The sequence below is a fragment of the Setaria viridis genome, chromosome 2, assembly GCF_005286985.2.
Source record: "Setaria viridis chromosome 2, Setaria_viridis_v4.0, whole genome shotgun sequence".
In the NCBI taxonomy this organism is placed as follows: domain Eukaryota; kingdom Viridiplantae; phylum Streptophyta; class Magnoliopsida; order Poales; family Poaceae; genus Setaria; species Setaria viridis.
Genome location: NC_048264.2, coordinates 36,246,704 through 36,492,397, shown reverse-complemented (window position 1 = coordinate 36,492,397; position 245,694 = coordinate 36,246,704). Strand labels below are relative to the sequence as shown.

General features: G+C 47.1%; 32 protein-coding genes, 1 long non-coding RNA gene and 1 pseudogene across 39 annotated transcripts; 21 read left to right on the top strand and 13 right to left on the bottom strand.

The window, feature by feature from the left end:
• Nucleotides 1-6,932: 6,932 nt before the first annotated feature.
• LOC140221931 (uncharacterized) lies at nucleotides 6,933-8,132 on the bottom strand. The gene has a single exon (XM_072291887.1). The coding sequence runs from the start codon at nucleotides 8,130-8,132 to the stop codon at nucleotides 6,933-6,935; it is 1,200 nt and encodes a 399-aa protein (XP_072147988.1).
• Nucleotides 8,133-45,909: 37,777 nt separating this feature from the next.
• LOC117842821 (dehydration-responsive element-binding protein 1A) lies at nucleotides 45,910-46,898 on the top strand. Its single transcript, XM_034723341.2, has one exon. It carries the CDS (start codon nucleotides 46,015-46,017, stop codon nucleotides 46,693-46,695), a length of 681 nt encoding a protein of 226 aa, XP_034579232.1. The 5' UTR covers nucleotides 45,910-46,014; the 3' UTR covers nucleotides 46,696-46,898.
• Nucleotides 46,899-52,323: 5,425 nt separating this feature from the next.
• Nucleotides 52,324-52,677, bottom strand: LOC140221930 (uncharacterized). Its single transcript, XM_072291886.1, has one exon. It carries the CDS (start codon nucleotides 52,675-52,677, stop codon nucleotides 52,324-52,326), a length of 354 nt encoding a protein of 117 aa, XP_072147987.1.
• A 6,492-nt stretch (nucleotides 52,678-59,169) lies between these two features.
• Nucleotides 59,170-60,202, top strand: LOC117842758 (dehydration-responsive element-binding protein 1A). The gene has a single exon (XM_034723266.2). The coding sequence runs from the start codon at nucleotides 59,328-59,330 to the stop codon at nucleotides 60,024-60,026; it is 699 nt and encodes a 232-aa protein (XP_034579157.1). The 5' UTR covers nucleotides 59,170-59,327; the 3' UTR covers nucleotides 60,027-60,202.
• Nucleotides 60,203-63,320: 3,118 nt separating this feature from the next.
• LOC117842784 (dehydration-responsive element-binding protein 1A) lies at nucleotides 63,321-64,306 on the top strand. Its single transcript, XM_034723296.2, has one exon. The coding sequence runs from the start codon at nucleotides 63,433-63,435 to the stop codon at nucleotides 64,126-64,128; it is 696 nt and encodes a 231-aa protein (XP_034579187.1). The 5' UTR covers nucleotides 63,321-63,432; the 3' UTR covers nucleotides 64,129-64,306.
• A 2,209-nt stretch (nucleotides 64,307-66,515) lies between these two features.
• LOC117842434 (dehydration-responsive element-binding protein 1A) lies at nucleotides 66,516-67,502 on the top strand. The gene has a single exon (XM_034722890.2). It carries the CDS (start codon nucleotides 66,620-66,622, stop codon nucleotides 67,316-67,318), a length of 699 nt encoding a protein of 232 aa, XP_034578781.1. The 5' UTR covers nucleotides 66,516-66,619; the 3' UTR covers nucleotides 67,319-67,502.
• A 2,094-nt stretch (nucleotides 67,503-69,596) lies between these two features.
• On the top strand, nucleotides 69,597-70,624 carry LOC117842433 (dehydration-responsive element-binding protein 1H). The gene has a single exon (XM_034722889.2). The coding sequence runs from the start codon at nucleotides 69,744-69,746 to the stop codon at nucleotides 70,512-70,514; it is 771 nt and encodes a 256-aa protein (XP_034578780.1). The 5' UTR covers nucleotides 69,597-69,743; the 3' UTR covers nucleotides 70,515-70,624.
• A 1,438-nt stretch (nucleotides 70,625-72,062) lies between these two features.
• LOC117842436 (dehydration-responsive element-binding protein 1B) lies at nucleotides 72,063-73,045 on the top strand. The gene has a single exon (XM_034722891.2). It carries the CDS (start codon nucleotides 72,156-72,158, stop codon nucleotides 72,834-72,836), a length of 681 nt encoding a protein of 226 aa, XP_034578782.1. The 5' UTR covers nucleotides 72,063-72,155; the 3' UTR covers nucleotides 72,837-73,045.
• Nucleotides 73,046-82,132: 9,087 nt separating this feature from the next.
• Nucleotides 82,133-86,106, bottom strand: LOC117842963 (flap endonuclease GEN-like 1). Of its 2 annotated transcripts, none has more exons than XM_034723501.2 (8): nucleotides 85,757-86,106; nucleotides 85,240-85,434; nucleotides 84,704-84,874; nucleotides 84,429-84,610; nucleotides 84,099-84,345; nucleotides 83,826-83,958; nucleotides 83,122-83,630; nucleotides 82,133-82,574 (listed from the first exon to the last, which is right to left on the bottom strand). In XM_034723501.2, exons 1-8 carry the CDS (start codon nucleotides 85,958-85,960, stop codon nucleotides 82,311-82,313), a joined length of 1,905 nt encoding a protein of 634 aa, XP_034579392.1. In that variant the 5' UTR covers nucleotides 85,961-86,106; the 3' UTR covers nucleotides 82,133-82,310. The 2 variants fall into 2 exon arrangements, with proteins under 2 accessions (XP_034579392.1, XP_034579393.1); XM_034723502.2 differs by lacking the exon at nucleotides 85,757-86,106 and adding an exon at nucleotides 85,532-85,676.
• A 135-nt stretch (nucleotides 86,107-86,241) lies between these two features.
• On the top strand, nucleotides 86,242-90,924 carry LOC117842962 (SPX domain-containing membrane protein OsI_32082). Its single transcript, XM_034723499.2, has 9 exons — nucleotides 86,242-87,611; nucleotides 87,812-87,884; nucleotides 88,100-88,220; nucleotides 88,312-88,623; nucleotides 88,710-88,817; nucleotides 88,914-89,368; nucleotides 89,481-89,794; nucleotides 89,908-90,050; nucleotides 90,153-90,924. Exons 2-9 carry the CDS (start codon nucleotides 87,832-87,834, stop codon nucleotides 90,720-90,722), a joined length of 2,076 nt encoding a protein of 691 aa, XP_034579390.1. The 5' UTR covers nucleotides 86,242-87,611; nucleotides 87,812-87,831; the 3' UTR covers nucleotides 90,723-90,924.
• Nucleotides 90,925-91,875: 951 nt separating this feature from the next.
• LOC117842965 (ATPase GET3A) lies at nucleotides 91,876-95,773 on the top strand. Its single transcript, XM_034723504.2, has 7 exons — nucleotides 91,876-92,271; nucleotides 93,218-93,339; nucleotides 93,587-93,737; nucleotides 94,188-94,298; nucleotides 94,784-94,922; nucleotides 95,155-95,270; nucleotides 95,348-95,773. Exons 1-7 carry the CDS (start codon nucleotides 91,996-91,998, stop codon nucleotides 95,522-95,524), a joined length of 1,092 nt encoding a protein of 363 aa, XP_034579395.1. The 5' UTR covers nucleotides 91,876-91,995; the 3' UTR covers nucleotides 95,525-95,773.
• A 998-nt stretch (nucleotides 95,774-96,771) lies between these two features.
• Nucleotides 96,772-100,276, bottom strand: LOC117842964 (hydroxymethylglutaryl-CoA synthase). Its single transcript, XM_034723503.2, has 12 exons — nucleotides 99,993-100,276; nucleotides 99,401-99,507; nucleotides 99,100-99,232; nucleotides 98,787-98,930; nucleotides 98,533-98,691; nucleotides 98,382-98,455; nucleotides 98,208-98,283; nucleotides 98,035-98,090; nucleotides 97,750-97,837; nucleotides 97,533-97,673; nucleotides 97,304-97,453; nucleotides 96,772-97,196 (listed from the first exon to the last, which is right to left on the bottom strand). Exons 1-12 carry the CDS (start codon nucleotides 100,056-100,058, stop codon nucleotides 96,978-96,980), a joined length of 1,413 nt encoding a protein of 470 aa, XP_034579394.1. The 5' UTR covers nucleotides 100,059-100,276; the 3' UTR covers nucleotides 96,772-96,977.
• Nucleotides 100,277-107,236: 6,960 nt separating this feature from the next.
• LOC117842997 (transcription factor PCF2) lies at nucleotides 107,237-108,548 on the top strand. The gene has a single exon (XM_034723541.2). It carries the CDS (start codon nucleotides 107,323-107,325, stop codon nucleotides 108,319-108,321), a length of 999 nt encoding a protein of 332 aa, XP_034579432.1. The 5' UTR covers nucleotides 107,237-107,322; the 3' UTR covers nucleotides 108,322-108,548.
• Nucleotides 108,549-111,003: 2,455 nt separating this feature from the next.
• LOC117842916 (3-ketoacyl-CoA synthase 4) lies at nucleotides 111,004-113,013 on the bottom strand. Its single transcript, XM_034723440.2, has one exon. The coding sequence runs from the start codon at nucleotides 112,866-112,868 to the stop codon at nucleotides 111,438-111,440; it is 1,431 nt and encodes a 476-aa protein (XP_034579331.1). The 5' UTR covers nucleotides 112,869-113,013; the 3' UTR covers nucleotides 111,004-111,437.
• Nucleotides 113,014-123,504: 10,491 nt separating this feature from the next.
• Nucleotides 123,505-125,397, bottom strand: LOC117843198 (3-ketoacyl-CoA synthase 4). Its single transcript, XM_034723757.2, has one exon. The coding sequence runs from the start codon at nucleotides 125,077-125,079 to the stop codon at nucleotides 123,619-123,621; it is 1,461 nt and encodes a 486-aa protein (XP_034579648.1). The 5' UTR covers nucleotides 125,080-125,397; the 3' UTR covers nucleotides 123,505-123,618.
• Nucleotides 125,398-129,021: 3,624 nt separating this feature from the next.
• LOC117842648 (putative alpha-L-fucosidase 1) lies at nucleotides 129,022-131,314 on the top strand. Its single transcript, XM_034723140.2, has 3 exons — nucleotides 129,022-129,915; nucleotides 130,025-130,264; nucleotides 130,375-131,314. The coding sequence occupies exons 1-3, from the start codon at nucleotides 129,359-129,361 to the stop codon at nucleotides 131,057-131,059; spliced, it is 1,482 nt and encodes a 493-aa protein (XP_034579031.1). The 5' UTR covers nucleotides 129,022-129,358; the 3' UTR covers nucleotides 131,060-131,314.
• A 1,558-nt stretch (nucleotides 131,315-132,872) lies between these two features.
• LOC117845220 (DEAD-box ATP-dependent RNA helicase 7) lies at nucleotides 132,873-137,372 on the bottom strand. Its single transcript, XM_034726181.2, has 14 exons — nucleotides 136,803-137,372; nucleotides 136,026-136,160; nucleotides 135,806-135,946; nucleotides 135,594-135,705; nucleotides 135,353-135,423; nucleotides 135,113-135,267; nucleotides 134,924-135,035; nucleotides 134,508-134,609; nucleotides 134,372-134,432; nucleotides 134,123-134,294; nucleotides 133,944-134,040; nucleotides 133,764-133,858; nucleotides 133,539-133,672; nucleotides 132,873-133,365 (listed from the first exon to the last, which is right to left on the bottom strand). Exons 1-14 carry the CDS (start codon nucleotides 137,304-137,306, stop codon nucleotides 133,130-133,132), a joined length of 2,127 nt encoding a protein of 708 aa, XP_034582072.1. The 5' UTR covers nucleotides 137,307-137,372; the 3' UTR covers nucleotides 132,873-133,129.
• Nucleotides 137,373-155,940: 18,568 nt separating this feature from the next.
• Nucleotides 155,941-159,077, top strand: LOC117842908 (probable sodium/metabolite cotransporter BASS5, chloroplastic). 2 transcript variants are annotated; one of them, XM_034723428.2, is made up of 8 exons: nucleotides 155,941-156,279; nucleotides 156,569-156,672; nucleotides 156,788-156,918; nucleotides 157,465-157,658; nucleotides 157,745-157,997; nucleotides 158,139-158,392; nucleotides 158,467-158,549; nucleotides 158,904-159,077. In XM_034723428.2, exons 1-8 carry the CDS (start codon nucleotides 156,141-156,143, stop codon nucleotides 158,967-158,969), a joined length of 1,224 nt encoding a protein of 407 aa, XP_034579319.2. In that variant the 5' UTR covers nucleotides 155,941-156,140; the 3' UTR covers nucleotides 158,970-159,077. The 2 variants fall into 2 exon arrangements, with proteins under 2 accessions (XP_034579319.2, XP_072147596.1); XM_072291495.1 differs by having other exon boundaries at nucleotides 156,265-156,283.
• A 463-nt stretch (nucleotides 159,078-159,540) lies between these two features.
• On the top strand, nucleotides 159,541-161,112 carry LOC140221715 (uncharacterized). The gene is made up of 4 exons (XM_072291496.1): nucleotides 159,541-159,964; nucleotides 160,080-160,158; nucleotides 160,415-160,483; nucleotides 160,863-161,112. Exons 1-4 carry the CDS (start codon nucleotides 159,720-159,722, stop codon nucleotides 160,968-160,970), a joined length of 501 nt encoding a protein of 166 aa, XP_072147597.1. The 5' UTR covers nucleotides 159,541-159,719; the 3' UTR covers nucleotides 160,971-161,112.
• Nucleotides 161,053-161,957, top strand: LOC117844350 (uncharacterized; annotated as a pseudogene).
• An 870-nt stretch (nucleotides 161,958-162,827) lies between these two features.
• On the top strand, nucleotides 162,828-163,758 carry LOC117842905 (uncharacterized). Its single transcript, XM_034723427.2, has 2 exons — nucleotides 162,828-163,100; nucleotides 163,243-163,758. The coding sequence occupies exons 1-2, from the start codon at nucleotides 162,982-162,984 to the stop codon at nucleotides 163,457-163,459; spliced, it is 336 nt and encodes a 111-aa protein (XP_034579318.1). The 5' UTR covers nucleotides 162,828-162,981; the 3' UTR covers nucleotides 163,460-163,758.
• A 492-nt stretch (nucleotides 163,759-164,250) lies between these two features.
• LOC117842904 (bZIP transcription factor 29) lies at nucleotides 164,251-167,295 on the bottom strand. The gene is made up of 4 exons (XM_034723426.1): nucleotides 166,379-167,295; nucleotides 166,154-166,286; nucleotides 165,986-166,070; nucleotides 164,251-164,716 (listed from the first exon to the last, which is right to left on the bottom strand). Exons 1-4 carry the CDS (start codon nucleotides 167,293-167,295, stop codon nucleotides 164,544-164,546), a joined length of 1,308 nt encoding a protein of 435 aa, XP_034579317.1. The 3' UTR covers nucleotides 164,251-164,543.
• Nucleotides 167,296-169,848: 2,553 nt separating this feature from the next.
• On the bottom strand, nucleotides 169,849-172,090 carry LOC117842903 (pentatricopeptide repeat-containing protein At2g36980, mitochondrial). Of its 2 annotated transcripts, XM_034723425.2 has the most exons (2): nucleotides 171,101-172,090; nucleotides 169,849-170,974 (listed from the first exon to the last, which is right to left on the bottom strand). In XM_034723425.2, exons 1-2 carry the CDS (start codon nucleotides 171,872-171,874, stop codon nucleotides 169,943-169,945), a joined length of 1,806 nt encoding a protein of 601 aa, XP_034579316.1. In that variant the 5' UTR covers nucleotides 171,875-172,090; the 3' UTR covers nucleotides 169,849-169,942. The 2 variants fall into 2 exon arrangements, with proteins under 2 accessions (XP_034579316.1, XP_034579315.1); XM_034723424.2 differs by having other exon boundaries at nucleotides 169,849-172,090.
• A 134-nt stretch (nucleotides 172,091-172,224) lies between these two features.
• On the bottom strand, nucleotides 172,225-176,541 carry LOC117844349 (probable 1-acylglycerol-3-phosphate O-acyltransferase). The gene is made up of 9 exons (XM_034725075.2): nucleotides 176,202-176,541; nucleotides 174,737-174,973; nucleotides 174,458-174,504; nucleotides 174,042-174,160; nucleotides 173,803-173,963; nucleotides 173,116-173,225; nucleotides 172,928-173,027; nucleotides 172,654-172,777; nucleotides 172,225-172,556 (listed from the first exon to the last, which is right to left on the bottom strand). The coding sequence occupies exons 1-9, from the start codon at nucleotides 176,399-176,401 to the stop codon at nucleotides 172,428-172,430; spliced, it is 1,227 nt and encodes a 408-aa protein (XP_034580966.2). The 5' UTR covers nucleotides 176,402-176,541; the 3' UTR covers nucleotides 172,225-172,427.
• Nucleotides 176,542-178,542: 2,001 nt separating this feature from the next.
• Nucleotides 178,543-180,737, top strand: LOC117842166 (uncharacterized). Its single transcript, XM_034722532.2, has 3 exons — nucleotides 178,543-178,753; nucleotides 179,898-180,091; nucleotides 180,300-180,737. Exons 2-3 carry the CDS (start codon nucleotides 179,917-179,919, stop codon nucleotides 180,518-180,520), a joined length of 396 nt encoding a protein of 131 aa, XP_034578423.1. The 5' UTR covers nucleotides 178,543-178,753; nucleotides 179,898-179,916; the 3' UTR covers nucleotides 180,521-180,737.
• Nucleotides 180,738-192,086: 11,349 nt separating this feature from the next.
• On the top strand, nucleotides 192,087-193,439 carry LOC117845816 (transcription factor MYC2). Its single transcript, XM_034726902.2, has one exon. The coding sequence runs from the start codon at nucleotides 192,158-192,160 to the stop codon at nucleotides 192,998-193,000; it is 843 nt and encodes a 280-aa protein (XP_034582793.1). The 5' UTR covers nucleotides 192,087-192,157; the 3' UTR covers nucleotides 193,001-193,439.
• A 10,447-nt stretch (nucleotides 193,440-203,886) lies between these two features.
• On the top strand, nucleotides 203,887-206,237 carry LOC117845817 (transcription factor MYC2). Its single transcript, XM_034726904.2, has 2 exons — nucleotides 203,887-205,878; nucleotides 205,966-206,237. The coding sequence occupies exon 1, from the start codon at nucleotides 203,918-203,920 to the stop codon at nucleotides 204,746-204,748; it is 831 nt and encodes a 276-aa protein (XP_034582795.1). The 5' UTR covers nucleotides 203,887-203,917; the 3' UTR covers nucleotides 204,749-205,878; nucleotides 205,966-206,237.
• Nucleotides 206,238-209,611: 3,374 nt separating this feature from the next.
• Nucleotides 209,612-211,129, top strand: LOC117842567 (uncharacterized). The gene is made up of 2 exons (XM_034723041.2): nucleotides 209,612-210,779; nucleotides 210,912-211,129. The coding sequence occupies exon 1, from the start codon at nucleotides 209,743-209,745 to the stop codon at nucleotides 210,775-210,777; it is 1,035 nt and encodes a 344-aa protein (XP_034578932.1). The 5' UTR covers nucleotides 209,612-209,742; the 3' UTR covers nucleotides 210,778-210,779; nucleotides 210,912-211,129.
• Nucleotides 210,680-213,168, bottom strand: LOC117843219 (uncharacterized). Its single transcript, XR_004637674.2, has 2 exons — nucleotides 212,467-213,168; nucleotides 210,680-212,284 (listed from the first exon to the last, which is right to left on the bottom strand). It is a non-coding gene; the product is annotated as an uncharacterized lncRNA (long non-coding RNA).
• A 1,101-nt stretch (nucleotides 213,169-214,269) lies between these two features.
• LOC117842317 (uncharacterized) lies at nucleotides 214,270-216,922 on the bottom strand. Its single transcript, XM_034722717.2, has 3 exons — nucleotides 216,740-216,922; nucleotides 216,381-216,485; nucleotides 214,270-214,803 (listed from the first exon to the last, which is right to left on the bottom strand). Exons 1-3 carry the CDS (start codon nucleotides 216,806-216,808, stop codon nucleotides 214,762-214,764), a joined length of 216 nt encoding a protein of 71 aa, XP_034578608.1. The 5' UTR covers nucleotides 216,809-216,922; the 3' UTR covers nucleotides 214,270-214,761.
• Nucleotides 216,923-226,487: 9,565 nt separating this feature from the next.
• Nucleotides 226,488-233,446, top strand: LOC117842277 (inositol-tetrakisphosphate 1-kinase 6). 4 transcript variants are annotated; one of them, XM_072291494.1, is made up of 13 exons: nucleotides 226,488-227,390; nucleotides 227,505-227,583; nucleotides 229,724-229,759; nucleotides 230,346-230,541; nucleotides 230,716-230,804; nucleotides 230,891-230,962; nucleotides 231,048-231,250; nucleotides 231,787-231,940; nucleotides 232,036-232,149; nucleotides 232,353-232,415; nucleotides 232,522-232,658; nucleotides 232,766-232,913; nucleotides 233,078-233,446. In XM_072291494.1, the coding sequence occupies exons 2-13, from the start codon at nucleotides 227,569-227,571 to the stop codon at nucleotides 233,222-233,224; spliced, it is 1,374 nt and encodes a 457-aa protein (XP_072147595.1). In that variant the 5' UTR covers nucleotides 226,488-227,390; nucleotides 227,505-227,568; the 3' UTR covers nucleotides 233,225-233,446. The 4 variants fall into 4 exon arrangements, with proteins under 4 accessions (XP_072147595.1, XP_072147594.1, XP_034578560.1 ...); XM_034722669.2 differs by lacking the exons at nucleotides 226,488-227,390; nucleotides 227,505-227,583 and adding an exon at nucleotides 229,058-229,330; XM_034722670.2 differs by lacking the exons at nucleotides 226,488-227,390; nucleotides 227,505-227,583 and adding an exon at nucleotides 229,254-229,330 and having other exon boundaries at nucleotides 230,350-230,541.
• LOC117842279 (uncharacterized) lies at nucleotides 227,590-228,911 on the top strand. Its single transcript, XM_034722672.2, has one exon. It carries the CDS (start codon nucleotides 228,236-228,238, stop codon nucleotides 228,575-228,577), a length of 342 nt encoding a protein of 113 aa, XP_034578563.1. The 5' UTR covers nucleotides 227,590-228,235; the 3' UTR covers nucleotides 228,578-228,911.
• A 242-nt stretch (nucleotides 233,447-233,688) lies between the features above and the next one.
• Nucleotides 233,689-237,287, top strand: LOC117842278 (uncharacterized). Its single transcript, XM_034722671.2, has 5 exons — nucleotides 233,689-235,399; nucleotides 235,487-235,658; nucleotides 235,923-236,001; nucleotides 236,089-236,203; nucleotides 236,475-237,287. Exons 1-5 carry the CDS (start codon nucleotides 235,256-235,258, stop codon nucleotides 237,096-237,098), a joined length of 1,134 nt encoding a protein of 377 aa, XP_034578562.2. The 5' UTR covers nucleotides 233,689-235,255; the 3' UTR covers nucleotides 237,099-237,287.
• A 1,062-nt stretch (nucleotides 237,288-238,349) lies between these two features.
• LOC117842276 (uncharacterized) lies at nucleotides 238,350-242,400 on the bottom strand. Its single transcript, XM_034722668.2, has 4 exons — nucleotides 242,072-242,400; nucleotides 241,108-241,913; nucleotides 239,951-240,360; nucleotides 238,350-239,534 (listed from the first exon to the last, which is right to left on the bottom strand). Exons 2-4 carry the CDS (start codon nucleotides 241,514-241,516, stop codon nucleotides 238,665-238,667), a joined length of 1,689 nt encoding a protein of 562 aa, XP_034578559.1. The 5' UTR covers nucleotides 241,517-241,913; nucleotides 242,072-242,400; the 3' UTR covers nucleotides 238,350-238,664.
• Between the last annotated feature and the right edge of the window lie 3,294 nt (nucleotides 242,401-245,694).

Here is a 245,694-nt window from a genome sequence, read left to right as displayed (position 1 = left end):
ACGTAAGCAACAATTAAAGTCGAGAACAGAGTGAAACAATATAGGAAAATGCAATTGAATGATGCATGAAAGATGCCTCAAGTGGGAGTGACATGATGCACTTTGACTCGAGCATCTTGAACTCGACATCAACCGTGCACAATCGATGTTATGTGGGACGCTCCATGACTTGGCCATCCTAACCCAAGCTCTTACTTTTTTTTTCTTTGAAAGGAGTCTCCATGACTCGGCCTTCGTGGGAGGCATGTGGATGCCAGGGTTCGAGCCCTAGCCGGCGGCACCGCCCTTGCTGCATTTTGCCAACCAGCTATGCTCAGTTCCCACCCTCTTACTCGCCCAAAGATAGCATGTACAACTACATACCTCTTCAAATACCTGTGGCTTTTGAACCCACCATGGAACTCTTCAAAAGTTTTTTTTGTGTGTTTCGGTCTTATATCCTATAGTATGCGAGATGTACATCCTCCTATGTTTTCTGTTGGGTATTTCCACAAGTGAAATGTATGTATACGCTTAGTATAAAGAGGTAAGAGAAACATTTTAATTATTGCATCATAAACACACGACGAAATTGGACAGTTTAGAGAAACTAGTAACCATGCACGTGCGGGTGCGGCACACACTGCTCTTAGATATGGTAAAGAAACAACCATAAGGTGTGGGAGTAAAAAAAAACTACTCCCTAATTTGCATCCTTAAAGGGTAAGAAGAGCCCTGCGTCGCTCCCCTGGAGGGCAACACGGGCGGCGCCCCAACCGCTGCTAGAGGGGGCCGCCGGAAGTTCGTCCGGCTCCTGAGGATGGCTATGGCGGGGCACCGGTCGTTCGGGGCTTCTACGCTAGGCCGGGACAGTGCAAATAGCCTCGGTCGGGCAGCACGCCGGGGCAGCAGCAGGCCGGATCCAGCCTTGCCGTGGGCGGATCCGGCCTTCCTGCCACCAGATCCGCCGAGCGGCGGTAGTGAGGTGCATTGGCGATCCGGGTGCGAGGTGCGGCAGCGGTCCGAGTGGGCTGGTGACGGTCCGGGCGGAGGACCTCGAGCGCGCCGCGGAGGTGCTCCGAACGTAGAGGCGCGCACTGGTGGTGAGGTGGGACGCCGCAGCGGCGCGCGCTTGCCGTGCCACTTGGCAACGCGGGGCTCGGCGCGGAGGCCGCGAGGCGCAGAGGCAGGCCGTCCTACTGCTCGCACTAGCATGCGCCCAGATGGCGCGATGTGGCATGGCGTAGCACGCCGCGGCAGGATGGAAGAGGCGTGAAGCAGGCGGAGAGGATGGCGTGCGCGGCCTGTGCGGTCGCGGTGGAAGCCGGCGGTGAAGGAGAGGATATGGAAGGAGGCGCCCACCACGAGTTGCGCTGCAAGCGGGCTGTCGGGCCAGCGACGCACACGCAGCAGAGCGCACCACGGCAAGAAGGGAGCGGCGTGGAGTTGGCGCTGGCCGGGTTGGAGAGGAAGGCAAGCCAGGAGTAGGACCTACCAAAGAGCATGAGATGGAGGCGGCAAAAGGCGGTGCGTGAGGCAAAGAGACCGTGCACGGCAGCAGTGGCCTGATGGTGAAGGAGACGCAGAGGGGCTGCCAGAGGAGGAGATGCGGAGGAGGCGCCGGAGGAGGAGATGGGGAGAGGTGCGGCGGCTGGTGGCAGCCCGTGGAGTGTGGAGGTGGAGGTATGGTGGTGAGGCGTGTGGAGGCGCTGCTCTGGTTAAGCAGCCGTGGCTGTGGTCTGAGAGTGCCAAGCTGGGAGCGTGCAGCGAGGGATTGGGATGCTCTGGGTGAAAGCCCTCCCCGGCCTTCGTGCTAGTGGAGATGACAGCGGCATCCTAGGGCATCGTTTTCCCCGTTGGGGGCGTCATGTTGGAGCTACAGCCCTGCTACACGGGGTTCCTCTGGGTGAAATCTCTGTCCAGATCCTAGCCGAGCGACGATGGTGCATTGACGTCATGCCCTCCTTGGAGGCGTTGTCTCTAGAGACCCAACTCGGCTTGGCATCACGGATCCATTGGTCATGGGTGGCAAACAGCTGGTGGCGGCAATTCCGCCGTGTGGCAAGCTGGACGGGGGTTGCCGGCTCACGTGATGGCAATCACAGTTGTGGTGGTGGCCAGGGGTTGACGCATGGTTGTTGGATTTGGCTGCTTGCAGTGGACGGTGGTGCCTGGTGTTGCTTGGCAACAATCCATGCGGTGTGGGACTACGTCGGAGGACGACGCTTGCGGCAATGGCATCGTGGGACGACTAGGCTTGCAGCGGACTACGGCGAGTTTCTCAGCTTGGCTTAGCCATTCGGTGTGGTACATCATTGGAAGAGGGCGCAAGCGATAGATTTGGCTCGCTGGTGTGGTGACAAAGGCTATGTGCGTGGGTGAAGCAACGAGGAGACGCCGACCTTCGGCGGCAGCTCGGCTGTTGGATGGAAATTTGGGGAAGTGGGGCAACATTGCTCACCACACTGACAGCAACAAAAGAAACGGTTCTGTGACATGGAGTTTCGGGATGGGCGTGGCAAGGCCCCCGTGTGTGGTGTTTTGTTCGAGGCGACGAGAGCGAGATGGAGTCCAACGACAGATGTGGCGAGGGCCCTGCGCGTTGTGTTATCATGGTGGCAACTGCGAGGCAGCCTGCGAGAGGTCCAGATTTGGTGGTATCACTCTGCCAGGTGGAGTGTAGTGTCTACAGCGGCACTTCGACGGAGGGTTCCGCATGGCGGTGGACTTCTCAGTGGCGTGCAGTCTACTTCCTTCAGATTCACTGTCGACGTAGGGCCACACATGGAGGTTTCGGCGACTACATGAGGGTGAATGTTGGTGGGTGCCACGAATGTTATAAAGACTCCGGTTCTGCTGCCGCGGGGAGTGGAGTGGTGAGGCCACGTTGACGTCCCAATCCAACTGGCCGGGTGTGGCGGTTTGAGTTGAGTGGTTACCCGTGTTGACGTCCCAATCCAACCGGGCGACTTTTTTTGTTTTGTTTTGTTTTGTTTTTCCTGCCTATTGTCTCCCAAGGCTGTAGTCTTGTATTTTTTTCTACTATATCAATGAAATACGCAGTAATTGTGTTGTTTGTTAAAAAAAACTACTCCCTCCATACACCGCATATGATCAGTGCCGCTTCCTCCTGAGCACAGAGCTTGCTAGAAAGAAGGTCTCTTGTCCAGGAATCTTGGTGCAGGTCTGGGATCTTGCATCCCGTGACCTCCCTTGCCGCCTGCCAGAAGCAAGAAACTGCAGGTAATGGCCACATGAAACAAACTTTCCCCCGGCTCCCCGCATGCTTCACAGTGATCTTCTCTAGCCATGTGCTGTCTCCTTAACTCGCCTTTAGTTGGGAGAAAATTCTGCATTGCTCTCCACCAGAAAATACGTATCTTAGACGGCACCTTCAATTTCCATAGTTTCTTCCACCACTTTTGGTCCTCAAAAGGTCTTTATGTTGACGCTCGTTATTGACATCCTTTTACCCCTATTTATCTTCAATATTAGCACACAAATGATATCATAACTATTGATTATACCTAACAATCGAGCCGTTTCCGCATATGCATTGTATTTTGGAGGATATTATGTTTTCGCAAGAAATTGGACTAAATTGGAGCATAATTGGACAAGACCCTGGGCAAGCAACAACCAGAGAAAGACGAAAGCCAACGGCCCAAAAAAGGCCTAGGCCCATCGGCCTATAGAGCCCAGGCCGATCGGCCTAGGGTCCCCAAGGGCCTATTCATGCTCATCTTCGGTGAGCACTCCTACAAGAAGACTTAGAGGCTAAGTTTCACAAGATATGGCATGTTGATCTCGAGATAACGATGAAGTAAGCAACACTTTGGAAGGATATCAAGATCGATCATAATCCCGAGGTTATCATTGAGCCAGGCCCACATGCAAGAGAAAATAAGGTTTCAGAACATCGGAGGAGACTCAAGCATGAAAAAATTGAAGTTTTGAAAAGTTATCCACGAGATCAAGTCAACCCTAGAGATATTCACGCAACCCAAAACACCATGATCTTTTAGTGTAGATTCGAAGACCTAAATGACCTCTAATTAAGAAAGTTTGACTACCAAAGTTGTAGCTATTGTCTAGAGCTTCGATTTGAACATATGAAAAAGCATAATTTGGATTATGGAGCTAGGAGATATGGTCCCCTAAATACCTGCTGCGCAGAGAAGTCCGAAATTAGACTGTATCTTGCGATGCTATTTTGGGGACCCTAACTTTGTTTCTAGGGCAAGCAATGAATACCAAAGTTGAAGCTAGTTCCATGCTACACAATTTAGGAACCGGATTTGCCTTATTGGGAGTCTGAACGTGGGAGATATGATGTTCGGAAGGAAGGACTGCGTAAAACGAAATTCTGGGCGAGTCAGATTTTATGGAAATCAAATTTGCTTAACTCTCAAGCAAGGAGCTCATGCAAGGGAAGGTGGAGCACGCCCCAAGGCTTCCCAAGGGTAAAAATATGACCCCCTAAGCACCCGCAATGGAGTCGAATTCAGATTTGAAGCAGAAGGAGCCGAGGAACTTGAGGGACAACTATCTAAAGAGAGCTGAGGGTCGTGCAGTTGTCTGGATGCTAGCTTAGGCTAGGCTCTGGCCAGCATGATCACCCTACAAGGAAGATCCATGCTGGAGTTCTGGATCCAGGATTCACAAGTCGCGGATATGGCCTCGGTGGAGGTCTTGTGGTGAACAACCATTCATGGTGAAGTAATAGATTAGTTCCGATTCATTAGCGATTCATATGCCTCCTTCTATGATTTCTACTGTTATGAGTTTGCTTATTACAATCTATAAAGCTTGTAGATTGCATATGGTGTTCTTGTAGTCATGGTGACTAGATTTGCATGCTTGATCTATCATAACAGCTAGACGTGTGCTTTATATTCATGCCCTTAGACTTCCTGTGCTGATAGGTAGGATCGTGACGGGGTCTTATACCGTGTAAGGCGAGGGTTTTTGGGAGTCTAACTGGAGGTAGTGGTTTAAAGATGCTTTGAATGAGAACCATGTGTTTGCTTGCCATCTAGCTAGAGCTATAACATATGCATGGTCTAGGCTTGGCTCTAGATGAGTTACCTCTTGTTCATATCTGCTCATGCTTCTTATCTATCCATGTCTATTCACAGTCATCTTGCAACTCAAACCATGTTTCCTGATGTTTAGCTAGTCTAGATCTTGTGACCTTGTTTCCATGCAACTAATCCGTGCGCTTGCAGTTCACAAATTGGTGCGCTAACTATCGTCAACAGTTTCCCGCAAAGGCCTCCTTCCGGTTGGATTCGAGCTTCAGCAGTCGATAGCAAGACCGAACAGAGTACAAACCATTCCTCTCGAGTGACCATGCAAGAATGTCCTCATTCAGGTGCAAGCCCAACTTCAACTTCAAGATCTCCTCTACATCTAGAGCAACAAAGGATTCACGCACCATTTGCTCATTCCATTAGCGCGTCCCAGGCAGGAAAAGATCACACACCCGCTTGGCCTGTACATTTGGAAGCCGGATCAGTGGCTTCATCGTGGTAGTGCCACTAATCCAATTATCCGACCATATAATTGTGGACTCTCCTGGTCCCACTCACTTGATCAACCCTTTAACAAGTGCTTGACGACTAAAAAAGATTGCATGCTAGGTTTCTGAGCTTTTCTTCTTCCTTGTTGCACTGAGAAAGACGTTGTTTGGATAATACTTTCCTTTGAGGACCCTTGCACACAATGAGTCGGGCCTAGTCATTAGGTGCCAACCTTGCTTCCTCAGCATAGCTTGATTGAAAAGTGGCAGATCACGGAAACCCAAATCCCCATCATTCTTCGGCCTTGTGAGCTTTGTCCACCACTGGCAATGAATTTTATGATTGTCAATAATCGAGCTACCCCACCAATTGTTAGAGATGAAGGTTTTCATCTTCTTACATGTCGGTGCTGGTTATTTGAAACAACTCATGGGGTATGTTGGCACAGCTTGGGCATTTGATTCGAGTAGGACCTCACGCCCAGCACAGCTTAGCAAATTCCCACCCCAGCTCTGAACAAATTTCCTGATCCGATCAGCCACATAATCAAAGGTGCCATCTGAAACCTTCCCCACTGCCGTCGGCAGACCCAGGTATTTCTCACCTAGCGCTTCCGTGGGTATTTGTAAAGCATCATGGACCTCTTGTTTAGCATCTTGGCCACAATTCTCGCTGAAAAACACATCTAACTTTTGCTTATTGACCAGCTGTCCTGACCCCTTATTGTATAGTCCAGGATCTCAGATATTCTATCTGCCCCTCTCCTTGATGCTTGAGTGAAGATCAAACAGTCATCTGCAAAAAGGAGGTGAGAAATCCAAGGAGCATGGTGGGTAACTCTTCCCCCCTAGAAATAAACTGAGGTCCTCTTGCTTTCAACATACACGTTAATCCTTCCGAGCATAACAGGAACGAGTAGGAGAAATTGGGTCCCCTTGCCGAATCCCACGCGATGGCTTAAAGGGTGGTGAGAAAACCTGGTTCACTCTTACAGAGAAGGTAACCGAGGTAACACATTTCATCACCAAGTTGCACCACATCGCTGGAAACCCAGGGCTACCATGACTTCGTAAAGATAGCTCCATTCCACACGATCATAAGCGTTCTCCATGTCCAGCTTTATAGCACATGCCCCTATTTTGCCCTTTTTATTCCTCAGGTAATGAATGCACTCATAGGCGATAAGCACATTGTCCGTGATGAGTCTACCCGGGATAAAAGCACTTTGCTCTTCAGAGATAATTTTATCTAGGACTAAACGTAATCTGTTAGCTAGAACCTTAGAGCAGATCTTATAAATCACATTGCATAAAGAAATCGGCCAATAAGTGAGTTCTTGGGGATTAGCTACCTTTGGTATAAGGACCAATATAGTTTGGTTAATTACCTCAGGCATTTCAGCAACATTTAGGAAGCCCAGTACCGCTGTCGTCACCTTCTTCTTGACCAGCAGCCAAAAAAGCCCGTAGTAAAACCATCGGCTCCCGGAGCTTTATTCGGGCCCATCTGGAAAAGGGCCGTTTCCACCTCAACGGTTGAGAAGGGCCTCTCTAGAACTTCGCACATCTGGGCCATTACTTTCCTAGGTGCATGCTGGCAGACAAGTTCGGGCTGAAGGTTTCCTTGGGCCATGAAAAGACCCCAGTAGAAATCAACCGCCATGTCCTCCAAATGCTCTTGCACCATCTCTACTGTGCCATCTGTGCACTTGAGCGCACGAATGCGATTAGTACGCACACGCGCTTTGGCCTTTGCTTGAAAGAAACCAGTATTACGATCTCCAGCTTTGTGCCAGTCCGACCGGGATCGTTGCTCCATCTCCTCTTCTCTCGCCAAAGTTTCAGCTAATTCCCGCATCAGGGATCGTTCCCGTGTAGTTGGTCTGCGGTACAGGGTACTATTCCTCTCTTCTTCAAGGTCCTCCCTCAAAGATTTTAGCTTTTTGCGGACCAAGCCAAAAGTGTCCCTATCCCAGACATGGAATGATGATTGTAACTCTGAAAGAGAGGCCACCACCGAGGCCAGGTCACCAACACCAATACCCGGGTCCCAGGCCTGGTTGACAAAGTCCACATACCCCTCATGCCGCTGCCACATATGTTCATACCGCAATGGCTTAGCTCTTCGCTTCCTAGTCTGATGAGTTCCCTTCACCATCCCTCTTAGCTTAATAATTAGGGCCGCATGGTCTGAGAAGGCCGTCGGCACATGCTTGACAGATGTCTCCTCAAGGGTTTCCTTGAACTTGTGATCCCCTAAGGCCCGATCCAGACAGGCTTTCACGTTATGATCATCTTCCTGACGATTATCCCAAGTATACAGGATTCCACTAAAACCCAGGTCAAGGAAGCCACAATCCAGGACCACCTCTTGAAAGCCCGCCATTTGCCACGGTTCCCATTCATTCATGCAAAAATGCTCCTCTACTATGAGCACCTCGTTGAAGTCTCCCGCGCACAGCCATGGAAGATCAAGCTGTGCACGCAAGAATCTCATTAGGTACCAGCTATTCTTCCTCAACTCTCTCCTTGGCTCCCCATAGAAACCAGTGAACCTTAGTTGCCTTGCTCCCAGGTCATCACATAAGGGGATTACGTCAATGTGCGACCGCGACTTGCGTTGCAACGCCATAGTGACATCCCTTCTCCAAAATAGGGCAAGGCCACCACTCAATCCTTCTGCCGCCACGACGTGACCATTGCTGGGAAACCCAATGCTTACATCTGTTGGAGGTATGCCCTAGAGGCAATCATAGAGATGATGATATTCCATTTGTATCCATGATTTGTATATTGTGTTCATTGAATATCCATTAAAGGCTACTTGAATTGATTTGCAATTATGTGAATTGTATGTGAAACTCTTTACTTGTATGGTTATTCTAAAGTTGTCCCTAGTCGGAGTTCATGTGAGGACACACATGAATATTAGACTAGCACATGTATTAGTTGATGACTATGTTTCACAAGTCATGGACATGGAGATGTTGAACTAATAATGTGGACACATGTGGAGACATGTGCTAGGACTGACCCAACACGAGAAGTAGTTCTCTCTTTAAACAACATATACGCTTTGTCCTTAGACCTGAGATTGTCGCATGTATTCTAGATGTGGATCGACCTACTTAGGGGCTATCAAACGCTACGCCGTAACAGGGTAGTTATAAAGGTAGCTTTCGGGTTTGTCAAGAAGCATGCTATGAGACATGGTCAATCAAGATGGGATTTGCCCCTCTCTGATTGAGAGTGATATCTCTGGGCCCCTCGAGTGATCGGATCCGAAAATGCATGGCCATGCTACGTACGGTTAAGAGTTAACCTACAAAGGGATTCCGAATCACAGGATCGAGAAAGAGCGGTCGGCTTGAAGCTAGACCAAATATCGTGAGGCAAAGGAAATAGCATGTATATTATGTTGTGATGGTTCGTCTGATATGATCTTCGTGTGCGTATAGGAGTTGGCACGTCTTGCTAGAGGCCGCTACCGACTATTGGGCCGAGTAGGAGTACTCGGGCCATGTCTATACGTATCCGAACCCATAGGGTCACACACTTAAGGGGCTGGAAGCCCAATTTGGATCTGATCCGAGTTGGATTAGGTTTAGAAGTACTAATGGGCCTCGGACCCAGAGGCCCATCAGGAACCTCTATAAATAGAGGGGTGGGGGCGCCCTAGGGTACACACCTTTTTGGCGAAACACACCTGCCGCGCCTCCCACGCCCTCGCCTGTTGCAACTCGCGGATCTAGCAGTCCGGCTTGCGACGCTTCCTCCCTGCACGTGTGGATACCTTGGAGGTGTTGCGCCTGCAGCACTTGGACGAGCCACCGACGAGCCGCCGACGAGCCGACGACGAGCCGCGACACCGGAGGCGATCTTGCTGCACGTGGACGAGCTGCTGAGGAGCTGCTGGACGTTGACGTGATCGACTACGTACGACTACGTTGATCGACTACGTACGACTACGTGATCGTCTTCACTGCATCGACGCATATCTACATCTTCCGCACCAGTAGTGCGTCGAGTGGTAATCCCGTGATCCTTATACGGCAGTTCTTCCTGGTTTTACGCGGTAGAAATTTTGATTTGCGCTAGTGTAGCCTACCTCGTATCCCAACAGTGGTATCAAGAGCCGTAGCTGCTTAGTTTTGGATTCGGGATGTGTGCATATGGAGATATGCGAGTTTTCTGTTTGATCTATGTCCTGGTTTCGTGCCCTTGCTGCAATGGTAGTGTCACGACATACTCCTACCGGTCGGTTTCCGCCATCGGAGTTAAGTGATACACGTAATTCCAGTTGTAGTGAGCAAAGATCAATGTGATTGGTCGAATCGAAATCCAGGTTCATACGCCAGGCGCATGAGATGTGCAATAGTAGATGGGATCTACTACCGGGGTCGGAATTTTGCCGTGTGCATGTGCTTCGGTAAAACAGCCGTAATTTTTCGGTACGATCTCGGATCGAGGCTAATTGTATATGAAAATTGATCTACAGAAAAAGTTACACGTGATTACGACTGACTTTGTCAGTTTCGGCGAAATTAGATTTCCCAAATTCGGCCTCTAAGATGGAGTTTCGGGCCTCTGAAGTTCGGAACGTTAGAACACCTAACTCTGTTTTGCAGGATGTATGTATCTTGTGATCAGTATGGCTCCTTGTGTATGTGATGCATGTGTGTAACTCATTCGTGACCTGCGTGTCGCGCGTACGGCAACACGGCAGGAGCCATATGTGTTGTCACTTTATTGTATTTAATGGTCTGCGTACCAATCTGTGATGATCCAAGCAACTATGTAATCTTCATTACTAGCTTCTTTACTAGCTATTAGGTGTAATAGCATGTTCTAAGTTCTTGGAGGACTCATCATAAGAAGGATGGCGCACATGGAACATGGAGATGGAGATCACCATGGTGAACAGATTCTATGGAGATCACCATAAGAAAAACGGGCCATACTGTGTCACAACTGTGTGAATGCTATTATGTTTATGTTTTACTTTCTGCATGCTGTGATGTTAGAAGTAGAACGATCCCTCACAAAGTTTAAGTTAGTATGTCCTCCCAACTAAAACTTGCACCGTCCCATGTCTTGTACAATTAGTGGTGGGTCTATGAAATTAGGGTGCCACTAGTTTTCCTTGACTAGACGGGTTTGTGTCGGACACTTACACGCATAAGGGTTGGTTTGCTTAACAAGGTTATCTTAACGGTTAAGGACCTTGGGGCATTAAGGTTGGGCGCCGAGACATAGAGATGTCACCCAACAACAGGAGTCATATGTGATATGATTAGCAAAAGTTGCTTACCGATCTACCTTGTTTGCTAGCGGTGATGCTAAAGCTCACTAGTGGACTTGTCAGTTGTGGATCCTGAATCACTAAGTTTCAATAGAGGGATATTGATTTTAGTGGGAGTAGATTCTGTTAAAATAGTTTAATGTGATTTTCTCTATCATGGATACGTTTGTCTTAGTGTATTTTGCATTACTTTGTTGTAGATTAAATGGCACCTAGCAGCACTACACCGTTTGCTTTGCGTTCGGTCCTTGAGAAGGACAAGTTGAATGGAACAAATTACTCGGATTGGATCCGTAACCTGAGAATTGTTCTCAGGGCTAAGAAAAAGGAAGATGTTCTAGACAACCCACTACCAGAAGAACCTGCTGATGATGCACCCGCTGCTGCTAAGAATGCTTACAAGAAAGCATGTGATGCTAACCTCGAAGTAAGCTGCCTTATGCTTGCTTGCATGGAACCTAAGCTGCAGATGCAGTTCGAAACAAACCATGAGGCGCCACGATATGATCGTGGCGCTTAGAGACATGTTCCAAACACAGGCCAGGACTGAAAGGTTCAATGTGTCTAAGGCCTTTGTTGAGAGCAAGCTAGCAGAAGGCGCAGCAGTAGGACCACACGTAATCAAGATGGTTGGTTACACTCAATGGTTGGAGAAGCTAGGCTTCCCACTAGGCCAAGAGTTGGCCACTGATTTCATTCTTTCGTCTCTTCCGCCTAGCTATGGGAACTTCATCTCGAACTACCATATGCATGGGACGGAGAAGGGTCTGAATGAGCTGTGTGGCATGCTTAAAACAGCAGAGGCTGACATCAAGAAAAGCGCTAGTACCAGCCATGTGATGGCTATACAGAACAAGCCTAGCTTTAAGAAGAAGGGCAATTCTTGGAAGAAGAAGGGCAAGGCTGGAACGTCCAAGCCAAACCCACCGCCCAAGGTTAAAGCTGGACCTGGACCTGCTCCAGACAAAGAGTGCTTTTACTGTCACGAACTTGGTCACTGGAAGAGAAACTACAAGCAGTACCTAGCTTCCTTGAAGAATGGCGGAAGTAAGAGTACTTCTACCTCAGGTACGCTTGTTGTTAATGTTATAGACAACATATTTCTCGCTGATACAATTATTAATTCTTGGGTATTTGATACCGGATCGGTTGCTCATATTTGCAATTCGATGCAGGGAATGATAAGAAGTAGAAGCGTGGAAAGAGGAGAAGTTGATTTCCGCGTGGGCAATAATGCAAGAGTTGCTGCGTTGACCGTCGGGACGATGCAACTCCACCTCCCGTCAGGATTTATTATGGAGTTGAATAATTGTTATTTTGTTCCTAGTTTAAGTCGAAACATTTTGTCTCCTTCATGCTTGATGAAGGATGGTTATTCATTTGCGAGTGAAAACAATGGTTGTGTGATCTCTAAGAATAATTTGTTTATGGCTTTTGCACCCATTGTGAATGGATTATTTGTTTTAAATCTTGATGGTTCACCTGTCTGTAATGTAAGTGCTAAAAGGCCTCGGCCTAATGATTTGAGTCCTACCTACTTGTGGCATTGTCGTTTGGGTCATATAAGTGAAAAGCGCATGAAGAAGCTCCATTCTGATGGACTTCTAACTTCGTTTGATTTTGAATCATACGAGACATGTGAGGCTTGCTTGCTAGGCAAGATGACCAAGACGCCTTTCACAGGATTTCCTGAGAGAGCAGTAGACTTGTTGAAACTCGTACATACTGATGTATGCGGACCAATGAGCACGACGGCTAGAGGAGGATTCCAATACTTCATAACTTTCACTGATGATTTTAGTAGATATGGCTATGTCAACTTGATGAGGCACAAGTCTGAAACCTTTGAAAAGTTCAAGGAATTTCAGAATGAAGTTGAAAATCAGCGTGGCAAGAAAATTAAGGCCTTACGATCTGATCGTGGAGGCGAGTATTTGAGCTACGAGTTTAGCAATCATCTAAAGAGTTGCGGAATTGTTCCACAACTTACGCCGCCTGGAACACCTCAGAGAAACGGTGTGTCCGAGCGACGTAATCGAACTTTGTTAGACATGGTTCGATCAATGATGAGCCAGTCGGACCTACCATTGTCATTTTGGGGATACGCTCTAGAAACAGCAGCTTTCACACTTAATAGGGTACCATCTAAATCCGTAGTTAAGACACCATATGAGATATGGACTGGAAAGGTTCCTAGTTTGTCTTTTCTAAAGATTTGGGGATGTGAAGTCTTTGTCAAGCGACTTCAGTCGGACAAGATCACACCCAAGTCGGATAAGTGCATTTTCGTGGGATATCCAAAGGAAACTTTGGGATATTATTTCTACAACCGATCAGAAGGCAAAGTGTTTGTCCCTCGGAACGGGGTTTTCCTAGAGAAAGAGTTTCTCAAAGGAGAAAAGAGTGGAAAGACAGTGCATCTTGAAGAAGTTCAAGATGAGCCGATCGAGCAAGAATCAATGAGTGATGCTAACGTAGCAGAACAAGTTGAGATACCCATGGCAAGAGAAGCACCGCCACAACCACGAAGGTCGGCAAGGCTCCGCGAAATGCGGGAAATATTATTGTTGGACAATGATGAGCCTGCGACATATGCAGAAGCAATGATGGACCCAGACTCCGAAAAATGGCAGAGTGCCATGCAATCCGAAATAGAGTCCATGGGAGACAATCAAGTTTGGAACTTGGTTGACCCGCCTGATGGTGTTAAAGCCATAGAGTGCAAGTGGATCTATAAGAAGAAAAAGGACATGGATGGAAATGTTCACATCTATAAAGCACGACTTGTCGCAAAAGGTTTTCGACAAGTTCAAGGAGTTGACTACGACGAGACCTTCTCGCCCGTAGTGATGCTTAAGTCCATTCGGATTATTCTAGCTATAGCTGCATATTTCGATTATGAGATATGGCAGATGGATGTCAAGACAGCTTTCCTGAATGGAAACCTAGCTGAGGACGTGTATATGATACAGCCCGAGGGTTTTGTCGATCCGAAAAATGCTGGAAAGGTATGCAAGCTTTAGAGATCCATTTATGGATTGAAGCAAGCATCTAGGAGTTGGAACATTCGTTTTGATGAAGTGGTCAAAGGGTTTGATTTCACCAAGAACGAAGAAGAGTCTTGTGTATACAAGAAGGTTAGTGGGAGCTCTGTAGTATTTCTAATCTTATATGTGGATGGCATATTACTGATTGGAAATAACATTCCTATGCTTGAGTCCGTAAAGACTTCACTGAAAAATAGTTTTTCGATGAAGGACTTAGGGGAAGCGGCATATATTCTGGGCATTAAGATCTATAGAGATAGATTGAGAAGGCTTATAGGTTTAAGCCAAGATACTTACATTGACAAAGTGTTGAAGCGGTTCAGCATGGAAGAGGCAAAGAAAGGGTTCTTGCCTATGTCACATGGCATACATCTCAGCAAGACTCAGTGTCCTTCGACTGCTGATGAGCGGGATCGCATGAGTAGAGTGCCATATGCCTCGGCTATTGGATCTATCATTTATGCAATGATAAGTACTCGCCCAGATGTTTCATATGCGCTAAGTATGACAAGCAGACACCAATCTGATCCAGGTGAGAGTCACTGGACAGCGGTGAAAAATATTCTTAAGTACTTGAGAAGGACTAAAGATATGTTCCTCGTCTATGGAGGTGAGGAGGAGCTCGTTGTAACAGGTTACATCGATGCTAGTTTCCAAACCGACAGAGATGATTCAAAGTCACAATCAGGATTTGTGTTCACGCTAAATGGTGGTGCTGTTAGTTGGAAGAGTTCCAAGCAGGAGACAGTGGCCGATTCTACGACAGAAGCCGAGTACATCGCGGCTTCGGAAGCCGCGAAGGAAGGTGTTTGGATAAGGAATTTCCTCATTGAGCTTGGTGTGTTCCCGGATGCGTCCAGCCCATTGAATCTCTACTGTGATAATAATGGGGCAATTGCACAAGCAAAGGAGCCAAGGAACCACCAGAAGAACAAACACGTAATGCGGCGATTTCATCTCATTCGAGACTTCGTTAACCGGGGTGAGATCAAGATATGCAAAATACACACGGATCTGAACATTTCTGATCCGTTGACAAAACCACTCCCGCAGGCTAAGCATGATGCGCATGTAAGAGCTGTGGGTATTAGGTACCTTCTAGATTGACTCTAGTGCAAGTGGGAGACTGTTGGAGGTATGCCCTAGAGGCAATCATAGAGATGATGATATTCCATTTGTATCCATGATTTGTATATTGTGTTCATTGAATATCCATTAAAGGCTACTTGAATTGATTTGCAATTATGTGAATTGTATGTGAAACTCTTTACTTGTATGGTTATTCTAAAGTTGTCCCTAGTCGGAGTTCATGTGAGGACACACATGAATATTAGACTAGCACATGTATTAGTTGATGACTATGTTTCACAAGTCATGGACATGGAGATGTTGAACTAATAATGTGGACACATGTGGAGACATGTGCTAGGACTGACCCAACACGAGAAGTAGTTCTCTCTTTAAACAACATATACGCTTTGTCCTTAGACCTGAGATTGTCACATGTATTCTAGATGTGGATCGACCTACTTAGGGGCTATCAAACGCTACGCCGTAACAGGGTAGTTATAAAGGTAGCTTTCGGGTTTGTCAAGAAGCATGCTATGAGACATGGTCAATCAAGATGGGATTTGCCCCTCTCTGATTGAGAGCGATATCTCTGGGCCCCTCGAGTGATCGGATCCGAAAATGCATGGCCATGCTACGTACGGTTAAGAGTTAACCTACAAAGGGATTCCGAATCACAGGATCGAGAAAGAGCGGTCGGCTTGAAGCTAGACCAAATATCGTGAGGCAAAGGAAATAGCATGTATATTATGTTGTGATGGTTCGTCTGATATGATCTTCGTGTGCGTATAGGAGTTGGCACGTCTTGCTAGAGGCCGCTACCGACTATTGGGCCGAGTAGGAGTACTCGGGTCATGTCTATACGTATCCGAACCCATAGGGTCACACACTTAAGGGGCTGGAAGCCCAATTTGGATCTGATCCGAGTTGGATTAGGTTTAGAAGTACTAATGGGCCTCGGACCCAGAGGCCCATCAGGAACCTCTATAAATAGAGGGGTGGGGGCGCCCTAGGGTACACACCTTTTTGGCGAAACACACCTGCCGCGCCTCCCACGCCCTCGCCTGTTGCAACTCGCGGATCTAGCAGTCCGGCTTGCGACGCTTCCTCCCTGCACGTGTGGATACCTTGGAGGTGTTGCGCCTGCAGCACTTGGACGAGCCACCGACGAGCCGCCGATGAGCTGACGACGAGCCGCGACACCGGAGGCGATCTTGCTGCACGTGGACGAGCTGCTGAGGAGCTGCTGGACGTTGACGTGATCGACTACGTACGACTACGTTGATCGACTACGTACGGCTACGTGATCGTCTTCACTGCATCGACGCATATCTACATCTTCCGCACCAGTAGTGCGTCGAGTGGTAATCCCGTGATCCTTATACGGCAGTTCTTCCTGGTTTTACGCGGTAGAAATTTTGATTTGCGCTAGTGTAGCCTACCTCGTATCCCAACAACATCAAACCCTATTTTTCATCTTGTGGTGGTGGTGGCTAGGTCCAAACTCGTCAGGATCCTCCTCCTTATTGATTGTCCAGTCAGCGGTGTCAGTTGCGGTGCCTTTGAGGCCAAGTATCTAGAAAATAGCCCTAGGGACGTTGCGGGCTTCCTTCTGGTGAAAGGGGAGGTCGATCGGAGCCAAAAACGGGCCAAGCTGATCGGCCTAGACCCTTGTAGGCCGATCAGCCCACCCCCTTTTGGCCTCTAATGCCTGAGCGCTTCATACGAAAGTTGTAGATCGCATCGAGCCATGCAATTTTCACTGTAAATTCACTCCAATCAAAGTTCGGATGAGGAAGATATTTCTCGTGCAAGTTCCAGCTCCTTCTGCGGGCCTGCAGTTCAATGTTCATGTTTGGGCCTTCCAATATTTAAAGTCCAAACCCAAATCCAACTTGTAGAAAAACCTTTCATTTATATCGTATTTCTTATGATTTTGCAATATGGTCCAAAACACAACACATGTGCGAATATAGGATTATTTCAAGTGTCAAGTGGCGGGTTAGTATAAGAATATGCCTGAAAAAACTAGTTAATGGCACTAAAAGTGTGTCAATAACGAGCGTCAACAATCCTCCCATGCTTAAACCTTGCTCGTCCTTGAGTAAGTCAATTCTTGCTTAAAAAAATTAGCTTTGCCTTCCAATTTCATCCTTGCACTTAGTTATACATGATAAGATATATTGCTCTATCTCAAGGGTTTAGCATTAAAGTTCAAGTTGTGACCGGTTTCTTTTTCATTATGGAAGATAGACTAGAAATAAAGAACAAGCCATAATAAGACATTTTGCCTTCAAAGGCTAGGCTAGCTAATGGCTGGGATTCATTTATGTGCTGGTGTCAGATTGATTATGTGCATCAAGTATGCTGCATTTGTATATGCCTGGATGTGTATGGATTGAGATTTGGTGGATCAGCTAAAATTTGTAAATGAGGGATATTCTGGCTGCGCATATATATTTTCATGGCGGTTCAGTACTCTCATGAAAAAGAGGAGTTCGTGACAGTACAAAATATTTTCATGCCGGTTTAGTACTCATGAAAAACAGGAGTTCGTGATGGTACAAAATATTTTCGTGGCGGGTTTAAACTCTAATGAAAACAAAATTTCCTGTGGGTTGACAACTGTCACGAATCATTTTCGTGTCGTATTTCCATGAAGGTCGGTCGCCAGGAATTAGGTTTCGAAAACCTGATGAACCTAGATTTTCGTGGAAGTGGCTCCCCGCCACGAAAAAGATTCGTGACGGGTGACCGTCATGAAACTTCAATTTCCATGGCGTTTGATTTGTGAGGGTTAATGCGTGATGGTTGGCCGCCACAAATGATTTTCGTGGTGGAAATCGTATTTTTCGTGACGGGTTCGCACTCTCACGAAATTTCCATCCTGTTGTAGTGATGAGACCTTTCCTTGATCTTTGCCAAAGTACAATATGATAGCTAAAGTGTTGCGGAGCCTTGCTAGTAAGGCAGGCCAAAATACAACAGGGTCTGTTGCTGTGGAAGCAGAAAGCCGCGTGATATGCCACAGAGGAGGGAACATATTCTAAGAGGCTTGAGAGGAGTTCCAGAAGTAGTGGCATATCGCTGCTAGAGTTGCGCATTAGATTAGGTTACGATCTCAGCTTACATAGCAAGATCTAGCTAGCTATCCCCGAACTTTTCATTAGCTGGTGGTGCCGCATGGTCTTACAGTTTTTTCAGCCATCTGCAACCACCCAACCGAATATCGGTTTTGCAGCGAACTTACTATCTAGACACACCACTACTCTTGCTAAATGTCATTGGCAGGAGTTGAGAATATCTTTTGATATCTCAATGGTACGCACGATTTTAGTCTCTTTTTTTTTTCTCAAAGAAAGCTGGATCCAAATGATTGGATACGTTGATGCTTGCCCAGATCAAAGATAGACTATGTATCTCTACATGGTGGAATAAACATATAATAGAAATCCTCCAAACAAACATTAGTGGTTACATGCACGATCATTCCGAGATAGATGCTTTGTATGCAGCTTCAAGTGAATGTGTGGGACTGCGTATAATGATTAACCACATATAACAATCATGTGGTATTGGTTCAATAGACTCATCAACTATTATCTATTCGTGTTGCATAGATGGAAACAAGTTACATAAAGAATAATATTACAAAGCATATTGCACCAAAATTGTTCTATCCTCACCAATTAATACAAGGTGGGGAAACTGGTCTTTTGCAAATTAATGCTTGCGATACTTCCGCTGACTCATTCACAAAGTCCTTACCCAAATTAATATTTCAAAAAATATGTATATGAAATTGGTATGCAACAACTTCGAGATTTGCAAGGTTCAGTAGGAGTATATATCTTCCAAATTAAGTTAAACATGATCAAACATCATAATGCACTCTTTTCAATATGTAATTTTAATAAATTTCTTATAAATTTTTTAATGAGGCAATATTATATCTATCTCTAAATTTCCCCCCACCATGGACATTCCACTCAATTTTTCCCACGGGATTTTTTGAAGTGTTTTCAAGGATGACTGAACTAGAATTTCACGAAGCATACACGGAACAAATTGATCAAGGGGGATGTTAGAAAGACGCATATGCGATCAATTAGTACACTTAACGCTTGATTAGCAGTTAACCCTAACATTAGCAACACTAATGATGAAATGCATCTGTACAGCGAAAGGGCCGGTTCGTAGGGGCCTAACCCTCCTAAACTGGCTCGTCCGTGTTCCTTGGGTAAGTATAAAAAATGGGCTTCCTTTATCGAAAAAAGTTTAAAAATATGTAACCCCACATCATTTTAGAATCAATACAATCACATTTCATTTATATTCACAATCTAGTTTTTACTTCAATAACACTGTCGATCGGCTCGTCTAGCTCCGCACAAACGATGATCTTCTCCTGTGCAGCGTCATGCATGGACAGTCCTGCGCTCGACCAGGAGCAAACACATCAGTATACCCTAATCCTTGCATTCCTAACTCGATAGGCTAAGGTAAAATTACTCGCAAAAAAAAGTTTAATGGAAAATTGCTTATAATGTATGAGATGTGTTTCATGCTAAACATGCACGGCGAGGCCATGGCCAACTAACCCCTGGTCTTCGAGATGACCACCGCCGAGCCCGTCAACCTGCTCAGTAAAAGAGGCTAATTAATTACTTAACAAAAGTTTTCATTTTTGCGATAATGATAGTGGATACACAAAGCTGCTAACCTTTTGCACACCCTTCGCTAGCCAATGTTTTGATTTTGCGACCTGGCACTTTGGCAGGCAGTTAGCTAGCTGTTTGCCGTACACACTGAAGCGAAGGGTATTTCGCTAACAAACAGACATCATACTGCCTGGTCTGCGTTGCGGAGTCAGTGAACCGGCCGGCTACTTTGAGCTTGGGGGCTGGCTGCTCCGTTTGGATTCAGCCTGGCAGGTAGCAGGCAGCTGCGGAGCCAAGCAGCGGTCTCCACCCCAAGCTAAGCTGACGAAATCGTGCGCCTGAGGTTGCTGCCTCCGAGCGCCTAGCAACTTTGCCGGGTCTGTAAGCAAACAAGCAAACATTTTAGGTGCAACTCAAGCCCCGACAGATCAGGAGGAGGGGACAACTGGGATGTTTGGACAGTATTGCTTGAACTATATAGTGTGCAGATATAGTGGCCGGTGTACAGTATGGTATTCCAACATGGCTGGTGGTGTGGTGTGGACAGCAATGCCAGCTGGGGTGCAATAATAGTAAGCTAACATGGGATAGGTCACGAAGATAGTATGGATTATGTCCTCAATAAAGAGTGTTTATTAAATCTTTCAAAAATGAATAGTGTACTATCACTATCGGAAAGATGAAATTCGTCGATTGTTTTTTATTTGCTGAGTGTTTTTTTCGGGCACTCGGCAAACAAGCTCTTTGCCGAGTGCCTGCCTAAAAACACTCGGCAAACAAAAAACACTCGGCAAATAGGGGGTTCACTGAGTGTCAAAAACAAAACACTCAGCAAAGAGGGGGGTTTGCCGAGTGTCAAAAAAACACTCTGGCAAAGAGGGGGGTTTGCCGAGTATTTTTTTGACACTTTGCAAAACAATAAGTTTTTTTCTCTTTTCGCCTTGAAAATTTTTCTACTCCCCACATACAACATGTGGTACTCGATGTTAAAATTTGGTATATTTTTGGATTTGTTTGCTATATTTAATTAATTAATTGCATTTCAAGGAAATTTTTGGTATAAGTCAAATTTGAACTACAAGTGATTCAAATTATAGAATAAAATGAGTAGAAAAATGATATTCATGTTATTTAGCCCAGTTTGAGGCCTTACCCATGAAATCAAAAAAAATTCAAACATCTTGTTCAAGAAACACGACCACGAACGTGTGGCCGAATGATTTTTAAATTGTAAAAAAAGCAAGCGAAGTCTGCTTTTGAGGAAAGGCAGAAAGCAGCTGCGGCTGCGGCAAAAGGAGATAGGAGGTGCTGATACCAAGGTGCAGGTTGAGGTGAAGGATGGCAATGACTGGGATTGCTGGCACTACAGCAATGAGGATGTATCTCGCTTGAACAAGGCTCGCTTGCTGATGCTGTCTTCCAAAAATGCTGCATCATGTGAGCATTGCCAGGAAGATTCCTCGACGAATCAGCAAGCCTCGGGAAGCAAGGGACTAGGTGATAAGGAGGAGGAGGAGGAGGAGGAGGAGGAGGAGGAGGAGGAGGAGGAGGAGAAAGGTGGGGACACAAGAGGTGCTGCTACCAAGGATCAGGCAAAGGTGAAGAATAGCGATATCTGGGTCTGTTTGGAGTGCAGTAGGTAGTTCAGTGGTGGTGCAGATAGCAGCAAGCCAGAAGGCCATGTTAAATTGCACTACTATGAGAATCAACACTGGTGGGCTGCACATTACGATGATCCAACCTTGATATATTGTTTTAAATGTAGAGTGGAGGTTGTGGTTAGGATCCCTGATGTTTCACTCTCACAAAAGAAAGAGAAGACTGAAGCTTCATATGAGCCAAAAGCTACAAAATCGACAAAGCTAATGGAGGGCATGGGATCCAACAATCCTGCACAAATATCACCCCCATCAGATCAGATGGCAATCCCGGAGATGGACCTGAAGCTCTCTCTGCCTATAGCCAGGGAGGAGGACAAGGGAACCAGTGATACCGGTGAAGTGTCATCTCCCCCATCATATGAGCCAGAAGCTACAGAATGGGACTGGGGATGGAGCTTGGGCAGTGACTGGTATTAGGAGACCACGACGATGACAAAACTAATGAAGGGCATGGGGTCCGACGATCCTGCACAAATATCACCCCCATCAGATCAGATGGCAATCCCGGAGATGGACCTGAAGCTCTCTCCGCCTATAGCCAAGGAGGAGGACAAGGGAACCAGTGATACCGGTGAAGTGTCATCTCCTCCATCAGACCAGACAGAAATAAACCAGCTCTCTCGGCCTATAGACAATCAGGATATTGCCATATCCGAATCAGCTGCCACCAGCATGAACGTCATTAAAGGGCTGCCAAATATTGCAAATTCTTGCTTCTTAAACATGATGCTCCAGAATCTTCTTGGAATTGATTCGCTGCGACGCAAGATATTAGGACCAGACCTTTGGATGGGCCCCGTGTTGCTTGTTTGAAGCAGCTCTTTGTGGAGACTATCACTTCATATGATGCTGGAGTCCCACTTAACCCAGAGATCCTTTTTGCAATTATCTGCACACAGTTTCCTGAATTCAGTGGTGGCACCATGCACGACAGCGGTGAGTTGTTTGGCCGTTTTCTTGGTAGTTTGCACGATGAGGAAACTGATGCATGGCAAATTTCAATGGATGATTCCAACAATGGAAAGGTCACAACATTAGTTGATTCAATGTTTAGGGGCCATGAGTGCAAGACTGTGTCCAGCAGAGAATGCCCGCACGAGTCCCCTAAATCTCAAGGCTTTTGTCTTTTGCAACTGACTCTTCCACAGCTTCGAGCCAGTGCTCCTGTATCTCAAGTCATGGTTTTGGCCTAGTGACAGTGAAATCAGAAAAGCTTCTCTTCAGAAAGTTCTTGGCTGTGAGGCTTACATACTTCTGTATGAAAGGGTGAGAGACTAAGACTTCTATAAGATGTATTTACCATACCACATACATGTTTCTTTTGTTCCGATAAATATCAATGTTCTCTTTACTGTTTGTTGTGTTTGCCCAATAATTTTTTGTCTTCTGCCAATGTCACAGGTGAGGAATCTCAGCTCACAAATACTGACATGTTGGCTCAAACAGGAGCTCCTATCTATGGTCCAATTCCCCCGCACCCAAATGAAGATGAGTTGTGGGAACATCAGAGGTACCAGAAGCGGGATATGAGGAAGGAAGAAAAACTGGCTAAGAAAGAGGCCTCAGTGGCAAAGAAGATTTAGGTGTTTCTTGATGGGTGCATTTATTTTCTTTGTGTGATTTCATTCTCGTGTTGCTGATTTTCAAGTTCTAAATTCAATAATCTTCTGGTTGCTTAGGTTTATTATTTCTGGAGATCCGGTGTCGTATTACCATTTTCTATTGACGACCATGATTGAGAAGGGTTTTGGATCACGGAAAAGATCTCGCAATGGAAGTCTGCAATAGCTATCACAGATGCTATTTTCACTCACTTGTCTCTGCAATCTTATCTTTTATTATCTATTAAGTTAGTATCCACCATATTTTCTTTAAGATTTCTCGATTTAATATCTTAGTAGTAGACATTATTCTAGTCGATATCCAAAGACTAATGTGAATTTATAAACAATGAGATGATTCTGATGTACTTGCAAGTATGAGTCGCCTAACAACCATAGCAGCTCATCCCACACTTTATCCTTGCATGAATTCTGATATAGACAAACGCCAGCAACAAAAGACATTTAAGGTCTGAGGTCAGCATTTTTTGTATAACGGGTCGAGGGTGAAGTTAACGGAAACCGCGAGGGAGTATATGCAGAAGCTTGTAGAGGTGGAGGGTTTGAATGTGACAGAAAGTGCCAGGAAGTTAATGCAGCACCGGGAACTAAAATTACTGGAAATACCCAAACAGTAATGATCTCAACCCCTCTTCTCTCTCTGTCTCTGTCTCTTTCTCTGTGCCTAATGTTCATTTGGAAAATATTGTATATACACTTGCATGCATGAAGAACTGAAGCAATATCTATTTATAGACTAAGAGAGTTCATAGGATGATGGCATGTGTCCCCTTCTAGAGTTTTCACTAAACAAATATCTATGTTCTACACTATTCTAATTTGTTCATAGCAACAATATCTGGTGCCTTCATGGAAAATATCATGGATCATGAGTTGGGAAGAAGGCTCTAGAAGTTTGTATTGTTTTTCCTTCAACACTCCCCCTCAATGCAAACTTCTGGCTTCGTAGATGAATAAAATAAGTAGCACGTGTCTTCGGTAGAAAACAAAACAGGGATTACTATAGAGTAGACATCCACCCACGTACGGTTTCAAATTCCGGTTGATCTGCACTCAATCGCTGGAACCCCTGTAGCATCCGTACTGCACGCACGACCCATCTGCAGGACAGCATACATCCATGTCTTATCGGCACGCCATCACACACGTCGGGATCGAATGCCCAATCAAACAAAGACTTAACAAATGCGAAAGCACGAATAAAACAAAGACTTAACATATGCAAAGGCGAGTTGCTGACACGCTCAGGCGATATATCCGATGAAATCTTTTGCTTGATTGAGAGTTTTTTTGGCAGACCGAGCGAGATAGAGTTCGATCCGTGGTGGTAAGGATGGCAGATGCCTCGGGGAACTGCACTTTATGGATTGCTGGTACAGGACGTTAGCTGTGTAGGAGTAGGAGTGTACTGCGTTAGCACCACTCTCCACTCCACCACCCTTCTACTACGTCACAGGCCTGTACCAGCAACTTGCAACAGGGAGCGCGTGAATTCCGATGCAGGTTGAACTATCCATACCCGTCGAAAACTAGCCGGGATGGATCGAGGACGATCGAGATGTTTGTGATGGCTACAAAAATATTTGGGTGAAACCAAGCCTTGCTAGCTGCGCGCGTATCTTCGAGTCCTAGGATCTTGAATTCTTGATAACGATTCCAAGATCTCTCCAGATTTTTGTTTATGTCACGGCCACCTCCTGCTATGTCAAGTAGACGATCGAGTAGGGTCCATTTGAGTACGTTTCGGCGCATGATGCATCTAGCGGCGCATAACCTGCACACAGAAAACAACATCAGTTTTTTTTGGATAAAAACATCAGTTTTGGTCACCTGCTGTATATATACGGTGCTCGGCGTACTTGTGCAGTTGTGCGCGCGTGATGAGTGTGTAACCGCATGCATGAAATAAAAAAAAAAACTAAATATGGCCGTTTGGGAAAGGCATCGGTGACATCGAACCATTTTGAATTCAGTTCGATCAAGTTGATTTTCACCTCCATTTTTTCCCTGTCCAGCTGTACGTTCATGATTGTATAGCGAGTCCTAAAATAAGTATTCTTTTAACGTTTAAATTGTATCCCTGCGAAGAGTGCATTTTTTGTTTTCTAGCCAGACCAAACTAACTTGAAAACACTCGTACCAATAAAAAACGTAGGCAGATGCGCATACAACCAATCAAATTATTATTAATTTATGTTATTTTTTTATTCTAATGCATGCACATATTTCTCCCGTCCTAAAATAAGTGCAGTTATAGAATTTTTAAAACACAATAGTAGTCATAAGAAAAATCTATATTATTAATTTTGTTAATGTTCACATAAACCTTAATGAACCGTTTCTTGAAAAAGGAAAATAAAACCAAACAATTCAAGGTCCATGCACCTTGAAAAGAGAAAAAAGTAAGGCGCAGGTTCTGTTTTCCTAGCGAACGATCTAGATTCACTGCACAAGATCTTGATCCGTCTCTGTTCAACCAACGCAGGTTCTATTATTCTATAGGGACTAGCCGACTAGGGTATAGGCCCTGCCGCCCTGGTTCTAGGGGCCGTAGCCGCGCATTGCCAGACTGCCAGGTCGCAGCAGGCCAGGAGTCCATCCGTCGCATGTCACTCGTCACCCGTCGGCCGCGTCGGCCCTAGTGTCTGTGCAGTCACGTTGCTGGTGGCGCAGCGCGTGTCGGCTCCGGTCTGTCAATTGTGATCAATCACTCTAGGTATACTAATCTGGTCTAGTTAATTTTTAATATTTTAATCAATGTTGATGGGTGATGGCTAATATAATATCGATCCATCTAGGTGTTCAGTTATCTTTATTTGGTTCTGGATTATCTAGTGTTCCAATCCAATATTGTAATCATATCTTCTGCAAACCGGTCTAGAAAGTAGGAATCTGGTTACCAAAAGCGTAAGAAAAAACAAAGAATAATGGATTTAACTCAATCTCAAAAGGGTGCTATGGATAAATTTGTTAGAAAAGAGTCACAAGTGTCCACCGATAATCAGTCACTTGGTCAGGGATAAGGAACTGCACTTGATAATAATGATGACAATGATCCTAGAGATGGTCAGATAGAGATAGAAAATATTGTTGGGGTCGAGGAAGTTCTTATTGATAACACAAACATTGAAATGGATAACAATGCTGATAACATTGGGGCCAATAGTACTGGTGTTAACTTGAACACTTCACCAATTGCGGATGTTAATGATTCCTTTCAGCCTGATATATTTGATCCTACATATTGGGATTCCCTTGATCTTAAACAAATTGATATTTTAGCACAGAAGGGCCCTAGAAGAGATTTATCAATTCAAAAAGGTCCTAAGGATAGATATTCTAGAAGGTTTTTTGCACTATTCTATACAAGAATTTTATCAAATGGAGAGCATTGTGGTAGGGATTGGCTTGTCTATTCTAAGCAACTCGATAGGTTCTTTTGCTTTGGTTGTAAATTATTTACAAAAGGCCATCGAAAAGTTCAGTTGGCAAATGAGGGGTTTAATGATTGGATACATCTTGGTATTAGACTTAAAGAGCATGAGACAAGTCCAAATCATGTTTTGAGTATGACAACTTGGTATGAGTTTCATAGTAGATTGCAAAAGGATCAAACTATTGATAAAGCCGCTCAACGACAACTCGAGAAAGAAAAGGACCATTGGAGAAAAGTTTTGTTCAGAATTGTTTGCATTGTTAAATTTCTTGCCAAGCATAATCTAGCTTTTCGTGAGACTAATAACAAACTGTATGAAGACAGTAATGGGAATTTCTTGGGATTGTTAGAGATGTTGGCTGAATTTGACCCAATTATTCAAGAACATGTTCGTCGTGCTACAAGTGAGGAAACTCAAGCTCATTATCTTGATTTTGAGATTCAGAATGAGTTGATGCACTTGCTTGCTTCTACTATTAAGTCTGAAATTATTAAGAAAATAAAGAGTGCAAAGTACTTCTCTGTCATACTTGATTTTACTCCTGATGCAAGCCACCAAGAACAAATGTCTTTAATTATAATATATGTTGACTCATCTTCAAGTGATGTTCGCATAGAAGAATCCTTTCTAGGATTTTTGGATGTCAATAACACAACTTGGCAAGGACTTTTTGATGTGCTAGAGAATGAACTAAAGCTCCTTGAACTTGATATAGATGATGTGAGAGGACAAGGTTATGACAACGGGTCAAATATGAGAGGAAAACATAAAGGGGTAAAAAAGAAACTTTTGGATGTAAATCCTCGTGCTTTCTATTCTGCTTGTGGTTGCCATAGCCTTAATTTAACATTTTGTGATATGGCTAAGACTTGTGGTAAAGCTAAGGACTTCTTTGGGATCATCCAACGCATCTATACAACTTTTGCTAATTCTACTAAGAAATGGCAGATTTTGAAAGATAACATATCAGGATTGACTCTCAAGTTAGTATCAGCTACACGTTGGGAGAGTCGTGTTGAAAGTGTTAAAGCTATTAGATTTCAGTGCACAGACATTCGAGAGGCTCTACTTCAGGTATCCAATATTGTTGTATTGATATTTTATAATGATGTACTTAGTTTGTCTATGTCCAACTATAACACATATTTTCTTCTTTTGAATTTCAGGTATTTGATGTTGATAATGATCCAAAAACAAGCAGTGAGGCTAAGGGCTCGGCAAACAATGAACTTGGAGAGTATAAATTTATAGTGGAAATAGTCATTTAGTATGAGGTATTATATGCCGTTAATTTAGTAAGCAAGCACTTGCAATCATAGGATATGCTTATTGATGTTGCTATTGAGAAAGTGGAAGGGCTGATTTCTTTCTTGAAGGGTTATAGGGAAACTGGTTTCTTAGAAGCATTAGAGATTGCCAAAGAAATTGCACTTGAGATGGATATTGGTACAACGTTTTGTAAAAGAAGAGAAATTAAAAAAAGAGACATTTTGATGAGAACCTAGATGACACAAATGCTGCTACACAGTCTGCAGAGGACCTATTTAGAATTAGCTATTTTTTACCTATTGTTGATCAAGCAATTTCCTCACTTACAACAAGATTTGAACAATACCGAAGTTACCAGCAAACTTTTTGTTTCTTATTTACCTCTAGAACATTACAGTCATTGGATGACACGAGTTTGAAATCTTCTTGAGATAATCTTGGGGCTATCCTTACAAAAGACGGAAAATCTGATGTTGATGCCAATAATTTGTATGTGGAGTTGAAGTTTCTTCAAGATTTCATTCCTAAAGAAAATATGGGTCCTGTTGAAATTCTAAAGTTCTTAAAGTGGCATGACTGTTTTCCCAATGCAAGTATTGCATATAGAGTTTTGTTGACCATTCCTGTGACCGTTGCATCGGCAGAGCGAAGCTTTTCTAAATTGAAACTATTGAAGTCATATTTGCGTTCAACAATGACACAACAAAGACTTAATGATTTGGCCACAATAGCACTTGAGAGTGGATTCTTGGAGAAGATTGATTATGAGCATATCATTGAAGATTTCATTTCAAGGAACACTAAAAGAATGAAGTACTTCAATTAAAGATTATGAAAGCAAAAGTCGAATAGGTACGGTTTTTGATATATCTTATTATGATATATATCATATATCTTATTTATAGTCCTATTTTTTAGGGAGGTAGGCCTCATTTTAGAATTTGGTACAGGTTCTCGATTTTTACCGGCTCGGACCTGCAGGTTGCGCTGGACTCATGCTCATCCAGGAGGTCACGGTAGGGTGCATGCAATCTACCTGGGCAGCCATGTCCGGCATTGTGGCCTTGCCAGCGTGGCCACGGGCGACGCACACGGTGAAGAAGAGAGGATGGTGTAGGACGCGACAACAGCTGCCGGCACCGCGAGGCAGTGCTAGTGGCCATCAAACAGGGCACAGATGAGGTCGGGCGGGCGGCGAAGCGCAACTTCGCAGCTCAGGCTCGGCGCAAGCCGCGGCGGCGCATTGGCCGCGTGTGATTGGTGGGGTGCACAAGAAGAGAGACCGCGTGTGATTGGTGGGGTGCACAAGAAGAGAGACCGCGTGTGATTGGTGGGGTGCACAAGAAGGAAGAGAGCGGCCATCAGTTGAGCAAACATCAAAAACACGAAAGTAAGGGAACAGCAGAGAAGGGATGAAAATGTAGAATCCCGTGACATTAATTGAAGGGATGATGGGTCAAAATGTTCAATATCACGTGCTCCCTTCGTTCCCTCCGTTCCAAATTACAGATCGTTTTAAATTTTCTAAATTCATATATTATTATAACATATACCAGTGTATAATAAAATTTATAAATTAAAAAAATCAAAATATTCTTTAATTTGGAACGAAGGGGTAATAAATTTTGTGGGCAGCAGGAAGCGAGCCTCGATGCTGTCGCAGCCTCCGCTTGGCTCTCGCATGTCCGCATTACTGTTTTGCATGGTGACTTCATCAGTCTCATCCTATGTCAAATCACAATCGATGGAATTGGATTACTGTCCCGTATTTCATTTGCAACAGGATAGCGCACCACGGGCCTGCTTTTGTGTAGCTGCGCCTGCGCGCTTGAGCCAGACGATGAGACGGCTTCGTAATTTTAAGGGTCCGTACGCCCGTTGAACTAATTTTGAATATCAAAATTAAAGTATACAGTACAAATAATAAAAATTATTTTTTAATGTAATAAAAATTATTTTTCAATATATGTATAGCTCATAAAACATAACAATAGTGTAACAAAAAAAACTAAAAAACAATAACTATTATGATTACCTCAAATAAAAATATAATGCTTCAATTCTTTGTAAATAACCGTTATGATTACCTCAAACAATAACCATTATCATATTCAAATAAATACACTGAATTAGAAATTTTAACCCTAGCACAATCGGTATAGGCATAGCGCCTAAAAAACAAATAAGAAAAAAAATTGGAAATACTAATCGATCGGTGTGTTGCTTACTGTGATGAGCGAACCGGATCGGTGTCCTTGCTGTTGCCGATCGCCGCTTCGCCGGGTGAGGAGCCAATTAGATCGGCGTGGGCATCTCCTCTCCTCAGCCAGAGCGCGTCGATGGGCAAGTAGGGTCGTGGCGGCAGGAAACAATCAAACGAGACGTCGCCTGCGGCATGCCCTCCGCCGATGGATCAGGTTACATAGAATAGGACGGGAAGGGAGAGTTACCTCCGGCATGAGCTACTTTGTGATGGGCTTTCAAATGCTTACTATGCTAAATAGAAAATTATATATACTAGTTACCTATATGGTCTTGAGCCCCCAACTCCATGGGCCCCCAGTGGTCGCACTGAGTGCCCCCTGGAGCCGGGCCTGTTCGTGAGGGATGGATCTTTTTTTTAAATGGATTAGAAGTAGCGGTAAGTACATAACTGCATTGTCTAGCCTACCAACAAATTGATCTCTTGGTAAGAATTTAGGGTTTAGGATTAGGATCCATGGCCGTCAACCAACACAATGAGCTGCGGGCGTCGAGAACTCAGAAGTTGAAGACACAGGCGAGGATGTCCACAACCCGGGTAGGGAGGGGTTGCAACCAACAGGTTACCACATCACGCCACCCGGCCCACACCACTGAGTATGGGACCCATGTAACAGTGATAAACACCAATCTGCGAGTCCGCGAGGCAGCCAACCCAGCTCCCCTTGCTTGCTCCTTTCGTCTCGTCTCTCGTGCTGCTTGTGCTGCCGCGGCGACGAGGTGCCGCCGTGCCAGCCGAACCTCCATAATCCAGAGCAAGGCAATCCAAGCTATGGCTGTGACGTAGAGGTAGAGAGACCGCGGGTTCTCTCCTCCTCTTTCCCATGAAGTGCGGAATCGGCGAGATCCACCGCTCCTCCTTCCGCTGTGAGTAAAACCCGAGCCGCCGCAGTTCTTCTTTTTCGGTTACTGAGATCAATCACACCGGTATGCTTGTTTCCTCTTATCTCCATTAGTTTGCGGTCAATTCGTTGCTGCTCGGAGCCATATCCAAGATAAATCTACCTCAAAAGCCCTGAGATTTGGGGTTTGACACTGTCGTTGGTAGGTGATGGAGAAGAAGGGGAGAGCTAAGGGTGGTGGGTCCTCAGATGTTGACCATGCCTCGAACCTCAAGGAATTTGCGCTCATGGATGAGGCGTTATGAAGGCTTGCTTTGTCGGAGTACATCCCATTGAAGGAAGACCAGCAGCAGGAAGGAGGCGCTGATACTAAGGCGCCGCCAAAGATGAGGAAAGGCAGAAAGCAGCTGCTACTGCGGCAAAAGGAGATAGGAGGTGCTGATACCAAGGTGCAGGCTGAGGTGAAGGATGGCGATGACTGGGATTGCTGGCACTACAGCAATGAGGATGTATCTTGCTTGAACAAGGCTCGCTTGCTGATGCTGTCTTCCAAAAATGTTGCATCATGTGAGCATTGCTAGGAAGATTCCTCAACGAATCAGCAAGCCTTGGGAGGCAAGGGACTAGGTGATAAGGAGGAGGAGGAGGAGGAGGAGGAGGAGGAGAAGAAAGGTGGGGACACAAGAGGTGCTGCTGCCAAGGATTAGGCAAAGGTGAAGAACAACGATATCTGGGTCTGTTTGGAGTGCAGTAGGCAGTTCTGTGGTCGTGCAGGTAGCAGCAAGCCAGAAGGCCATGTTAAATTGCACTGCTATGAGAATCAACACTGGTGAGCTGCACATTATGGTGATCCAACCTTGATATATTGTTTTAAATGTAGAGTGGAGGTTGTGGTTAGGATCCCTGATGTTTCACTCTCACAAAAGAAAGAGAAGACTGAAGCTTCATATGAGCCAAAAGCTACAAAATCGACAAAGCTAATGGAGGGCATGGGATCCAACAATCTTGCACAAATATCACCCCCATCAGATCAGATGGCAATCCCGGAGATGGACCTGAAGCTCTCTCTTCCTATAGCCAGGGAGGAGGACAAGGGAACCAGTGATACCGGTGAAGTGTCATCTCCCCCTCATATGAGCCAGAAGTTAGAATGGGACTGGGGATGGAGCTCGGGCAATGACTGGGATGAGGAGACCACGACGACGACAAAACTAATGAAGGGCATGGGGTCCGACGATCCTGCACAAATATCACCCCCATCAGATCATATGGCAATCCTGGAGATGGACGTGAAACTCTCTCTGCCTATAGACAGGGAGGAGGACAAGGGAACCAGTGATACCGGTGAAGTGTCATCTCCTCCATCAGACCAGACAGAAATAAACCAGCTCTCTCGGCCTATAGACAATCAGGATATTGCCATATCCGAATCAGCTGCCACCAGCATGAACGTCATTAAAGGGCTGCCAAATATTGCAAATTCTTGCTTCTTAAACATGATGCTCCAGAATCTTCTTGGAATTGATTCGCTGCGACGCAAGATATTAGGACCAGACCTTTGGATGGGCCCCGTGTTGCTTGTTTGAAGCAGCTCTTTGTGGAGACTAGCACTTCATATGATGCTGGAGTCCCACTTAACCCAGAGATCCTTTTTGCAATTATCTGCACACAGTTTCCTGAATTCAGTGGTGGCACCATGCACGACAGCAGTGAGTTGTTTGGTCGTTTTCTTGGTAGTTTGCACAATGAGGAAACTGATGCATGGCAAATTTCAATGGATGATTCCAACAATGGAAAAGTCACAACATTAGTTGATTCAATGTTTAGGCGCCAAGAGTGCAGTACTGTGTCCAGCAGAGAATGCCCGCATGAGTCCCCTAAATCTCAAGGCTTCTGTCTTTTGCAACTGACTCTTCCACAGCTTCGAGCCAGTGCTCCTGTATCTATAGAAGACTGCTTTGCGTTGTATACCAAGCCAGATCTTATACCTGCATGGCATTGTGGGGAGTGCACGAATGCAGCCAAGAACAACATATCTGAAGAACAAAGGAAAAAGGATGAAGACAAAAAAAGTTTATAGAGTTGTAGTGAAGAGAAATCTCATAACCAGGGCTCCTGATATAGTGGTGGCTAGTTTGAATAGGTACGCACCGATGTCTAATGGTGGATTTGAGAAGTTGGAAGGGCATGTGCACTTTAAGGAGATGCTTGATATGCAGTCGTACATGGACCAAAGGTACCATTTTTTACCATTGCTTTTTGCCTTTTACCAACTAAAATTTTGTCTGCTTCTTCTGTGATTGAACATCTTCTGATTGTTCTGTTCATCACTATTTCTTGTAATATACAGATCAAATACGATTGACAACAACATTTACCGCCTAGTTGGCGTTACTCAGCACAAAGGAACCCTTCAAGGAGGTCATTATATTTCATACGTGAGGGCTGCCACGATGGAGGACCAACAGGAGCAGGGCGGTGAGTCAAAGTCATGGTTTTGTGCTAGTGACAGTGAAATCAGAAAAGCTTCTCTTCAGGAAGTTCTTGGCTGCGAGGCTTACATACTTGTGTATGAAAGGGTGAGAGACTAAGACTTCTATAGGATGTATTTACCATACCACAGACATGTTTCTTTTGTTCCGATAAATGTCAATGTTCTCTTTACTGTTTGCAGTGTTCGCCTAATAATTTTCTGTCTTCTGCCAATGTCACGGGTGAGGAATCTCAGCTCACCAATACTGATACCTTGGCCCAAACAGGAGCTCCTATCTATGGTCCAATTCCCCCACACCCAAATGAAGATGAGTTGTGGGAACATCAGAGGTACCAGAAGCGGGATATGACGAAGGAAGAAGAACTGGCTAAGAAAGACGCCTCAGTGGCAAAGAAGATCTTGGTGTTTCTTGATGGGTACATTTATTTCCTTTGTGTGATTTCATTCTGGTGTTGCTGATTTTGAGTTCTAAATTCAATAATCTTCTGGTTGCTTAGGTTTATTATTTCTGGAGATACGGTGCCGTATTACCGTTTTCTATTGACGACCATGATTGAGAAGGGTTTTGGATCACGGGAGCGGAATATTCCTTACTCACATCTGTTGAGTCACTCAAAAGATCTCGCAATGGAAGTCTGCAATAGCTATCACAGGTGCCATTTTGACTCACTTGTCTCTTCAATCTTATCTTTTATTATCTATTAAGTTAGTATCCACCATATTTTCTTTAAGATTTCTTGATTTAATATCTTAGTAGTAGACATTACTCTGGTCGATATCGAAAGACTAATGTGAATTTATAAACGACGAGATGATTCTGATGTAGTTACAAGTATGAGTCGTCTAACAACCATAGCAGCTCATCCCACACTTTATCCTTGCATGAATTCTAATATAGACAAACGCCAGCAACAAAAGACATTTAAGGTCTGAGGTCAGCATTTTTTGTAAAATAGGTTGAGGGTGAAGTTAACGGAAACCGTGAGGGAGTATACGCAGAAACCTGTAGAGGTGGAGGGTTTGAATGTGACAAAAAGTGACAGGAAGTTAATGCAGCATCTGGAACTAAAATTACTGGAAATGCTCAAATAGTAATGATCTCAACCTCCCTTCTCTCTCTGTCTCATTCTCTATGCCTAATGTTCATTTGGAGAATATTTTATATACACTTGCAGGCATGAAGAACTAAAGCAATGTCTAAGCACTGATTTTCTTAGAGAAGTGGATGTTTTTTGTCATGAAGAGAAACCGATTACGATACCAGTACCTGTGAAATGTGCCCTGGTCCAAGACCTAATTGCATATGTGCTAAGAAATCACAGAGTTGGTTACTCATGGGCTGGTGATTTTGATATAGGTATATTGATGTCTACGATGGTAGGGTGGTTATCACAAAAGATCCCAAGTTGTTTGAGATACAACCTCAAATCACAGATGGGATGATTGTTGCTATGGAAAAGGATTTCCTTAAAATTGTAACAGCTGTTCCTAACAGATTCAGTAGTTACCAGACTCATGTGCCCTATTATAAACCTTTTAAAAATCTGCTGAGTGACATTCACCAGTATGCTACATGGTGGTCCAACACAACCATGGCAGAGGTTTTGCGGGAATGGATATAGCACCATCCATTTTTGAAGGTGTCGATGGCCTGAGCGAACTTGTTGTGTGCTTACAGAGCTTATGATGCAGGCAATGATACCGCTCTATTCAAGGAGCGCGCAGAGATTGAATCTGATGAATGGACTAAATAGTTGCTGGGGACAAAGAACCCAATGCTAATATGCTGAAGTGAAGTGTTTTTAAAATGCTACAGCTTGACCTGCTTACATGATGAACCCAATGCTAATATGCTGAAGTGAAGTGTTTTTTAAATGCTACAGCTTGACCTGCTTACATGATGACCTAGAAGAAAAGGCCATTGCACTCCTATTTTGTAATGATCAGTTTAGCACTATTGTCAAGGTAGGATTAATAGTCTTTAATTACTACGGATCAACTGGTTTTACTCTTCCAGTTTTTAATTTCGTTATTATTGTGCAGGTTGCTAAGACACTATATATGTTAGTTACAAATTTTCAAACAACTGAGGCAGTTTATAGGCTAAGGAAGGGGATCTCTATTTATAGGCTAAGAGAGTTCATAGGATGATGGCATGTGTCCCCTTCTAGAGTTTTCACTAAACAAATATCTATGTTCTACACTATTCTAATTTGTTCATAGCAACAATATCTAGTGCCTTCATGGAAAATATCATGGATCATGAGTTGGGAAGAAGGCTCTAAAAGTTTGTATTGTTTTTCCTTCAACACTCCCCCTCAATGCAAACTTCTCTCTAAACCTGTCTTGTAGAACATATCGAGTGCCTCCTGAAACTTCTGGCTTCGTAGATGAATAAAATAAGTAGCACGTGTCTTCGGTAGAAAACAAAACAGGGATTACTATAGAGTAGACATCCACCCACGTACGGTTTCAAATTCCGGTTGATCTGCACTCAATCGCTGGAACCCCTGTAGCATCCGTACTGCACGCACGACCCATCTGCAGGACAGCATACATCCATGTCTTATCGGCACGCCATCACACACGTCGGGATCGAATGCCCAATCAAACAAAGACTTAACAAATGCGAAAGCACGAATAAAACAAAGACTTAACATATGCAAAGGCGAGTTGCTGACACGCTCAGGCGATATATCCGATGAAATCTTTTGCTTGATTGAGAGTTTTTTTGGCAGACCGAGCGAGATAGAGTTCGATCCGTGGTGGTAAGGATGGCAGATGCCTCGGGGAACTGCACTTTATGGATTGCTGGTACAGGACGTTAGCTGTGTAGGAGTAGGAGTGTACTGCGTTAGCACCACTCTCCACTCCACCACCCTTCTACTACGTCACAGGCCTGTACCAGCAACTTGCAACAGGGAGCGCGTGAATTCCGATGCAGGTTGAACTATCCATACCCGTCGAAAACTAGCCGGGATGGATCGAGGACGATCGAGATGTTTGTGATGGCTACAAAAATATTTGGGTGAAACCAAGCCTTGCTAGCTGCGCGCGTATCTTCGAGTCCTAGGATCTTGAATTCTTGATAACGATTCCAAGATCTCTCCAGATTTTTGTTTATGTCACGGCCACCTCCTGCTATGTCAAGTAGACGATCGAGTAGGGTCCATTTGAGTACGTTTCGGCGCATGATGCATCTAGCGGCGCATAACCTGCACACAGAAAACAACATCAGTTTTTTTTGGATAAAAACATCAGTTTTGGTCACCTGCTGTATATATACGGTGCTCGGCGTACTTGTGCAGTTGTGCGCGCGTGATGAGTGTGTAACCGCATGCATGAAATAAAAAAAAAAACTAAATATGGCCGTTTGGGAAAGGCATCGGTGACATCGAACCATTTTGAATTCAGTTCGATCAAGTTGATTTTCACCTCCATTTTTTCCCTGTCCAGCTGTACGTTCATGATTGTATAGCGAGTCCTAAAATAAGTATTCTTTTAACGTTTAAATTGTATCCCTGCGAAGAGTGCATTTTTTGTTTTCTAGCCAGACCAAACTAACTTGAAAACACTCGTACCAATAAAAAACGTAGGCAGATGCGCATACAACCAATCAAATTATTATTAATTTATGTTATTTTTTTATTCTAATGCATGCACATATTTCTCCCGTCCTAAAATAAGTGCAGTTATAGAATTTTTAAAACACAATAGTAGTCATAAGAAAAATCTATATTATTAATTTTGTTAATGTTCACATAAACCTTAATGAACCGTTTCTTGAAAAAGGAAAATAAAACCAAACAATTCAAGGTCCATGCACCTTGAAAAGAGAAAAAAGTAAGGCACCAAGGGACATGTACCTTGAAAAAATTAAAGAAATAAGTAATTAAATGTGCTTGCAACTAACTCTAATGGATCCAAAACTAAAAATGTATTTAAAAATAAATTCTAAATACTAAAAACACACTTGTTTTAGAATAGAGGGAGTAAGCATATTGATTCAGAATCTGGAGAATCGAACAGATAATATGGCTTTCAATTGCAGCAACTACTCCATTTCATTTGCATGAGCATGCATGGGCTGGGGGTGGGCTGGGGGAAGCTACACGCATCACCTACACGCATAGCCTTTTCTACAATGCAGCAGGGCCGAGCCGAAGGGTGTGCGAGCGGTTCGATGGAACAGGCCCCCCAAATTGGAGGGGCCCACCAACTAGCGCAGGTTCTATAGGGACTACTTGCTGGATGTGGACGGAGAGATCCCGATGCAATAATAGCTGCTGCCATTGCCGTCCGTTTTCCTAGCGAACGATCTAGATTCACTGCACGAGATCTCGATCCGTCTCTGTTCAACCAGCACAGGTTCTATTATTCTATAGGGACTAGCCGACTAGGGTATAGGCCCTGCTGCCCTGGTTCTAGGGGCCGCAGCCACACACTGCCAGACTGCTAGGTCACAGCAGGCCAGGAGTCCATCCGTCGTGTGTCTCTCGTCGCCCGCGTCGGCCCTGGTGTCTGTGCAGTCACGTCACTGGTGGCGCAGCGCGTGTCGGCTCCGGTCTGTCAATTGTGATCAATAACTCCAGGTATACTAATCTGATCTAGTTAATTTTTAATATTTTAATCAATGTTGATGGGTGATGGCTAATATAATATTAATCCAGGTGTTCAGTTATCTTTGTTCTGGTTCTGAATTATCTAGTGTTCCAATCTAATATTGTAGTCATGTCTTCTGCAAACCGGTCTAGAAAGTAGGAATCTGGTTACCAAAAGCATAAGAAAAAACAAAGAATAGAGGATTTAACTCAATCTCAAAAGGGTGCTGTGGATAAATTTGTTAGAAAAGAGTCACAAGTGTCCACCGATAATCAGTCACTTGGTCAGGGACAAGGAACTGCACTTGATAATAATGATGACAATGATCCTAGAGATGGTCAGATAGAGATAGGAAATATTGCTGGAGTCGAGGAAGTTCTTATTGATAACACAAACATTGAAATGGATAACAATGCTGATAACATTGGGGCCAATAGTACTGGTGTTAACTTGAACAGTTCACCAATTGCGGATGTTAATGATTCCTTTCAGCTTGATATATTTGATCCTAGATATTGGGATTCCCTTGATCTTAAACAAATTGATATTTTAGCACAGAAGGGCCCTAGAAGAGATTTATCAATTCAAAAAGGTCCTAAGGATAGATATTCTAGAAGGTTTTCTGCACTATTCTATATAAGAATTTTATCAAATGGAGAGCATTGTGATAGGGATTGGCTTATCTATTCTAAGGAACTCGATAGGTTCTTTTGCTTTGGTTGTAAATTATTTACAAAAGGCCATCGAAAAGGTCAGTTGGCAAATGAGGAATTTAATGATTGGATACATCATGGTATTAGACTTAAAGAGCATGAGACAAGTACAAATCATGTTTTGAGTATGACAACTTGGTATGAGTTGCATAGTAGATTGCAAAAGGATCAAACTATTGATAAAGCTGCTCAACGACAACTCGAGAAAGAAAAGGACCATTGGAGAAAAATTTTGTTCAGAATTGTTTGCATTATTAAATTTCTTGCCAAGCATAATGGAGACTAGAGAGAGGGAGAGAAGGAGGTGGAGCCGTGGGAAGGGCACAAACTAGTCGGATCGGATGGGAGGGGCAAGGGAATTCCCGTCCATGGGCGCCGCCGCAGCCGTGACCGCTGGACTGAAGTTGTTGTCGTCTGGTCGATGGCGGCGGCATGCGCGAGTTGGACAGTGAAATTGATGATGAAGATGATGACGAGAGAAGAAGACGGCGCGATCGCAGCCGATGAATGCGGCCCAACCCAGCTAATTTGTTGCTCTTGCAGGTTTTGGAGCTCGAGCCAACGTGTTCCAGCCCAACAATTTTTCAACAGATTTGCTATAGCTCAAACGCCTGATTTTTAGATTTGTCTCAATCACTTTTCTTTGAGCTATTGGATCTTCAATATGGGTTAGATCCATCTGTGCAGGCTTTCCTCCTTTTCGGGCCCGCACCACACCCGCAACCCCCTCCACCCGAAATCTATTAACCCGTTAGCGGAGCCGAAGCGACTGATCCTGGGAAGCTTCTGTCTTCCTCGTTTTCATTTCTCATTTCTCCCATCCTCTTCTTTGTCGCGGTCGGTGGCGGCGCGGAGGCGATTCGGCAAGTCAAGCAGGCGGCGGCGGAGCGAGGGCGGTGATTGGAGCAAGGTATGTATAAGCTGCCAATGCTCCAAGACAAACATTTTTTTAATAAACTATCTTTTTTTATATACAAACCACACGCAACGCAATTTTTCTTGAAAGCTATATATACCTCAACATGAATTAGGATAGCATGATGGTTCCTGTGAGTTTCTTATCTGTTCCATTATCGATCCAGTATATCCACCCTGCTTTTTAGCATGCTTGTGTTGCTCATAGAAATGCCTGCCCTCACTAGACATCTGTGCTCTCTTGCACTTGTGTTGCCAAACATTTTGTCACTACCATTTCTAGCCTGTAGGAAACAAAAAAAAAACATATACAAATATTTGCCTCACCATCATACATGTAATTTTTAGTACAATGCACTGTAATACTTCCATGCAGCATTTCATAATTTTTTTAAAAAAAAACATACCAGGGGTATTGATGCGCCCCTACAAGGGTAACCTCCATATGTTTGAAATATACCAAGCGACAGTGATTGATGACCCATCCCAACATGTGCCACAACCTCTCCCTGAAACATTTTTAATTTCATTTTTCAGTTCATATTATTCTCTGTTTTCATTATCAGAAACTATAGCCACACCAACGGTTAAGGAGTCGTATATAGTTTGTATATGAAATATGCAAGTTTTCACAATGTTCAATAACACTACCAACTGTGTCAAATTAGAAATATAGATATCCCTGTTTATTTACATAAAAACACTAGAATCTTTTGCAGGAAATGGTTATCAATGCCTCGTTTTCTTTTATTTTTCAAGCACTACATGTTCAAACTGAAATATGCTAGGTCTCACCAGCTGCATGTTCATGAAGTACTCTTTTTTGTGCACAGATTTTGCATAAGATAATGTTTCTCCCGTTTCTATCAACTATCATTTTCAGGATAGCAGTTTTCTTTTTTTGGTTCCATTAAAAACAAAAAAAATAGCCCCAAAGTGCTCTGCTACTAAGTTGTTGTTTACAATAGCAGGAAAAAAAATTATACAGCAGGAATAACCTGAAGAATGCTTGTACTTGTATTTTTTTTCAAAGGGAAAAATATGTTGTTTCATATCATCAACTTTCCATCACCAGATTTGTTGGTTTCATGTTGTTTTCATATAGAAATTTTGCTTTTTCTCATCTAGACGTGTGAATTTTGGTTTTCAACAGGAAAATGTGAGAGAATTGGATCTCAAACTCAAAAGGAAGGAACTGGATCTACAAGCAGCAGAGCATCTGGTTTTTTCTGGTGAAGGGGTGGAAGCAAGACAAACTGACCTGGGGAAGCATCTGGATCCCATCGGTACCATGCTGTTCTCTCCAGGTCGCCTCCAGCCTCTGCCTCCGCTTCGTTTTTTTCACGGCTTCTTCCATCACCAGATCGGTTTGTACATGGACTCTCGGTTGCCTCTACACTGCGTGATGGGTGTGGGGAAGGAGGCAAAAACAGTTCTGGCGGACTAAGAAACCTTGTTCCAGCGCACCTGTGATCATTTGGGCCTTTTTTTCTTTAAAGGCCCATTAAATAGGTTTTGTGCAAAAAACCTCGGCCCAAAAAAAGGCCCAAAGTTGAAAAAAAATGCAACCCAAAGAAACCACCGGATCCACTTTTGACAAATCCGGCCCGTTTTCTTTGCTTAATGGGTCCACGGGTCCTGTTTTGGAAAAGTGTTTGAGAAGATAGCAAATCTCAATCAACTCTGTTGAGTGTACAAGTTTAATGGGTCTGTGGGTCCTATTCTGAAAAAGTGATTGAGAAGAAAGTAAATCTCAATTCTGATGAGTACAACAAAAAAGAATAGTTGCCCTCCCGCCACCCAGCCGTTGGATCTAGCATCCACGGTTTAAAAAAAAGTGATCGACAGATTGTCAAAAATCATTCGATTGACCACTAGACAGACCCATTTTCCAAACTTCTCGTCGACGCAGACGGGGCTGCCTGTCCGATTCCGGTCACCTGTGGCCGCGCCGAAAGCCCGAAATGCTCTGATCAGCATCCAGAACCGACGCATGCATGGTCTGTGCCAATCCGAAGCCACCGCTGTTGACATCCAAAAAAAAGTCATCGCCGTTGACATCTGCATCCTACGGTGCACCGTGCATGTGTGGGCAAACAAACAGAGTCTGGCCGAGAAAATTTTGACTTTTGGAGGAGTTATAGATATTAATTCAGGCGTTGAATTGCAACTTGCAAATGCTTTAGGTCAGCGGAAGTCGTGCGTTACTTCGTTAGTATAAGGCCACAGGTGAGTCAACTCAGAAGCGTCATGCTCGTTCAATCTAAACGGGGGGCGCGACCCTGCGCATTCCCGGTTTGCCTCGTTGACAGTCTGTTTGAACACCCGTATGTCATCATTACGCTACGCAGAAACGGCAATGGCAGGTCCGCTATTGACCAAGTAAACTTGAAAGGAACAGTGGCATATGAAACGTGCCAAGTTGATCGGTAGAGTCAGCCCACTTGTTGATATGCAACGATTGGTGAGATGACGCAACCATGAACATGCAGGCCGGTTGTTGAGCAAGGTGTGGATTACAGTACCCTTGGCAGTTGATAATACCTGATATTAGATTTCTTTTTTCTGCAGATTACCTGATCAGATCAGTTTGCTGCAGACTCCTCATGCGCGCCCAACTGAATTTTCCCCGGGTTCTTTGTAAGGAGGGGATGAATCATATCATCTGAACACTGTTCATTTTTGTGCAGATGCGCAGTGTGCCAAACTGACAGTGATACCAGGAGCAGGAGGTTCGTTCAATTTGATGTGTAGCCATCAGAAAAGGTATCAGCAGCCAGAGGGAAACTGGTGTGCTTTAGCAGACAAAATCGCTCCTAGTACCTAGTACGTACCGTACCTATCAGCAACTCGTGATTAAACAAACCAAGCCCGACCGAAAGCGCATCCGATCGTTCAAAGAACCCAGCAAAGAACAATACTTTAGGCTTTAGCTGAAAAAACAAATACGGGCTTAGTACTAAGATACCTCCCCCCTTTTGTCACTTGCAGCTGGTTCCCACGAGATCAGGGTATCCGTTCTTTTAAAAAAATCGCACGCATGGTTTGGATGCTAAGCATCCGTCCCCATCTTCCAGGACCGTCAGCATCCGCCGCACCTGACCAAAGAAACGGAGAAACCCAGCCGCGAACGGCTTGCCCCTTGCCGATATTTTTAATCGAGCCGTCCCAAAGGTGCGTGTAAACGCAGCGGGCGGATAAGCAAGCTGAGCCCCGGCCGGCCGGTTTGTGCGTGTGCGAGGCTGCGAGCGACGTCGCCATCGCTGCCGGCAAGTGGAGTGGTGGTGGTGGTGGTGGTAAAATACTGGGCTCCCCACCACCACGAGCGGAACAGCACCAACCGCGGAAGGAAGCAAGCAAGCAGCAGAGGGTACAGCAACAGGCCAACAGCTGGGTTCGGTTGGCCTTGGCCAATGCCGGTGGCCTCGCGTGCGCGGGGTCCCCGTCATCCCGCCGCGCGCGCCCACGGGCGCACGACAGCCAGCGCGGGGCGTGAGCGGACGCGCACGGGACGACGAGAGCCGTCGCCTTTTGGTATTAAACGCCGCGATTTTTCTGGGCGCGACGCGACGGGTGGGTGGGTGATTGGCTGGGGGTGTCGAGCGCGACGGCGCGGCGAGGAGGGGGAAGCAACTTGGGCAGGGGGGACTGATTGAGCCGGGCGCCCCAAAAAGTTGTTTTTTGTCCGGTTGCCCGCCGCAAGTGGGACAAGTGACAGGAGCCGCAACCAAAAGTGGGAACGGACTCTACTGCCCGCTTTTCTGATACCGGGGAATTGGAGTGGAGACTGGTCATGGTTTTGCGGCTCAGCCATGTCACCGTCGCCTGGGATGGTTCGCGAGGCATCCACTGGATTTTAGAGAGTTGGTGTCATCAAACATCAAAGACTTCCCTTCCGTTCCTTGATCACCCAAGTGATTTTGCCTAGCTCAACTGTATTACACAGCACAAGGATGCCATTTTGGGCACAGGACTCTGATCCTTTTACATTGCCACTTGAGTAATACTAGTCCATCAACCCGTGCTTCTACACGGGCTAATGTTTTTAAAAACTATTGTATTTGAAAATTATTTCGAAATTTAACTTCTAGTTAACAATCAAAATTGTTTACCTACTACTCTTTTATTTTTTTTATTTTCAAAATGATAGTTGTAGATAGCTTTTAAGAAAATATAATAGACCAATAACTATTATTATTAGAGTTTACAGGATTGATGTTTGATATTTCTAATTTTGGTGAGAATTTTTAGGATTTATCTTTTTTCCTAACGTCTCTCGTGAGAACTAATACGGAGTCTCCAATTGAAAAAAAATGAGGCCACATTGCTCCAAAATTATTACCTTGAGCTACCTCTCATTTGTTAAATATTCAAACATAATTTTTATATAGATATATAGTTATTATGTTCATCCATTGTGATAGATTTTAGTTAGTAATTACTCTTATAATGTTTTCATCCACATTTATAATCTTTAACTTTTTACTTTGCATCACATTTATACGCTTAAAGTTGTTTAATGGATCTGAAGTTTGAGCTATTGTTTTAACATATTCTCATCACTTCCTCTATATCTTTATAAATGGTAACACGCATCCGTATATACCTTAACTATTATAGCATATACAAATATTCTTACAATTTAGAATCATATGTTGGTGTATATTTGTAACTAAGGTGATTTGGATTCAAATGTAGGATTATGTTATTTTTAATAATAACATATATTGGTAATATAGATGCAAATTTAAGGGGTTACTTTAAGTTATTTTTAAGTATTAGTGGTGGGAAATTTAGTTGAAAATTTAGGGAGTTATTTTAAATATTGTTTATAGTGGCATAAGTGGGTAATTTTGATAAAGATTAGGGGTTACTTTAGCTTATTTAGATAATGGCGGAGATGGGTAATTTAGATATAGATTTAGGGGGTTACTCTAGGCTATTTTCATAGGGATAGGTGGGTAATTTTTTAGAAAACATAATAGATCCAATGGCTATGATGATTTGAGTATAGTTATTGATGGCCAGATGTTTTGCTTTTTTGTGAGAATTTCTAGGATTTCTCTCTTTTTCTAGATTGTCTACCTAGAATCCTAGGTGGCTTCACATGAAGGCTTCAAAAGGAATCTCCAATTAGTAATAGTAAGATTTGTAGCATACCAAATGAGTCTCTTCTACTTTTTCCCAAACATGCTACGCTTCTTTTCCACATTTTTCTCGACTCTCCCTCGTTATAGTTATTTATAGTATATCTACGCATTCATGTGCTCAAGTCATATGCACTAGGTTTCCAACAATTCCATCATGCCAAGCATGATTTTTCATTAGTTTGTTCACGGCACATGACGCCCTAATTATGTATTCCCGTGACCACCACCTCTACATCGCGTCCCAGTGATTTCAGGGGGTTTGATTAACAACTCCATTATATGGCCAACTTCAACTTCTCTTTATTTTTCTGGATATCATCCGTGTCCCTCCACAATTACTTTTTCATGTCTAATCTAAAACATGAAATAACTAATGCCTCAACTAAACAGTGCGGAGACAAAATATTATTTGTCTTCTACTGCCTGGTGGTGTGCCCTGTACAACCGGTCCTAAATGGATCTTCCGAGAAAAAAGGACAAAATAATATTGTGGACAGAAATTTCCGATACTTTTTTGAGTGATCATTTAAACAACCTAAAAGAACATAAACATTGAAATATAAGGTGAAGGTTTGGAATTTTGAAACCAAAGTTAAACTTCCAAAGTGTAAGTTAAAATTACGATGAAATCATTGTTCGTTCACTTTTTGTACTAAGGGTTCACTATTCGTAGTAGATCATTATCCCAAAAGGAAAAGGTAGTCCACTTGTACAGAGATGCTGAATGTGACTAGCACCACCAGTTCGGCTTTTCCTTCACTCTTAGAGGTTAAATCTCACGTAGTTGAGACCATCAATTTGATGAGCTGATCACTGACCATCTGGATAACAACCTGAGCCCCCTGACAACACGAGTTCCTACCGTGAATGTACCAACGGCCCAAATTGCAAGCTGCAATGATTTCTTTTTGCCCCAAAAGAACATTTGTTTACCTCGTACAGCAACCTAGAGTAGTTGTTCTTGTACAGGTTTTAGGCGTGTCCAGTTGGGTGCCCCTGGCACTGCTCTTTGTTTTTCGGTTTTTTGGGTTTTTTGTTCTGCTCGTTTTTTTCTCTCTCTAATAAAAATTCGGCAAAGCTTTTGCCGTCGGTTAAAAAAAAACATAGCTAACCACAAATGATTTTTGACAACGCCACAAACCGCTGCTGGTAACCGGAGACAGAGACCGGCAACAGAAGCAAAAGCAGTCTTGTGGTTGCAAGTTGGCATTAAAAAGGGAAATCAGGTCACTCTCAGAGCCACCCTGTTGCCTGGTTGCAAGTTGCTTCCCCGGCCTTTAGCCAGATGCATCGCCCTTGCTCTGCTTCCCGCGCTTTGTACTCTGCTCCAGGCAGAGCCAGCCACCACCTATAAATATGCGCCTGCAAATCCACCATTCGCATCCCAAAACCACTCGAGACGCCATTCAAGCAGCAGCAACGCAGATCAACACCTTGAAGCGAAGCAATCGACAACTGATAAGAAGAAGATGTGCCAGATCAAGAAGGAGATGAGCGCCGAGTCTGGCTCGCCGTGCAGCTCGCCATCGGCCTCCACCTCGCCGGAGCACCACCAGACGGTGTGGACATCGCCGCCGAAGCGGCCGGCGGGGCGGACCAAGTTCCGGGAGACGCGGCACCCCGTGTTCCGCGGCGTCCGGCGGCGGGGCAACGCCGGGCGGTGGGTGTGCGAGGTGCGCGTGCCCGGTCGCCGCGGCTGCAGGCTCTGGCTCGGCACATTCGACACCGCCGAGGCCGCGGGGCGCGCGCATGATGCCGCCATGCTCGCCATCGCCGGCGCGGGCACCTGCCTCAACTTCGCCGACTCGGCCTGGCTCCTCGCGGTCCCTGCCTCCTACGCTAGCCTCGCCGACGTCCGACACGCGGTCGCCGAGGCCGTGGAGGACTTCCAGCGCCGCGAGGCGCTCCCGGAGGAGGAGGACGCTCGCTCGGCCACGTCGTCGACGCCGTCCTCTCCCGCCAACGACGACGACTCCGAGGAAGCCTCTTCGGCCACCGAGGACTCGCCGTTCGAACTGGACGTGTTCGGTGACATGAGTTGGGACTTGTACTACGCGAGCTTGGCGCAGGCGATGCTCATGGAGCCACCGTCCACAGTCACCGCGTTCTGCGACGACGCCGTTGCCGAAGTGCCACTCTGGAGCTACTAGGACTACTGCACTCTACTTCAATGTTTTGCCTTTTCTCTCTTTGCGTCCGATGCCTATTTATGGTATCGTAAAGGTTGCTAGTTTACTACTACTACCGGTAATCAGACAGAGCAAATTGGGAAAACAGAGGATGCCCCCATTGACTTTCTAAAGCTTGCAAAAAGTATTCGAATTTAGAGCTTATGATAGTGGTTGACACTGAACTTATCTCGTCAGTTTTAATAGTGGTTGACTTTGAAGTTGGCAAGGTAACCGGTAACGGTTTGGATGGCAATTCATCCCCTACTTGAAGCGACCGTCATCTCACACTCTGCCTGTCGCCCTGACGGGTCCTCCTGCTTCCCATGGCCATCACCGTTGCCATCTGCATCCTAGTGGTGCATTTCTATTTTCTCCAGCAACACCAAGAAACGCCTTGGGAAATGCAAGTCTGACCTTAAAAATTTTGACTTTCTCAACTGGAAAATAGAGAAGATCCTGACTTCAGAGGAGGCAAGGAGCTAGTCAGCGCCTCACCGGCCGGTATTTCGTACTTGTAGAATTGCAAGGCCCTGTTTGGTCAAAACCCCCAAGGCGTGCGTTTTTCTGAGGCCACAAGCGAGGGTCAAGTGAGGATCCGGCTGCCTGTTCAACGGATACAGGGGGCAACCGCAGCCTTGCCTTCCCAGGATTCTTTGACGCTTGACAGTCAATCTGAACACTCATACTCTTCAGCACTGATGGCACATCCAAACTGCAACGGCACGTCAACTGTTGACACTTGACAGAGCATACTTGAAGACTACTAGAATTCTTGCAGTCATACTAAAACCGTGAACATTTCTGTTGTGAGTCATTAACCAGTCTGCGCTGCAAACTCTTCAGCGCCCTACTGAATTTCCTCCGGATGGGGGAAAAAAAGGAACTTGCTCACAATTGTGATAAGAAAGGGGGGATCAATCATACATGCACATCGCTTTCCTGAAATGGCCTGTTGTTCATTGTTTGTGCGCACTTGATGTGTAGCGTGAGAATGACATCACGTTCACTCAATTGGCAGTACATAAATCACAAAGTCGATCAAACACAGCTGTAACATCTCTTATCACAGCTCATGCTTGCGGTGATTGTTTCTGTCGCAGTTCCCCAACTCTGAAGTGCACGTTTTTGCAGTGACACTCCAGGGCATCAGAACGTGTTATTCCTTTATAAAACACTAGCATATACCTATTACAAATGCAAAGTGAAAGTGTGGTTGGAGCTTGGGTGGCGCCCACAGAGGATGTCAGATGGACCAAAAAGATATTCGCCACGGCACAATTGGTGTGATTAAAATTCTGGTGTTTACCAGTCACCAATTGGAATGTATTAAAATCTTGCAGCCAATAGTATTGGAGAGGTAACCTTGGTTCAAGGAACCGAATAAAGAAAAGCCAAAGCTTTCCTTAAAGAAATACAGACTGCTAGTGTTAGGATACCTTCCAGTTGCAGCTGGCTCCCGCCAGATTAGCACCGGCAGCATAGAAAATCAGGGTTCAGATTACTTGCAAAATATTCTTCCTCCCCGTTCCCAGGACCGTCAGCAGCAGCAGCAACTGGACCTGCCCGGAATCCCACAACTTTGAACGGCTTCCATAATCTAATCAGACTCAACTTTGGACGGGTAAGCCCAGGCTGCCCGTTTGCGCGTCGCTGCTGCGGCGGGCGCGAACTGTCCCGTCCCGCGATGTCGCCGTCGTCGACCGCGCGCCTCGCGGGGGTTCATGGGCGCCCCCTCTTGACCGCCCCCAAACGGCAACTGGACGACGAGCGGGATCGCGCAAGCAGCAGAGAGCATCATAGCTGGGGTATCTTGATCGAGATCGATCGATTGGCCACCGTGCGTACGGGGCGCGTGGCCAGCGTGTAGGGTTTTAGGGTAACGTGGTTAGCCTCTGGTACCCACGGTTGCATGTTTATATAAGCTAGAAAAAGTCCATAACATAGCGTATACAAGATGGAGTTCTCTTACAAGACTTGAGATACAAGTTAACAAATAATCTATCTCTAGAACTTATCTCTAGATACTCTATAACTCCTATTTAAATACGCATACAACATATCTATACCTCTAATAGACTCCCTCAATCCAACTTGTCTTGATCTTCATGTGCAGATTGTGTTTGAAATCCTCAAATGCTCATGTACCCAAAGCTTTGGTAAATCCATCAGCAAGCTGATCCTTGGATGGTATAAGCCGTACCGGCAATAATTTTTGTACAACTCTCTCACACACACAAAGTGAAAATCAATTTCAATATGTTTTGCTCTTGCATGGAAGACGGGATTAGCAAAAAGATAGGTAGTTCCTAAATTGTCACATCAAAGATAAGAAGGTTGACTTAGCTTAACACCAAGTTCTGCAAGAAGGGACTCCACCCAAATTATTGCGGTTGTTGCATTTGCTAAGGACTTGTATTCAGCTTCTGTACTTGACCTTGATACCGTGGGTTGTTTTCTAGCACTCTAGGAAATAACGTTTGATCCAACAAGCACAGCAAATCCTCTTGTTGATCATCTACACTTCCTGCCCAATCAGCATCAGAAAAGGCACTCACTAGAGTGGAGCTAGATCGCTAAATTGGCATTCCCAACTTCAATGTATATTTGATATACTGAAGAATTCTCTTAACTGTCGTCCAATGTATTTTGGTTGGAGCAAGAATTGGCATGTCTTGTTTACCGAGAAAGCTAAGTCCAGGCGTGTGAGAGTAAGGTATTGTAATGCACCTACCAGACTTCTATATTTGGTGGAGTCATCTTCACTTAGAGCTTCTCCCTCAAATCTTGACAACTTCTTAGTAGCGGCCAAAGGTGCAGTGCTAGGTTTACAGTTGCTGATGCCAACACGCTTGAGTATATCTGAGGCATACTTCTCTTGTGATAACACTATGTCATGTCCATCCTTCTTTACTTTGATCCCGAGAAAGAAATTTAGCTCACCTAAATCCTTCATTGCAAAATTTGATTTCAAATCTTGCAATAATGCTACTATGGCTTCTTGTGATGATCCTATCACTATAATGCAGTCAACATAGATAAGTATAAAGATAGTTACATGATTATTCTGATATATGAACAAAGATGTATCTGATTTTGATGATCTAAAACCAGTACTATATAACTTGGAGCTTAGCCGAAAGTACCATACTCTTGGTGCTTGCTTTAACCCATAAATTACTTTGTCAAGCTTGCAAACAAAATGTGGCTTGTCAACGTCTTCAAAACCAGGAGGTAGTTTCATGTATACCTATTCTTCTAGAACACCATGTAAGAACGCATTATGCACATCTAATTGCGTAAGAACCCGTCCTCTTGACACAGCAATAATGGATAGAACCACTCTGACAGTAGCAATTTTAACAACCGGACTGAAGGTATTTTCATAGTCTATGCCATACCTTTGCTTGAACCTCTTAGCAATTAGCCTTGCTTTGTATCTGTCTATGGATCCATCTGACTTCTTGATTCTATAGACCCACTTACAATCAATTAGGTTTTGTCCTTTCCTTGCTGGAACAAGATGCCAAGTTTTATTTTTAATGAGGGCTGAGAACTCATCTACCATAGCCTGCTTCCAATTTTGATTCTCAAGAGCTTCTTGTAGATGCTCAGGTTCTCCTGTTTCACACAACTATCCAAAACAAACAATGCTTAGGTTTAAAAATACCAGCCTGACTTCGGGTCCGAGTGTGGGTGCGGCGCTACAACTGTTGGAGAAGCCGTAGGTGCACCCAGCGCAGAAGATCACAGCATCATCGATCAAGGAGGATTTTGAAGATGTTCAGGTAGGAGAAGGATCTCTTCTCTAAGAAGGGCGCTGGCATTGGGATGCAAGCTTGCGAAGGGAAAGATAGATTTGTCAAAAACGACATCCCTTGAGATATAGATTCGCCCTGTAGATATATCTAGACACTTAAAGCCTTTATGTAAAGTGTTGTACCCAAGGAAGGCACACTTGAGATCGAAAAGAGAGCTTTCTTGAGTTATATGGCCGTAAATTTGGCCAGCAAGTGCACCCAAAGATACGTAGAGAGTTGTAGTTTGGTTTGTTGTGTAGAAGGAGCTCGGTGGGAGTTTGAAAATCAATAACTTTACTTGGCAAGAGATTGATGAGATAAGTGGCAGCTAGAAAGGCCTCAATCCAAAATTTTAGAGGCATGGAAGCGTTAGCAAGAAGCTCTACAATGTGTCGATGCTTTCTCTCAACGGATCCATTTTGTTGATGAGCATGGGCAAGAGACTAGATGAAATATGCCTATCTTCTGGAAAAAAAGAATTTAGCTTTTCATACTCGCCTCCCCAATCGGTTTGTATTGTAACTATCTTTCTTCCAAATTTTCTCTCAACTAGATTCTAGAAATTTTGGAAGACTTGAAAAATATCAGATTTTTGCTTGATAAGATAAAATCCATATGTATTTGCTATAGTCATCAATGAAGCTAACATAATAAGAATATCTTCCAACAGAGATTGGAGCAGACCCCAAACATCAGAGAAAATAAGCTCAAGAGGGACGGTAGATATACTGTTGAATTTACTATAAGGTAACTGATGACTCTTAGCTCTTTGACACGAATCACAAACTGACTCACTATCTTTATCACTAGAACTAGCTAAACCATTATTCTCAAGAACCTGCTTGACAATGGGAAAAACAGGGTGACCTAAACGGCTATGCCACCTTGATGTAGATGGCTTATTGACTCCAAGAACTTGCTTGTGAAGACTTGCACCACACGAATTTAGGGGATATATGCCTCCTTGGCATCTACCGCGATGAAGGATTTTCCTCGTGGCCTGATCCTCGATAAGAAAGAAGTTTGGATGAAACTCAAGATATGTATTATTATCAGAGGTTAAGAGATGAACGGAAACAAGATTTTTATGGGCACTAGGAACATGGAGCACATTATTTAGCAGAAGATCTTGAGAAGGGGTTTTTAAAACTGCATGACCAATGTTACTAATTGCCATACCTGTGCCGCTTGTTGTGTGCACTTGAAGACTGCGTGTGATGTGATCTGAGGCACCGCTGTCAGCATACCAATTGGTGTTGATCACATACACTGCTGCAGGCACCTTGATATTTTGATCGCCATCATATCGGTACCACTCCAGAGCTTCATGCCAACCTTCTTGCAAATCTGACACTGCAGCTTCTTGGCGTTCTGTTGTTGTTGCTGCTATTGCTGCTTGAGGGCGCCAAAGGAATTGTTGCCATGGCCTCCAGTGTCGCAACCACCACCACCGCGCCCACACCCGCGGTTGTCACCACCATGTCCACGGTAGCTTCCACTACCTCGTGATGCAGAGTTGGCTGAGGAGGAGAAGCCGTCGTTGTTGTAGTTCTCATGCAGCAGCTCCAAGCGAGTCTCATACGTCACAAGTTGTGCATAGAGCTCGTTCAAAGGAGTAGAGCTCGTTCAAAGGAATAGGATCCACGCGGCCCATGACTGATGTCACGATGGGGTTGTACTTGTAGTCAAGGCAGAGCAGAACGGCTTAGCTCTTCATCTCCAATGGGCTTGCCATGGCGGCAAGTTCATCAGCATACACCTTGATCTTGGTGTAGTACATGTTGCCCTTTTTCAGAGTAGACAGTTGCAGCTAGAGATTTATCAACCTTGCATGTGACCGCGCGGAGTACATGGTCTCCAGGGCTGCCCATGCTTCTGCAGTTGTGGTGACCATGGCCACCGACACCAACACGTTTTTAGTGAGGGAGTTGACGATGTAGCTGAGGAGCTGTTGATCTTGTACCTGCCACGCCTCATATGCAGGATTCAGGACCTCCTCTTTACTTTTGTCGGCCTTCTCGACGGTCATGGTCTTTGCCGGCGCCTTAGAAGAACCGTCTAGGATGCCCATGAGTCTGGCACCCTTGATGGCCGGAAGGATTTGTGTCTTCCATAGTAGGAAGTTATCGCGGGACAGCTTCTCGAAGATGGCCGGGCCCAGCATTGTCGACGAGTTGGACGATGAAACCATAGATGGGTTTTGGGCGTAGATGTATTTGGGAAGAATTTAGGCTCTGATTAGCATGTAGGATTTTAGGGTGACGTGGTTAGCCTCTTGGCATCCACAATTGCATGTTTATATAGTTAGAAAAAGCCCCTAGCGTAGCATATACAAGATGAAGTTCTGTTACAAAACTTGATATACAAGTTAACAAAGAATTTATCTCTAGAACTTATCTAGAACTCCTATTTAATTACGCATACAAGATATTATATCTCTAACACAGCGCGCATGTGAGCAGACGCGCACCGGACGACGAGAGAGGAATCGCCTTTTCGCATTGATGCCCGCGACATGTTGGCCCGGGTGTGCGGATAGGTGAATGGTGACTGCCTGATTGGTGTGACGAGCGTCGAGCGCGACCCCGGACGCAGGGGGGAAGCACCTCCCACAAGTTGGGCAAGCGGGATCGGTTGATCCGGACGCCCGAAAGGTAGGGTTTTGTCCGCTTGTCCGGGAACTCGACGCAAGCGGCCGTCTTTGTTTGACAAGAAGTGGCAAGTGGGCGTCGGGATTGGATCGGACAGGGGCGACGCATTCGCCACACGCGATTCAGGTGTGGTAGACTGGTAGCTTTGGCTTCCCAGCTGCTGTTGCTGCTGGTTGCTGCTGCCCGGTTTTGCCATACCGGGGTCCGGGTTCCCTGGGATGCTGGATTAGTGGCCAGTTTTGCTTCGGAGGGCTCGGTCACGTCGCCATCGGGTTTGGATGGAGGCGTCCAGTGTGGGTTTGAAGTCGCTCTCAGGAGCCCCCACTGTTGCCCAGTTGCCCTGCAAGTTGCATCCCCGGCCTTACCAAGATGCATCCTCCTTTCCTCTGCTTTCTTCTCCAGCCCTTCCCGCGCTTTGCACTTTGCTCCAGCCAGCCATCACATATAAATATGCGCCCGCAAATCCACCATTCACAACCCAAATCCATTGGAGATACAACTCAAGCAGCGCCAAGGAGACTAAAACATCAACAGAGAGCCAACCCATCACCAAGATGTGTCGGATCAAGGAGGAGATGGTGGGAGAGTCCGCCTCGCCGTGCAGCTCTCCTTCAACATCGTCGGATCAACAGACGGTGTGGACGTCGCCGCCGAAGCCCCCCGCGGGGCGGACCAAGTTCAGGGAGACCGGCACCCCGTGTTCCGCGGCGTCCGGCGCCGCGGCAACGCCGGGGAGGCGCGGCTGCAGGCTCTGGCTCGGCACCTTCGACGCCGCCGAGTCGGCCGCGCGCGCGCACGACGCCGCCATGCTCGCCATCGCCGGCGCGGGCGCAGAGGATGCTCATGGAGCCACCGTCCGCGGTCACCGCCTTCTGCGACGACAGCGTCGCCGAAGTGCCACTCTGGAACTACTAGGACTAGGCCGCTGTACACAGTAATTTTTTGCCTTTTCTTGGCGTCCGATGCCAGTTTTTTTGGTACTGCAACGGTTACTACTTCTGGTAATTAGTCAGAGCACGTTGGGAAACAGAGCGTGCTTATTGACCTTCTTAAAGTAGCAAAAAGGAATTCGAGAACCTCAAGCGCTTATGATAATGGTTTGCCTGAACTTGTCGCTTGTCGACGCCTCACATACAGCCTTCTCATAAATTATTCAATGTTCATCCAGAGGTTGTCTCTTCACTTAAACACCTTTAGTTTTAGAACTTATGATAGTAGGTGACCCTGAACATGTCTAATGTCTTCGCTTAAAATTCTTCAGTTTCAGAGCTTATGATAGTACTTGACCCTGAACTTCTCCACTTAAAAATATTGAATTTAGAGCTTATAATAGTGGTTGACATTGTAAGTTGTCTACGCCTCACATACAGCCTGAGCCTGCACTTAGAAAATCGTCAGTTGGGAAGCTAGCCGCCACAAGTAGTAGTACTAGGAATCAACTGTCAGAGGCGACAGGATGGCGTGTGCCACCACTGATAAAACGGTCCAAGGTGTGACGATGAAATGTATATTATGTATGGCCGTCACCGCTGACATCTGGTGCACCTCTCCAGCAACACCTAGGAGCGCCATGGAATTGACCATGAAAAAAATTGAATTTATAGGAGGGAACCAGCTAAAAGTCAGCGGCCTTCATTTTATACACATGTCGAATTTCAAGGCTCTATTTAGTCAAAGGCGTGCATTTTTCTACTATGGGTTGTGACCAGAAGCGACGGTGAAGTGAGAAGCCGCCTGCCTGTTCAGTTGATGCAGGGGGCGACCCGCGACCCCCAGGCCCCAGCTTTGCCTTGCCTGCCCATGCATTGTTGACAGTCAACCTGAACACTCGTATGTCAGCACTCAGCACTGATGGCGCATACAAGTGGCAACGACACGTCAGCTGTTGACGGAGTAAACTTGGCGACAACAGTGCTGCGCGTACATGTAGCCATGTAGGTTCCTACAGTGACACGACAACGAACATGTCGCAAGGCATGGGCTTCTTTTTCGGCGAAAACGGTGGTTTCTATTCGGCCATTCACCAATCTGAACTGCAAACTCTCCTGTGCCCTACTGAATTTCCTTGCAATGAAAAAGAAGAATTTCCTCAGAATCGTGGTAAGCTGGTAGCAAAGGGGAGACTACGCGTTGTTCATTTTTTGTGCGCAGTTCATGTCCAGTGTGACAGGGACGTCAAAGGTTAGCTCAATTGGCTGTATAAAAATCAGAATCGGATCAAAGGAAAAGATATTTGGTGGTTCTGATATTTATCACGCACATGCGCCCCTGTAGCAATGGAGGCCCAATAAAATTTTATTATTACTAATTGGAGACTCTTTTGAAACTTCCAGGTGAAGCCACCTAGAATCCTAGGTGGACATTCTATAAAAGAAGAGAAATTCTAGAAATTCTCACAAAGAAGCAAAATACTATAGACTCAAATCATCATAGCCATTGGATCTATTAAGTTTCTTAAAAAATTACCCACCTCCGCCATTATGGAAATAGCTTAAAAGTACCCTCTAAATCTATATCTAAATTACCCACATCTACCATTATATAAAACAAACTAAAGTAACCCCTAAACTTCATCTAAATTACCCACTTATGCTATTATAAAAAAACAATTTAATCCCCCTAAATTTGCAACTAAATTTTCCATCATCAATACTTAAAAACTAACTTCAAATAACCCCTTAAATTTGCATCTACATTACCCACATATGCCATTATTAAAAATGACATGAGGTAACCCTAAATTTGTATCCAAATCACTTTGTTTGAAAATATACGCTAATGTACACCAATATATGATTCTAAATTTTCTATTTCTTACACTATTCGTATAGAATATAATATTTAAGCTATATACATATGATATGTGTCACCATTTATAAATATATAGATAAAGTGATGAGAATATAGATTTATATAGTTAAATATAGCTCAAACTTAGGGTCCATTAAACAAATTCAAGCACATACCCGCAGTACAAAGTTAAAAGTTAAAGATTATAAATGTGCATGAAAATATTATGTAGTAATTACTAACTAGAATCTATCACAATCCGATGAAGATAATAAGTATATATCTACATAAGTATTGTGTTTGAATATTTAACAAATACGAGGTAGCTCAAGATAACAATTTTGTAGCAACGTGGTCTTATTTTTTCAATTGGAGACACCAGATTAATTATCACGAGACATGCCAGAAAAAAAAATTCTAGAAATTCTCACAAAAATCAGAAACATCAGACATCGATCATATAAACTCTAATAATAATAACCATTAGTCTATTATATTTTGTGAAAAGTTACCCATCACTATCATTATGAAAATATTCTAAAGTAAAAAACTCTACCACTATAAAAATAATCTAAAGCAACCCGTCATCTTCGTACCCATGCATATAATTATAAAATATAACTTAAAATACCATTCTAAATTTGTAACTCACGTAAGTCACTATAAAAAATAACCTAAAGTGCACACCTAAATCTTAGTCTATTTATCTTCATATTAATCATACCAAATTTTTCAAAAGTAAACTAATATATGATTGTGAATTACCTATTTATGACTTTGATAATTAGAAATACTAAGTTAAGTTATATAAGCATGATATGTGTCACCATGTGACCATGTAGACCATTTATATATGTATGGGAGGAAGCGATAAAAAATATTAATTTTTATGGTAAACATAATGCGGGATAAGCGCACATCTATATGTGTATTGTGTTAGAATGTTAAATAAATGAGAGAGTGGTAAGTAAACAAAATTTGATTATTACCTAAGAGTCTAATTTCTAAATAACTTTCAAATACAATAACTTTTAAAAAATATTAGTCCGTGCGGGAGCACGGGTTGATGGACTAGTACGTACTAGTCTGAAAAAAAAACAGCTTCATCTTTAGCTGCTTATTATCAATAAGTAATCCGCGATTAAACTAAATAATCAACTTTGTACCGAAAGTGCACTATCAGATTGTTCGTTCAAAGAACCAAATAAAGAAAGGCCATCCAACTTCTGCTGAGAGAGATACGGAGGTGGTACTAGGATACCTCCCCCTTGGTACACTTCCACTTGCGGCTATTTCCCGCTGGATTAGCATAAAAAATCATGGTTCAGATTTGATACTAAGCTTGTCGTCACCGTAGACCGTCAGCATCAGCTGGACCTGACCTGAATTCCGACCTTGGACGGCTCCCATATTCTAACCACTCGAGCAGTGGGACCATAATTCCCCGCAGCGATGAGAAGAGATTACCACGGCCAAGGCCAATCCCAAAAGCGCGTGTAAACGGAGCAGACGGATAAACTCAGACCGCCCCCCCCCCCCCCCCCCCCCCCCCCCCCCCCCCCCCCCCCCCCCCCCCCCCCCGGTTCGCGTCGCTGCCGCAAACCTTCACCGTCTCGCCTCCCGGACGTCGATGTCGCCGCAGCACTAGGCCTCGCGAGGGCGCGCGCCCCTTGGCCGCCCCCAAACGGCAAGGCCGGAGCAGCAGAGAGCATCAGCTGGGGGCTGGCCGTGGCCGCCGAGCGTACGGGGGCGCACGGGCACGGCCAGCGCCGGACGTGAGCGGACGCACACCGGACGACGCGAGAGATCGCCTTTTCGCATTGATGGCCGCGACGGATTGGGACGATCGCCTGAGGGTAGCCTGAATGCCTGATTGCTTGGGGTCACGAGCCGAGCGCGACGGCGCCGGGGGGGGGGGGGGGGGGGGGGGGGAAGCACCTGCTCCTCCCTCCGATCCTCCCGCAGGTAAGCAGGGCAAGCGGGGTGGATTGATTGATCCGAACACCCAAAAAGTAGAATTTTGTCCGCATCCCCCTGGAACTTTGATGGACAGGAGCGGGCGGGCGGGTGGCTTGTGGAATCCGGAGATTCCGGACTGGTGCGACGCATTCGCCGCACGCGGTGCAGGTGCGGGAGCTTCCCGGCTGCTGCCGGCCGCAATTTGTGATACCGGGGTTTGCCTTGCCTGGGACCGGGGACGATGCTGGATTTTGGTGGGTGGTCTCGGTTTCGCGCATCGGTCGCCTGCTCATGTCGCCTTCACGTGGGTGGGTCTCGGCCTCTCGGGGATGCGAGGCGTCCATTGGATTTTTTGAGTAGTGGCGTCAAGGCAGACTTCATCCCTTGCGAGTTTGATCGAGTCATTGAATCACAGGAGTTTGCCCTATTTGCCAATTTGTGTGGTCAGTACATTTGTATACCGAAATACTATATATCCCCTTCTAGTATACCACTATGCTTTTCTTAACTGCTAAAAGGAATTTTTCACATGATATAAAAGGCTTGAAAATATGAAGTTTAAAGTTCAAATTTCCAAGTTTGAAGTGAAAACTATGTTGACCTCAAAGTTTTTTTTTAATTTCACTTTCACTCAAGCTAAAGGTTTGACGGCCACAAGTTTGGACACCATGCCCGACCGCGGATACATCGACTGCAACTAGCAGCATAATTTTAATTCCTTTCCTTTTTTTCACAAATTCTAATTCCTTTCTGAGAAATATAGGTTCCATCCTTTTCTTTCGTACTCCGTAGTTGAGAAGATGCTGCGCCAGCTTTTCTTTGATTGCTGAACACTGACACAAGGTCGCAGCAACAGTGATGCCCATAAAAAAAGGCCACAGCCACAGTGCACTAAAAAAGGGAAGTGCTAACTGCGGCCATTTCTTTTTCTTAACACCAAACAAGAGGCGTTCCTTTTCTAAAAAAGAAAAGAATATATATTGAGTAGTAGTATTTTTTAAGGCCAAAACAGCTGCCTGTAACAGAGACGGAAACGGAAGCAAAAAAAACAGTCCTGTGGTCGTACTACAGCAATAATAAATAAGAAAAGTATCAGGTCACTCTCGAAGTCGCCCTGTTGCCTACTTGCAGTCAGCAAGTTGCCTTCCGGACCTGGCGACCTTACCCAGATGCAACCCCCCTTGCTTTCTTCTCCAGCTGGGTGTGGACGAGCCCACTGGTTCCCCTCCCGCGTTTTCTACTCTGCTGTCTGATCTGCTCCAGCCTCCAGGCCTCCACCCAGCACCTATAAATATGCGCCTTCAAATCCGCCATTCCCACAGCAAAAACCACTCCAACACAATTCAAGCAGCACCAAAGGCAACCACAACACCCTGCGCTCAAAAAAACTTGAACTTGAAGTGATCAGAACAAGATGTGCCAAATCAAGAAGGAGATGATCGCCGAGTCGTGCTCCCCGTGCAGCTCAGCCTCGGCCTCGACATCGTCGGAGCACCACCAGACGGTGTGGACGTCGCCGCCGAAGCGGCCCGCCGGGCGGACCAAGTTCCGGGAGACGCGGCACCCCGTGTTCCGCGGCGTCCGGCGCCGTGGCAACGCCGGGCGCTGGGTGTGCGAGGTGCGCGTGCCCGGCCGGCGCGGCTGCAGGCTCTGGCTCGGCACCTTCGACACCGCGGAGGGGGCCGCGCGCGCGCACGACGCCGCCATGCTCGCCATCGCCGGCGCGGGCGCGTGCCTCAACTTCGCCGACTCGGCGTGGCTGCTCGCCGTGCCGGCCTCCTACGCCAGCCTCGCCGAGGTGCGCCACGCGGTCGCCGAGGCCGTGGAGGACTTCCTGCGCCGCGAGGCCGCCCCAGAGGACGACGCGCTCTCGGCGTCGACCTCGACGCCATCGTCCCCTGCCAGCGACGACGGCAGCGCCACGGACGGCGAGGAGTCCTCAGACTCCTCTCCGGCCACCGGGGTCTCGGCGTTCGAACTGGACGTGTTCAACGACATGAGCTGGGACTTGTACTACGCGAGCTTGGCGCAGGGAATGCTCATGGAGCCGCCGCCCGCGGTCATGGAGTTCGGCGACGCCAACATCGTCGATGCGCCACTCTGGAGCTACTAGAACCGATGTCCTTTTTCTTCCACTTGGCCTCTGCGCCATTTCTTTTGCTGTAAAGGTTACTTCTTTTGGCAATGGGACGGAGCATGTTGAGAAAACAGAGCCAAATTGAGCATGCCCACTCGATTTTCTAAGACTAGCAAAAAAATATTCAAATTAAGTTAGTGGTTGACCCTCAATTTGTCAACGCCTCACATACCATGCTATGCACTTGTTGAATAATTGAATTCCCACGCTTTGTTAACTCAAAATCCACAAGATAGTGCATTTTTGTATGCCACAGGCTACGGTCACCTGAGAAATCCGCCTGCATATACAACCATACAATGGGAAACAGGGGCGGCCTCGCCCATGCTTCGTTGACAGTCAGTCAGAACATTCGCATGTCAGCACTCAGAACTGATGCTACCTCTAGTACCTACATACAGTTTGATATGCAAATTGCCACGTCAACAGTTGACAGTGATACCTGCATATGCGGGGTTTTTTGTTCTGAAAAAAAAAAAGAAATTTCAGCACGCAAAAATGAATGTCCGCTGTGTTCTGTTCTCCGATAGAAAGGTTTCCTGAAGTCGCATGTTCATTCATTTGTATGCGCCGTCGATGTCCAGTATGAGAGTGACTGTGACTTGAAGGTTTGCCAAAATTCACAGCATAACAATCAGAGAGTCGATCGGCGCAGCTGTAACATCCCTTATCACAGCTTATGCGTCTGTTGATATTCTTTTCTGTCGCGTTCCGGACAGTGTTCAGTTTCAGTACCGCACGTTTCTTCTGCAGTGGTCTGGTCTCTATCAGCAACCTCTGATCATCACTCAAAAAAGATCTGAGAAAATATCAATCACTCATTGTAACCTGGATTTCTCTTGTTATTAAATGAATTAGTAGTGCTCCTGCTGTTTTCCAGAAAAGAAATACGAGGCAGTGCGATGGTAACACACCCTTGGCACCTTGCAGCAGCTGGGATATGCAGTTCTGCACCCGCAGATTAACTGATTAAGAAACCACGGGCCAAGTATTCTTCCAGTCGTCGAAGACCGTCAGCATCAGCAGCAGCAGCAGCTGGAACTGACCCGGAATTCCAACGTTATTATCCACAGGCCGATGCGAGAAGCGCGTGTGCGCGGCGCGGGTGGATAAGCTCAGACCCCGCGCGCGTCGCCGCTGCTGCGTCCGCAGCTCCCGCGACGTCGCCGTCGCTGCGCCCTCGCGGGTCGCGGCCGCGCATAGGCGCCCCCCGGCCGCCCCAAGCGGCAACTGGACTAAAATAGTTTTTTTTTGAAAAGGAGACTAAAATAATTCTCTCCCCCCTTTAACCACGAGCTGAACCGACCCGAGCAAGCAACAGAGGGCGCAGCTGGTCTCGGCTGGCCGTCGCGTCGCGTCACCGGGCGCGCATGGCGCCTTTTCGCTTTGATTAAGGCATTAAGCCTGCGACTTTCTTTTTGGCCCGTGACGCGATCGACGACGGCATGGGTGGTTGCGACGGGGAGGCGCCTCCCACAAGTTGGGCAAGGGGTACTCGCTGTTGAACGAGCGAGCCGGAAGCACAGAAAGAGGCGTCTCGTCTTGTCCCCTGGCCCGGGAACTCGGTCAAGCCGCAAGTGGCCGTTTTCGCTTGGGCAGAAGTGGCAACTGGTCTGGCAAGAGGGAGGGATCGGGACGGCGGCGACGCACTCACCGCACGCGGATCAGGTGCGGGAGCTTCCCGGAATCCCGGCTGCTGCTCCCGCCGGATTTTTGTGATACCGGGGTGATGGCGGACGTGTGGGTGGTTCCGGTATCGCGGCTCACGTCGCCATCGCCCATCGGCTTGGTGGGTCGCAACTCGCGAGGCCTCCGGTGGGTTTGGAGTTGGCGTCAAGAAGAAAGACTTTTCTCTCGGAGAGGCAGAGCATCTCCAACAGTATTCATTTTCCAATTCAAGAGAGTTGATAAAAAATAGTTCTCTAGCTGTATGTCCTTTAACCTTCCTTTTTTCTAATAATTATTGGGACATTCCAACTCTCTCTAAATAAAGGAGGAATTGGGATGAAATTATTGGGAACTCTCCTAATAACGGTAAAAGTGATATTGGGATATCTCTTTATTAGGAAATATTTATTGGGAGACTGCTAGAGATGCTCTAAACGAGGATTTTACGATCCACCAGAACTAGTATGGCTGGCTACGTTTCGCAAATAATTTACCCTACAGGTAGCAATGTAAACATCGTGAATCACTAGAACGACCATCCACCATACTACATACGCAATACCTTCCATTTATTTGTAATAAGGCATATTATAATTTACGGAAATTTTTAAAAGGATGCTTTGATCATCGATCACTCTTACAATATACTCTGTATTACCGATTGTAATAAAGTCAATTTGAATTGAGAGGCATGTGAAATGTGAATTTAGTGATACAACTTTTATATACTTACAATTTGACTAATTTTTAGTTTAAATTTAAAAAGTTTGACCTTTTGAATTCCTAATAGGCACTGTATACCTAGAAACTAGAAACGGAATCCGAATAATTCCAATTCCTTGTTGAGAAACACAGTAAAGATTTCTCTTCAGGGGATACTGAATCGTGATTGATTGAGGACAAATATCAACTTTTCTTGATGTACTCTCCACCGACTATCGAGGCTGAAAACTGCAGCAATTTTCTCTTCCTTAATCGGCGAACAAGCGTGACAGTCTTTATTCGAACATAAAAAGGAGAAGAGGAGTGGCATTTGACAAGTCCAGAAGTGGCTCCATGACGGGAGACGGAAACCGTTAACGGAAGCAAAAGCAGTGTTGTGGTCGTACTACCCCAATAAATAAATAGAAAATAATCTAGTGGACTCTCTAAACAGCCCCCTACTCTAAGTTTAGAGAGCTAAGTCAAAGAAACACACTTCAGCAAATCCTCTACTTGACTCCCTGTTTTAGAGAGGCCTCCAAATTTTCCCTCCATTCTCTATTCCTGAGGTTAATAGAGAGCCCTCCATCTATGGAACTATTGCTGAAGTGGGAAATATTTTTGTAACCTTAAAAATATTAAAAATATAGAGAACATCTTTAGGTGCTTTGATTCGAGGGTATTGCTGGAGTTCCTATCTACGAAAATATCAGGTCACTCTCAAAGTGAAGTCCCCGATGTTACATGCTGCTTGCAAGTTGCGTCCTCGGCCTTACCCAGATGCGTCCCCCCTTTCTGATCTTTCCTTCTCCATCTCCAGCTGTGCGCTCTCCCACTGGGTTCCCTTCCCGCGTTTTATCCCCTGCATCGCCGCCCACCACCTATAAATATGTGCCCGCAAATCCGCCATTCCCCATCGCAAAACCACTCCAACACAATTCAAGCAGCAGCGAAGGCACTCCACTCACTACTCCAGAGCTAAGCAATCGTTCGGCAGCCGATTCAGAACAAGATGTGTCAGATCAAGAAGGAGATGAGCGCCGAGTCGTCAGGCTCCGCGTGCAGCTGGGCTTCGGCCTCGACCTCCTCGGAGCACCACCAGACGGTGTGGACGTCGCCGCCGAAGCGGCCGGCGGGGCGGACCAAGTTCCGGGAGACGCGGCACCCCGTGTTCCGCGGCGTCCGGCGCCGGGGCAACGCCGGGCGGTGGGTGTGCGAGGTGCGCGTGCCCGGTCGCCGCGGCTGCAGGCTCTGGCTCGGCACATTCGACACCGCCGAGGCCGCGGCGCGCGCGCACGATGCCGCCATGCTCGCCATCGCCGGCGCGGGCGCCTGCCTCAACTTCGCGGACTCGGCGTGGCTGCTCGCGGTCCCGGCCTCGTACGCCAGCCTCGCCGAGATCCGCCACGCTGTCGCCGAGGCCGTGGAGGACTTCCAGCGCCGCAAGGTGCTCCCTGAGGAGGAGGACGCGCGCTCGGCCACGTCGTCGACGCCGTCCTCCGTCGCGAATGACGAATGCAGCTGCACCGACAGCGAGGAGACCTCGCCGGCCACCGACGACTCGCCGTTCGAGCTGGACGCGTTCGGTGACATGAGCTCAGACTTGTACTACGCGAGCTTGGCGCAGGCGATGCTCATGGAACCACCGTGCACAGTCGCGGCGTTCTGCGACGAGGCCGTGGCCGATGTGCCGCTCTGGAGCTATTAGAGCATAGAGCCGAGGTCGCTGTAGTTCAGTTTTCGCCCTTTTCTTTTCCTTGGACTCCGAAGGTCCGAAGCCAAATTTTGGTACTGTGACGGTTTACTACATTTGGAAGTGAGACAGAGCAACTTGGGAAAACAGATTTGCTAAAAGTAGCAAAAAATGGAAAATTGAGCTTACACTAGTGGTTGACCTCGTGCTTGCGCCTCACTAACAAATCGTCACTCTGCTTGCTAACGGCAAGGATGGCAATAGTCCCCCACACGGCCACACCGCTCGCCGCACTGACGGGGGCTTCCTGGCTCGCAGCCTCGCAATATATAATCTCGCATTGCCGTGCCGCCGCTATGGCAACCATATGCGAGGCAGGCGAAGGATCGCTCGATGCCTCGATGCAACCTGCAAGGCGTGAGCGTGACGCGCGCTCCGGATCAGCCTCCGGCCGTCACCGTTGACGTCTGCATTTCCTGAAGCGCAACGCCAAGAGGCACTCAAGTCTGACCGAGAAAAAATTGACTTGGGAGGAGGCCGGAGCCCGGAGCTAGTCTGCCGGCAGCCGCTGATTTTTGTTGCTGAATTGCAGCGATGGGGTTAGTCAAAGTAGTTTGTTTTCCTCAGGCGAAGCGAGAGACCGAGAGACCCCCCGGTCCTACTCCTACCATGCTCGGTTGACAGTCAAACTGAGGAGTACTGTGTCAGCAATGATGCAGCACGCCAAAGCATGGACGAAGGAATCAGCAGCAGCACCAATTGTATGTGTAGATCTGCCGTATCAATGCACTTGATTCGTAAGGCTAGTCCCAAGGTTTCATCGCACTGTTTCTAAGGATATCACGTCATCCCATGAGATGTATTCTCATGAATGAAACAGAGAGTCCCATACATAGTTTTATTTCACGATTTCATAGGATGACCATGACATTTAATTGTGAGGCATGTGATTGGATATGGTTAGATGAAATCAAACTCTATAGCCCCCAATGAAAGTTTCATACTCTTGGAAACAGTGTATACACAGTTTCATCCTGATGAAACTCCTTCCTTCTCTCGCTTCATAACTATCATGCCATGTCATCACATATGCTGATGTGTCACTGTATTTAATGTGCATGAAACCTCTATAAAACCCCCACTGGGATTAGCCTAAAGACCAACAGATTCTACCCTTGTTAGCAGATTTTTCTTTTTTTGCTTTTTTTTTAAGATAAGGTTTGCAAACAGTAGTAGTCGAATAGTACCATGGTACATTGGTACCGTGCGGAGTTGAGGAAACAGTCTTGTCTTTAGCAGACAAGAAATATCTACTGATCCAGTACTAGAAGATCATCTCGGATCGAGCCCTTGTTTATTTCACCCCCAACTCCTAACTTTGGCACTATGCAAAAAGAAGATTCCCCATCACATCAAACTTGCGGTACATGCATGAAGTACTAAATGTAGATGAAATTAAAAACTAATTGCACAGTTTTGTTGTACTTTGCGAGACGAATCTTTTGAACCTAATTAGTCAATGTTTGGACAATAATTCACAAATACAAACGAAACGCTACAGTATGCTACAGTGCCAGCACAGTAATTTGGCACCTTCCAATTTGACCAACTAAACAAGGCCCGAAAGTTCACTCGATCGTTCAAATATCGGGATAAAGAAACACGGATTTACCGTCCCCTTTGCGCCTTCCACTTCTCGCTGGCTCACACGCAGAATTACCGCCCAGAGATTAAAAAAATATCACGAGTGCGCAGATGCTAAGCAAGAGTATTCTTCGTCCCCATCATCTAGGCCTCCCGACGTCTGTGAATAGATAAAAAGCTCGGTCGTCTGCGAATAGATAAAACATCATGTTTATTTGAGCTTAACTGGGAATCGATTGTGTGAGAATCTGGATTTTTTAGGAATCTGTTGTTGTCGAGAGAATCTGACTGGATAAGCTACAAATTTGACAACTTTAATTATTTGCAGTTAATTATCTGTTAAAATGGGCTAAAGCCAAGACAAAGCTTCATCCTCACCGTACCCAAAATCTGAACTGGCAGAATTGCAAATTGCAACAGCCTCTTATTTTCTCTGCACCAACGGCATTAAACAAGGCCACAAACAGCTGCGGTATTCAGGATGCACTGATGCAGGTAAGCAGAGACTGAAACCGACCACGGAAGGCGGAAGCCAAAGAAGTCCAGTGGTGGTACTACCCCAATAATAAAGAAAGAAAATATCAGGCCACCCTCGAAGCCTCTCACAGTTGCCTTGCAAGTTGCATTCCCGGCCTTACCCAGATGCGTCCCCCCTTCCTCTGCTTTCATTCTCCAGCTGTGTGCTCGTCCACTGGACTGGCTCCCTTCTTCCCGCGCTTTGCACTCTGTGCTCCATCCAGCCACCACCTATAAATATCCGCCCGCAAATCCGCCATTCGCATCCCAAACCCACTCGAGACCCAACTCAGTCAGAACGACCAAAGATCTTCAAGCTAAGCAACCGAGAGCTGATAAGAAGAAGATGTGTCCGATCAAGAAGGAGATGAGCGCCGAGTCAACCTCGCCGTGCAGCTGGGCATCGGCCTCGACCTCGACCTCGTCGGAGCACCACCAGACTGTGTGGACGTCGCCGCCGAAGCGGCCGGCGGGGCGGACCAAGTTCCGGGAGACGCGGCACCCCGTGTTCCGCGGCGTCCGGCGCCGGGGCAACGCCGGGCGGTGGGTGTGCGAGGTGCGCGTGCCGGGGAGGCGCGGCTGCAGGCTCTGGCTCGGCACGTTCGACACCGCCGAGGGCGCCGCGCGGGCGCACGACGCCGCCATGCTCGCCATCGCCGGCGCGGGCGCGTGCCTCAACTTCGCCGACTCCGCGTGGCTGCTCGCGGTCCCGGCCTCGTACGCCAGCCTCGCCGAGGTCCGCCACGCGGTCGCCGAGGCCGTGGAGGACTTCCTGCGCCGCGAGGCGCTCCCGGAGGAGGAGGAGGACGCGCGGTCGGCCGCGTCGTCGGCGCCTTCCTCCCCCGCCGCCAGCGTCAAGGACGAGGTCTCCACCGACGGGGAGGAGTCCTCGCCGTTCGAGCTCGACGTGTTCGATGACATGAGCTGGGACTTGTACTACGCGAGCATGGCGCAGGCGATGCTCATGGAGCCGCCGTCCGCGGTCCCGGCGTTCGGCGACGACGGCTACGCCAACGCCGGCGATGTGGCACTGTGGAGCTACTAGAACTGAAGCCGTTGTTAGTTTGTAGTTCGAATTTTGCATTTTCTTTCTTTCTCTTGGCTACCGATCCCAACTTTTGGGACCGTAATGATAGTGGTTAGTGGTTACTACTTGTGGCAATGAAACAGAGCGAGTTGGGAATAGGAAAACAGAGCATGTCATGCCCTTGACGCTTGACTTTCCGACACTTTCTGCACCTAACGGCTAACGAGCAGCAGCCTTCACATAAAACTGTCAGTTCGCAATCTAACGGTATGGGATGACGGGCAATTCAAATTCTATCCCCAAATGGAAGTGTAACGGCATTCATGAAAATTGTGCCTTGCACTTGAACTATGTTGGGGGGAAAAATCATTCGAGATTTGCTTACTTATGGCGTCGGATCAAAAGTTCAAAACACAACAGCTCGCATAAAGCCAAAACAACCCGACTCGCTCTTAAAAACGCCTCTATTTCTTCCTTTGCGAACCCTATAACAAAGCATGTTTCGAATTTCAATCTTCCCCCAGTTCAAAAAAAGAGAGGAGAATTTCAATCTTCCCCCCCGCTCACGAGCACTTGAAGCCAAAATATCCCGTCCACACGTTTCCGAGCAGGGGATCTCCAGAATGCACGGACGAATCCAGAGCCACTAATAATTTACAACGGAAGTAGTATTTTTCCTTTTAAAAAAACAAAAATGTCGCCATCGAGACGTCAACACGACACGACTGTTACCCTCCATGTCTATCCTTTGCAGAGCACAAGTTGGGCGAGCCCGCGCAGCGGTTAGCTGGAGCTCGCTAGCTACCGCGCGACAACGACCGCCAGCGCCCAAAAAAAAAACCCCGCTGCACGGAAGCTGCCTGCGCCGCTCGCCTCGGCGCCTCCCCCCGCCCACATAAAAAAAAATCGGCCCCCGGAAGCCGCAAGGGGCAGAAGAAGGCAACGCGAAAACGGAGGCCGCGAGGTGGTTTGTCTGCCTGGGCCTGTGGGGGCTCAGCTCACTCGGGGCGCCGTCCCCGCGTCAGGCCCCTCGTCAGCGGACTGGACGACGGAATCCCCGCCGCATCCAGCCGTGCCGATCCGCATCAACCCCCACGTCGAGGAATCAATTGAAAATCACCGTCACCGACGTCGCGTTCGCGTCGTGCGGGGCAGCTGGTCCCCTGGAGGCAGCAGGGAAGGGAAAGGGAGGGGAGGAAGGCGTGCGGAAATCGGAAACGGCTTGCGGCGCCGGCCGCTTGCGGGCTGGATACGGCTAAGGAAACGGCTGTCGCTGGGTTTTTTCCCCCCTTCTTTTCTCTATCCCGGGGGCGGGGGCAGGGAGCGGAGCGCGAGTGTGCTACCTCCTCCGGTACGCAGAAATTCAGCATGTGCGCTAGCTTAGGCGCTCGCTGTATCCAGTATGTTTGGAACTGGTTCGGTTACTTTATCTCGCAAGACTTCACAGTTCAAACTCGTGTGCGCATAAAATATCTGCATCCTCTTGATGTCATTGTGACGCAAAAAGTTCGCAGCTGGAAGAGTCTTGGATGATTCTTCCATTTCAAATCCGAAGGTTGGCAGCAGTTGAGATCAGGTGAAATGTTGCAAATCTGCTTTCGGAGAGCAAAAATAAGCCAAACACAGAGAAAGGAACGGTAAGACGAGAATTAAGTCATCGATTGTGAGTTATATATGATAAGATGGTGCATAATGGCACATTTTTATAATTCTTCTCGGTTGCTAAGTCCTATCCTCCATTTTCGTTTACTTGACGCCGCATCTTTTTTTCCTCTCGAAATTCTGATCACGCGTCTTTTCTCCACACAAACTTTTTCATTACTTGAAAATTCATATTATATGATTTGCTTCGAAAAATACTTCAGAAGTGTTATATATTTTTGAACTATATGAAAACCTGTTGTAGAGGGGGAAAAAACATATGATCAAAATTGCTACAACAACTTATTGGTAAAAGCCATCACTCCCTGCATCTCAAAGCGAGAAAAAAGAGGAGAATCACTCTCCAGTCCCCATCACCCATCAGTACATGTCCATGTCTGCATCTGCTTCGATTGTGCACCTAGGTGCAGGCGGGCCATGCCTAGATGCCCTCCCCTGCAACAACCACTGTCAAGCAGCGAGCGGCTTTCCCCCAGCCCCCACACGCCCCCATCAGTCCCCAGTATGGCAGTATCTATTGGAACCAGCTGTTCCTTTGCCGCGGACAGCCGCCCCCGTCCGTCACCATGGCTTCTCCGCGTGTGAACACCCGCATCGCATCGCAGGCATACCTATAAATACCACCTCCCAAAAAACCACACGCTCCACACAGCACTCAAGCTCCTCAAGCTCAAGACAACCGAGCAGCTTCACTCCACTCTCAACACCGACCTCAAGCAGCCACCAGCAGGGATCAGCACTTCAGCAGCAGCAGCAGCAGCAGCAGCAGCAGCAGGTAGCCATGGACATGGGCCGCCTCGAGCTCTCGCCATCCTCCTCCTCCACCTCGGCGTCCTCCTCCTCGTCGGACCACAACAACAAGGCGGTCTGGTCGCCGTCGTCCTCGTCCTCCCCGCAGCCCGCCAAGAAGCGCCCCGCGGGGCGCACCAAGTTCCGCGAGACGCGGCACCCGGTGTTCCGCGGCGTGCGCCGCCGGGGCGCCGCGGGCCGGTGGGTCTGCGAGGTGCGCGTCCCGGGGAACCGCGGCGCGCGGCTGTGGCTCGGCACCTACGTCGCCGCCGAGTCCGCGGCGCGCGCGCACGACGCCGCGATGCTCGCCCTGGGCCGCGGCCGATCGGGGCCGGGCTGCCTCAACTTCCCGGACTCCGCGTGGCTGCTCGCCGTGTCGCCGCCGTCCGCGCTCTCGGGCCTGGACGACGCCCGCCGCGCCGCCCTCGAGGCCGTCGCGGACTTCCAGCGCCGATTCGAGGCCGCCGCCAGCGGCGCCGCCGTCGACGAGGTGACATCGCGCGTGTCGGCTCCGCCGCCATTGCCGGACATTGTTTCCGGCTCGGCGGCGACGTCGCTTGAGCAAGTACCTGTGAAGGCTGACGAGCCGGCGGCACTGGACGTCGAAGCGTTCGAGCCCGACTGGTTCGGCGACATGGACTTGGACACGTACTATGCCAGCCTCGCGGAGGGGCTGCTCATGGAGCCGCCGCCGCCGGCGGCCGCCTGGGAACATGGCGACTTCGGCGACGGCGGAGCGGACGTCGCGCTCTGGAGCTACTAGCAACTTAACAATAAGCTTTGACGATCCCCAACTGATTGTACTGTACCCTGTTATGACTCTGTAACAAAATTCAAATTGATTCCTGGCTAATTAACTTCAACGGTTCAAAATTTTCGTGTCAAACTTTTCGTTCTCTGTTCTTGTCTTTTGTGCATCGACACCTCGAGGTTCTTCCATGCAGTTTTTAGCCATAAACAGATTTAAAAAAGAGAGAGAGAACAGGAAAGCAACACATGCCTCGAAGAGTCCTTGCAAGAAAGGGCATCCGTTCATTTGCGAATTTTGCGACTGTAACTTTGTGAATTTGTGATGGTCCCATAGTACAAGACACGAGCAAATAGTGGAGGCAACTTCCACGTGCTGATGATCCGGTCCCAGTGGCTGATCCAGAAGATGTGGCCATTCCACTTCGGACCCAGTCCGGTCATTCAACCTGCTCTGCTGGCTGAAGCCGCTCGTTGAATCTTCTTTCCTTCTTGCAGTCAAAATCCTTCAGTGAGTTACGCGAGCTGTCGCTTCACTGGGAGGAAGGGAAGCAGCAGCCGCGCTCTTTTCCCACAACGCGGTGAGGTCTCTTGTCTCATCGCCTCTTTCAGCCTTTCCTGAATCCCTAGAGCCAAGACCCAAGAAGGCAAGAGACGCAAGCTGTGATGTGGAGGTCGCCTCAGTATTTCTAGATGGCCGTTTCAGGCTCCACTGTGAGTACAACAACTGAGGGCAGAATTTTTATTTTATAGTCTTTTAATTGAAGAGAGTCTCCGGGAGTATCAGGTGGCAAATTTTGCTTCGACTGCCTGTTCGCTGCATACAGATACAGGCATACGGCTAGCAGGTCTTACACGCGGGTAACTGCCGCGAGCAGGAGTCAGGAGAACTAAACAAAATCGACCAATCCTCGGGTCTCATGCTCCAAGACCAAAGTTTACAATTATGTTTTATCTTTTGCTGTCCTAACATTGCTTCATGCTGAGTTGCTGACTGTGGTCTATCCGTCTATGGATGGCCAAGGAAAGACACTGCTGTGGCATCGCAGACGTATTCTTATGCCAATCTGGAATACCAGCTTTGTGCGTTGACATCTGGATGGCCAACGCAGGCTTAGACCTTCAAGATCTTCTCTAGTCAACCGAGGAACCCAAAACATGGTCGTACCTCAGCAAAGAGATTGAACCGGAACATTGTCAACGGGCCTCACCGCCCAAGCACGAGCCACCGCGGGGCGCGGCCGCGCGGGCAAGGCAACCAGGCCAGGCCAGGAGATCAGCTTTGAAAAGTAAACGGAGACCAGACCACACGCCATGGAGCTGACAGTGTCCAGTGACGGAGTGACACCCCGAGGCCAAGGCAAGTAGGCAGTCACTGACGTCGGACCCCACCCCACCACCGCACCGCCGCAGTGGCTGACTTGGACCGACACGCACGCCGCTCCTCCACGCCACGCTGTCCATTTCCATTTCCAGCTAATCGCTTCTCACTCCCCGCGGCACTGACGACCAGTCACCAACGGGCACCGAGTTGACCAGTTACCTATATATACTTTCCTGCCTCCTTCCCCTCCCTCCATCCAAGTCCGAGCTCCATCGATCCCAGCACGACCGAAGCCACAGCCACCACGCCTACAGGATCTTCAGCGAGTCTGCAATGGACACGCCCTCGCCGCCGCCGTCGTCCGCGGAGCAAGAGGAGTACCGGACGGTGTGGTCGGCGCCGCCCAAGAAGCCGGCGGGGCGGACCAAGTTCCGGGAGACGCGGCACCCGGTGTTCCGCGGCGTGCGGCGCCGCGGCCAGGCGGGGGCGGGGCGGTGGGTGTGCGAGCTGCGCGTCCCGGGGCGGCGCGGCTCGAGGCTCTGGCTCGGCACCTTCGCCACGCCCGAGCTGGCGGCGCGCGCGCACGACGCCGCCGCCATCGCTCTCTCCGGCCGCGCCGCCTGCCTCAACTTCGCCGACTCCGCGTGGCTGCTCCCGCCGCTGATGCCCGCGGCGCTGGCCAGCGCGCGCGAGGTCAGGGACGCGGTCGCCGAGGCCATCGGGGCGTTCCGGCGGCGCTCGGAGGAGTCGGCATCGGCGGCGGCATCGCCAGCGGCGGAGACGACGGCAGACGAGGACGAGGAGGGCAGTGGCTCTTCTGGCGCAACGCCGTCGCTGGACGTCACGTTCGAGCTCGACGACATGTTCAGATTCGGCGGCATGGTTGATTCCGGATCGTACTACGAGAGCTTGGCGCAGGGGCTGCTCGTGGACGCGCCGGCCGCCGCCGGAGCGGGAGCGTGGTGGGAGGACGTCGAGCATGGCACCGTTGACATCGCACTGTGGAGCTACTAGCGCTATAGCAACCTGCTTCTCACAAATTCCAGATGGTTTTGTTTCCCAATCGAGAGAAACAGTGCATCGGATAGTGAGGAATTTTGCAATTTTAGAATCAGTGTTGTGCTAGCTCTCTTGTTGCTCATGCTTCCTTTCTTATTTGGGGAAGCTAATTTGTAATTTTTTTTGTAGAAATAAAGAAGAATGGCTCAGACATTTTCTAAAAATCTGGGGACTACTTCTGTTTGAAACCTATACATAGCAAGATTGGCACGCTACGCCGCGCCTATGCCCGTAGAGGATGCGCTTCAGTGTAATTGGTGATGAAGAGATAAAATGTAGATAAGAGCGCTCTCTGATTTGGAGTGTACGTGCACTTAGGCAGAGAATCGAACTCAACAAAAGTTAGGAAGGATGGTCATTCTATGTGACACCGGTAGCGTATAGAAAGGCATCCGTAGTACCATTGATGTTTTTAGGATCTGCACGCTGAGCCAACAGCGGCTCATTTTATCAGAGGGGAGGACGGCACATGAGCATTAAAAAACATGTACCTGGTGGAGAAGATGGCACTGGCATGGTTGATGATGATGTCCTGAGTGCTTCTCATTGACCTCAGATACGATAGATCCATTGGAGGAGAGGCCATCGGAGAGGAACGCCTCGCAGCATGGCGGGCTCCTTGTTAGCGGCCAATGCGGTCATCGTAGGCAGGTGGGCAGCACGGGGACTCAGCTGCAGAGCACCGTGCAGCTGCACATATGCCTCCAGGATGCCCACATGAATAGGGCAGGGGAACAAAAAGGGGACGTTGCTTGCGTTGGAAACCAGAAAAGCGGTTGTTGCCGCAGCGGCGCGGGTGGGACACAAATCGGGGGTGTGGAACACCACGACAGGAGAGACAAAGGGATGTGCATTAGGAGTGAATATAGCTTAGGGGAGGTCAAGTTTGTTGTGTTACAACGACGACGGGTTGGGGTGGCCTAGCTAGCACGGGTGGCAATGGAGAAAAGGTGGGGGCCAGCATGGGCGGCAACAGAGAAAAGGCAACAGTGGCAGCGGTGGTGCATGCGGGTATCGGGGGTGAGGTCTGTAGGCGGAGATGGAAGGGGGCGGCGAGCGAGAGCGTGTTGGAACAATAGTGAGGCAACGACGATGCCTTTAACCCTTCGCGCGTAGGATGCACCCGGCCGGCAAGGTCAGGCCCACACCCCATGGAGCAAGCGTCAAGCTGGAACTGGCACGCGTCTACTGCGTACTGGACACGACCGAAGCTAGCGACATGCAGCGGATACGCGGCGGGATATCACTGGTGAAAACAGTGTGTAGCGATTGGTAAATTTTTTTAGCACTCGCATACAGTAACCCGATGCCCTCAGAGGCCAGCAACTTTCAAGCGATGTATCTCTAATAACTATCAGTTGACGGCCGGACTATGCAAATAGTGAGTGTGACGATGTCAGGCACCTGCAAGGCACATGAACATCGGCGGAAATGGCACCAAGGCTTTCGTGGGCCTACTTTTCATGTGTTCTACGGATGAAACTATTATGGGCTGCAACAATAGGATGAGTCCGAAATAATGAGCAGGCACAGACGACGTAGGGGTGTGTTCAGACAACGAAGGCAGCCCAGAGCAGGCAATCTTGTGGAGGCTGGGCACCTGTCGCGCACTTGTGGTTGGACACGTGGCCAGACGTGACAAGCGGAGCCACGTCAAGGCTCCTAAGCGCAGCAATTCTTTTGCGATATAAGTACACATATTCAGGTGTGTGGTTTGGCGCCTATAGTTGGATAAAATTAGATTTATGTATTTATGTATTAATGTCAAGTCACACTTCTTACATCCGTTTAGAAACTGGTGTGTTTCTTCTTCTTCTTCTTTTTTGACGAGGATGGTGTGCTGTTTCATAGAATGTTAATCCAAATCCCAACGAATAACTTCAAGCGAATATTTGAAATAAGAAATGAATTCGAATTTTTTGCATCGAGGATCCTTCTAATTCAGTCTATCTAATATCTTTTTCAGGGTCTAGAGGAACTAGATCTCGGTTACACATATTAGCAGTAGCCAGTAGGTATTAGAGATTGCATTGAACAAAAAAAAAAACAATCACCTTACCATGTGCATCTTCCATATCCGGTTGATTTCGAATCATTGGTGTTTGACGACTTTCAAATTAGCGAACTTCTATGGAACTGCATGCAAGTGAGTATTTACGTCGACATTGGAACTACACGCATTGTATTTTGAAAAAGATGGCACAGTGTTAAAACTTACCTGGATGACTCGATCGATTTCAGGCTTTCGGTTAATCCTGTTGAGAGGACGAGGACAGACCGACCGCATCTATCCAGTCCGCCGGTACAGCGCAACAACTTGGTCAGTCCTTTGAGGTTTCCATCCACAGCGGATTGCGAGCTAGACAGCTAGTGGCACTACTTAGGGAGTGTTTGGCACATAGTGGCACCTAGGCTAAATCGTGAGACGAATCTATTAAACCTAATTAGTCCATGATTTGACAATGTAGTGCTACAGTAACCATTCGCTAATGATGGATTAATTAGGCTTAATAGATTCATCTTGCGATTTAGCCTAGGGGTTCTACTATTAGTTTTGTAATTAGCTTATATTTAGTCGTCCTAATTAGCATCTAAACATCTGATGGGACAGGATTAAAGTGACAGGATTAAAGTTTAGTCCTTATCTCCCAAACACCCCCTTACTTGTGATAGGACGAGAGGGGCAGAGAGAGCGGTGTGTTTTCTATTCAGGCCTTGTTTAGTTGCCCAACTTTGGAGATGCAAAATTACTGTTGTAGCACTGTAGCACACTGTAGCGTTTCGTTTGTATTTGTGAATTATTGTCCAAATATTGACTAATTAGGCTCAAAAGATTCATCTCGCAAAGTACAACAAAACTGTGCAATTAGTTTTTGATTTCGTCTACATTTATTACTCCATGCATGTATCGCAAGTTTGATGTGATGGGGAATCTTCTTTTTGCATAGTGTCAAAGTTGGAATTTGAGGGTGAACTAAACGGAAAGAAGATTCCCCATCACATCAAACTTGCGGTACATGCATGGAGTACTGAATATAGACGAAATCAAAAACTAATTGCACAACTTTGTTGTACTTTATGAGATGAATCTTTTAAGCCTGATTAGTCAATATTTGGACAATAATTCATAAATACAAACGAAACGCTACAATAATTTAGGTTGTTGGGCAACTAAAGAAGACCTTGGCCGTCGTCCCTCGTCCGTCCTGTGCAGCTGCCGTGTCCATTGGTACAGAGTCAGCTGCTCAGCTCAACTGACCCAGCGCTGAAAAGGTGATATTTGTCGCCTTTTGCAGTCTAAAACGTGTACTAGTCCATAGTCCACTATACTCCCTTCAGGTTTTGACATCTCAAGCCTGCCGGTCAGGTCAGAACGTGCCCTGACTTGGCAGTACGGACGCATGGCCTTTTCCTATCTATTATCTTAATACACACAGGCTTATCTATTATCTTAATACACAGGAAGGGTCTAGAAATTCCCACATTAATCAGAAAAAGAGAAGAATATGGTAATTAAAAGAGTTTACAACTAATAAAATAAAAATATTGAGAATAACAAAATTAGAAGAAAAAAACAGTTGAGAAGTCAAATATTGTGTACACAACCTGAAAGTGTAACGTCCCTATATACAACTCTATCTTATGACAGTAGATATTGAATCCTATACATAAATATTATTTCCTAATCAAATTTCTTTCCTACGTTGAGGAATTGAAAGAGAAGGGACATGGGGATCACTTTGCACGTAAATATTATTTCCTAATGAAATTTCTTTCCTACGTTGAGGAAATGAAAGAGAAGAGACATCATGATCACTGGCAAATTAGAACATGACATGACGTGAGAAGCACCTAGCAAAATTAGGGTTCAACAATAATGCTAGCAAATCTTGGTGCGACAATGGCAAGCTGCAAGCGACGGAGGAGGCCACAGTACTGACGCTGCAAAGGAGAAAAGCCTGCTAGCTCCAACATCTAGCATGCGGATGAACGCTTCTGAGATTGATTTTCATGCGCTCTCTGCATGTGTGCGGGCCAACAATATGCCCAGGGCACGGCGCGGCAGCGGTAGCAGCAACAGCGAGGACACTAGGGGTAAAGAAGACCAACGATGCATGTCAACGGAATTCTCTTTGGTTGATCGACTCGGTTGTCTCCACATGATTTTTCTTTTTTCCTTTTGAAGTGGAAACAACTCGATTTGTTTCATAGAGACCGGCAAAGCTTAGAAATCATAGATGAGATACCGAAGCACGACGATGGGGAGGAAAGGAAGAAACCTTATGCTAATAAATCGTGTGGGAAACACCGAGTTTGATGACTTTGAGCTGCAATCGATGTCCTCTTGCAGGGATGGAACGAATCATTGAATAAACTAACATCCACACCATCCTGATCGAGCGAATGCTCACCACGAGCTAGATGATAGTCCATGGTATTAGACGGGTGAGGTGAGCCTTGTGCTAGCGTATCAATGCGGAATATAGTTTTTTTTATAGCACCGGATATATAAGCTAAGGCAGGAGTCCCTCCAAAGCAATCCAATACACCCAACGTTATACAAACCACAAAGGACGTAGGGTATTATACTATGCAGCGGCTCAAACCTATCCAAATTGTGTATCTGCATTCACCTTCGAGTTCCTGATCTCAGCGAAAACCCACCGCAAATCCACTACCTCGGGATACCCCTGGGTAGGTTGTCAGTCTAAACACCGACAACAAGGTAGATGTGAAATATAAGAGCAACAAGAGTAAGATTTATACGGAGGGGGTGAAGATGCCATGCAGCTTTATAGCAGGAGGCCACGCTGCTCCCGTGGAGATGGGAAGTGAGAGATGGACATAGACAAGCAGTGCAAATAAATACTTCTATAGTCCCTAAACACAAAATTACATTGCAAAACCTGAACTGGATAGGAACAAAAGCCGGAGAATACAACCAATATCCACATAAAAAAGAAGATAGCAGCAGTATACCACTGTTGATCACTCACTACAGCAACCATGTCTATCATGCCCCCCCCCCCCCCCACCCCACCCCACCTACATCTTTAAGGAGATAAAGTAAGAAGGAGATGCAGCACGCGTGAAAGGGGGTATTGTGAATTAATACATTTATTTATTTTGTAAAACACCTAATTAATCATTATGGTTACTAAATTCCATATATTTTTAATGATAACTTAATTATTATTTTTGAATTTTATACTTGATCATGGATAAATATATATAACTATTAATCCACATTTAACAAATCGCAAAGGTAATAAAGGCATTGCATTGTGTGGCAGAGTGTTTATGTTTTATATCTACGTAGTGAGAACCAATCGTCCCTTGCTAATAATATCCTAGGGATGCAATAGCATCTCCAAAATGCATTACCCTAACATACGTAAATAAAGAGCTTATATAAAATAAAATTAATTTTATCTAAAACTATGATTACAACATGAAAAAGATATTGCAGCGGAGTGAGCAGAATAAGATCAATTTCTAGCATCATGGTAGGCCAACTGATTTCTCAAGGACATGGAAATCCAATTGGTCTGGATCAAAACCCTGGGAAAATGATGTGAGCATCACATCGGATATGCAGATGAAGCTCGTCATGGTAAATGGGAATGTGGATGCCACGTAGATCAAGATGGAGTAGGTGGACGCTATTGAGAGGAACCGTACCAAGAAGGCAAGAACAACGGCACATCGAAAGCTAAGGTGAGACGGAAAGCACAAAAAAAGCACTACTACAAGCTATTAAGGCCATATACATAGCCAAAAGAGCTTGCGAAGGTTTAGATTTGTCTGGGTCAACTACAATATCAAGGAGGGGAGATTTAGTTCATGATTCCAATGAACTACACATGCATCGAGATAATGTGAGGAAATCAGCTTGCTTAAGGCGCATAAAAGAAGGTGGTGCACTGATTACTAAGAATGACATCGACAGCACAACTCAAAAAACCTACACAAAAGCTGGACTGAACATGAAAACAGTAGTAGGAGAATATCAAGCCGGTCCAGTTCAAGATGTCCACAGGCTATGGCAGCCGAGCTAAACACACAAAAAAGAGCAGGAGAATATCAAAGAGCGCAGGTATGTTTCACGATGTTCATGGACCAGATCTGCACCAAGAACGTGATTGTCGATGAAGAAAGAAGATGGTACCGTTGACATAGTTGTTGAAGAAGACAAATAGGAGAAGAACAACTCAGAAGAACCTTCCCATGTAGCTAATCACTATGAGAAAAATTAAGAAAAATATATAGAGAAAAAAGCTGCGTGTTGTTACTACCACAATCACAGTGGTACGTGAAACCATACTAGCTGCGCTATTAACGCGGGCCACCTTACTAGTTTGCTATACTCATCTATTCCAAATTGTAGGTTGTTTTGGTTTTTCCAAGTTCATAGATATTATTATGTATTTATATATAAGCTTAAAAAAGTTAAAACGACCTATAATTTGAAATGAAGGGAGTACCTATGAGTACTTCAGTAGTCACGTAAAGTAGACAATTAACGTGTGCCAGTTGCAGGACAACGGCCAGGACTAGTTCAACTTGAAGTAGCACTTAGAAGTCAGGTGGGAACATGGAGAGACAGAGGACAGGGCTGCTGAAAAAGGTGATGTTTGTCGATCCCGGCCTAGCAGTCCTACTACTCCTGCAGTTGGCCAGTGGGAACCGTCAGGTCTGCGGTCTGCCAGGAATCGCCACAGTGGAGAGGTAAAGGTTGACAAACAGGGTTTCAAAAAGGTTGTTTTTTGTGCACGTTCGTTTTTAAGTCCAGAATACAAGGTCAACCGCACTCCCTTCAGTTTGACAGCAGGACCGGTCGGCTCAGTCAGAAACATTCAGGCCTTGGAGCCAAGAAGAGTGAAGAAAGTTAAGCGGTAAAGCTTCATGGTAAAGTCTGTTCAGAGTTTGATCAAATCTGACTGTCCTCGAGGTCAAAACTCAAAAGGAAGTCGGCGTTCTGTTTGCCCTGTGGTCGAAGTAAAGAAGCTGTCGCTGTAGGTCTGCCGCAAGAAGGGTTAGCACGTTTGATTCTCTATCTGATTCCGCTGTGCGACTAACGCATGCAGTGAGACGCGACATCCAAAGAGTTGAATTGTCAGCGCAACTCGGCGACATTGCCTTGTCCTTCAGACTGTTTGTCAGTGCAATTGGCGACACACTGTCAGTTCCCATCAGACTTTCAGTTGAACACACGAGCGGTAAGCAACCAATCTCCAATCATTCGTCGCCCTGTTGTCTTCCTAGGTTCAGAGTTCAGACGGACGAGCAAGGATCGATGACGACCTGATGAGCAGTTGAGCACGCAACTAATGAAACGTACGTCCGCGTGGCCATATGTCTCAAGTGGCCGTGGTCCCGTGGAACGCACGTCTTACAGTTAACAGACGGCGGGAGGAGCAGCTATCGACAGACCAGTTCAGCGTCGGCGGCGCGTACGGCGCCCGAGAGCCAGAAGCCGAGCTCGGCAGCGACGGAGGAAGCTCTCGCCGTCGCGCTCGCGCTTCACAAGTTGCTGCTGCCCGCTTGGCCTCGATCCATCGGCGTCGGCCTCAACGCGGCGGCCGACGGAGTCCAACTTCGGCCACTTGCCTGCCCGCCTGCTTGAAATCTTGAACGCGCGGCAGCGACCGGCCACCGGGCAGTCTCCTCTCTCCTCCGAAAAAGGTGTTTCTTGTCGTGCTCTGCGCGCAGCCGTCGTCGTCGTTCGTTCTCCACGGCAACGTGCGGCACGGGAGCCCTTTCCCCATCTACGAGCACAGGAGCAGGGCGCGACAGGAAAATCCAGTCGGAGTCCTCGTCCTAGTGGGGCTAGTGGATCGATCGTGTGGATAGAGTTTCTTGCAGCTAGACTCGTTTAGCTCCAACTTGCAACCACTCCTTGCAAGTGTCGAACGAAAGGCTTGCTGAAAAGGTGACGTTTGTCTTGTTTCGCCGGAAAGGGGTTCACATCAGGCAGGCCGGGGGTCCTGTCGCAACATGCCCGTCATAGAAGTACGGACGCGCACGAGTCAGGAAACAGGAAACCAGGACCACGAAGGCAAGAACCACGTTGGATTAGCTGACTTCGAGTCTCCTAGCTAGGTGCAACGCATGCAGTGACGTCCGTGCCATGGACATGGAGTATGGACAGGCACCAAACTGCTCAACGCATGAGATGGATGGAGGCTACTTGTATTCGAGGTTTCAGAGGCCCCTCACTTCACCGAATTCGCCCACATTGAGCTGAAGTTTTCATTGAGCAAATAATCCAGACTCGTGTACAGCACAGTTAAAAAAAGGTCGGATAATTAGACTCTAGGCCCAGAGATTTAAGCACGTATAGGCCTGTAAGATTCTGCGTGGACCGCGAAGGAGGCGCCGTCGAACAGACTTGGGCTTGGGCTCATTCTTATTCAGGCACAAAACTGAGGGTTTTCTGCTGAGTATTTAGTTCTGTTTTAATAAGTTTCCTATAAAACTTTGTTTCCAAATTTGCATTTTAAGAAGTTTTCTATAGAACTTATTCGAAAAGATCTTCATGAAAAGTTAATCCAACAAAATTTGTTTGTTTTTAATTCTTCAGAAACTTGTACTAAGTGCTTTAAGTTGTGATATGTTTTCTAACGAAAATCTACTTGCCGACTACCTGATTAGTGGTGTGTCAATGAGCTTGTGCAGCAGTATATGTGCGGCGTGCTCGCATTGTTTTGCATCTGATGAGGAGACGCGACGCCACTAGCGGGCCTGGAACCCTGGACGCCTGGTGGTGCCGGCAGGCGGAGCGGCGGCAACCGCCGGCCACGGCAGCAGAAGACCAGTGGTGGGCCGCGGATGTTGCCAGGCCAGGCAGGACCGCAGGAGGTGGGCGGGAGGTTTCATGTACTCCGTTGCAGTTTGGCAGGCCAGGACATTTCAGAGACTCACAGAGTCACTGTCACGACAACGGATATGCCAGTAACCTCTTCATGTTAACGTCACAGCACTGCACAGGCTTCATCTGATCGCCTCATGATTGTCATGTCCCTAGATCATGTAGCAGCGAAGGACAAAGGTTGATCGAGCGGATTGATGAAAATGTCACTACATTTCTCACCCTCTGCAGTTAAAATGTACTCCGTATTGTAGTACGACATTAGGTCAGCTAAGAACACGTCCAGCTTGAAGGCAAAGGCACAGACAGATAAACTCTCAATTCTGACAGCAAGGGCTAAAAGAATGGGAAAACAGCGGCAATCTTTATCTACAAAAGATGAGGTTCAGATAATCAATCTGAACTAAAACTTGTTTCATTTCCTCGGACAAAGATGATGCTTGTTCCTGTACAAAAGGGGCCGCGGAATCTACAGCGGTCGATATGTTAAGGCATACTCTGGGTCATCTACAACAGTGGCAGCAAGATTACAATGCTGACCAAAGTCAGGCTAGTCGTCAGTCGAAGAGGAGGCGGCGTCGAACAGACTTTGGCAGGCTCTTGTTGAGGTCCCTGTCTGAGGCTTTTCTTGAGCCTCCCTTCGCCGCTTGGCCTTCTCCAGCTGGCTTCTTCCTGGATTCGATGGTCTGCCCTTTCTTGGAGCGGTAGAACTCTGTGATGCTAAGCTGGACTCCACTAGGCCTTGGACCTTTAGGTGTTTCCAATGTGCTACTTGTGCTTGATTCGGATTTTCGTGATCTTGATTTTGCTTCTTTCAGCCTCTGCACCAATTAAGATCATGCGTTAGGTGCAGTAAACAACATCATTGCATTCGATGTTTTCTTGAACAGTCATGAATAAATGTTAAATGTACAGGTATGAACAAACTTGACTAAACACAAACATCATTCAGGGCCTAACTCGCAATCCATCTACATGCATTAACCTAAATTAATGTTTGCTTAGATTTCACTAGCATCACTGCTGAACTACCAAGATACTACTCCCTCCGTTCCAAATTGTAATATCTATGAACCTAGAAAACCCAAAACGACCTAAAATTTGGAACGGAGGGAGTACATCAGAACTTCAGAAGTAGACATAAATCTAAGAGATCCATGTGGTAGTTTTTTGGGGGTAACATATAAACATACATGATACTAAATGATAAAATTTAACTGAAACTTGGGTGTATGTTTTAGGATAAACTTAATGCAGACCTCTTCACAAGAAAATTATAGCTAGAACAGTAAGTCTTAAATTAAAATTGTCTTGTTAATGTCATGCATATTTTCAATTATCATAGCGAAGGAAGAAACCAATGCCCACCTGTTCTTCCTGAAACCTTGCCGTTTCTTTAGGGAATGCTGAACTGACAAGTTGAATGTCTTCTTCAGTCAATAGAAAGCAGCAGCCATCATCAGTAAGCACTTGTGGAACATCAGGCTCATCTAATAACTCAGAAGACTCACAATCCACTGTATCCTCCTCGTCATCTTCATCCAACACCACTACCTCACTACTTGTCTCCCCCTCTGTTACTGGCTTCTTGCTACTTATATTAGATTTCATACCCCAAGTACCTCTCTTCCATTTCACCAAGTAATAAGGGTGACCATACCTTATTTTAATTCGCTGAATCGAATCGAATTCATATTGATCATAAAGAAGCAATGGTGTAGATGGAGATGATGCCACCTCACGTAAATATATGGTTGATAACATAGGAAGCATCCTTTGTCGAATATAAGATGGCTCCCAATTTTGATTGTAAGTTAAGAAGTCAACCAAAGCTTCAACATCAGGTTTATTCCAACTTAGCAAGGGAACACCCTTTTCTGCAAACAGACAAAATTTCAGTTGAAGGATACCAACAAGGGCTAATTGTCATGAACACTGTTAAAAGAATAGTTTTGTTATCAATAAATGCTAAGTTCAGAACCTTGACCAAAGAAAAAATTACAACACAACAAGCACGTAAACAAGCAGAATTTCTTTTTCTAATGCTTTGAGCCATAGTTATTTTTTCGTACCTTTATCCAAATTGTTATCACTTAGATACAATTTAATGATCTCCTCATTAGGAAAATTTGTCTCAGCAGCGATTCTTTTGCAGACCTTGATTTGCCAATTTTCATGTTTTCTCTGTTCCTTTAGATCGCGTGCCTAACAGTCATAACAAATGTACGATTAATATAGCAGATAATTATTAGTCCTGAACCATTCAAGGGTAAAAGAGAAGGCCAAACATACTATGAAACATCATAATTAATGAGATTGGACAATTTAATAAGCACAAAGCCTACCTTTTCACAACCAGGACATTCACATTTGAATCCAGCTGGTTTTTCCATGCAATTCTCTAATGCATCCACCAAGCAATAATTGCACCCAACCTTGCTATGATTTTTCTTACTGCCCGGGTGACCGCAATGTGAGCAGTGCGGCAATTTCACAATTGAGCTTTTTGTGGATGATGATGGGAGATCATCAATATGTTGATTGCCCAATCCTTCTAGGAATGGATACACCCCTCTACCAATTTCATGTAACCTGGAGAAGTACAAATAAGATGACTAGCGCATTGGGGAGATTATTCTGCCAGCAAAAATACAAGAACAAAGTATGACACATACTTATCCAAAATTTCATCTTCATCAAATAACTGCACAAACCGAAGTGCAGTTTCAAGACCAAAACCAGGTACCCCATGCAAATCATGGTCGCTACCAATAAGAAGTGCCATGGCTACCATTTGTTTCCTCTTCAATCCAAGGCCAGCCTCAATGTCTGCTATGTTGTAGCACTCAAAAGGTTCCTGCAGAATAGTTGATGGTCATGCTACAATTTTGCCTGTGTTGAATGAAACAAATTTGCTGCTATGGACAAAGATCTAGAGTAGAGTCATTACCTTACAATTCGATTTCAGGACTTTAATGACAGTCTTGGCTCCAAAGAGGAAAGCATCACTATCTGCAGTGATGCAAGCATCTACATGACCTTCATTATTCAACTGAGCGCAAAGGGCTTCAGCTTCACCTTTTGCCCACAATACAGGCATTCCAAGGTATTCAAGCAGTTCCTAAAAATTACAGAAAATTAACCAAATTTACTGACAACTGATAAGGCATATAGTGATGTGAGGCGGTGTCATCTCTGTCTAAAACATAAACCTACGACCAATATGAATTCCATTCAATCAACGGCTTAAGATAAGCACTGGTCACACTTGTTACTGGTCAAATGGAAGAGATTTGTGGTAAGATTTCAGATGTCATCTAGCAAGACACAAATGGAGGGTAACAAGGTTGTGGTGTTGGATTAGGAGGCTACAATCGTTGGTCAATCTCCTGAGCAGTTAGACGCGCCAGATGTTCCACAAGCCAATTAAACCAAACTAGATTGCATAAGGGGAGCACAACAATATCAAAAAATTCGGGAACTCACCACGCACTCCTCGACGCATCGCGTGAAGGCAGCATTCCTCCCTTTGACCGGTGCGGCAGCCGCGCTGGACTCCGCCTCTGTGCTCGGCAATGCGGCCAGGTCCATCCCGGAGCCCCGGAAGAAGCGCGCAGCCCTGGCCTGCGACTTGAGCGGCGACGGCTCGCCGTCCACCACGAACACGGGGAATGCGCCCATCTGCAGCAGTTGCAGAGACAAACCGAAGGAAATGGGTGAATCCGACTCGCAAGATAGAGAACCCGGATAGTGAATAATCGGGGAACTAAGCACATACAGTAATTAACCCCCAGCAAGATTAAATCTTGGAGGGCAAAAAGCAGCAACTACAGAATGCAGCATATCACAAGGGAATAACAGGACACTATACACCAGAAGAGATCAAGCAGCGGGGGAAAAGGGAGCCAGGGGCAAGTAGGGGGGGATGGGGAATGAGCGAAGGAGACGGAGCCGCTAGGGAGGGGAGGGGAGGGAAAGCGATGGGGAACCAGCCGAACCGGACCTTTGCGAACAGGGAGAGCGTGCGGAAGAAGGTAGTCCGGAGGTGCGGCTTCCTCGCCCGCGGCGAGCGCGCTCGGATGGCGGTGCTGTGGGAGACAACCCAGAAGGAGAGGTCGACGGCGACGCGGCGGCCGCGGAGGTACCCCGCGCCCTCGTGCCGCGCGTAGGGCTTCAGGAGGTCCCAGAAGCTGCCTCCCACGCCCATCCCTCCCTCTCTCTATCTACCCCGCCGGCGTCGGGCTCGGCCGTGGCGGAGGTTGAATTCTCAGGTCAGGGTGGGAGTCGCGCCCGCCGGCCGCCGGCGCTCGTGCGTGGCCTTTGGTAAGTTGCGGGACTCGCGGCGGCTACTGGGCTGCCTCGAGCCGTTGCGGTGGGTTCTCGTCTCCCTCCGGGTCTCTCTCCCGTAGCCCCCGTTGACGAGTGGGCCCGTCGTGCCAATGCAGGTGGGCCTCTGGCCGTTTTCTTCCCTCCTCGGCTCCTCCCTCCTCTTTTCTTTTTCTTTTTGCCTTTTCTTTTGGAGGATGGAAATGGAAAAACATAAAGCGCTTCTGAGTTCAGGTGACGGCAACAAGATGGAGCGTGGTCTGTTCGCTCTGAACAACTGAAGCAGTCATCATCCAGACCCAACATCTTTTTTTTTCTATCTCCAGAACTGGTCCTTTTTTAAAAAAAATTAACTAGAACCGGTCCCTTACCTTCCTGTTCTGACTTCAGCAACTGGGGAATTGCAGAGCTGCTGGAATGAATTTCTTGTCAGGTAATGGGCTAGTGGCAGTAGCTGCGCGCCCGCGCGCTAAAATATTCAGTTCGTGCCAAAACCGGATAATCTTCGGGAGCCAGCTGGTAATCGTTGAATGGACAACCGACCCGGGGAGTCCATCTGGATTTCTCTGTTTTATTATCTTGGCCGGCAGCTGCTGCATTGCTTGCATGATTTGTGTTCAATTTTCCCTTTGTGTTCAGATGACTTGTGTTGCATTGCTCCCAACTGAATACACACAGCACTGAATAAATAAGCCGCTGACTTTTGTGTTTTCCTTGTAAAAAGCTCAATTTTCTGAAGTCAACTCCAAAGGAATATGGTGTGTGGATAACAGGATAAGAGACATAGCCATAGTCCTCCACATTCCTGCCAAAAAAAACAAAGAACAAAAGATGCATACATGCAGTTCGTTTTACAGCTTCTTGATTATTGAAATTGCACAGTAGGCTTGGCAGGCACTTAACTCTCGCTGCAATGAAGAGGCTCTGTAATTAATCCCTTAAAGAACTAGTGAATCAGTTGCTGTTGTTACTATTCCCAACATGCACATGAACGGATACCACTGATGTTCTTCAAGGAAATAAAGTTGAAAATGAGCTACTAAGATCTGTAGGCTGCTCTTTGTTTTCATATGGTCTTTCAACTTTGAAGCAGACATCCATAATTCCGTGTATAGTATGATGCTCGTATCTGTTGGGCATTACAGATCCATATTTCTTACAGATCTCCATAAAACAATAGGACAAAAGTCAAACATGGATATGCACAATTTCCTTTTATTTCTAGAAAAAAAATATCTTTTATTGTCCAACTGTGCACATCGAGATTAATTCTTCATCTTGTTTCAACAAAGAATATGTGCAATTTATTTTTATTTTTTGAGATAAACAATCAATGATGTCCAACTGTGTTCATCAAGATTAATTTTTCCTCTTGTTCCAGCAGCGATAGGTTCAACCCTGATAAACAGCCTGCTCATTCAACCTAATAAAGTTCAACGCCCAAAGCAAAGCTATATAAGCCTGTTAGATGTTAGCACAAGGCCCATCCATTTTACAACCGTCCTAGTCTTCAACACTCACCAAGTTTCCAGGTTCTTCTTTCCTTATTCTCCATGTTTTTGCAAGATATTCTTCTTTCTGTGCCTCTTATGTATTGAAAAATCGTGTAGTTCTGTTCATGGATGATATTTGATTTTTGTAATATAAGCCCATGTCTCTCACTTTTGATCATGATGTGTTTTTTTTGAGGAATTTGATCCTGATGCTTCGTGTGGTTTTCTTTTTCATGTAGGTCATACACTAGGAAGAAAAATGGTGAACTTCTCCAAGAAACTGACAACAGATCAAATTCCAGGATGGGAGGAGTATGGAAACTTACCTCATATATCTTTTTTTTTCATTTTTTAATCGTACGATCACAATTAGACCTTTCCTTGCACAGAAAATGATATGATCTTATCAGAAGGGTGTTCTTTTGTCTGTGGTCTAGTTGTTTCATGACCCTAATTGTAAACTGCTTAGCTGTCAGCTCTTTTTTTTCGAACAAAAGATGCCAACTTCATTTCTTGTTTGGTTCTAGGCACTACTTCAACTACAAGCTCTTGAAGGGCAGAGTAAAAGAATACACAGAGCAGACAAAAGAAGGCAACCGTGATCGCAGGCGTGTTTTGAAGGACTTCTCAAAGTTACTTGATGATGAGGTATATAATCGTAAATGGCCATTTCAGTTAATGTATGAAATACGTTGCATGTCCGTTTACGGTGATCCGATGGAGTACTTCTCCTTGTCAGATTGAAAAGATTGTGCTGTTCATGATAGAACAGCAAGGACTGATTGCAGCAAGGCTTGAAGATTTAGGGAAGAAAAAGGCAAGACTTCAGGATTTACTACTTCTACAGGAGATATCTGAACTAAGAGAAGACTACAGGGAAGTTGGCCTGGATCTTGTAAAGCTCCTAAAGTTTGTTGATATTAACGCCAATGCGGTCCGGAAGATACTGAAGAAGTTCGATGAACGTTTGGGTGATAAATTTACAGATTACTATGTCAGTAGCAGATCGAACCACCCTTATTCTCAGCTCAAGCAGGTTTTCAAGCATGTGGTGAGTTACTTGCCAATATCTGTCATGTTGATTTCAGTGTTATGCAGGTTGTGGTGTTGAACAGATGTTGCCCTGTGAATTATTAGGGTATTGGAGCTGTTGTTGGAGCACTGTCTCGCAACCTTGGCGATCTTGAGGAGCGTGAAGGGAGTTATCTGAATATCTATGACCAGCATCCACTGGCCATTCCAAAGGTTTGATCTTGTGCTCCTATTGTCAGCACTCAGTGAGTGCAGTTCTTATGTGTTCAACAACAGTGATATGCTCATCTGGTGTTATCTTATCTGTAGGACCCGATAATTGACCTGATAAAGGCTACAGCTGACAAGCTGACGAACTCGACGAACTTCCTGCGGTTCTTGGGGCAGCACGCGCTTATCGCGCAGGAGGACACCGCAGGTTCAGAGGTCGAGCGCATCGAGGAAGACAAGTACCATTTCATCTCCCTGGTGCTGAACCTGGTGAACACCTTCCTGTACATGGTCAACACCTACATCATCGTCCCGACCGCCGACGACTACGCCACCAGCCTCGGCGCCGCCGCCACGGTGTGCGGCGTCATCATCGGGTCCATGGCGGTGGCGCAGATATTCTCCTCCGTCTACTTCAGCGCGTGGTCCAATAGGTCATACTTCAGGCCGCTGCTGTTCAGCAGCGTCGTGCTGCTTCTCGGCAATGTGATGTACGCTCTGGCCTACGATCTTAATTCCCTGGTGATCCTCCTCGTCGGCCGGCTTCTGTGCGGGTATGTAAGGATCAGCTCTAGCATTTCTAATCCTTTCCTGAAGTCAGCATGTGCACTGGTGCACAGACAATGAGTGACGAAATCTGATGAACATTTTTACTGGATTTTGCAGGCTTGGATCTGCGAGAGCTGTGAACAGGAGGTACATCAGCGACTGCGTTCCTCCCAGGATCCGAATGCAGGCTTCTGCAGCATTCGTCAGTGCCAGTGCTCTTGGAATGGCATGTGGTCCTGCATTTGCTGGCCTGCTTCAGACAAACGTGAAGGTGTCTGTTTTCACCATCAACCAGGACACCTTGCCTGGCTGGGTCATGGCGTTTGGGTGGTTCGTGTACCTGATCTGGCTGTGGATTTCATTCAGAGAGCCAGCACTTGACCCTGACGTGAAAGATTTCCATGAGGGTTCCTCCAGCAGCTCTAGCACAAGTAAGCTCTCACAGAATGAACAGCTGAGTGCATGTTGAGTTTTCCCAATCTTCATGAGTGCATTTATTGGGTATCATTTCATCATGAGCACTACCATTTTCCCATGAGTGCAGGATATTTGGAGCAAGAAGTGGAGCAGGGCCTTGCTGAACAGCTGCTGCCATCACATGAAAATGATAGTCAGGGTGAAAGATCTACTCTTAGGCCAGCTTCTTCAGTTGCTTCAGCTTACAGATTGCTCACACCGTCAGTAAAGGTTCGGCGCGTGAACATGCTTGCCATTGCTCTGATTCATCACCAAACGTTCGTTTTGCTGTTTCTGAAAACTGAGGGAAGAACTGTTTCCTGCATGTCGCAGGTCCAGCTGCTGATCTACTTCATGCTCAAGTACGCGATGGAGATCCTGCTGTCGGAGTCGAGCGTGGTGACCAGCTACTACTTCGGCTGGAACACCAGCACGATCGCCGTGTTCCTGGCCATCCTGGGGCTCACCGTCCTTCCCGTGAACGCCGTCGTCGGCACCTACATCAGCAACATGTTCGAGGACAGGCAGATCCTGCTGGCGTCGGAGGTGGTGCTGCTCGTGGGGATCCTGCTGAGCTTCCGCGTGACGGGGACGTACACGGCGGCGCAGTACGTGTGCTCGGCGCTGCTGACGTTCGTGTCGGCGGAGGTGCTGGAGGGCGTGAACCTGTCGCTGCTGTCGCAGGTGATGTCGTCGCGGCTGTCGAGGGGGACGTACAACGGCGGCCTGCTGTCGACGGAGGCCGGGACGCTGGCGCGGGTGGCGGCGGACGGCACCATCACGCTCGCCGGCGGGCTCCTCGGCCGGGCCGCGCTCCTCAACGCCACGCTGCTGCCGTCCCTGCTCATCTGCCTCGCCTCCATCGCCGCAACCATGTCCACCTACAACTCGCTCTTCTACTAGCGGGTTTGCCGGTTGCCGGGTGGATGGCGTGGAGCCGCGTCGACGGAACGTTGGTTCCGGTGGCCCACGGGTGTGTTTTTGGTAGCGCGTGCAGTGTTGTGCGTTGAGAGAGAAGCGTGGCACGTTTGTGATTTTTTAACCAGCTCCGGTGATTTGTTCGGTGGATCCCTGATGAAACAGCCTTTCAAGCTTTGTGACTTTGTGTTGGTTTGTGCCGCACAAGCAAAGCCACTTTCAGTGTGGTGGGTTGTGTTGGAAGTGGCCAGCAATCTGGCTCGTCGCGTGTTTTTGGACGCGTGGGCGCCTAGAGTGGATCATGTGTGATGTGTCTCACGTTCTCGAGAAAGAGAACATTTTTCAACTAGTAGGTCTCAAAATAGACCTAGAGAAACCAAGACCATACTTTTAAACCATAAATTTTAAAATCGTATGCATCCGTTCTTAAATATGTGACGTTGTTAATTTTTGCTTAAACTTTAACCAACAATATCTATTTAATGAATTAGTTAAATAAAGTAAAATGATTATCACTATGTCTATTATCAAAAGTACTAAAGGATTAACTTGTAGATTTATCTACCTACATAAATATTTGTTGAAAAGATGAATAGTCAAAAAAGAAAAAAAATCAATGATGTGATATATTTAAGAACGAAAATAGTACTAAAAAGAGGCATAAAAAATCCAACCTATAACTTTACTCTGTTTGGAAAACATGATAATAATACTTTGGTCCGGATTGCAATAATAAAAAGAATACTCACGGTAATTCTGGGTGGGTTCTTTCCATTGCGGTAACAGTAAGATAGGGAATGTAATTATTTTTGGATCGGTGTTCTCCGACGAGGAACGTTCCGTGGTTTCACGTTTGCTAATATAGGACAACAAAGAGGGTTTAATGTAATAAATAAATCAGTATAGAGTACAATTAAAAATCAAAATCTAAGTGTTTGCTTGCAATGGAAAAACATAGGGAGGCAATTCAAAATAGCACTTCAAATTTAAATGTGACAGCAATGAATGTTCCCTGGAAACAATTTTAAATGAGATCTTACCATGTTACCATAGCCGAGGCCGAGGAAACCCGAGGTGAAAAGTGAAACGATGAAAACGTCCAGAAGAGGAAAGGTATTTTTCCACCTAGACAATTCACCTTTGCCTCTGCCCCCACCACGCCAACGCGCCACCGCCGTCCGCCTCCTCCCCCTCTCCTCTCCCAGATCTCATCCACATCGCACTGCCCCCCGATCACCCCGCGGGTACCGATCGGAGCATGGCGTCCGCGGCGGTGGTGGACGCCGGCGACGCGCCGGAGCCCACGGTGCAGAACCTCCTCGACCAGGACACCCTCAAGTGGGTCTTCGTCGGCGGCAAGGGCGGCGTCGGCAAGACCACCTGCAGCTCCATCCTCTCCGTCCTCCTCGCCTCCGTCCGCCAGTCCGTGCTCGTCATCTCCACCGACCCCGCGCACAACCTGAGCGACGCCTTCCAGCAGCGCTTCACCAAATTCCCCACCCTCGTCCGCGGATTCACCAACCTCTACGCCATGGTAAGCACCAAAAACATGCGAAAATTTCCTCCGTTTTCACCCCCCGTCTTACTGTCTCCAATTCACTCTTCTCGCGGGGACGTAGTCACTTGACTTGATTCCACCCAATTCGGTGGTGTTTGTGAGGATTGGATGGGCGGGCAGAGTTTCCTGGTGATTGGATTGGAAAGCAGCTCTCCGAATTTTGGGAGGGGAGGTTAGTAGGGTAGCATGGTAGAGGAGAAAAAGTCGCATTGCACTTAAAGTTTCTATGTATGGAAGAGCTAGACATTTGCCTAGACCAGGCTATACGAACGGGAAAGTTACCAATTCGGGGTTGGCTTGGGTTTGTGGCTTTGTGCTGGTACTTTGTGGCATGTAGGTCACGGGATTGTTTTCAGTTATGGGACCGTGTTCATTAACCTTCCCAAATGGTCATTAGGCTTCTTCTTGATAATATGGTGGTGATTTCCTCATTATTTGTTGGGTTGATGATGGAAGCTGAAGATTAGGGGGCTGACTTGTAGAAAAGTACTACTACCTGGTCTTTGGTAATATTCTCTTGTCTAGGCTAAGCAGAGGTTAATAAGAAATTAGGTGGTTGGTTTATGGAGAAAAAAGAATACCCACTGTATTGCAATTTGATTTAAAACATGTCCCATTTGGGTAGTAAAAAAAGATACATGTATGACTAGGCACCAGATTTTAGAACTCCTTATTTTCCATCCATCTCGAGCATAATACTGATAAAAAAAACCTTTCAATAAGATGCGTAGACAGTTATTGTTAGTGTTGTCACGAATTACAAAAAATGTAAACCAGGTTTTATTTTTTATCATATGTTTTTAAGAAAAAGATTGATCTGCTATTTTCATTGACTGACTCTTTATTTGAAAAGATAGCTTATCTCATTTTTGTAGAACTGGAATGTTGACTCAACAACCTCATTTTAACAATTTATTTGCAGGAAATTGATCCAAAGGTAGAAAATGATGATTTATCCAATGAAGGAATGGAGGGATTCCTTTCAGAACTGACAAATGCGATTCCTGGAGTAGATGAAGCTATGAGTTTTGCTGAAATGCTAAAGTAAGGTTTTGCTCAATTCTTATGTTTGTTATTCTTAGCACTATGACCAATTCCATTCATTACCATCTTTTAGTAGTTCAGTTACTACTTTTTTTTTAATTTCACCATTTTCAACGTCCCTCTGATATATCCAGTGAATTAGATTAATTGTTATTCACAAAAGTGATTTTAACAACCCATGGACTGCTTTTGTACTTTTTTAGCTTCTAGCAGCTTTTTGAATATGATATTTTCCCCCTTACTGCAGATTAGTCCAAACAATGGATTACTCTGTTGTAGTTTTTGATACTGCTCCTACCGGGCATACTTTACGGCTCCTGCAGTTCCCAGCAACCCTAGAAAAGGGTCTTGAGAAAATGATGGAGTTGAAAAATAGATTTGGCGGTCTGTTGAATCAGGTATTCTTTATACATTTCAAGCTACTTGAAAACTATAATTGTAGACAAGTTGTTTTAGATGTCATGCTTTTCGGCTAATGCTTTAGTTTTCTAGGAAATAATATTACCTTATCAATAATTTAACCATAGTTTTACTGTCTACAATAGAACAAAATAACAAATAGAGGAAACCTGTGTTCTGATCAATAGAATCTGAAGGCCCAAGCCTTAGATGAACTTTGACATCCCAAGGGATGTTGGTGGTTCAATTTTGTAAAAATGATATTATTGGTGAGTTTTATTTTGGACTCCCAAAAAAAAGAAGGATGACTTGCTGATGTAGTATTTCTATTCATTCGAGCTAAATGGTAATATGTACATGATGTAGATTTCACATGTGCAAATTTTTCTTTGAACCTACCTAGACAGAAACTAGCAAGTAGCTAATACAATCATTGATGCATTTGGCAGGCCAGTCGATTGTTTGGTCTTGGTGATGAACTGAACGAGGATGCAATGCTTGGGAGACTCGAGGGCATGAAGGACGTGATTGAGCAAGTGAACAGGCAATTTAAAGATCCGGTAAGGCTGCAAACCTTGTATAGAAGTATATATGTTCATTTATGTACTAGCACTATTTAGTCTGGGATGTTAAACAATAGTTATGAGGAACATGCGAAAGATGTAGTGCCAACACATGGCAAAGTCATGGTTGTGAAATTTGGAATTCATAATAATGCATTGATGCTCTTAAGCTTTGATCAAATTGTTAATGAAGGGCATGAGTTTGAAACTGATTCACAGGACATGCCCAGAACTCTGTCAGTATGGTTACTATAGAGAGCAGTTTTAAACACAACACTAGTTGCTTGCTGTGTAAGCCACTGTTGGTCGACTTATTTACTAGATCAATTGAAGCACACAAGAGCACTACTGGTTAAACATACTGGATTGTTTTGATCATTCTTGATTCTTTTCAGTTCATCTCAACATTATTTACACATTTAGGCATTTAGTTGTGAAGATGTCATACCCCCTTCTGACTCCTCTTTTTCCTTTTTTCTCAGGACTTGACAACTTTCGTATGTGTTTGTATCCCTGAATTTCTTTCATTATATGAAACAGAGAGATTGGTGCAAGAATTGGCAAAGTTTGAGATTGATTCGCATAATATTATTATCAACCAAGTTATCTTTGATGAGGAACGTAAGTACAAATAATCACCTTATTTGTCAAATTTACTGGCCTGGAGCTTTGTTGGAAATTTAAATATGCTACTTCTAATTTAGAATTTCGTAAGGACCTATTCTTCAAGCAAAGATGGCAGTCTGTCTGAAAGACCTAGAGATTCTGTATTTCAAAAGAAACTTTCTGAAAACAGAACAACACATTTCCAGTCCTTTTGTTGTTTTAATGTATCCATTGTCATTGGTTGCAGCTGTTGAGTCAAAACTGCTAAAAGCGCGGGTAAAAATGCAACAGAAATACATTGATCAGTTCCATATGTTATATGATGACTTCAACATCACCAAGCTGCCCTTACTTTCAGAAGAGGTAAGTAATCCGGTAGACCACAGTGTCGCTTGTTCCTGCCTATAATGTTTGTCAGTGCTTGAATATGTATTTTCCAGGTTTGTGGTGTTCAAGCTCTGCAAAACTTTTCCCGGCACTTCCTTACACCATACAAGTCTGCTATAAAAAGGGGCACTGTCGAGGAGCTGGAACAGAGAATATCGATACTGAAATCTGCACTGCAAGAAGCTGAGTCCGAATTAGATAGGGTTAGGAAAGGGAAGCAGTCAGCGTGATCCTTTCTTTTTCACAAGTCAAGGTGTGTAAAACCTGACAGAAGCTATGAAGAAAACAGAATTAGAGAGACGCTCAAATTTTTCGTGTCATTACACACACTTGTTGATTTCAGTTTCATGTTTCCTCAAATGAAATGTTTAGATTTGTAATAGCTTGTTTTCAAAAAATAGATCTGTAATAGCTATCGGCAGAGAAGTGTATGATTAGCACGAGATATATAAACATTCTTTTCGCCGGTTATTCAGGCATCTGAGGATCAGTTCCAGAATTCATTCACCTGATACTGTTTGATCAAGGGATGTTATTTTCCAATAAACTCTAAATTTGGCTGGTGCTGGTTTTACTCAATGCATAATACAGAGTTTGCCTTTTGAGTTTTGGAGAATTACTATGTTTTCGAAAAACTAGGTTGGGTACAACAAAACTTGTACTCTTAGCAACTTGTAGCTTTGTTAAACTGTGCGGTATTGCTTACAGCGGTACTACAGCTGGATGATACTCGTTAGAAGGACTAGTTGGATATCTATAACTAATTGCATAACTAATTGCATTTAGAAGGACTAAATGTGAATTAATTATAAAACTAATTGCATAAGTCGTGATTAATTTGCGAGATGAATCTATTAAGCCTAATTAATCCGTGATCAACACATATTTACTGTAGCTCCACATGGTTAGATTCAGCTCACGAATTAGCCTTCATTTATGCAATTAATTTTATAATTAACCTATATTTAATACTGGACTAAACTTTAGTCCCTGGATCCAAACACCCCCTAACTTTGGTTTCTGAACTAAGTTTCTCGACACCATGGTTTTTGGAAATAGTGTATTACTCCCTCCGTTCCAATTGTAGATCGATTTTTTTAGACTTAAATTATTATGCACCTAGACATACACTATATCTAGATGCATAATAATATCTATGAACTAAAAAAAGCTAAAAACAACCTATAATTCAATTTGGAAAAAGCTAAAAACGACCTATAATTCCAAATATTGGAACGGAGGGAGTAGTAGCAATTTGCATCTTGGGTTGTCCTCTTCTGTTTGATTTTGACTAGTGAACCCTGCTGAACTGTAAACTTGAGCCACAATGTCGTCAGCCCCTGAAGCTCCCGAGGCTCGCACGGCACAGCCACGTTTTCGTCAGCAAGCATTGCGCTGAAGCACCTGAAGCATCAGGCTGTAATTTTCCCAGCCTAACTTACAAGAAGCCTGACCGGCGAACGAAAAAACAACGAACTAAAAGAAACAAGAATGTCAAGACTGATTTCACTAGTCAGATAAATAAAATACAAAAACTAGCTGATCTAGGAGAACAGCTGCAGATAATAAATTATTTCAGAAACACGCTAGGCTTGGAATTCTAAGCATAAGCATATTAGAGTACAAAGCACGATGAGTCGATGAGCAACAAGGCAGGCGACATAGGGAGTCCACAGCACGTCACTAGTGGCCATTTGCGAAGCCGTTGCAGCACTTGGCTTTGCCACCGGCTGTTTCCTCTACAGGCTTCTGGTCATAGAACCTCCGGTACATGGAGTCGACATGGGTGAGGTAAAACGTGCCGGGCGGCAGCAGGCTCGTGTCCTTGTTAGTCTCGAAATCCTTTGCGCCGTACCTATGCTCCATCAGCTTCAGCGTCTCAATGAACTTTTCAGGCAATGTCTGTTTGCAGGAGGTAGGAGAAAATACACGAACATAGTGTCAAAATAAATACCGAAGGTGCAGTTGTCTATAAGCAGTGAGCGACAAGCATGAATGGAAGGACTTACCTCATGTCTTGACTGAAGCTTCTCTGTAACACCAAGCACGGAAGCAATGTTTGATAAACTGAACGGATGCTGGCCATTGTTTAGCCTCAACGAAAACATAGTGGATGTCAAGCCACTGCCGTAAGAGAACATCACAATTCTTTGTCCATCCTATAATAAAAGAAGTAGCCAATATCAGCATTCAAGATTACAAAACTATACAATAAAGAATTAAAGATACCGGGCATACCAGACTATCATGCTTGTTATATAGCACAGATGCCAACGCTGCATAGAGGGATGCAGTATACATGTTGCCAATTTGTTTTGGAAGCAGAGTCGATGGCTGAACTTTGATGTCATACAAGTGCTTTGCGACTTGTTGTGAGGCCTGGAAATTTGGCATAAAAACCATCAGATCCTAAATTTCTCACATGACTGAATTTCTGCATGTAATGATAAAATACCTTTTCCAAGTCGCGACTCTGGTAGCTCTCTTCACCAGTCAGATTTGAAAACGGCTGGAGCTTCTCTTTAGCATCATCATCAATAGAGCTGGCAATAAAGTATAAAAACGATCCAGTTCATGAAAATCATCTTGGACTTAGTGTCAAACTACAAGAGTAACCTGCATGTGAAATTTGAAAATTCACCAGAACTGATTCCTACATACTGTTTGGCCTAAGAAGAATCTTAAAGTGGAACTCAACTTTTCTCAGGAAGGGGACAAAGCTCAATAAAAGAATGCAAACCTGCAGTTGCGCATGAAGTCATTATAGCAAAGCCGAGCAAAACTCTTCTGCACAAGCTGTAACAGAGGTAGATGAGAATTAGGAAATCTTAAAAGACAAAAAAAGGCAAAAAATGGGGAAACTTTTGGAGCAATTATTTATCTTCATTAAACCCTCAGTTATTTGCATCTTACCTTGTTGTAAGGAGAATGGAACACAAAATATTCTGCATCAGAAATTGAGAATTGTTTCCCCACAATCTTCTCATACCTAGATTCAGAGATTACAGTGGGTCAGAAGAAACCTAGTTCAGTGAACAAAAATCTGGTTGACATTAAAAGGGAAGGAACAAAGTTGCTGCAGCTCACTTGTTGCAGAACTGTCTGTAGCATGAGTCTAGGGCCATCAAGTAGCATGTTTGGGATAGTTTACCATCAACCACCTGCAATGAATCTGCTGTTATAAGGAAATGCTGCCACTTGCAATTAGATGGTTTAGGGATCCAAAAAAAAAACTAACCGGGTATTCACTTGCAAGATCAGGCTTGTAGAAATCATAAACATGAGCCATGTGAGAAGCTCTATATTTGCTCTCAAATGAAATAGGAGCATTAGGACCAATGAGCATAGCAATAGCAGCAGCACCCCCAGTTGGGCGAGCTGGTCCTTCCGCGTAAACCTGAAACCACAGTAGCACAAGATGGCAAAATCAGAAACCGAAAGGAACAACTGATCACAGCAGGCATGCTTAAAGGGAAAGGTTGGATTACAAACCGCGCTGTCTGTGCAAACGACAAGACCATATCGTCCATCCCAGGAGTTACTTTCGACCCAATTCACGCAATTCAATAGGGCCGCTGTTCCACCATAACAAGCATTGCTGGAGTCAACTCCTTCAATGTCAGTATTACCACTTTCCTGCATTTTGGGAATAGAAGCCGACAAAAATTAACTTTTCAGGAAAACAAATGAATAAGAGCACTTGAGCACATTCTTATTAGAAAGATGTTGCTGAGCATATGAATTCAGTATTTCTATATATATGTGGATGCAACTTTGGTGATTTTACAGAGTTGGGTGAACAGACCTCGAAAATTTGCATCAGCCAAGTTTTGATGGATTTACTTTTGTCTATAACCGTCTCGCTTCCAACCTCCAAGCGACCGATAAGCTTCGGGTCAACCTTGTACTTTTTCAGGAGGGAATTGACAACCGTCAAGCTGCAAGCAAATAGCTCTTTCCTGAGATTCAAATCACAAACGGTAACCTATATCTAAGATAGAAACCGCATACGACAAAGAGTACTGAATCGCTGTGACGTAGAAATATGTGACACCATACCAATAGTCAGTATTTGAGGCTAAGAATAATTTTAGAAAAAAACATACCTCATCGAGATTACGTCCTCCACCTCACTGCAAAAGGCCATGCAATCTTGCCCAAGACCAATGGTGTACTTCCCTTTGCTCGCGCCGTCATGGGCCTCGAGCGCTTCCTGCATTAAAGGTACCATCTATGAGGCTGCTGGATCAGAACATGATGCCCAATTCCTGCTAAACACCCATCTACCCGGGTATTCTCCTATCTCCTTAAACTTACATCCCTTTCCCGTTTCTACATGGATCTTCCGAGAGCAACCTCTCCAGGTTGTCTGGAGTTCCACAGATTCGATTCCAAACAATCCTAACAGTTGCAGTTCTAACTACTGATTTGACCCCCATCCTCTGACCAAACCAAGCAGCAGCATTGCACTGCAACCACGAGAGGTTTAAGCTTCGACAGCAATTGGCGAGAACTAAAGACCCCCGTCAATTCCTACAAAAACCCAATCCTTCACTACAAAACCCCCATCATCCCCACACCCGCAATGCTGGAAGGCCTCGGAGCCGCGGATCAAAGGTGCCACCACCGCATCAGACTCGCCCCGCCCGCAGGCCGCGGCGACGGAAACAGCATCAGAGTCGGGGGAAAGAATTTCACCTGCTGCACGCAGCTGGGCGGGAAGTAGATGTCCATGGCGAGGATTCCGACATCCTTGCGGTCCATCTCCTCCACTCGGCCGAGCCGCCTCGATCCCCTCGCTCCCTAGCCGCCGGCCGGCGCTCGTGCGCTCCACACAGACGGAGCGCGTCGACGCGTGGGGCTCTCCTGTGGCTGGTGGTCGCGGAGGAGGGCTCTGTCTTCGTGAACTCCGCACGGTTCTGGCCGAGTGGCTGGCTGCGCGTCGGGGTGGGGGGACGGGAGGAGGACGGGTGGGGGGGGATCACTGCTGGATCTGCACGGCTTTATATTTCTGGAGGATTTCCTCGGCGTCACGCGCGGCTCTACTGCTCGGTGGCATATGTGTTGGATCGATCGCTGGGAGATTCCGGCACGGCACGTGAGGGCTCCGGACACGACAAACGTCTCGAGGCGTGGCCGCGGGGCCCGCCGGCGCCAGGGGCCAGCTGGATGGAGGGATGATGCGATCTGGCGGGATCGGACGGCCGGGGGCGCCGCGTGGGCCGTGGGCTGGCTGCTAAGACCTTGGCCGTCTGGGCTCTGGGCCTCTCTGGCCCGGTCAGCGGCACCGGTCCGCGATCGTCGCGCGCGCGCGCGCGCGCGTTAGCAGCCGAGTGACGCTAGGCGCTCCTCGCGGCCGGCATTCTCCTCTTTCTTTGACGTGCTGTTCGTTCGTGCACGACCAAGGCGTGATGGTAGCCTGCGACTGCGAGCCACATTGGACGGTTTCGAATGTTATGCTGAATGTGAGTAGCTTTTCAAGACATTGGGTCTGTTCGCTTCAGCTTATTCAGCCGGCTTATCAGCCATCGAACAGTGTTTTTCTCTCACAATAAATCAGCTGTTTCAGCTTTTCAACCGGCTTACAAGTCCAGCCGAATAGGTCCATTGTTTTCAGAATATTGCCCTTGTGCTGTCATATTCCTCACTGATTCAGATGTTCAGTACAATACTAGATCGCAATTCAGTAAGTACCACAAGCTACTGATTCAAAAGATCTGTCGCCGACGATGATCTGCATAGCCTCGAGAGCCGAAAAGAACTGACTGTCCTTTTCCGTCTGCTGGTGCATATGCTTCGTCAATTTCTTCTCCTCTTGCAATCCTTCGAGGTCCTCCTGTTCACGGAGCTCACCCTCGACAGCTTGGCGGCGAGCAGCTTCCACGGCTTGCCGCTGGATTCCCTCGTAGCCTCTGGAAACAAGATGATCAGCAGGTTCGTCTCGGTAGATGACCACGGCGCCGGCGACGAGGGGCCCCCTCTCTCCGGCGGGGCGGCCGAAGGGCCCCCGGCTACCGGCAGGACCGGGCCCACAGCCTCGGCGGCGGCGAGCGGACCCTGCAGGTTGAGGTTCTCGCCGTCGGCGGCCGCCGCATCCAGCAGCTCCTCGTCCCCCGCGACGGTGTCGATCGGATCACCCACTTCGGCGAACTCGTAGGCGTTGGCGTGTATCTGCTGCGATCGCCGTTTGCAGTAGTGAACGAGTGAGTTGTACTTGATCCTGCACACGTCGGCCTCGGCCGTGCGTTTCGGGGTGGGCCCACCCGTCCAGCTCTGGCTCTTCTTCGTATGCTCCAACCTCCTGCAGAGTAGCAAACAAAATTAGAACGGCATGCACACGATTACTAAAATACTGGTAGAAGGGTTAATTGGATTCATGAATGCTGTTCCAGCCTCCTACTACATTTGTTAAACGGCATGCCCAGCTAAGATCGATCGCCAACTGTGGAAACTATAATGGATTAATGGCACGAATTCGATTAGACCAGAGAAAGGGAAACGGATGAGAAGCAGAGTACCCGGCAACTTCATGCCACGAATCCGGTTTCAGGCGATTCAGCCGGTAGAGCTTCAACATGTCCCGCGCAATTCGGACCACCGCCTTTGATTCTTGTTTCACCCATCGACTGCGCGGCTGCTGCTGCTCCGCTCCCACCTCCGCCTCGCCGCCCTGCTGCTCCACCACCACGACGCCCCGCTGCTCTGCTCCCGTGCCGACGAGCTGCAACGCCACCACTGCGCGTCTGCGCCACCCTGATGGAGTGTGGTGTCACCCGGATTCCTTTTGAAGCTCTGTTGCTTCTCCATGACAGGAACTTGAAGCTTCTTCGGTTCTCTATACCCCAGAAGCTCTTCAGCTTTTCTAGCAGACCATTTCTTGTGCAGGGTTGCTTCTCCATGTCCAGGATAAAATATTCAAATTGCTCTTTACTTGCTCACCTGATGGTATTGACTATTGAAACATGAAACAATCCCTAAATTGCGAGGCCTTGTTCTTGCTTAATCCAAGAAACCCCACTATCCCTGCACTTCCACAAATCTCACACCAGTTGATGGAAAAATATCAGGCCTCCAGACCGCATCAAGATGCCCAATAGTTTAGATGTCCTTGAAGAGACCAACAAACCTGTCTCCTCACCAACTGAGGCATCTCCCTTATCTTTGGTTCACAAGAACACCGCTTTGGCTGCTTCACAGATAAACTAGGGCTCCGTGTCCAATACAGGTCTCCGGTAACTGATGCATACAAAAGTGTCTTGCCACTATTTCCGCAATCCTATCGATGCTTGCATCCATTTTTTAGCAGAAGATTAACAATATCAATGTGGCCCTGACTTGCAGCTGTGTCAAAAGCTGTGGCATTTACAGAATTTGTTGTCAACTTTTCATAGCTAACGAGGGAAAGGCCTTCAATACCTCCTTTAAAACATCTGCAAGACCAATAAATTGAACTGATTATGGGCATATTTTCTTAAGAAGGAACAATGAAACGTTTTGAAAAATATGGTCAAATGAAGGAGATGTTGAAAAATATTGATCACTTATAGTTCAGTCAAGGTTCCAAGCAAACAAAACTAGTAGGGAGCACAATTTTGTTATATCATCGCTAGATTTAAGGCCCTGTAAATTAGATATCATGCCCAAAAGGAATACACCTTCTTTGTTTTGGATGCATCAATAATACTTTCAGCGAGGTCCTTGAAAATTCCAACCCATCATATGTAACAGTTTCTCTGTGAGACTAAGAAAGATAGACATGTCAGGTTGGAACCTAGACCAGATCAGCCAAGTAAATTTAACATCCATTTATTGCAGAGCAGTCAATGTGTAAATGTTTAGTACTCCATGTTCATGAGGAAACAAATTGGGGATAACAATTACTCCAAACTCATAGAAATTTGCAGAAGCTATTGAGATACAAGTCGATTTTCATAATCATAGGAACTGCAAGTACAGATGAACCAATATCTATGGTCACATAGAACTGCAAGTTCAAGCATGAAAATCCACATATTAGAAAATTCAACTAGTTTACTTTACACATCGAATCCACTGGGAAAATCCACAACAGCCTAATCATCAACTAGTTTACTTTACACATCGAATCCACTGGGATCAAATTCCCAAATAAATTACACTTAATGATGAAGGGAAGAAAACTAACCTTGATGGCCCTCACTTTGCCCAAATTTGGAATACTTCAAAGTAGTTAGTGCCTTAGTTGTCTTGATTCCTGCTGACTGTGACGGCATGCCCCTTTCAGTAGGCACATACAGCACAGTGTCACCACCCTGGTTGGTTCTGCCCCACCTGCTCTGGATCGCGCTCTGAAAGGATCTTCTGGACATGAGCAACACTGCCAGCCCTCGCTGCGTGTCGTGGTGTCGTGTCGCCCAGCTTTCCAGGGCTGTCCTTGTTCCTTTTGAAGCTCTGCTGGTTCTCCATTGACAAGAACTCGAAGCTTCTCTGCACGTCTATCCCCCGGAAGCTCTTCAATTTTTCTAGAGCACCATGCCGGCGCTGGGTTGCTTCTCTGTACAAAATCCAACAATTTTACTAGTTCAAGTTGATGGAATTGCAGCAAATCCCAAAACCACCAGATGTTCTTGCAGAATCCAACAAGCTTCAGTTTTGAGATTTGCCGCAAACCCACAATATCATGCTTCAGGAAATTCAGCTTCAGTTTATTGAAAATATCAGGCTTCCAGATTGCAAAGGGGCCAACGGCTTAGCTTGTCCTTGCAGAATCCAACAAGCCCATCTCCTGACTCCTCACCAATTGGTATTGCTCCCTTAGTTTTCGTCAACAAGAACACCCCTTCGGCTGCTCAGCACATAGACTAAAAGGTCATTCCCAAATTTGTCCATGCCCATGGAGATCTCCAACAGTGGCTCTCCGTTCGGGAGAAAAGAAGATATCCGACTGCGGCTGTCAGGCCAAGAGGCAGAAGCTCGCAGATTTGGAATCCAACCCTTTTTACCACCCTTCAACTGCCTTTGTAGCGTGTGAATGTGATAATGGTCAAATCATGTTCGTGATGTGTATGTTGATCTTGGATGTTGCTTAAGACGCATCTCAAGGACTAAAGACTATTCCGTTTTTACCAGTGGACGGTGACTTGCTTAAGTATGCTTTTCCAGTTTGGAAGGAAAGTGAAACTTTTTCACTGTGGAACTCTTCCTTAAGTTAGCATCCATGTGTTCGGCCTAACTCTAACATGTAGGAGAAATGGTTGAACCAAGATTTCCTCGTACATTATTCGGAGAAAAATAACAGCGAGAAATAACGTGCTGTGGTCGATGCATCGCATCCCGTTTGCTTCAACTCACGCTCAACAACACATCGTTCGGATTAGCACAGTTATGCAGCAGGCACTCAAGTAGGGAATAGGGAATAGGGAATAATAGGGAATCATGCTCTCATGCAAGGCTTGGACGGCACACGGGAAAAATAAAAATCTGAGAGCACTGGGCTTCTCAGCCGCAACCAAAAGCGGCACGCCGAGTCGCCGTCAGCCCCACCGGCCACCACCGCGAAGCACTGGACCGGTTTCAGTTTAAAAGGGGTATTGGGCTTGTTTCAATCGATGGGCCTAATTTGTTGCAAATGGTGGGCCTTGAGGTAATTAATTGCTCATTCCAAATTTTTTATGGAGCATTTGTGAGGAGTCACGAAGCTTTAGTTTCGGCAATTTGTTTGCACATTCACATGAGGCTTGAATAGCGCACAAGGAATAGATAAAATGATTTTGTTTTTGCGAAATGTTCCGAACATTTTCAAATGTTTTCAGCCTAAAACATTACTATTTTTAATGCAGTGAACTCCGGAAACAATTTGTAAAGTTCTGAATGTTTTCTGTAAATGTTCCCTAGCCGAAACAATTACAAACTTCTCTTGCCCAAAACAATTATAAATGTTCTGAATACTTTTTTGTCTCAGATATTTTGTATTAGATTTTTGCTCTCGGAACATTTCGTTTTGTTTCGCAAATTCAAGGAGTGTTGGGTAAGGAGAAGACAATAACGCTCAGACTAAACAGAACAAGGCCTAAACCTAGGGAGGCCAACTTGTAAAAGATGATTAACTCACATACTACGGCACAAGCCAATAATCCACTAGATGAGCTGTATGTGCCTATTTCAATCTAGAGCCATGCTCCTCGTGAGGGTGGGATGATGTTCATCGCGTGCACGCGACTGGGACTCTCGTGGATGTTCCCTTGCTGGCGGAAGATGGTAAGCTGAAAATCAAAAGGTCCTATATATCAAATGTTACGGACATACCACTACCAGGCATTTTTAAAGAGCAGAGATAATAAATAGTGTAATGTTACTTACTTCCACAACGGGTTCCTCCCGGCACCGGCTTGTGGCATTCGCTTGCAAGGTTGAAGAAGCTTAAATACACTTATTTTTTGTTCGGTCCCAAGCTTTAAGGTTTCTTCGCATTTAAGTAGGACAGCATCTTTTTTATTTATAATAATCTTTCTCACCCCAAACTGGACATTGTAAGCACTAAAACAAATATAAGGAGTTGAAGGATTACTTTGGTAGCCATCACGTGAGAGCGTAGTGGAAGCCACCAGATAAAGTGTTGCCTCTATGCTACTCTAGTCTACAAATGGTCACTATCCATCCTTCCGTACCACACTTCCGCTCCACGCTACTACTTATAGCATGCGGAGGTCCTGCCTAACTACGATTAATAATGCCAAAGAATCCTCGAACTTATATTGCTGAATTAAAATCTGAGTATTAAAGCAGAAAATTAACATCTAGGAATCCTCGAACAAACTAACTATATTTTATTAGATTCAAATCTAATCTAAAAAAATAAATGTCCAAGAATCTTTGGACAGATATGCATACACCATTGAAGGCCCCTTACCTCAACTACAAAACTCAAGATAATTTAGTTTTGATATCTCAGCACGACTAGATTTGATATCTCATAAGTAGCTCCAGGTCATATTAAAATTTGATACCAGGAAGGTGGCGAAGCTATAGCAAATTAAAGGAGGGATACATTTACCTCATGGGTTTATAGTGTTGAGCTAAGGAGGGTGCATGTATGGTAAAAATTTAAGCATAATCAATGTTTTTACAAAATTTAGGGGTGCAATTATAATGTAACTTCACCGTCCACGACTACTGTTGGATCGTTTTTTCCTCCATCTAAGATGGAAATAAAATCCATTGTGATCTTAGATACAACCATACCGGCAGTTAGATGCTCGAACGTCCTTAGCAGGGACGGCCAGTGGTCTACTCCTGCAAATAACTATTTCTAGTTGTAAAAGGCAGGAGCGGATTAGCTAACCCGCTCCAAATATGTTTTCAACTTGTCCTATAAAGTCCTTTTGTATTAGTGAGATAATTAGGCATCTATCAAAGGAAATTATGTGTGAGAGAACGAGGTTCCAGGTATGAAATTAAAGTTTTACTATGCGTGCATATATGTGATGTTTGTATATGTATTGTATTTTTTTGAAAAAAATGCTAAAAGTTACTTTATTTGTTTAGTTAATATTCAGCTACGCCACCAGATTTGGACAAGGATTATAATAACACAAAACTTTGCTCCACGAGGCCGTTAGTATTTTTCCTTCTCCAAAGAGTGGGCCACATGTCAGTCCACGAGGCCCTCATGACAGACTGACAGCCATTTGAAGTTCTGAACCTTAAAATCTGCTAAAAATAACTGTTTATTCCTTTATAACCCTTGTTTATTCAATTTTAGAGTAACACCCTTGTTTATTCATTATTGATACTTGCCGCTTTTTTTTCCAAGCAGTCATGGGCCGAATCTTCCATTCCGTTCTTTCCCCGCAAGTTTGGCCCATTCGGCGGTGGCCCCGTAACCCTATCTTGCGGGACCCATCGTCCAGAGAGTCAAATAAAACGCCAGGGCGAGTCCTCTTCCAAAAGACGGCGCCGCCAAATCGAAACAGAGGCAGACCCCACCCGAAGAAGCACCGGCGACGAAGGGGGAGCCCAAGCGAAGCGTGGCTCGCCAATCCGATCTCTCATGGAGTCCCGGGCGCCGGGCAGGGACGAGGAGGACGCAGAGGCGCTCTTCCTCGCGGCCGAGGCCGTCGGCAACGGGGCGGCGGCGGCCGTCACGGTGGCTGTTGACGCGATGGGCTCGGTCCAGGCGGACGGGTCCGGCCTGCCGAAGCCGGAGCCCGTGCCGGTGGAGTTCCTGGGCGGCGGGCTCCAGCTCGCCAACCCGCGCCCCGCACCGCGGTACCGCGACCGGCACACCAAGGTGGAGGGCCGCGGGCGGCGCATCCGCATGGCGGCGCCGTGCGCGGCGAGGGTCGCCCGCCTCACGCGCGACCTGGGGCACAAATCCGACGGCGAGACCGTCCGCTGGCTGCTGCAGCAGTCGGAGCCGGCCATCATCGCCGCCACGGGCACGGGCACGGTCCCCGCGATCGCCGTCACGGGCTCCGACGGCGTGCTCCGCCTCCCCGCCGAGCCGCCCCCCGCTGACGCCGACGGCGAGCAGCAGGACCCGGCCCCCAAGCGCCGCCGCAAGCTCCAGCCGACTCGCGCCGCTGCGGGACCCTCGGCGCCGGCCCCCGCGGCGTACTACCCCTTCGTCGCCGACCCCCTCCTCCAAGCCAACGGCGGCGGTGCGATTTCCATCTCCAGCGGCCTCGCCCCCGCATCCGCTCCCGCGGGGCCCGCAGGCGCCATCCCTTTCCTCGCCATACCGGCGCCTGCCCCCGGGGCAAGTGGCGACGGGAAGCAGGTGATCCCGACGGCGGCTATGTGGATGGTTCCGCAGCAGGTCGGCGCAGCAGGCGCGGCCAACCAGCCGACTCATTTTTGGGCGTTCCCAACCAATCCTGAACTCTTCAACGTCGGCAACTTCCAGCAGCAAGCGGTGTACGATGCGGAGCAGCTTGCCGGCAACGGAGATTCAGAGGACCAGCAGTTCGGCGGCCACCAGATCGGTGAGGGGGAGGGGGAGGGGGAGGACGAAGAAATCGCCGTGACGGATTCCAGTTCAGAAGAGTAGCAGCCCAGCATTGTCATTGTGAAGTCAACTCCCAAGATTCCAACCCAAAGACTAGTGAAGACTATCAAACTTTTCTTCTCTTTTGTGGTAGAAAGTAAAAACTAGAAGTAGGTACTCAAGGTTATGTGATGCTAGTTTTGAAATTGCTAATTGACATTGGAACCTTGTTGGGAGAACAGAGAGTTCCGTTGGATTTATGGATCATTCCATGGTAGCGATTTGATAAATCTCAAATGTGACGATACCTAGAACCCCCCAAGTGTTTGGCACCATATAGATTATGCGAACTTCATGATAACCATGTGACAGAAAGTTTAGGTACAGGTATCTAAACTTACTCGCCGTTGTGATCATTTCCCGCTACTTTGCGATTGGAACGTTATCTTGGATATTCTTGTTTGATGCTACAGCTCCATAGTCAAACGATCTTCATGGCTTCTTACTCGCCATTGCCGCATCATGGGAGGACAAATCCTCCAGTTCCAGATTTTCTCCTTGATGCATTTGGATCGACCAACATGATTGTGTCTAGGTGGCGCCTAAGTTGCCACTGTAAGTCTAAGGCTGCTACTTATATAACTCATGATCTTGTTATCGTAGAAAAGGGTTACCTCTTATTGCTGCCTAACATTGATCAGTGTGGTTTTGTGTAAAAATAAGGAGTTTCTTATTGAGAATTTCACCTTCTGAAATGTGAATGATTTCGAATTTACAGTGAAAGTTAACACATACATCAATGCTGTGTTGCGATAAGTGTTAACATAGAACCGTCTTTGTTCTCTTGTTGAGTCAAGGCGGCCTCGTTGACCGCGTGAGGACGGAGGCCGCTGGCAGCTTCGGCCATTGGGCCGTTGCCCACTGAAACACGCCGACGCGGCCGCGCTCGGCCGGTGGCCTGCTGCTGCTCACCCGCCGCTGGCCGAGCGGCGTGAACGCTGACGAGGCTGATGGACGCGCGCTCACGACCTCGCATCCGATGCGCAGGCGGGCCGCGCGCGGCGAAATCTGGCACCGCATCGGCGCGTCGGCGTGCACGTCGGGCGACCGGCGCGCGTGGCCGTCGATTGAATTGTAATATAAGCGAACTTCTCGCTTTTCACTTCTCGTACTTTAAATCAGATTTTTTGTTTCTCATAGTTCAAATCTCTATAGCAAGTTACCATGTAAGTGAGAATCGGTGAAAATAAGCAAAATATTTAGTGGAATTTTACTTATTTCCACCGATAAACCGCTTATAAAAAAACAAACAGGGTCGAAATCGCATCTCAGGTTACAGAGGCCGAAATCGCATCTCAGGTTACAGAGGCCGAGAGAGCCGTGGGAGCTAGGAACACAAGAACACGGGCGGCGGCGCGTGCGGACGTGCGGTCCGGGCGGAGTCGAGGGACACCATGGCGCGCGGCGCGGGGGAGGGAGCGCCAGTTTTTCTTCGCATCGGGGGTGGGGTGGGGGGCGTGCTCGGGGTCGGGTCGTCGGGGCAGCGAGGAGTACGGTCACTGGCGTGGCATACAGCAAACTGGCATCGACCCGCGACCCGCGAAGCGATCACACCTGTACGCGCTGCTCGGCGGCAGCTGCAGCAAGGGCGTAGCGAGAGCAGCCGGATTGGTGCCGGACGCAGTTGAGTTGCCTGCTACTGTTCTCCCTTCTCTCGCATAGTAAAGCTGCTGTTTGTACTTGAACAGTTTTTGCTGCTCGAATGGCTTTGAGATGATGAGATCTATGCCTGGACGGCGGGAAGAATGAAATCATCTCGCGTTACTCTTGGTTCGCACTCCCACCACACCAACTCGTGACCGGAACCTTTGCTCTCAAACCATACAAAACTCGATCATATTCATACTCGGATGATGCTAGCCCGAACCAAGTGGGAAATCTGGCTCGCCTTTTCGCCTCAGTTCTCTTGCTTGGCTTGGTTCAGTGGTGACCGGTGAGTGCTGTAAAACTGTGTCACTCTGCACACACCATGATTCATGGGTGCAGTGCAGTCAAGAGTGCGCAGCTTTGACCTCGAGCCACTGTCCAGCGGAGTCCGTAGACTCTGGAGTTAACAGCTTACGATTTTACTGCGGCTGCCGCCGACTGGTACGGGTAGGCGGCCATAACTCTTGGCAACGTGCAGTGCCTTCCTCTCCTTTCCGGCCTTCCCCGTCGTCGGACGAGATGCCGGACAGCGTACCTGCCCCCCAACATTTAAGCCGCTGGCTGCTGCAGGGCATCACACTTTACTACTAGACACCACAGTACCAGGCGCGATCATGGGATTAGTTCCATCGGCACATTTGTTGCCAGTAAACCGTGGTACGTACAGATGCAGTGCAACGTAGGCTGTTTTTTTTAGTCCGGACTAAAATTATTGTTATATCGAATATTTGGAGGTTAATTAGGAGAGCTAATTATAAAACTAATTACACCGATGGAGGCTAATTCACAAGACGAATCTATTAAGCTTAATTAATCCATCATTAGCACATGTTTATTATAGCATCATATTGTCAAATCATAGACTAATTAGGTTTAATAAATTCATCTCGCAAATTAGCCTCCAGCTGTGCAATTGATTTTATAATTAGTCTATATTTAATATTTCTAATTAGTATCTAAATAAATAATAGGAATTTTAGCCTACGAAACCTGCTCGAGCCGAGCCGTGAAGCACGAACGGGGCCATGCAAATGCAGGTGAGCCGGCCAGCTGGATACTGTCGCCGCCATTCATCGTCAGCTCGTTCGGCTGGCTGCTTTGCAGCTGGCTGCTGCTGCTCGGCTCTCTGCCGTAGCAGCTGCAGAACGCAGCAGCTATTTGCCGCAGCAGCCAGAAGCCGAACGCAGCAGCCAAGCGAACGAGCCCACGTGTTTCAAGCCTCCTTCTACTTTTATTACGCATTTATTCAAACTTGGAGGTAGGTTTCATGGGAAAATACGTCGTACACTTGATCCATCTCAAATCACAAACACAAAAGCAAGGAGTACAGCGAGTTCATATCACTAGGGAGTCTAGGAAACTCGATGGGAATGCACATGAAAATGAAGTGCTTTCTTCTTCAAGAACATCGCTCGATCGAGCTGCAGCCTGCACGACGGGTTCACCCAAAGCAAACCAAGTGGCCTTTGCACTTACATTTCCGTCACGGCGTACTTGTGGATGCAGCCCACCCAGGGCCCCAGCTCGCGCTCCCCGTCGCTCCCGGCGACGCGCTCCCACACCAAGCTGTTGGCCTTGAGCCCGCTGCCGATGCCGAGCTGCCACACCGTGTCGCCCGCGCGGACCCGCCCCTTGGCCTCCAGGTACGCCAGCTGGTACCACAGCGACGCCGCCGACTGGTTCCCGAACCGGTGGAACGTCATCAGCGCCGCCTCCATCTCCCGCTCCCCCAGCCCGAGACCCTGCCCGAGCCGCCAGATCATCGGCCGCCCCGACGACGGCAGGCAGAAGTGCTCCACCGCCGCGCGGAAGTCCGGCAGCGGCACGGCGCCGCGGGGGAGCTTGCTGCTGTCGCCATCGCGGGATGACCGGAGCAGCGCGAGCGCGTACCGCAGCTTCTCGCGCCAGGGGAGGATGGACAGGCCGAGCGTCACGAGGTGCGCGCGAAGCAGCTCGCTCACCATGCGCCCGACGCCCTGCCCCAGGGTGAAGCCGGTGATGCCCTCGTCGTCCTCGTCGCGGTACCCGGAGCGGTAGCTCCGGTCGTTGGCGATCTGGTTCGTGCGCGTCAGGCTCGCCAGCCGGTACTTCACCGGCGCGGCGCCGCGGCCGTTGGTGACGAGCGCGGCGGAGCAGCCCGTGCGGAAGTAGCAGTTGAGGAGCAGCTTGCCCTGGTCCTTGCCGCTGTACCACCCGACGGTGACGATCTCGGCGCTGACGACGATGGCGTACGGCATGGCGTGCGTGAGCAGGAGCCTCCTCGCGACATCCACACCCACGACGCCCGCGGCGCAGCCCATGCCTGAGAGGTTGAAGGTCTTGACGTCATCTCGCATGCGGTAGCGGTTGGCAATGATGGCGGCGAGCGACGGGGCCGGGCAGAAGCCGCTGCAGTTGACGACGAGCGCCCCGACGGCGGACGGCGGGACGCCGGTCTTGGCGAAGAGGTCGTCGAGGGCCGGGAAGAAGAGCATGTGGGCCTCCTGGACGGCGTCGGCGTGCGTGGCCGCCGGCGGGATGTAGTGCAGCGACGGCGGGAAGTAGGTCTCGTTGCCCATGCCGCTGGCCTCGATGACCTTGGTCATGAACTCGACGCTGCCGTCGTCGAAGCAACCGATGAGCCGGAAGTGCTCAAGCAGCCCCGCCACCGGGATGCGCAGCCGGCGTGGAGGCTTCAGGCAGGAGAAGTCGACCAGCCCGATCTCCGCCGCCGCGATGCGGCGCCGGAGGCGGTTGAAGATGAGCATCGCCGCCACGGGGGCAAGGTAGAGCGCCGCATTGCGCCGGAACGCGAAGACGAGGAGCTCCGCGGCGAGGCAGAGGAGGAGCGTGGCGGCGCCGAGGAGGCCGTGCAGCGCGGCGAGGAGGTGGTCTCGGTGAGCGATGTCCATGCCCTCGGGCATTGCTGGCTGCTGTGCGCGGTTTCAGTGTGCAGTGCACCCCGAACGAGAACTGCGCTGGGGGTGTGAGGCTTTATAGAGGGTTTTCGGAGCACCAGAGCAGGTGGCATCAGGGGCACCAAATGCTTTGGGTCAGTACATCATGACTCACGCAGACAGTGCACAGTGAAAGAGCGGATATCGTGCGGTTGGCAGGTGGAACGCACAGTAGCGATCTTGTGTGGTGAAATTCTTGGCTTTTTATTTGACTCTTTATTCAACTTGGTAAAAAGATTCCTCTCTATATTAAGTTGCTCGGTGTAAAAAATCATACAACGTTTGAAGAGGGTAGGCATGGTTCCCCCGCCTGCCCCTGACCCCCTCCGCCGCCGCCCCGTACCTCCCTGCCGACCCGGCCAGCCCTGGCTGGGCCACCCAAGCTCCTCCGCCGCTCACGCGAGTCCGCCGTGGAAGGCAGTTTCGCGGGTCGGGCCCGTGGTGTGCGGATCTGAGGGATGATTTCCTCGAATCTCCACCGCCGCCGCCCAGAACTAGGCGCCCCGTCACCGATGGCGTTGACTTCGTCCCGGCCACCCCATCCCCCAATCCCCTGCGCGCCAACGCGTCGTCGTACGCTGAGGTCGTCAGGCGCACTATACCAGCATTCATGGCGCATCGCCCCTGACCTCAACAATCGCTGCACGGCCGCCCCACCCTCTTTGCTCCATGGAGTAACTCCTTGCGGCATGGTGATGCTGAGTGGCGCGGGTCTGCTGGCGACCAACACTGGAGGGTGCCCCGAGACAACGTGCCAGCCCAGCGCCATCACATCCATCAGCCATCAGAGCCAGGCTGGAATTACGTCCAACGCAAGCGCGGGAGAAGGAGTGCTCAAGCGGGCCAATGAGAGGTCGACACGGCCATCAACGTTCATGGTGGTGCGCAGCGAGGCCATCCCAGCAGCCTTGCCCGTCTGCAGCGCTACTGGCCTTCAAGAAACACATGCAAGGAAGGTGCTTCATTTATCTTGCAGCTGACCACCGCGCCGCGCTCTGCCGGGATCCCGTCAATCGCTTTCACTGCCGCTGCTACAGCCACACGGAGGCTCGCTGCCTGGACCGCCACCCGGCAGCCACCGGCCCTGCGAATCAAAGCCGCCCAGTCCCTCGCACGTCGCCCGCCACCGCGTGTCAAGGCCACCCGCCACATCCACAATGCCTGCCTCCACTGTCTCCCACTGCGACACATGCAACGCCTCCTCACCGTGCTTCGGGCCACCACCGCCGAGGTCGCTCCCCCGACCTCAACCTCGTCCACGGAGGATGCCTCTCCTGCCGCCTCCGCCGGTCACTACGGCATCCAGGATGTCGCGTTTGGGCGACCCGAGCACCAGGCCGGAGGAGGAGTTCCTCTTTGTCGCATTTGTCCTTCGACCTGGAGAAGGAGGCCCAAGAGTGGGAGGGCATGGTGCTCATCATGATGGCCATGAGCGCACCCACCTCGACGAGTGTCCGCGAGGTTGAGGCGGCAATCCTTGATGAGACGCGCCTTCACCACGGTGAGGTAACTATCTCCTGCCACCAGCCACAGCTGTTCCTGCTCAAGTTCGCCCACCGTCGCCATGCTGAGGAAGCCACCATGATGCGCTGCATCAAGCATCACGACATTGTGTTGAACGTCCGCCCCTGGAGGAGCTTGGAGTGCGCCCTCGATGCGGCCTGCTTCAGGGTCCGCATTTGCCTGGAGGGTGTCCCCATGCACGCATGGATGCCAAAAATCGTGGAGAGGCTCATCGGGCGCACTTGTGTGTTGGAGTGCATCGACACCAACCTTTTGCACCCCGACGACACCATCACAATTGACCTGTGGGCCTGGACGTCCAACCCATGCAAGATCCCTAAGAAGCTGTGGCTCACCCTCACCCCCAGGGAGGAGGTTGTTGTGACCACTGTGCCACCGACGCCTTGGCAAAAAGGCACCAAGTACCGTGTCCTCCCGCACTTGGAGTGGATCCATGACTACACGACGATGTCCGTCAATCCTCATGGATCTAGGATGATGCCATAGCCGAAGAAGAGGAAGCTCTTGTGGGAACACGGTGCTGTCGACGGGGAGCCGCCTTTGACGCCCGCGTTCGCGCCATTCAACGTTCCACCTCTAGTCTGGAACGTGCGCCAGGACGGATGGGGGGACGAGGAGGCCCGTCGCCGCGCCTGCCATGGTGGCAAGCAGAGCGGCCGGCACGAGGATGACAACAACGACCGCCCCCAACACTCACACTACAACAACGATCACCCCAGGTGTGAATGGGAATGACACCGACGTAGAGGCCAAGACGACAATGAAGATGACAGTCGCTCTTATCGCCGCGAGCCGCAGGCCCGACATATCCAGGATGCTCTGAGCGCATGCTAGGAGCTGGTCTACAGGGAGCGGGACCGCTCCCCACGACGCCACCAAGGAGGCTATCATCAAGGTGGATGATGCAGGGACACCTTCCTGCCGGCTGCTGTTGCCAGGCTCCCAAGAGTTGGTGATCTGAAGGCCCGACGCACAGCTGAACAGCAATTCCTTTTCAGGGCAAAGGTGGCCTCCATTCAAGATGTGGTGAATAACTTATCGAAGCATCACTCTGTGCAGCTGAACCATGATCTCATCGTGCTGGCGATGGAGGACTATATCCTCAAGGCGACGGCACTAGCAGATTGGCTTGGCATCGATGAACCGTCCCACTGCCGGGGCGGGGGAATGAAGTCTTGTCCGCTTCAACAGAGGCGATCGAGCCTCTGGATGGCGGCCACGCCAAGAGTCTAAGTAGATTTTCTGGTTCCTACGTTTTGCGTGGAGACTGGACCCTTTCCTCCGAAACGGAAGGTGTTGTTCCTTTGTTCCAGACGTGTTGCTCCCGTTTATTTCCTCCAGAACCGACTCCTACGAAATTCCCATGAAATTCCCCGTTCCAGACGGGGCCTCGGTCTAGTAATCAAAGCATAAACTAGGACTCCCAGGATATCAAGCCCTCAAAACTCAAAAGGGGATTTGTATTTCTGTTGCCAACTTGACATGCACGGTGATATGCAAGAGAGCAGCAGTACAGCATAAGAATGCATTGTGTTAGAAAAAAAATCATCTTGTAACAAATCTTTGTAACAGATATATGTGTGTAAATATCTCAGCGTGAGGTTTGTTGTACTTGGTTAGGATAGCTATAGCTAGAGATAAAGTTAGTTTAAACCAAGTACCTTGGAGATCAAGTTGTACACAAATATCTCGTACGTTTCGTTGGCCATTGGCCTATATAAACATGTAACCATGGCGCGTCAAGATAGGTAGCCGTGATTACTCAATTGTCTTAACTCTTTCACATTGAGGTCCCCTTTGGAACGCAGGATTGCAAAAAATATAGGAATAGAAAAAACATAGGAATAGGATAGGAATGTATATGCAAAACAAAGGATTGGAACACATAAGAATTTTACAAGAACGAGTCTTTGGATGAACCATAGGAAAAATGCAGGAAACAAATAGTGTGTGTAAAGTTGATGAGAGAGCACAAAGGTGGTCGCCGATATAAGCAATCAGAATTCAGAAACATAAGACACTAGGCATAGCAAGTACCAGCAAAACTAAAGAACTATAAATGATTTGCAAAACTGACCATTTCAACTATAGTGCAATATTTCCTGATACAATAAATAAGTCCACTAGGTCAGCAGCTTCTCTTAGGGTGACCACACTAAGATTCCGATCAAAATTCCTGTGTTACAAGCTGGGCCTAAACAAACAAGGGCTTGTTATTATCATCGCTGAGGAGGTCCCATGGCATATTTGTTGATGCAAATCTCCTTGAGAAAGGAGAAACCAAACAGGGTTCCCACAACAATAGCAGCAGCGGATAGAGTACCCTATGGCTTGCCACAATGAATCACCATGAGTAAAGAGTAAGTTCACTAAACCTGCATCCACCATTAGCTCAACCATGCAGATGGCATTTTGAAATAAACAACATCACAGGAAACAATATAAGCAACAAAAGTCATTCCGATTCCAAAAGCTATTGTTGCTTGCAAAAAAAATATGGATGACCAAACATAGTGAAAATAAGAGTAATGTTGTTTGACCTAGATAAGTTGTATTGATTTCACTTAAGGCCTGTTTGGCTCCAACCTGTTAAGGTTTAACACCCGTCACATCGGATGTTTGGATGCTAATTAGAAGTATTAAATATAGACTAATTACAAAACTAATTGCACAGTTGGAGTGTAATTCGCGAGACGAATCTATTAAGCCTAATTAGTCCATGATTTGACAATGTGGTGCTACAGTAATCATTTGCTAATGGTGGATTAATTAGGCTTAATAGATTCGTCTCGTGAATTAGCACAGGGTTCTGCAATTAATTTTATAATTAGCTCATGTTTAGTTCTCCTAATTAGCATCCGAACATCCGATGTGACACTGTTAAAGTTTAGCACCTTGTATCCAAACACCCCCTTAATCAGTTTATCCCCATAAGATTTAAGTTTGAGCAAGCCACATGAATTCCGGTCAAACTTTATATATACTTAGTGCACCCAACTTAAGGGGCCAAAAAACTTGCCACGCCCATAGGCAGTAAGCGCTTGCCATATCACAGAATAGTGAAGTGGCATCTTTGATCCATGTGGCTTTGTGCAAACTGAGTATTTCATGTTTGTCGCGTCATCATCATGGGCTAAGGCAAGTAGGTCAGTTTAAGGTCCACTTCATGTGGCTCTCATTTAATAGACTAAACAAATTGTTATTCTGATGTTGTCAAACAGAAGTTATTTCCAAAATGAATCTAATGCAAAAGTAACAAATTCACGCTAACGTTTCTAGTTATAATGTCATATCTGACATCCAGACTTTACGATGGACTCTAGAAAGACTAACCATGACTAAATCATAGTATTGCTTAATTTCTTGCAAACAATTTTTTTTCATGACAAGATGCCTGAACATTAAGTCTGCTTTAAGAAACCGCCACCAACCTCGGACCTCCCCTCCGAGGCCGCAGGTCTCACTCCATCGGGCACCCCTGCCGGCAGACGCCACCAAATCTTGCCAGAATCAAACTACAGGACGCCGACCCCAAGGCCATCCAACTGTTTGAATTGTTCACGACCTAATTCACATTGAATGATCGAAAGCATAAAGGCCTACCGTACAACAAGAAAGAGAGGGGCTACGAAAGCCTTACATAACACCACTTGATTAGAGCTGTCAAGTTTGTGGGACGGGGGGACTAGGCATCGCATATGTGATGGATGGCATCCTATCGCCAAAAGCGTTGAGATGGCTAGCGGGAGTCAATCAACCCAATAAAAATTTTGGTTGTTCCACCAGTGGAGGTCCACTTAGGTGCATGGGTGAGTTAGGTATAGCGGACGGATTTTTCGAGCTACTTGCATGCAAACCGCATGCATGCTAGTGGCGTCCTTTTTTCTATTTTCTTTTTTATATTTATTTCATTCTATTTTTATTTTAAACTTTTATATTTTATATTTTTCCTTTTTTTTCCTTTCTTATTTTTTGTTTTCTTTTTCATTTTTTATTTCAATTTATATTCTTACTCCTTTTTCCATTTATTTTTTATTTTGTATTTTTCTTTTCTATGTTTTATTTATTTATTTATATTTTGGTTTTAATTTTAACATTTCTATTTGTTTATTGATTTTTTTATTTATTAGTTTACTTTTTTCAAAAATTTATATTTTTTATTTATACATCATCTTCTTCTACATGTATCAGAATAATTTATTTGTAATGCACATGTGTGTTCTCTATATTGAATTATCTATTCACGTGCGTATACATTTTATTCATATCTATAGATTTATTTTTTTCATGATGTTATAATATTGTTCACTTTATATACTAAATTGTTTGACAAGAATAATTTGTTCGCTTTAAAAATTAAATTATTTGATAGTAAGAATGATGTTATAATATTTATGTTTATAACAAATTTATTTTTATCCTTTGGGCGAGCCATCCCTTTGTTGGACGCCACTTCTTTCCCAATCTTATTTTTACTCTTGGTTTTTTCAATGTCTTTCTACCTGCCCCCAAGGTCACAAATTTGATTCGCAATATAGTGGGAGCAGAGGAGCTAGGAGAGAACTACGTCCTGGTTTGTTACGCCTGTAGCGATAGGATAGGCAGGCAGGCAGCGTCCGAACTCTGAAGTGTTATGGCATGTGTTGACACGGTTAGGCGAGGGATGACTCTTACCGCGATCGTTTAGATCCAAAAATTGAACCACATCTGTTTTGTTTAGTTTGCGTCGTGGGTTAGAGGCATCCGTCGTGATGACATTATGCACGGTGCTATCACAAGGCCAAAGGCTTGGTGATCTGCAGTATGGATTTGCTTTGAGAAAAATGTTGGACGATCCGGTTGTCGTTGGGTGCCGGACCAGCTCGTGCCGACAGATGAGCTCAATCAACTGACCAAACGCGTCGTAACGTGAACAATGTATCTCATGTGGTAATTAAAATGAAGAAAAACAAAGTTACAACTCTCACCAATCCAAAATATAGGTCATCATAGTTTTAGATTCGTTCTCAATTAAATTTTCCTATCTTTAACCATATTTATTTAAAAATATATATATTAACACCCTCAATATCAAATAACGCAAAAACTAAATCGAGAGGGCTCTCGGTTTAGGCTTAGCCCAAGAGCACTCCCGACTTGGAACAGACAAGGAAGCGGTGTGGAGGACAAAAAGGGAGACAAATAGATAAGTAACAAAGGGGTTGCAGAAGGTAACATCAGCGGATTGACTGGGTGGTGGGTGGAGCGACTAGCGGTGGAAGTCGGCGAGGGTGTGGGTGGAGGGATTAGCAATTTGGGGTTTCCGGGTTCGGGGTGCGGGGGGTTCCATGGCCAGCGGCCGGCCCGACAGAGGAGGCGGGTTGGGGGTGGCGGAGGCGAGCCAGCAAGGGCGCTAGCCACCAGGTCGTGCAGGATGGCGGTTGGGAAGGTTCGGTCAGTGGGGGGTGAGGCTTGGAGTGGTTAGGAGGGGCGCGGGGGGGGGGGGGGGTGCGGCACGCCGGTGGGGTCGCCGCCGGCCGTGGCTGGTGTAGGGATGTGCAGGGAAGAAGGTGAAAAGGGGATAAGGATTGGGAGGAGGAGGGGGAGGGGGAGGGGAGAGGAAGGAGAACCTCGCTGGCGAGGCGTTGGCCAGCAGCGAGCGGGGACGGGATTCGTCGGGGGCGCGGTGGAGAAAGTCGCGAGGAAAGGGAAGGTCGGACGGAGGAAGACGAATGTAACGGTACGTTTCTTTAATCGATTGGCGAAGGGTAAAGGCGTCGGGTTCTCGGGGACGGGGCTCTCGACCGATCGTTATCGGGAGAGCCCTCTCCACCTAGTCACCTCCATCAAATAAAGGCATTGGAGTTGTAGAATAAGAAGTATTTTTGGTTGAATCTAAAATGATTATTGTGAAATTGACAGAGTATATTAGTTTTGAGGTATGTGCCATAGTTAGACCATTAAAAACGTCACCTTTTGTACTATCTACTGTATTGATGATGAGATAAACAACCTTAACTGGTCCTTGGGCATCGGCTGTGGCAGGACCAAGTTTGCCTGTACCAAGATGCTTTGGGTTGTTTCGCTGCTGCTTCGTCATGGGCCAGGACGAGTTAGGTTGGATTGCTCCAGGCTGCTTTTGTGTGGAAATTTCCTGTTCTACTCGGGCCTCGATGAGGAAGGCCTAGTGGGCCTTTGTTGACCAAGGGCCGCAAGACAGACCACAAAGTCCACAACGGGTGCGATCATGGGCTTGTTCGGTTCCACCGACTTATTTTTAGCGCCCGTCACCTCGAATGTTTAGATACTAATTAGTAGTATTAAACGTAGACTATTTACAAAACCCATTACATAAGTGGAGGCTAAATAGTGAGACGAATCTATTAAGCCTAATTAGTCCATGATTTGACAATATGTTGCTACAGTAAACATTTGCTAATGATGGATTAATTAGGCTTCATAGATTCGTCTCGCCGTTTAGCCTCCACTTATGTAATGGGTTTTGTAAATAGTCTACGTTTACTACTCCTAATTAGTATCTAAACATTCAATATGACACGTGCTAAAAATAAGCAAAGGTAACCAAACGCCCCCATGTATCACTGAAGGCGACCAACGTACTGATGTTGCCTTCAGTCAAGCGTCTGCCTGCTCATCAGGATTGATGGCTGTTTTAGGCCCAAATAACAACGCGTGTCCTTCGTTGCATGCAATAATTAGTGGAAAAAATACACAGAATGCATGCATGCAAACACGATAAAAATGATGACGTGCCCCATGTGCGTGTGAACCAAAAAAGTCATAACTCCTAAGCATCCAAATAAAATTTTAATTGCACCGTTATATTTTTTGACAAGATCTTCAAATCAAGATCCCACTTGACTATGTTTGGATAATATTTTTAAAAAATATTTTTTAGATACGCATTAATTAGTTCTTACTGTTGCGAACAAATGCTTGAACACCATGAACAAAAGACTATTTTCTGCGAACAAAAAGATTGTGCATCACGAACATTTGATTGTATAGGACAAAAAGAAAAACTGGACACCGTGAACCTAACACCACCGAACAACTTAGTCTGCAAAACTAAACAAATACTTTAGAACAAATTAGTCTAAAACAATTAGAATCACACGCAAACTAGTTAGTCTTACAGATGAATAATTGAATTCATATGGCGACCAAATAATTTTACATTGCAAACAAATATTTTAACATCACGAATAATTTTTTACGATCGAATAATTTAGTATATAAAGCGAATAAATATTATAATATTAAAGTGAACAAAATACATACGCACGTGAATAAATTATTTTGATACAAGAATGAAAAAATAAATGTGAAATACAAAAAGAAAATATAAATATAATAAATGAATAAAAAATTTAGAAGAAAAGAGAAAGAAACATAATATGATTTGGAAGTAGGCTGCATGCAATAGCAAAGTTAAAATAAAATAAAAGGAAAAGAAAGAGAAGATGAGAAGAAAAAATAAAAGAAGAGAAATATAAGAAAATGAATAGTACTACAAAAAAATACAATATAAGATAAGAAGAAAATAAAAGAAAACAAGGTAAAGAAAGGTAAGAAAATAAGTAGTATTATAAAAGATAAGAAGAAAAGGAAAGGAGAAATGAAATGAAATGAAAAAAACAGAAAAACGTGAAAGGGAAAAGAAAAACAAAAGATAAGAGAGGAAGGAAAGAACTATTATATTGAAAAATAAAATAAAAGGAGACGTAAAGAAAGAGAAACGAAAAAAGAAAAAAAAATGCATGTGCATAGTTGGGCAGCTGCGTATGCGTTAGTGGCTTAGTGCATGCATGCATGCATGAAAGGAACGGCCTGCTATAGGACCGCATAAAAACGACAACCTGCATGAAAAGGTAATGCATGCACGCGTGGGCGTCAGTGCATGCATAGGAATAGTGCCTGGGCTGAAATCTGAGAAGCCCACGCGGGACGGCCTGCTATGGAATTAAGCCCTTTTGACTCCCAACTCCCAACTTTGACACTATGCAAAAAGAAGATTCCCCATCACATCAAACTTGCGGTACATGCATGGAGTACTAAATGTAGATGAAATTAAAAACTAATTGCACAGTTTGGTTGTACTTTGCGAGACGAATCTTTTGAGCCTAATTAGTCAATGTTTGGACAATAATTCACAAATACAAACGAAACGCTACAGTGTGCTACAGTACTGTAACAGTAATTTGGCACCTCCAAACTTTGGCAACTAAACCAAGCCTAAATTGCCTTCTTCGAGGACGTTTGGATCCCGGGCAAAACTTTAATCCCTGTCACATCGAATGTTTAGACATTAATTAGGAGTATTAAACATAGACTAATTACAAAACCAATTTCACAATCCCTAGGCTAAATCGCGAGACGAATCCATTAAGCCTAATTAGTCCATGATTTGACAATATGGTGCTACAGTAAACATTCGCTAATGATGGATTAATTAGGCTTAATGGATTCGTCTCGCGATTTAGCCTAGGGGTTCTGCAATTAGTTTTATAATCAACTCATGTTTAATCCTCCTAATTAGCATCCGAATATCTGATGTGACACGAACTAAAGGATCCAAACACCTTTAGGAATACTACACGATGCATGGTACACGATGCATGGACTGAAATCTGGGAAGCCCACGATGCATGGACTGAAATCTGGGAAGCCCACGCGAGCGCAGTTTAGGCCATAGGAAGTTTTAATTTTGTCGCGTACGCGACATGTATCCTCCGCCGTCCCCAACGGGTCTCTTTCCTCGGAAGTCATTGCTGGAAGGAACTGTTTCACTGCCGCTGCTGCCTCTGTAGTCTGGACTCGCGACATGAATGGCACATGCTGACATGCAGATGCCATTGAGCTCTGAATCTGTGTGCCTGTGTGGTGCGGGAAGAACCGAAGAAGTATGGATGGCTATTAGCCTTAGCCTATTATGAGCCTCGAGACAGGAGAAGCAAGAACATTAAGCTGCCCAGACCAGTTTGTTTCAACCTTATGGTCGATGATCTTGCTTCAATGTAGTCAATTAAATCAATGGAAATCCAGCGACAAGAAAGTGCGTCGAGGCAATATCGCGAGCAGCGGTAAAGATGCAGTAGTTTATTGCATCACTGTCAATCACGGCCGCGCACCATCGTCCAATCCAATCATTTCCACCTACCTAAGGTTTAGCAATGGTGATTGGGCAATGCCGCTACGATTCTCTGATGGGGAAGCGGTGGATGCAGTCGGCCCAGGGGCCGTCGTCTGCGGCCGCGGCGTCTGTGTCTCCGCCGACGCGCTCCCACACCACGCTGTTGGCCTTCGGCCCGCTCCCCATCCCGAGCTGCCACACCCGGTCGCCGCGCCGGACCCTCCCCTTCGCCTCGTGGTACGCGAGCTGGTACCACAGCGACGACGCCGACTGGTTGCCGAACCGGTGGAACGTCATCAGCGCCGCCTCCGCCTCGAGCTCCCCGAGCCCGAGCCCTTCCGCCAGCCTCCGGATCATCGGCATCCCTGACGACGGCAGGCAGAAGTGGCTCGCCGCGGTTAAGAAGCTTGGCCTTGGGCCATTGTTGTTACCGCCGCCGTCGTCATCAGTGAGTTTCTTGGGGCGCTTCTGCTGGCGCCGGAACAGCAGCAGCGTCGCGGCGTAGCGCAGCTTCTCGTGCCACGGGAGGATGGCGGGGCCGAGCTCGAGGAGGTGGGCGCGCAGGAGGTCGCGCGCCACGCCGCCGAGCCCACGGCCGATGGAGAACCCGGTGATGCCCTCCGCGTCCTCCTCCCGCACTGCGGACGTGTAGCTGCGGTCGTCTGCCGTCCGGTTCGTCCGCGCCAGCGCGACGAGCCGGTACTTTGCCGGCACCGAGACGGCGGAGCCAGCTCCCGTCAGCAGCGCGGCGGCGCAGCCGGTGCGGAAGAAGCAGTTGAGGAGGAGCTTGCGGCGGTCCCGCCCACCGTACCACCCCACCGTGACGATCTCGGCGCTGAGGACGACGGCGTAGTCGACGGCGTGCGCCCCCAACGCGGCCCGCGCGACGTCCACCCCGACGACGCCAGCCGCGCAGCCCATGCCGGAGAGGTTGAGCGCCCTGACGTCGGCCCGCATGCGGTAGTGCCCCGCGATAAGCGCGGCGAGCGAGGGCGCCGGGCAGAACCCGCTGCAGTTGACGACGAGCGCGCCCACGGCCGACGGCGGCACGCCCGTCCTGGCGAAGAGCGCGTCGAGCGTGGGCACGAACATGGCGCGCGCCTCGGCCAGGGCGTCGGCGTGCGTCGCCGACGGCGGGATGCGGTGCAGGGACGGCGGGAAGTAGGTCTCGTCCCCCATCCCGGAGGCCCCGATGACCCGGGACATGAACTCGACGCTGGGCTCGTCGAAGCAGCCGATGAGGCGGAGGTGCTCGAGGAGCGCCGGGATCGGGATCCGCAGCCGCCGGGGCGGCCTTAGGCATGCGAAGTCCACCAGCTCCACGCCCGACGCCGCCGCGGCGCGCCCGCTGGACCGCCACAGCAGCAGCAGCAGCATCGCGCAGGCCGGGACGAGCTGCAGCGCCGCGGGGTGCCTGAGCGCGAAGACGAGGAGCTCGGCGAGGAGGCAGAGGACCAGGACCGCGGCGCCGAACGCGCGGCGCGCCGCGGCGAGGAGGTGATCCCTGTGCGCCACGTCCATTGCTTACCCTGGCGTCGAATGCTAGCGTGGTGCCAATGCAACAAGCGGGGTGTAGTGTGATTTATAGGGGGGTTTTAAGGCGAGGCCGAGAGGAAACACAAGCCGATCACCGTGAGCATTATCACCGGCCGTTAGGCGAGGACTAGAGGAGAGAAAACAGAAGCCGGCCGTGCGTCCGCCGGCACGTAGGGCGCACCGTATCACACAAGGACACGGCTGCACCTGCACGCGAGGCCTACTCGAACTACACAGTAACGCTGAACGTACTGGCTAGGAGATGAGTAATGGAACGCATTGGTGACTCGGCTGCTGGTTGGTGAAGGAGGTAAAGGCTTCGCCACTTCCTGGGCACTCGATCAATCGAGCTAGGTCAGCATGGCTACATGAGAAGTGAGACGACGTCCTGCATGCAGGCTGCAGCCAGGCCGTCCGGCCCGTCAAGATGGGTCCGGCGGGAGCAGCGAGCGCCTCTGAGCCTGGCTGCTCATCATACACTACACAGTATACGCACGGCTTTCGCATTTTTGTGCTCTTGTGCAGGAGTGAGCGCGCCGGGGTGTACGCTGTACCCGCCGTGCAGCCACATCAATTCTTTGCTTGCTCGTTTTCTAGCAGTCATGGCATCTGTAGCTTGAACAGTTGCAGAAATGACTACAGGCCGATGGGGAGGGCCAACTGGGCATCAAACTCACATTACTCCAGTGGAGGGAATTCGGTTCCACGACCACGAGACGGAAAAACACAAACAACTGCAACCTTCCACTGCGCCAATGCGCCATTCTCGCGGACTAACCACTCCTCGTCGCGGCCAGCACATCCTCTTGCTGCACCCAGCTTGTCAGCCTCTCCGGTCTGTTAGAGTTTCCTTTAAACTTTTGGGTTGAATTGTTTATTGCATACAACTCTACGGTTGAGATGTCAGGCTATCCACCCCTGATCCACAGCCATTCCAGTTCTAGTCTTGGTATGCGATGTCTATCAATAATGAGAGGTTTATATCATTCCATTAGTCTAACCGAAATATTTATATCATTCCATCAATTTAACCGAAATATTTATATCATTCCATCGGTCTAACCGAATCCAGGTGGTGAAGGGGGCTCAAGCCCCCTAGCTCCTCACAAACAATATACACCCCCTTGAGCACCCTCTTCATTTCTAAAGAGAAAGAAGGAAGAATAAGAAGAGGAAGAGGGAGAAAAAGGGAGAGGAAGAAGAATCCTACCTGAGCGTATCTCCAACACATCACTTTCCTCCTTTCAAGCTATAAAAGGGGATTGATGGTAGAAAACCCTTCTCTAACAGATTTTCTTTTCATTCCCCTTTCCACTTTATTTTTTCTTAATCCACTTTTTCCTCCTCCCTCCTCCCTTTCTAAAGGGGAACTGAACTTGGATCAAAAATGCGCTGCCTTGCGTTGCAGAATGCAGAGTGTACAAAGCAACCAAAGTCGAAAGCTGCACGAGCAGCTACCCCATACCATCCGATCTTCTCTCTGGTAATTAAACTCAGTGAAATCAATTTAGGCCTCGTTCGTTTCAGCCGAATTGAATTCCGGCCAGGATTACTTCCAGGCCCGGTTGGAGTGATTCCACTTGTGTCACTCAATTCGGCCGGATTTAATCCTGCCAATCCACTCAAAACGAACAGGTCATAATGAACAGGTCATGAAAGATTTGGTTTCAAGTCAATTCTCAGGAAGGTTAATAATGAGGCTGGCAACATGGTTCCTTGGGGAAATTGGAGTCCAAGTTGGATCCATGAGGCGCAGCTGTCCACAGGACGCTGTTGCAAACGTTTTCGAGTCGCTCACCACCACCTACCACCCAACTGGCCACTGCCAAAACACAAGCGAAGAAGAACATGAGCTCTCATGAGCATCAGATATGAAAAATTGCATGTTGGGAAGCAGCCATTGTATCTGTACCCGATTGTATCTAACTGGGACAAGAGTATCATACAACTTTATACTTTGTCTTCTTGGTTTGGTCCTCGCTGCCCAGCACTTGCTACCCCATCTCGTGCTTCTCAAAGATGCCTGCATGATCAACAGGCACAAGCAGTAGGTAAATAGCCAATAGCACTCTGACTCTGAAATCAGACTCACGCATCACTCCAAATGTACTGATCCTACTGTTTCTCTAGTTACTTGTAGCATAGATTAATCTGACCACCAACAAGAATATCAGAACCAATAGGAATGCCATGTGTGTCCAATACAGAAACTAAGAATTTGCACGAACGAAAGAAACGAAGCAACAGAGAAAGAAACGGCACGGACCTTGGGAGCAAGAAAGGGGACTAGCTACCAGGCAAGGGGCGGCACTGGTCAAAGCGGCGGAGCACCTCGGGGTCGTGCATGGATAGCACGAAGCGCGATAGCGCCTCAAGGTAGAGCGTCGCCTGGTAACCCCTGGCGGCGGCAACGAGCTCCGAAAGAACGCCCCGACGGTGGCGGTTGGCCTCGAGCGCGACACCCTTGAGCTCCTCCAGGAACGCCTCCATGTCAACGGTGCTGGCTACCTCGGCGGCCACAAAGGCCTCCCGGGCCCGGCGGAGGCGGTCGGAGACGGCGGGAGACGGCGGGGACGGCGACGGCGACTTTTTTGTTTTTTAACCCTTTTTGCAAAAGATTCTTATAAATACACCCCTGACAGAACCAATTCCAAAAATGGACCCTTAGCTTGGTGCCATCCACGCTGGCGCCAAGCTTACACGTCTCGGCGCCAGCCATCCTGGCGCCAAGGTCCATGCGCAGCTGCTGACGCGGATACCGACGTGGCGGGGGCTTGGCGCCATGGATCTTGGCGCCAAGCTTGGCGCCGTAGGCCTTGGCGCCGAGTAATTTACCCATACCTCCTGACGTTTCGAACGAAACAAGTATAATTATTCCGAAGAGTGTGCAACAAACTATGTTCTAGTTCAACTGGTTAGGATGTGGGTTTCTTATCCCAATCTTGGCGCCAAGATCCATGGCGCCAAGCCCCCGTCACGTCGGCGTCCGTGTCAGCAGCTACGCATCGACCTTGGCGCCAGGATGGCTAGCGCCGAGACGTGTAAGCTTGGCGCCAGCGTGGATGGCGCCAAGCTAAGGGTCCATTTTTGGAATTGGTTCCGCCAAGGGCGTATTTGTGAGAATCTTTCGCAAAAAGGGCTAAAAAACAAAAAAGCGCGCAGATCCGGCGGGGACGGGAGGCTGAACGAGAGGGAGGACCGAGAGTAGACCGAGTCGAGCGAGTGGCCAGGATCCGTTCCGGAGGGGGAGAAGGTGGGGAATGATTCCGGGCCGTGAGTAGAGAGGGAAAGACGAACCGGGCCTGTTTTCATTCCAAACCAAATCTAACTGAACAGCGAAGACAAACCATGCCATTTCGGACCATTTCAATCCATCCAGATTGGGCCTCATTCCGAACCACTCCGGTGGAAACGAACGGGCCCTTACTGGGCAGAAAGTCGACCAGATGAATGGCGTCCGCAGGCAGCACCAAAACTGTCCAAACATGACTGATTGGCTGAAGGGCGTCGTCAAGTGCGTGGAAGGAAACGTTCCGTGAAGTGCGGACATACATATAATAATTGTACACGAAACAAAACTCGCGCTGTCATGACATCCGGCGTCATTCCTCGACTCCACATCGTACCAGGTCTGCTGGGCCGTCGACGTCATCGTGCAGGGCACGAACCCATAAACTTCAATTAAGCGGTGTACCTTCTGACGCCCTCACGCGGTATCACCCACCCAAACACGCAAGAATCTGACTGTGCACCCAGCGTTTGGCTGTTCCAGTTTCAGTTGGTGATGAAAAACTGTGCGCGCAGTGCAGTCTCAGCACTGCAGGTGGGGTTCGCACTTGGCAGGCCCTGAGGCCCAAGGCAACGACGGGCACGGCACGCGGACGAGATGATCTCTGGTGCTTGCTGGTTAAACGAGCAAGCCAGCCGAAAGAAACGCTAGCTGCGCAACCCACAGGCCACATCCAAACTCCTGCAACAACCTTGCGCATGTAGCAGCAGGGCAGCCCAGGCAGGGAACACCAGGAAAACGGCAGGCGCCGCGCGCCGCGAGCGGCAAGGCAAGGCGAAGCGACAGGGCATCACATGCGCCCGCCCGTGACCACCACCATCCCTTGGGAAAGCGCTCGTCGTGCCCGCTTGGCACATTCCTCCTCGCCCGAATCCCATCCTCCCAACGCAATCCCCTAGCTAGCGCCTGCCAGAACGCCAGCATATATCACCGCACCCACACCTGGCCACCCGCGCACAGAGAGTCATCGACACGATGGCGGCAGGTCCACTACTATCCCTGGCCGCCGCGGCGCTGGCCGTCGCCATCCTCGTCCCCACCCCCGAGGCGTGGCGCCCGACGACGCCGGCGACGCCCCCGCCGCTGCCGGTTCTGCCGATCCCGTCGGCGGCGCAGCTCAGGTGGCAGCGGCGGGAGGTGATCATGTTCTTCCACTTCGGCATGAACACGTTCACGGACTCCGAGTGGGGCACGGGGTCGGAGGACCCGTCCCTGTTCCGCCCGGAGGCGCTCGACGCCGCCCAGTGGATGGACGCGGCGCGCGCGGCGGGGGCGTCGCTCGCGATCCTCGTCGCCAAGCACCACGACGGGTTCTGCCTCTGGCCGTCCGCGTACACGGCGCACTCCGTGCGCGCCAGCCCCTGGCGCGCCGGGCGCGGCGACGTGGTGAGGGAGTTCGTGGGCGCCGCCCGCGCGCGCGGCGTCGACGCGGGGATCTACCTCTCGCCGTGGGACCGCCACGACGAGCGGTACGGCGACGAGGTCGCGTACAACGAGTACTACGAGGCCCAGCTCCACGAGCTCCTCACCGGGTCAGTTGTTTAACTACACGTGAGCCATGGTGGCGATATGATGCAAGTAGACAATTTTTATTTGCTTAATCCATGATTCTGTGCGTGAATACATACGTAAACTATGCAGGTACGGGAGCGTGTCGGAGATTTGGTTCGACGGCGCCAAGGGCAAGAACGCGACCAACATGACGTACCACTTCCAGGAGTGGTTCCAGACGGTGAAGCAGCTGCAGCGCTCCATCAACATCTTCTCCGACGACGGGCCCGACGTGCGGTGGGTCGGCGACGAGAAGGGCTTCGCCGGAACCACCTGCTGGTCCACCGTCAACCGCTCCATGATCACCATCGGCGAGGCCGGCATCGAGAAGTACGTGCATGCGCGACCAGAGCGTGCCATCCTCTGTCAATATGGAGTCCACGGATTAATAGATAATGGCATAATGCTCATGCATGCGCCATTGCTACGCCTGCCTGCAGGTACCTGAACGAGGGCGACCCGCGGGGGCCTGACTGGGTGCCGCCGGAGTGCGACGTGTCGATCCGTCCGGGCTGGTTCTGGCACAGGAACGAGACGGCCAAACCGTTGAGCCAGCTGCTGGAGATCTACTACAACTCCGTCGGCCGGAACTGCGTGCTCCTGCTGAACGCACCGCCCAACTCCACGGGCCTGGTCGAGGACGCCGACGTCGCGCGGCTGCGCGAGTTCGGTGCCGCCGTGGCCACCATCTTCGGCACGGACCTCGCGGCGGGCAGCGCGGCCAGGGCCAGCAGCGAGCGCGGCGGTCCGGGCGGCGGGTTCGCCGCCCGCAACGTGCTCGACGGCTGCGACGACACGTACTGGGCGCCGACGGCGGAGGACGGGCGCCGGAACGGGTACTGGATCGAGCTCCGGCGGCCGCCAGAGGCGGCTAACAGGCCGTTCAACGTGGTGCGGATCCAGGAGCACGTCGCGCTGGGGCAGCGCGTGGAGCGGCACGAGGTGTACGTGGACGGCGCGCCCGTGGCGAACGGCACCACGGTCGGGCACAAGCGGCTACACCGGCTGCCCCGCGCCGTCGCGGGGCGGGCGGTGAGGATCTGGATCACGGCGCGGCGTGGCCCGCCGCTGCTGTCGGCGGTGGGGCTCCACCACGACCCCTTCGTCGAGGCGGGCGCGATGTGACGTGGGGCGGTCAGCGCGGGGGATTGTGTACGATTCGGTGATTGGTGTTGCGTGGTCAGTCGACGTCGTCGTCGATCAGCCGGACCCGGACCGAACGGAGCCGCGACGCGCTCCGCCGCCACCAAACGAGCGGCGCTCCGGCGATCGGTCGCTGTGGCGATGGGGAACCACGTAAAAACGGCGTTCTGTTTGGATTGATCCATCCGTTCCGTGATGAAAGTACAAAATTGGCGTGCAGAATAATTCGTTGGGTCAGTGGCTCGTGCAGTGGCTACTTTTTTTCGCGTGCCGTGCTGTGTGGTGCTGTTACGCACTTACACTTGTGCGACTCGTGCCACTGGCTGGCTCACTCACCGTTGCGTTGCGTCTACGAACCGTGACGCGGCCGATGTGACTGATCTCGTGGTGACTTGTGATCGCGTGCCTGCCGTGCACGTCCGGCGGCGGTCGTTACGGTTGGATTGGTCCGTCGAGGCCTTTCGTAACAAAAGAAGTCGAGAACAAAATGCTGCAGCCTGCAGCGGCATTCGGGCCGACCCGGTTGGTGACGAGAACCGAATCAAACAAAATTCGCTTAGAGGATCGCTTCTCGTGATGAAATCAGCAGGGCGATTCGCCGTGCGCAAAGATAAGCTTTTTTTGTGGCATTCTCTGATTCTCTCTGCTGTTGTTATCTCATATAGTATACTCCTACTACTACATAGTACATACAACGTGCGACACCTATTCGCAGTTTTTGCTCGTGCCACTGAAAAGTGAAAACTACGCCAGAGAACCAGAAGTGGGGCATGCCACTGGGATCATGTGACCGGCATGACCATAAGAGGCGTCGCGGCTCGCCGCTCCCGAGGAATCCCCGGACAAATGCATCATCAAGTGTCGGTTGCACTGTCTAATCTTTCCCACCCTCTTCATCCCAAATTACTATTCGTTTTATCTTTTTCTAACTACATGATTTTTGCTACGTATTTAAACATAGTATAAATCTAGATGCATAGCAAAAACTATGAGTCTAGAAAAGTCAAAACGAATAGTAATTTGGGATGGAGGAAAACGTGACGTCTCAACTCTCAACCAATCCTGTTTATTATAGATACAACAAATAACGTTTATAATATTCTCAATCTTGTTTGGTTGGAGGAATAGGTTCAAGATGAAAAAAAATAAAAACAGTGTTACATTCTACTCCCTCCGTCCCAAATTACTATATTTTTTTTATAGTTTTTCTACATATTTAGACATACATACGTCTAGATCCATATCAAAGCTTGTATCTAGAAAAGCCAAAACGAATACTAATTTGAGACGGAGTAGAAAAGCCAAAACAAATAGTAATTTGGGATAAATCTGAGCAAATTACCCGCTACCCGTTACCCGAACCTGGACCCGAACAACCTGAACTCGCACTGCCCGATGTTTAGTTCGGATAGCGACTCGTATTACCGATTTTAATTTCGGTAATTCGGGTAAATGTACCCGGTACCCGAACTATCCAAAACTCCAAACATCCCCCGACCCGGCCCAACAGGCAAGGCAACAGTGGTCAGTGGCAGGCCGCAGGCGCAAGCGCAACGCCCCAACTATTTTGGGACGGAATAGATGAGTGCATAGCTCAAACTTATTGTAGATGAGTTCATTTCTCAAATCGAAGTGTATACAACCAAATAAACCAATCCTTCATGGGCTCATTTTCTCAAACCATAAAGTGTTTAGAAGCAAACAAAAGTTGGGAAACCAGGCAGCGGTATCGATCAGCCAATTATTAGAATTGACACGAAAAGCCGAGTTTGAGAGAAAGTAGATTTGCATCGAATATCTCAAAAATGGCAAAACCAATACATATATCTTTACACAAATCATAACAGTTGATATCTTTATGGGGTACAAGATCAAAATTGTACGCTTGCGATGGCAAAATTGATCATCATAATCTTGGTGACAAACACTAACAAATAAATAAAAGCCGATACACTCGCAGCCAAAACTGTGACTATCCCCTCCCCTCTTCACCTCAATTCTACGTCAAAAATGACATATTGCTTTCAAATGTTCATCAACCCTGCAACAGACCTAATTCCTCCTGTTAAACCTATTCCCACCGCCTCCCCTGCCACCAAACCTGCTGCCACCTCCACCTCTGCCGCCTCCACCACCGAACCTGCTGCCGCCTCCACCACCGAACCTGCTGCCACCTCCACCACGGCCAAATCTTCCACCGCCAGAGTTGCCTCTTGACTGCTCTCTCTCTTGCAAGGGTGGCAGCTGCTTAACTTCATCAATTGTCACCTGGGCAGCACTCTCCGCAGCTGCAGGATCATGCAGTGAGTTTAGAGTGGTGCAGTTGTATGTGGATTTTGGAATACAACACTAGGATAGTTCAACAGCTTTGATTTGAATTGCATAACAAGAGAAGAAGGTTTTCCATGGATTTTACAGCATAGGAGAAAATAACATTTCGCAAAGAAGTGAAAATGGTTACCTTGAATGTAGTCTTCAACGTCTGCTGCAGGAACATCAAATACAACCCCTGTTCCATCAACTGTTAGGGTGGCACCCTTTACATCTGCAAGCTTCTCTTCTGGCATAAACCTTTTCAATATAGTAAAAGCAAACCTGCATGAACAAAAAGGATTTTTCCCATCAATTGAAGGTAATGGAATAATCAAGACTCAGATGTAGAAAGTGCAGACTTTTAGGCACTTACCCCGGTGACCACATAGGCCTGCCAGTTTGAAGATGTAATGTAGTGTAATCCTCCATAGAAGAGAGCAATGATCTTTTCTTTATGTCAGTGTATCCCTAAGGAACAAATTCCTATTAATTACAACTGCCAATATCTAGAAGAGAGCAGAACACTAAAAATGTAAAATGAGAACCAACTTACAACTGCCTTTGCCAGTGCTTTGGCTAGTAAGTCAGCTGCAGACAGACTAGAAGAGCTTAACAGTTGCTCTGCTTGCTGCCGGAAGACAGGGATAACACTACACAGCACCCATCCACACGGTTAGTAACACAAACCAATGAAAACATGTTTATCCCAAAATGGCCATGGAATTACTTTACCTGTCCGACACACTCGAAATAGCATCTGCAGCTTCGGTGCCAGCTGATTGTGCCACATCAGTAGGCTGTGGCGCAGAGATATGTTCAAACTTAACCCCTGACTCCCTTTCTAACCTGCTCACACTGTGCTTGTATCTGGGCTCATAGAGCATGACAGCAACACCAGTGTTACCTGAAAATCAACATGTATTTAGTTAGCACTTTGCATTATTATCAATAGTGCACACATGAGCTTCCTATTTAGCATACCTGCTCTCCCTGTCCGCCCTGACCGGTGTATGTAAGCTTCAACATCACGTGGAGGTTCACACTGGAAGTTTTATATATAATTAGTGAGTGAAAAAACCTTTATTAGAAAATTACTGCAGTGGAAAATAGTCCATACCTGAATGATAAGTTGCACATCATTAATGTCCAGACCACGAGCTGCCACATTTGTAGCAACCAAAACTTGGAATTTCCCACCCCGGAATCCAGCAAGGATAACCTACAAAATTATACGTGTATCAAACATCCGTATCTTACAACTAATACAGGATTTTATATGGATGGGCAGACAGCTAAAAATGATTCACAACGAAATTTCAAATTCATTATCACACTCAACAATTTTAAAAATAAAGAATGGAATTCAGTTGTGTCAGGAGAAGAGTAACATTTCAATATCACTTGGATCATTAAATGTCAGCAGAATATTGCCAGTAACATTCAGAAAAGGCATGCTATCCAGACAGTATAGCATATTAGGCAACTGGGTACTGAGATCATTGGATGTAGTCAAACACTAACTCAATCACTTACTTCACGCTGAGCTTGCACAACATCTCCATGCAAGGCACGGGATCCAGGGATCAAACCAGAAAGCTCTGATGCAGAGTCCTTCGTCTCGGTGAAGATAATGGTTCGGCCTCCACTGAACCAAAGAGATGTTTAGCAAAGTTGATGAAAATCACAGCAATGAAATAAAGACCATGTTTAGGGAGTACATACTGGCTATAGCATCGGATAATGTCCGGAATAACTTGTGCCCTTGCTGCCTTGTTGCAAGGAAGAGCAAGATGCTTGACAGATGCACTAGCCTTCAGTTTCTCATTGCCGACAAGATCAACTGTCTTCCTGTCACCTTTCAGGAACCTCATGGAGAGCTACAATGATTCCAGAATAGATTTTTAATGCACATAAATACTGAGATGTCCTGAAAAACGGGCAGGTCCTACAAAGTGAATTTACCTTATTAACCCAATCAGGCAGAGTAGCACTGAACAGTAGTGTTTGTACTCTAGTAACATCTTCAACCTTGCCTGTTCACATATTAAGTGTCTTATAAGTTACATCAAATAGAAAATTAAGCATCGCTGTTAATTGTTCCACTTGGAAATTCAGAAAGGAGTGACTAGTAAAGAAATATGAAGAGAAACTGCCTCAACTGAAAGAACCTATACGAGACTGAGAAACTAATGAATGAACATACCAAGAATGAGCTCTACGTCATCAACGAAGCCCATATTAAGCATCTCATCAGCTTCATCAAGGACACGGAATTTCAAAGACTTCAAATTTAGAGTTCCTTTTACAACGAAATCCTGAGCAAGGAAGAAATGCAGCATACGTAAGAAAAGGAGAAACATTGTTCACGCCTCATGGTCCAATGTGCTGTAAAAATCAACAAACACAAAAAATTACCTTGACACGACCAGGAGTCCCAACAACAATGTCCACCCCCTTTCTCAATGCCATTTCTTGAGGACGATAAGGAGAACCCCCATACACACAACACGCAGAAAGCCCATATGTGGAACCATAAAACTCAAAGTCCGCATGCACCTGAAATTCATTGTGGTGATGTCAAAACCGCATAAAAAACTCTCCTCTCTTGGCAATCAGACAGTGGCACAATTTTTACCTGATTGGCCAGCTCTCTGGTTGGTAGCAGAACCAAAACAGTTGGAAGCCTGCCATAGTCAGTTTTCCGGGATGCCTTGTGTGTCCCATTAACCAACGACTCCAGTATGGGCAGTACAAAAGCCAAAGTTTTGCCCTATAGTAAATAACACCAGTCATACAAGTTTTCAGAAATAATAATTAGTATAGAAAGAACAATGCTATTCCTCATGTCCACTTATCCAGTCCAAACTAAGGGGGATTTCCACAAACACTCCAGTCCAGTACTACAAATAATCATAATCCTAAACTGAAGACAAGGGTTAGCTGACTGACAGAAACAGCCTTTCCCATCCAGTACTACAGTCTATAATCCTAAACTGAAGAGAAGGGAACACAGTCATTCCCACCCAGTACTACAGAATCATAATCATAATCATATACGGACGAGAAGGGTTAGCTGACCTTCATAAACAGTCATTCCAAACCGGTAGCACATAATCATAACCTATGCCGGACTTTCAGAAACAGCCACTTCCCTACAAGCTAACATATGCTTGATCATGGACCATGACCTTATCAAGCTCAAGCAGCACAAAGCAATGCAACAATCCGCGGTTCCAATTCAACAGGTACCATGATTTTAATGAAATTCCTACCAGAACAGTTACCATAGCGCTCCCCTGTCATTGTTATCAAGTGTACAAGCACAGCACGGTCTAGCAATTCAACAGATGCTACGAAATAAGCACACCCTGCATCTCTACCAAATGAATCACGAATTTGGAAAAGCTCTCACCTGGCCAGTGCGCGCGCGGCCGACCAAGTCGCTGCCGTCGAGGACGAGGTCGAAGGTAGTGGCCTGGATGGGGAACAGCGCCTTGATCCCCTTGGACTTGAGCCTCTGCCTCAGCGGCTCCGATATCCGGAAGTTGGTGAGCGCGTTCGGGTCCGCGGGGTCCTCGTCGCTGCTGGCCGTGATCTCGCCGTCGTCCTCCGAGGCCGAAGGTGAGGCCTCGACATTTTTCTTCGTCTTCTCCTTCTTCGCCTTCTTCGCAGCGGGGGCCGTCTCCTCCGAGCTGGTGCTGCTCTTCTCTTCCTCGTCCGAGGACGGGGCCGGCGGGGACGGCTCCTTCGCCTTCCGCTTCTTCTCCTTCTTCTCCTTCTTCTTCGCCGAAGCGGCCTCCGCCGCCTCAGCCTCCGCCGCGGCGGCGGCGGCCTTGAGCTGCTTCCGCTTGGCCTTCTTGGAGGCGGAATCGTCGACGGCCATGGGCTCCGCGGCGGCGGCGAGCGCGGGAGACATCGCGGGGTAAGTGCAGGGGGCGGCGGCGAGCGGTTGGGGGCTGGCGGCTGCGAGGGGAAGGCGCAGCCGGAAAAAGAGGGGGAGAGCGTTCGGGGTTTCGAGTACTTGTAGGTATGCCGCGAAAACCCTAGCGCGTGAGGGGCACGTGACCCGGGTGGGCGTGGGGTCCGCGTGCTGCTGCGGTGGCCGTTGATATTTTGGAGTTTGGACTTTGGGCCGGTCGCGGGCCCACCGGCCAAGAGGGAGCGCGGTTTCGTAGCGGCAATTGTCCACGGTGTAAAGCGCGGAGACACGCTGGAGCATGGACTGGGACGTGGAACCCTCCTTTGCTTGCGTGGCCGTCCCGGTGGATGCAAAGACAGCTAGTTCTCCGCTGCGGCTCCAGTTGCAGATTTGCAGTCTGTTGCAGAGCAATTGCAGATCAGCAGATGGATCATGGATGCAATGCAAAGAAGACGTGGAAAGTTGGAAGTCATGGGCACTGCAACTGCTTTATTCAGAGGTGTTTAGAAGGAGGGGGCTAAATTTTAGCTTCCGTTACATCGAATGTTTGAACACTAATTAGGAGTATTAAACCTAGATTAATTATAAAACTAATTACACAATCCCTAGGCTAAATCGCGAGACGAATCTATTAAACCTAATTAGTCCATGATTTGATAATGTGGTGCTACAGTAACCATTCACTAATGATGAATTAATTAGGCTTAATAGATTCGTCTCGCGATTTAGCCTAGGGGTTCTGCAATTAGTTTTATAATTAGCTTATGTTTAGTCCTCCTAATTAGTATCCGAACATCCGATGTGACAGGGCTAAAGTTTAGCCCCCTCCTCCCAGACACCCCCTTCGTGTCCCATTCGACATTTGGCCATCACACGGATGCCTATATCTGTACCAAATCAACCTTGATCATGGATAATTATGTCTTGGGATTCAGATCGGTACTTCAATTTTTTTGCGAAATTAAAACACAGAGTAGTTTGCCAAAATCAACTAATTAAGGCCATGTTTGGTATGGCTCCAACTTCGGGTGGAGCTGCTCCACTCCAGAACTCCACATGGAGCCAGCTCCGCTCTAAAACTCCAGAACAAAAATGGGGTGTTTGGCTAGATGGGTGCTCTCAGCTCCAAAAAAGATCGATTTCAGTGTGGATTGCCATCGTTGCCCCCCAATTAAGGCCCCACTTGTCATCCTCTCTATCCCATCTTCTTCTTCCCCTTTTTTCCACAGCACTGTGCCGCACACGGGAGACCCTCCATGGGCGGCGGGCTAGGCGGCGAGGGGCGGCGAGGCGGCGACGGGTGGTGGGGCGGCGGGCGGCGACGGGAGGCCGGCTACGGGGGCGGCGACGGGCGGGACTCTGGCGACGAGTGGGGCTCGAGAGAATAGAAGGGAGAATAGAATGAAACGTTTTTTTTTAACCAGTGGTATTTGTGGGTAATTACCCACCAACTCTACGAGGAGGTTCAAAAGAGAGGTTTCTGGAGTAGCAAAAGAGGTGCTCCAAAACTCCACCTCCATTTGCACTACAGCTCCATGGAGTTTCGGAGTTGGGGTGTTTAGCTGAATTTTTTTATGGAGTTGTTGGAGTTTAGGAGTGGAGCCGTGCCAAACAGGATCTAAATTACTCGGATCCGAATGACACGTCAAACTTCTCCATTTCCGGACACAGCTGAACAGTGCAGCTTTTAATCCACATCTGATTTGCTTAAAATTTACATTAGTTGGGAGGGTTCCAAATTTACAGGGGAATAGACAGGCAGACAGTACGGAAATTCAGTGAGCAACAACCAGTCTTCTCTCCTCTCAAAAAAAAAAAAAGCGCGCTGCTGGGGGGCCGAGGAAGCAACCAAGCAAAGGCAACAGAAAACCCCATCTGGCCATCTTCTTCTAGCTCCCACCTCCAAACCCCCGCTCCTCTTCCGATCCCACCAAGTCCTAGCCGCGAGATCGGTTGGAGTAGCCTATGGCGCGGAGGAGCGGGCCCTGATGGACGACGAAGACGTGTGCGGAGACGCGTGCGGCGAGTGCATCGTCATGTGCTGCGGCGGCGGTGACACCCACCACCACCACCACTCCCTCTCCGGCACCACGGCGGCCGTATCCTGCTGCTGCCTCCTCCTCGTGGTGCTCGCCGTCGCCGCGCTCCTCGTCGCCGCGTACGCCGTCGTCGTGCCCGTCCGAGTCACCATCGACGACGCCGCCCACGGCCGCCTCGCCCTCGCCGCGCCCGCCAGCGGCACCAACGGCACCGGCTCCGCGGCGGCCGTCTCCTACGACCTCTCCGTCGCGGTCGTGCTCCACAACCACAACTGGGCGATGTCCGTCTGGCGCCGCGGCCCCCTCGACGCCGAGCTCCGCTTCCGCGGCCGCACGATCGCGCGCGCCCGCCTGGCCGCCGCGGGGCGGGGCAGGATCCGCCCGCTCAAGATGGAGGTCTACCGCCTGAACACGGCGGCCGAGGGCGCGCCCGTGGAGCTCGGGCCCGACGCGGCGGCCGAGCTCGCGAGGGAGCGCGCGGCGGGCGTCTTCGACCTGGAGCTCGCCGTCTTCCTGGAGGTCCACTACGAGGCCCACCCCCGCCGCCGCGCCATCAGGGTGACCTGCCCCCTCAGGCTCTCGCCGTCCACCGCCACGGCGCCGGCGGCGTTCGCGAGGGTGAAGTGCGCGTAGGCGGCGCGAGCATGCACCTCGGATCGACGCCGACATGATGACCGACCGCAGTGACCGCGTCCACTAACTAGTACTACCTGGGATTGAACATCTATACGTGGGGAATGTTCATCGTTGATCAGTGACTAGCGATCTATTTTGTTTCCTGCAAGTGCTCGTTTCGTCGTTTGCATTGTGCGATAATTGTTTCTGCTTTCACCCTATCGGTGTTGTTTGATTTCGTGGCTCGCCCCTTCTTACAGTCTGTTTAATGCAGAAGATGTGCGCGCGCGATTCTCACGTGTATCTGGATAGAAAAAGTTCGCGAAAAATCCCAGCGTCCCAGCCTAGGGCAACAGCCATTTGTTTTCCCGTGACCATATATTGGATTGTATATACATGCTGGCATGCAGCGTTCATTTTCTCTGCTTGTGATGAATGTGCTAGGCGAGTTCCTTTAGAAAAAGAGCACGTCAAAAGGCACTCCGGTAAAAATTACTTTCACGCGGCTTGCAATTACCGAATTGATGGCCCTTTGTGTTCCGTCGCATGAAAACGAACTAGTACAGTACGAGCCATCCGAGACAAGTTATCACAAACGGTTTTAGGTAAATTGGATTGGATACTACCGGTTGTAAAGGAAATGAAGCTATAGGAGGTGAAAACCAGCGGTGAAAATTACCATCACCGCCGGCTCGTAATACAAACCGGCGGTGATAGTTGCCCCAGACCCGAAATTTTCATCAACTTCAATTCAAAGGAACAACTTGCGTCCGGCTCCATGCTACCCTGCTCCCCCACCCGGCTCCCCCCTCTCTCTTCCTCACTCTCTCTGCCTCCCCCCCTCTCTCTCAGCCCTTCCCTCTGCCCCGACCGCCTCCCCTCCTCCTCCTCCCCCTCTCCTCCGTGGTTCCCTCCCTTCCTCCCACCCGCCGCACCCCCCTCTCTCTCAGCCCTCCCCTCTGCCCTGGCCGCCTCCCCTCCTCCCCCCCTCCTCCGTGGCTCCCTCCCTCCCCTCTCCCCCTCTCCTCAAGATCTCGCCGCCCCTCTCCTCCCCCCTCCGCGCGCCCCTCACAACTCATGGCGGCAGTGAGGAGTGGTGGTAGCCAGCGAGCTGAGGAGTAGCTGCGCCAGCGACGGCCCAACTCGCGGGGGGGGGGGGGGGGCAAGGAGCGGCGGCGAGATCCAGGCAGGCTCGACTTCGAGGAGCGGCAGGCGGCGAGATCCAGGCGTCGAGCGGCTCGCCGACCGGTGAGTCACTCTCTATCTCTCTCTCTCCTCCTCCTTCCCTTTGCTACCCCTCTCCCAGCCTGCATCCCACCGGCCGCGCCCGGCCGGGAGGAGCGGCGGCCGGCTGGGACAAGGGGTGGCTGGTGGGTCGTGGGGGAGGCGCGGCCGGCGCAGATGAGGTGCGGCGGGACGTAGGGCCAGGATTTTTTTTATTTTTTTATCCGGCATCATCGTCGGTTCCAAAACCGACGGTGATGGGGTGAAGGCGAATTGGATATGACGGATCCCATACCGGCGGTGAAGGCCGATTTGGGGTCAACGGTGATACCGCTTTCTATAGTAGTGATGGGTGGTGCAACATAAAAAGCGACGGTTACTAACTTACTATATCAGGCAATGCTTGAAGATTCTAGCTTGACAGGGTTTTCTTGCATTCACACTGCAGGTTGGAAGGGTTAGGCTTCATCGTCGTCCGCCAAGCCATTAGGATTTCATGCGGCCTCACCCATCTCCAGATCTCCTCCTCTCTCTCGCGCGCCGAGTGCAACTAGGAAAGCACTTGCTCGAAATAGGCAGCCGACTGGGATTCACTTGTGAAACCGGCCACGCTACTTTATTTCCTTCTTGCAAGGCATCAGGGTGGTGGGGCGATATGTACACCAATGCAAAGCTTCACGCCACCTTCCTACTCATCATCATGCTTTTATATGGTGGTTCACAGCAGAATTGATAATTGGGGACTGCTATGCTGAACCAGCACGGCTAATGGTAGAGAAAGCCAAAAGTTGGATATCAACTATTGTAATGCACTGGCTGGTGCCCTAAGAAGACTTTTCAGGCTTCACCTAAGGCCCCGGCTGAAGCTTGGCGTTTCGTCGTCATCGTCCACGCACCCTACCTAGGGCAGGCAGCAAACGAACCCTTTTTTGTTTTGTCATGCACGAAATAGACGCCTTGGATGTGCATTGTGATTCTGGGAGCAAGACGGCAAGGCGCATGTCCGCTTCCTCAGTGTGTTTTGGTTGTGCTATCGATTGCTATATAGATGGGCCGAAAGTTGCTCTGTCATCTGATCTTGTTGCAGTTTCTGGCCTAATTTTTTTTATCGGGGTATAGAACAGAAATCCTATCCATCTTCCGCGAGATGGGAAAGCACTTGACCTTCCAATCTTTAAGATTCGTGTGGATGTTTTCGGCCGCACGATCTTCTTTTTGTTTCTTCTTCCTTCTGTCTCTTTCAACGCCGCACGCCGCCATCGGGTCCAAGGGGTATACGTGTAGGGGGGGAGAGGGGAGGAAGCTCCACGGCGGGGGTGGGTGGTGGGCCGAAGCGGCCAGCGGCGGTGGCTGAGGTCGGTGGGGGCCGAGCGGCGGATTTAGGGTTTCGGGTTTCTGGGGGGCGGGGCTCCAATGGCCGCCAGCCTTAGAGGAGAAGGTCGTGGGGCGGCGGTGGCGGTATGGCCTGCGGCAAAGGGCGAGGTGGCGCGGGAGCGTCGTCGGCCGGGCAGGGTAGGAGGTTCGGTGGGGGCGACGACGAGCTTTAGATTAGGAAGGACGAGGTGGAGGGTGGCGGTGGAGGGTGGGCGGACGGCATGGCCGGCCGGGGCGAAGGACGAGGCGGCGGCGGCGGGGAGTGTGGGGAAGATGAAGGAGAGAAGAAATGGGCCTAGGCTTTAAAATAATTCTCCTATCTATAGATAGATGGAAGCCCCCGGTATAGAAATGGACCCGTGAAGATGAGAAGCTACATGGTCATCACCTCACCATGATGGTTGTCGTATTGCTGGTGCTGATCCGGTGCACACAAATTAGTTTAACCATAGCCTTAAAAATGTACTGATCTTTTCTATGTTTGTAGGACATCGAAGTATATACCTATTTCTATTTGTACCGATATTTTTCTCTGTTTCAGTAATTTTTTGTTCTTTTAGGCTCATCAAATTAATCTCATAGTATCAGTAGTGGAGTACTCAGTACGAGATCGAGTAGAATTTTCACCCCCATTCTATTTTAGCCTAAACAGCTTATCAAGTGAGAGACATGCAGTAGCAGTAGTTGTTTCATGCCAGATCGTGTGGTCAGAGATTAAAAAAAGATTTGCTAAAATAAAAAAATCTAGCATTTAGTAGCAGATATTCGGTAGCGAATTGAGCATCAGAGAGTCAACAGCACAGAGATTTAAGTAGGATATTCATTTGTATATAGATTGTTTAGGAGATCAAGTCTGCATATTCGACCCAGTAGAGACACTCAGCATAATCGAACTTCAGTAGTTGGAGAATCATCAGAGAATAAGAGGTGAGAACCGTTACACTAGCGACGTGAGCTCTTTCTGGAGTCGTACGTTCCTTTCTGAGCCAAGCGGTCGATCGTATTTATTTTTCTCAATCTGTTTTGCACGAGTTAGCTATATACACGCTGTTTGGACTTTGGATTGAAAATAACAATACTATTTTTATCTCTTTTTTTCTTTGTCAAGAAAAAAAAATGACTGCATATGACTTGTAACGTTACGATTGGATGGAAAAGTGATCGGTAAATGAAACAAAATTAGCCTGTTGTACCTTCATGAATCAAATATAGTCCAGCAAATTTAACAGCCAAGTAATAATTCAGACAATTTTCCACCGGATTGAGGGGTCTTCTGTTCTTTGCACCTAAACGGTTGTGCGAGATAAAAAGTGCTGCTTGAATGCTAGTTCAGGCAATATTAATGGTTGATTCTTCCTTCACAAGGCTTTTGTTAGGCTGAAATGTGAGTTTTCTTGCTATCACATTGCAGGCAGAAAGGGGTAGGGTTCATGCTTATGTAAGGACTCAGAAGGAAGCAAATCCAACTAACTTCAAGTGTGTTTTTTTAGAAAAAAACTACAGTGGTTTGGCTACTCATGAACGGATAATTAAGCATGTGAATTCGGGAACAACAGTCCATGGTTTTCACTTCTCCAGATATCATGGGCTCTGTGGTACTCCCTCCGTTCCAAATTGTAGGTCGTTATGGTTTTTCTAAATTCATGGATATTTGTATGCACCTAAATACAGTGTATGCCTAGATACATGATAATATCTATGAATTAAAAAAACTTAAAACGACATGCAATTTGGAACGGAGGGAGTATGCATTTTTACACATGCGTCAGTCGCTTGGTCATCTTTGTTGCCTTTCTTTTTTGCCATGCAATCAATCGCACAGAAGGCTAGCAGTAGCAGCCCAGCATGAGCCATATCGTGGTGGATGCCCAGCTTGCGTTTGCTAGTTGCCACTTGCCAGTTATACTACTAGCTATCACTCTGCCTCGCTCATCTTGCCCTGCCCTGCTGTGCTGAGTTCAGCACTTCAGCGAGAGGGCTAGAGTTAGAGCGCGGATCGTGGCAAATGATCTGGTGCGCTGCTGCTGTTGCGTCATCGCCGCGGTGGCGTTCGTCGTCGTGCCGATGGTCGCGGTGTACTCCTGCATCGCCCACTTCCGGGCCAGCGTCGACGAGGCCTCCCCGGATCCCTGGCGCTCCTGGCCCTCGCCGCGCCAGGCAACGGCACACCGGCGTCCCTCGCTTACGACCTGACGCACGCGGTCGCCCTACGGAAATGCGGCTGGGCGATGGGCGCCTGCCGCGCCGCGCGGCGCCGCTCGACGCCGAGGTCCGCTTCCTCGGCCGGCCGTTCGACCGTGCGGCTGGCCGTCCTGATCCATATCGCTGCCGAGCGTCCTCGACTCCTCGTCGTCTCACGCCCTGCTCCACGGCAGGAGCTTACGGCTGCCGGCTGGTACTGTACCATCCCTTCGATGCGCCGCTGCTGCATGGCCTGCGAGCGGCGGCCGCCGGAACGCGACCGCCAAGCTTTCTGTGGGCCGTGCAGCGGGTGGCAGCTGGCAAGCGACCTGAACGGGTGCTCGGCATAGCGCGCGCGCGCGCGCCCGAGCTCGCTCCACGGAGAAGGTCCTGAAGCTCCGACCAATTCCTCGGCGTTACGGAGTCGGTGACTGCAAACTGAGAGCGTTTAGCAACTGCGAGGGAATCGTATCATGTTTGGCGCCAAGGAGACACCACCCGTGCAAACGTGTCGCCGGTTCTGAAGCTCCGAAATGTCTGATCAAATCGAAACACAAATGCAGCTAGCAGGCGTGGTCAATTTCACATCCTGCCATCCTGCAGCAGCAGCAAGGATCCTAAGTGCTCGATTCGCCGTCGCTGCCGCATCCCAGCGAAGCGAGCAGCCGCGCAGTTGATGAGATCGCACCGACAGCAATGGCGGCGTGGCCTGCAGCTCAGTCGCCCGCAGTTAGGGCGCGGATCATGGCAAAAGATCTGGCGTGCTGATGCTGCTGCGTCCTCACCACGGATCAACCGGTATTAAGCCTCGGGACGAATGCTGAGTTTTCCAGTAATACGTGCAATGGTCACGGTGTACTCCTGCGCCGTCCCCTTCCGATGTTCATCTTACTACTACAAACTACATTAACACAACGAGGTGAAATGGATCGACGATCTTTGTGTAGACTGGCGCAACTTAAACCTTCAATACGACCTACCTAATACTAGTAGTAAACTTCACGAGTTTTTCTTTAAAAAAATTGATGCTTTCAGGAACGATGGGCTGTACTGCGGTATGTTCCGCTGCCAGTGCCAGCAGCAATCGGATCAAATTTGGTTGGTCCAGCGAATTGAGTAGAGTCTCGAGTTTCGTCAATTGCACGTTAAGTGGTGCACCGGTGCTCGCATACTACAGTTCAGGCAAATGGTTAGCTAGGCCCGCTGCTTCAGACGCTCTAGTATCTTCACGAGGCCTTTGGCTGGAAGTGCGTTCTCGCCTCGCGGCCACTACGAGTCATGTGTGTGCGTGCCCGCCTGATCGACCCGGTGGCCGGTGACCCGTGCCATATCTCATCGCGCGGCGTCGCCCATGTCTCGTCCTCGCTCTTCGCCTCTGCGATAAGGACCCGCATGTGAAGCCGGCGAGCGGCCGTGCCCCCTTGGTCAGGCCAGCTCTGCTCTATTTCCTTCTTCGTGCATGCGTGCATGTTCTTCAGGGTGATGGAACTAGCTAGTAGACACGGACTAGGACACAGCTTCACGTACGCTACTATCTCCCCACTCAAGGACGACTCGACGAGATAACCTGTAGTAAATATTTTTCAGCAATGACAATGTATTTGCGAGTATTTGCGAGCGCTTCAAGCGCCATTTGCTATGTAATAGATTATTGTAACAGACTCGCTTGCTTCCCTTCTTAAATGACAATGCAGTGCTCCTGACAAATCTTTCAAAAAAAAGAACATTTTTCAGGAATCAGATATGGTACGCTACCAGTACTTTTCAATATTGTCGCAGGAATCTGTGTGTTCGCTACTTGAAGATTTCTCGAGGCCTTGCTAGGCTGAAATAGTGAAATGCAAGTAAAAATCCCACTCACTCACAAAGATTTCACTTGCCGCCACTGCCCACATATATTCAGCCGCGTTGCTAGCTAAGCTAACAAAGCCCCACTCACAAAGAATCAAGCTGCGAGAGGGGTAGAGCTAGGACGCGGGTCATGGGCGTGGCAAAGGATGTGCTGTACTGCTGCTGCGCCCTCCTCACGGTCGCCTTCATCGGGTGGATCGTCGTCGCGGTGAAGTACGCCTGCGTCGTCCCCTTCCGCGCCAGCGTCGACGAGGCCTCCCTGGCGCGCCTGGCCCTCACCGCGCCTGGCGGCAACGGCACGCTGCCGGCGGCGTCCCTCGCCTACGACCTGGCGCTCGTGGTCTCCCTGCGGAGGAACAGCCGGGCGGTAGTGGGCGTCCTCAGCCGCGCGGCGCCGCTCGACGCCGAGCTCCGCTTCCTCGGCCGGCCGTTCGCCCGCGCCCGGCTGGCCGGCGCAGGGTGTGGGCCAGCGATCCGCTACCTGGGCAAGACGATGGTCTACCGCCTGGCCTGGAAGGGGGAGAGCGCGACCCCGGCCCCTAGGCCCAACGAGGTGGCCGCGTTCGCCAGGGAGAGCGCCGCCGGGGTCTTCGAGCTCCAGCTCGTCGTCGCTGGGGAGTTCAAGTGCACTGTCCGCTCCAGGTGGTACAGGATCAGGGTGAGCTGCGCGCTGAGGCTCTCGGTGTCCACCGCGGCGGCGCCGGCGCCGATCGCGAGGGTGGAGTGCGCGTCGTAGGCACCACGTATAGTGATGACATGTGCTCGATCAATACTAGTGAGTTGAGCTACTACTCCTACTAGTTAGCTGCTAAAGAATCGAACGAGCACGAACCTCTTCGACCACTTCTACTTTTTCCATTCTGTCATTCTGTGAAGTCTAGCTATGCTATGCATGCTTAAATGTGAACCTAAGTGAGAGACAAAGTTAAGATGTGCCTTGATTGATCTATTTATGATGAGTGATTCACTAGATAATTTAAGCTTTACTAGTTGAGTCAATATTTCATATATGTATGATTATGCTAATGGTGAATCGGAGGTGTTGTATTGTGTGCGTTGTGTTGTGTGGTACCTGTGTAAAACATATCTTGAGTGTCGTGTCTCTTGGCTTGTGATGTGCAGGTGTAGGATGCGACGTATCAGTCGACGGCATGAGGTGAACGTAAAGCGTAAAGTTCATGCCGATGTACTAGGGATGTGAAGGGTGGACACGAGTAGACTTGTACCGAGGGACCCGAGGAGTCTGGGCGAAGTCATGGACGATCCACATGGTGCACGAAAGAGCAAGAGTACACTGGGATGAAGACGGCGTCGGTTGAGTCAAGCAGGACGGAGTCACGGAGGCGAGTCGAGTAGGCAGTCCGGGAGCGGGAGCGAAAGACTTGGATGCGTCGAAGGCTTGGCGGAGGCTGGACACGCGTCAACACTGGTGAGTCATGTCGGGTGCGGCGTGCAAGAGGGTTTGACCGGTTTGACCTCAAAATCGGGGGTGAGTCACGCCTTGCGGGGTGTACAAGAGGGTCTGACCGATTTGACCTCAAAATCGGGGATGAGTCATGGCTGCGGGGTGTGCAAGAGGATTTGACCGGTTTGGCCTCAGAACCGGGGGGCGAGTCCGGTGCAGCCGGACGACGTTGAGTCGAAGGACGCGTGGAACCATTGCGAAGGTTGTGTCGAGACGAAGCGAAGTCGTACGGGCGCCAGGTCCGTTCGATGTACCAAGAAAAAGTTCGATGGTTTTACCCCTATGGGGTATTTGGGTTTGTATGCTTTATGTAAGGGTATTTTAGATATTTGCCCAATGCCTATATATATATATATATATGAGGAGTAGGCTGTTGGGCAACCACACATCTCAAGGGTTTTTTGTTGGTGGGTTCTCATTTTGTTGGTGAGAGTCTTTGTGTGAGATAGAGAGAGATGATCTTTGATTTGATCTTTTTACCATCTTAGCTTTGATTGTGCTTAAGAGTGGCTTATAACTGAATATGGTGGAGTAACGCAAAGATCAATTTCTTGCCATCTTGTTTTATCCTCTTTGTATCAGAAATTTATCTTTTTTAGTATTTTCGGAGCTATTTTTAGTGAATTTTCGTTCTTTGCATTTGGCTGCGAATCCCGTGAGATTTGTTGGAGGCTTTCGTTTCTAGGATCCTTGTGATCAACTTTGGTACGATCCTCACTCAAATCTCTCACGGATTCGGTATGAATTTGAAATTTTCTCCAAACCGAGCTTTGTGAAGGGTGTTCGGTTTTCTTCGAAATCTGCTGTGAATACTTGAGCTTTTGAGATCTTCGGAGGTGCTACTGTGGCTCGAGTTTCGTTTCGATTCATTGAGCATTGAGGGAGGATTTTTCAGTTGAAGTCTCAAGCTTGGTTCTTGCGTGTGCTTCTGTTCTTGCTGTTCGTATTCTTGTCTCGGGCAGCAGGCACTTCGGGCGAAGGGCACCGCGTGCGTGAGCCAGGCCGGACGCAGCTCGCTGACTCGCGCGGCAGGCCGAGCAAGCGAAGCGGTCCGGCTCGTTGCCAAGCGGCCCGGCCGGCGCTGAGCACAGCCAGCAGGCCGGCAACACCTGCTGCGCCAGCTTGGCCCAGGCAGAGGCCTGCTCCCTGCTGTGGATCGGACCAGGTGGGGCACTCGCAAGGGAGCAGCCCAGCTGCAGGAGACTGTGAGGCAACACTAGACAGCACAGCGACAGCTTCACCTGTGCTCTTCTTGAGTTTTCCATCTCGTCCAGGTAAGCTACTCAAGTCACAGGCTTATGCAGCGTGTCCCTTTCAGACTACAGTAATCAATCATTGTCTTGGATTATTTAATCTATCTAGCAATCACAAGTTTTGGCATTTGTAGTTCAGACGATTTATCCATTGCTGTACTTGTGTGCTAGTCATTTTTACATGCAAGCTACTGTGGCTATCTCTGCTTTGCTCCGCAGCTAGATGCTTATTTATTTGAATGATCAGGTAGCTCTTTCTTGCATGTCGTGTGGCTTGGTTGTATGAGCAACTAATTAAATCTTTCTCTTGATCTTGCATGCGTGGCCCGTGATTTTTATTCTAGCTCTGTTGGTCAAGATTTGAAAAAATAAGTGTGCATGCAACCTTATATCTGATCTTTTCTTTTTGAGCTGTGATCAATCTCTTGTGCAAGCTTTTCGGTGTCTCACCTTGCTTTGCTTCCGCTATGCTTTGAGCTTTCCTAATTGTTCCTTAGGTGAGCTTGTCACGAGTTGACTTGTATCATCTTGGCAAATAGAAGCGATGTGTGTTTGGGTGACAATTAGTATATAGACCTCGTTCTCGGAGGAAATTTTGAAAAGCTCCCATTTACCCTCCTCTGATCGTCCGTCCCGGTCCTTCACTAATCTCTGTTTGAGAGTTCGCCGTATGATCAGTGAGTACTGACTACTGACTACTGATCGAGTAGAAACAATCCAGTTTGCTTTGCTGTTGTGCAAGTGGCCTTGCAATGTGTGATATTCATTTCTGCCTTGTAACCACTAACCAGCGCCCTCATGATCTGTTGATGCAAGGATGTGCGCTTCTCACGTGTAAAAAAGTTAACGAAACCACACCCCACACCCTATGTTGAACTGTGAAATATATTCAAGAGAGAATTCCTTATTATATGACACTGAAATAAATCATGATCCATTTGGAATTCCTTGTTTTTATGTAGTGAAATTCCTTCAGTACCTTCCTACCCGTCGATGTGATAATCTGTAGTAGGGTTCCGGAAACTAAAATAATCATGCTTTGAGCAATCCGATCTACTGCGCCCCGGTAAATTTCACTGCCAGCGCCAGCAATAATCGAGCCAATTTGGTCCAGCGAATTGAGTAGACTCTCGTGTTCCTTGCACTAGTTCAGGCAATGGCTAGCTAGCAGGCTTGCTGCTTCGAAGAGACAAGTATCCGAGCCTGAGCCTGAGCCTGAGCCTGACCAAAGTGGCCAGTGCCATCACGCGGCGGCCTCTCTCGTCGTCCTCGCTCTGCACAAGCATGAAACGGGGAAAGAGCATCAAAGCACCACACACACCCATGTTGTGATGCTGCTCGTCTTGCTCGCCCGAAATCGCCGTGTCCAGCTGCCCGCATGTGGCGACGAAGATAAGGGCTCGCATCGCATGTGAAGCGGCAGTGGCCTTGCATTGCATTCGTCAGGCCAGCCCTGCTCTATTTCCTTCTTCGTGCATGCGGGTGAAGGGTGATGGAACGAGCTAGACGGACTAGGACACGACCTACACTATCTCCCTACTCGAGCGCTACTCTTCGACGAGATGATCTTTAGGGGATCAGATATGCGTGGTACGACGCATTGGCTTGGTCGCCTTCGTTCTCTTTGCACGACGTTGTTGTCAGTGGCAACTGCGAAAAAGTGGTCTCAACCGATGAGGCCGCGGTTTAGGGGCCGAAAATATACGTGAACATGGATGTCCAGACACCCCTAGGCCCTAAATGTTCGGCTTGAAGCTGATTCATACATTGTAACAAAAGGAGTTTAAACAGATAGCTGTCCGAGCTTGTCAACTAAGGGGACGAGTGCGCGTTCGTGTGTAAGCATCTGTGTGTGCTGCGTTTCGCAAAATGACAGCTACATTAGCATGGTTATAAGAGCGTAGGAGAATTACAAGGGAAGACTGCTATCAGCTGTGAGGCATATTTGGTCGGAGATAATTAGACGGAGCAAATTAAAGTTTAGAGGTGAGAATTTAAAAATCATTTATTTGGTTTTTGGGAACGAGTTTTAGTGAATTGTGCTTTAAGTGAAAAATTGATATATTGTAACTGTTCATTCTTATTTATGGAACAATTTCCCACAAGCCAAAGTACCAAAACGACTTTCTATTTCTATGAGCTTTGTTACGATGCTTTTAAAGTACCAGTGGTACTTTCCTCTCTTATCATTCTTAAAAAAAAGAATTAAATACATAATTAAAAGCATCCTTCGCGGTGAACGAAACCCCTTCTCAGACTCTCCCTGACAGTCAGCACCCACCCTCCCTTCTCTTCTCTCCTTCGCATCTCCTCACTCCTCTTGCTGCAGTTCACAGTTCTAGTAGTACCATTCCACTCTCGATCTGCAGTCTTCCATCCTCTACTGCGTCGGATCATGGCCGGCGGCGAGATCGTGCCGTGCTTCTGCGCCTGCCTCGCCGCCCTCACGCTCGTCGCGGTGCTGGTCGCGGAGTACGCCTTCGTCGTCCCCGTCCGGGTCACCGTCGACGCCGCCACCCTCGGCAGCCTGGCGCTCGCCGAGCCCGCCGTCCCGGCCAACGACGGCACGGCGTCCGTGGCCTACGACGTCTCGGTGGAGGTGGCCCTGCGTAACCGCAACTGGGCCATGGCCGTCTCGCTCACGGCGCCGCTCGTCGCCGAGCTCCGCTTCCGCGGCCACGCGTTCGCCCGCGCCCAGCTGGCGCCCGGGGACCGGGCCTGGATCCACGGGCGGAGGACGGTGGTCTACAGCATGGCCGGGGTGTCCCAGAGCGCGCCCGTGGCGCTCGGGCCCGGCGGGGCGGCCGAGTTCGCCAGGGAGCGCGCTGCCGGCGTGTTCGAGCTGGAGCTCGCCGTCTCCGGGGAGGTCATGTACGAGGCGCACACCCGCCGGCGCGCCATCAGGGTCACCTGCCCCCTCAAGCTCTCGCCGTCCACGGCGCCGGCGGCGTTCGCGAAGGTCAGGTGCACGTAGGCTGGCATCAAGCATGTGCATCGCTCAACATCGCGCGTTCTCGCCATTTCTGGGTGAGTAGTACTCAGGAGATGCTGGAGAATCGAACTACAGCATGGGCTCTTTTCACCATTGGACTACTTGAGATTTTCCATTCTGTGCACAATACAAAGTTGAACTACAGCATATGCTTGATTTCAACCGAACCTCTATGTATGTTGAGAATTCGTAGTACGATCAGTGAGTAACCGGCTTTGTTCTTGGCAGTGGTTGTTTCTGCTGTGTAATAGACTAATAGTAGTATCTGTTCTACCTTATAGTAAGCACTCATCATCGTCTTGGCAGCAACCTGTTGTTGAACTGTGAAATAGTTGGATTAAAGTCATGCATCAGTCGTATTTTTTTCCCTTTCATTTGTTTTTCGAAAGGCCTGCACTATGTTGAAGTAGCTGTACGTTGCATTCCCATTTTACAAAGAGAACCCTTAAGGCCCAATGCCTCTTTGGGAAGACGGAGGCCAAGCCGAAAAGGAAGGCCCATTAAGTTCGTTAGTGGAAGACGTTAAAGGCCCAAGGAAATGTCGGTCCGAACTGGGGTTTGGGCAATTTCCATCAAGATCCCCTCTCTTTCTTGCTTTGCTTTCGGTGAAAACTAGAAATTCTGCGGCGCCCCGCAGGATTGGACCAGCGGATCCGCTATGAGTAAGTATGCAGTGTGATTTCTGCTGTTGTTCATACGACATCGAGATGCCAATATTATGTGTCGAATCAGCTTTCGATTTGACAAAAGCCTGTCAAGAGCAAGATATGGAGGGGAAGTAAGACCACTTAACAAAAGCATAACTTACATCACCGTGTGGTCCAAATTCGTTATTTCTTCTATATATTACTGATACATCATGCTTTTTATTGGCCTGAAGGTAAGCAATAGGGCACGGAGCTTCAGAGTTACATCCCAAGTGATTCAGAAGTAGTGTTTGCATGTTTTAAGTCTTCTTCGGCCAGTAGATCAAAGCTGGGGACCTCCCTGTAATCCTGAAAATGCTACGTTAGAGATGTACTCATACTATAGAGTTGTGAATTGCATGATAATCTGACACGTACATATGAAGTAACATATTTGGTAACTCAACAGGTTGGATAAAAAACAATCTGATTAGTATCTCGTGTTCTGTTGATGGATGGAGTTAATTCACAAATCAGTGGCTAGGAAAAAATGATTAAGTACTTATAGTGGAAACCTTAAATACCTTAATACGATTTTAATTTGTTTTCAGGCAGCAAAATTTAGTGAAAAAGAAAAGTAAATGCGATTTGCTTATTCAGTTTTGGGTTTTGAAGCTGGCAAGGTCCTATATTCTAACACAGACACCATACTATGAAACTTTACTTCAAAAAGAACATCATATGAAACGGCTGAGCTCCATGCTATAGATTTGAGGTTTATGAATAACTTTAAGCTTAAAATATTGGGCAATGTTACCTAAAGAAATAGGAAAAATATATGTACATAGGAACTGCTCACCTGCACCACATATGAAGGGAATTGTTGTCTTAATTTAGCTCTATACATTCTGTATTTCTGATAATGACAAGAGCAGCACTGGCCAGCACCGTCACAACTACAGCATTGAAAAATAGGATTCAGTATATACTCAACTTTGCAAAATTAATGGCTGTGACACATTTGTAATATTTTTTATCTTGATCTGTCATTTTAAATTTAGTAGAAGAAACACTTCAGCTGAAAGCTCACTTCTCTTGTCAATTGGTGTGTACAGAACTACAGATGTGCTACTGAACAACATCATCATATTTTGAATTCCTTTTATATGGGTTGAAGGTTTATATAAAACCTTTAAGTATTATATTAACCTTAAGTATTGAAATAATCTTACCAATGTAATCAGAGCAAAATTGGAACCAATGCACACCTTAAGAGGGTGTTTGGATCCTTGGCTAAAGTCTAATCCATGTCACATCGAATCTTCGAAGGCTAATTAGGAGGACTAAACATGAGTTAATTATAAAACTAATTACACGGATGGAGGCTAATTCGCGAGACAAATTTATTAAACCTAATTAATTCATGATTAGCATATGTTTACTGTAGCATCACATTGTCAAATCACGAACTAATTAGGTTTAATAGATTCATCTCGCAAATTATCCATCTGTGCAATTAGTTTTGTAATTAGTCTATATTTAATACTCCTAATTAGTATCTAAATATTCGATGAACTTTAGTTCGGACCGAAGAACTAAACACACCCTAACCTCGTTCGTAAAGAATACGTGAATTGAAACAGAAAAGGGAGAAGCACGGGAGCTGTTACCTGTGAGCTCACTATGATTGGATAGGGACAGGAGAAGGGCAGACCACAGAGGAAGCCGTTGTGCCAGGGATGTTGCTGCTGTGCTCTGTATTACCGCGTTTGAGTTCAACAGCGCCTGGGAGGGAGGAAGCCGCCGCTGGGTTTGGAGGCCATATATGCACCGCGGGCTGTGCAATTCCGTGTACTGCTTCCCTATTCCGAGTCGCGGCGCCACGCGCAAGCTGTAAATTTTACATAAATAAGCAGTTTAGGACATTGCATTATTGCTGTCAATTATAACATGTTTTAACCTGATAGTACGTAGATAAGACATAAAAGATAGTTTGTTCTGTGATATCAGTAATCTGTGATATAACCAAGCAAATCAATTTAGTGAGATCTCATCTGTATGAGGCATCTTTAGCTATGGACTTACTCAACTACAAACGCTAATAGAAAATTGTCCCACTGATTAGGTGCAAAGAGGTGGGCTGAATCTTAAAAAAATGATTCACTATGCATTTCCAGAAAATATCAGGTAAGACTTTGGACAACAGTCTCAATCCAAGTTATGAAGTTGCAGTAAGATGTTTGTTCTTAAATTTTCGCAATCAAAGAAACATGCTCTAAATTGCGAGGTCAGAGGAACGATTACCCTGAAACTGCCGAGGAAGAGTTTCTATGAACATGTATCAACTCTCTTCCCGTACCTGCAGCCTGTCAGCCTCAGGCTCCTCATCACAAATTCTAGCATCTGCATCAACGGAACAAGATGTATCATACACTGATACACTGCTACTCCACCATGGAAAATGGTGGGCAAAAGTACAAGATTATTACTACTATTTATGGTGGGCAAAAGTACAAGATTATTACTACTATTTACTATTGTGTTAAAAAAATATTTTTGGTTAGAGTCTTAAGATCCAGCGGTCTATTTCCCCGTAGCCAACAAACCATTTGCTTCCAAACTAGTGTTAGTTTTGGAGATGTTGAATTGCACGTTTCTAAAACGTCCAACATTTACAAGCAGGAGTAGAAGAGAGACATCTCATTTTTAAATCTCATTGACTGATTCCAAGGAGTAGCAGAAAAAAAAATCTGGCATCGCATTTTTAACCATTTTTGTTTCCGTTTCTCGAGCATGAACCCTATGAGATCATGTTAGAAACTGCACACACAAATTGAACATGTTTTGCATTCGAACTTTGATCTTCAGGACTTCAACGAAAGTTTGTGCAATTGTATTGTACACAACGACTGCTCGTCAGGACAGTGGATCTGTCCTAGAGGGTAGAGCCGATGGTTGCTAAACAATAAGCATTTGGGTTTGGGAATAAATTAGCCAGATGACACCAAATCAGAAGGTGCTATGCTAACCCCGTTGTATAATCAATCTCCCAGCCAATTTTGTTCATTCCGTCCTTGTCCAAGCTCCCAACAAATCTCCACTTCACTGCGTCACGCGAAGAACTCTCAAATCACAAGCAAGACGCTCAACTCTGTTCTCCACTTCTCCCTTCCTCAGCTGCCGCTGCAGCGCCCCACTCCCTCGCGGTCAAATGGCCCCTGCCGCCGCCGCCGCCGCCGCGGCCGTCCTGAGGCGGCCCCACCTCGCCGGCGTCCACTCGTTGGCAGGCCGCCGGCAGCCGGTGGTGGACCGCGTCTCGGTGCTTCCTCCGGCGACCCGCGTTTCATGGCGTAGGTGCTCGACTCTGATCTGAAACCTCTCCGGACCGTGTCGTTCTTGCTGCACGAATCGATGTCGCCTGGAGTTCTTTCGGTGTAGCAGTTTCAGAAACGTCTCGCTCGATGCTTTGGTTCATTTCGTCTCTTTTCCTAATCGATTGGCGATACCGCCGTTGTCTGAAGAGAAGCTTGGATTTTTGGGGGTTCAGTAGCCAATATCTGATCTTTGGATCATAAGCTTTGCGATGCCTCGATTGAATTTTTTTGTGATGTAGTCTTTCTGTTTATTCTATACAAGCAGAGCGGGGATCTGGAGGGGTTGCTATGAGGCGGCGCCTCTGGGTGAGTGCGAGTGGTTCCATGGAGCAAGATGACGTTGGGGAGGACGCGGTGTTGCCTTCTCAGGTGCCGTTCTGATGCAAATTCTTTACGCCTCAGCTAGTGGGCTTTTGCACTCTATCACTATCAGTATTGGATGGTCCCTAAGCATTCGCTTTGCACTTTGGATTACATTTTACAGGTAGTGGAGGAGGGTAAAGTAGATTTGCTGAAGATCCTAAGGAGTGCTAACACCGTTATTCCCCATATAGTGCTCGGGAGCACAATTCTGGCTCTGGTGTACCCGCCTTCTTTTACATGGTTCACAACCAGGTCTGTTTTGCAATGTTTTTGCTGTTTAGTTCCAATTCAGTTATTGAACTGTGAAGCGTGGAACATATGTTGTTGGATCGACAGTCAGTCTTTATGTTTCAGCTACACTTTCAGCAGTACACAGAATGCTACACTTTCAGCAGCCTCATTCAGTGACTGAAGTTTTCTGAGTTCTATACTTTTCTTTCAGTCCCATAAGTAAGAAATATAGCCATGTAGGGAGCGTGTCCTCTCAGAAGTATGCTTACAGTTGATTCCTCAAAAGGCATTTAAATTATGTGTTGAATCCTTGCCAGCACCATCTTTCCATTCTCTATATGGCACTGATTAGGCCTCTGTACTGCACGATTCCTAATGGTTCATATTCACTATAAACTACAATACCCATTTTCTTTTAATGATTAATCATGAAGGGTCTACCTCTCACTTATATGCAGGCTTGTGTTTGTTCAATTAGATAGTTTCATGTTTTTGTGGGTCACAAAGTGTTCTAAATTTCAACTTGTTCTACATTTCCAATGTGTCTGTGTGTCAATATTATTGCAGGTATTATGCACCAGCTTTGGGATTCTTGATGTTTTCTGTTGGTGTGAACTCAAGCGTCAAGGATTTTGTTGAAGCAATAAAAAGGCCAGATGCTATTGCTGCCGGCTATATTGGACAGTTCGTCATCAAGCCTCTGTTTGGATTCCTTTTTGGTACTCTTGCAGTTGCAGTTCTTAATTTTCCAACTGCTCTAGGTAAGAAGTTGAGATCATTCATTTCATATGCTTTAGAAGGAATGTTGCAGAGTATGTAGTGAGTTCTGACATAAAACTGTCTCTAGGTGCTGGTATCATGTTAGTTTCATGTGTGAGCGGAGCACAGCTTTCAAACTATGCAACTTTCCTGACGGATCCACATATGGCTCCTCTCAGCATTGTTATGACAGCATTGTCAACCGCTACTGCAGTTTTTGTCACCCCAACATTATCTTACTTTCTTATTGGCCAGAAATTACCTGTAGATGTCAAAGGGATGATGTCCAGCATTGTTCAAATAGTTGTTGCTCCGATTGCAGCTGGATTGCTCCTGAATAGGTATTCCCTTCATTGCTCTGAAGCACAGGGGACAGCTGTGCTACATTGGATAGTCGTCTTGCTATATTTCTGATCTTTGGCTCCCACTTTGCGTAATTTCTATTTTCAGTGTCTAACTTCATGCTTCTTGATATTGTGCAGATTCCTTCCAAGGCTCTGTGCAGCTATTCAGCCATTTCTCCCTCCGTTATCAGTATTTGTCACCGCATTGTGTGTTGGCTCACCACTAGCTATAAATATTAAGGCTGTTTTGTCTCCATTTGGATTAGCCATCGTGCTGCTCCTTTTTGCGTTCCATACCTCATCTTTTTTATCTGGTTATCATCTTGCTGGTACTTGGTTTCACAAGTCAGCCGATGTGAAGGCACTACAGAGAACAATATCTTTTGAGACAGGTGATGTGCTCTCCTGTTACATGAGGATATGTTCTTTCTAATTTGTTTTGTTGCCTCAACAGTATCTCTTGCAGGAATGCAAAGTAGCCTTCTTGCTCTTGCTTTAGCAAACAAGTTCTTCCCAGATCCACTTGTGGGTGTGCCTCCAGCCATATCGGTATGTGAACTTTTCCCCATCCACCCGTGGTTGCACCTACTGCAGATTTATTTCTTCCACATGGCACTTTCCTGACACTAATCCAGAGGACATCTATAAACTCTTTCATATACGGTTCCATGGAATTAACATCTGTCCAACAAATAAACAATTTATTACTTTGACCTGGACAATTCAGATGACACTACACTTTTCCTGGCCTAGAAATCAACATAAACCGTGCAATTATATTACCAGAAGAACATCTGCATTCAGCATATTTTAAGCACTTCGAAAGGGGCGAATATTTTCTGTTTTGCTTTGCATATAGATTAGTGAGGATCTGACCATTGTTGACACGATTCATATCTGCAGGTTGTGTTGATGTCCTTAATGGGGTTTTCACTCGTCATGGTATGGTCCAAGAAAACAGAAACGTAGCAAACTAGCAACCCATACGGAATTGAATCAACTCAATATTGTATTCAGACATCGACATAACCCTTGTCAAAGTTTTAGCCAGGCTAACTAAATCCCCATGCTTAGCAATCTAGCAATGTTCATCAGAGGTCAGGATTGCTGCTAAATGATCATCGTGGCACACGATCCTGCTCGCCTCATTTTACTTCTCCACATTCACGTCTGATCTTGGTTCTGCCGAACCAAAAGATTTCAGGTGTACCGAATCCTTCCAGGATCGCGAAGAAACTCATGGGAAAGAATCTCGGTAAATGGCCTTGCTCTTGACTGGTGGCTGACTAGTTTTCCTGAATTCACCACCTGCAGACCTGCTGCTGTTCCTGTTCCAAATTACCTAGAGTTTTCATGGTTGAAATTTGAAAATCATGTAGCTCGTTCTTACTTCTCGCATCCGAGCTCGATTATTTTCTGAATTATCCTCGAACTTTACATGCATTTTTTTCGAATCATGCGCCCCAAGTGTAGCTCGTTCCAAACGTGCCCCAAATCCCCGTGACAGCGTAACAAAAATGCAACCAACAGTCCAACACACACGGTTAGTCGATTACAGTTGTACTACACATGGCCAACTGTATTGTACTCGGCAAGTGACCGTATACATCCGGATACGGATACGGACAAGCACGGCGAGTCGGCGAGTAATCCTCAACGACTCGAGGGGCTCGGGTTCTGTGAACGCCAACCCCCCGCAGCCCCGGCGCGTCCCGTCCCATGGCGTCCCTCCGGCTCGTGGCGGCGCTAGCTCCCTCTCCTCGTCCTCCTCCTCCGACACCTCGACGTGAGCGGCGGAGACCGCCATCCGCGGTCCGCCTGACGAGCGGTGTGGCCTTGGCGGCGGCGGCGGCTGCTGCCGTTGCCGCGGCCGCCTCGCCGCCGGCGCTCGCCGCGCTGTCCGAGCCGGCGAACGCGCTCTCGCTGCCCACCTGGGCCGTCCACGTCTCCAGCGTCGCCGAGTGGTTTGCGGCCTCTGCCTCCGCTACCCGCTAGGACACCATGCCCAAGCGACTGCTTCCGCGCCTGCGGCTCTGTAACTGCAAGGACTGAATCTCGGAGTGGGGATTTGCGTTGCAGGGTGACGGCGATGTGGCTGGTTTGGGACTACGGGGAGAGGACGGGGATCAAGGGCTGGAAGGGCCTCTCTTGGGGGATGGTGAGTGTTCAATTTCCATCAAGATCCCATCCTCGCTAAGACATCGTTACATGAAGATAATTTGTGGCTGTTCCGTATCCATTTGTGTGTAGCACAACAAGATTCATATTATGCATTAATATTCTGGGGCTCGAATGGTTGGCTTCACTGTTTCCTTCAGCAGAAGGAAAATGAATTTGTTCTGTTTGCAAATAGTCCTGTTCAGAGCTTTCCAATGTTTGTTGACTAACAAATCTGCGTTTCTTCTGTCCAATAGGTTCCACTTCTCGGTGGAGCGATGTGCGCTTGCACATGGCATTTCTTCTACAATTCAGAGTCCCTTGAAGTAAGATATTTTGCTGAAGCCGAAGATATTGTTTCCTTGTGTTGTTTGCTAGTATGCTTATCACTTATCGGTCCAAAATTTTGTGATATGTGTAATTGTTGTCAATTGTGCCATGCCATTGCATACCTGGCCTACCCTGACATGAAACCTAGATTATTAGACACCATGAACTATCTTCAGATTTTTTGTTTTCTGAAATCTTTGTGCCTTGCTAGTTTTCCTAACAGAACTATTAGATCTGGAGCCCTTTGGGGTTGTCATGAAAAATAGGCAAAAGCATAATCCAGTCCAAGTAGTATTCCAAACAGTTCTGCTCCTATTCTTTTTTTGCCTTTGTGATTGTGACAATGTCTTTCTTTCTTTCTTTCTTGATCCATAGGTCCTTGTAGCTCTGCAAGGTGCTCTGACGGTGATTGGTAACATGACAATGTGTATTGCTGCATACCGCATCTTCAAAGCGTCCCAGGAAAGCTCTAAAACTTCATAGGCTGCAAGATTGTATCTTATAACTGGTTTCACAAGGAGTGGTATGCACCTTCTGAAAAATGATTATGACCAAGTTGAATAACATGGAAGTGCATCTATCCTGTAAATGCCTATGAAAATTACCCAGAAATCCAGTTCACTTACTGACTTAGATAAACATCACAAATAAAAAGCAATGTCACTCAGTATGCAACAGTTTTGAGCACTGAATGTTAGCATCATCTCCTCCAGTGCAAGCTCTGTTGTTGCAAGCTTCATCCCCTCTCATTAACATCAACCAATCCTGCCAAAAAAGCATCAAAGTTCCTGCCCTCCATCTCGAGGTGCCACTCCACCAGTGCAAGCTCTGTTATCGCAAGCTTCATCTGTTGTCGCAGCAGTTTCGAGCACCGAATGTTAGCACCATCTCCACCAGTTGCAAGTTCATCCGCTGGTGGCCATGAACCAACCCTGCCCAAAAAGCATCAAAGTACCTGTCCTTCATCTCGAGGTGCCCTTGGCATGTGGACTCATAATGCTAACCCTGGACCAACACGGCCGTCGCTGTTGCCGGACGAGGATCGCACGTGTATATATGTATGTATGTGTTCACGGATCATGGCACATCTACCTAATATAATCCATGATCCACATGCACATTGGTGAACCAGGTTTACGCCGGGGGCGGCGTCAATGGTGAAAGTTGCAGCAATGATGGATGTGCCTCTGTCAATGTGTGCAGGGAGGTCAAGCGTCGGAATGAAACCTCCATTCAGCGAAGATATGGATCAAATGAGTGGACGCAGGACCCGGACACGGGGACACGCGTCGCGCATTGAGAGCGTCCTGGACGGCATCGGACGGCGCAGATCCAGAGCACAGGCGCTGCTGATCTTGAGGTGTCGAGTGCAAATTCTTGTGTACCTTGTGTGAGTAATGAGTGCAACTTTTGGCCAAAGCTGGAGGCAGTGGCCCAAAGTGTCTTCCCGGCTCCAAGTTTTTCTTGAGAGATTCTGGCTCCCATGATGGTCTGCGACGGGGACGAATGGCTGCTGCTCGGTGACTTGTTAGCGTCCTGTGGTTTCTGCGAGTGAAAATGGCGTGCACCGTTCAGTGAAGGGCATCTCTCATGGAGACTTGGCCTCCCAAGTTGGCAGAAACTGTGGTGACTGAGTGATCGCTTTCAGGCCTTCGGTAGATCACGCATCACAGCGAGAATCAAATGGAATTCCCAGCAGGCTGTGTTGCGTTGGAACAGTGCGGCGAGAGTTCTGAATGCAGACGGCAACTCACGTAGTTGCACAGAGAGGTGAGGTAAAAAGGCGCAGAGGCATCATTCTGGCCAAGAAACTGCACGGGCAAAAAGATTGAGATGCTCGAAAGCGAATTTGACCTGCTCGTGCCTTGCTCTTGCGCCATCGAGTGCCGAGACAACTCTAAAGGTTCATCATGCGTTGCAGGCACCCGGGCCAAGGAATCAATAATGCGTAGCCATTTGCCTTGAGGTACATGAAGGTGTGTTTACCAATAAGAGAGAGGTCTTACACAGAGAGCACGAGTGTTACTCAGCCAAGTTTTAAACTTGGATCTTACGTACTGAGCCCAAATGATTCCCTTTATTTGTAATCTTGTGCTCTCCAACCTCTTCCTGTCAAAAAGATAGTGCTGTCTCATCGGCGATCGATACTCTCTCATGAATTTCTCCACGCCCTTGGCTTCTTTTCTGATGAAATATGCCGCTAAATGATTAGCGATTGGAAGATCCATTGGCCCATGCTGTGCCATAAGTCCATGCCCCATGATGGAGAAGCTGCCTCCATCTCTCTCGGTTCACATGCGTCATGTCAATGTGTGCATGGCACCACCAAACAAAAACCTAAAGCTACCACCACTAAAGCCTTGAGACGAGGGGTGAGGTGAGATGAGATCCATCTTTATATATAGCCTTAAAGCTCTTGGGAACACTTCATCTCGAAGTCACTGAGCTCCACAGAATCTATCCATCTAGGAGCAGGCATACAGCATCTAGCAACATGTGCTCCGGGTCCTGGAGCACCAAGAGATACCCATCCCCTGTCGTCTTCAACCTCAAGCGGCGGCGGCAGCAGAAGACGAAGCATCATGTCTCAGTTGCTATCAGGAGGAGGAGGAGGTAATTAATGTGCTCTGCTCAAGTTTCTCAAGCTTTCTCTGTTCAATCTGTAGCAGCAGTATACAAGTAGCAGTAATGGTTTTGCACAGCTACTTGTCTTCTCGATGCTTTTCTTAGAGCACGCTTGCTGTTGCTGGCACAGGTTGAGGCTGAGGAGGTTGAGAGCCGGAGCAGAGGCCATGGAGATGGTGAACCTGAAGCTCTACCTGGAGAACCGGTGCATCATCGCCGAGAACGAGAGGCTCCGGGAGAGGGCCACCGCGCTCCGCCGCGAGAACCTCGCCCTGCGTCAGAACCTGTCCAAGACGGCGGCCGAGGCCGAGCTGCCGGCGGCAGGAGCGGGAGCTGGAGCTGCGTGAGGCTGCTTCCTCTTGTCTGCTGAGCGTGGACTTGCGTTCCCCCTTTGGTGCTTGTCCTAGTTCGTGTAGAATCCTAGGTATCTATCCGGCCGTCATGTCTGTGCTCATAAATCACCAGGTTTTTGGAGCTCCCTTGGGTGCTCTGTGCCATGATGTTTGTACATTACAAGTGCAGGGATTAACTAGATTTTGTTTGCAATTAAGTAGCTCTTTTGGATGAACAGAGCAAGGAAATAAAAAGCAGCTCCGATCAAGAGAAAAACAAGGTCAAGTTAAACTTCCTTTTGCTGGGATAGAAACTGAGATGCAAACAAATGTGCCCTGCTTTTTCACTCTGATGAAAAGCTTACAAGCATATCTTTGCAGGAGGACCACAGATCCTAGATCCTTTCTTCGCCTAGTTATATCCCCTTTTTCTTTGACCAAAAGTTTAGACAACGCATGATCCAACGATACATGCTACTGTTTGAAATATTAGTGATAATTTATATGCAACAAGCACAAAATGTATCCAGATTTGCACAGAAATTGTAACGCAAAAACTCAAGCCTCAGCTCAGCTCAACCCTGAATCATAGCTAGGACCTACAAACCCGCAGGATAAAACTGGCCCAGGTTGCAACGCTGGGCACCAAGATCGGTAGCAAGGTACGCTAAAACATCAGACTATTATGAATCTGTAGCCTGCTAATCGAATGAATAAGAATATAAGCTACAAGAATCAATACGTCTACAGAGTATGTCGTCCTAGATGTTGCCCCCCAAACAAACCGATTTGACACGCAGCACAAATGTACCTAAAAAGAATCTTGATAATTCTAGCACAAAGTTACAGAGATTGGCAGTTTGTACAACACAGAATCCACCCAGGCTTTACCAACATCCAACCAAATTGCTTCGCAAGAAACCACGAAAGACGGAATATCCAACAACAGTTGTCCTAGAACCTAAGCGAAAGAATATCAGGGAAAGTATCCCTTCATGAATCTGCAGTCTGAATTTGACCTTCAACAACGTCTTCGGTGAATCGTCCTAATGGTTCCACTGCTTCGGATGAGACTTGAACTGCTCTGATTCCTGTGATTCTACTGCTGAGCCTTCTGGGCCTCTGATGGCTGCTTCTGTAGTTGAAGCAGCTGCTGTTCAAGAATCTGGCGGCTCATATGATGGTGTGAATCGTTCGGCGCATGAGCATCACTGGTCTCTCCAGCAGCTAGTTTCAGGCGGTGTACTTCAGCACTCAGTGCTTGATTCAGAGCTGGATACAGAATAACAGTGTAACAAAAATAAATCAGTAGTTGAATAAGCCAAAGAAAATAAACTGAAATGGAACATGGTAAATCAAGGTCCATCAAGCCCAATAAAAGAAAAGATCGTCAGTGAGAACCTAGAACATGGAATCCTGACAATAGTTAACTCAGGTTGCAGCACAAAACACAAATCTTCTAAATTATTTTGTTAGAAAACTAATACTATGCATTCAATTTTCAAATTGATAAAGCATAGATAAGTCACAAAATTTGCAGTAGCTCAATTGAAAACTCCCATGCCATGTCAATGAACGATACAATCAACAAGAGAACGATATGATGAGGTAAGGCAATAGCATGGAATGCCAGTTTTAGTTTAAAGTCATTGGAAAAGAAGTGCCATCAAATAAGATAAAGATGTGCCAGGTTGTAAAGAGATACATTCAGTGTTATTTCCAATCATGAGATGCTCATAACATTAGGTTTACTGAATTACAAATTGATTCCTATTTTTTCACTCCTCTACATTCCTGTATCGACTAGCTAATATACATTCTCCACCACAGCACACTTTCAGAATTTAGAAATTGTCAGAGTTGCAAAAATCAAATCAAACTTCATAGCTCAAACCATCAAGGCAAAAACTTCATGAAAAAAATGATGCATTTTTCTTTTGATAAAAAGAGAAGTTAACTAAAATCCAGTGGTGGAAACAATACTATCTTCTGAAGGCTATAAAATAAAATATGTTTCAGGGAAATGGTATAGAAATTGAAATCAGATAAATAGGTGAACTTATCATATACATATTATCATTGTCTTAAAGATAATGTATGCATCATCTAATCAATCAAGGAAGTATGGTTTGCAACTTAGATTTGACACATTGAGCAGCATACATATAAATACAGGAAAATGTTGAACCATTTTTTTGACTTCTCTAATGTGCCAAATTGCACAGATGCAAGTCCAAAATAAAAGAACATGCTGCGATCAGTGGAAACAATAATGATCTAACGCATGATCGATCTCTGCACACATAAATTTTATTGACTCATATCCCTAGACAAAATCCATCTCTATTGACACAGAGGAACCACTTACTGAGAATACACATGAGAGTTGCGAAGCTATTGCATTAAGAGAAAAAGAAGAAGAAACAAACACGCTTTACAACAGGACAGGAAATAAATGAACAATGGAACAGGGAATGCTTGTTCTAGAAAGAAAAGGAACAGTAGTAACTGAAATGCTGAAAGACAAGGGAACAAATATACCATCTTTCAGCAGTGCTTGCTGCTCCAGTGCTTGCAGCCTGATCTTCATCTCGTTGTTCTGAGTTTTAAGTACTTCACATTCCCTCTGCAAAGAGGTATTACAATAGTAACTAGGAGTTCAAAGCTTAGACCAAGATAAAAAATTCCCACCACGTTCAGAGAACAAACCTGCGAGAAATTTGCTTTTGAAAATAATGTACTGGTCTCCATCTGCAGCACATGAACCCTACGCTCAAGCTCACCCATGTACTTCACCTTGCGCTCCTTCGACTTTGCAGCAGAGATCCGATTAGCAAGAATCCTGCAAAATTTACAAGAAAGTTGCTTAATTTCAGCAACCAAAATCAGTCTGGAGGCTCTTAACCCTCTCACATGAAGTTCAAAAATTCAAACCTCTTGACCCTCTTAGGATCAGCTAGCGCGATCTCAGCGAGGCGATCGTTGGCCATGATCTTCTTCATCTCAGACTCGGTGAATTCTCCATTAGCAAGCTCAGAAGTAGCGACTGCAGCGGCACTTCCAGAGGGTCCGCTTCCAGTGTGGGAGCCGCTGCCGCCGGGGCCTGACACCGGAGACGGCGGCGGCAGTGTCGGCGACACCTGCCCCAGGGCTCCAAAGTTGAGGTTTCCCATGATGCTGTCCACCGACAAGCTGCGGCAATGCCGACGTTGGCTAGTGCTGCCGCCGCCGCCACCACCGCTACCAGTAGCCCAGCTCTCGGCCTCGTTGTCGCTGCTGTCAGCGGGGCTCCACGCTCGCTGGCTGTTGACTTGGTTGCCCAGGTGGCTGTTCCTGTCATTGGGGCCATCCCCGGAGGAGCCGAGCACGCCCAAGGCCTTCGGATCCCTGTAGGAGCGGAAGAGCTCCTCGAGGGCGGCGGCGTCCGCCGACTTGCTGTACCCCTCGGCCGCGGGCAGCACCGGCAGGGGCAGCTGGTTCTGGAGCGAGAACCCGACGACGAAATCGCTACGGGACCGCCGGTGCCCCGCCCCACGCGGCGGCAGGCCGGACACGGACGGCCCCTGCTGCTCGGAGCCCAGCGACGGCGGGGAACGTTGGACCGCCGCGCCCGCGGCCGGATCGGCGGCGTACGGGAGCGCAGCCAGCGAGTCCGCGGAGAAAAACGGCGCCTTTGGGAGCGACCGAGCGAGATGCGATCCGCCGGCCGCGGCGGGGGAGAGCGCCGGCGGTCCCTGGTAGTTGCTGAAAGCCGAGAAGCCGGAGCCGGACGCCAGGCCTCGGGGCGGCGCCATCGGCGGGAGGAATAGCGACGGCGCGAAGCGGCGCTGGTACTGGGAGGAGAGGTCCATGGGGAGCGAGGGGGCGCGCGGAGCCTGGGGCTGCCCGCCCGGTGGCGAGAGGAGGCTGGCGCGGCGCGCGGGATCGGCAGCGCTCCGGTCCTCGTCCATGGCGGCGGCGCGGGGGGGGGGGGGGGGGGGATGGGACGGGCGGAGCCTGCGCTAGGGTTTCGTAGGAGGTATCGCGAGCGAGGGGGCTGGGGATTTGCCGGCGGCGAGGTTTTGTGGCGGCGAGGGAGCGAATGCGAACGCGAACGACAGCGAGCAAAACGTGAGCAAAATCGTCGGGCGGGGGACGGCGCGGTCCGCGGAAAAGGAAACAAGGAAAGGCGCGTGCGACCAGAATGGCAAGTTTGCATTCGGCTTCTCTCTTCTTCCCGGCCGGATTCGCACGCTGTGCTTAATGGGCTTTGCGTTCTGCTTTTCTCTCACCGGGCCGATTCGTACACTGGGCTGGTGGGCTTTGCGTCCGCCAAGTGCTTGCGTGGTGGAAGAATGGGCTTTCTCGATAACGTGCGCGCTCGGACTAAGAAGATGGCGTGGGCTCGGGTGCGTTTCGATGTTCTTTGTTTTCTTTGTTCCGTTTCATGCTACAAGTAGCAGATTATCTCAAGTATTATGGTACATTGAATTGTATTTATTAATTTTTTGTTATTCTTCGAACCCAAGACCACATGAGTCAACCTTGGCAATGTAGAAGAATAGAAGATTTCTTACACGGTTACACCATTACTGTTAGTTTTTTGAGCTGCATATGTAGACCCCCAGTATGTTATGTATGAACTGTAGAGGAAAATTACAAAATGAGATGTAGAATTAATTCCTAAATGCGTTGTATGTTCAGTTTTTGAATGCTCTTGCGGTTGCATGTGCATAAGGTGACAAATTCAAAGAAAGAAAAACGAGAAAACTATGTGATGCACATAGGTAGAATTCTTGGGAAAGAAAAAAAAGGAAAGAAAAAAAAGATGGCGTGCGGGTGCAGCGCAAGCAATGAAGGCATGAAGCAGCAGGTCTCCAGCAGCCTATTCAGCTATTTCCACGCATCGTTCCTGAAAAAAAAAATATTTCCACGCATTCGATTTTATGTGCTCGACTGCTCGGGATAGTCTGCTCCTTGTTCTGTCCATACCTGAATCTTCATCCATCTATAGCAAGATTCACCACCTCTGGCCTCTATCCTCTGTTTCTGCGTGATCTAGCTTCTCCGACGTAGAGAAGCGGCCGGGGGGGGGGGGGGGGGGGGGGGGGGGGTCGGTGTGGGAGTGGGACAACTCATTGCAACAGATTAGCTTGGCAACGGCGAGTGGTGGTGGATTATTCCAACGCTAGAAAGGTGGGCGGAGGCGAGGAGCATGCCATGGTTGAGGCTTAGTCGTATGGAGGAAATGGTGTGAGGACGAAGATACGATAGGGGTTCGTTAAGAAGATTCAATTCGTAGAAAGTCAAATTTAGGGATGGTCAAATGGCCAAGCACTCCCTCCTTCCAGTGCAATATTTAAAATTTATCCTAAATATAAGGTAATGTCGGTGTATTTGCAAAGATATGCTTTTTTTTACACTAAACATCCCTTTAATAGATGTACGGAGATGTACGGAGTTAATGGCATAAAGGTTAAACTCTATGCCACCCAATAACAAACAGGGCATCCATGAGGGGCATGTTAGTCTTTTATTATTCTGTCTTAAAATTTCAAAATGGATGGAGTATACCATAAGAGATTAGGGTGCATTTGGCTGGTGCATCATGCGAGCATTGTATCCCCAAATGCAGCATCTTTAACTTTGTTTGTGTTTGTTTATGTTTGATTGCTTGCAAAGCTTACGAACCCGTCTCAAATGATGCAAAATAGGTGCACTGGAACGGAGAAATAGTTCGTTCCACAGGATGGGCTGCGGTCACCCTAGTGAGCGGTGTTCTCCCCCAACTCTTTCCCTGGCACCATTATTGTTGCATCCGTCCTTCCCCGGGCCTCTGCTCGTGCTCCACCGGTTGTGGTGGTTGCGGGGGACACGATATGTGCGGCGGCAGCGGCGGCGAAGGTGATCCTCTTCCGGTCCGAGGCCGCGCGCGTCGTGGCGTGGGACTCGCAGACCGCGGCGATCTCGTCATCAGTGACCGTGGAGTACAGCATGTCCACGGGCAGGAGGAAGTATGCGTGGCGTGGCTGGAGGAGCTCGTCGGCAGCGACGCCGGAAAGGCGGCATCCCACGGCGAAGCGGGGCCGGAATCGCAGACGAACAGGCCCGGATGGTCGAGCATGAGCGCCACCCGTCCCCGTGGATCACCTTGGTCGCCACGGCCGTCGAGGACGATGGCGCGCAACCGTTGCCTCCCGCGGGCGCTAGCGGCACGGTAAGGCTGAGTTGGTGAGGAGGAGCGGCGCTCCGCCATCGAGCGCGAGGCAGAGGCAAGGGTGAGAGGCGGCCTCTGCAGCGAAAGCGGTGGCAGCGTATGTCTTGCTCGCAAGCTGCTCGTGGAAATGCATGAAAGACGTGTGTTGTTTTAGCTACTTGTTGCGTCAAATTACGCACTTTTGCCAGTGTTCTTTCCGCCCATGCGATGGATGGCCAATCACCTGCAACATCAATAAGGAAAGTCCTATTTGGAATATAACAACAATCTCGATGTATGACTCCGATGATGACCCTCTATGGCTACACACCACAACGCGTGATATTTCTTATCTCGCCATCCAATAAGCGAAGAACATCGCATACAAAACCTGTAAGATCAGGATCTTGCGCACCTGATACAAATACCTTAACAGCACCTTCCACCTCAATCCAGCTGCAACCAGGAGACTTCTTGACGCCGTGCTCAGCCATGGCTCTCCTCACCCTCTCGGCCTCGCTCCATTGCCCACTGGCGCAAAACAAGTTGGACAGCATGACATAAGCTGCATCTCTTGCAGGCTCGGTCCTCACCATGTCTTTTACCACCTTCCTTGCAATCCCGGCATTCAGGTGCTCGGACGAGCATGCACTAAGCAGAGCTTCGTGTACGTCACTCTTATGTGTCCGAATCGATTCTGCAAAATGATCCAGGATCTCAGCAGCCTTTTTTATGTTACCTGATCTCGCATACATGTCAAGAACGCAAGAAAGATGCTCTGGCTTTGGTTGAATTCCATGAGCAGACACCATCGTCTCGAAGAAGATTTCCCCTTGCTCAAGAAGGCCAGAGTGGCTACAGGCTGTGAGCAAGCCTGCAAATGTCACCTCATCGGGGCAGACTTCATGGGATTTCATGCTGTCGTACACCATCAGCGCTTCGTTGGCCCATCCATTTATCGCAAATCCAAACAACATTGTGTTCCATGAGACAAGGTCCTTGACAAAGATGCCATTGAACACATTGCTTGCACTCTCCACATCCCCGCACTTGGCATACATGTCCATCAAGCTGTTGGCTAAGTACAGGTAGGATGCGAACCCAGTTTGGAACACTCTACCATGGACCATCCTTCCACTTGCAAGAGACACAGAAGTAGCACAAGCATGCAGCACAGCCCCATAAGTGAAGTCATCTGGATGAATATGCTCATGTGCAACCATCTCGAAAAATAGTGTGAGGGCTTCATCAGCACACCCGTTCCTTGCAAGTCCTCCAATCATAGAAGTCCATGAGATGACATTAGTCTCAGGTATACTTCGAAAGAGAGAAGCAGCTTGTTCCGTGTAGCCAACCTTCATGTAGGCATAGATCAGTGAATTCCATGACACAATGGTCCGCACCTTCATGGACTCAAAGATTCGCACAGCGTCATCGAGCATGCTGAACTTAGTGTACAAGGAAACCAGGGAGTTACTGACCTCAGCCATTGCATTCCATCCACTCTGCAATACAATCTTGTGAACTGAAAAGCCAGTAGATGGGTGGGCCAGCTCGGTGCAAGCATCAACGAGAATGCAGAGTGTTGCATCATCACAGGTAAGCCCCGCCATCCGCATCTTGTTGAAGAGAAGCAGGCACTGTCTGGCATTGCCACTGCGTGAATACCCCATAAGCAGCGTGTTCCAGGCGACGTTGTTTCTAATGGGCATTTCATCAAACAACTCCTGCGCGGGCCTCAAGTGGCCTGAAGCCACATAGGCATGCAGGAGCGAGCACCAGGACAGATCATTGCGGTCGTGCATCTCCTCGAAGGAGCGCGCGGCGTCGTCGGCGCGGGCGCACTTGGCGTACATGGCGACGAGCGCGTTGCCCACGGGGAGCGGCGCCCGCAGGCCGAGGCGGAGGAGCCGGGCGTGGATCTGCGCGCCCGCGGCTGGGCACCGGAGTGCCGCGGCCGCTGCGAGCGCGGCGGTGAGCGAGAACGCGTCGGACGCGGGCGCGCAGGCGAAGAGCTCGAGCGTGTCGCGGGGCCGGCCGGCGCGCGCGTAGGCGGTGAGCATCGCGTTCCAGGACACGGCGTCGCGCTGCGGCATCGCGTCGAACACGGCGCGCGCGGAGGCAGCTTCGCCTGCGCGCCCGAGGGAGGCGATCCGAGAGGTGGCCGCGGCGAGGCCGGCGAAGGGCCTGCCACCGCCGCCATGGTTTGCTACCCGTGCAGCGGCGCGACTTGCTGCCCGTGGGCTTAGGCTCATCAAAGGAAGTCTGAGTAGGCCGAGAGAGGAGAGAGCGAGGGAGTGCGAGAGGCTGCCTGTTTTGCGTCAAGTGGCGATGAATTAGCTAATTTGCATAAAGTTTAGGAATTTTGTGTAGAAAACAGTTCAATTCTTTTTTCGGACAAGGAAACAGTTCAATTCGTGCAGAAATAAGAGAAAATCATCTCAAACAGGATGTCAAAAGACAAGTTTTGATAAACTGGCCTAACTGACCCTCGCCACCTGATGCAACCTCGGCACTAACAACTGCCAGGTGCAATGCAACTGGGATGCTTTCGGCGTAAGAACGCGTTTCCGAGGAAATGATTTGCGTAGTGCAAGTTTGTGACTTGAAAAATTCCCATCAAATAAAGAATCGTACATTACATCACATTATGTTTCTCCAATGGTTACATAATATGTACACGGAAAATATCGGTATAACTCGTACAGAAACAATCTGGCGGAAATGAGCACAAATATTTCCACCATGGTATAACTTTGCTTTATGTAAACTATTGTTGGGCACGAGATTGTTGAAGATGCAGCAATCTCATGCAGATATCAAGCCATCAGGAAGAGTGAGGCCCTCCTCTCCATCTCCTGATAAGATATTGCGGCACGCATACAGCACAGCCGAGTGGAACCCCGAAGGGTTTTCTATAAACACGAAATGCCCCCCCTGCAGAATATAACCACAGAGGTTTAGTCCTTCAACCAACCAGTCCTATAAAATTGTAATTCGAGAATACGCGATGTTGCCAGCTGGCAACGTGTACCTGTGGGACTCTGATTATTTCACAAGGAACTTTCATGTCCTTCCGCGCTTGCTGAGCCCCTTGGTAGTTCATCCAATCTTCCTGCCCATATATGAATGTAGTCGGCACTTTCCAATCGGAAGCACTGTTGCAAGGATAGTAAAACATCAGCAAACATCATGGGGATTCCACTTACTCCAAACGAAATGATGATTTCATTGACATTCAGAATGTATTGTGCATGATCACTACCAGAGAACAGTTAACCACAAGTAGATGTGTGTAAGAAGCTAACCACTGCAGAAGAGGTTTCCTTGCAAATGCCCCAAAGGAAAATATGTATTTCATGCACAGCTCTCCACTAGCTTTGGCAGCTAAGGTATGGTAGATATAATCTTCATACATGAGAAAACAACCATAAGGCTCAGTTGCAAGTATTATAAGAAATATGCATTTACTGGATTAGTTAACCAAAAGGAATACCTGTCAGCAATGCAGATTCTTGATCTGTTAGTAATGCACCCGTTGAACTAGTACCAAACCTGGCACTAGTGTAACTTTGTACTACACGTGGACCCCAAGGACCCAATCCTCTGTTTGAGGAAAACAGATAAAATAAGGACAAAATGTAGGAGCTCAGATCTTGGATGCAGAACAGTAGTGGCATGCTCCAGGGATTTGTGAGATGTGTAGCAATGCAGATGGAAATATTATTTTGTACGAACATTTAAATCATTTGAGTGAAAGTTTGACTGGTGTTGGTGTTGCTTTGGTTGCTGTCACATATTTGGATGCGTACTTTGTTAATTTGGAGTTGTGGACTCAATTTGAACTTGGCAGGTTTTTCCAAGCTGAAGGCAAGTTTCAGCTTATTTCAGGAACTTCCAATTTTTCTTTGATGTTTTCCTACTAAATCCATGGGTAGCTTTTGTCTGATGTTGAAAGTCACGACTGCGCTAATAATTGGCATGGCACTTCTATCAGTTGTAAAAAAACAACAACGACAAACTACACTACTCTGTTCCAACATTTGACTTCGAGTAGGAGGTTTCTGTTGCAATGCTGCCCTGTTTCTATTCCAAAACTAATAAAACAACAGATAAAGTTACGTGAAAAAATTGTAATGTGAATGTCTTGACAAAAAAGAAATGTGCAACAATCTTAGATTACCTAACAATTCTTTGAGGAGTAAAATTGGACTCCCAAAGATGATTGATTAGCATGCCTTTCCATGTTGCTCGAAACTTTGTTAGCCACTCAGAGCTATGCTCTGTTTCTGACGAGAAGCCAGCAGGACCAACCAAAACCAAGTGCTGAACATGTTCAGGGTGCTGAAATATGATTGAAGTTGTTAGTAATGATTGGCATAAATGCAGACACTTCACCCGGCAAAGGTTTTAGGAACATACCTTTAGGGCATACTTTGCCGCAATATATCCTCCAAAAGAATGGCCAAGCAACACAAAATTACTGAGGTTCTTGGCCTTGCGCCACTCCTCAAAAGAATCTATGAACCACGCCTCAGTTTCTGTTTACACACACCCATAAGAAAGGCAAAAGAATATAACTTGTTACTATACCACTTATGCAAGCATATGTTAACAACTGAATCAAAATATGAATTTAATGGAACAAATCTAGTTACACTTCTTATAAATGGTTAAACTACTAAGATCCACAGAAAAGAACATATCAGAATACTATCATAAAATTAGAGTATGTGGCATGCTAAACGGTGGACAAGTTAAAATCTAATGGTAGTTTTGGCTAATCAGTATCATAATAACAAAATAAAATCATATTTAAAGTTGTGCAGAGTATCAACCTTCGGTACTTTTACAGGTGAAGTCAGGTCTGCTTGAACCACCCCAGCTGCAAAAGGAATGAGAGAGTCAATGCTATAGTGCCACGAAATGCATCAGAGGACGGTTAACTGAGAAATGATTCCTCCAAACCACATTCCATGACATCTTAAAATATAAGGACCAGATCAATTAATGAAAATTCAGTCCTCCTTTATTCCTCCTGATAATTTACTACTGATTAAAGACCTATAGTGGTCGATAATTAAAAAAGAATCCGTGTCACTTTTGTCAAAACTTACCCAAGCTGATCAATGGCAATCACCCTAAAACGGTTTGCAAGGGCATCAAAGTTTCGGAAGAAGAACCCCTGAGAAGCTCCGTAGCCATGAACCATAACAAGGGTGGGGGCGTTCTCCTTGCTATCAAATGTTACAGTGTTGATGAACCTTGGTTCATCACTTGCTGACCTAAACCATCTTACTTTCGACCCAGGTGGAGCAGAGCCGATGTTGACTTGTTCCTGGACATACCCAGTTCTGTAAAGACAAAAGGAAAGGTGCATCAAGTACCAGCAAAATACACAAAGGATAACAGAAATATCTAGAATGAAATGATAAAGGCAAGACAGCAGCATAATACAAAAGAAATACAAAAATAAAGGCCCATGAATTATTAAAAAAAAGCCCCATGCCAACAATAATCAGAAAACCACAAAATACATTTGCAGGTTATCTAAAAATTAACATGTGCAATAGGGACGGTATGGTTTTTTATAACTTGAAAATGAACCAAATTATATTATACTAAGCCATGTTGTTGCTTCACTCTTTCAGACACCTTGCAACATTTCAGTATAATCAGAAACGATTGTGTACTTGTAATCACTTAAGCAAGATGAAAGACAGTTCTTTCGTACATTGCAGATGCAGTTCATGAGTATGCTGACACAGTTAAAAGGACTAACTGGATAAAATCCAAGCAACGGGCTAGAGAGTTCCGTTTGTAGACAGAACAAGGCCAAACCATCCATTAGTAAATAACACCTCACCCAATGCGCTACAGAACCACTACAGCACTTGATAATTTAATTGAATTTGCTCATTTGACCTGAAACTACACCATGTGGCTGTATGATCTCAAGCCACTGAGCAAAATTCCATACTCAGCACAGGACAAAATCCACTTAAAGTGACTAAGACCCAAGGGATTCCACAGCAACAAAGTTACGATTTTTTTTAGAACACAGACAAGTTTCTATTCAGAGTCCCCAACATTCAGTTAGTAGAATTCATAACCTTAGCAGTGCAGTTAGCTAGAGCACTAACAGCTGATAATTGTGACGAAAGTGAAACTGCAGCAACAGTCCAATCAGTCTTCATGAAAGGGGAGGCAATTGCCCTGTTCCAGAGTATCAGCTTCGAGCTCAACGTTCAGAAGGACCTTAATCTTAGCCGAGCTGGATTGCAGATGAACTAACAACCAGTCGCCCAATTAGCACATGCCTAATTGCAATGTACTAAATCCACACTAAGTGACCAGGCGACAAGCTGCTCCGGCCAAAAGCCTGAACTTTGTACCAACTGGCATGTAATTTCATAAATTGGAAGGCAGAGGTGGGAATGTGTTCCGGTACAAAGAGGAATCACATCACAATAACTAGTTGTACGGTACCAGTCAAAAGCGCGAAGTATCAATCAATTCACACGTTGTTTGATAAATTGGAGGGGGCACCCAAAGTTGGGGCCTTGGGGGGCGGGGTCGTACTTGACTATGGAGAGGAGCCGCTTCTCGGCGGCGATGATGCGGTCGGTGGAGGTGGGGATCCAGCGGAGCGAGGGCGGCCACACCCGCGCCCACCTCGAGGCCTGCGCCGGCGCCGCCTCCGCCGTGGCCACGGAGGCGGAGGCCCGTCCCATCTCCTCGGCCGCCATCCTGGTCGTCGTCGCGACGGCGGCACGGCTCATACGACGCGGGCACACGTCACGCGCGTCTTCCCCCCGCTTCCTCCGTCCTCCTCCGCGGCTGCTCTGGTGGAGTAGTCTGGAGGCGTCCGCTCGGTTAGGTTCCGGTGACGGCGGCCCCCGCAGTTCGTTAGCGTAATCGGGCAGGTTTAGGCGTGTTTTTATGGGGGAAGAAAAGAAACAGCACGGGCGCGCGCGCGTTCGCGAGACGAGCCGGCGACCGCGCGTTGGCAGCTGGGGAGGTTACGTCAGGGCGTGCGTGGTGCGCGACAGGCCGCGTGTGGCTTGGGATTGGAGCGCAAGCAAGGGAGCAGAGCAGGCGAGCGGCGAGCCCGCGACGGCGGCGGCCTCGGAGGCTTCTGGGAAGGCTGGTTGGTTGGTTTTGGGGTCGGACTCTTTCGTCTGGTCCGGATTGGATGGCTGCTGCCTGGCGCCGGGTGCGCGAGGGGTGACGCCTCCTGATTCCTGAACGAGGCAATTGGGCCGGGGGCGGTGGGCCACGCGATGACCCGGCTGCCGGCGGACTACGGGATCGAACTTTGGCACGGCCAATGGCTACGGTGAATGGTATCCCTGAAGGCATATGGACCGGGGTTGTCAAAATAGTTAGATTCCAAATTGGATCAAAAGTCTATTAATCTCGAACATGAAAATACCATTCAAAGTGTTGGTCGTTTTAAATTTTTTAATTAGATTTTGCTATACATAGTGGTGGATCTTTATTTTTAAAAAGAATGTCAGGAGGGATTTCCCTTCCTCTTCTAACTCTAGTCATTCCTTTCAAGTTTCAAGTTTCAATGGATGTAAATTTATAGGCGGGCTTAGGTTGAGCTCCATAGTTCTAGTAATGGTAGGAGAGGTTCGAGCCCAACCTACCTGTGGCTATGCATCCAGATATAAATCATATCTAGATACGTAGTAAAAATTATGTACCTACAAAACTACAACGACCTACATTTTAAAACGGAGGAAGGGAAGGGAGCACTGTTCCAGAATTCTTCGTACTTCCCATTACACATCAGACGCCTACGGCTGGCAGTGCTGCCTGGCGTGGAGCTGTGCCTGGCGTGGAGCTGCTTAGGAGGGCTCGAACCAAACCAGCCCCCAATGCAGACACTTGCAAACTGAGCATGGCGGCATTCATGTCTCCTATGCTACATTCAAGCATTTTGGTTCCTTCGTCAAAATCAAAGGAGTTATCCACTGCAACTCGATCTGACCATTTTTGGAGTCCTTGAGTTGGTAATTTTGACCTGAGAACATCATATCAAAATTCATTTCGTTTGCATTTTTCTTGGCACACCAAAATCCGCAATTTTTGGCACCATAATTCCATGAAGCAATACTTTGTAGGTTTTCACTCCAAGTGAATAATATTATATTCCTCGTGAAGGTAAACCTCAACAAACCTCCTAAAAGTTATTTGTAGCGCTTGTGCCAATCAAGTCCATAAAATTCATCTACATATGTACAAAAGAATGCATATATTTGATAACTGTTATCTGCAAAAATGCTGATGCGACTTAACAATTCAAATCACATGGGAGCAAAAATACAGCATTACTGTGGGAGTTCAAGCACCAAAAGGACAAAATTTGCAATCGCAAAGGAACCTATCAAGACCTTGTTTAGTTACCCCTAAATTCTCAACTTTGGCACTATGCAAAAAGAAGATTCCCCATCACATCAAACTTGTGGTACATGCATGGAGTACTAAATGTAGACGAAATCAAAAACTAATTGCACAGTTTTGTTGCACTTTGCGAGACGAATCTTTTGAGCCTAATTAGTCAATGTTTGGATAATAATTCACAAATACAAACGAAATGCTACAGTTGTACAATTATAACAAAATGTAAATTTTGCCACTCCAAATTTGGGAACTAAACAAGTCCCAAGCATACATCGGCTGCCCTGAAGCTTCCTCCACGGGGGCCGGCGGGAAGGCAGGGAGAAAGGGGGGTCGCGCCGCCGCAGGGATGCGCTGCCTTGCCCTTCAGCCCAGCCCTCCGGCCTCACCGGGGCGAGGGAAAGCTCCGGCAGTTTGGATTGGGGACTCGAACCCAAGTCGGGGTATTTTGGTCAAATCAGTGGCTGTAGAGGAAACACAGGTGTGTGCATCAGGGACGCGTGTCTGCAATCGGCATGCCGCTGCCCCCGGGACTCGTCCACGCACGCACGCACGCGAGTCCCCAACCGCAGCCGAGAGCACACGACGCCGCCGCCCCACCCCACACCCTCGACCCGCCGCGCGCTCCCCAGTCACCTGCCGCTGCGCCGCCACAGCTCCGCTCATCCCTCGATCTACAGTTGTGCAGATCCGTCCGGACGCGGACTCATCTGCCCGGTTTCTCGGTATGTAATCCGGCTCGTCATTTTCCCCAAATCAAGCCGGAATCGTTTTTCCTCCCCGTCCGTTCACTTCTCGATTCCCGTGGTGCGTGGTGCCGTGCTGATCCGATCAAGCCATCCATGGTTCGATTGGGTTCATCTTCTTCGTCTTTTCGGCGCGCTAGATAGACATTACTATTTAGGTCGCACTGTTGGGCTTCTTGGAATCTCCCAGCTGAGGTGCGGTTGCAGTTTAATTTCAAAAGACTTGGGGGATTCCACCGAATAACCATTCCGGAAGCGACTTTCCCGATTGGCGACTAACGAACATTTCTATCATTGTCTTCTGGGCAATGGGCATGAGCATAACAAGACTAACATTCTGCAAAATGAGTGTGCTTTCTAGTTTTCTGCCTTGTGTTGTTCCAGAGCCTCAAATCTACCGTCTAGCATTGAGGCATATATGCTTGCAGCAAGCTTAGAACGGCAGTGTTTTAGCCATGCCCTTTTCAGTTTAGTTTGCAGATTATGTCACTAGTGAAGAACTGAACTTAACTGAATGCACTACGCTCATGCCAGTTGCATATCCATGTGGCCATGGTCGATGATAGTATATGATGCTTTCTGCAAATATGGTAGTGCTTTTTTGTTTTCTATTGTCTATTCCAGAGTCTCAATCTATTTTCTAGAATAAGGTGTATGCTTGCAGGAAGCTCAGATCCACAAGGTTTCAGTTCAGTTTGCCGATAATGTCACTAGTGAAGAGCTTAGCTTTCTGAATGTACTCCTCTCATGCCAGTTGCAAATCCATGTGACCAAGTGTGATTATATATGATACTTTGATTGGATGACTGCTACATTGGCTCTGATGGTGTGCAAATTGGCTACAGTGCAATCATGCTAACTGCTTTGTGAACAATGACTAGAGCTCTGAACTTAGAGCTACAGGCAGATACTTGGTTCTCAAGATACCCTGCCTAGCGGTCAGGACACAGGAGTCAGGACTTGAACTCTGAACTTACGGGTTTCTGATAACTCTTATCTCCACAGTTATATTGTATAGCATACTTTTTGACCTAAGACAGAAAAATGAAAAACAAATCCTAAGTCTAGAGTAGAAGTAATTTTAAATTTCTGTTGGAGAGAATTGACAAGAAAGCTATTGCAGGACTAAAGAATTGTCAAACATGGCATCTAGTGGCATGAAAGATTTTTACCGGCAGAAAAAGAAAGGAGGTGTGACAAAGGCGTCATCATCTTCCAAGAAGAAAACACAGCAGTACACTGGAGGGGCCTCTGTCGGGGCCCCGGACACTGCTCAGACATCAGCACTAGTTTCTCATGGTTCCTGGGATCTCAAAGGTACTTGCCACTTGTGGAGGGATCATAAGAGTAATCTTCTTTAATTTCTACACTTCTCACTTTGTGGGAGTGACCATCTTGTAGAAGTCATAATTTAGAGACCTCTCTTCCTGTTTCATTTTTTTGATACCATATCATAATTTGGAGACCTCTCTATCTGTTTCCTTTTTGATACCGTAAGCTTTTGTTCATGATAATGTTGCTGCAGATGATTTTGGTGACCAAGAGGAGCAGCTGCGACAATTTGACATGGACACGAAGTTTGGCCCATGTATTGGTGTTTCTAGGCTTCAGCGCTGGGAGCGTGCTTCTGCCATGGGCCTCCAGCCACCAGCCCATCTCCGGGATCTCTTACTGCGTATTCCATCAACAAAGAATCGCAGTGACAGCACTCCCTCTGTCGAGTGCCTCTGGGAGGGTAAAGTCTAGAAATATCTTCTGCAATAAGCACTGCGCGGTTGTTCATAGTAACCTAGTGTGACCTGTTCCACTGCTTCCATCAACCTCTTGTCACATCTCTCTACTGCTTCATAGGTTGGGGTCCAGTAGATCACTATGCAACCTCTTGTTGATGTATGATGACACTGCTTTGTTTCTCTTGAGGATCCTCAGCTTGGCTGAATGTGCTCAGCTTCTTGCCATTGAATTCTTGTCTAATTCCGTGCTCCTGTTGTCTGCATTGCAAATTCGCCCATAAGTTCTTGACCTCACCTGTTTATATGTATCTGAGGGCTCCATGCTTGCACATGAAACATTCCCGGTTAGGCGTCCTGCATTGCGATCGAATGTTTAGCGTGCTGCGATATTGCTAAGCTAATTTAGTTGAAACAAGAATGGAGAACTGCTTCTGATCGAGGCCCGAGAAAATGTCCCATAGGGACATGGAAGTTGGCTATCCAGGTGTTAAAAAAAAAATTCTGAATCCAGGACACTGCTGTTGCCGAGTGTTTTCCATGATGCAGTCTCGCTCCGTGATCACCACCGTACCAGATCACTGCCTCAGCAGATTTCCAGGCCCACGAAGCTCTCCCGGTCTTTATTAGCAGCCCACGCGCACGCGCAGTGCTAGTACTGCCCGCCGCCACAGTGCTGCGATCAGATCAGGCGTACCGATCGACCAACAGCGTGTTGCCGCCGCCGCTGCACGCTGCCTGCTGCTGCTGCAGCTGCAGCTGCGCTGCTCTCACCCGAGCAGCAGCAGGCAGCTGCAAAGCAGCGCCCCGAACACGCTGAGCTAACCACCTAACTGTATCGGTACGGCACTGCCTCGATCTCCAGCCTCCTGTACTGCAAAACAAGCCAAGCCATGCTCCTACACCGTAGCGGGTCGCTGGCTGGGTGGCAGGGGCACAGGGCCCAGTTGCTGCCGTAAAGCGTTGACCGGGGTGTGATTCCTCGCTTGCCCTGTGGCCTGTGCCATGTGTGTTTTACACTAGTGTGGCTAATGCTCACACAAAGTGGGCACATGATGGCTTCTACTAGCTAGAATCATGATTTTTTTTTCAGGTTCCCATCGTTTCGTGTAGAAAACCAAAGTACTTCCACCTGTGAAAAATACAAGTGTTTCGTTTCCTTGCTACTCAAGAAAAGGTGTCATATTGACCATGGATAATTTAGTCAAAAGAAGCAATCCATCACAATTCATAACCGTTCAGCCAGTGAGAGCAAGCCAGGCTGGAAGGTTTTTGAGTACTCGACGCTAGTACCTGTGTGCTCTCTCCCATTAAAAAAGTGAGATTTTGGATACTGACATGGTTTTTGAGTTTTGACTAATATTATTTATTGTGATATGTTTATGAAATTACACAGCAAAAATAATGTACTTTTATGGCGAAAATAAAGGTATATATGCTTTAATGAGACTATTTCTCAAGGCAAATATACTCATACCATTTCAGATCAAATATCAAAACTCAATAAGAAAACTAGATGCAACTGGAGAGGGTAGCACATACTTTGGTAAAATCATGAGAAGATCAGAACAAGATATCATCAAGTTAAACCCCAAAGCCAATAAAGTTCCGTACACGTACACCCTAGGCAGTCCATCATTATCTTTTTCATTCCGATCTCCGTCAAGTACATTCAGCTTGAGTCATGATTTTTCATGTTCCCATCGTCTCGTATGGAAAACCAAAGTACTTCTACCTACGAAAATAGAAATGTTTAATTGTTGACACATGGATAACTAAGTCAAAAGAATTTGGTCTGATGGTCCAAAATACTATTTTTGATAGGGACATGCAATTCGACATTGTTTTAGTTTGTTGAATGTCAAATTACTATAGTTAACGGGAACCACCGTACCTTTTAGTGTGGCGGTGGGAGGTGTGAGATTACGACTGCACCCATCAGGGTTCAAATCTGGGTGTGCCCATCAGGCCATCAGGGTACATGAACAAGGCTAAGTGCCTTCCATGCATAGAATTGTTTGTGTGTGATAGGAGATGCACTTGCGAGTGTGTTGTATTTGAGTATGAGTTATCTATCCTTGTAACTGCAAACAAAACTTGAAGGAAGGGGAGCGGCAGCGAGTCTTTGAACTCGACAACATAGTACATGTGTGCAGTGTGCTCTCTCCTATTACCAAAATGGTGATATTTTGGATATTAGCACGGTTTTGACTAACATTATTTGTTGTGATATGTTTGTGAAGCGAAAAATACATGTTTATGCCACAGATAAAAAAAAACTTTACTTTAATGAAAATATTTCTCAAAGCAAAAATACTCATGTATATAGTTTCAATCATCAAAACTTTAAAAGAATATAATATGTGACGGGAGAGAGGGTAGCATCTAGCATGCATACATATGGTAAATCATGTTACAAGAAAAACACATCCTTAGGCACACCCTAGGCAGTCCGTTATTATCCTTTTGCAGTCTCCAGCCACAGTCCCACACCCACAAACGCCCCTTTTATGAGCTTCAACTTTTTACACTGCTGCGGTGCTGCCATGCTGCGTCATTCTACCCCCGGTTTCCATGGAGTTTTCTAGGATTTTGACGGAAACAGATCCTCTAAAGTATTTGCCTTTGCCGTTGAATCACTTATATGTGGATCCGGACCACACATCAGTGGCTCTCACCTGCAGGGGTAGTACCGCAGAGAGGCCTCATCGGGTTTTGAGGGGCTCGTGCCAGTGCCAAAAAAGGAATCTCTCGTCTGTATGCTCAATGAGCCTTGATGTGGTACCGAGAACGGCGGTGCTTCATCGCTGCTTGGTGCTTGCCCCGGGACCGGGAGTATCGTCGACGAGGCGATCGATGTGATGATCTGCCGCCGCCGCCGCTTTCACGCAATAATAGGCGCCGTTGTTTTCTTCCATTTGGAAGGAGAATCCATGCCGTTGTTGACGTTACTTCCGGCTATGGGACGCGAAAACGAAGCGGAACGCGCGCCGCCGACCCGTGCCGGACCGTACGGCCTCTTCGTGGCCTGGCCGCCTGGGTGGTGCGGCTCAGCTTTCTCGGATGGCTCCTCGATGCTGCTGCTTCAATTCGTTCACGGCGGCGGGCCGACAAGGTACAGGTCCGGGCGGCGCTCGATCGCCGTCGGCGTGGCCTGGCATGCGCCGTTCAATCGAGGCGAGAGGCCGGACAACGGCCGAACACCCGGGCCATGCCTCGCACTCAATGGCCTTGGGGCCCCCGGCCGGCCGGCCAGCGGCCAGCCGACGCGGCGCGGCGCTGCGTGGGCGGCGACGGCTATCTAGTATCTATCGAGCGAGAGCGCCGCTCGCACGCGCTGTGCATGAAGGTGTACGTGCTACTACCACTGTGCCGTGCCGTGGCTCTCACTGCACGCACGTCGTACGGGGGGCCTCTCTCCCTCTCTAACCACCGCGCATCGTGTAGCTACCTGCAACCGTACGTCCTGGGCAACGCGACGCCCTCGACGCGACGCGCCGTTACTCCGCCTCGTCCTTGATCTCCCTCCTGTACCCAAGGCCATGCTCCTACAGTCCTACTCCACCGTAGGGCACGTACATTTCGTCGTAGGAGAAGGACGTTGCGTTATTGCTCTTTTGCTGCTACTAATTACGGAGTACTAGTTGCTAGCGTGATTGCTCTGATTTGTTGCACTACTAAAAACGGTTGCTAAGCGTGATTGCTCTAATTTGTTGCACTGCTAAAAATGGTTTCCAAGTACGGTTGAAACGGCATTTGCAGGTGCACCCCTATAAAGCCATTTTCAGGGCGGGTGACGCTATCAACCGCCTTTTACCTGCCCATGAAAATGTCGTTCCCGTCAAAAAATTCAGGTATTGAAATTTGAATTCGATAAAACTGTTTCCCGCTAGTTTTTAAAACTTTTGGTTCCCGCTAATTTCACCCTAACAGTCTAGTGTGCGACCGAATTGAAGAAGCTATAGTGATCGACATAGAATATATGTTACATAAATTCAATTTAAGTATAGGAAATAATAATAAGGAAATAGAACCATATATATATATATATATATATATATATATATATCATTAGAGTGCACATTGACAATATATTTTTCTGCCACTCACGAAGGCTAGCCTTGGTGGTACTCTTAATTCTCCCACTCATGGAGGCTAATGTATTTATCTTCTTATGCTAATTCGTGTTCGGGGTGATAATAGGTACCCTTCTGGCTTACCACTTCATGCAAAATGAACCGACATAAATCGATGCCTATATATAGAAGTTGTTGCTCATGGAGACGTGAACTATGTAGTCGAGGCCTAATCTGCAATTAAAATCCACGGAAAAATTAAAAGTGTTAGATAGGCGGAAAAGAATGCAATGTGTGTGTGTCTACACACACATCCCTATATATGAAAGGTAGCCCCTTACACATTCGGGATCAGTCGTGTATCTCCCGAGCACCCTGATATGCTCGCACACGTAATACCCACAATGTACATAACCAGATGGTTACTTGTGGCATGAAAAGTTTGTGTGTACAACTATTTTTTCCGGTCTCTCGGGGTTATAAATTCCTTCTCTTTGAATGTAGTGCCGGTAAGCCCTGTTTTGAAAAAATAAGAGAAGTTAGTTTATATGTAATCTTTGGGTGGAACAATTTGCACAATGTAAGTGTACACAATAAGAAATTCACTAACTTTTGTAGGATGAATATGAATTCTTTGTATGTATCCTGTTCTCAATCCAATGAGTCAAATACGGTCACAATTCCTATCTTTGGTTGTATCATAAAAGCAATCCAGTGACTCCTGCAAAAATATTATATAAGGTTTTTTTTAGTATGAAGAAGCAAGTGTATATATTATAACAAATGGTAGAAATTTAGACTCACCGAAAGTTATAGGGTGCCCATATGTAATGCCTATCTTGCCACGTAATCATCATATGCGCTATGTAGGCTGAAACCTTCCTCATAGCTTTTTTATGTTGTCGTACTCATTTAGCCCTTTTCTCCTTCTTTATCTTGTACTTAGCTAGCTTGTCATGGTTGTCTCCCTACTGACTCGGGAAGTTATTCCTAACTTCGCAAAAGTTGTTCCTAACTTCGCAAACAACATAAGGATCAAGATATCCGGGCTTCTCCTTTACAACATGCACGTTATTTTCTTGCATCCTGTATAATGTATCACAATTAATTAGTTATGCATAGTACATGTAGGCCATAGCATATATACAAGATATTATCATCGATGAAGCACTTACATGCACCACAATCTGACGAGGTTTAACTCTAGCTCTGAGAGGTGGAACACATCATGGATGTCTCGAAAATCGAAGAAGATTTTGAAATACTCATCGAATAGAGGTCCGAAAACATCCGGTGAGTACTGTGCCCATATGGTTCTGAACCCAAGTCTATGCCCTTGTGTACCAACTGTGCATCCTTTGCATTTCACTTGGAATCATGGCGATTGCCCAATCGGGCAGTAACGGTTTACCATACTCAAATTTTCGAGGACAATCCGGTAAATTTGGTATGTCATCGACTCCAATGATGAAGTTGTACTCTGAGTCAGTGTGGGGCTTGGAATATCCCGGTCGTCGGATGTCTTGCATCTTGTCTTCCGTCTTGGCTGCTTTGTTGCTCGTGTGCCATCTTGCTGCAATGTTTGATCCTTCGTTCTCGTAAGCCCGCATGACTCGAGGCACTAATTGCGGGTCCACCTATTGTTGTTGTGGTTCCTTTGGCAGGTCCACCTGTTGTTATTGTGGTGATGCTTGAGCTGGTGGTGGATGGTGTTCCGGCCAATCCACCGGCTCTGGAGCTGGTGCTAGAGCCGCTGGTGTGGCCACCCGTTGTTCTTCTGATGCTGCAGCCGGTGGTGTGGCCACCTGTTATTCTTCTGATGCTGCAGCCGGTGGTGCTGGACCCGGCGGTGTCGAGTCCACTAGTGCATGCTCAGAAGGAATCGAAGACGGTATATAGGTCCTTGTCAATTTTTTAATGTTTCCGATCGGCTCAGGAATTTAATGTTTACCTTGTCAATTTTTAGGTTAAATTGACTGGCACGCCTTGCACCACTCGCGAGCCGATTTGGAGCCTGCACTGGAGTTAAGCAGATCTCTCAGGTCCTCTGTGTTGTTCAACGCAAAATTCTGAGGTCCAGATTTTGCGTCAACACCTGCGGGTGCCACCATATATAGGGTGCCATTTAGCATGTGCGGGTGACGTCATAACCCGCCCCTGGAAACGATTTCCAGGGACGGATGACACCTGGAAAATGTTTCCAGGTGCGGGTGATGGCGTCACCCGTCCTTGAAAACCGTTTCTGCATTTTTTTTCTTCTAAAAATATATTTTTGAGCTATTAAATGACCTCAAATGCAAAACTTGTCAACTACAAAGTTTAATGTCTCGTTGAGCTCTACAATTTTGATATAAAGTTTGTATTCATCCGAGATGATATGAAAAAGTTTGTATTCAAAAAATACATCCACTAAACACATTCACATGCACTCACACATATACTTATACATTCACATATACTTATATATTAACATTTAGTCACGCATATTCTCATTTATTTATATATAATTATATACATTTAGACCTCGTTGAGTGCTACAACTTTCGTATAGTGATTCTCTATAACCAAAGTCCTTTGAAAAATTTAAAATTTGTACATTTCGAAACTAGAGAACTTGTAATAACTTTTTCGAGTAATAAACAATCTCAAATGAAAAACATGCCAACTTCAAAAGTGTTAGGTCTCATCAAGCTCTACAATTTTTATATAGATAGCTTATCTATAGTCAAAGTCATTTGAAAATTTAAAATTTTATATTTTAAAACTAAAGAACTTATAATAACATTTTGAAGTATTAAACAATTTGAAAATTGTAAAGTTGACAAGTTTAGATCCAGTTAACAAGTTTACATTTTGCCGCAGCCCGATGGATCGGCATGAGGATCATCTGCTAGGCGCTAGCGCTAGCTAGCTTGAGGAGATCGATCTATCGCGGGACTGGATCGATTGATTGATCCTGACCCCCTACTCGATCGCCCGCCCTAGCTAAAGAAAAAAATGGACGACCGAGACTCGTGCAGCTTTGGCAAACAAGAAGCACTACGTACGTGTCGACCAAATAAAGGTAGCTAGAAAAGTCTGTGAGATGGAGCCATCAGTAGGCGACAATCACCCTGCTGAAGGCTATACCCCGCACGACCCGGCATGCAGGCGTGCATGCATGAGATAGCCGCAGAGCGCGCAGAAGGCAGAGACTGCGCACACGCTGACGACAGGCACAGGCGGCGTCGGAGACGACGGGGGCCGGGTACCTGATTGATCGAGCTCGTCCCGTACGAGCTGACCTGGGATCGATGGCCTGCAAAATTGTAGAGCTCCAGTGACCGCAGCGTCGGACGGTTATGATCCTCCGGTGACCGCCAGTCCCTTGCCGGCCGGCCGCCGGCACGTCATGAAAGCGGCGGCGCGTACCACACGTAAGCTCCAGTGCCGCTGCTGCACATGGGGCGAAGCCAAGAACAAGCTTGTGGGTGCAAATGCACCCAGGAAAAAAACGATTTTACTTGCTAGTAGTCAATTTTTGACCCTTTAATTTGTGCACCCCCCTGGCCAAATGGTCTGCACTCATGGCATCCGGCCTCTCCTGACGCACGGCCCAACAAGACTCATAGAGTCGTAGTAGTTGTTGTGAGATGCCCCTGAAGAAACAAGAATGACCATGTATGCAAATGCAAAGAAGTAACCAATGTAAATGGCCCTCAATATCTGGCTGTGAAGGTAGCAAACCGATAGACCTCCCACAGCATCCTCACGACGGGATCACGCTGGCGTTTACACCTCTGCATTGCCATCTCGGCAAACAGCCGCCGATCTCGGTAGCCAAATGAACGAAGCAACCAAACCTAGCGACTTATCGGAAAAACTATACATCAGCTAATTTATTTGTTGCGCATCTCCTTTAGCTGTGTATAAATTTCTTTCGAGTAAAGAAAATAATTCCATGATCTAGTTTTCCAATTTGATCTTGTTCAAATTATAGGGTTAAACTTCAGATATACTTGAGATTTCAAATTATTAGTAGAACATGATAACATATATATGAAATAATCATAATTGTCTAATTTACGCAAACATTGATAGCATCTAAATTTCCTTTGTACCCTCCACAGATCTGAACTAGCTTGTAATCTAGTTTTGTGAATTGCTAGCGCCCGTGCATGTGTTTTGAAGGAACCGAAGATGTAGTCGTGTTTTGTTTACCTATTTACGTTTAGTATTTTTGATAAAAAAAACTTTATTGTTTCATATTCTACGTCTCATATCGCCATATGTATTGTTTGTTTTCATTCGTACATTGAGGTACACGATGAGCTGAAATAATGCAAGATGATGCATGATCACTGCACCACCTCGTATGTGCAGGCTCTGCCGCGATGGATCGAGGATCCGGAATCGTCGTGCAAAGGCAAGCTCTCTGCGACTCGTAGCAGGGAGAGACTTGATGGCGGCAGATCTCCTTGCTGCGAGTATGCGCGCCCCACCGCGTGCGCCCTCCCTCTGACCGACCACAGGCTCACCACAGGCTCCTCCTCGTCATTGGCTGCCTGCTGTGCATGTGCCCTGCCATGTGAACCTCGCCTCCTCGGCTGGAGAGAATGCAATATACGTACACGTACTGGGATGATGTACGTGTCGCTTCATTTACGCGGAGGATCTTGTTTGAGTAATCCACTAAATTATAAGTTATGGTTACTATGGTATAATATCATCTTGCATCATATTGGATCACAAATAAGCTGGTCTTTGACAGCTTATTTCTGATTATTTGTGATCCCATGATAATCTTTTACCCTACCCTTTACCATAATCCAAGACGGAAAGACGGAAAGAAACATGCTCTTACCTAGTACAACTCACACGCTGTCACGTGTCACACACTATATTATCGCGTCGTCTAAAATTGGGCGAGGTTTATTTACGCTGTGGAAAGTGTTTTTTTGTTTGTTTGTCGTCGTCGTTCTATATTTCAAGAAGGGACGTACTACTGTAATTTCATGTCCTTGCTGGTTCATCTTGCGTTTCCTGCATACGATTTCCAAGACGTAGCTTCTTTATTCATTAGCCTCCATGGGTAATGGTGGAGGCAAACTTCGGCGGATATGGGTTTTATATAGTTTACGATTTCTAAATCATTACCATAGATGTATGCGTGTGTACATGTGTGTGTGAGAGAGAGAGTCCATCAAGTTCAATCCGATGGGGATCTCCTGGATAATGACTTAAAGTTTCGAACATGAGGAACTAATCAAGTATCTAGGCCAAGGAGATGATGGCACGAGTACGCCCTAGATGAGACCGGTACCTAAAAACCTCCTGAAACGATTGACGTGAGTGATCCGACGGGGGGATTGAGCTGCTGATCTGACAGGACAGAATCGATCGAGGATCGTGCAATAAATTAGTTTTAATTGTGATCTGCTTTATAATAACTTTTGCCAATGACATGATGGTGCACACGAAGGAAGCACTCCGGAGACGGAAAAAATCAGGATTATTCAAGAACAACTCTCTGGGTTTGTTTTGGATGAGGTAATAAATCCAGCGGGGGAGTTCCATAATGATGAATCAAATCTGCATCACCGTCATGACTCGAGTTCAAAATGTTGAACTTCAAGTGTTGATGCAATGTAATATTATTCATAAATGTGTATGCACAAGATGTGTGTGTATAATATTATCTCAAATGTAATATTATAGATCAAATATAACTTTATATATATACACGTATTAGAACTGGTATATGTAAAGAAAACAAATACAAATACAAATACAAATATAGAATAAAGAAATAAAAAAGAAAATGAGAAAAGAAAAAGAAAAAGGTGTTAGTACTGGTTGGTATTACCAACCGGTACTAAATTAGCCTCTGCCATGTGGTACTAAATTGACCTCCGCCACGCGCAACGTGGCAGCCAATTTAGTACCAGTTGGACAGACCAACCGGTACTAAAGGGGGACCTTTAGTACCGGTTATTTGACTCGGTACTAAAGCTCCCATTTAGTACCGCCATCGTAGTACCGGTTGCACAACAGGTAGTAAGGGGGACTTGGAACCGGTACTTAAAGCGGTTTTCCCAGAAGTGGGAATGTACATGGGGAAATAAGCGAGATTATCTCTTCACTCTAACTGTCTTTTGCACTGTTTAATGAATAAAAAATTAGTTCTACCCTAGATCGTTGGAGACGCCCTTATTGCAACTGGCCGCGGCACAGGTGGTGGGCAGTGCACGAACGAACCAGTGGCGAGGAGGAGAGGAGAGCAGCGGCAGCGCGCGGAGTACCACATGAGCCGGGACCGCGCGCGCGGCAGGCCGGGGTCGTCGTCGTCCTGTTGGACGCGCGCGCGCGGCCGGACCGACCGCCTGCGCGCCCTGGCGGTGGCTGGCACCTCCCAAAGCCCCGGAGGCCGGCCCTCTCCCGCGCGGTAGTAATAAGCTCCAGGCGCACGGCGCCTGACGCCTTGCACGGCGCGCCTCCGGCTCCTATCCGTGTGGTTAGCTAGCTAGAAAAGACTTTTCCAACGCGCGCGGCCGTGTCTCACTGACAGTCTGATACACGCACTGCGACCTCATCTAACGGTCGCTGGCTACCCAGCACGGTGAGAAAAATCATCTGCTGTGCTGGACTCATACACACGATACGATGTGATCATGTGAATGTGACTGGCGTGGTTGGCCGGTGCAGGACCAAGCAGCATGCGATAACCTGGGCCGTAGTAAAGAGTTGTTCATCTCCATCGCTCGCCATCCTAATCGACCAAATCGTACACAGGTCAAGGCATTATTTCCTACTAGATCGCATACGGAGATCAGTCTCGTCCAGGTCGAGAGCGACCTCATGGCGCCGGCTGGCATCACGAACGCCTCAAACTGAATTTTTGAATCTCCTTGCGTTGGCCTCCACTTATTTTTCAGATCGAATTTCTGCAGCACGTACTACGCATGGCTCTGGTCGTGAATGTCTGCGTACACGTACGTGTACATGCGCTCGTTCCTTTGGCTCTTGCATACTCTGTCCCCGCCAACGCGCGTGCGATGACAGCGACCCCCAGCTTATTCGATTTCTTTTATTTGGCCGGTAAATGAATAGAGGAACTAGGGACTTTGATCTTGAGTTTCGTTCTTGACTGACTTCATCAGCTAGTGTAAAAGCACAGGTCAGACGAACATAGCTGGCAAGAAAAGACATGGAATCAGGCCACTGACCTTAGTTTTGTTTGCTGGTTTTACTATTTGGGCAAGGTTTTTTTTTTGTGTGTGTGTGAGTGTGATCTTGGTAATCCAATTGACCAGCTCACGTCACTTTCGCACTGGTCTTTGGAGCAGCACACTTTTGGTTCCAATTGGACGACAAGCAAGCTAGTGTTCCAACTCCCAACGTCCCCGGGACAAAATTAATCCCTGTTCGCAATAAAAGCTTGTCACGAGGCCCTAAACGCAAAATGAATCGCCGGCCGGCACTATAAAACCAGAACCACATGACCGATCGAAGCGCCTATGTCCGGTTTCCACTTTCAGGAGGAGTTCAGGTACGCCGTGACCACCACCACCAGTGAGTGAGTGAGCGAGTGCAATCCAATGGACGACCTGCGGCTGTCCCCGTGCAACTCCTTCTCCCCGCCCTCGCCGCCGCCCTTCTTCTCCCACGCCGGCCACCCGATCATCGAGTTCACCTCATGCGAGGTCCCCGAGCAATGGCTGCTCGGTGACGTCGTCGTCGCCAAGAACGAGGGCTACGACGACGGGGACGACCTGTGGCCCGTGGGGAGCACCCTCTCGACGGACTCCGAGCTCTCCGTGCAGCCGGCGCCGCCTCCACAGCCGGCGCCGCAGCAGCAGGAGCCCGGCGCCACGGTCCCGGCGCAGCGCCCGGGGAAGCGGCGGGGCCGGAAGCCCGGCACCCGCCCGGACGGCCCCACCGTCAGCCACGTGGAGGCTGAGCGGCAGCGCCGGGAGAAGCTGAACCGCCGATTCTGCGACCTCCGCGCAGCCGTCCCCACCGTGTCGCGGATGGACAAGGCCTCCCTCCTCGCCGACGCCGCCGCCTACATCGCCGAGCTCCGCGCCCGCGTCGCGCGGCTCGAGGCCGAGTCGAGGCGCGCCGCTGCCGCGAGGTGGGAGCCACCCGTCGCCGCCTCCTCGTGCGGCCCCCCGGGAGCCCCCGGCCACGGCGACGAGGCGGTGGAGGTGCGGATGCTGGGGCCCGACGCGGCCGCGGTGCGAGCGACGAGCGCCGCCCCGCACGCCGCCGCGCGGCTGATGGTGGCGCTCCGCTCCCTGGAGCTGCACGTCCAGCACGCCTGCGTCACCCGCGTGCACGGCATGACCGTGCAGGACGTCGTCGTCGACGTGCCCGCCCAGCTCCATGACGATGACGGCCTCCGCGCCGCGCTGCTCCAGATGCTGCAGGACAGCGGCTAGGCAGCTCGTAGAGAGCTCATCGATCTCCTTCCCGTCCATCTATCCATCCATACTGTAACAGTTCTCGGTCGCGTACAAGCAGTGCTAAAATGGAGCGGACCAAGGTAGGTAGATGCTAATGTTGATTGGGAGGATAATTAAAACGATGGGTAATCCATCGTGTGTGGATGTCGTCTCTGCCTGTCCATGGAATAAAGTGCACACTAGCTATAGCTGCTGCTCAAGGGCTCAATTGGGTTCTGTTGCGACCAGAAGCACTCATGCCTAAGGTTCTTCTTGGATCCAACATCATCCCACGATCCATCCAAACGGTGGTGCCCAATAACGACTCACGACCAAGGTGTAAGTGCGTGCATGTCAACATATGAGTAGTACTCTACTTTAGTGTGTATTGCGTTGCTAAATTATATTATGGATTTGCATTGTTTGCTGTATGACACATCACACATGAGTGTTGTTGGCTTGGACTACTCACACTTATTGTTTTTCTTCACTCTAATCTTCACCCTCCTATTCAACTCTGGTGATATTAGCCTACCTCTTTTCCATTTCTTGCGAGATCAACAAGCCTCTCTCATGCGGATCACAATAATTAAGGGATTTCAGGATTAGGGTTGAGGGTTTGGGATTGAGATGAATTAAAATTTTAGAGGAAAGATTGGGAAACAAGGTTGGTCCGCTGGAGGAAGGGGCGGTGAAGAGGTTGTTGTAATCCTGAAGCGCCACAATGTATACATAATAGGGTGTATCTAGTGCATATTTAGGTTTTTGTTTAGAAAATGAAAATGGTTTCCGGCCTGTGCGACCGCACACAATGCATATCTAGATATCGGCCTTTATTATCCAAACCAGAACTTTGGGCCTAGATCATCATCATATATTGCATCCAAGAGCTCTCCTTCTTTATTTCTTCTACTTCCAGTCTTCTTCTTCTTCACACCATGGCCATGGCATCTGAGCAGGACCCTCTCCATCCCCGCATGGTGGTAGAACCGTTTAATTATACTGTCTTAAATCCATCGAGAGATACCTTTAATTATATGTATATAAGATTTTCATGAGGCTAATCATGAGCTTAAATCCACGGAGAGACACCTTTAATTAAGAAAAAGATTATATTGTCTCAAATACAGGGATTTTCCGTCGCATGGATTTTCCGGGAAACAAAGTCATGTGGTAGCAGGCATGTAGGTTCAAAGGCATGCCATCTTTAATTGCTTGCTTGCATTGGCTGAATCTGTGGTTATAGATGACCAACCTATTCTTTCCTAAGATAATTTATTTAATGGTAGCATAGATAAATCGAAAACTTTCACAAAGAGTTCCAACCTTAGCTTGCAAAGAATTAAATTAGGCTAGAACGATGAAAGCCAAGACATCAGGATTAGGGGATACTGGACAATGTCCTTCCAAGTGGAAGCGACCAGATGAATCTTCGATCACTGTAGGAGATTCAGTGGTGTCATTTTGTATGAAGAGGTTCAGCGGTATTGTATGTCAAATAGAAGATGCTGATCTGATTGGAGCTATCAGGAAACTGAACCCGTTCAAAACCCCTAATGTAAATTTTCTTATCGGAAACCATCAAGCAAGCACACGTTTTTCTTGGTTGTTTAAGTTTGCCCACTGTTTTCTTGGCGGTTTAGAGGTTTCGACAATGACATGTGTCGCTGCATATGTCCTTTGTAGTTTGCATTCTTCTCTTACAAAAATTCTCCGCACTGTTCGCGTTGATTACGGATATTGTGGTTGTGCGGGAATCTGGGAGTGTTCACTGGATTGTCTAATCGACCAAATCGTACATATTCTAGTAGTATTATTAAATTTATTTGATATTTGCAATGTGTATGTGTTGAAAGTATGAATGGTTGTGTGAAAGTTTACATATTCTAGACGCAAGATTGAAAATCAGTTACTGATGGGTGGATGCATGGTGGGTTTAGCTTGTTTCCCATTGCATGCATGACCTGCAAAAATGGTGTTTTGGCTCACAGCCACAGGGCTGTAGCCTTACAGGAATACCAGTATATGGGATGTGTAATGTGTTTAGCATTGGTCGCCACTAAGACAACTAGTGATAAGTTTGCTGCCTAGAATTATTTTTTGAGTGTAGATATTGGAGATTTCACGAGTAAACGATATTGGCCCCCAAAGTCTTTCAGGTGCTGATTGCAGCAATGCATTTTCCTCTGCTGCTTTGGCTACCATCTTGCCTCTTGTAGTGCCTGCGGACCCCAAAGGACATGTGGTCGGCTGAGCATTGCAGTGTTCGTTTGAACTGAAATACTTCAACACATGTTTAGCTACATCTATATTTTTCTGCTAATAAAAGAGAGTAGGACTGACGGTATTTCGTTTTCTTCAAGGGACAAATTAAACTGACTAGCTACCCGATCCCCCAGTTAAGGGTTTGGTTTGCAGCTATATATTCGTTTTGGCTAACAAGACAACACCTACTGCATGAGTAGTGACAACTGACAATCAAGAGGAATGCCGAAAGCATGCATACAGTGGTTGACGGATGCGATCACACCCACATTTATGGATTTGTGGATGGCCGTTGGAATATGCATATCCTATATCGTCATAGTCTGTAAACCTCATCAACTCGAGTACGTCGATCAAAGTAGCAATGTGCATTGCATATCTTGATCTGAATCCGCACAACAAAGCGATGGCAGGACGACTGATGAGGGACCAGAGCAATGGTGTGGTAGTGTATTAAATAAATCGCCATTTGGCAGAAGATCTTTGTCCGTTTGCACACGTAACCAACAAGAATTAAACCAGTGTGCGTATGTGTGAAATGCATGCGCTCCATCCGTTCTAGTTCTAAATTATAGTTCATAGTTCATGTTAGTTTTATCCTAAACAAATTGCTTTAATTTTCACTATTTTTTTTAAAAATATAATAACAACTATAGTACAAATAAATATACTATCAAGACATATATTTATAGTGGATTTAATAAAAATTAATTAAATTTATAAATATATTGGTGTTTTTCATAAACTTGGACACAGTTAGAGATGTTTGAGTTAGTACACAGACCACACGCACGGACGATAAAGGATCTTGATGGTCCCGCGCCCAAAACAGCTAGCTGTACTCGCTCGATTGCAGAGAAACTGAGAAGGGCTTGCTACGGCCACCCTGAAGCCCACCAACGAAATTGAGTCAGCCCATGGGCGTGTTCTTCTTTTGTTTTTCTTTGCCTTTCCTTATAGCTCATACAATTGTTTAGCTTGTGTTGACGTTTTTTTGGAGCCAACACACGAATCGCACTCTAGAGTGCAGCGCGCGGAGGAGCTCGATGCAGCGCCTCTGCATAGGCCGGTCAGATCAGTTTGATGGACAGGTCAGACTGGTTCGCCGGTGAGCTCAGCGATAAACCTTCGAACGCTCGCCCGGGAAGGATCCCGTTGGGGCAAGCACACGTAGGGTTGCTCTAGGATCGGCAGGCCACCTAGAGCGCCTTCAAACGTCGTCGAGATGAAGGAAAAACAGCAAGTAGTAGATTGGAAAAGTTTGGGCAAAAAATAAAAGAAAAGATACAAAAATAGTAGATTGGTTTTCGTCTATTGGGTTCTCTTCTCAATCGGCCGAATCCCCTTATATTTATAGGGAGGGAAAATCTTCCCCATGTAGGAGTCGAAACCCTAATACAAATCGTGCTAAATTACAACTCCTACTCGGATTACACAGATCCAGACCGGTCCGAACGGCCTGGGCAACTGGTCTGACCGGTGTGCACAGGTGCAGATTTTGCGAAGGTCGTATCTCCCTCATCCGAACTCCAAATCGGACATTTTATATATGAATCTCAATCATCTCGATGAGAGCTATGCCATGGCGAAGTCCAATTTGCATTTTGGAAACTTTCCCCAAACCGGTCTGACCAGTTGAGAGACCGGTCTGAACAGGCTTGACCAGATTTCCCAAGTCCTGCCACTTTTGGGCGTCAACACATACCCCCCTGTTTTCTAGCAAAGTTTGCAAGCCAGAAAATACTCTTCTGATCAAAAGTGCCTAAGGACGATGATGAACGATGCATCGACCGTATGATGGTCTTCTAAATTCTTTATGAATGCTAATGTAGTCAAAACGAAATCAAGTACTACATGTATGAAACTTCTATTTCGGCTTCTGAAACATCTAAGCATATCTGAAATCTTGATGTGGCCATGACGGCCAACTATGGCTCCTTGGTAAATCATAAGCATAATATTGATAGTTATGAAATGAAAACCAAGGGTTATACCAAAACTATGGATTATAATCATGTATACCTGAATATGCATTCCATGGCATATGCATTGATGGAATAAATGTTGAAGACCAATACGATAACGTTTATGCTTCTTCGCTCTCGGTGACGAAGAATTCCTATTTTGATCATCTCCTAACCGATTGCTTCGCTTTTGCTCAGCCATCTTCTGATACTTATGTAATAACTCAGCTAAGCTTGGCTTTTTCTTCATCCCCTTGCTTATTGGCATGACACTTTCAGTTCTGCCAAATCTTTTGACAAGACCGGTCAGACCGGTTTGGACACCGATTAGACCGGTTCTTCAGAACCAGTCACTTTGAGATCATCTTGTCCTCCAGCCGAATCTAGTTGTTGTTCAGCTATTTTGTTTGAAATATGCTTATCATTGGGGACAACTTGATCAACAGGACTAGTCGATGATTCTTCAACGTTTGGCTTTTCTATGTCTAATGTCAAGTCTTAAATTTTGATTTAATCTACCATCCTTTTTGACAAGATAGACTTGCTTGATCACCTCATACTTATTTTTTTGTATAAACCGATTCTTTTGATCAAAACGGTCATTATGTATGGGTGATGACTCGCTGATTGTCGGCTCACTATGTGCAATATAATATGGACAAACATCTAGGAAACGATGACGTATACAAATTACAATACCATGATGGATAAGAATAAGGCGTATTAAAGTAAACCCCCCATGGTATAGGTGTAGGTGATCCATGTAGAATAAGGCGTATTAAAGTAAACCCCCCATGGTATAGGTGTAGGTGATCCATGTAAACTAAACGGCATTGATGTATGAAATTATTCCAATGCTGATTGTGATCATGGAACTTCTCTCTCGGAAAAATTTTTGAGTGTTTGGAATTTTTAGGCCGACTAGCATGTTTGATATCCTTTTGTTTTGAGGATTTAGCCGGAAGCTTCTTTGGCTTCAACTTTTCCTTTTTATGCTTGCTACGGCCTTTGGATTCAACAATTATCCAAACACTAGTATCAGGTTTCTTAGGTTTAACCAGCTTTGGTTTTGATTTATTTTGCGAAACCCCAGAAGAAGCAGTTAGACTGGTTTGCAAACTGGTCAGACCGATCTCGGTAGAACCGGCACCTTTAGATTTGTTTTGTTGCCCCCTGAGCGTTGAAGTACTAGATACAGTCTCTGTGCTCTTGCTAGGGAATTTTAGATCAGAAACTTCGGCTAGAGATAGCCGAACTGGATCTTGGCAAACAACATCACAAGTTGATAAATTTTTGCAAGGATCAATAATAGCATCAGACGGCTTTTCAATAGCTGACTTTTCGATAATATGAATTGAATCTAGATTATCCTTTTTATGAATCAAATACTTCACATATTTAGATAGAGGACCAGATAAGTTACCCGAGGATTGCATCTCGTTCAATATGTCGATGTTGGATGGCAGCTGCAACTCTTTTATTTTGGCGATGCCTTGATCGGTTTGACGGAAACATGATAGAAGGAATTTTTCAACAGCCAGATCAGATTCCTGCAAATACTCCATACAAAATTCTTTACATAACATCATATTGCTAGGGTTTGATGGATCAGCCATGGCGGCCAGATTCTTGTCTCCAACGGAGTCGCCAAAATGTGTTGACGCTATTTTGAGGCCAACACACGAACACACTCTAGCGTGTAGCGCGCGGAGGAGCTCAATGCAGCGCCTCTGCACAGGCCGGTCAGACCGGTTCGCCGGTGAGCTTGGCGGTAAACCTTCAAACACTCGCCCCGAAAGGATCCCGTCGGGGCAAGCGCACGCAGGGTTGCTCTAGGATCGGCAGGCCACCTAGAGCGCCTTCAAACATCATCGAGACGAAGGAAGAACAGCAAGTAGTAGATTGAAAAAGCTTGGGCAAAGAATAAAGGAAAAGATACAAAAATAGTAGATTGGTTTTTGTTGATTGGGTTCTCTTCTCAATCGTCCGAATCCCCTTATATTTATAGGGAGGGAAGGTCTTCCCCACGTAGGAGTCAAAACCCTAATACAAATCATGCTAAATTACAACTCCTACTCGGATTACACAGATCCAAGCCGGTCCAACTAGTCTGGCCAACCGGTCTGCCCGGGTGCAGATCTTGCGAAGGTCGTATCTCCCTCGTCCGAACTCCAAATAAGACATTTTATATATGAATCTCGATGATCTCGACGAGAGCTACGCCATGGTGAAATCCAATTTGCATTTTGGAAACTTTCCCCAAACCGATCTGATCGGTTGGGAGACCAGTCTGAACAAGTCTGACCAGATTTTTCAAGTCTTGCCACTTTTGGGCGTCAACACCTTGTTATGGAGTTATGATTTTACAAAGCATTCAATATTTCCAAAGGCATGATTCAACATTTCGTAGAACCTAGTTCAATATTTTTCAATTGCTATCTCCCACGTCTACGCAAAAATATTGAACTAAAAAATTGAATATTTAACAATATTCAAAACTAATAAAAGTATATGTCATCAATATTTTTAGGTAAATCATTATTTCAACATCTTCTACGAAAAATATTGAAATTGTACAATCAGCATTTTGGAAGACTTGTACTATGAACATCCCATCTATTGGCAACCCTTTCACTCATCGTGTCATGTTTGTACCGCACACATCCTTGCATGCACCTCTCCAACGAACTCGCCCCTCGAAGTTTTCTAGTGTTAAACAATGATAACCTTCCGTGCAAATACGTGCACACCACCGTTATCCTGATAGCAACTCGTAGAAATAACGGAATACAATTAAGTACGGGTAGTGAACTAGTCTAGTAGCTAGCTAGCTGATCTAATATGGTAGTAGCACTGTTTCTAGCTGCATACGTACTCTCCGCACTGGCCACATCATCGATCGAACTGAGAAGACCGCTGCCAACGAACCAAACGATTCTGTGATGAGACAATATATAATTCTATACTTATCCTCATGGTTACTGCAAGGATGCTATACGTTAATTCTAGAGCTCTTTTACGGTGCATAGTACTACCAGGTGGTAGTATAGATGTATAGGCTATTTTTTGATATGGGTAAAATTGTAATTAATCTAGGGACCCGTCTATATGACAGGGCTCGACCGCCGCCGCACGCATGCACGCATGCCGCGGCGCCCAATCTTCCAGTAACGCCGCGTGCTCTATCTTTCGTGCATGCGAAGAATTTTTCTCAGAAGCTTTCATCAATGGTTTCATTTCTCGATCATCTCAGAGATACACGTGGATCGAGAGACGTAACGGTTTTTCTGCTTTGGTATTCGAGAACGCATTGAGAACCAATTCAGAGCCGGCCGTGCAACCCCGCCGCAACAAGCTGGGGAAGGCTGTGCATTGCGGCTTGACGCGTTCCGTGGCTGAGAGCTTCTTCGTGTTCACCTCGGACTCCGGCAGCGTGCAACGGCGAGCGGACCAGCGTTCGCCGTCGATGGCTGGGCTCCCTCCCGGCCTCCCCGTCCCTAGGCACCGCGGGCTCGCAACGCGCTGGTGTTGTTGCCGAAGCATCTCCGGTTGTGCCGCAGCCTTGCCGACGCGCTTGGATGGGCGCGTGAACCTGGCGGAGGCTCGAGATCGAGCACGATCCAATCATACCCCTATACTACTCATACTACTCATGTATACTACATATACTACAGCTTAAGGTTTTAGTAGTATACAATTAATTTCAACCACCAGATCCTTATATACGAGTCCTTTTCGAACAGTTATATACGAGTCCTTTTCGAATAGTAGTATAAGGTAGTACCATAAAAGAGCTCTAATTCTATACTTACCCCCATTGTTTCACACTCATCATTTCACTAATACTCGGTAAGTACTATGTTCTCCCTCGTCCGCCTCGTCTGCATCGTCGGAGTTGTCATCAGATGATGTGAATGATCAGACAATAACACAAGTAGCTAGGCACATACAGTCACGTCGCACCTTCAAGTATAGGTGAGCAAAACTAGTTTTGATTTGCTTCCCCACATACTACCCAGGACGAAACTAGTACCCAATAGGATAATACTAGCCTGGTACCTTAGGCAACAGTATCTTGGCACATGAAAATGTTTTTGGGTTCTTCATCTGTAAGTTAGATGTAGCTCTCGCTACAGGATTATTACATATTCCCTCCGTCGATCCAAAATTGCAGGTCATTTTAACTTTTCTAAATATATAGTTTTTACTATGCATCTAAATATAGAATTATACATCATATTTAAATACATATGAAATATTCAAATGCTATGTATCGAGAAAAGCAAAATAACATATAATTTGAAATGAAGGGAGTACATGTGTGTGATCTAATTTGTACACTTTGCGACACCCGACATGTGTTTACTTCAAAAGAGCCGGGAGATTGGTTACCCTAAAATTAGAACCGAAAAACATGCATTATAAATTAGGAAAACTGGTCCATCCACCTGTAAGCTAGTACATCTAAAAAAATATAAGTATTTTAAAGTGATATAAGTATTAGAAGTGCATGAATGAAGAATAATTTTTTGCTCGCAACTAATCAGAATTACTTATGTTTGCCTTAACTTTCGTGTATACTTTTTATTTTCTAACATAATATTCATATAGATTCGGTCTCTGGTGATGTGATAGACTTCGTCTACTGCTTACTCCATATGCCATTGTCAAGATCCAAGTACAGTGCCTTGCTCCAAGTTCTACAATTGCATCACCCCACCCATCACCAGTGTGGAACCAAAGACGGTGAAGTAAAAAATGATGGCTTTATTATTGCGTTCGGTTCCTAATTCAATTTTTTGCCTTGATTTGTAAAACTGCTTTCACGCTACTACAGTGTCTCAATTAGCACAAAATAGGTAAAGCCGGAGCTGGTAAAAGTCCTTCCAAACAGGCTCTGATGGTATCATGGAGTTCAGAGACAATTTGAAATTCTGAACAGGCATTCATGTTTAGAGGTGTTTGGATACTTAGGCGCTAAACTTTAGCAGTATCACATCGGATGTTCGGATGCTAATTTGAAGGACTAAACATAAGTTAATTATAAAACTAATTGCAGAACCCCCCTGTGCTAATTCGTGAGACGAATCTATTAAGCCTAATTAATTCGTCATTAGCAAATGGTTATTGTAGCACCACATTGTCAAATCATGGACTAATTAGGCTTAATAGATTCGTCTCGCGAATTAGACTCCATCTGTGCAATTAGTTTTGTAATTAGCTTATGTTTAATACTCCTAATTAACATCTAAACCTCCAATGTGATAAGTGCTAAACTTTAGTGGGGTGTATCCGAACACCCCCTTAATATCCCTGGTTGGCAGATAAATGCAAAGCAGGTGGAAAGTATACGGGGAGAAAAACTAGTAGTGATTTGCTTCCCCACGTATATGCCCAGGACGAAACTAGTACCAAATAAGTACTACTAGCCTGGTACCTAGCTAGGTAACAGTATCTTGGCATATGAAATGTTTTGGAGGTTCATATTCTGAACAGTAAGTTAGGTGCAGCTCTTGTTGAAAGATTATTGCCCACCTGTAATCTAACATGTACATTTTGCGACCTCCGACATGTGTTTACTTCAAAAGAGACGGGATAATGGATAAATAAAATAAAATTAGGATGGAAATAAACGTGCATTAAAAATTAAGAAAACTGGCCCATCAATTTGTATTTCTTTACATGTTCCGCTCTTGCTACTAACGGGGTTCGGTACGGTTATGCCACTCGGCGCGGCGATCAGTCATCATTACGGGAGGATCAGCTAGCATTCAGCAGCAGCAGCAATAGCCGCGCGAGCACAATGGCCGGGCCGGGTCTCGTTTGAACGAAGGCGCCGTTGACTGCCTCGGCGCCTGACACGTACTATATGCTGGGATTTTTGCAGCGGCGATCGAGCAACCTGTTCGGTTGGATTTGTAAGCCGCTGAAAAGTTCAAACGGCTGATTTGTTATGAGAGAAAAATACTGTTTAGTGACTGATAAGCCGGCTGATAAGCTGAAGTGAACAGAACACTAAGCTACACAGCAAAGGCCAAGCATCCGTATGTATGGTATGACGGATGGCTACACAGCTGGGCGCCAAAATTGATCTTAAGGCATCATGAATACCTCATTAGAATTTTACTGTATTTACCAAACTGCTATATATCTTTGAACTAAATCTTATGTTAAAAAGTCTAGCCCGCTTTTCAAATTTCTGCGACAAGCTAACCAGCAAGGTACCAATGATGGTCAGCCTAATTGGCCTTCTATGGCAACCGGGAATTTTTCTCTAGCGAGCTGCTATTATTAGGTGTTCTAATTTAGTTAATTTTTCGTTAATTTTTATGGCAACAGGCAAAGATTGTAAAGTTCAAAAACGGAGGGAGTAACTGATTTAGTTAATTTTTTGTTACCATATTACTCCATATCTGACCAACTCATGTCACTTTTTCACTGTGGCTATCCACATCAACACAGTTTAATTGGAGAGTGGCGTCGTTCCAACTACCAACTTCAAGGACCAGAAAGCACAATGCAAGCACCTCCACGCAAAACAAAAAAAAAACACTTGCTAATGGGGAGGTCTTCCATGCAAATCTCTCTGCCTGCACTGTAATATAAAGGCAGAACCACACTGATGCTGCTTGCCAGTTGCCACATGACCGAACCGGCTCTGTCCGTCTGCCACATTCAGTAGCTAATGGCTGACATGGACGAGCTGCTCTCGCCGTGCCCCTCATTCTCCCCTCCCTTGACCCCGTTCTTCCTCTCCCACGCCGGCCACCCCGTCATCGAGTTCGCTTCCTACGAGGTCCCTGAGCAATGGATGCTCGACGACGGCGACAACCTGTGGCCCGTGGGGTGCTCCCTCTCGCCACACTCTGAGCTCTCCGCGCCGCCGCCTCCTCCTCAACCGGCACCCCCGCCGCAGCAGCAGGAGCCGATCGTCACGGCCCCGGCGCAGCGCCCGGGGAAGCGGCGGGGGCGGAAGCCTGGGCCCCGCCGCGTTAACGGCCCAACCGTGAACCACGTGGAGGCCGAGCGGCATCGCCGGGAGAAGCTGAACCGCCGGTTCTGCGACCTCAGGGCCGCCGTCCCCACCGTGTCGCGCATGGACAAGGCCTCCCTCCTCGCCGACGCCGCCGCCTACATCGCCGAGCTCCGCGCCCGCGTCGCCCGCCTCGAGGCCGAGTCGAGGCGGGCCGCCGCCGCGAGGTGGGAGCCCGCCGTGGTCTCGTGCGGCACCCAGGGAGCCGACGAGACGGTGGTGGAGGTGCGGATGCTGGGGCCGGACGCGGCCGCGGTGCGCGCGACGAGCGCGGGCACGCACGCCGCCGCGCGGCTGATGGGCGCGCTCCGGTCGCTGGAGCTGCACGTCCAGCACGCCTGCGTCACCCGTGTCCACGGCCTGACCGTGCAGGATGTTGTGGTCGACGTGCCCGCCTCGCTGCAGGACGACGGCGGCGGCGGCCTCCGCGCCGCGCTACTCCAGGTGCTGCAGGGCAGCACGCCGGCTAGCCCCAGCTCGTAGAGCTCATCGATCTCGTCCCCTCCGTCCGTACCGTAACGTACAGTTGTAGCTTGTCGTTCTCACTTCCCGAGAATTCAAACATAATCAACTTTAACCAAATATATATAAAAAATATTAATATTTATGATACATAATTAATATTTATAATACATAATTAGTATCATTAGATAGATCGTTAAATCCATTTTTATAATAAATTTATTTAAAAATATAAATGTTATTAATGTTTTCTACTAATGTAGTCAAACTAAAAAAGTGTTGACCAGCACGTTTCTCATGGTGATGTATATTAAGGGACAAAGGGAGTACATGCAGATGCAGGACCAAAATGTCACGAGTCAAGGTTAGATGCAGGGTCAAAATGTCACGGGTCAAGGTTAGGTAGACGCTAATGCTGATTAAGAGCGTAAAATGATAGGTAATCTTAATATCTAATTTCATCATAAATGCTAAACAGTCAGCCACTACCGGTTAGCTCTTTATTCAACTAAATGAGTAATTAAATAAGTTAAACGGATATTAGACATGCTAAACAGGTGATTAAATGGATACGTCCGGTCACTGTGTAAGGTTTACACGGCGTATAAACGAACTAATTACGTCCGTGTAGGCGAACCTGCTAATATCTGACGTCTGTGCTTCTGCCTGTCAATGGAATAAAGTACCGCTCAGTTAACTTATTGCTGGAGCTAATCAACATACGGATCATCGACTTATTTCTCAGCCCATCAAGCAAAGCTTGTAATTTTGTTGCATATCTTGATCATAACTTTCTAATTAAATCAGAGGAAAAAGGTCCATTTTACTCCTCTCACTACTCAGTTTGTCCATCCCACCTCCTAACCTAAATGTTGGCTCAATTTAATCCCTCCGCCTATCAATACTGGGTTAAATTAACCCGTAAACGGTTTTGTATCCTGTTTTGCTGATATGGACACGGTTTTGACTGGAGTCAATCTAACGTGGAAGGTAACTTAAGCGGCCGGTTTACATGGACGCTAACTTAATTCAGCTGGTTGGCGTGGACTGCAAGAGGCAAGCTACCAAAGTGAGCCGAGCCTCCTGTCTCTAAACGTCGCATGCGCCGGCGCCCATCCATCCGCTGCTGCGCACAGTTGGGCACACGCAAGGTATGCATTTTGTCATCCTCCCACGATACGGCCGCTCCCCGTGCATGTGTTTTTGTCTAATTGACTTCCAGTCTTTCACGATAGAAGACGGATGAACCGAGCCACAGTGATGACTAAGGGCCAGCAGCACAGATGGCAAGGAGGGACCATTGGAACGAGCACCAACAACCTCAGTTCTATATATTTTTATGATCAGCACGTACTTCTTGATCTGCTTCAATTTGTATACAAAGTTAAAACATGCTGTGGCGCCTTGGCCTATCTTTGGCGAACAAACATTCATTCAGGTGGCAAGTGATTGCCCTTTGCCTTAATTTGCCTTACTTAATGAAATGAACGACATCCCAATGTTTTGCGAACATTATTGAAACTTCAAAATCGAATAGGCCATCGAAAGATATCACCAAACGCAAGAGTTTGATGCCTAGCTGATCCAAGAGGGATACCATAGAAGTGTCAATTTTGCAAGCCATTTTACATCCATCACTTATCACAAGAATAATACTACCGTAAGCATCTCCAAATAGGTTCGTGGTCACAGGAGATCTATCTACCAAATCATCAGCTACTAACTATGCTTTGACCCTTGGCGTATAAAGAATTCCTGATGCTTACTGGCAGGGGTGTACACCAGGGTTTTTATTTACTAAATTACTTGCATTTGTGACGCGAATGAGAGTTGCAGGGCGGGGACGAACGATTCTACCGGACCTGCGTTTCGCGTCAGCTTTTGATGGACGTGGCTCGGCTCGAGTGGCGCGGGTCCGCTCTGGACCTCCGGTGGTACGAGGCGCTGCGGCGTTCCACGTCATCCGTCAAAACAATTTTACTCCAATCAAAACCGTGTCCACATCTGAATAGAAGATAGGAGTAAAATGGACTTTTTCCTAAATCAAAAGTTCCATCACACGATCATCTCCGCATGGTAGAGCCTCCTCGGGGATAAAATATTTTCATGAGGCTAATCCTGAGAGTGGACAAATTCATCGTTTAAAAGAATATATTTTCACATTGAAGGTCTCAAATTCAGGATCCTTTATCGAACGGATTTCCAAGATGAAGCAAAGTCATAGGCACAATGGTTCACAAGCAGGTCAGCTTCTTTATTTTCTTTTTATTTTTTTGTAAATGACTGCCAAAGCTCTGTCCGGCTTGTATTAATAGAGAAGAAGAGTGTACAAAATTGTTGGCTTAAAAGCCGAAAAAGAAACAATCTCCCTGCAAAGCAAGCTCAATCAGGAGTAGCAGGAGGCCGGCCAGCTTTAATGTGCTTGGGTCGGATGAGAATTTGTGGTAGTAGATATAAGTTCAAATCCTTGGCAAAGAGTCATAACCTTTGTAAAAGGATTAGATAAGGCTAGACTGAAGATAACATCGGGATTATTCAGGGATACTCGGCATGGCCCTTCTAAGGGGTGGAGGCCGGAGACAAATGTTCCTTTCAGGATATTAAAAAATGCACTTTTGGTTAAGATGTTTAGTGGTATATGTAAAATGGAAGATGCTGATTTAGACATATCAGGAAATAGATTTCCGTGAGGGGTCCAAAATCACTAATTAAAGTTTTATTGTCAACCAAACATCAATCAAAGCACATGTTTGATTGGCCTGTAGCAAAGGAAGATGGCTGGAAACGAAGATGGGCCGTGAGATAGAAGCAACTGGGTTCAGAGGGCCACCCTGTACCAAGGCCCATAGAAGACAGAAGCAAGTGGGTTCAGAGGCCCACCCGGTACCAAGGCCCATAGAGAGAAGACATGAAGCAAGGCCCAGCTTTTCAAAAGGGCAAAAAAAAACGCAGCATTGATCGCCGCCGATCGGCCGGTCAGGCGATCGTTCCCCCGGTGCGCTGGCAGGTGCTCCGTCCAGAGTCCGAACCAACCAGCGCTCCAAGCTCCACGGTTCCACCGATCGTGCGTCTCATGACTGACCATCATCCCCGACGTCGCCCACCTACCTTGTCAAACACACACAGTAGCTCGCAACGAATTCTTGTGCTCACGTCACGCAGCTGATAGCGAAAGGTTTGACCGCGCACGGCCCGTACCAAGAGAGTTGCGGCGTCACGGCTGTTGACAACCTAAGAAAGGTTGAGCACCAGAACTCTAGAAGCAGTTGGGACTGTGGCATGATGGAAAGCTGCTGCTTGTGCGCCTCACGCCCTCACGGTGATCTGTGGGTAGCGACCTGTCATGGTGAGGAACATGTCTCGCAGTATCTGTGTCGCGTGGTTGAGGAACATGCTAATGGTGCGTTTGGTTTGAGGGACGAAGTGGGATCATCCCTACGAGGAAATATACCCTCCAGATGCGGGATGCCCCCATCCCACCAAAACGAGCGGACGGGGGCATCCCACTTCGCCCCCGTCACGCGTCGTCCGTCCGCACCGGGGGAGTGGGCGAGGTTGGGCGCGGGGGAGCCGCCGGCGGAGGGGCCGGCGCGGGCGAGCACGACCAGCGCGCGCGAGCTCCCCCACGGCCCCTGAGATTCGGCGGGTGGCGGCTCGAGGCTGGCGAGGCCCGATTCACGGGCGGCGCGCCCGGGGCAAGCTCCCCCGGCAACGCAATGGCGAGCCCAAGAACAGTGCCAAGAGTGGAACCGGGGTGGAGGAAGAAGATGGCGGTTAGTATGACAGGTGGGCCCCACGAACGGTGTCTAACAGAAGAAGAAAACGGTGCTCGTCCCGTCTATAGCAATCTCTCCAACCAAACAAAAAATTAGAACGGACCCATCCCATTTAACCAAACAAGAAATGGGATCATCCCATCCCGAAAAATTGGGACGGGACCGTCCCGTTCTACATTGTCTCCCAACCAAACGCACACTAAGCGCATGGCACGGAGACCACCAGCACGCACACTGCACTGACATCCGAAGATCCTGCGGTCCTGCCACTCACTCTTCAAATGCACACGTGGAAGTGAAAAATCTTCAGAGCAGAGCTTCCTGAAACCTGAACCCAGCTCTCCTAACTGCCATCAGATTCTCCACCCAAAACCCACCAACCGGAACAATCACCCCTCACCAGCATCTCAATTTTCCTCTTTCCCAATATCAACGAGAAAAAAAGTTTCTCCTTTTCTAATAATTTTAAAAGAACATCACATCTTTTTTTTACATGATAGCTTGTTTGCTCTCTTCCCTCCAACCAAAGAGTAGGACCAGGAAACTGAACTATTCCTTTCGTTCCAAATTATTCCTTTCGTTCCAAATTATAAGTCATTCCAAGTTTCTTGGAGAGTCAAACCATTTTAAGTTTGATCAAAATTATAAAGAGGATTACAAAAATTTATGGCACCGAATAGATATACTATAAAAATATATTTAATGAAAAAATTAATGGTACTTAGTACTTTATCATATAAATTTAATGACTTATAATTTAGAACAGAGGGAACTAAGGTCATGTTTAGTTCCCTCCAAACTCCCAACTTTAACACTATGCAAAAAGAAGAGTCCACATCACATCAAACTTGCGGTACATGCATGGAGTACTAAATGTAGACGAAATCAAAAACTAATTGCATAGTTTTGTTATACTTTGCGAGATGAATCTTTTAAGCCTAATTAGTCAATATTTAGATAATAATTCACAAATACAAACGAAACGCTACAGTATGCTTACAGTACTACAACAGTGATTTTGCATCTCCAAAGTTGGGCAACTAAACAAAGCCTAACAACCGCTGCTAGCTGCACCTCTCCCTGTCTCATCATCTATAAATAAAATAGAAATCCAAAACCTAATCCTCGAACAGAAGTCTAAACCGACGACGAATAAAGGAGAGATAATCTGTACGCCTGTCAAGCAAGCCTCCAGAAGAGCCGCAAACGGAGACAAAAGAGGCACCTTGTGGCGTGACCATGAAGCCACGCCCGCCGGCGGGTGCGTCGGCGTCCGCTTACGCCGCGCCGGCCAGGCTCCGCCCGCACCTCGCGCGGCTCGCCTCCTTCCTCGTCGTCTTCGCCGTCGGCTACTCCCTCGGCCTCCTCTCCTCGTCCACCCGCCCGTCGCCGAGGCCATCCCAGACGACGATCGTGCGCCCGCACGCCGCGCACCTCACCGACGCCTCAACCACCGACCCGGCGCCGAACGCCACGGCCGCGGCGACGGAGAGCTACCCGCGGTCGCCGCCGCACGACCTGTTCCGGTTCAGGGAGGAGTGCGGGGAGCCGGTGCCGAGCGAGGCCGTCGTGCCGACGCTGCTGGAGAAGCTGTTCGACGGCGAGAGCCCCTACGCGGGGTTCCCGGCGCCGCACACCGCGGCGCTGCTGCACCCGGCGAGGGCGCGCCCGCGCGGGTGGGGCTCGACGGGCGCCGTGTTCGCGGAGCTCATCGAGGCGGTGCGCCCCGAGGTGATCGTGGAGCTGGGCGCGTTCCTGGGCGCGTCGGCGCTGCACATGGCGGCCGTGTCGCGGAACCTCTCGCTGTCCCCGGCGATCCTCTGCGTCGACGACTTCCGCGGGTGGCCGGCGTTCCGCGACCGGTTCCGGCGCGACGTCCCGCCGCCGCGGCACGGGGACGCGCTGCTGCTGCCGCAGTTCATGGCCAACGTGGCCGCGGCGGGCGCCGACGCCGCGGCGCGGGTGCTGCCGCTGCCCTTCTCCACGGCGTCCGCGCTGGCGGCGCTGTGCGGGTGGGGCGTGTACGCGGACCTCATCGAGGTGGACGCCGGCCACGACTTCCACTCGGCGTGGGCCGACATCAACCTGGCCTGGGCCGTGCTCCGTCCCGGCGGCGTCATGTTCGGCCACGACTACTTCACCTCCGCCGACGACCGCGGCGTGCGACGCGCCGTGACGCTCTTCGCCAAGGTCAAGGGGCTCACCATCCGGCCCCACGGCCAGCACTGGGTGCTCTCCCCGAAGCCGCGCGGGCACGGCAGCAACGCCCGGTGACGGTGAGTACGAGTGCTCGTCGCTCTCGCCGTCGCCGTCGATCGGGCCCCACGCACTCGCCATCATCCTCCGGTGCAGAACCTGACGTGTCCCGATTGCACCAGCGCCCTTCTTACCCGTGTTCGTACTTGCAGGTGACTCACGCACGCACACACCAGCACCTCGATCAAAAGCCGACGATCGAAAAAGGATGCGTTGCCACTATTCTCCTAAGTGTTCCTCTCAACCACCATCAATTTTCTTCCCGCCTTATTCTTCTCTAATTACACGGGAGATTGATCCCAAAGCTAAGAATGCATTTGTTCTTCTCTCATTCGAGCAGCACTGGACAATGAAGGGACATTTATGTGTAGATATGAACACACGAGAACACGACCATGGGGGTGTTTGGATCCTGGAAGTGTCACATCAAATGTTCGGAGGCTAATTAGGAGGAGTAAATATGAGTTAATTATAAAACTAATTACACAGATGGAGGCTAAACGGCGAGACGAATCTATTAAGCCTAATTAATCTATCATTAGCAAATGGTTACTGTAGCACATATTGTCAAATCATGGATTAATTAGGCTTAATAGATTCGTCTCGCCGTTGAGCCTCCATCTGTGCAATGAGTTTTGTAAATAGTCTATATTTAATACTTCTAATTAGTATCTAAACATTCGATGTGACAGGGACTAAAGTTTAGCCCGGGGATCAAACACCCCCAAAGCATATTGTGGAGTAAAGGTAGATAGATGGAATGTTGCTCTTGATGGTCTGCTTCTTTTTGCTTGTTTATTACATTCATCGTACAGAAGCGGATATATACATCTTTCATGGATGCAAAAAAGTAGCTAGGGTTCTTTATCATCTTTTCTATGGGATAGTGAAGTCCGTGTGTGTGGGCTAGACTCGAGAGATGCGCCGGTGCGGACGGCGATTCGGCGATGATGGTGAAGGTGACGTTCCGTGGTGGAGGATGACGCGGTGTGCGTGCCGGCCGGAGGAGGAAGACGGTTTGAAGTCCGAGTGGATGGATGGATGGGCAATTGGGCTTGGGCATGGTAGAATCGTGGCCGACAGATTTATATCGTCTGGTTATCATGCATCATTATAGAGTAATTTACAAGGCCGATCAAGATGATCAAGCCACTGATGGAGTATGGATTAAGTTACTGCGAACGGCCAGTACGTGGTTCATTCAGTGGAGAGCCATGAACACGCAAGGATTTCTGACGTAACAGAACTAATTGGTAGCAGGTGTTTGACTTTGATCACACCAGCAGCGCAGCATTTGAGAGCAACAGCTTAACCGTGCCACATCGCGAACGAAGACGAAGGAAGCAAAGCAGCCCATAGGATGTTGAAACTATCGACTCCATCGACCGTCTATCCCTCATTTTCAGGTGATCCAATCCAAAACTAGCACATCTCATCCCATCAGCCCTGCAAAGTTTAAATGAAATGAATACATCTGAAACTAGCAGTCTGCCGATGAATCAGAACTGTGCAGTGATCCAGTAATCTGCAGGTGGATGTTGGAATTAGAGGCAGTTCGCGGTTCATTTTAATTTGAAATATAGAACAAAACATGATAATTAAGATAGTATAAATAGAACATGATTTATTGTATTTGTAGTGAATATAAAGCATCCAACAGATACTACGAAATATAGGAATTGAACCAGGAAGTTCAAAAGAAAGTACCCTGAGGCGGGATAGTTCTGGAGGAACCAGCTGCGCTATTACCCAACATTGTTAGTTGAGCTTGTTCAATGTAGTCGATCAGAAGTTGATGCCGTGCAAATGATTGCAGTGCAGTTGCGCCTTCAGGAAGTAGTTGTGCACAGCGAGCAGTCGCGCAGACGCGCTCCCCAAAAACTTGATCGCCCTTCTACTCCTCGGGTGCAAAGTCTCCTGAGGAAGAGCGCAGCTTCGGAGGCCTACTCTTCCAGCGAAATCTGTGTACACAGATCGCCGGAATGGAGATAGCAAAAGCGCAGCGCAGTAGTGGAGAAAAACTCTCATAGTATGTGTTTTTTCGCACACGAAAGAATGAGAGGTAGCACCTCTCTTATAGGCACCAGAAGACCTTGGATGCCCAAGTTAATGCAGCAATCAAATGGTCAGTATCCGGTAACTGCTAGCCATTAGCAATCGTCAGTTCCAGCACGCGCGGCGAGGCGAGCGAGCGCGCGTGTGTGGCATCCTGCTATCCTTCTCTCAACTTCTCAATAGGTGCAGCACAACTCCACCCTATAAGTTGATTAGAGACCCTCTCAACTTCCAAGCCACCACTAATTAGCTTTGGGATTTATTTGATTAATTAAATAATTGGACCAGCCCAATTATTCGAACAGTGGGTGGCACGTCGATCTTGGATGGCTGCGATGGAAGGCCTTGCATTGGGAAGCCTCTAGCGCGAGTAGTAGCTTTGGAAGGACGTAACACGCCCTTATCCGCGTCAGGAACATTGTTTAGCCTTTTTGGCCAGCCGGTCAGCATCTGAAGTCGACTAGTTCAGATTGTGATAGGTGCGAATAATATATCAAAGTACTGATAAGAATACTGGACATGAAGGGCAGAAGACGATGATAGCACCAAATCTCCTTTTTGTACCCATTTTTTTTGTCCCTTTTTACCTAAAAAAATTGTACACCAGTTCGTACAGAATATTGAATTTTTGGAATTATGTGTATGAATTGCACCATAGTACTCTAAGCGACTAATAATTTGAGACGAAGGTAGGATTTTGTTAGCGATGCTGGGTTGCACGAGGAGCCGAGGAGGACGGGTCGGTGTCAGGGTCGCTGGGAGCAGGAACGGCGATGATCATTATCAGACGAGCGAGACGTCGCCGGTCGCTTGCGCCGGTGAAGTCCGGCTTCACTTTGCGGCATCCGGACGCCTGGCGCCGGCGCGAAAAGCATCGAAGACGCTTTACTGGGATCGCTGCCGTCCGATCCGGTCGAATCATGGCTACTTCAGTGTAGCTTTAATTCGATCGAGGTTCTGTACTTCAGTTTATTAGCTTCAATCGAGGAGACGAGTGGAGTAGCAATTTTCTGGCACGCCATCACATCGTTCAGCGTATATAGCAAGGAAACAGAGGAAATATCTGGTGACGATCTTCATATACAGCCATACTGGTAGTGTCTGCATACCTATAAACCCGGCTTTGAAATGGCGAAGAGGACCTTACTCCTTTTTTTTTATTAATTTATTTATATTGAACTCACGATCTGCAATAAATTGGCGAGGTAACACGTGAAGGAAAGATAGTTGTAAAGCACTCGTTCAGTTTCAAATTATAAATCATTTTGACTTTCTAAATTCACAGATTTTGTTATAAATTTATACGTAGAGTATATTTATATGCATAGCAAAAAATATGAGTCTAAAATAACCAAAACAACCTATAATTTGGAATGGAGGGAGCAATTTTGATCAAAAACATTGCGACACTTGCAGTCAATTATCTCGGCCGAAATGCAGAAATTATTTATCCACTGAAACACAAAACACGCAGACGATGTGAAATCTTTATTTCAAGAAGATCTCAAGCCTGTCCCCAAAATCAAGATATGAAGCAGCTCTCTAAATGGGTCCAGGAGATTCAGTTCATTGTACAGGGGAAACAAGACAACGCAACAGGTCACACCACCTGAACATATGGGGTACGATGGAACCACCTCTCCGGAAAGACAAAACTTTGCACATCAGCAACTGGATCCACCACTTCGACTCATCAAGTGGAAAAAACTCGTGTGCTCTGATTTGAGTTTCTGCCTTCTATAGCAAACAAAATGTGGACCTACTACATTATGACAGGAAACAACCAATATTGAGATGCGCCTCTCATCAATTGAAGCTATCCTTGCTCTGAGTTACTCTCCTACCAATAATATAGAACCCAGACAGAGTACATTATGACATCATTACACCTCAGATCACATGAATGGCTAAAAACTAAAACTGGATGAGGACATTGAAGGCACACAGCTAGTATCCCTTGTTCCCACGTATCCGAGCTCGCATGTCAACCTGTTGGGAGATTAGCACAGTTAGACATTTGCAATTTCACTTAACTGCCTGAGCAATTCAGTTCAAACTGGCAAAATGATAGCAGAAAATGCAGAAGGCAGACAATGATATCAAGGAAGAACATGAAAAGTATATGCGGGGATGGTACTGAAAGATGTTAGCACCAATATGATGGATACAACAACTTTAACACCAGGTGCAATAATACTGGGCCAATGCAATCTACAATATTGCTAAGCTAGGTTATGTGTCACTTTCAGAAACTGTACTATCTGGCTTCCACAGATGATGTGTATGATTATATTTCCACCGGAAGATACAAAAAGAGCTGTCCATCAGAAGTATTATGATTACATAACACACAAAACAGTTGCACACAAGTTTCTAACTTTATATATCAGAAACCACCAGCAGGGTTTCAGCCTTTTAGATTGGTGTTTTTAGTGAATAAAAAAAGATTGGTGTTTTTCTTTGTTGGTGTTACTCAAAAGGGCGCACACAAAATTAGCATATTGCATTGCAGTTTTGTAGTTACTATATGAAAAAAATATTCAACAGATAAATCAGAGGTGCATAGTAATTGAAGGTATGTGTCCATAAGCTGCAATGACACCAGAAATGCAGATGATATTGGCCACTGCTCTTGTGCTCACTTTACAATACTATACCCTTTCCCAGCTCAATGTACTTCCTATGGGTAGAATCAACTGAATGTTTAGCGCACAGGGGTAGTTACAGAAAGATGCTAATTCTGACCACACTCCAACATTTATCTTTTTTTCAGGTCGTTGAATCAAGATTGAAATTTATTTCTAGCACCATTCGTTGTGCATACACCCTTGTCAGATTCTTATAAGCTGCACCAGCCATAGAAATTAAGAAACTGATAGGAATCATCTAGAAAGAGCAACAGTGTGAAGTAACCAAAATAAGCAAAACTAGCGAAGCTCCATATTCAGTACACAAAAAAGAACTGAGCGCCCAACCTTGTCTAACTGGAAACACAAATTTTAAGTTTTGCCCATTTTCAAGTAGCCAAACTGCTACTGAGAATGCGCGCTGCACACATATTGATATGTAGCATTCACTACAAATCTATGAAACAGTTTTATTAGACGCTGATGAACATAGTGCCATAAATCTATGCGGTTTGTATCAAACATAAACTATGGGACTGAGAGTACATTCGATCATTATTTGACAAAGTAATAGACACATAGACTGTGATGAACATAGTGGCATAGGCACCAGTTTATTTAGGCAGAGGCACAGGCATTCATATCATGTCCAAATAATGTCTGCATGCTAAATATTCGGCTCTAATTGATAACTATTCAGCACCTCCATAAAACCTAACACCATGGCCAATTCAAGAATCAGGGAACAACAATCAGATGGGACTGATTTTGAATTCGGTACTGGGAGAAACCCAACATATGGAAAATGAATGGCTTTAATGAACCAAATAAGACACTTCTCTGCACGACAGAGTATCTGGCACTTCAAATCGCAAAACAGCCTATCAACAAGAAGCTGGTGATGACTAGTAATTTGCAGCGATCAGGATATACATATACCTGGCCCCTTTTGCAGTTGAAGTAAGTCTCCCGCAGTCCGACGCACTCGCTAGTGATGTTGGGCACCTTCTCCCCGGCACACTCCTTGTACGGCCTCTTCTGAACCTGCACAGAACCGCATCAGGAAACCAGAAATAGGCCGGGCCACAATCATCTCAACACTTCTTAAGCAAGATCGTAAACTCCAGCACCTAATTAGCATCACCACTTCCTGATCCTCTCCCCCAGCACTACCTTGCACCTAATCGGATTACGCTCGCATCCAATCGGATAGAAACGGGCAGCGGAAGGCTGCGGCGTGGGTGGACGGGGAGAGAGGGAGGAAGGGGGGGAGAAGGGGGAGGAAGGAGCCGACCAACCTTGACGCAGTCAGTCTCGCTGAGGCACTTGACGAGCTCCATGGCCAACCCCTTGCACGATTTCGCCATCTCTCTTCCGCCTCTCCCGTCGCGTTCCCTCCACGACGGCGGCGGCTTGCGGAAGGGGGAAGGGTGGAAGCGAGCGTTGTGGGTGTGGCGAGGCGGCGGCGCCTCCGCTCCTCCCCGGCGGCCGGCTTGACGGGCTGGGCCGGAGTCCGTTGACCAAAGAATGGGCTCGGCCTGCGTATAAAAGTATAAAACAAACTTTGTCGGCCCACTCTGCGAAATGCTGCTACCGATTCCTTCCAAGCTTTCGCAAGGTCCAACCCCCTCAAAAAAACAAAAAAAACCCAACCTTTTCATATTGGGATTCAAGAAAGAGACGAAATGAAATTCCTCGTGAAACCGGAGCTGAAATGAATTCCTCTTACAAACGTGTTGCAGAATTGACCCGAACTAATAACATTCTTTTCGGGTATATATAAAGAACTAAAGAAGAATGGAAGATGTTTTTACCGGGAACGGGGGCGTGTGTTCTCTAGGACTAGAGTGATTGTGCTCGCACGAATGAACACAAGTACCTGCCGATAATGTATGGTTCAGATCCGGAACTTGTGCAGAAGCAAGTGTTATCCATTTGTCTCCATATTAGACTGTGCTTGATTTGTTTCCCAAAAAAAAAAGGTTGCACCTGCTGATAATGTATGGTTCAGATTCGGAACTTGTGCTAACGACATGTACTAACTGCTGGCGGCTAATGACCCTTGCATCAATTTGATGATTAAAGTACATACAGGGGCAGTTGTGTTGTGCAGACTCGTCGAAGGTGCAGCTGTAAAGTAAGCCATGTTGACCACTACCAAGTACCGATCGTTGTAAAGTGCATGTGAAACACCTTTGTTTCAGTTTATTCGTTTTTCAAGCCATGGAGCTTGCAAAAGCGCACAAACTGGTGAGAGCCTGACAGCCTGCAGTGACGTGCGTGACGATCCAATTGTAGATAGTTGTGGTCGTATATACTCCCCCGTCTAAAACAATACAATTCTTGTTTCTCGAGGAGTCAAACGGTTTCAAATTTAATCAAGAAAATATTGACATTCACATCTCATAGATTCACTATGAAAATATATTACATGATTAATCTATTGATATTTATCATGTTAGTACTATTTTGTATAAATTTGATCAAATTTAAAATTGGTTAACTTCTAAAAAAACAAGAGTTGCATTCTTATTAATTCTTTTTGAACGGAGGGACATACAAAATTCCCAAAGCCGCCGGACAGGCAGCCGGACCAATCAGTGTATGTGGCTAACTGGAAATATCTTCAAACCTCTAAACATCCCCGTGCTGGCTCTGCATTTGCTATAAGAAGCCATTGCTAAGCCACCTCACTTCCTCGCAGCGAGAACGAAGCCGTCGACCTTGCGCTTCGAGTCTTCGACCGGGCAACAAAATCTCCTGCTCGATCTGCTTCTTTGCATATCGGCGGATCAGAGATCTTCGCGAAATGAGGATGGAGGGGCTCATCCCTTTCGTCTTCGGCGCGATCAAGAAGCGGAGGGCGACGAGGAGGACGATGCACTACGACCTCATCTCCTCCCCCGGCTCATCTCCTCCTCCTCCTCTCCAAACGCGGGGGCGGCCGGCGGCGGAGCGGCTCACCGGCGGCGCCTACCACTCCCAGAGTGGGAGTAGTCAGAGCCAGAGCTGTCGCTTCGTCGTCCGGCGTTCGCTGGCGGACGAGCTCCATCTCTTGCGCGACGACGACGGGCGCGACACGCCTGCCGGCGACGGCCGCGGGCTGTCCAGGTCTCGGAGGTTCAGCAGCATGCGTGTGCCTGGATGCGTCAGCGACGTGCAGGAATCTGTAGTTCTCCCTAGGCGCCATTGAAGCCTAGCATGTGAGCGCAATTACATGCATGCTAAACAGTATACCATTTTGTTGTTAATTTTTGTTAAGACTCGAGAGGAATCAATACCATTCTTCCCCCGAGAGGAATCAATACCATTTTGCTATATTATATTGACCCAAAGAATGTTTGTCTGATTGCTTGCTTGGCGAGCCCGTTCGGCTGTAAGATCAACTATTTTTCGGCCCACCTAGGCTGGGCTCGGCCTGCATGATGTAAAGGAAGCGTCCGGGCCCGTGCGGCCGTGCCTGACGATTCGTATGGAGCCAAAAAAATTAAGGTTGGGATTCAGAGGTTCAGAATACAGAATTCACAGCATAGTTTGCAGATAACTCAGACGAGAACTTGGAGAGAGAAAACTTAAAGCCGGGGCATGTTGCAATGGGATTATATAAAACGACGTTATTCAAATCCAGATACTGTTTGACATATAGATGCACGGATGCACCTGCTCCAGAGATGAGCTCAGCTACTCTCTCTGACACAAACATCACAAATTCAGTATAATTCACAAACTAATTAAACAAGAGAAACTTTCTATTGTTCAGACAGCTTATCACATCACAGGGAAGAATAACAAAGAGAGGCGATGATACAGATCCAGCATGATATGCATGGTAATTGAAAGTCCCAGAATGCAAATGCAAGTTGCAGCATTGCAACCAAAGATACTTGTACGATGGATTTATCGAGCCGAAGGCAGGAGGTGAACCGGTGCAAATCAATCATTGTCCCGGGCTTCGCTCGAACGCCGGCGAGCGCGGAGGCGACGTGGCGTGGTCCGCCGTCGGCTCACAGCGCGGCGGGGCCGGGGCCGTCCCGGCCGCCTGGCAGCAGCAATCTTGTGGATTATGTGTCATTTTTGGATATTCTAACTTTCAGTTTGAGTGCATATTTAGACTGTATTTAGGGCATTGTAGTTCATATGTGCCATGTATTTTTCAGGTCTTTTGACTTCTTATTCCTTCAGAAAAATGTGGTGCTTAGCTGAGCTCCTATCTTTTATGGTCCACCTATCTTCTCTGCGATGAGGGCATTGCATTTGCACTTATGTACCTAGGCTAACCACAATAACAAGAGGTAGTGTTTATCTGCTTCAAATAAACTGAACTTTTTGGTAACTAAGAATGAGCAAGTTCACTTAACCTTTTGTACAACACTAATGCTGATACCAGTTTACAAACATTCTGGATTTGCAAAATCACATGCATATTGATCCCATACTAAATTTTCTATTATAGCCTTGGGCTCTAGAAATTCTTCAGTTAGCAATGCTTTACCAATTTTCGGTCCAGTATATTTTACTTCTAGAGTGATAGCTTGACATTATACCATTTTTCCGGTTACTTATTATGCTTGAGTAATTTAAGCAGTTTATTTATTATGCTTGAGCAATTGTACTTAATTAATCAGTATTGCCTTGTATGAATTAGGCAATAGTATGGTTCTGCAGGCAATAATATTTTACTTTCTCATGCATTAGGCAGTATAGTTCTGCATTAGGCAGCATACTTTTGTCATCATGCATTAGGCAACAGTATTGTACTTGAATAGGTACGCTGCACTTAATTAACACTGTATCACAATTATCTGGTGGCTGGTGCTATCCTCTCCCTGCATGGACCATGCATGAGAGAAATACCAGCACTGGACGAGTTCCATTGTCTCCGAATTCTGATAAAAAAAAAATAGCATTGCTACAATTATTCTGAGCTAGTAGCTACCTGTTGAAGAGCATGAAGCATAATAGAAGCATGTCTGCAATGTTGTCTCTACCACTGCTAGTTTTTTTTTCCATTAGCAAATGCATGTTAGGCACAGAACTTAGTTCTGGCCTGATCTAGCCGCACAAGAGTAAAATGCTATGTGTACAGTCATCCTAATTGTTCATATTCCAGATTCATTAGGCAATAATATGGTCTTAAATTAGGCAATTATGTGGTTCTTAATTAAGCAATAATATATTCTTAAATTAGGCAATTATGTGGTTCTTAATGAAGTACAAATAGTGTACTTCATTAGGCAATAATATAGTTCTTTTTTTCAGTTCATATTTTTCCTAGTCATTCCTATATTTCTGTTTTGTAGAGGCAATCTAATGTTTCATGTAGGCAAAATATTGCAAAGTCTTCAAGCTCTTTGTGTTTTTCTCTAATTTATGCATCTTGTTCTTTCTTAAATGCATTTCAGGTCGTGAACTGGTCAGGAAGGGAAACAAATGTGCAGTCATCATCGTTGCGTTGCTGAAGTTCTTTTTTGCTTGTGATATAATACAAATACACTATATCAAATTATTATGTGCACATTAGAATTTATTGTTTGCAAGATCCAACTTAGTTATGATCATTGCATTTGCAGGTCATATGGTTGTGTCCAGAAAATGTAAATACTCTGAAATTGTAATGTGTTTGTTGAGAAAAGTAGATCAGGTTGCTTTTTGTAAAAAATACGTAATTCAGATGTTGCATGATCAGAATGATGTGCACTCCAGGTGCAGATTTGCATGACTGCGGTTTTAGGAAATTTTTCAGAATTATGTGCAGCTTTGTAAAATAGTTGCTTTATAGTGTAGATATGTTGGGGTGGGCAGTGAGCTGGCAGGAAAAAGAAGGCCTGCTACGCGCAGAGACAGCTGCGAAGCGAGATTAATTGATCGGTGATAACGGAAAGCTAATCGCTTTCCCAAAATGGTGCGGCTGACGGCCGGCCGCAAATTAGCCATGTCCTGTTTTTTAGATCAAATGCAGATCGATGTTCTTTGATGCAGCCTTGAGCCTCCATGGCTCCATCCATAAATATATGAACCAAATAGCTTCTCCTAAATGTCATATAGTATTTGAGAACGAAGGGAGAACGTCGTAATACTGTATGCTTGAGTTTTGATGTCACAGACATGTACAGGCTCCTAAAAAAAACTGTGCTATGGTGGCCAACTCTGCACCTGACATGAACAGATCAACAAAATGTGTCGTATATAACTAGATGATATTGCAGTTGCATCTCAAGCTTCATTCTGTATCAGTCTATCCTTTCATGAATTAATCATCATGGAGGAAACACTATGTACAACTTGATATGCTCCTGCCCTACAAGATCGAAGTCTTGCAATGCCATTGCATTCCTCAGCCTCAATCCTCACAGCAATGAGCAAGGTACCAAAAAGGACATGGGCCGGAATGTTACTACTACCCACCCAGGGGCGGAGCTACATGAATTAATCGGGGTCAGCTGAAGCAACGACCTTTCCAAACTCCACTACAAATTCCTCTTTCAAGAGCTAGCAAATTACTAAGCAAACAATAAGCTTTTCGAACTCTTCTACAACTTCCTCTTTCAAGCTAGCAAATTACTGCTCCAAGCAAACAATAAACATCTCCAGTTCATTTTATTTGTCCTTTGCGACAAGCAATTTGAACTGGCTGCAGGCCAAAATTCCTATATATCCTCAACGTCAAATATAATGGACAGGAGGTAGCACCTTGCAATGACTTCCTACATGATGCATTTGTGCTCAAAGAAATTCACACGAATACATGATATAGAGCGCGCCTTCGCCAACACTAGATTTAAGTAACTCATAAAGGCACGCAAGCATACTGATCACGATTCACAAAACAAAACAAACACAGGGAAACCATCTGTTTAGAGTTCATAGACAAACATATACCAATTATAGAGGGGAGTTCAAAGACAAGCTTTACTGGTTATCACATCTATCACAGGCAGAATAGAAAACCACATACAGTCATGCACTCATACAGCACGACTTGCACGGCAAATGACCTAGAATCCTTCAAGATAGCAAAATCACAACTAAACTTACTTGTACTGCAGACAAAGAAGCCATCCTCGGCGACGACCGGAGTGAGCCTGCAGCGCCGGAGGGATCATTGACCAGGTCTGCCTTCATACGCCGGTGGGATACCTCGCGGCTCACGGGGCGGGGGCGTCGTCGCCTGCCTTACAACAGCAATGTTCCACTGGATTCGAACAGCAGTAGCAGTACTCGGGCCATGTGTCAACGCCGTGCGCCAGAGATGGGTCCTCCCACTCATCTCTGAGTTCTGCCGGGCGGTAGCATGGAGTGACGGGGGAGTAGGGCAGTGAGCAGCTGCAGTAGTATGGAGTGACGGGGGAGTAGCATGGAGTGACGGGGGAGTAGGGCAGTGATGAGCAGTTGCTGAAATTCGGCGAGGTGGGGCAGTAGGCCGCCGGCAACCCCCTCGCCGGAGATGTATGGTTCCAGCCACTGGATTCGCCAGGGAAATAGCCCGGCGCGGTGGGGGTGTAGGTCGTTGAGCCGTTACCGTAGATCGGCGAGGTGGAGGAGTAATAAGGCAGCGGCCCCGGCGCCGGAGACGCATGATCCCGGTGGTTGAATTCCTCTGGGCAATAATTCGGCGAGGTCGGGGAGTAGTAGGCCGTCGGGTGCGGGCAGTAATTCGGCGCGCCGAGGCAACCGCGGCAGCCTGGCGGGTAATCGGGGGAATAACTCGGCGTAGAGAGGCTAGAAAAGGTCGGCGAGGTAGGGGTATAGGGCGGCGAGGTAGTAGGGGTATAGCCATAGCCCGACGGGGTAGGGGAGTAAACCGGCGACGGCGTGATCGGCGCTTGGAGCGTCGAGGTAGGAGACGGTAAGTACGGCCCCGGCCACCACACCCGCGGCGAGGACGGGGGGCCGAGACGAGGTGTCCGGCGCAGGGGACTGGCGGCGCCGGGGCTGTACGAATCCGGACTATAGGACGTCAGGGAGTAGTATGGCGATCCGTAAGGTAGCGGCGCCATGGACGACGGGCGCCGCAAGGCCAGCTCGGACGCCGACCGGCCGCGAGCAGGCGGAGGAGATCGCGGCGGCGCGTTGGTGCGATTGCGTATTTCTGTTGTCCGCTTTGCCCTAGCAGGCGGCGCGTATGCCCCAGGAGGCGTAGGCGATTAGCTTGCTTGATGGACCTTATTCGGCTGGGCTGGCCCGGATTTTGTTGTTCCGTCCGGCCCAACCTTTTCTCGTTGTGGGCCCTCACAAATTTTTGGAAATTTGGCTGAACTGTATGAAATTCTTCGAAACTATGTGTGTCGGCATTGCAGGTACATATACTACTATACTATACTATCGTTTATAAATGCATGATATTATAGAACTCGTGCCATTAAGTCTATAACTTTGACATGTGTTAAGTAAAACTATTTTGATCAATTCATCATATATCGTCATCTATCTATTTCTAAAGCGATTAACGCTTCTGCCTCCAAATTTTGGTCCGTCCCCCATGGGCGGGACCCTCTCCATCATATCCATCGTGGATTTCAAACTCCTTCCTTCCCCACATGTGGCTCCAAATTAAACTTGAATCCCCTCTCGAGGTAGAGATGGATTATGGTGGGAAAGGAAAGAGGAGGCCGATGGGATTCAACTTAGGCTGTAAAAAGAAAAAAAACAGAAATTGCGAAAAAAAATAAAAGGAAATGTTGGCAAAGGTCAAAAATTTCTTTCTACCACCATCTCCATGTTGTCGCCGAGATCTCCATTGGGGTGCGCCAGCAAAGAAGCTGGATGACACATCCAAATTAATGGTTGGTATAATTTACCAAATCAACAGACAAGTTTCGATCGAAAGATCATGAACCAAAGAAAAGGTTAGGACGGATCTCCTAGTTTACTCACCAGAAGATCCTTGAAGTTGGAGGCTCGAATCAACGGAATCTCAGGCCACTGACAACATATCCAACGACGTCTTATCCTCCCTATGCAGAAGGGTCAGGCCCCAAGTCACCTTCTTTCATAGGCTATGGGCTCGATGTCACCATCACCGATGAAGATATCCCATTTGCGTGCAGAGTGAACACAAGTGCGGACGGCAAACGTCAGGCGGCGAATAGCCTGACGGTGGGTGGATGAAGTTTTCCGAGGATGGAGTCGTGGTAGCACCGGGGTGCTCTCAACAACTCGAATACTCGGATGCTTTGCCTGCTCTCCCTTGATCTGGATCTGGGGGTAAGAGATTGGAGTGGAGTGTGGGGTTGGGTGTCGGCTGCCTCGATCTAGATCTAGGGTAGAAGATTCATTGGGTGAGAGGAACAATAATTAGGGTTGAGTAGTTAGAGTTTTCAGGATGAAGTGTTGTGCACTGGTTTTAATATGTGTGGGTGCCACATTGACTGTTAGATAAGATTCATGGCTAGGATTGCCCGAGGGCGTAGCAGGATGTGCCAGCATAGTGAATTATTGGCCTAGGTCTAGGTCGCTAGGCTTTCAGCCTGTGAAGAAGAGCAGAAATGTAACGGGCTGGGCCAAATGTGTACCTTTCGGAAGTTGTCTTCGCCGATTAAGAAATTAAGTTTTTTCTTATTGTACTATGGTGCACAGTATTATTGGCAGATTTTAGTTTTGCTTTTGAGCTTCTTCATTTAGGATCCAATTTGTAATATTTTCTAATTTTATAGCCTATTTGGTCTTGTTTTAAGCCCAACATTAATGCAAAATTAACTAGAAAAAAAATGAATTAGCATTTCATTGTAGCAAAGCACGAGTACTTTTATTATATAATAAAAGTGTCAGGGCATATGTTTGAGAAGTACTTTTATTTCGCAACTACTTAATACTCCTATCATGTTTATGAAAAAGCACAAACTTATGGACAAAATTACACACATAATAATGTGTCATGTTCAAAATAAACATTATGCATACTCACAAAATGGATCAACCTTTATTCCATGGTGTGGACTTAGGGCAGGTACGGCATTAATACACATTAGTTATCTTACACATTGTTTTATCTGATGTTATGTACTCTATGTCTTTTGATGGCATGAAAGAAAAAGCATGAGATGAGAGAAGGAAGTTTTTTTGGAAACAAACGTCGACACCCATATTATCTACCATTGAAATAATAATATTATTAATTTTTCAAATAAATCTAAGAAAAAACAAGCATTAGTCTATGCCGAGTCTAGGACTCAGCCTGGGTTAGTAGGTTCCACACTCAGGACCTAGCCAACTAGCTATGGTTGGTTCAAAAAGAAGAGGTTATTGTTTTGCGAAGCAGCAGCCTTGTAAAACTATATATGAGACCATTACTCCATTACTCCACCACCATATGAGTTGTTGCTTTAAATTATTCGATTATAAAGTTAATAAGAGAGAAATGTTTCCTACTAAGCCGCCTCAAGATTACGTATCAATAGAGATTATAATATGACACCAATGTAGACTGCAAACAAGCGAAGACCAAATTGAAAACTCTAGTATGCAGATGAGAATTGAAACAGGGCGTTTTCTTTTACACGAATGAACGAGTACGTTGTGATGTGTGCACCATACTTCATGCTAGACGCACCTGCCCCACACGCTCAGTTGGTTGAGCACTTGGCCGGCATTGCCGCATCGGGCATGCATAGTAGTATGAAGGATTTCTTGTATGGCAGTAGAGGGCAAGAGGGGCAACTGGCAAGTCATGTTGACCACTACCTAAGATCGTTGAAAGGGCATGAAGCTTCTGTTTCAGTTCTTTTTTTTTCCCCGACGAAAGTCTCTGTTTCAGTTTACCTTCTTCTTTCTCTCGGTTAATTGTCATGAAGCAAGCATACAAAATTGGATCGAAAACATTGCAGTATGATTCATGCAGATCCAATAGCTGATGCAGTCATATCTCTATCGCACTCAGCTAAGTATTATAAAATCTCAAAGATGATACAGTTACAGACTAAATTAATGACCACCTTAAAAGAAAAACAGTGGCTAACGGGAAGTCAATGCAAACTCTGACATCATGCATGATCTGGTTCTGTGTTATAAGAATCCTTGCAAGTTGTAATGTCACTTTATTTCCTGTCCGTATAGTCGTATTCATATATAGCATATCGAAGAAGCGACCGGTCTTCTGCTTCGATCCATCAAGAAAGTCTCCTGCTCGATCTCTGCCGCCTCAAGAAAACCTCTACTCGATCGATCATCTGCTGCTTTATTTGTATCGATGCAGCAGACCATCGCGTAACGATGGTGGAGGGTCTCATCTCTTTCGTCTTCGGCACGATCAAGAAGCGGAGGAGAGAGAGAAGAGCGATGGACTACGAGCGCCTCTCCTCCGGCGGCGCTCCTTCGACGCAGGGGCGGCTGGAGCGACTCACCAGCGCAGCCTACGGCGGCGTCAGCCGCTCTCAGAGCTGCCGGTTCGTCGCTCGTCCTCCGGCCGACGACCTCGATCTCTCGCACGGAGAGCGTCTCCTGCTCGGCGGCCGCGCGCCGCCGGAGGGTCTCCCGGAGAACGAGCTGCTCCCCGCTGGCCGGCGACGGGCCGGGCCTCGTGTGTCTAGGTCCCGGAGGTTCAGTAGCATGCGCCTGTTTGGATGCGGCGCGTAGGAATTTGTAGGGTGCGTGTGTGTGTGCATGTGATTGTAGGCTGTGGCATGTGCTGCAAGCACAGCTTGTCCAGGAGATCGATCGCCGAGAAAATCGGTGAAGTGTTAAGTGTACTTGACACGAACAGGACGCAGGAATCTATCTTAGCTTCCTCTGATGGCAAGATAGTGATGGCTGACAGATGTCTTAACATGTCTATGCATGCAGGGAAGAAGAATTCAGAGACACACTACTCGCAATTGTTGCACATGGATGCTAACTTTAGTATAGTTATCTTGGCATGCATAAAGCCATAAGCCAGTGAATTATGGAAAAGTCTATCCTTTGATCTCTCTAAAGGAAAATAAAAAGAAAGGTTTATCCAAAAATGGAGAAATGGTGCATCTTTTCTTTTTTATTGTAGCCTATTTTATCCATTTTTTACAAACTATTTTATCCGTGTTAGTCTAAATTTTTGGGAGAACTGAATTGAAAGAACTCAACACTTTGCAGGTACATAATACAAGAAAATCTTGAAGATGGGGATGTTGGCATGTGTGCTTCCCCTCCATGTTAGATGCAGCTGATCCAGGTAAATTCAGCTGGCTACATACCTGCACGGCTGCACCTATTACGATATTAGCTTCTGAATATAATTTTATACATGTATGCTGACTAACTCACCGTCTGAACATTTGAGGAAGCATGAACACATTTCAGCTGTAACCAGTTGGAATTGGCCGTGGGGCAAACCGGCAAAGACATGTTGATCACACCAAGATCATTGCAAGTGCATGTGCAGCCTCTGTTTCAGTTCACCTTTTCATTTTCCTAATTAGTTGTCGTAGACGAAACATACAAACTGGACCTATCACTTCACATGCATGCAGATCCAAATGCAGGTGCAGTCATATGACCATATCTCAATGGTAGTCAGCAAAACATTATAAAATCTCAAAGATGCCACGGTTACATGCTCAATCAGCGGCTAACGGGAAGTCAATGCAAACTCTGACATCATGCGTGATCTGGTGCCGGTTTCCCTATAAGAATCCTTGCGATGCCAGTTCGTTTCATCCCCACATCAAGACAGCAAGAATCGAGTCATCTACTGAACCTCCTGTTCGTTCTTCTGCTTCAGGAAGAGTAGAAGCTCTCGCTCTCCTGCTCGCTCTGCTGGTCCAAGAAAATCTCCAGCTCGATCTTTGCTGCTCCGGGTCGGTGCAGATCATTGCAGCAGGAGCATGGATGGGCTCATCCCGTTGGTGTGCGGCGCGCTCAAGGGGCGGAGGCGCGCGAAGAAGGCGGTGGACTACGAGCGCCTCTCCTCCGCCGGCGCTCCTCCGATGTGGGGGCAGGAGCGCTTCACCGGCGGCGCCTACCATCCTCGGAGTCAGAGCTGCCGGTTCGCCGCGGATTCGCCGGCCGGCGAGCTCGGCTTCGCACGCGACGAGGGTGACCGGGCACTGCCTGAGGGCCTCCGGGACGAGCCGCTCCCGCCGGCGGTCGGCGACGGTTGGCGCGGCCTGTCCAGGTCCCGGAGGTTCAGCAGCATGCGCCTGTTTGCGTGCGTCAGTGGCGCGTAGGATTGTAGGAATCCCCAGGGGCACGGACGCACGGTGGTGGGTTTGCCGTTTGTGACGCGAGCACATCCTGTACAGTGTACAGTACAGAAGGGAGAAGATCGATAAATCGAGTGAGATGTAGTAGTTGATGCGAAGCACAATGCAGGAATTGATCTTAGCTTCGCGCTGGTGGCAAGATGAAATTCTGTACTAACATGGCTCACTGCATTTTAGCATAGTGAACTTTTTTCTATGTGCACAGAACAGTTTCTGTATCCAACAGCAGACAAACGGATCTGATTCTCTGCAAGTTGAAACCCTCCTGTTTCAAAAAAAAGTTAACCTTTGCTTTGCCCGATTTCCTTTTATTTTGCTGCAAAGAAGAGGAGAATAATAGCAGGTGTGCTCTGAATTCTGACCTGCTGGCTGCTGCTGCGCCGCACATCTGGTCGCTTTCCTCCCGCCAGGTGCCGTCCATGCGCCGGTGGGCCTACCCATGGCACCGACACCTGGGCCCAAAGATCAGGAGCTTCTCCTTTCCCATGCCCGGCGGCTCCAGGTCCAGTCCCCACAAGTGCCAGCGCCGAGCAGAAACCGAGCCCAGCCGTTGGCATCTCCCGCCCCGAAGCCATGGCCATGGATCGGCCCGTACGGCTTGTGCTGGATGCCTCCCTCCTCCTCGAGCCCTCCGCCACCGGGGATGCGGCGGCGGTGGCGCTGCGGCCCGGGGCGGAGGCGCTTTTGCGGCGGCTGCGCTACTCCAACCTGGTCGTGGTATGAGTGACTTGATTCATGATCTACCGTACTGTTCGAGGAAATGCTCTCGCTAGATTGCCCCAGGAAGTTGGCTAAAGACGCAATCTTTTCCTGTTCACTGATGTCATATGCATATGCTTGAATATTTCTCACAATTACTAGTTTCCCTTGATATCTGGGTTCAATTTAGGGGGTACAAGTCTTGTGGTTGATGGGATGGTTGTTTACTGTGTTCAAGTTTTAGCCCAACTGTTCAAATGCTTGCTGTCGGTGGATCATTAGAGTTTAGAAGAGTTCATAAACCGAGCAAGCGATGGGCAATTGTCTCTTGTATCTTTTTAATGTAGTTTTAGTACGTTACCAACATGTGGAATGAATAGACAGCTGATTGTATCCTCATCCTTTTTTCAGGCAATCTGCTATGCGGAGGGCATGTCGACTAATGAGGTGCTCTATTAAGTTCATGTCTATAATTCGTTTCCTCTTGTGATACTTCTTCCATCTATGAGGCACTTAAGCTTATCATGCGGTGCTTCAAAAAATGGCACTAATAAGAATGAGAAACTAGTCACTTCTTATGGAGAGACACCTTTTTACTGCTGATCTAGAGGAAAATTCCTGTTAGATTTCTGATGAATGACGTATACTTAAATAAGCTTTATTCTAGTCGGATGTTTCTAGCATATGTCTTAATAGACCAAAGTGCATGATAAATCATGTCAAGTTCTTCATAAAATAAACAGATAGAACTGAACCTTCGATTGGTCCTGTATGATTATAATTCTTCATATTGGAAGCGATGGGCATTCTTTGGACATTGGTTGAATTTTGAACAGTTAAGACATAAGCTGGCTAGTTGCTTCAGTAGAAAGATGTCTGAACTGTCAAAATTTCCATGCCAACTGGGCTTGACTCTATGAAACTGCTATGAAAATACTAGTGTTCTGATATTTAGCAAATGTGATTTTCTGAAAATGTCATGATAACTTAAAAGAATGTTATGCTTACACATTTCCCTATTTCCTTCTATTAGTCAGGCTTTCTGGAAATGGTCACGAGTTCACACTCCTTTGGATATATACCACTTCTTGCAAAAAGTGGGGATTGTTCTCCAAATGAATTAATGTTAGAATGGGGTCGAGCAAGTTCTTGTTTTTATGTGACTTCAAGAGTTGACAGAGGCTTAATTTCTGAGCTTCAGAATCACCACTGGAGAGTTGTTTCTGTAGGTAAGAAAATTCAGGCACTGAAAAGCCAGTTTCTTTTCATGCTGTTTTGAGTAGGTCATTTTGTATTAGGATTTTGCTCAGGATATGAATGCGGTGGTGCGTCTATTATATATTGGAACGATTTCCTAGTGAGGGTTGATACTTGACGGTAACTGATTTTCTTCTATGGTCCAGGTGATGAATGCAGCATAGAGGTCCCTGGGGTTTTAAATGTTGGAAGGCTTCAGGAGTTACTTCTCACTTTGGCTACTTTAATAAAAAGGGTAAATTCGTCCTTTCCATCTACTTACACATTTTCTGCAATTATACAGTGCATTTAATTTTAAATCTATCCATTTCTTTGATTTAGGAAATAGGTGCCTCGTCTGTTCTTGTAATTGGGTATGTAATGAAACAATCACGTGAGGAGGACTTTGCAAGGGCAAGTTTCCTACAGTTTGTTACTGAATATTAACTAGGTGTTGGATATCAACTGGAACATCATGCTCTTCTCATCTTGCTTACAGAGAGGCGCATTTCCCATATATCCTAGTAAGGATGGTCTTATCTTTGTTCCTCTCTCATTCGAACTTCCTTTAAGTTCACAACTGCAAGAAGTTGATATGGTCCTCCACAAAATAACTGATGAGATTGTCAAGATTGATCCAAACTGCTCCATCGATTTTCCAAAAGGCATCTCATTTTCTGCAGGAATGTCTGAAATTATAAGGTATATCACTAGGCCCTACTTAGATTTGAAGGAAGTAATTTCGTGGGCGTGTATGTGAATATTTTTCTAATGCTTACCCTAGTAATTATGTTATGGCAACAATTGTTTGAAACATTGCTGTGACTCTGTATTATTTCTACATAGTTTCTGGTGAGCTATCTTTAGCCTACCAACTTTCTGTAATCAACATATTGATTTAACTATCAGAGGAAGTCAGCTTTCTGAAATTGTTTTCCAGAACACTGTTAAATCCCAACCTATCAGAATGCTGTAAAGAAGCTTTAACTCCATAGCCCAACTTTTTATGCATTGACCAATTAGGAGTGGAGATTGCCTTTGCCTTGGTAACAACTTGCTGTTCCCAAACATATAAAAAATGTAAGGCAATAGCTTGCTGTATACTTGTGTGATGTTAGTTCTGCACATGAGCCTAGAAAAGTGAAGATTTGTGCAATAATATTTGCTGTTTTGAAAACTTCATAGTTTTCTTTGTTGGATTTCATTATTCTGTCTCACTATATCCCTGTGTTAAGCAGGTTTGTGGAAGAGCACCCTGATTTTTGCATCATCGATCCATTTAGAAATATTTACCCGTTGCTTGATCGTCTTCAAATCCAAAATATCCTAGTCCAATTACAAGAACTTGGCACCGAAGGAAAGCCAAAACTTCGAGCACCATATTCTTTGAAGGTCATTTTAATGTGGTTACCTTTTTAAGTTATTGGTCCCTATTTTGAGTATTTATTACTGGTATAATTTGCCTAACTAGCCATTTTGTAAAACAGGTTGATAACTTTCATGATGGTGAATTAGATAAGCATCTAGCAGAAGCTAATTCATCCTTCCCATTCATTGTGAAACCACAAGTAGCTTGCGGAGTTGCTGATGCCCACAATATGGTTTGCTTTTTGTCATTGTATTTATATTCTTATACGTGTTGGGCCATATGCTAAGATCGTTTTCTGAATCATCACCTCTTATCATCATTTCCATGGAGAAAAAGTATTCCCATGTGCCACAACATTAAATCCAACCTTCTAAAATTCAGAGTTTGGCTTTACTTTTCCTCACGCAGCTGAATCATGGTTTTTGCTGTGTGCAGGCGTTAGTTTTTCAAATTGAAGAATTTAGCAACCTTAGTGTGCCTCTTCCAGCTGTACTACAGGTACAAGTACAACATTGCTCTTTTTCATGAATTTCCTTCCTTCTGGTTAAGGCTTTTCTTTTGTGATGCAGCTTTCAGCAACTGACCTGCTCAAGAACATTTTCAGGAATATGTCGATCATGGATCCAAGATTTTCAAATTTTATGTAATTGGAGACAAAGTTTTCCACGCCGTTAGGAATTCAATGCCTAATGCAAGTTTTCTGAAGCCATCTTCAGGAGGAGAACCTCTTACATTCAATAGGTACCCTTTAAGCATTACACATACAAGTGGTGGATTGCTTCATTATCAGTTGATTGTTCCAAGCTTGACACTAACACTGAACTACGCTTCGATTTGGCTTCTGCCAGTTTGAAGACTCTTCCGGTGGCTACTAAGGAGCAGCAACTGCAAACGAGGGTGCAAGACAGCAAATCGGTGGATACTGATTTAGTAGAGGAGGCTGCAAAATTTCTGAAGGAATCACTTGGACTTACGATATTTGGATTCGATGTCGTTGTAAGTATCCTCTAACACTTTGTATGTATGATGCTTCTGGTGTTCAGTACAGCCACAAGCCATTATGGTTCCTGTTACTCTTATTAGGATATGTATAAAATTGGATAGCCGAAAGCTGCATTGTATCAAGATATCGGTTAAGTGAGTGTTCTTTGGTTATGCAGGTTCAAGAGGGCACTGGAGACCATGTCATAGTGGACCTAAACTATCTCCCATCCTTCAAAGAAGTTCCTGATTCTGAGGCGGTGCCTGCGTTCTGGGATGCAATCAGGCAGACGTACAAGTCCAAGAGAGGGAAGGCGCAAACTTAGTTCAAGGCTTCCCAATGAGTGAATCAACCTGATAGTCTAGCAGAAGGCTGCTTGTCTCTTAGAGAAAGCAGGCGAGTTTGTGAATTGCACTATTGCAGGCAGAGGTAATCACCAAATGTAATGGATTCTGGAGCAAACACGAACAACGTTCAGCTCCACTTGTGGGAATGTAGGAATAAGTGAAGATGAACAAACCAAGCTGTAATGTAGCTGTTAATCTCATCCTTCCTGTGTACTTGATGTCAATCTGAGCGACCCTGTGAACACAGCTGCGATTAGAAATGAGAACTGTGATATGCGTACTGCTGCTGCGCATATGGTGTCGCTTCTCTGCGCATCTTGATGTGGTTCTACCATCTGATTTGCTAGCCGAGTTCAGCAGAAGTGTTTCCACGCAACTAAAATTGAGATGCACAGCATGTTCCTGAACTTCTTTGTTGAGCGAAATCTGAAGGTTCATTCGTCAGCTGTGTTGCTGGTCGGACTCGGACCTTATATTGTGCAGATTTGTTCAGATCTGGAGCGGTGCGAATTGATTGATCCCCCAAGGTCTGAGCAACTCCCAAGAATTTTACGAGTGTCACAGCCAGTATCAAGCGCAGACGTCCATTGCCGATGTCAGTCCTGCGGAACCCCTCCAGGCTTCGTTGGCGAGGTGACAGGTCCACCGTCGCCGGCAGAGTAGAGGTCAGCTCGTCACAAATGGTGGCCGGCTGGTGCCACCGCAGGGAGCACAACGAAACTCCCCTCCGGAAGACGAGATACCTACCCGACTCTTCCGCCGCCCGTGGTCAGAGAGCTCGACTGCATTGCCGCATTGGTGATCTCCATGTCCTGCGAACCCATCAGGCATCAGCCATCTCGCCAGTGGAGGTCAAGTGAGGCCACAATTTACAGTGATGGTCGGCCCGGACGTCGCCGCCGCAGATGGCATGCCATACCTTCTCGCCGGACGAGGGGCTCCCCGCCGGCAACCTCGAGCTTCCGCCGCCGCTGGCGATCGGCCGCCTCCAGAATCAGGGCCGTTGCTTGTTAAGGGTACAGAAGTAAAGGGGTATCACGTAAAATTCCCTCGGCGACTTCTTTTGACTTCTCAGATCTTGGCCGCAGGAGCTTGATCGGACGGTCAAGACGGGCCCAAGTTTGGATCGCGATTATTAATCGCGATCCAAATCGGGGAAGGGGGTGAAAATAATGGAAAACGTGTTTGAAGCCCCTTTTCATAAAATCTTTCGGCTGCCTCGGTACTAGCTGCGTATGCGGACCGTATAATCGCGATCCAACCCAGAATTGGATCGCGATCCAAATCAGGGATGTAAATGAAGAGAAATTTACCATGTAGGGGTCATTATGAAAGAATGTCCTGGAGTCAACTCTGGCCAGCGACGGTTGACCCGACCGACGGCCGTGACCCTTCAGCATGGCCGCCGCCGCGCGGCCTTCCGGTACGCTGCCGGTGAACGTGGGAGAAGGAAGACCTAGGTTCCTGGGCGCGTCTGGGCGGAGGCGGCGCAGTGGCATCTGGGCGTCCGGCTTCCTGACGGCTTTGTAGGGCTGAAGAGCAGGCGCACGCGCAATCCGGGACATCGACGGCGCCATTCATGGAGGAGGCAATGGGGAAGGTCAAATATGTGTTCTGGGAGATGCATTTGCAGGCCTGTAACAGCTCGTCTTCGGCGCCGTCGACAACTGTTAGCCACCGATCGAGATGAAGACGCGAGTGGAGCGGGAGAAGCTCTACGACCACCTCGGCTCAGAGCTGAAGGTCAACCCGGACCTAGAAGGGAAGGCGTCAAGGCGAGAAGATAATCAGAGGTGAAGAGCCTTCCAGGCTTCTAGCTCCTGCTCAATTCATGCCATGGTTCTGATTTCTGATCTGACGCAACATGCCCTCTACCAAAACGCCATATGGAAGCAGTTTGAGATGGATGACCTGCAGGCAAAGGCCAAAACTGAAGAAAACGATTTTGTGCCATATGGAGGCCAAGGAGAAAGGAACATCGCACCGAATGAATCATCGACTCTGACAATATGTCCATCCGGTCGCATATGCCTGTCCCTTTCACCAACACATCTCTTACATTTGTTCACATCGTGTGGAGCTCCAAGGATGGTTTCAGCATTGCCGGCACGATTTTGGTACTTAGAGTATTCCGGCAGCCTCATTCCAAGATGGTGATATATGCTCCTACTCTCCCAGCGTCCCAAAGCCTTTGGGGATTGCTGTTCAGGCATTGTGATTAACGACCTGTGACCCTGAAGATGGATCGCGTGAAGAGGTTCACTGGCATGGCAAAGGGCGCGTCTGCAATCCCAGTTCGGAGAGATGAAGATGAGAGCTTGGTTCTGTTTGGGGACCTGTACAAGCATGAGAAAGAGACGGATATGAACCTCCTTGAACCAATGTTCTCAGTGGAGTTTGAAGCTGTACAAGGTGAGGGTTTACCTTTTCTAATCATTCACAGACTCACCTGTTCATGCTGGTACTACGTGACAGGCATTTTTTTCTCCCTGTATTATCACTTAGAGGTTAAAGCTAATCAGAAGATGTTTACACATGATCATTTCATTTACTAAAAAATAATTTTGATTGTGTGTTTTGGAGCATTCTTAAAAAACATCAAGAAAATGTGCAATTAATTAGCTTTCCAGAACAGATCATGTGATGAGGGTGTGTTGCTTCTTTGACTGGATATAGGAGATAGTCGCATGTTTAAGCTTCCTTCAGGAAAGAGGGATTACCTCCTGCCAGATAGTGAAAAGCATGATTACGATTGGTGAGCACATTGATATCCCTAATTTTAATAATATCCAAATGCACCCATTGTTTCAGTTTTGTTGTCAAACATAGCTATTAATTTCAGGCTCAAGACTCCTCCAGCAACACCACTATTTCCCTCCCTTGAGATGGAAGCCAACTCCTCCCAGATGGTTTTTCAGAAGGAACTGCCTACGCTACAGCCAGTCAGAACTTCAAGGGTATGATGAATGTTGCACTTGTACCTCTCCCTTTACAGCTTTACATATAAATGATGAACTAGTTCAACACTTCAACAACTGTAACCAAGCTGAAACATTCGATCAGGAATCCAAAACATTCCACTAATTAATCATCTAATCTTTTGAGAAGCTTATCCAAGCCAAAGGGGAAATATTTGATATTTGCAGTACAAATTCTTAAAAAAAAAGAAAAGAAAAGTTTCGGCTCTTTTTTCCTTGATCTTAATGCGATATTGTGAAACTTGTACAGTTCTCAAGCAAGCCTGACGCTACAAGTGCATCAACAACGTCTGGATCGCCTACCTCCAGCTCCACTAAGTCTGTAACTCCAACAGCAAGGCCCAGCTCTTCATCATCAAAGAAAAGCCTCAACAGGGGAGCTGCTGCTCCATCTAAAGAGCAGGATTCAGCTTACAGAATAGATAAGAGGTCCAGCTATACACCTCTGACGAATAGGCAGCACAATTCAATTCCTTCAGCTCCAACAACTACCACTACAGCCACCAAGGCATCCAAGAAAGCTTCAGGCAACAAACCTCAACCATCAAATGCAGTCAAGAATGTGGCCAGACCGGACAAGGCATCGAAGGACGTTACAGCACCCGCTACGAAATCTCGCTCGAACAATTCTTCAGTTGGTGCAAAGGATAAGAAGGTTAATGATGGCACCACCAGGAGACTATCATGCCCACCCGCTGCAACGACGGACAATGTGCAGGCTACAGCAGCACCAAAAGGGAGGAGCAGAGCTGCCACCGGTGCTGTGCCTGCTACACGTAAGGATGCCGGTGCCACTGATGCGGTACTGAAGGGAAGGAGGAGAGCAGGAGAGAAGGAGCAGAGGCCAAAGCTTGGAAGCCTTGCAAAGAAGTGAGGACAGTTGTGTCAGATGATAAAAGTAGATTGGTCATTCTTGTTTCAGGAGGGGATGGAGAGAGAGTAACATCCATTTCCACCCAATATATGCAAATACACTTATTGGAATGAACTTGCAGTTATTTATACATTATTTAGTTCCTTATGAAAATACATGTAACTCAAAGTTCTTCATTTTTCTTGTTCTTGTGATAGTGATATAGACGCCACCGTTAGTTAAATCCCTGCGGTTTCAAAAAACTTTCACCATGTGTTAAATGCATATATAATCACACAGAATATTTTGGACCCAAGATGTTAATTTGACCGCGCATTAGTAAATACAACTCCTAATCTGCAAGGAGTTGAGAAATTAGAAGCATTCGATTAGAGTCCACGGAATAGACCCACTTTTACTGAAAAAGAAGATAGCAACTTGGGCACCACTCTCCTCTTTACCATACGCAAATTCTTCCAGTTGTCAACTCATGGTTTCGTCCGCATCTTCGTCAGGACTTCACTTTTCCATAGAAGTTTCTGGACTTCAGCCTTGTCAGTATCTCATGTAACAGAAGCACGAAGATTGACTGCTAATACCTGGTAGAGTAGAACACCGGAGACAGTTACACGAGTCAGCAGCGTTGAACTGAACCATGGAACTGACCGAGCCGGCGACACGTGAATCCAATGCCCTGCACAAAATGGTTCTCCCTCTCTGTTCCTCGTGACCATCAAGCTGGCGCCTGTCGTTTTGCAGTGCGCGGAATCGTCTGCCGACGTCCAACTGAATGATTGCTGGGCTGAAGCGATCAGGTCCAATCGCCAATTCGACAAGTCATCCTGTGCGTGCGCAGTGTTCAGTCGCTCTACGTAACTACGGCGGATCAAACAGGTAGGTGAGCTTCAGGCATCTGGACTTGCGATTAACCGGCTGGAAACGCAAGAACAGGCTTCAGAGGTGAAGATGCTGGAGAGTTGATAACATTCTAAAATATCTGCTTGTTTTCCAGGGAAACAGCAGCAATTTCAACGATTTTTACGGGCATATCTTATCTCGGAAATAACAGCTCCACAGGCATTTGCATTTGATTTGACAGAACGGCTACAAATGCCGCATAATTATGACGGTCAATAAAGTTGAAAACGATCAACATATGGCTGTCCCAGTTTTCTCCAGTCCAAGTCCAAAAGGTCATTTGTGATCATTGTTTTTGGCCTCAGTTTACTCAATTCTCGTATTGCATCATATGAGCATCCATGACCACATAACTTTTGACACAAGGGCAACTTATTCCATACTATTCTACTATACAGATACAATTCATGGTTCTCATTTCCATCCACAATAATATGAGAGAAACAGCTTGCTTGGCAAATACTCATATTTTGCCTACAAAAAGTTGCTACTCCTATCACCTGGAATTCACCCCTCTGCTCATGGAAGGAGGCTGCAGACTGCAGTTACATACAGGTGCCATGTTCTAGGCCTAAACATAGTTCGAGTCAATCCCACTTAATGCCATGGAATGGTGTCAGGCAAATGGGTTCATATATACAGGACTCGGCGACAAGCATTGTTGGTATCCTAGAGGGCGTACATCTTCTTATATTCGCTGTTCATCAGCTCCGTTTCTGAGTCAATCGATATGGACCATGACTGGCTTGTGGAGGTCCTCCTGATCTTCCTCATGCTCTTCTCTTCCATCCTGTGAGTAACAATGCAATAGCACATGGAACCGAGAGTGGCCACCATGATGACAGTGCCGATCGCCATCGTACACCAAGCCAACCACTCGTCATCTCGGCCCACGACAACGTAGGTCAGTGCTATGAAGGCTGCTGAGATGCACAGGCATGCGAGCCACATCAACTTGTTTATCACAAAGACCATCTTCTTCTTTGCCTTCTGTTCGACGACAATTAGAGAGGTCTGGACAACGACAACAGCAAGGGAGATGAAGAGAGCCAAGGCATCAAAGACCAAGAAGATTATAAAGGCTGGATCACTGGCTATCAATGCTTGCCCCAAGGTCAAGTTCGGATCAGGTTGTGGAGGCATCGACTCCAGAAAATTACCAGGGAGCTGGAATATGGCAGCAAAGGCAACGGTAGCAATAAGCACTGCAACTACAGTATTGGAGTTGATGGCATTGTTTAGCCCGCCAATGTGGAGCTTTTGAATTCTCTTCTTTATTTTTTGGAATTGCATCTTGGTCTGGCGTGTTTGCTTGATCTGTGATTGAACGTCATGCCTGATATCGCTGACTGTCTGCTTAAGCTGCTTGGCTGGATTAGGAGGATTTACTTGCTCTTTTGCAGTTACACCACCAACCTCTTTCAGGATGTTAATGAGCTCTTCATTACCCTGTTTCTCTGCAATAGCAAAAGCAGTCTCTCCAGCTCTATTAACCGCATTGATTTCAATCCCTTCAACTGATATTAGGGTCTGAACCATCTGTAAGGAAGAGACAAATTTCAGATATAGTACGAGTTAGTAATCAGTTCTTTGAAATGATAACTGCATGCTATTACTAAGATAGAGAAACATTAAATCCAAAACTGCTTAGAAATTCTTGATTTTTAAGTTCCAAGGAAGAAAATATTCTCATTTTTTTAGTAGACCCTGAACTTAACTTTTCTTTGATTCCTGGAAAATATTCAAATTCTTCTTGGAGTTATTTCAGAAAATATTGGACACTAAAGGTACTGATCAAACAATATCTCATCAATGCGAGTAACTTCATTTTAGTACTAATCCTAAGCAACATAACTACAACCATAAATAGGACAAAACATCAGATTATTAAAACGTAAAGGGGAATCCTGAAACCAGGGAAGAAATCAGAAGATTTTCCGAGATAAGATCCTTACAATGGTGTTTCCCTTCCGAGTTGCAACATGCAATGGTCTATTCCCCTTGCTGTCTTCCACATGGATAACTGAGACATCAGGTTTCAACAACTCGAGCAGAATTTCCGCATTTTGGCCTTTTGAAGCCATGTGTAGTGCTGTCTGTCCCTTCTTATCTGTTCTGAAACCAATCCCTGGATCCTTATTTAATAGTGCAGTGACCACCTCCACATGGCCCATTCTTGCTGCTGAATGCAAAACTGTCTTGCCATTATTTCTTGCAATCCTAGCAAGGCTTGCATCTGTTTCTAGCAAAAGATTAACAATATCGATGTGCCCCTGAGTTGCAGCAGTGTCCAAAGCGGTGGCATTTACAGAATTTGTTGTCATAGCTAATGCAGGAAAGGCTTGCAGCAGCTCCTTCAAGACATCTGCAAGACCAGCAAATTGAACTGATATAAGTATGTTTTTCTCAAAGAAGAAATGAATAGAAACATTTTGGAAAAAATAAGATAAAATAAAACATTCTTTGTATTAAACGGTTACGAGTTAAAACGGCAATTTGCTCTTCATGACAGCATACCAACTCAAATATTTGAAATTACACAGCCTGATTGGTTTGGTGAAGGTTTGTCGCTGAGCAAACAAGTATTGTGGGCCACTATCTCATCGCTAGATCTATGTCCAGGTAAATTATATTTCATGTTCAAAAGGATTGCCGCTTCTTTGTTCTAGACATACAAACAATACTTTTAGCAAGGTTGTAGGAAACTGTAACTCATTGTAAATCAATAATGTGTCTGCAAAACCAAGAAAGACAGACATGATATGTTGGAACCTAGAACAAATCAGCCAAGTAAATTTATCAGCCATTTCGTTGCAGAAGGTAGTTAGCGTGTAAATGATTTAGCACTTCATGTCATTAGAAATAAATTAGGGAAATGGTCCCTTCATGCTCATAGAGATCTGCAGAAGTCAATGAGATACAAGTCATTTTTTATAAACATACCAACTGCAAGCACTAATGAATCAATATGAAAGGTCAGATAGAACTGCCAGTATAAGCCAGTGAATCCACATATTAAAGAATTCCAATTAAGACTAGCCAAATCCTCAACTAATCGACTAGGCAGGTACTCATTGGGACCAAATTCAGTGATGAAGGAAAGAAACCTAACCCAGATGGCCCTGCTTTGCTGCAATATGGAATGCATCGAAGCTGTTGCTGGCCTTGATCCCTGCTGACTGCACATCACAAGCCTTCAAAATCTCACACACAACCTCAATATGCCCCTTTTCAGCAGACACATACAGCGCAGTCTCACCGTCCTGATTTGGGCGGGCAGCTAACTCCGCCACGAGCTCTGGGTCGCACTCTGCAAGGATCTTCTGGACATGGGCAACGTTGCCAGCCCTCGCTGCGAGGTGGAGTTCGGTGTCACCCCGCTTCCCAGGGCTGTCCTTGTTCCTTTTGAAGCTCTGCTGCTTCTCCATGGACAAGAACTTGAAGCTTCTCTGCTTCTCTATCCCCCGGAAGCTCTTCAGTTTTTCTAGCGGGCCATGTCGGGTGCTGGATTGCTTCTCCATGTCCAAGATCAAATGGCTCTTTACTTGTTCCCTTTGATGGTATTGTGACGAATCTCAAATTGTGAAGCCTTGTACTTGCTTAATACGTCTCCAGTTGATGGAAAAATATCAGGCCTCTAGATCACAAGGACACAAGTTTAGCATGTCCTTGCAGAATCCAACAAGCCCCCTCTAATGTCTTCGCACCAACTACTGTATCTCCCTTAGCTTTAGCTCACACGAACACCACTTTGGCTGCTTGACAGATAGACTAGGGATCGTCTCCAAATTCTTCCGTACAGGTCTCCTACCGCGCGGCTCCCAGGCCGATACGCAGAAGACGCTTGCAGATTTTGGAATCGAGACCTCTCGCACACCCTTCAAAGGCACCTAAGGATGAGTCACATAACACCTCAATCTGCAGAAAGGATCATCAGAGTTAGCGTATATTAACGTCTTCTATATGATCCTAAGTTCCTAACGAAGAACAGCAAATCGAACGAACATTAAATAAATTTCTAAGGAAAATGGGGGGAACACACTTATCCCCAAGAAGGAAGAAAGAGAGTTCCTCACCACAAGAAAATAGACACCAGACGAGAAGCCAAAATCAAGAAGCCAAGGGGGCGCCTGCAGCGCAAGAATCAGAAGAACAAGTGGTCCCAGAGCCAAAAAAATCGCATCTTTCTAGCACTAGCCAAGGGGGAAAAGAACGCGGTGGGATGCTGGGAGCTAGTGGGTATCTTGGAAGTAGGGCGCCTCCAAAGTTTTCCTCCGGCGGTCCCTCTCCTCGACCTGGAAGCTCACTTATTTAGGTTGGAGTGCTCCACCACCCCCTGCTTATCATCGAGGACGACGACTGCTAGAGGAAGTGAGCACACGTTCGGTAGTCTTCTTCTTCTCTTGATTTTTCTATTTCACCCGTGGGGGAATATTTGTGGAACTTTGCTGCCAACTTTTTTGCGTTACAAAAAGAAACTCATCCTCATGCGGCATTTTCTAATCATTTGCCTTTTTTATATACTGACGTTTGCCTACAAAACCATGAGGCCCATTTACATTAACGAAAGGTGAACTAATTTATATGGCTAAAATCCTACACGAATTCTTTTTTGCATGACGTTCGGAAAATGTAATTTTTCCGCTAAACATAGACAATATTGGGTTTTTAATAACTGCTTTAGTGTGCGACTTTAACCACTAGTATTTCGCATACAGTATGTCGTAAACTCTAAAAAAGATTATATGGTTATGAAAGTAATTCCCAATACAAATGTACAATATTTTCTAATATTTTTAACCTAAACATTTGAAAGTTATGGTGGTTAAGGTTTAATAGTTTATTTGATATCCAAAATTGTGAGAATTCTCGACACAGAGGAGTAGCTAAAGGTCGCTTAAGCCTGTGCTTCCTTCTTTTTGTACAGTCTAGCATAGTTTTTGATAGCTTTGGGCAACAATGGTAACAGACACTTTGTGCTTTTCAGTTCAATCCTAGCTTTTTAGCTGCCTCGTGACGAATATGGTAAATAAAATCCTGTCATCTTGACGAAAATGATAGGACTTAGCTTCCGAACGGCCTTCACAGGACTGTACCACAACTTTATGATGACTCTTAGGGTCTCAGTCGGTCCGGTCCCGGCCAACCTCCTACTCCCTCGCAAGAGTTGCGGTGGAGCAGTCGACTTCTAGTGCGGAGAAGGCTAAGGGGACGCTATGCTAAAAGAGTCAATTGCTTGAAATACTTGACAATTTTTTTTCAATATCTAGTCAAACTTATTTTTCCTAGATATTTTAAATGCTTAATCTGTAAACATAAATTCATGTGTACATGTATCTTAAAAATAGTGTTTATATACTCTTTTAAATTTATTCTAACGGAAGATAATGGAAAAATGCCATGATAAATAAAAAGGTGACGTTTTTTTTAATCAGTGGATTGTCCGGCTTGCTTGAAGCACTGAGATCGCTGTTGTGATGTCTTGTGATATTATCAACTCCATGCAAAGTTATTTAAAAGAAAACACGCAACGGCTAAACACACATGCTCCAATCAGCGCAAGTCATCTGGGACCTCAATCTCAAATTGGCCTAGATTTTATTACCCTTGGAGTCACCCACGCACTGCAGGTTACAGGTGGGGCGCGGCATGTTTGTCTACGTTGTCCTGTGTCAGATAGTTTTGTATGGAGTGACCCAATGTATTATTATTGTTTTCCGGTTTGTGGTGAATTTTTTGTTTATTTATATTCGTCTGGTGGCGACACAACCATAGCATATGCATGAGACGCAGTCGCGCATGCAAGTGGGCGCTCTCTCTCCTCCCAATCCTTTTGTCTTTTGGGCAGGACACAAAGCGAGTGTTTGGATACGAGGTGCTAAACTTTAGGAGGATCATATCAAATATTCGGATGCTAATTAGAAGGACTAAACATGAGCTAATTACAAAACTAATTGCATAGATGGAGTCTAATCCGCGAGACGAATGTATTAAGCTTAATAGATTCGTCTCGCGAATTAGACTCCATCTGTGCAATTAGTTTAGTAATTAGACTATGTTTAATACTTTTAATTAGTATCAAACATCCGATGCGACAAGTGCTAAAATTTAGCAGGGTTCCAAACACCCCCAAGACGGTTTGGCGGCCGTGGCTCTCAACGTCGCTGGTGTGAGCAGCCAAAAAGGCAGAGGCAATGTACATCACGAACCCCACACGTTAAATTCTGACGCCGATATTTTGGTTCCTAAAATATCGGGGCCCCACGCGAGATGGTGATATATATTACGACAAACACGACTAACAGTGGACTAACTCGGTGGGCCGGGCGAGATGCCCAGTACCGGATGGATAGTGGCCTCGTGCTACACAAGTTACGCCTGTACTGGTGGCACTCTCTGGGATCATCGTAGCACTGTACCTTATACTCTGCATCTTGTGCTAGGTTTTTGTTCTGAGAAGGGAGTGATTCGTCCTGTGCAATCCAAGTCGACGCGCAAGTGCAAAAGGCGGAGAATGCCACGACGATGCTTCCAAAAGTTACAGCCAGCCATAGATCATGTTCTCAAAGCCGCTTTTCCGATCTTTTCTTTTCACACGCCAATCGCCAAGGCACAGAGCAGCCTGTCTCCGCATCTACCTCATTCTCACTTTGCTTCTGTTGTCTCCTGCACTTATCTTTCAAAACCTAGTCCGATTCCAGGTGCAGATCGATCTGCCGATCTCTCTCTGTGCTCCGCCACATCCATGTCATCAAAGCACTGCAACGGGGAAGCGCAAAAAGGAGCTTTGGATTTGGGGCTGTTGGGCTGTGCCTTTTTCTGGGTCCTCGTCACCGCGTCCACACTGACACAAAAAGCATCCTACTACGCCGGTCGCCAGACGAGCTGTGGGCGCTAAAGTCGGGTCGTACGCGGAGGAGCTCCTTGCAACTCCTCTGTGCGGGCTAGTCAGATATGTGTGGGTGGCCGGTCACACCGGTTTCATCGGCGAATCCGGCAAAGAAACCAATAAACGCTCTGGAAGGGACCCATCAGGGTAGGCGCACCTTGGGTTGTTCTAGGGTCGGCAGACTACCTAGAACTTCCTCATACGTCGTATAGATGAAGGAAAAACAACAAACGTGGATTGGAAAAGCTAAGGCAAAAGGAAAAGGTAAAAAGCAAAATAGTAGATTGATAATGTTTTTGATCGATTGGATACCTCTCCATCGGCCGTGACCCTTTGTATCTACAAGGAGGGGAGATCTTGTCCTATTAGGAGTCGAAACACTAACAAATCCCGTGTCAAAATACAACTCCTAACTCGGACTACACGGATCAAACCGGCCTGACCGCCTTGGCAAACCGGTTTTCCTAGATGCATATCTTACCAAGGTCATAACTCACTCATTCGAACTCCAAATCGAACGTTCTAATATGCAATTTGATCTACTCGACGAGAGCTACACAATGATAAATCAAATTTACATTTTGGAGATTTTGATCAGATCAGTCTGACCGATTTAGTAACCGGTGATTCTGCCAATTTTGATTGTCAACACGACCCCGCACGCGGGCCAATTCAGCACGACTAATAAAAAGTGATCAGCGAGCACGCGTTCACTCGTTACTCTGATCGGTTTGTGGTGGAACACTGGAGTGCACTGCGTGAGCGTGACGGGGTGCTGCTGGTCCCTCATGCTTGCAGGGCAGCAGAGCA

What these genes read in the sequence shown, in the direction of transcription:
- LOC140221931 (XM_072291887.1), bottom strand. Translation starts at nt 8,132, where the DNA reads ATGGCGTTGCAACGCAAGTCGCGGTCGCACATTGACGTAATCCCCTTA.
- LOC117842821 (XM_034723341.2), top strand. Translation starts at nt 46,015, where the DNA reads ATGTGCCAGATCAAGAAGGAGATGAGCGCCGAGTCTGGCTCGCCGTGC.
- LOC140221930 (XM_072291886.1), bottom strand. Translation starts at nt 52,677, where the DNA reads ATGCTGGGCCCGGCCATCTTCGAGAAGCTGTCCCGCGATAACTTCCTA.
- LOC117842758 (XM_034723266.2), top strand. Translation starts at nt 59,328, where the DNA reads ATGTGCCAAATCAAGAAGGAGATGATCGCCGAGTCGTGCTCCCCGTGC.
- LOC117842784 (XM_034723296.2), top strand. Translation starts at nt 63,433, where the DNA reads ATGTGTCAGATCAAGAAGGAGATGAGCGCCGAGTCGTCAGGCTCCGCG.
- LOC117842434 (XM_034722890.2), top strand. Translation starts at nt 66,620, where the DNA reads ATGTGTCCGATCAAGAAGGAGATGAGCGCCGAGTCAACCTCGCCGTGC.
- LOC117842433 (XM_034722889.2), top strand. Translation starts at nt 69,744, where the DNA reads ATGGACATGGGCCGCCTCGAGCTCTCGCCATCCTCCTCCTCCACCTCG.
- LOC117842436 (XM_034722891.2), top strand. Translation starts at nt 72,156, where the DNA reads ATGGACACGCCCTCGCCGCCGCCGTCGTCCGCGGAGCAAGAGGAGTAC.
- LOC117842963 (XM_034723501.2), bottom strand. Translation starts at nt 85,960, where the DNA reads ATGGGCGTGGGAGGCAGCTTCTGGGACCTCCTGAAGCCCTACGCGCGG. An exon ending in TCCTGAAATCGAATTGTAAG is followed by an intron (nt 84,611 to 84,703) that starts GTAATGACTCTA and finishes ACTATTCTGCAG; the next exon opens with GAACCTTTTGAGTGCTACAA. An exon ending in AATGTCCTGGTTGTGAAAAG is followed by an intron (nt 83,959 to 84,098) that starts GTAGGCTTTGTG and finishes TATGACTGTTAG; the next exon opens with GCACGCGATCTAAAGGAACA.
- LOC117842962 (XM_034723499.2), top strand. Translation starts at nt 87,832, where the DNA reads ATGGTGAACTTCTCCAAGAAACTGACAACAGATCAAATTCCAGGATGG. An exon ending in ATCCACTGGCCATTCCAAAG is followed by an intron (nt 88,818 to 88,913) that starts GTTTGATCTTGT and finishes TCTTATCTGTAG; the next exon opens with GACCCGATAATTGACCTGAT. An exon ending in TGCTCACACCGTCAGTAAAG is followed by an intron (nt 90,051 to 90,152) that starts GTTCGGCGCGTG and finishes TGCATGTCGCAG; the next exon opens with GTCCAGCTGCTGATCTACTT.
- LOC117842965 (XM_034723504.2), top strand. Translation starts at nt 91,996, where the DNA reads ATGGCGTCCGCGGCGGTGGTGGACGCCGGCGACGCGCCGGAGCCCACG. An exon ending in TTGGCGGTCTGTTGAATCAG is followed by an intron (nt 93,738 to 94,187) that starts GTATTCTTTATA and finishes TGCATTTGGCAG; the next exon opens with GCCAGTCGATTGTTTGGTCT. An exon ending in AGTTATCTTTGATGAGGAAC is followed by an intron (nt 94,923 to 95,154) that starts GTAAGTACAAAT and finishes CATTGGTTGCAG; the next exon opens with CTGTTGAGTCAAAACTGCTA.
- LOC117842964 (XM_034723503.2), bottom strand. Translation starts at nt 100,058, where the DNA reads ATGGACCGCAAGGATGTCGGAATCCTCGCCATGGACATCTACTTCCCG. An exon ending in TCCATTCTCCTTACAACAAG is followed by an intron (nt 98,091 to 98,207) that starts GTAAGATGCAAA and finishes CCTCTGTTACAG; the next exon opens with CTTGTGCAGAAGAGTTTTGC. An exon ending in GACTTCATGCGCAACTGCAG is followed by an intron (nt 97,838 to 98,034) that starts GTTTGCATTCTT and finishes CTTTATTGCCAG; the next exon opens with CTCTATTGATGATGATGCTA.
- LOC117842997 (XM_034723541.2), top strand. Translation starts at nt 107,323, where the DNA reads ATGGAGTCCCGGGCGCCGGGCAGGGACGAGGAGGACGCAGAGGCGCTC.
- LOC117842916 (XM_034723440.2), bottom strand. Translation starts at nt 112,868, where the DNA reads ATGCCCGAGGGCATGGACATCGCTCACCGAGACCACCTCCTCGCCGCG.
- LOC117843198 (XM_034723757.2), bottom strand. Translation starts at nt 125,079, where the DNA reads ATGGACGTGGCGCACAGGGATCACCTCCTCGCCGCGGCGCGCCGCGCG.
- LOC117842648 (XM_034723140.2), top strand. Translation starts at nt 129,359, where the DNA reads ATGGCGGCAGGTCCACTACTATCCCTGGCCGCCGCGGCGCTGGCCGTC. An exon ending in CTCCACGAGCTCCTCACCGG is followed by an intron (nt 129,916 to 130,024) that starts GTCAGTTGTTTA and finishes TAAACTATGCAG; the next exon opens with GTACGGGAGCGTGTCGGAGA. An exon ending in GGCGAGGCCGGCATCGAGAA is followed by an intron (nt 130,265 to 130,374) that starts GTACGTGCATGC and finishes GCCTGCCTGCAG; the next exon opens with GTACCTGAACGAGGGCGACC.
- LOC117845220 (XM_034726181.2), bottom strand. Translation starts at nt 137,306, where the DNA reads ATGTCTCCCGCGCTCGCCGCCGCCGCGGAGCCCATGGCCGTCGACGAT. An exon ending in TGACGTAGAGCTCATTCTTG is followed by an intron (nt 135,424 to 135,593) that starts GTATGTTCATTC and finishes ATATGTGAACAG; the next exon opens with GCAAGGTTGAAGATGTTACT. An exon ending in ATTATCCGATGCTATAGCCA is followed by an intron (nt 135,036 to 135,112) that starts GTATGTACTCCC and finishes TCTTTGGTTCAG; the next exon opens with TGGAGGCCGAACCATTATCT.
- LOC117842908 (XM_034723428.2), top strand. Translation starts at nt 156,141, where the DNA reads ATGGCCCCTGCCGCCGCCGCCGCCGCCGCGGCCGTCCTGAGGCGGCCC. An exon ending in ACGCGGTGTTGCCTTCTCAG is followed by an intron (nt 156,673 to 156,787) that starts GTGCCGTTCTGA and finishes TACATTTTACAG; the next exon opens with GTAGTGGAGGAGGGTAAAGT. An exon ending in TAATTTTCCAACTGCTCTAG is followed by an intron (nt 157,659 to 157,744) that starts GTAAGAAGTTGA and finishes AACTGTCTCTAG; the next exon opens with GTGCTGGTATCATGTTAGTT.
- LOC140221715 (XM_072291496.1), top strand. Translation starts at nt 159,720, where the DNA reads ATGGCGTCCCTCCGGCTCGTGGCGGCGCTAGCTCCCTCTCCTCGTCCT. An exon ending in AGGGCCTCTCTTGGGGGATG is followed by an intron (nt 160,159 to 160,414) that starts GTGAGTGTTCAA and finishes TCTGTCCAATAG; the next exon opens with GTTCCACTTCTCGGTGGAGC. An exon ending in ACAATTCAGAGTCCCTTGAA is followed by an intron (nt 160,484 to 160,862) that starts GTAAGATATTTT and finishes CTTGATCCATAG; the next exon opens with GTCCTTGTAGCTCTGCAAGG.
- LOC117842905 (XM_034723427.2), top strand. Translation starts at nt 162,982, where the DNA reads ATGTGCTCCGGGTCCTGGAGCACCAAGAGATACCCATCCCCTGTCGTC. An exon ending in GCTATCAGGAGGAGGAGGAG is followed by an intron (nt 163,101 to 163,242) that starts GTAATTAATGTG and finishes TTGCTGGCACAG; the next exon opens with GTTGAGGCTGAGGAGGTTGA.
- LOC117842904 (XM_034723426.1), bottom strand. Translation starts at nt 167,295, where the DNA reads ATGGACCTCTCCTCCCAGTACCAGCGCCGCTTCGCGCCGTCGCTATTC. An exon ending in GATCCTAAGAGGGTCAAGAG is followed by an intron (nt 166,287 to 166,378) that starts GTTTGAATTTTT and finishes TAAATTTTGCAG; the next exon opens with GATTCTTGCTAATCGGATCT. An exon ending in GCAAGCACTGCTGAAAGATG is followed by an intron (nt 164,717 to 165,985) that starts GTATATTTGTTC and finishes TTCTGTATCCAG; the next exon opens with CTCTGAATCAAGCACTGAGT.
- LOC117842903 (XM_034723424.2), bottom strand. Translation starts at nt 171,874, where the DNA reads ATGAGCCTAAGCCCACGGGCAGCAAGTCGCGCCGCTGCACGGGTAGCA.
- LOC117844349 (XM_034725075.2), bottom strand. Translation starts at nt 176,401, where the DNA reads ATGAGCCGTGCCGCCGTCGCGACGACGACCAGGATGGCGGCCGAGGAG. An exon ending in CGGCAAAGTATGCCCTAAAG is followed by an intron (nt 173,964 to 174,041) that starts GTATGTTCCTAA and finishes ATCATATTTCAG; the next exon opens with CACCCTGAACATGTTCAGCA. An exon ending in AGGAAACCTCTTCTGCAGTG is followed by an intron (nt 172,778 to 172,927) that starts GTTAGCTTCTTA and finishes TCCTTGCAACAG; the next exon opens with TGCTTCCGATTGGAAAGTGC.
- LOC117842166 (XM_034722532.2), top strand. Translation starts at nt 179,917, where the DNA reads ATGGCATCTAGTGGCATGAAAGATTTTTACCGGCAGAAAAAGAAAGGA. An exon ending in TGGTTCCTGGGATCTCAAAG is followed by an intron (nt 180,092 to 180,299) that starts GTACTTGCCACT and finishes ATGTTGCTGCAG; the next exon opens with ATGATTTTGGTGACCAAGAG.
- LOC117845816 (XM_034726902.2), top strand. Translation starts at nt 192,158, where the DNA reads ATGGACGACCTGCGGCTGTCCCCGTGCAACTCCTTCTCCCCGCCCTCG.
- LOC117845817 (XM_034726904.2), top strand. Translation starts at nt 203,918, where the DNA reads ATGGCTGACATGGACGAGCTGCTCTCGCCGTGCCCCTCATTCTCCCCT.
- LOC117842567 (XM_034723041.2), top strand. Translation starts at nt 209,743, where the DNA reads ATGAAGCCACGCCCGCCGGCGGGTGCGTCGGCGTCCGCTTACGCCGCG.
- LOC117842317 (XM_034722717.2), bottom strand. Translation starts at nt 216,808, where the DNA reads ATGGCGAAATCGTGCAAGGGGTTGGCCATGGAGCTCGTCAAGTGCCTC. An exon ending in GCGAGACTGACTGCGTCAAG is followed by an intron (nt 216,486 to 216,739) that starts GTTGGTCGGCTC and finishes GGTTCTGTGCAG; the next exon opens with GTTCAGAAGAGGCCGTACAA. An exon ending in TCAACTGCAAAAGGGGCCAG is followed by an intron (nt 214,804 to 216,380) that starts GTATATGTATAT and finishes ATCTCCCAACAG; the next exon opens with GTTGACATGCGAGCTCGGAT.
- LOC117842279 (XM_034722672.2), top strand. Translation starts at nt 228,236, where the DNA reads ATGGATGGGCTCATCCCGTTGGTGTGCGGCGCGCTCAAGGGGCGGAGG.
- LOC117842277 (XM_034722669.2), top strand. Translation starts at nt 229,187, where the DNA reads ATGGCCATGGATCGGCCCGTACGGCTTGTGCTGGATGCCTCCCTCCTC. An exon ending in AGGGCATGTCGACTAATGAG is followed by an intron (nt 229,760 to 230,345) that starts GTGCTCTATTAA and finishes TCCTTCTATTAG; the next exon opens with TCAGGCTTTCTGGAAATGGT. An exon ending in TGGCTACTTTAATAAAAAGG is followed by an intron (nt 230,805 to 230,890) that starts GTAAATTCGTCC and finishes TCTTTGATTTAG; the next exon opens with GAAATAGGTGCCTCGTCTGT.
- LOC117842278 (XM_034722671.2), top strand. Translation starts at nt 235,256, where the DNA reads ATGTCCATCCGGTCGCATATGCCTGTCCCTTTCACCAACACATCTCTT. An exon ending in GGAGTTTGAAGCTGTACAAG is followed by an intron (nt 235,659 to 235,922) that starts GTGAGGGTTTAC and finishes GACTGGATATAG; the next exon opens with GAGATAGTCGCATGTTTAAG. An exon ending in AGCCAGTCAGAACTTCAAGG is followed by an intron (nt 236,204 to 236,474) that starts GTATGATGAATG and finishes AAACTTGTACAG; the next exon opens with TTCTCAAGCAAGCCTGACGC.
- LOC117842276 (XM_034722668.2), bottom strand. Translation starts at nt 241,516, where the DNA reads ATGGAGAAGCAATCCAGCACCCGACATGGCCCGCTAGAAAAACTGAAG. An exon ending in AGCAAAGCAGGGCCATCTGG is followed by an intron (nt 240,361 to 241,107) that starts GTTAGGTTTCTT and finishes CTGGTCTTGCAG; the next exon opens with ATGTCTTGAAGGAGCTGCTG. An exon ending in CTCGGAAGGGAAACACCATT is followed by an intron (nt 239,535 to 239,950) that starts GTAAGGATCTTA and finishes TCTTCCTTACAG; the next exon opens with ATGGTTCAGACCCTAATATC.